Source organism: Tursiops truncatus, chromosome 1 (genome assembly GCF_011762595.2).
Source record: "Tursiops truncatus isolate mTurTru1 chromosome 1, mTurTru1.mat.Y, whole genome shotgun sequence".
NCBI lineage: Eukaryota > Metazoa > Chordata > Mammalia > Artiodactyla > Delphinidae > Tursiops > Tursiops truncatus.
Genome location: NC_047034.1, coordinates 159,440,546 through 159,728,903, shown reverse-complemented (window position 1 = coordinate 159,728,903; position 288,358 = coordinate 159,440,546). Strand labels below are relative to the sequence as shown.

The following is a 288,358-nucleotide window of genomic DNA, read 5'->3' as shown; positions in this document are numbered from 1 at the left end:
CTCCGGATGCCCTGGAGACCCAAGACAGTGGGAGAGAGCTGGGATGTGGTGAGATCGGAGTTCCCACCTGGCACAGGAGCTGGGGACATGGCCTTTCCTGGGGGCGGACAGGGCAGCCAGAGCCCCACCCCATGGCCGGTGAGCAGAGAGCTCTCCCCTCAGAGGGGCAGGTGCAATGAACATCCTCCCCTGCACCCACGGAGGCACAGGCATGGCATCCACGTGGCCCCAGGGAGCTGGTGGCTTCAAAGGGACGTGGTGATGAGGAATGAGGGAGGACTCAGCAGTGCCCTCGAGGACTAGACAAGAACAGGGACAAGCCAGCAGATAACAACACTAGGGTCTAATGTGCTCCTCCCAACAGCGTCCCAGTGCTACTTAGACCCTCAGACCTTCAACAACCCTGGGGCAGGGGCCAGGGGGACCAGGAATGAGCGATGTTTCCATAACTTGATGCGGTGAAGGCATCACATAGAAATTAAGGTCAGTTCAGAATTTATCAATAGAAAGAAAGCTGCTCTCCTCACACCCGAGTTTGCAAATTGCGCTTGCTAATTACAGTGTGTTAAACGAGAATAGACCAGGGGCACGCTTGGGGCAGGCTCCCACCGGCTTGTGTGGCTAACTGCGCACACGTGTTCCTAACTCTGCGGTCAGCGACCTTATCAGCGACAGTGGAAGCATTTACACCATGGAAATTGGCAGGTACTACCAGGCGGCACGAACTGTAATTTGTTTTATTTTTCAGAGGGCCTGTTTGCCAGCGTGTCTCTGAATAGACTCTCCTGCACAGGGTTGCCGTGGGCATTAAGTGAGATTGTTCAGAGTGCTTGGCACCGTGACTGCCACGCAGTAGATGCTCAGTAAGTGGTCGCTGCTGAAGCTGCTGTTGCCCTCACGGAAAGACAAGGAGGTCAGGCTCTGCCTTGGAGCTCGTCCCCTCCCTGTCTCACTGCTGGTGGTGGAGTCAAGGGATTTTTTTAGCCCTGCTAGTCACCAAAGCTGTCTGATACGATGGCCCACCCCTGAGAAAGCCTTGTCTTGAGGATGCTGTGCTAGAAGGTTTGCAAAGACCCAGGCCTGCTCAGTGGAGGACAGCAAGGCCTTCCCTGGCCCTCCCAGGTGAGATGGGAACACCAGTCTCTGGGCAGGACCGCGTAGAAAGCTAGCAGCAGGGTACAAGCCCCTAGGTGGGGGGACAAGGTGGATGGGAAAGAGGAAGACAGACCCCTGGACACCTGCACAGTCAACCGTAGCCAACTCTGTAAGGGTTGAAAGCACCAGTGGAAAAATTACACAGTTGTTTTGCCCCATCCTGTGGGCTGCATATGTTTTCGTGATCAGCTGACAGGAAAATGGTTTTCTTCCTGGTGTCAGGCCGTACTGCATGTCCCGTCACACTCGGGAAGCCTCGCAGAGGCGTGACGCTGGGATTGTTTATGTTCGTTTTATTTTTCTTTTTCTTCATTTCTGGATGCCCTTGTTCGGCCCAGAGACCACATTGCCATTAAGAGGTCAGGATATTTTAGGACCCTGGGCCCACTCCACCCAGCCTGGGCCGAGAGAATCCAGGGTATACGCCGATTCCGGCCACTGACCAGCCACGAAGGCTGGCAGGGCCGTAAACAAGAGAGGGCGGGGCCTTCCAGGCCTCTCTGGTTGCGGCCAGTTTATTTGGACAAGAGCAGAGAGCACCAGCCGGGGTGTCCCAAAATAACTCACGTGGCCGGGGCTGGGATTTTCTCCCCATGGAAAACTTAAGGTAATTTTTCATGGCTGCAAGGTCCAGGCCCCCAGATAGACCACCCAGAATCACCTGATCACTGTGGCCCTGATGGTTCTGGAAGCCCAAGGAAGCCATCTCCTTGTCTCTGGGCTCCCTCACGTTGCCAGGGGTTGCGGTATAGCCAGAGAAGGATGACCCAACTGCCAAGCCCTCGGACGCTCAGGGTGTCACTCCTTCCAGCATTGGACAGATGGGGAAACTGAGGCCAGAGAAAGAAAACTAAAACTGTAAGAGCGGGAGTATGCTTTGTCCATTCCTTGTAGGTGTTGGGCACAGTGCTGAGAGCAAATTAACACCGAAGGGAGCAACTGAGCGAGCAGTGGAGGGGCAGGAGGATAGGTGAGGAGAATGGGGGCAGCAGCAGCAGATCAAGGGCGTGGAATCTCAGTCAGGGATCTTGATAAAGGAGATGGGCCTCGAGGGGGACTTGCAGATGCAGTCTGTGCCCAGGAGAGAGGAGGGGAGGGAGAAAGGCACTTCTGGTGGTAGAAGCAGCACAGGCAAAGGTAAAGAGGCGGGATGACCATGCCCCGCACACTCAGAGCTCATCCACGGCCAGAGGCCACGATGCGACCACCCAGAGGGAAAGAGGCAGACCTGGGCTCGAGGCCACACCCCTGATCCTGAATCCCGTGCCCTTCCCATGACCCAGGGCTGCCCACCAAGGGCCTGGAGGAGCCAAGAGCGAGCTCCAGGGACCCCCTGCCCTTGGGCATACAGCACGAGGTAGGAGCCTTGGATGGAAAGGGTCTGGGCCTTGGGAATGTCCTTGTCCTCAGAATCCTCATCGAGGAAGGAGCCTGAGGCCTCTGGAAGAGGCCAGGTTCCAGAGTCGGACACTGGAGCCGCCCCCAGCTCCACTGCAGGGTTTGCTGATGGTCGTGGACGAAGCAGCTGAGTGCCTACCCACCTGTGCAGCCTCTCATCTGATCCCTCCACACCCCTGAAGGAAGAACTGGTATCATCCCCATTTTGCAGATGAGGGAACTGAGGCGCAAAAGTTACGCAGCTTGCTCAAGGTCGTACAGTGTTAAGTGGCCAATCCAGGAGCTCAGCCCCCGGTTGCCTGACACCAGAGTTGTCACCAACTGCTCCCATTTCCAGGCAAGTCTCTAAACCCCTCTCGGCCTCTGTATCCTCAAGGCCACTGTGACTCCTATGGGGGCATCGGGAGAGGAGTCAATGAGATAATGCCTGTCAGGGACCTGGCCTTTCCCCAGGCACACAGCCTATGTGTCTGGAAGCCCCATCCCCCTGACCTTCCCCAGGGACCCTGCCTCCCCTCCCAGGACAAGACGGGGCCCCTCTGGCTCAGCAGGGCAGGGGTTAAGGAGAACCGGGGCCGTTCTGGGGGCCCAGGTAAGGGACCAGGCAGCCAGGGAAACACAGGTCCACTTCATCCCCTGCTCAGCCAGTTGGATCCTCCCTGTCACCCTGGACCCACTGGGGACTTGGGGTTTTCATGCATCTGATTAGTATAAATTAGCAGCCGCCAGCAGGAGGGAGGAACACATTCCAGGAGGCCCAGTCTTGTTTTTGGAAACCTTATCGAGTTCTGCTGAGTGCTCCCCTTGTTCATTGGTCACTGGATGGCCGACCGTTGTTTGTGTACCCAGCGGAGGCCCACCCCAGCCCCCGGTGAGCCCATGACCCACGGCTCCAAGGATAACACAGAGGGAAGGATCGTGACACCCAGGAGGAGACACGATGCCCCAGCAGCAAGACGCCCTCAGACTCCAGACCTGACCCCAACCCCAGACCCTCGCCCGGGCTCTGTCTGCACTGAGAGAAGGACCTCTGTGGGGGGCAGTGGGGGGGCTGCAGGAGGAGGGCCGGAATGGTTTCCTCCAGTGCTCCCATCAGGGGAGGGAGCGGTGGTCCTCCTGAGCTGCTCAGGCTGGATTACAACCATAGAGCCCTTTCAACTGTGCACACCAACCCAGTTCCCTGGGGAAGAAGCTGGTGCCCTGACTTCCCAAGGAAAGGGGAGGGAACTTCCATCCCCAAAAGCCCACTGTGTGCCAAGCCCAGGTTTGAGTGCCTTCCATGTCATCAAAAGATCCGATGGGTGGTAGAAGGGAAATGGGCAGCTTTTGTCTGCCAACCAGCCCTCCCCTCTGCTTCTGGTAACTCTGCAACCATTAGAGTTGATCTTTAGGGGAAGCACGAGCAGGAACTCTGGAACCAGATGAAGTTCAGATCCCAGCCGCACTACTCACCAACTGTGTGCCTCTCTGCCTCAGTTCCTTTCCTGAAAAATGGGATCATTGTTCCGAGAGTGAAATGAATGAGTGCATTTAAGGTGCTTCTTAGAACAGTGCTGGCACGTGGTAAGCGTGATGAGTTAGTTGTGGCTAATCACCTTAGTCCCAATCCAAGTGATTCTAGTGAGACTGCTAATCACAGCACCTCTCTCTCCAGCCAGAAGGGTGGACATGTGACCTAGATCTGGCCAATAGGAGCATCTCATCTCCAACTGGCCACAGCGATTGGCCCAGGAATAGACAAGCTCAGCCAATCAGACTCTTGCCCTGGTATTTTATATTTGGATGTTGGTAGAGACACTCTCTGTTTCCCTGGTGTGGCTGAGCTGGAAAGACATAGCCCCATGCTGCCCATGGTCCTGTCCTCCTGTCCTCACTCACCACATCAAGGAAGCCCGTGTGCAGTAGGAGAAAGTGAGGCCATCGGACAAGAGACAAGCAGAGCCAAGAGAGATGTAGAGGCAGACTGAGAAACCAAGAGACACATGGAGATTGACAGAGTGACTGGCTGACAGAGAAGGCCACGCCAATATTTCCATCCCTACACTTCCCATCCTGTGAGCCAGTTAAAATCTTGAATAATTCAAGGTTTATTATTTCTACTGTACAAACAAGCAAACTGAGGCTCAGGACGAAGAGTGTCTTAGTCTGTTCAGACTGCTCCAACAAAAGACCATAGACTACAAACAATGGTGGTTTACAAACAATGGTGGTTTACAAACAGTGGAAAATTATTTCTTACAGTTCTGGAGGCTGGGAAGTCCAAGATTAAGACAGCAGCAGATTCAGTGTCTGGTGAGGGACCATTTCTTGGTTCACAGACAGCAGTCTTCCACATGTCCTCACACGTGTAAGGGGTGAGGGGACTCTTGGGGGTCCCTTTAACAAGGTCACTAATCTCACTTAGGAGCGCTCCATCCTCATGGCCTAGTCACCTCCCAAAGTCCCCACCTTCTAACACCATCACCTTAGGGGTTAGGTTTCAACATATGAGTTTGCGGGAGACACAAACATTTAGCCCAGAGCAGGAGTGATCTGCCTATGGGGAGCGCAGCTATAGGTGATGGAGACAAAGGCAGGTGGCCTAGTCCCAGAGTCCAAGAAAGGGGGAGGGATGGAGACAACTTGGCCTCCTTGTCTCCCCATCCCTCCTTGGAGTAGACATTAGCCCTCTGTTTGGACGGCTGCCTGGAAGAAGAGAGAACCTGAGTTGGAACTCCAGCTCTGCCGTTTTCTGGCCATGGGAACCTTAGGCAACTCACGTCTCTTCTCTGAGCCCAGTTTCCTCATCTGTAAAATGGGTATAATATTCCTTATTTCATTATGTTGGCATAAACTCATGTCACATTGAGAGTGCCCAGCACATACTCAGCACCCAGTAAATGTTCTTTTTTCCATTCCCCCCAGAGAACATCAGTCATCTCAACCCTCCAGGAAGCCAAAACGCCTCAGACCTGAAGGGCCCTTCATGTTCTCAATGGATCACCAAGGCAGGATGGTAACCTCCACTTTAGAGATGGGGAAACTGAGGCTCAGGATGGTTCAGCCGCATACCCAAGGTCACAGAGCTTGTTAATGGGACCTCTCAAACTTCAACCAAGTTGCCCTGAGTCCCTGCCCCAGCGTTCTTTGCAGTCAGAGGCTGAGAGTCCAAGTGGGAGAGATGAGGGTAGGGTAAGTGGTGAGGACTGAAGCGGGTAGGGGTGAGCCCTGAGGGTCCTGCCCAGCTTCCAAGGGCTCAGCCCTCCCCACTCTCCCCAAGCCTAGACTCTGGGCCCTGGGTAAAGGACTCCCCCTGCTGGCCAGCTAGGGAGCCCCAGCCCAGGCTCCTGGTAAATCCCGTGGAACGCACCTCACAGACAGCTTTGGAGTTTGGAGCGTGTACTCTGGGTGACTTTAGGCAAGGGACTTCACCTCTCTGAGCTTTGGTTTTCTCATATGCCAAATGGGAATAATAACAGTGTAATAAATGAAGTAACACTGCAAAGTGCCTGGCACAGTGCCCAGACCAGTGGTTTTCACACTTGAGTGTGCATCAGAATTACCTAGTGTTGAATAAAACCCAGATTCCTGGGGCCCAGGTGCAGAGTTTCCAATTCAGTCTATCCTTCATGGGGTCTGAGAATTTGCATTTCTAGCTAGTTCTCAGATGATGGTCAAGCTCTCTGATCTGCGGAAAATAGTTTTAAAAAGTAAAAGAGTGATAAGTACATGAAAAGAGGCTTAACATCACTAATCATTAGGAAAATGCAAATCAAAACCACAATGAGATACCACTTCACACCCATTAGGATAACTAGTATTAAAAAAAAATTTTTAAAGAACAAGTGTTGGCAAGGATACGGAGAAATTAGAACTTTTGTGCATTGCTGGTAGAAACGTAAAATGGTGCAGCCACTGTAGAAAATGATATGGAAATTCCTCAAAAAATCAAACTTGGAATTACCATATGACCCAGCAATTCCACTTCTGAGTATATACCCAAAAGAATTGAAAGTAGGGACTCAAATAAATACTTGTATACCTATGTTCATAGCTGCATTATTCACAATAGCCAAAAGGTAGAAGCAGCCCGATTGTCCCAACGGATGAAAGGAGGAACAAAGCATAGTATATACACACAGTGGAATATTATTCAGCTCTAAAAAGGAAGGAAATTCTGACATATGCTACAACACGGATTAACCTTGAAGACATTATGCTAAGTGAAATAAGACAAATATTGTATGATTCTGCTTATATAAGTTACCTCAAATAGTCAAATTCACAGAGACAGAAAGTAAAATAGTGGTGGCCGAGGGCTGGGGAGAGGAGGGAATGGGGAGTTATTGTTTTATAGGTACAGAGTTTGAGTTTGGGAAGATGGAAAGTTCCAGAGCTGGATGGTGGTGACGGTTGCATAACAGTATGAATATATTTAATGCCACTGAACTATGGTTAAACACATGTTTAACCAAACACCAAACCAACAGTGTTTAAGTATATTTAAACACTTAAACACGGTTAAAACGGTGAATTGTATGATAGGCATGTTTTACCCCCCAAAATAATAAACATAAATAAAATAGCACTTGATATGACATCTGAAGGATGAGCATTCCTCCGAGGAAGGGGACAGTGTCCAAGCAGAGGGAACCACGTGAGTCCGGCCTGGGAGCACAGAGTCCCCAGGGTGTCCCGGAGCAGGGGGAAGGGTTTCAACATATGAATTTGGAGACACAAACATTCAGCAGGGTGAGGCTGAGACTATGAACCTAATCTCTGAGGTCCGTGAGACTCAGTGTCCTCGTCGGCAACATGGGGATGATCCACTCATTTCAGAAAGGACCCACAACAGCTCCCCAGAAACAAGAGGGAAAACTCCCAGCCAGGAGGCTGGTTTCTCTGAGATGGGGATGCTGGTGGCGGGATTACATTTTGGGGTCAAAAGCTTCCCGGGAACTATAGCAACCCCATCTCCACCCATCTCCCTTAAAAGGAGAGAAAACTGCTTCTCCTACACCTGGGCCCTGCCCAACCCTCACCCAGCACAGAGGTCTTGGGGACTGGGGCCCGGACGAGCAGTGTTCCTGAGCAGCCACCAGGGGGCGCACTGCACCCACAAACCCAGCTCGTGTCCCGCTCTGGACTGAGGGAGGGAAGACTGTCCTGGGGCCCCTTCTTAGGAAGGAGGCTCCAAGGTCTGCTGCAAGCTGCCCCTGGGCAGGGGACACCCTGAGTCATGGATTCACAGTCACGGAGATGTCCAAGTTGGAAGAGGCTTAGAAAGAGAATCTTTTTACAGAGGTGAGGAACCCAGAGAGTAGAAGGCACCCGCCATGGTCACAGGACAGGGCAGGGCAGAACAGGACTGGAACCCCACGACTGTCAGCCCCCAGCACATGCACCTACTCCTTCTCTCCAAGCCCCCTGAGAGTCTGGCCCAGACAGAGGCCAGGAACCAAGACAAAATGGAACTGTGGGGAAGGGGCTACCACATCCCCACCATCCCCTGTTTTCCCAGGATGCAGAGGCACAGAGAGGTAAAGCTTGTCTGCATCCCTCCTAAGCAGGTCAGGAACCTATGCGGGGAGGGGGGTCCCAGTGAGCCGCCTCTGCTCCTCCAAGGGGCTTATTTTGGGACAGGGCTGTGACTGGCCAGGCAGACCAGGCCACTGCAGTAGATCGCTCAAAGCCCAGCAGAGAGCCATTGATTGGGGCTGTGGTGGGGAGGACACTGGGGTCAGCCCATTACAGGCCCGCAGAGGACAGACCATCTGATGGGTCCCCTGGGCCCTCTTTGGAGGCGGCAGGACTGGGGAGGTGTCGGGGAGTCCCCCCAGTCTCTGCAGGGCCTCCAACCCCTCCACCAGCTCTTGACCTCATTTACCTCCTCAAATTCCTGCTGGAAACAGCACCTCCTCCCTGTGGAACGAGAACTTCCAAAAAGGTCTCACCCCTCTAGGAACCTGTCCCAAAGACACGGTCAGAAACAGTCACTGAAGCACTTTGGTGCTTAAGTTCATGTAACCCTCAGAACAACCCTACAGCATAGATAAAATGAGTTCATTCCCGTTCTCCAGCTGGGGGAGCTGCAGCCTGAACGAGGATGGTGAGTGGCTCAGCCGGCCTCTACGAATGCCATCCCCTGCCTTCCGTGGCGCTGCCACTACGGCCAGACTCCTGGTGCCCGCCGTCTCCTGTAGTCCTGCGGCCACCCCGCCAGGCAGGTCGCATTTGACAGATGAGGAAATGAGGCCCAGAAAACAAACTGTCCTGATAGTCAGGCTCTCCAGGCTTCCCATCACTGCCCAGACCTTGGACAGCAGAAGCACCTAAAAGGTCCCTCAACTCCCCAGGCTGGAATCCAGCATCTATGGGGGGACATTGAACAGGTGAAGAGACCTACTTGGAGAGACCACAATAGAAGGCCAGGCAAGAACACGAGCTGGCCCCACATCACCTTTCCCAGCCACCTCCTTCATTGCTTTCTGCAACTCTAGAGGCTGGAAGGCTAATGTCTCATGTTTTCAAACTACCTTCCAGCCAAGCGTAGCCAGGGACACATTCTGGCCAAGGAGATCTAGGTGGGAGTCTGCTAGGAAGAGCTTCACTTCCGAAATAAAAAGACAAAGCCTTCCAAATTAGAGACCTTTGGCCTTTCCGCTGCCTTTCTGCCTGGAATGCAAATGTGAGTGCTGGAAGTGTGGCAGCCACTTTGGAACTATGAGGGCAAAAAAACCCACAAGTTAGGGACAACAGAGTAGAGCCTGTTCTCTGACACTGTCACTGAGCTGCTGCTGTACCAGCCCTAGATTTCTCATCATGTGAGAATGCTAAACCCCTAGTTCTTTCAGCACTGGTAACTAAGTTTTCTGTTGGCTGCAGCCTACCTGGGTTTTCATTTCCATCAGATACAGAGCAGCAATGAGTAAGGGTTAAGACCAAAGTCTTAAAATATTAGCCTATAGACACATTCACAGAAAGATAGACAAGACGAAAAGGCAGAGGGCTATGTACCAGATGAAGGAACAAGATAAAACCCCAGAAAAACAACTCAATGAAGTGGAGATAGGCAACCTTTCAGAAAAAGAATTCAGAATAATGATAGTGAAGATGATCCAGGACCTCGGAAAAAGAATGGAGGCAAAGATCGAGAAGATGCAAGAAATGTTTAACAAAGACCTAGAAGAATTAAAGAACAAACAAACATGGATGAACAATACAATAACTGAAATGAAAACAACACTAGAAGGAATCAATAGCAGAATAACTGAGGCAGAAGAACGGATAAGTGACCTGGAAGACAGAATGGTGGAATTCACGGCTGCGGAACAGAATAAAGAAAAAAGAATGAAAAGAAATGAAGACAGCCTAAGAGACCTCTGGGACAACATTAAACGCAACAAAATTCACATTATACGGGTCCCAGAAGGAGAAGAGAGAGAGAAAGGACCAGAGAAAATATTTGAAGAGATTATAGTCGTAAACTTCCCTAACATGGGAAAGGAAATAGCCACCCAAGTCCAGGAAACGCAGAAAGTCCCATACAGGATGAACCCAAGCAGAAACATGCCAAGACACATAGTAATCAAATTGGCAAAACTTAAAGACAAAGAAAAATTATTAAAAGCAGCAAGTGAGGGGCTTCCTTGGTGGCGCAGTGGTTTGGAATCCGCTTGCCAATGAGGGGGACACGGGTTCGATCGCTGGTCTGGTGGGATCCTGCATGCCGCGGAGCAACTGGGCCCGCGAGCCACAGCTACTGAGGCCCGCGCGCCTAGAGCCCGTGCTCCGCAGCAAGAGAGGCCACCGCAGTGAGAGGCCCACACTCCGCAACGAAGAGTGGCCTCTGCTCACAGCAGCTGGAGGAAGCCTGCGCGCAGCAACGAAGACCCAGTGCAGCCAAACATAAATAAATAAAATAAATTAATTTAAAAAAAAGAAAAGCAGCAAGTGAAAAACGATAAATAATATACAAGGGAACTCCCATAAGGTTAACAGCTGATTTCTTAGCAGAAACTCTTCAAGCCAGAAGGAGTGGCATGATATACTTAAAGTGATGAAAGGGAAGAACCTACAACCAAGATTACTCTATCCGGCAAGGATCTCATTCAGATTCAATGGAGAAATCAAAAGTTTTACAGACAAGCAAAAGCTAAGAGAATTCAGCACCACCAAGCCAGCTCTACAACAAATGCTAAAGGAACTTCTCTAAGTGGGGAACACAAGAGAAGAAAAAGACCTACAAAAACAAACCCAAAACAATTAAGAAAATGGTCATAGGAACATACATATCGATAATTACCCTAAACATGAATGGATTAAATGCTCCAACCGAAAGACACAGGCTTGCTGAGTGGATACAAAAACAAGACCCATCTATATGCTGTTTACAAGAGACCCACTTCAGACCTAGGGACACATTCAGACTGAAAGTGAGGGGATGGAAAAAGATATTCCATGCAAATGGAAATCAAAAGAGAGCTGGAGTAGCAATACTCATATCAGATAAAATAGACTTTAAAATAAAGAATGTTACAAGAGACAAGGAAGGACACTACATGATGATCAAGGGATCAATCCAAGAAGAAGATAAAACAATTATAAATATATATGCACCCAACATAGAGCACCTCAATACAAAAGGCAACTGCTAACAGCTATAAAAGAGGAAATCGACAATAACACAGTAATAGTGGGGGACTTTAACACCTCACTTACCTCACTTATACCAATGGACAGATCATCCAAAATGAAAATAAATAAGGAAACAGAAGATTTAAATGACAAAATAGGCCAGATAGATTTAATTGATATTTATAGGACATTCCATCCAAAAACAGCAGATTACACTTTCTTCTCAAGTGCTCACGGAACATTCTCCAGGATAGATCACACCTTGGGTCACAAATCAAGCCTCAGTAAATTTAAGAAAATTGAAATCATATCAAGCATCTTTTCTGACCACAGCGCTATGAGATTAGAAATGAATTACGGGGAAAAAACGTAGAAAACACAAACACATGGAGGCTAAACAATACGTGACTAAATAACCAAGAGATCACTGAAGAAATCAAAGAGGAAATCAAAAAATACCTGGAGACAAATGACAATGAAAACACGACGATCCAAAACCTATGGGATGCGGCAAAAGCAGTTCTAAGAGGGAAGTTTATAGCTACACAAGCCTACCTCAAGAAGCAAGAAAAATCTCAAATAAACAATCTAACCTTACACCTAAAGGAACAAGAGAAAAAAGAATAAACAAAACCCAAAGTTAGCAGAAAGAAAGAAATCATAAAGATCAGAGCAGAAATAAATGAAATAGAAAACAATAGTAAAGATCAATAAAACTAAAAACTGGTTCTTTGAGAAGATTTTTTTAAAAATTAGCCTATAGATTAGCAGCTGTATATCCTTGAGCAAGTGGTTTTGTGGTCTAAGAGCCTCCATTTGCTCATCTATTAAATGGGCATAAGTGTACCTACTGCATAGGGTTGTTGGAAGGGTTAAATAGGACACTGAGTGCCCTCAGCCCAGGACAGAGCACACACACACAAAGGCCAGCTGTTATTAGGACAGGAGCAAAGGGCAGTGAGGAGAAACAGATACTCTCCCCTCAAGAAAGGACATTTGGAAATGAGGTTTGATCAGGGGAAATTGAACATCAGCTCCTGACAGATCAGTAGCTCCATGAACCCCCAGACTATTGACTTCCCTCCGCTTTAATTAAAGGCAAAGCTTAGCAGACTCAATTAGCTGGCCCACTAGGCAAGGAGGTTGCTTCTCAGTCAGGGCTGGTTGAATACACTGGGGATATGGGAAGGAAACGCCCCCCCACACACACACACCCTCCCAACTCCAGCCTTCCAAGTCTCTCCTATATCACTCTTCAGAGTCAGACATTCCACTATTAGGGGTTCACTCCTTTGGATCTAAAGGCTTGAAGGAGCTTGGGTCAGAATCTATTGAGGTGTGAATGCCATGGAACATGTCACCCCGTAAGCTGTGGTCAGCGCTGGCACCTGGGAGTGGGGAAGGGGAAGGAAAGGAACTCACCACCGAGAGGCCACGCCCCACACCAGACACTGCTGAGCACACGCGGTCCTCACCTCATTTAGTCAGCACAGCAATCCTGTGAAAGGGGGTTATTGTCTCCAAGGGTCGAGGGGAAAAGCCTCAGAAAAAGTAAGGGACTTGTCCAAGGTCACACAAGTAATATTGAGGAGATGGGATGCAAATCCAGGCCTCGGCCCTCCGTGGGCTCTGGTCCCAGCCTTCCCATAACTGGCTCTGTGCCCTGGACACACCCTCCCCCTCTCAGGCCTTCTATAAAATTCAGGCGTTGAGAGTCGTGATCTTGCACGACCCCAGCAAGTCAGACGCTGCCTGGGACCAAACCCCAGCCCCGCCCCTTACAGGTGACCTTGGGCCAGTTTCTTAACCCCGTTGTGCCTCCGTTTGTTCATCTGTAAAATGGGGGCAATACCGGTCTCCCCTTCATAGAGTCATGGTGAGAATCAACTGAGCTGATACCTGGAAAGTGCTTGGAGGGGGTGTGTCCCACACAGAGTGAGAGCCGTCCTGCTTTGACTCGCACCTCAGCCACTCTCTTGGGTGGTGAGACCCCAGACAGGTCCCTTGGAGGGGGTGAGGTAGGCAGCAGGGTTGGGGGTGGCTCAGAGGGGAGGGAGAAGTCACCTTCAAAACAATAATAACAGTAAAAGGTCTGCCTGAGCCTCAGGCTCCCAGCTCTTTGGCCCCCAGCTGGTCCCTCGAATCCCTGGGCGGATAAATCCCAGCTCCTCACTTCCTGGCCTCTCAAAGAGGCCCTTTGTCTGGTGGGTATCAGAGGCCAGTTCTGGCCCCACTAAGGTCCGATCAAACTGTACTGCAGACCCGGGACAAAGGGCCCTCACATGGCCAGAGAGACCCGGCTCTGCTCAGGACACGCCTGCTGTCCCCCAACTTCCGCGACCCGGGTGGCCCAGGGGGGCCCACGCAAGCAGCCTGCCTCAGATCAGAGGCAGCGGGGACAGAGGCCAAGCCCCGCGGGCGGGCAGGGGAGGGCCCTAGATAAGGGGACAGGAGCAAGCGACCCCTCAGCGGGGCTTCTCCTAATCAAAGCCTCCTAAAGTTCCCCATTTGGGAGCCAGAGGGCAGTTTTTTTAAATAAACAAATAAAACGTTCAAAGTCCTCTTGCAGCTTCTCCTCACCCCCCAGACTAAATGCCCGCTGCTCCCCAGCCCCATGAAGTCGCGCTGCTGCTGCTTCCCCCTCTGCGTTCTCCTCTTCTCCAAACCCACTGGGGCCCTCCTCCCCGGGGACTTGGCCCCGGCAGTTCCCTCTGCCTGTGGACCTTTCCTCCACCATGTCCCCAACCGCTTTTCAGTCAGGCTTTGCTCAAAGATACATTCCCTGACCCCTGACCCCTGGCCCCCAGCCCTTCTCTGGCACTGTGTCCAGTCCTCCGTCCTTTCCCTCTGGAGCTGCTGGTCCCCACCTCTCTTGTCAAGGTCACCAACGACTGCCGGTTACTGGGCCCAACGGCCAAGCCCCAGCCCCGTTGTAAGTGACCGGCCAGCAGCCTGGACACAGTCTGGACAACACGCTGCCTGCTCTTACTTCTGGGCACCTCGGTCAGTCTTCCTCCTGCTTCGGGGGGCTCGTCCAAAGATGGGAGGTGGTCTCCTTCACCCTCACTCCCTCACGCAGCCCCTGCTTTTAAGCATCTTTCTGCGGATGACACCCAAACTCATACCTCCGGCCCCAACCCGTCCCCAGACCTCCAGGTTCCCACATCCACCCTCGCTGCCAGGAGCCCTCGAGGCTGAGCAATGGGCATTTCACAGTCAGCAGGCCGGACGCCCGCCCCAGGCCGCGCTGCCCCCAGCCTGCCAGCTCCTGCACGAGCACCCCCTTGCTCACCCTCACCCCCTCACATGGGATGATCCTGCCCCCCCCACCCTCAAAACAGATGCAGAATCAGACCACTTCTGCCGCTCCCAAGGCCATCACCCTGGATTTTTGCCAGAGCCTCCAAACCGGTCTGTCTGCTCTGCCCCGTCCCCTTGAAAACCCTTTGAAAACCCTGCCGTGGCTCCCTTCTCGCTCAGGATAAAAGGCCAGTGAGGGCCTACGTGGCCCTGCACAGCTGCCGTCCCTGTCTTCCGCTGTTACCCTCTCACCCCCGCCCCTGCCCGCCTCCACTCTGCACTCCAGCACAGGGGTCTCCTCCCCACTCGGGGTCTTTGCATCTGCTGTTCCCTCCTCCTGGACCACCCTTCTCGCAGGTCAGTTCCTCCCTCCTATGGGTCTCAGCTTGAATGTCACTGGATCCAAGAAATCTTCCCTGGCCAGCCCCTACTAACAACAAAACAACCGTGCCCCCCATCAGCACCGCACCTCCACCCTTGCTCCATAGCATTTATCACCCGCTGGCCTCCTCTGTGTTTGCTGCGCCCCTCACCATAATTAGGCTCCATGTTAACAGGGACTTCACTGTTTGGGTCAATGCCAGCACCCAGAAGAGTGCCCAGAACATCTTAGGGGCTCCAGAAACTCTCGCTGGGTCAGTGAATGAGCTGTGTATGGAAGGAAAAGTGCAATTTGCCTGTAGAGGGGGGATGGCGGGGCGGGGCGGGGCGGGGGGGGCGGGGCAGGAAGAGATGCTGGCAGAGGAACTGCACAGATGAGACTGAGGCATGAGAGAACACAGCGTGTTCAAGCCGGTGGGGAGTGGAGTGTGCAGGGTAGAAGGTGGAGGGTCTGAGTCTAGGGCTGGGGAGTTGGGCAAGAGCCTGATCATGAAGGGCATTTGTTCATTTATCCATTCATTTAATATTTATTAAGCCCTATGTGGAGGCTGGCCTTCCGCCCATCTAAGGGGAGTGGACTTAACCCTGAAGGTACTTGGGAGCCATTGAGAGACAGAAGGCTCAGCGCATGTCACTGCTGGTCACAATGCTCCACGCTAGGGAGCGCAGTGAGCCACTGGGTCTTCCCCCAGGGGGCCTGCTCTGCCAGTGTCTTTGCTCCGGGGCAGCCCTTTGGAGGTCTGGGGAGAGGACGCCCACTGAGCTTTCCCCTGGCGAAGCTGCACAGCGACAGTCTCCACATGAGCCGGCCCATCCATCTGTGACCCTTCCAGTGTGTGGGTTCCCACAACCCAGATGGGGGACTTGGACCTCCCAGTCTGAGGGAACCTCTTCCAGCGAAGCCAGCTCTTTCATTCCCTGGTGGGGCAACTGAGGCTACCAAAAAGAAAGGATTTATTCAAGGTCATACTGCGTGTCAGTCACAACTCTTTTGTTTACAAGTAACAAGCACCCAATTCAGATGGACTTCTTAAAAAAAGAAGAGGAGGGCTTCCCTGGTGGCGCAGTGGTTGAGAGTCCGCCTGCCGATGCAGGGGACACGGGTTCGTGCCCCGGTCCAGGAAGATCCCACATGCTGCGGAGCGGCTGGGACCGTGAGCCGTGGCCGCTGAGCCTGCGCGTCCAGAGCCTGTGCTCCGCAACGGGAGAGGCCACAACAGTGAAAGGCCCGCATACAGCAAAAAAAAAAAAAAAAAAAGGAGAAGAGGAAAAAGAGGAAGCAGAGAAGGAGGAGGAGGAGGAAGAGGAAGAAGGAGGAGGAGACTTGACTCACATAACCAGGATGTTGAAAGGTGAACTTCAGGTACAGTTGGATCCAGGCCTCAAACAATGGCTGGCTCAGCTTGGGACACATGCCACCTCCCCTATGAACCAATCATTGGGCCAGAGGTCTGCAGAACCCTCAATGGCCAAGCCTAGGTATAATATGCCTCCCATTAGAGTGGAGGTGAGGTGGGGGGGAGCAGTGTCAGCCCCATGTGACACCCCAAAGAAAAATCAGAGTGCTGATCCAAGAAAGGGGGGAACAGAAGCAGGTGTCCACCACACCCAGGAACTCAGGGACCGAACCCAGGCCTGAACCCTGGCCACCTGACTCCAAGCCTCCCACCATCCCACTCCCCTGAATCCTATCAGCAAGATTATCCAGACATCAGCAAGGGGGGCAGAGGGGGCCAGGGTGGGAGGTGCAGGAGCTGGAGGAAGGGGGCCAGTCGGGAGATCATCTGGCCGAGAGGTAATGAGCCCCTTGACAGAAACGTATCAATCTCCTAACTCCCTAACCCACTTTCTCACTTTGGCATTTTGCTGAGGGAAACATCTGTCACTTGTTTAAGATGAATGATACACCAACACCATTATTAATGTATTTTTAAGTGGTGTTTAGAATTCATTTCATTTTAAATAAAAGAAAACGACATATATCTTTCCCTACTTGTTTAGACCCTCAAGATGCCAGCACGACGTGGCTGCTGCCTAAACGGTGTGACATCTGGGCATGGCCCCCAGCACAGTGCACAGAGCCCAGCCCGCCTCGGCCCGATACGTGGCAGGAGAATGCAACCTTCAGTGAGAGAAACCTAAGGCTGGTGAGGGCGGGTGAGATGAGTGATTTCCTCTACAGCTGGCGGGAGTATCAGTGTCATTTTTCTGGAAAGTCATTTAATAGGACGTTTCAGCTCACTCATCTCACTTCTGGGAAGCCCTCTTGAAGATATCACTGGAGATGCGAAACAAAGCTTTGACTGCTGAGGATGTTCATTGTGGCATTGTTTACAACACAGAGAAATTGGAAATAACCTAAATGTCCAACCAGAGGAGAACGGTTGTGCAAACTTAAACAGGTCCACTCAATGGAATGGTTTATGTCTATTCAAAAAAAAAAAAATGTTGCCTGCAAAGATGATTGACTTCAGATGATTTGATTGGAAAAAGCAGAAACTTAAGGAAACTCAGGTAAAAGGAGGATTATTTTAAGCATCAGAGGAGTTTCCCAGAATACAACTGCCAGCAGCAAAACTGGACACACCAAACCTGCCAGGTCCACAAGCAGCATATATCTCCCCAACTAGGTCTCTCATCCCTGTTTCTCTCTCACTTCAATGTTCTCTCTCTGCAGACCAGCTTGGTGGTTCCACCCCCAGACTTTACCAGCTCAGTCACATAGCTATTTGATTCAATCTTCCCCTCTTCCTATTGAAAGAAAAATAGACAAGAAGGGAGGGAGGAGAAAGGGTAAAAAGAGAAAAGAGAAAGAAAAAAGAATTCCTAGAAAGTCTCAGCCTGGTCCAATCAGCTGTGCTGGACCAGGAGGACTACCCACATGACCCAGTCTTCTATCTTTGTTGTTTGGATAGGGTAAGGCAGGGGAAATGATTGCTATCTCAAATAGGAGTACATAATCCAGGGTGTATTCGTTATCCATTGCTGCATAACAAATTATCCTCTTTAAACATTTAGTGATTTAAAGCAGCATTTATCTCACACACTTTCTGAGCATCAGGAGTTGAGGGGCATCTTAGGTGGGTGCCTCTGACTCAGGGTCTCCCATGAGGTTGACGTCAAGTCTTCCGAAGGCTTGATGGGACTGGAGGACCCACTTTCAAGCCCACCCTTGTGGCCATTGACAGGAGCCTTCAGTTTCTTGTTGGCTATTGGCTAGAGGCCACAGTTCCACCCCCACACCACCGTCTCCATCAGGCTGTTTACAACGGGACAGCTGGCCTTCCCCAGAGCAAATGATCTGCGAGAGAGAGAGAATTACCAGGACTGAAGCTGCAGGGTCTTTTCTAACCTAATCTCAGAAATGACCCCATCAATTCTTCCATAACTTATTGGTCACACTGAGCAACCCTGGCACAGTGTTGTGGGGGGGGGGAGGAACTACACAAGAGTGTGAGCCCCAGGAGGACAGATCAGTGGGGACCACCTAGGAGTCTGGCTAATACACACAGAAAAACTCATTCTATAGCAATGGTTTCAGAAGTGGATGTATGATTTTTAATATACGAATCAAGTTGGGTGAACGTAGTCCAAAAGAAAACCTTCTTTGTAAAATAACTTGCCTTTGGTTATTCCTACTGGGTAAAGAGGACCTGACCAGGCCAGAGCTGAGACTGGACCAGCTCATAGGGCTGAGCCATCCAGTTACCCACCTGAGAACTGGGTCACAGGATGGCGGCAGGACCAAGGGTGGTGCTTGGGTCCTGCCCTAGCTGGGGTTCAGGCACATATAAGATGGGTCTGGCGGCCTAGAGGCAGGCAACTAAGGGAGGCCAGGAAGCACCGTCAGGTGCCAAAGGAGAAACTCTTCCTAAACTCTTCATAAGAGGAAGCAGAGGGTGGGTAGCAAGCCAGACCCAGCAGCAGGGGTCTCAGGATGGAGGGAGGCGGTTCTGAATTCCTCCTGCCAACTGGTTTCTGGAGCTGCTGCAGCCCAGTCACCAAGCCCAGGAGGAGAAGGCTGAGGGTGAGCAGACAGAGCTGTTGTAGAAGATGGGGGACCCCCCCGCCTTAAGAAGCACCCTTCCCCTCATTTACCAGCAAAGAGTGAGCTCCTGCAGTGATGGTGGAACTGAGAACCTGTGGGCCAGGGAGGCAGGACCTGGCAGGCCGGGGCCCTGATGGAGCCCTGATGGAGGAGTTGATGGTAGCCGTGGCCATGGTGACTGATGGGGACAGAGGACAACGCGGGTGGCTGCCTACTCCCATTCATAAGCACAGAGGATTCACCCACACACTTCAGAGGGGACAGGAACTCCCCTAAGATGTGGAGTTCCTGCAGGAGAAGGTGGGGGCTGGAGCCAGCAAGATGCAGATGTTCACGCTAACGCTGCTAGTGAAGTTTTCACCATTTATCATCCTTAGAACCCCAGGGCTGGGGAAAGTGCGGTGGAAATCTAGGCCAAACCCCACCCGAGGCTGGAATCCCTGTCCACACATCTCCACCAGGCTTGACCACTCCCAGCAGCGGTGGGTTCACGACTCCATCAGGACATTCATTCCGTAATCAGACAGCTGTGACACATCGAAAGTTCATTCTGAAATTTGAGACAACATCTCTCTCCCTGTGGGTCCCTCTGATTGTCCCTAGTTCTGCCTTCTGGTGCCTCAGAAAACCAATCAGCACCCACTCCCCCTGATGGTCCCATGGTCGGTCATCCTCTTCATTGTTCAGGTCTGCCCTCCCAAGCACATCGTAGGCCATCAAGACTGCAGCAGGAGGGGGCTTCCCTGGTGGTCCAGTGGTTAAGACTTCGCCTTCCAATGCAGGGGGTGCGGGTTCGAGCCCTGGTCAGGGAGCTAAGATCCCACGTGCCTCGTGGCCAAAAAACCAAAACATAAAACAGAAGCAATATTGTAACAAATTCAGTAAAGACTTTAAAAAATGGTCCACATCAAAAAAAATCAAGAAGACTGCAGCAGAAGCCAAACTGAATCCCACCACACACCCATTAGAATGGCTACTATTAAAAAGACCGACCATGCCAAGTGTCGGTGAGGATGTGAAGCAACGGGAACTCTCGTACACTGCTGGTGCAAATGTAAAACAGTACAACCACTTTGGAAAACAGTCCACCCTTCCAAGTCCCCCAGACCTTCCACTGCTAGGTATTTACCCAGGAGAAATGAAATATATGTCCACACAAAGACTGGTGCATAAGTATCCCTAGCAGCTTTATTTGTAATAGTCTAAAACTAGAAACAACCCCTATGTCCGTCCAAAGGTGAATGGGAACACAAACTGTGGTGTAGCCAATACGATAGAATACGACTCAGCAGTAAAAGGAACGCAGGATCCTCTGGGTGAATCTCGAAAAGGTTACACTGACAGAAGGAAGCTAGACACAGAAGTCCGCATACTGTATGATTTCATTGATGCAAACTTCTAGAAAAGGCAAAGTGATCTATAATCAGAAAACAGATCAGGGCTTGCCTGAGAATGGGAGTGGAGGGAGGGGAGGGTGGCTAAGGGGAAGGAGGAAACTTTCCGAGGTGATGGGGATGTCAGGGGTGATTGTGGTGGTGCCCTCGCCAGTGTATGCACCTGTCAGAACTCTCCGAAGTGTAGGCTTTCAATACAGCAAGCTGTACACATGAAATAGGCACCGTGTGTTTTAAGTTGTTTCTTAAAAACTCGAGCACACGATCCCTTAATTGGATGATTTACCAAACTGAGGCCAAGCTGAAGGCCTCCTGGGTCTGCTTTGACGAGCCCTTTGTAAGTAGCTCATGGCTGCGCCTGAGCAATGCTAACTGGGCACCATCTCCTTGGCAGGTTTAGACCTTGTTAATCCATGACTCTGGAAACTGGCTTCCCATACCCACCAACGGTCATTCGGCAAGTTCACGGCAGAGCCAGGAGTTAAGCGCAGCTCTCCTGATTCCCAGGCCCTTCTCTTCCCCACGGCGTAAAGAGAAATAGAAGCACATGGACTGCTTCATGGTTCTCCAAGCTGCTTGACATCTGTAATCTCATTTCCTGGATTAATCCCATTTAACACAGTCGAGTGTGTAATGGATAAGATGGTGCTGGGAGGACAGACAGCTGGTTTATTTATGGCAGGCGTCTATTCTGATGGCTCAGGGCCCAGGCCAGGCCAATTGTTAGATATCTTGAATAACCCTCCTGGGTTAAGCATCCTGGCCTTTGGAGTCAGACAGAACTGGGCTGGAATCCAGGCACTACCACTTACTAGTGGAAGACCTCGAGCAAACCATTTAAGCCCTCTGAGCCTCAGTTTCCTCCTCTGTAAAATGGGAATAATAGCAATAAGGGCCTCATAATGCTGCAGGGAGGATTAAATGGGGCAGCAGCAACCAGCTCATAGTAAACACTCAAAGTCTGGCAGCTGTCATTACAGCTATTACTACTATTAACCCTCACCATACTCTTATGAAGTAGGTCCCATTATTATCCCCATCTTACAGATAAAGAAACTGAGGCTCAGAGATGTAAAGCTATTCACCCAAATGTCCCAGCAAATAAGTGGCAGAGCCAGGATTTGACCTCAAGTCCCCCGTAGGGCTCCAAAGCCGACTCTGGACCCTCAGCATCCACACGGCCACCTCTCAGGTGCAGCGGGGATTCTAAGACAGGAAGGTATAATCAGAGTCCCCTCAAAGCCCACTGGTTACAGTTAGAGCTGAAGGAAGCCGAGGACTGGCCAAACTGGTGTGACCGAGGTCAGACCAAGAGTCCCCTCTCTGGACTCTGGGCTCTGCACTTAGAAAAGCAGGATGGGGGACTTCCCTGGTGGTCCAATGGCTAAGACTCCGTGCGCCCAATACAGGGGGCCCGGGTTCGATCCCTGGTCAGGGAACTAGATCCCGCATGCATGCCACAACTAAGTGTTTGCATATCGCAACTGAAGATCCCGCACGTGGCAGCGAAGATCCTGCGTGCCACAACTAAGACCCGGTGCAGCCAAAATAAATAAATAAATACATAGAAAAGGAGGACGGCACAGAGAACGCACACCATGAGGAAGGGCACGCCCCCAACTCCAACACATCCCTGAGAGCGACCAGGCCTGCTCTGTTCATCAACGTCCAGAGTCATCAGAGTCTGAACCCCAAACTGTAATAGGGTCAGTGTGTGACCCTGTGCAGGTCCCCAAGCAACTGAGAGCCCTATACCCAGCCATAAGCCAAGAACACTGGACAAGATGACAGCTCAGACCATCTTAGTTTCCAAAGTGCCGGGAATGCCTGGGATGCAGAGGATACCCACCCAATTCCAGGTGGGCTGGGGACTTTGAAGGTACAAAAGAGGTGTCCCAAGGAGAGCCCACTGGAGCAGGGTTTTGGCCCCAGCATGGGGTCACCGTTGATGCAAACAGGCAGCCTGGGGAAGGGGGCGGAACAATGGCTTTGGAGACAGCAGACCTGGATCCAAATTCCATTCTGCTATTTGCCCACAGCCTAGCCATTTCACTGCCTGTCTCTAAGCCTCAGTATCTTCATCCACAAAATGGAGACAATCACACCAGCTTTATAGGGTTGTGTGGCATTTAAAGAAAATCATTTATCTGAAGCACCGGTAAATAATAAATGGTGGCTGCCTTAATCACTGTTTCCCACCTTCACCAGCAGAAGTGACATTCACGCAGCTCCCAAAGGTTGCAGGGAGCAACCCTGCATGCTCAGCCAGTGCCCGCCCAGATGACAGTGACCCCGGACAGGCACCCCCGCAACGGACACCGCTGCCCACCACGCTCAGTCACAGAACTGAGTACAAACTCACCCTCGTACACAGCGACCCAACCTGAGCACGTGCGCACAGTCTCTACCAGGATTTCCCAACGGGAGGAGACATTTCCTCACGTCTGTGACTGCGCTGATGGAGGAGGCCGTGACCTTGGTGCTGCTTCTGTAGGTTTCTCAGCAAGCCAGCGGGTCCCTAGCACAGCCTGCAGCACCAGAGGATCTGCAGGGAGGAGAACCCAGGGTCCCGGGGAAGAGGAAAAAGCTTCCTGCCCGGCTCACCCTCCTTCTGGGCTGAGATTGTGTCTGACCAGCCCTGGAGTTGACCAGTGAGTGTGTGAGTCCCCAGGAGGCCAGGATGGGGGTGCCCTAGCAGGAAGAAGCCTAGATAGATAGTCTCGGGGTGGGGGGTGGGAGTTGGTCATTGTGGCAGGATGGTACAGTGGTTACACCAGGGAGTTTTGGAGCAGGAGGGCCCTGCTTTGTCCCCCAGCTGTGCCATGTATTAGCTGTGTGACCCTGGACAAGTTACTTAACCTCTCTGGACCTTAGCTGTCCACCTATCAAATGAACATGATAATATTAGTGGGATAATATTACATGGTAGAAATACTGGGAGTGGGGATGTGGGGAAGAGTTAAATGACATCACACACGCCCCTAGACATAGTAAGCACTCAGAGGTGTGAGTCATTTTTATCAAGGGTCCAGGAGCAGGAAACTGCCTCTAGATATTGGGTATCCCATGGATTGCAAAGTGACAGCTCACAAGCCCAGATGAAGCTCACACATGGCCTTTGTTTGGCCCACATGGTGTCTTTCTTTTTTTCTTTCTTTTTAAATTTTTGCCAACACTTAATAATCAGATTTCACATCAAAATCTGAATTTCCTGCTTCTCTTGAACAGTTCAAACATTGGCAATCCTAGGCCCGCTTTCCCGCCTGGCAAGTACCAGCCAGAGCCGATCAGACACTGCCCAGCTCGCTCCAGCGCTTCCCAGGTCCAGCGCCTCCCCTGCTCCGTGTCCTGCCCTGTGGGCCCTGGAGGTTGTACCCCTTGACCTGGCCCTGCGCCTTCACAGTGCCACACAGGGAAACAGGACTCTAGAGAGGGCAGAAACCCAGCCGGGGTCACACAGCAAGTCAGTGGCAGAGGTGGAATTAGGACTCAGGGGGTCCAATTCCCAAACCCCCCGAGCACTGGTGAGATGCTAACAAGAGAAACTGGCCGTGCCCCCAGAGCTCCTGCCTCTACAGCCCTTACTGGAGAGATAGGATCATCACTGGGCATGGTTACTTTGCTAAGCCTTAATTTCTTCATCTGTAAAATGGGATAATCGTCCCTTCCTCAGGGGGATTGTGAGGACAAAATGAATTTTTAAAAGTAGGGATCTTAGAGCAGCACCCAGGACACAGTGACTGGCGGATAAGTAGCAGCGATCAGCACTGTTATCAGTAAATCCTGGCCTGCGTGATGCAGGCACACCATCTCATTGCTTCCTCTAACCAGCTGTGACATCACTCTGCTTAGCCCCATCTGACAGATGAGAAAACTGAGGCCCAGAGGAGGGGCGTGAGACTCACACAGCCCGTGAATGATGGAGCCAGCATCTGGAATTCCAACCCAAGTTCAAGCCAGGACAGTCTGGCTCCAAACTACCAGCTCTCCCCATGCGTCAGAAGCCTCTACAGAGTCCACATATAATGATTGAGGGCCTACTATGTGCCAGGCCCTATTGCAGACACCAGGGATAAAGCGGGCAATACAACAGATGAGCAGGGGTGGGGCCATAAACAATAAACATATCACTCAGGCTCTGGCAGTGGTAGATGCCAGGAAGAAAAAATAGGAGAATATTAGAGAGTGCCTGGATGGGCACAGTGGGTGCCTTAGCCAGAGCAGTCAGGGCAGGCTGCCCAGGGAGGTGACATTAAATAGGGACCTGAAGGCTGAGCAGGAGCCAACCAGGCAACAACTGGGCAGAAGGCTCCAGACTGGGCCAAGGCTTGCGTTCTCCAGACACGGGAGGAAGGCCAGTATGGCTGGAGCAGGAGGAAGAAGGCTTAGAGTCAGACAAGCAGGTGGTGGCCAGAGTACTGAGCAATAGAGCATCTGGTTTAAACATAACAACCCCCTCCACCGTTCATCCAGGGCACGCCATGTGCCAGGCACTGTGCTGAGACCTCTGCCTGCGATACGTCATTCCATCCTCCCCAGTCACCTGTGAGCTACAACTCATTGTCCTATTTGCCAGGTGATGACACTGAGGTTCAGAGAGAGGCAGTGACTTGCCTGGGGCCACCCCATTGAGGAGATGGGTGCAGGCCTGGAATTCCCATCTGAACTCTAAGCCAGGCTGTCTCCACGTACCACCTGCTGGGAGCAGGCTCAGACGCCTGGCCTTGATGTGATCAGAACAGGGATCAAAGGGTCACCTCCCAGGGACTTCCCTGGTGGTGCAGTGGTTGAGAATCCGCCTGCTAATGCAGGGGACACGGGTTCGAGCCCTAGTCTGGAAGATCCCACATGCCGCAGAGCAGCTAGGCCCGTGAGTCACAACTATTGAGCCTGCGCGTCTGGAGCTTGTGCTCCGCAACAAGAGAGGCCACAACGGTGAGAAGCCCGCGCACCGTGATGAAGTGTGGCCCCTGCTCGCCACAACTAGAGAAAGCCCTCGCACAGAAATGAAGACCCAACACAGCCAAAAATTAATTAATTAATTAATTAATTAATTTAAAAAAAAAAAAAAAAGGTCACCTCCCAGCCTAGCAGGGCTCTTCCTGGAGCAAGAAGGCTTTTATGGTTCCCATCCCTGGTAACACCAAGCTTCCAGCCCACGGGCAGGGACACACATAGCACACACACTCACGTGCCTATGCGTGTGCACACAGACACAGCAGCCCAGCCAGGAAGAAGGTCTGGGGAGGGGGCAAGAGATGGTCAGGAGGAAACAGTGCGCTCCACACGTAATGAGCTTCCAAGCACCCGGTGGCTGTGGGCAGGTCCCCCCAAGCTCCTCATCTCATTGAGGGGTGCAAGTCATCACTCAGGCCGGAAGCCTGGGCAGCATCCCAAATTCTCATCTTTCCTACACTCCCCGCTTCTAGCCTGCTACAAAGCCCATCCTAGTTCCCGCATCCATCCTTGTCTCCTACCTGGGCTCGAAAGGCAAGCATCTCTCCTGTTTTCACATCCTCTCATTCCACTGCCACCCCCCCTTAAGCTGGAGAACCAAGGGCAAGACAGCAGTGGCCGCTCCTGAGGACTTGGGGCTGGGCAAACCTGTTTAAAGGAAGACCAGAGCATTAGTGCAGTGATGTCACCAGCCCTGGCCTGCTGAGGGACACCAGCGTCAGCCTTTGAGACACACATACACACACACACACACACACACAGACCTTGAGTTCTCATCTCATGGCTATCAGGTTGCAGTGACACTGTTCCAAGACAAAACAGGAAATCCCACGACGGAGCCAGCCAAATGGAGCGAGGGCCGAGAATCTGAAACCCCCTCTGCTCTCCACGATCACCCCCTCCCCACCCACCCCCACTCCTTGGGGAGGAGCTCACCCCCACCCCCGACACCCCAGGCAGGGACAGAGCCCAGTCTTGAACTTAGGGCCCCAAATTCCTGCGCTCTGCAAGCTCCCTGCCCCGCATGGGGCCTCCTGTCTCCATCGGTAAGGCCCGGGTGGATGACCCCAAGAGCCCTCCCGGTTGAGGAAGTCCACCTTTTATGGGCATTTGGTTCCCAGACCCAGTGGCTGGGAGTCTCCCGAAGCCCAGTGTGCAGTCAGCAGGCGAGCCAGCAGGGAGTGCACACACCTCGTTAACGGGAGATGGGGGAGCCCGGCCTGGAAGGACCCTGGAAACAGTGAGTCCCGAATTGTACCCCCTCCCATTCTGGTTTTCAAAGGGCTCCCCACAGTCTTGGGACCAGGCCTCTGGGCTTCTGCACATGTAGTCCCCGCTGCCGGCCTGTTCTGACCTCCTTGCCTACGAAACTGAGGGAAGCACCTCACCTCTCAGAGGGGGAAGCCTATCCCTGCTCCTCTGAGCGACCACCTCTCCCTGAGTTGATTTAACCGGATCCTCAGGGCCCGTTGCAGGTCTGGCCCTAAACAGGGGTTGATGCATTAGTGGATGGAGGGATGGATGGAAGAAAACCAGCTACAAGCAGCCCACGTAGTTCTCCAAAATCAAATAGCATGACATGGGACAGCCCTGGGGAGGAAATCATTTTAGGAAATAAAACACTTACTGAGGTCTAAGGAACTGACACTTGGATGGACACGTGTGCCTGGTGTAATGATCTTATTAAATCCTTACAAAACTCCTTTGGAGCAGGTAATAATACCCCCATTTTACAGAGCGGGAACTGAAGCTTAAAGGGAACAAGTACATTGTCCAAGATAACCCAGAACGTACGCGGAAGAAGCAGGATTTGAACTCAAATCTGTTTCACTCTTCATCCTGCTATTACCCTAATGTCAGCTTTGGGCTCACGCCCTCCTGACTCCCCAGCAGGGTCCTCTGGGTGATTCCAAGAAGCAGACAAACATAGACAGGCCTCGAATGGACTGGCAGCCCTTGTCCTAGTTGTCACTAATTCTATCCTGACTCTCAACCTACCCCAAGTTCTAGAGAGCCTAATTCTGACCCCACCAGTAAAAGCTAACATCTACAAACAGATTGCTATGTGCCAAGCACTTTGGATGCAACATTTGTGATCCTCACCAAAACCTGACATGAGGCATATTATCCCCATTTTATAGATGAGGAAACTGAGATTCCAAGAGGTGAAATGATTATCCAAGGTCACACAGCTAATAGGTGGCAGAGGCAGGATTCAAACCCAGGGTGTCTATTTCCATGGCCCAAGCTCTTAACCATTACTTAAACTTACTCGTTCTCCCATCCTCCAGTAGATACTCCAAAGGTCCTCTCTTGGCCAGGCCTCCACTGGACTCATCCTGAAAAGGTATGACCTTCCTCAGCCCCCCCCGCCCCCCAACAATCAGAATCCAGTCCACAGCCCCAAACCCTGGCTTCAGTTTGGCTTTCTGGGATTATCATCCAAAGAGGAGGAGTTTTGATGAAACTAAAATGAACACCTCTTCCCCCTCCAGATGCATTGGGGCCCCCAGACACTTGTCCTAAACTGGGCCCTGAATCACACGTGTCCTGGCTCTGCCACTGAATCTCTCTGGGCTTGGGAGGGTCCTCTAATAGCTCTAAGCCTCCGTTTTCTCATCGGTAAAATGAGATAGTAGGATCAGGATCTCAGCGCTACAGCGGGGGCTCCTGGCACATTCAGGGGCTCACCCTAGGCTAGTTCCCTTCCCTTGAAGCTCCTAAGGCTGATCTAAAGGCCCAGCCATGCGAGACCTCCCATCTATTCACGCATTCATTCAGCCAACCTCTGGGCACGGCTGATTTGAGCTGGGCTCTATGCTCTGTGACCTTGGGCGAGTCACTTCACCTGTCTGTGCTTCCACTGATCATCTGTAAAGTGGGGATGAATGTGGCACCTGCCTCCAGGGCTGTCGGGAGAACTAGAAATCATGCAGGTAGAGTCTTAGCACAGTACCTGGCACATAGGAAGAGCTCAGTGGTGGCAGCTATTTGGATATTATTGAGGAGTTTTCAAAGTCTGATTGAGGGGAGGAACAGCTAATCAAATAACTGTCATACAACTGGATCACTGCTAATACCAGGCCAAGCTGGGTGCTGTGGGGACACAGGGGATGAGGCAACCAGCCCTGACTGGGGAAATCAGGGAAGGCTGCGCAGAGGAGGTGCTATTTGGAGGATAAGGAGAATTTCACCACGAGAATGGGGGAGGCATTTCTGGCAGGGGAACAGCAGTTACAGAAGCTCAGAGGCTCTTGGAGGGATAAGCAGATGTCCAATGAAGAGGCGGTTGTGTCTGGGGAAGTTTGAGGACACGGAGCTGGGAGGTGATGGTGAACCACATCATTGACCTGTCTAGGGGATTGGGACCCTCTTCTGGGGCAAGGAGCCAGAGAGAGACAAGATCCAGTCATCCTTGAGAAAGATGTTCCAGGTGGTGGCACGGTCCAGGAGGATGGTCCAGGGCAGGGCAGAAGGCAGAGACTGGTAAGGATGCTCCTGAGGAGGGAGGGGGAGGATGAAGGAGAGGAGGAGGGGCTAGAGGCTGGAGAAACTATTCAGACTCCAAGCTCCCAAGACCGCTGCCAGGAAGGAGGGGCTGAAGCAAGGTGAGGGCCGGGGGCAACCACCTCCCCAGTCAGCCAGGACCAGAGCTGAGGCCGGGGTCGGGAGGGGGGCTGCGGGCACACTGAGTCACTCACTCCACTTATTGGATTTCTGAGAAATTGTTCCCTCCCCCAGGCCCCAGCAGCCAAGGCCGCTCCATTAAAGTGGCTTTGTCAGTCAGCCCAGGAGCAAGAACCAGGTACTGACCAGGAATGGGCCGGGCACCAAGGGGAGAGATACATGACCCTGGGAATTCTCAGAATGGCCACGGAAGGTCTGGTGCTCAGGGCTGATCATACAGGAGGCAGGAGGGGACATGGCAGCCTTCTTCAAATCCCTGCTCAGCCTTTAAAGGCTGTGTGACCTGGGACCACTTCCTTAGCCTCTCTGTGCCTCAAATGGGATCCCCAAGCGTCTACTCAAGACAGAGGGTTGTTCTGAGGATTACTAAATAAAATCTGACAGCGACCGGCCATGCTGCGGTCTCTGGGTGAGGGTTGGGTGCTACTGTTACTGTGGAGAGTGGGCTTATCTCATGCCCCCCAACTGTCTCAACCCTCAGCTTTCAAAGATTCCCCAAGGTAAAATCCAAGCTCCTTGGATGTACCCTGTTCCCTCACCAGCCCATCCCCGCTCCTTCCGTGCTAAACTTCCACACCCTTGTCTATAGCGGTGCTCGTGCCAGGATGCCCTCACTTCGTCCCCTTGTCTCTCTGATAGGCTCCTCTTGTTTCCACAGCAGGTCTCCACTGAGAGATGCTGTCCTCTGGTTTGGGACGCCTCTCCCGGCCCTCTCCATCCCCCGCCATCAGAGTGGCTCTCTCCTCTGGACTCGCACTCAGGGCACTGGCTAATATCTGCTGTTTATGGATTACAGGTCTGCTCCCTTCAAGGAGAGGGGGGATTGCGTCTGCATGCCAGGGCCCAGCACACCTGGGCCTCAGCTAATAGTGGGTGACTGAATGAGCGTATGAGCACCAGCCAGCGCCGACGTCAGCTACCGTGTATGAAGCAGCTCCTCTGAGACTCCATCCTCACAAGTGTCTTGTGAAGTGGGAGCGTTACGATGCCCACCTCACAGGTGAGGAAACCGAGGCTCAAGGCTGAGTGAATGTCCAAGGCCGCCCAGGAAAGAAGGGACAAAGCAAAGATGAGAATTTGGGCCTGTCCCGCCCTGCCTCAATCCACAGGTTGACCTCAGGCTCTCTCTCCTCCGTCTCCCTTAAACCCTCCTCTCTGTAGTTGACAAAACACACTGACAGGCATTACCTCCTTTTTGGGAGAAGCCGCATAGAACCAAAGACTGCACTTCCAACTCTGACTGCCGGGTTTCCTGGCTGTGGACCCTGAGCACGTTCTAAGTGAGGAAGTGAGAGGAAAGGTCTGCTTGCCCAGGGTCATGGTGAGAATCAAGTCCGGCACACAGAGCAGGTGGCACCACGCTAGGCTCCCCGGGTGGGAGCTCGTGTTTTATTACTGATCTGCATAATAGTCAGCTCAGATGGACATTCCTCCCATTTTACAGATAAAGAAACGGAGTTTCCAAATGCTGAAATGACCAGCCCAACTCACAGATATAGTAAATGACTCAACAGAGTCAGAGGCTCAAAGCACTGCTTTCAGCACCAGACCTAGCACCTTCCCCTAGACCACTCGCAAAGCAGTTCTCACCCCTCGGTAACCTAAAGGTGTCAAGGGCCCAGTCCAACTGGCAAGAGCCAACATTTACTGGGCACTTAGCCTGTCCCCGTTCTAAGCCCTTTACTTGTATTAAGTCACGTAATCTCACAACAACCCTAACGTGGACGTTATAATTATCCACAGTTTACAGACGTGAAACTGAGGCACGGGTGGCTTGAGCGACCTCCCCAAGGTCACAATGCCACTAAGAGGCTGGAACAGGAATTAGAAGGCAGGCAGCCTGACCCCAGGTCCAGCTGCAGGTTGGGTGTGAGGTCAGGTAAATGCGAGGTTATAGGTAAGTCATCCAGAGACCAGACCCAAAGTCAGTGCTGGAGGGTGCAGACCTGGAATCCAAACCTGAGGGCCTCCCCTGCACCACCGCCCTCCGCTTACCTGTGGATCCGGGGACTCTGTAGTGGGCGGGGCAGGGCGGCGTACCTCCCATCCCCGTTTGCAACCTGGGGGCTGCCCCCATCCCCACCCCGGCTAAGGTTAAGCTGCACCCGACGGGTCCCAAGTGCTCCCCCCGGCAGCGCCCCGGAAGCGACGGCAGCCGTTTCATTAGCTACTTGGTCGCCGGCCCGCAGCGCCCGGGGAGCGAGGAGGGGGCCAGAGCCTGGGGCCCTTCCCGGCCTGGCTGCTCCTCCCGGCTCCAGTATCCCCTCCCCGGAGACACGTCCCAATCCATCCCCTCAGCGCAGCCGGGCTCCGCGCCAGGCCCTGCGTTGGTCCTGAAGACTCAGCCCTGACCCAGCGGCTCAGCGCACACAGTTACCACCGCGCGGAGGATGCCCTTCAACCAGGAGATTAATGAAAAGAATAGCTCACGTTGGGGCCACGCTTCCAGTACTCAGTGTTGAGAATGCTTCACACACGTTAACTCCTGCGATCTTCTCCCACAACTCTCAGAGGAAATGCTACAATTTCTCCATTTGACCGTCGAGGAAATTGAGGCCCAAGGACATGCACTATTAAAAGGTGGACACCCATTTTCTGGAAGTTGCCACGCTGAAGAAGGAGAGCAGCCTTCTCATTTACTGAGCACCGACTTCGTTTTAAACCTCACCACTCTCACTGTATATCAAAGAAAGTTCATGAGCTATCCTGTTTTTTTGCCTGTTAAATTAGGGAGGTGGATACAACCAGGGTGTTACCACACCATCTTCTCAGGACAGGGTGGGCGTGGGGTAAATCTGGGTTTTGAATTTGGAGCCAGAGTTGATACCAAAGCGGCATTTTTGCATCCAGACCACATGCCCCGCTGTGCTGAGGCCTGTGCAGGAGGCCATGTGAGCACTGGCAGAGAGATATTAGGAGAGGGTTCCTAGAAGAGATGATAATTGGACTGGGTCTTGACGAATGAGTAGGAGTTCCCAAGAGGGTAGCATGCTGCAAAGGTCAGAATCCCTAAGGACAAGCCGACTTTCCCTCTTAATTGCCGGGTGACTTTCACAAAATCTGTTCACCTCTCTGAGCCTCAGTTTCTTCACCGGCAAAATGGGAATAATAGTCCTGAGGTTGTGAGGATTGAGTGAGATCATGGAAGTATAAGTGCTTGGTCAGCTGTCACTAGGGGAGTAGGAGGGTATGCTGGACAGCTGACCACCCGCTGGGTCTTGTATGCTGCCCAGAGGGCTTATCAGTTCCTCGTGGAAATGATTCTCTGCTCATGAAAAAAAAAGGAGCTAAATGATATCCCTGTTCCACCAATGAGTAAACTGAGGCTCAGTGAGGTTAAAGAACTGACCCAAGAAAACACAGCTGTGACTGGAAGAGTCGGGATTTGAACCCAGATTCACCTGACCACAGAGACCATCACCATTTCACTGGATCAGCACGAGTGGCTGCCCTGCATCCCATGGGTCCATCTGTCACAATTAAGCTTTTTCTCACGGTTTCACACTAAGGCAGTTTTCAGTTTTGCATTCTTATAAATAACGTTCAGCTGAACGTGTTTGTGCACAAACATTTGCCGTAGTTTACATTATTTCCCAAGACTGATCCTCAAATAAGATTATTGGAGGTAGGAACATTACAATAGCTTTTGATAAATATTTTCAAGTTACTTTCAAAAGAGTCACCATTTTGCAATCCCACCTGCAACCGAAGAGACAGGCTGTCACTGGATTCTCCCCAGTTTGTTTTTTAATCTCCCAAATGTCCAAGATGAAATAGGGTATCACATAGATGTGTTGCCTTTATTATTATTATTATTATTACCAATAAAGTGGAGTGTTTTTAAGGGCTGTGAATTTAACAGGATGTGTATCAGAAGTCAGGGGCCCTGGGGAGGGACTGGAGTCAGGCGTGAAGGCACCCAAAGCAGAGAGTGCTAGTTTCTGGTTGAAGGATTGCGAAAGGGACGCATGGCCAGGGCGACCAGGGGTTTCTGGAGCCTGGGAACAGGCTTGAGCGCTTGCTGTTTCCTCTTTCTGGAGCACTCCTTCCTGGCTCCTCACGAGCTGGGCTCTCAGCTCCACGGGCAGCTCCTCAGAGAGCTCCCCTCGACCCCCTCCATCACAAGGTGCTGTCCTCCCAGCGTCTCTCTGGTTTGTTCTCTTCACAGCCCTCAGCATACCTGAAATGCTTATTCATTTATTTCCCAGGCTGCTTTCTGCCTCTGCCTCTAGAATGTGAGCCCCTTGAGAAGAAGGTTTGTGCTTCACCCAGTGCTTGTATCCCGTGCCTGAAGCGATGTTTTTAATGAATTACTTAAATGTTTCTATTTCTGGGTCATCTTACCATCCAGCAGTGCTATTCCTGTCGGCATCACTTTGCCCAGAAGTGAACCGACCCATTTTCTTGCATCCTGCACCCCCCATCTGCCTCGAACACCACTCGCACCCAACCCCACCCCATCTGCCCCCAACACCACTACACCCCAACCCCACCTGCCCCAACACCACCACACCCCCACCTCATCCCATCTGCCCCCAACACTACTACACCCCCACCCCACCCCACCTGCCCCCAACACCACTACACCCCCACCCCATCCCATCTTCCCCCCAAACCACTACATCCCCACCCCACCCCATCTGCCCCCAATACCACTACACCCCCACTCCATCTGCCCCAACACCACCACACCCCCACCTCATCCCATCTGCCCCCAACACCACTACACACCCACCCCATCTGCCCCCAACACCACTACACCCCCACCCCATCCCATCTGCCCCCAACACCACTACACACCCACCCCATCTGCCCCCAACACCACTACACACCCACCCCACCCCACCTGCCCCCAACACCACTACACCCCCACCCCACCCCCCCTGCCCCCAACACCACTACACCCCCACCCCACCCCACCTGCCCCCAACACCACTGCACACCCACCCCACCCCATCTGCCCCCAACACCACTACACCCCCACCCCACCCCACCTGCCCCCAACACCACTACACCCCCACCCCACCCCACCTGCCCCCAACACCACTACACCCCCACCCCACCCCATCTGCCCCCAACACCACTACACCCCCACCCCACCCCACCTGCCCCCAACACCACTACACCCCCACCCCGCCGCCATCTGTCGCCTCACCACTTACATGAGGCATTGTGTCCATAGCAGCCTTTCCTGAAGTCCTTACACCACCGTGTTCTCACACTCTTCCCTCTCTAGGACTCTTCTTCCTGGGTGTCAGGGGTCCTGTTCCTTAGGACTGCACCTCAGAATTCCATTCCCCTCACTGTGTCAGACAGGACAAGTTCACTCTCTCCTGTGGCCAGCCTCTGATGACCCACTAACATCCCTGCTCCCAGAAGGGCCACCCACTCCAGGTCCCCTGTGGAGCAGCAGGCTAGGAAGGCTGACAGAGGTGTTCCAGGGTCCACTGTCCCCTTCTCCCTCCCCCCACTGGGCTCTGTACAGTGACGGAAGTTATCTAGAATGTTAACTCCCCATGAGATGAAGTATGCCATGACCACCCCACACCCATCCTCAGAACCAGAGCCAGAACTGGTATAGACTGCATGGGTTTTAATATTATTTTTTTCTCTGTGTTCTCAAACCATATCAGTCTACCATAACCTTCACATAATAGTATTTCTCCTTTGGAGTCTCTAAGGAACCCCCTGTGTGTGCAGGATTCTAAGTGGCCGGTGCCATTTCCCTCTCGCCAGTTCCCCTGTGGGCAAGGCCCCAGTGACCCGCTTGTATGCCAGAAGCCACCGTGGCCACTCTGCTGCCAACTCCACAGAGATCGCCAGCCAGTGCTTTTTGGCTGAGCCCGAGTTAAGATGACGGCCTCAGGGGCCCAGGGTGAGGGGATCTGTGGGGTTCAAATGAGTTTCCATATTCAGAGGGAGGAAAAGACTGTCACCTTTAAGAAACAAGTTGACCTGAATGAGTGGTTTTAACTGTAAGGCAAAGCATAGGAATGATTTGGTGCTAATGAGTATTGATTACAGAGACGAAGCAGGTTAATTGAGTGAGTTGGGAAGTTGGTTGCTAAGGTAACATCTCACTTGGAATAAAATCATCACAGTGAGTGCAAACTGTATCTGGATAAGGACCAGAGGTGCAGCTGAATCCTTCCTGGTTTTGGACCAAGAATATGAGCATCGAAACATTGGAAAGTACTGGAGGAGGGAATTTTAACCAAGGCTAATTCCTTTCTACCAAGAAGATATATGCAAATGAGCTGGAGAACAGAAGCCCTTGTCTTCTCTGGATCTCTTTGTCCACAAGATGCAGGAGAGAAACCGGGGGCACCTCTCTATGTCGAGTGGGCAGGACGTCAACTTTCCACTGGAAACAGTGGAAGTGAGAAAAAGGACCTATTTTCCTGAGATTTAAAAGTCAAAGTTTATTTGCATAGAAGTTGATCACAGTTGAGCTTAAGAGAAAGGTGACAGTTTATGCCTAAGGTTTATATTTCTTTACATTTTGCTCTATATTCGATCCTTTTAAATGCTGAAAACCAGCCACTGGAAAGATCAGAGCAAACCTGACGTCCCAATCTAGCAAATATTCAATAACTGGAGGCATGTGTTTTGTTTATTAACTTTACTCTTTATGTCTTATTTTCATATCATTAGCTTTCCTTCACCCTGATCTCCTCAATTGTTTTTACCCTATTATCTGCATATATAATTTGGTAAGCCACTTCAAATTCTTTTTGAAATGAGTCTAAAGAAATAAAATCTGTCATTTCTGTAAGATGTTGTAACAATAACATGTACATTTTGAATAGAAAAACCAAAGAAACCTAATCTCAAGCTTTATATCCCACTTCTTAGTTACCCCACCTGGAGAAGTCCTTCCTGACACGCCTGTTATGGTGCTCACGTGATGGCAATGAACAGAACCCCCGAGTTAATATCTAAAAAGAGATGATAGACCTCCATTTGCAACTAGCAAGGGAATGAAACTGTCACAGCCTGTAAAAATGAAGAAAATGATTATTTTTTTGAATGGGCCATGTCTCGCTCTAGCCTCTGCAGAAAAGTTAACAAAAAAATAACTGGTATAAATCTGTGTGAATTGATATGGATGAGGCGCAATTCAATTATGACCATCAAAGTCCTGCTGGATTATCACACTCTAGACTGTGAGCACCTGTTCTCCTTTCCTCTGAGGATAGAGCAAAAGGTAGGAGGGTGACCTCCTTGTGTAAGAATTCTTAATGCATAGACAAGATTTGAAATAACTTTAATTGTTTTTATTGTCACACACCACACTTATTACCTTGGTGATAAAAATTCCAGCTATTTCTCCATGCACACATGCAAACATATCTTTTTCTAACAAATTGGAGGTATATATTGTACCTTTTTGAAACTTGCTTTTTATTTACATAATAATATCTCGTGAATATCCACACCAATGAGTTACAAGCTACAACATCATTTTAAAGGCTACATAGAAATCCATTCTGTGAATGGAACATCTTTTATTTATGTATTCACCTGTTTTGTGCATTTAAGGTTAGAAGTGTTTTTTGTTTGTTTGGGGGGTTTTGTTTTGGGTTTTCTTGTTTGCTGTTAAAAACAGCACTTGAAAATCATCCTTGTAATTAAATCACCAGTGCTTCCATGAGTTTCTCCTTCGAAAACGTTTTAAGAAGTGAAAATTCTGGGTCAGTTTGTCTTCAAATTATAAAGCTTCTCATAGGTAGTTCCAAATTGTAGAAAGTTTGAAAAATCCAGTTTACATCTGGAAACCATGTCTTTATTTTTTTTATTTATTTTATTTATTGTTTGTGGCTACATTGGGTCTTCATTGCTGCACGCGAGCTTTCTCTAGTTGTGGCGAGTGGGGGCTACTCTTTGTTGTGGTACACGGGCTTCTCATTGCAGTGGCTTCTCTTGTTGAGGAGCACGGGCTCTAGGCGTATGGGCTTCAGTAGTTGTGGCACACGGGCTTAGTTGCTCCGCGGCATGTGGGATCTTCCCGGACCAGGGTTGAACCCATGTCCCCCCTGCATTTGCAGGCGGATTCTTAACCACTGTGCCACAAGAGAAGCCCCTGGAAACCATGTCTTTAAAAAGATAATTATTTAAGTAATCATAGAGAAAAATCCGAAAATAATATGACCAAAATATGGAAGTCAAAATCATTCATAGTTTTGCTGTCCCTACATAATGTGTGTTATTGCCTTGGAATCCTCCACCTCTCTGTCTCTGTCTCTTTTTGTCTCTGACTCTTTCTCTGTCTCCCCGGTATCTCTGCCTCTGTCTCTTTCCCTCTCTTGCCCCCAAATCTATCTGTCTACCTACCTACCTATCTCTTGCCCTCTCTCTCCTCCCCCTGTCTCTCTCTCTTTCTTGCCCTCTGTCTCACTGTCTCTGTCTCCTGTGTCTCTCTATCTCTCTGTCTTACTCTTTTCTGTGTCTCTCTGTCTCATTCTGCCTCTGTTTCTCTCTCCCCCATTCTCAACAAAGCCAGGGTCACATCTCACACAGGGCTTTGTGGTCTGGGCGGCATTAATAGTTCCCCACACGCAGGCAGAACCTGCGAGCTGGCACAGCACTTTCTCATGTTGTTGTCACCTTTTTCCAGGCAAGACCCCGAGGCTCAGGGCACTCGCTCCTTGCCCGAGGCCCACAGCTCCTAAATGTCTCCAAGTCAGGATTTTCAAGACTCCATGACGTCCCAGCCATTTGCTGAGCCCACACATGTGTCAGGCAGCTAAACCCGAACCTCACCCAGCCCCAGGCTGTCCCCAGGGAGCCAGGGGTCCCACCAGGACAGGGACTGGGGGCAGCGGAGGAAGCTGCGGACACTAGCCGTCTGCTTCTCCCCTCCACCCTCCACCCTCCTCTCCTCCCTGGACACCAGGCTAACTCATGCATCAGGTCCCAGCCTCTGTGCTGCCTCTCCAGGAGCCCTCCCCTCCCCACACCCGAGTCCAGTTTGGCCGCCCTCCTCGGGCCTCTCACAGGAGCCGCTTCTCACCCCTGGCCTCACATGCTCACACACATGCTCTCATAGTCGGTTTCCCTGCTGTCCAAGGCTGAGTGTCCCTGGACTCAGGGCGGGAGCTGGACCCACCATCTCCCCTCCAGTGCCTGACACACAACACACACCAGGGAAGGTTTGGCAAAGGAATGCACAGGGTCATTCTGGGCCCCAGCAGCCCTCCCCTCCCTTCCCCCTTCCCATCTCTTCTCTTCTCCTTTCTCTCATCTCCGCTTGTCTCCTCTGCCCATCTCTGTCTACACTTTCTTCTTCTTTGATCGCATCAAATCCCATGACTTTAAATACCACGTCTACACTCTCAGCTCCCAAATGTCTCTTCCCTGAATTCCAAACCCAGTATCTGTACTCACATGGCCCCCACGCATCTCAAACACAACACGTCGAAAAACAAGCTCTGGGTGTTCTCCTCGAAAAGCCAGTTGTCCAGCATCCCACCCCCAGCACCATCCCGGGTCTGTGCCCTCTCAGTAAACAACATCAGCCATCCACCCAGTCGCTCAAGACAGAAATCAGGAGTCATCCTTTATTCTTTCCTGTTTCTCATCCCCTACGCACAGTCCGCCAGCTAGTTCTGTCTACTCCACGCGCAAACTATGTCACACTCAGTACCTCCCTCCCTCTCCATTGCCAGCACTGCAGCCCAGGCACCACCATCTCCATCCTGGATGACTACGATGACCTTCCTCCTGGCCTCCTTTCCTGCCCCTCTCCTACCACTCCCCACGCAGCAGCCAGAGGGAGCTGCTTCTTACCGAAATCAGGTCAACGCACTCTCCTGCTTAGAACCTTCCAGTGGATTCCACTGCCCTTAGAATAAACCACATTTCACATCCCAGCCTAAGAGGCTCTGCAGGGTCTGGCCCCTGTCTGCGTCGCCAGCTCATCCTGGGCCTCCCTCCCCCTGGCTCACCACCTCCAAGCTCCTCTGACCCCTTCCAGCCTCGAGGACACAGCAAACCCATTCCCACCTCCAGGCCTTTGCCCATGCTGTGCCCCCTGCCGGGGTCTCTGGTCCCTCTCCTGGCTAACTTTTCCCACCATTCAGGTCTCTCATCCTTATATGTCACCTGTGCAGAGAAATCTTCCCTGACCACGCACCCTCTCTAAAGAATGTTCCCTCGTTATCCTCTATCTCAATGTACGACTTACCACAATGTGTTTTATACTGATTTCCCTTTTTCTCCATCTCTCCAGCAGATGCTCCATAGGGCAGAAACTAGGTCATCACATAGCAGGTGCTCAATAAAAATTAACTGACCAAATAATGAAATGGTTAAGTGCGCAAATCTGCCACGTGACAGCTGCGTGACCTTGGACAGGGTCCTGCACCCTCTTCGCCTCAGTGTCTTCAGTTATAAATTGGAAAGAAGAATCTGCCTCGTAGGGTTATCATAAGGAGTAAATGAGATGAGGTTAAGTGCAGCTTTTCGCACAATAAATGCATTAAAAGCACAATAAGTAAATAAGTGCTCAATAGATACAAGTATTTTTCAACACATTTGTTGGTTGAATAGCAGTCCTATAAAGCACGTATTCAGAGATGGGATCCAAGGCTCACAAAGAGGGAGTGACTTTTTCAGGGTCACGTGACTAATGAGTGTGGCGTTAGGGTCCCCTCCCAGGTCTGTCCAATGGCAAATGTATCGATGATGTATCGATTCTCCGAAACAGGGTGTACGTGGGGCCATGGTGTATAGACGGTGGTTGAATAGACCTGGAGTTCAGAGACCAGCAGGGCCAGGGGAGAAACAGAATGAAGAGAATGCAGCCCTGGTAGAGGAATAGCCCAGGGTGCGGGGACAGAACGGGAGGGACATCAAGTGATGGCCACATAAAGACTTACTTACACCCAATTTGCCTAAGTAGAAGGGAATTTGGATCTCCATGTCCTGAGTTTAATGTGGGGTCCTGGAGCAACCGGCGGACTCTACATGCTGGAATTACCTCCTCTCTGACCCTGGGGACTCTCCTATCCCTGCCAAGGTGGAAGGGCGGTGGGGTGGGGGGACTCAGGCAGCAGAGTGTCTCCCTTGGGCATCTCCTCAGGATGCTGAGGCCAAGGGAGACAACGCATCAGCAGGTGGGCTAGGGTCCAGGCCCATCCTGGAAAAGGCTCACTGTGAGTTTCCATGGAGCCCGTTGTCATGGTAACCAAACCTCAGCGGCAGGACTCCAGCAGAGCCAGGAAAGACAAGCTCCTTTCTTGTCCATATCCCAGGAGCCTAACAGGAGCGGGGTGCGGAGGGAGGTGGGCACAATCAGGCTTTCTGAGCCAGGATGGAGGTGGGGGCAGGGAGAAGTGGAGGTTGTCTTCCTGCTCAACGGGTCAGCCATAAAGCACAGGAATGTGGCACCCTATTTCACGCCTCGGTGCCTTTGCTCACCATTCCTTCCCACGGGCTGCCCTCCCCCAACCTCTGGCTCCCCGAGTACTCCCCTCAGTCACCCGTGCCTCACTTTCTACCTGCTGACCCTGCAGGCAGAATCAGCCCCTCCCACATCTGGCCACCCAGAGTCCTTCTTTCTCATACATTCCCAGTATGTCTGGCTCCCCCAAGAGCTTGGGGAGGGGGGGTGGTGGTTAAGAGCACAGGCTCTGGAGTCAGAGAGACCTGAGTTCAAATCCCAGCCCTGCCAATAACATGTGGGGTGAGTCACAGTGAGCCAGGTAACCCTCTGAGCCTCAGCTTCCTCCCCTGCCACTGTCCAGCTGTGTGAGCTTGGGCAAGTTTCTTTTCCTTTTTTAATAAATTTATTTATTTGTGGCTGTGTTGGGTCTTCATTGCCGTGCGCGGGCTTCTCACTGTGGTGGCCTCTCTCGTTGCAGAGCACGGGCTCTAGGCGCGCAGACTCTAGAGCGCAGGCTCAGCAGTTGTGGTGCACGAGCTTGGTTGCTCCACGGCATGTGGGATCTTCCCGGAAGACCAGGGCTCAAGCCTGTGTCCCCTGCATCGGCAGGCGGATTCCTAACCACTGTGCCACCAGGGAAGTCCCATCTTGGACAAGTTTCTGAACCTCTCTGAGGCTCAGTGTCTTCTGAGAAATGAAGTGATGCCCGTGTCTGAGGCACAGTCAGTATGTAATAAATGTCAGTGATTATTCTCGGCTCTGCCTCTCTGTCCCATTGGGAGTGGAGTTCCAGCCCCCACCAGGCCCAGTTTTTCCCCGGGCTCACACCCAGATCCCCAGCCCTGTACTGAGCCCCTCTTCTGCCAGGACTCAGGCCTGGCATTGCCCATGATTTTCAGGGCAGTGTCTTTGAGGCACGAAGTCTCCCTGGCACTCAGAACAGAGCTGACATTTCCAGTCCAACGCCTGTGAGGAAGCCTTGTTATGGAGGATAGATCCCCTTGGGCATGCTGACAGCAGGGCCAGCCTTTCGGCTGTGTGTGTGTGAGTGTGTGTGAACGGCTGGTGGCAGATGTTCTGATACACACTCAGACACACACACAGTCTCGTCGTGTACCCACATTCTCACAAATTCTCTCACACATGCACCCCACACAAACCTGACAAAGGAAGGTGCAAGGGCATCCCTGGTCACTTTGGTCAGTATCCCAGAGGCCACCCTGTGACCCTATTTCTCCCCAAACTTCCCCCTCTGGAGCCCAATCCCAAGGCTTTCTGTTTTTATGGAGCAGGTGAGGGGCAAAACAGCGACCCTTCTCAGTCTCCTGAACCTATGACTCAGGCTATGGAAGTGAAAAGGCCAGGTCAGCAGCCAGACAACGGGTCTATCTGGACACTGTTCTCTACCTTTGGAAGCACCCAGATACCTGGGATCAGGCAGATAGCACTCCTGCTCCCAGCCCTGCTGAAGTGGGCCCAGCTAGGGACTGTCACACTGTCCCCCATCCTGCTGCCACCTCCCTTTGAGTTCCCTAGATGAGGCGTGGGTCTCCAATCCCCAGCCCTTCTGTTCCATCCTGGGCATCCGAGTCCACAAGGAGGAGGCAAAGCCACACCCCCTGCCTTCCTGGTGTCCCTCCATAGCCATCCTGAGCAGGAGGCAGGGAGGTGGTCACCTCCCCCAAGCCACAAGCTGATAAACACTGAATGACACTGATGGAGCCCTTACTCTGTGCCTAGGTACTTTACTGGTACTGTCCCTTGATCCTCATGATAACTCCATAAGGGAGGACAGCTTATAGTCCCCATTTTATAGATGGGGGCACTGAGGCTCGGAGAGGTAAAGAAATACGGCTAAGAGGGTATTCTCCAATGCAGGGTTCGATCCCTGGTCCGGGAAGCTCCCACATGCCGCGGAGCAGCTGAGCCCGTGCACTCCAACTACTGAGCCTGCGCTCTAGGACCCATGTGCTGCAACTACTGGGCCTGTGTCCTGCATCTACTGAAGCCAGTCTGCCTAGAGCCTGTGCTCCGCAACAAGAGAAGCCACTGCAATGAGAAGCCAGTGCACCTCAACGAAGAGTAGCCCCCGCTCACCACAATTAGAGAAAGCCAGCACGTAGCAACGAAGACCCAACACAGCCAAAAATAAATTAAAAAAAAAAAAAGAGGGTATCTCCATTGGAATTTAAATTCAGTCTGGGTGCAGAGCTCAGGCTCTTGAGTATTCGATACATTACGTCTCCTCAGCCACACTGCACTGAGCGCTGGGGGCCCAGTTCCCCTCCCAAAGGACTGTGAGATCCATGCAAGTAAGGGACAGAGGCGAGCAGAATGCCAGATCCATTCATTCATTCAACGAATGTTTACTGAGCCCCTGCCACGTGCGAGGCCTGCACAAGGCTCTGAGAAGCTGCAGTGAAAAGAGCAAACAAAAATCCTTGGTCACATGGGGCAGTCATTTTAGTAGGGGAGACACAATAAACAAGGTAAATAAATAAAATAATAGTTTGTTAGGAGTAAGTGCTAAAAAGAAAAGTAAAGCAGGGAAAGGGGATTATGAAGTGCTGAGGGGTGTGGGAGACATTCTGATTCTAAAAAGCCAAGAAGGTGATACTTGTGTTAAGACCTGACGTGAGCAAGGCCATGCACTATGTACACGCATCTGGGGGAAGAGGACTGCAGCTTGCGGGAATAGCAGGTGCAAGGGCCCTGAGGCAGGAGTGCGGCTGGGTAGCCCAGAGTCAGCCTGGCCAGTGTAACTGGAGTGAAGTGAGAGGAAGGGGGAAAGTCGGAGTAAGGTTGGACGAGGCTGGGGGGCACCCAGACCTGGACGGTGAGACTCGTGTGGTTGATCATGGGGAATCTGGCCTGTACTCAGGTGAGATGGGAGGCCATGCAGCGAGGTGACATGACAGAGCTGCCTGGAGGAGGGGGCTTCAGACCTACAGCCAAGTGGGCTTTCAAACACCCAACCTCTGCATTAGACAGATGTCACCTCGGGTAGCACCTTGGCAGCACTGGGCAACCAAAGGCCTCCCAGAGAGGCAAGGCCAGCCCGCCGAGACCACCTGGTATCAGAGAACCAACCAGAACACAGCTCTTGCGCAGGCCCAGAGGGAGCAGGGCTGAGTTCACTCAGTGCCTTCCCCCAGACTAGCTCTTGAGTAACAACAGGGGTCAGGGACAGGCAGAGAGAGGCCTGGTAGATGCCCCTCTGCACCCCCCCTCCCTATCACAAGCAGTTTGGTTATAAAAAGGCAGGGAATGAATCCGGCTCAGGTGTCCAGTGGTGGGGAGCCTGGCCCAGGCTGGAAAGGCTCTGATTATTCAGGGCCACCAGCTCCCTTTGACAGGGCCTTATTCAGGGCCACAGGTGGCCTTATTCAGGGCCACCAGCTCCCTTTGACAGGAAGAATAACCCCTCAGGTCTGTAGAGAAGTGTACATTCTGTAATGTGCTTCCCATTCAAAGGAGGGGAAAACTGAGGTCCAGAGAGAGGAAGGGTTTGCCCGCAGCCCCACAGATAAGTGACAGAGCTGAGACTTGAGCCCACGTCAGCCTCACTCCACACCTACTGGCTCTTCCGCATGCCCTAGCTGGTGACTGGGTTACCATTTAGGGTTAGCATTTCAGCCGAGGCAGCAGCACCGTCTATACTTGGAAGTTGTATGGGAAAAGTTCCAAGAGGGAGCACGTTTAGTATTAAAAAGAATAAGGCATGTGTAGTTTACCACAATAAAAATATAAATAGAACAGTAGGTATAAAATGGCGCACTATTATCTGTACTTACCAGCAAGCGTGAGACTCGTAGTGATGGTGCCTGGCGGTTGTGAGCACTGCCTGTGTGCTAGGGCCACGCCAAGCGCCTTACAGGCTCCACCTCTCAGGAGACCACCACCCTCGCACTCCAGCCTTTGCACGTGCCACTCTCAGCTATTTCTTCGGATAATTTTGAGGGCCAGTGACCTCAAAGAGCTTTGCCTTCTCTGTGCCTTATGACAGGCTCTTGAACAGTCCCTTTCCTTGTGAAGCCAACACTCGGAAAAATCCTGCCCTGGGGGTCCTCACGCCGTCCCTTAACTAGCTGTGAGGCCCTGGACACGATTTCCTCAAGGTGAGATGAGCCTCAGGTTCCTCATCTAGACGATGGAGGAGAGGTTATTGGTGTTGCGTTGCTCTGAGGTCTAGATATGAGAACCCATATAAAGCAGCTGGGAGTCCATGACACAGGGCGTGGTGGTTGCCAGTGGGTGGGAATTGGTCCCTATTCCTGCCAGACTGGCAATAACAGAACGCTGCTTACAGCAGTGGCTTTGAAAATCATATATTGCACTTTTCAGCCTCTAGATCTGTGGTTGCCATTCTTTAGCTGCCTCTGAATCTTCTGGAGGGTTTGTTAAAACAGACTGCTGGGCTTCTCTACCAAGAGGTTTTAATTCTCCAGGAGAGCTGGGGTGGGGTCTGAGAATCTGCATTCTAATGAGTTCCCAAGTGTTGCTGGCCCTGCCGGTCCAGTGTCGACTGTGAGGACCACTGTTCCGGCTCTCAACCTTGGCTGCACACTTGCCATTGACCTGGGAGGGCACTAAAAAGCTAATGTTTCTGGGCACTCACACATGCCAGTCACTGTCCTAAATACTTTACATCTAATAATTCATTTAATCCCCATAACAAGCCCATGAGTGGGGTAATAGCAATATTCCCAGTTTACACTTGTGTCTAACTGATACACAAGGAAGTTGGGTCATTTGTCGAGGGTCAAACAGCCAGAAAGTGATGGGGTGGGATTTGAAACACTGGTGGGTCCTCACTTTGACCACTGGGCCACAGAGAATTAACTTTTGTGAAATAAAGATGTCTTCAGTTGGGGCAGGAAATCCCACTTTGCATCTACTTTTTGCTCTGGAAGCCTTTCAGGGATTTTGGGCCAAACGCGATGCGATGCAGACTCGTAAGTATGTCTTTGGCTTACGTTTTCCAAAGCACATTTGCAGGCTTCCTCGTATTTTGATGGCAACGCTCACTACCACCCTTCCCCCAATCCATACTCCAGCCAAATAAATTACTTTGTAATTTAATCCAATTAAACCAACATTTATTAAATGCATACCTTGTGCCAGTCACCAGGCTACAGCCCGAGGACACAGAGATGCTGAGACTCTGAGACGCTGGAAGGAAGCAACGTGCCCAAGGGTGATTTCAAGGCAGCGCCCAGCAACTCCATCCAGTGCCCTGGCCCCGAGGAGCAAGGAGCAGGGAGAGGAAGGTAGCGGTGCGGGCCCTGCAATGCTGGGCTTTCCTCCCACGGAAACCCACAGGCCTGGGATCAACACAGCCTCTGAGGGCTCTGGGAGAAGGGACTCCATGTTCATCTTCATTTTTTTTTTTTTTTTTTTGCGGTACGCGGGCCTCTCACTGTTGTGGCCTCTCCCATTGCGGAGCACAGGCTCCGGACGCGCAGGCCCAGCGGCCATGGCTCATGGGCCCAGCCGCTCCGCCGCACGCGGGAGGGATCCTCCTGGACCGGGGCGCGAACCTGCGTTCCCCGCATCGGCAGGCGGACCCTCAACCACTGCGCCACCAGGGAAGCCCCCCTTCATACTTGTTTTAAACCATATCCAGAAGCCTTAAAAAGAGAAGTAGTCCAAGCCTCTCTCCATCTCTGAGAGGCTCTGCTGACAGACAGGGGGACAGCAGACCGGAGAGGACCTTGCCTAAGGTCACACAGCGAGCCAGCGTAAGAGTCCAGACCAGAACCCAGGACTCCCGAACGCTAGCCAGGTCTCCCTGAGGTTCTAAAGGACACCCTTACCTGACAAACCTGCTCTTATGTGTCCCAGTCCTTAAGTGGCTTCCGTAGCCACCATTATGCTGGTCACCCTAGCCCAGACCTCCCCACAGACAGCCCCACCTGGACATCTCACAAGCACCTCAGGCTCTGTGGGTCCAACTCTAAATTAACCACCTTTCCCTTGAAATCGTTCCCCCCTCCCCATGTTCCCTCTCCTCCCATCCTCAGAGGCTCAAGCCAGAACCATGGGTGTTACCCTGGGCACCTGTCTCTCCATCACCCCCACAGCCTCTAACGAACCAGCAAGCCCCGTCCCTTCTACCCGTCTTTTCCATCTCTTGAACGCATCCACTCTTCCCATCCCCTCCAGCACCACACAAATGCCGGCCTCTTCATTTCACCCCTCATCTATCAGAACAACCTCTCCCCTCCAGTTCATGCTTTCCTTCAACAAAAGCTGGAGCCCTTACTGTGGACTGGCACTGTGCTCTGTGCTGGGACTCAGGGTAGAGCAAGACACATGAGATCCCAGCTGCCAGCAAGATTGCAGGATACCCACATCTGACCGTGCCTCTCCCCTGCTCAGATCCCTTGGGTGGCTTCCCATCAGCCCTGGGATCACATGCAAACTCCCAGGTATTCACATTCCTGGACCCTCTACCCACACGGATCCATGCACACTGCTATCCTGCCATCCTGCCCCACCCAAGCTGATCCAAACAAGCTATCATCCATTCGCCCAAACACATCAGCTCAAAGGATACCTTCTCCAGGAAGCTGCCCTGGCTGAGCCCTCACACCTGACAGGTGAGCTTTGCCCTCCTCTGGAACCCCAAAAAAATGAGCTTTGCCCTCCTCTGGAATCCCAAAAAAATGAGCTTTGCCCTCCTCTGGAATCCCAAAAAAGCCCAAGGTTTGTATGTCTCCCTCCCTGACTGAGCTGTAACTCCTGGAGCCCAGGAGACTGAGCCAATGCCAGCACAGAGCAGCCTCGCCCCGAGACGCACCCATATGTTGTGTTGATGGATGGACGGGTGGAAGGGTAGAGAAGTGCAACTACCTTTTTCGGTCACTCGTTCCAGTGCCTACGCACTTGTCGTTTTCTGGAAGTTCCCCCAGTTGTGTTACCTAATGCTCTCTGCTCTAATTACTGAAGTTTATGCCTGTTCCTTCTCTAAGTCTGTCCTCTCCTCCCTTCCTTGCTCCAAAGCACAGAACATCCGGCCTTCCCCTTGACTGGGTGACAAGTCAACAAGAACAAATACCTGTGAGGCACATCAGAGCAAGGCCTAGCCCGGGCCCTCACCAGGGTCTCAAGAGCTGGGCCCGGGGCCCAGATCTTTCCAACAGACTCGGGAAGAAGGTGCCTCGGAGGCTGACGAGGCAGGCCTTGCGGTTTGAAGCAGTGAGTCACCTTCTGGCTGCAAGTCAAGGAGCTCTCACTGCGCCCTTGTTTGGAGAAGGCACCCGCCAGCAAGACAGGAGGGAGAGACGGCCGGAGAGGCAGAGCTGCCAGGAGAGACAGGGAGATGCACTCAGAGTCAGAGGGACCCTAGGGCAGAGACAGAGGGTGGGGAAGAAGGGGCCACCCAGCCCTAAGGGAGACAGATACAGACAGAAGGACCCAGACAACCCGAGACAGGAACGACGCGCAGAGAAAGAGAGAGGAGAAATTCAGGCGCAGGGCACAGGGAGAGGGAGAGGAAGAGGGAGCGAAGGCAGAGCGAAGCATGCAGCAGAGGGCCTAATCACACGACTGAATCGGAGATGGTCCCAGGGCTCCCAGCTCTCTTTCCTCCCCACCGCATCTCCCACCCACAGCCCCGCCCCGACATGGACAAAAGAGGAGCCAATGAGCTGCAAGATCTGGGCATTACGTCACCAGAGCCAGCTGCCATTGGTTGACCCAACCGCCCGGGCGGGCTGTTGCTATGACAGCGCAGGCTGGCGCTGGGCAGGAATGAGAGGAGGCGGCTCCGGGTGGGAGAGCCCAGTTTCCAGGTCTTTCGAACCTATGGCGGGGCCCGGGGACTCCCCCGCCCCCCACTCAGCCCAGGGACCTAAACTCCTCCAGAGGCGGTCATTCACACACACACACACACACCCCATTACTGCCTAGCCCCCAGTGCCGGAACCGAGCACCCATCCATTCACCCTGCAAACAGCAGTGAGCAACATCCACCGTCCAGGTGCCGCCTGGGTTCTGCAGATACAGACACGAGCACACCTCATCCCCCCCCTCGCGGAGCCCCCAGTCTGAGCAAGCCAACAGTCCAGCAGAAAATCGCAAGGCAGTGTGTTGAGGACTCAAAGGATGGCGGGCACCCGGCCTGTGGGAACACAGAGGAGGGGGTCCCTACTCAACCTGGCAGGCCAGGATGTCTTCCAGGAGAAAGGGATGCCGAGCTGGGACCTGAAGGAGTTAGCCAGATGAAGAAGGGTGGCGAAGGGAATTCCGGGCAGAGAGAATGGCCTGTGCAAAGACTGGGAGGCAAGAGAAAACAAGGAGCACTTGGGGCCCTTTGGCAGGAAAGTAGATGGTGGGGGAGGGGAGGATTGAAAAGGGAGAGGAGTTAGGGTAAAGCTGAAAGGGGAAGCAGGAACAACATCCCAAAGGGCTTGAGAGGCATGCCGGGGGATCTTGGACCATATTCCCAGAGGGGTTTGAGGGCAAAGGTTAGGTTAAGTTAGCTTTGCATCGTAGAAAGGTCTTCACTCTTGCTGCTATGCGGAGGATGGGCTTGAGGGAGCTATTGCAAGGACTGGTGGGATGACTAGGACCCCTACAGTGGAGATGGGAAGAACCAAATTCAGGAGGTGGCGCCACAGGTTCAGTGACTGAGTGGATGTCACCACCACACCTGGGAAGCTGGGAGGGCTTTCCAGGCATCCAGACAAGACCATCACTCCCCCTTCCAAACAACATTGATGTCCTGTGTACGCAACTTTTTGAGTCATGCTGCATTGAAAAGATGTCTATCTGTCTCCACGTCTGTCCCACCACACACACACACACACACACAGACTGTCATTCACCTCTGTGTTCCCAGCACTGGGCACAGAGCCTCGTCCCAAGTACAAGTTCACAAAACTGATCTGAACCGCCATCATCCTTCACCCCGTGACCTTCCCCTGGCCCCAGCCCCCATCCGTCCTTCCCATCCTCTGTGTACTTCTTTCCCCTCTCAGAGTCAAGCTGTAGCCACCACCTATGCGTGGGGCTAGTGCCCTCCTCTATCATGTCTCTCACCCCCCAGCACAAAGGAAGAGTTTCTTCTCTGTTAGGTCAGATTTCAAAGACAGATGGGGCCTGTTTTCTGGTTAGCCGGGTCATTATAGTACCATCATAAGGTTGTTACTGGGAATTAAATAAGGTTTGTTGCCGGGCACTTAGTAGCTATCCAATCCATCAGCTAGCGATGACACTATTATTACTGAGTGTTAGAGGAGGAGGGAAAGGCTGGGAGTCTCATACAGTACAGCTCTGCACTGGAACATGGGGCGTTTGCTTAGCTCATCACAAAGTGGTGTTTTGACTCCTCATTGGTCACATGTACTTGTTATACACTCTCTTGGGGAAAACACAAGACAAAGTGTGATGGTGAGACAAGAATCATGGATTTTTGTCATAATGCCACGTTAATACCATCACACCTCTCCTACAACCTTAATACGATGGTTGCAGATATCCTCTCCAAAGGAACAAAGGTAAGACAACCCGGAAGCTTCTTAAATGTCAAGAGAATCAATCCAGATCTTATAATCAAGGACTCTTCATGATGTCAGAGCTCGTAGTGCCCTTAGTTGGAATTCTCTTGTTCAACTTTTGGGGTTTTTTGTTTGTTTTTTTGTTTTGTTTTGTTTTGTTTTGGGCCGCGCCGCACGGCTTGCAGGATCTTAGTTCCCTGACCAGGGATTGAACCCAGACCCACGGCAGTGAAAGCGTGGAGTCCTAACTACTAGACCAGTAGGGAATTCCCAACCTTTGGTTTTAGAGATGAGGAATTGAGGGCCAGAGAAGGGAAGTGACTGCCCAGAGTGACACAGTTGAGCTGTGTGGCAGAACCAGGAGGTGCTGTAGGTTCTCCAACTTCTAATTCACTGCACTTTTCCAATTCTGGTCTATCTTGCAATTGAACAGTAGCTAGAACTTTCTCCAGCCCAGGGCACATTTGGGGTCTTCACATACATTACTACTTTAGACATTAATGAAAACCCTGAAAGGTGGGTATTATTTGAAAGTTTCAGAGAGATAAAGTGACTCACCCAAGACTACACAGCCTGCTGGATCGAACCCAGGTCTGTCAGATTCCAAAGCCCACATTCTTGGCATGACAGTATGTTGACTCTAGGACCACTCGATATGGTTTGTTTGGGGCCTGTGGGCATCAGAGAGTGTGGCCGGTACAATCACTGGAAGGAGAAGAGGTGAACCCCTCTATGTGACAAAAACAAAAGAGGTCCTAGAACCTCCTGCATGTTTGTGTTTTATACACCCACCCTGTTTTGCAGAAGCACTTCTTAAAGTAATCATAGGACTCATAGAGTTACATCCCAGCCTGAGGATTTAGCAGAGGACCACCTGGGAAGCTGATTTAAAGACTTGGGCACGTTTACATCTGTGAATGAGAGAAGGTTGCCATGCAGGGCCACACAGAGGTTTGCACCTGGGGAAATGGCACCAGCAAGCTGGAAGGTAGGCGGCAAGCAGGGCGGGGTTAGTAGGTTCTGGGCTTCCATGGATTGAGTATTTTGAATTTTTCTTACAGCCCAAGGAAAAGGGGGTCCTCCCTCAATGCCTGGCTTCAGGGTCTCTGTTAGTTGGGAGTGTTGTTGTAACCCAAGAGCATCAGAATCTGGTAACAGAAGAGGCTGGGATGTTGGCTTAGCAAAGTGCCCACAAAGAGGATTGAGAGTTTTTAGTCAGGATCTCAAAACCGAGTCAAGACAGCAATTATGAAATATTCTATTGCAGGATGATAGCTAGGAGTTGCGGGTGGGGCTGGGGTCTGTTTTAGGAGCAGAGCTGATGGGACTTATTGGTGGACAGTCTGCATGTTGGACCTGAGGAAAAGAGAGGAATCTTGAATGATCATGAACTTCCAGAAACAGAGGGGCTGGTTTTCAAGACTAGCTCTCCCATCGAAAACAAATAAAGATGCTTGATAAACACGTAAAAGCTGCTTCAGAGCAATGAAGAATAGACAAGATCACAAGAAATGAGCAGGGCAAGTTGGATGGAAATATAAAAACCCAGAGACGAAGGTGATCACGGAAGCCACTTTTGCCCTGAGGACATTGACCAAAAATAATACAGAGCGGGCTTCCCTGGTGGCACAGTGGTTGAGAGTCCGCCTGCCGATGCAGGGGACGCGGGTTCGTGCCCCGGTCTGGGAAGATCCCACATACCGCGGAGCGGCTGGGCCCGTGAGCCATGGCCGCTGAGCCTGCACATCCGGAGCCTGTGCTCCGCAACGGGAGAGGCCACAACAGTGAGAGGCCCGCGTACCACAAAAAAAAAAAAGAAAAAGAAAAAGAATAATACAGAGCAGACACAAATAAACAATGTCAAAAATAAAAGGGGGAGGGGCATCAGTGCGGATGCTACAGACATCAAAAAGAAGAGGACATGGTTAGAATGTTCATGCCCAATAAATTTGAAGTGCTAGGTGAAGTGGACAAATCCCTAGAGAAGTAGAGCTTCCTCATACTGACTCAAGAAAAAAAAATGTTACAACCACTTTGGAAAAGAGTTTGGCTTTTTCTGGGAAAGTTGAAAATAGATACACCCTGTGACCAGCAATTATAGTTCTAGGTACATACCTTAACCAAATTTATGCATTTATGTATCATAAAAATGTATAAGAATATTTTTAGAGTCGCAGAAGCACATTCATACTAGCTAAAAATTGAAAACAACCCAAATATCCATCAAGAGTAAACTGTGGGGGCTTCCCTGGTGGCGCAGTGGTTGAGAGTCCGCCTGCCGATGCAGGGGACGCGGATTCGTGCCCCGGTCCGGGAAGATCTCACATGCCGCGGAGCGGCTGGGCCCGTGAGCCATGGCCGCTGAGCCTGCGCGTCCGGAGCCTGTTGCTCCGCAGCGGGAGAGGCCACAACAGTGAGAGGCCCTCGTACCGCAAAAAAGAAAAAAAAAAAAAAGAGTAAACTGTGGCATATACATTATAGTGGAATAATATGCAACAATAAAAATGCATGAACTAGAGTTACACACAACGACAGGATGGGTATTAGCAATGTAAGTTTGAAAGGAAGAAAGAAGACATGAAAAAGATGTATTCAGGGTGACTCCATCAAAATAAAGTTCAAATACAGGAAAAACTAAAATATAATATAAATACTTTTTTTTTCGAGATTTACAAGAAACTTTTGGCCTAGATGGTAGTTACATGGGTGTTTATTTGTTAAGTTAGCATTTATTTTTTTACATACTTTCTGTTGAAAAGAATGCAACTAGGCAACTGGATGAATAATGGTGCCAACTTCTGATCTGGAAATAGTTTCAGGAGAGGGGATGAAGTGGGAAGATGGAAAATCCAGAAACAAAAGTTCCATTTTTACCATATAAAGGTTGACTTGTCCATTGGACATTCATGAGGTGATCTTGAGTATGCAATTGATTATAGAATTTCAGAAAGAGACCCAGACTCTCCATTTCAACTGAGTGGAAGAAGATATTTACAACAGATGTATCTAGCAGAGAACTCACATCCAGAACACATATAGAACTCCATCAGGGACTTCCCTGGTGGTCCAGTGGTTAAGAACCCATCTTGCAATGCAGGGGGCACCGGTTCGATCCCTGGTCGGCAAACTAAGATCCCACATGCCAGGGCAACTAAGCCAGTGTGCCGCAACTACAGAGCCCACGTGCTCTGGAGCCCGCACGCCACGACATGACTAGAGAGAAACCCACGCATTGCAATGAAAGACCCTGCCTGCCGCAACTAAGACCCGACGCAGCCAATAAATAAATAAATATTTTTTTAAAAAAAAGAACTCCAACAAATGAAGAAAAAGATAGACAACCTTCTAGAAAAATAGGCAAGAGACTTGAGCACACTAGGTATTAATGTAAGAAATTATACAGTGGGTAGTTTTATGGGAAGGTAGTGAAATGCAGTGGCATGGAATCCCCCTTGTTTATTTAAGAGACTGGCCATTTCCAAGAGAGGACCTGAGATGTAAGAAATTGAAACCTATATTATTGGTTACGTTCCAGCCAAAAGGCAAGGGTTCAGAAAGTGCTGAACACATGGCCAACAGAATCTTACCTTGAGATGGAGGCCAACCCATCTGATGCCTGGAAAGTCTACCTATGCTTGGACCTCTGCTGGTCTTGAGCATTTTTGACTGGTGTCCCATGGCCCAATCTTCAAGATTCAACCAAATAAAGTCACCCCACCTATGTCATGGACCTGAGTCTTCTACTGAGTAACCTTAGCTTTAATGCAAGATAGTAATGTAGTTCATCTTAATTGGGGTGAGAAATTTATAAATTAACTCATATGTTTCTTTTAACAAAGTAAGACAATAAAGAAATGAATCATAACATTGCTACTTTTATACAAGCTATGTTTACAGTTGTAGTAAATTTTATAATCATTGTTTTGTTTTATGGATGTTCTACTTGGGTTTTTTTAATGATGTATGAAACGAAATCTAAGCAACTAATTTTATGTCTGATTAGATGTATAGAAGTTGTTTAAGTGCTTAGGAATAATTCGTTCGTCATATTTGTAAGTGTCCCTTGTCAGGTGTTTGGAGTGTTTGAATCAAATTGAATTTGTAACTGTAGTTTGAAATATCTAAAGGAATTTGCTTAATTAAATGTGTAAATGGCGTTAAAAGTCTATGGGAATTTAATCTATGAGATGTATGAGTTAATTGAATATGAATCAATGAACAAGTAAATGTGATCTTGCTTTTATATAAAAATTACTAAGTTCATAAGTAAAATATCAAGATATATAAGTTGAAAGTGAAAGCTAAAGAAAGAGCTAGGGTCTGTCTATAACTTTAATAAATTGAATAGTGATGGAAATGTAATTGTAATTATTTGACACTAGCTGAATCCTAATATCTGAATGGCTTACAAAAAGAATAGAAAATATGTGGTAATTAACAGACATGTGTTCCTCACTGCCAGAGCATTTACACTGGACACAGGTCCAAGTGGGAGAATGCACTGTGCACTCCAGGGGAGTCTCCACTGTACTCCCATAGGGATCAGGCTTTTGCTTGATTCTTTTCCATACACTTTCCTTGCTTCTGCCAGACACCTGGGGGCACTCCCAGCCCAGGTCCAATTCAGATGGACTCTAGCATCTTAACCTATTCCTGTACTTGTTATTTACCCTGTAGCACGTGTTCATTGTGGTACAGAAGGAAAACCTCCTTCACACCCTACACTGTATACGTCAACATACACAAACCTACTCCCCGATTATTCATGCAGTGTTAAATAATTGGGTAATATTTTAATGATAAAATGTAAGAAATAATAATTTCTTATTGATTTCAATTTTTCAATGCTTTATTGGAGGCAGAAATCCTTGAAAGGTTGTCATTTAGGTGTTTAACAGTGTTTTTGAGATATTTGGGTTAATTGGTTGGGAGTTTGGGAAACCAGCTGGGAAACCAGCTCCAAAGTGTCACTTTCCTACACATCTTCAGGAACCGATTCTGTTCGTGTGAGGAGAAATGCCATACTTCCCTTCTGGGCAGATAGCCCTTCTAGAAGAGAGGATTCAGCCTTCACTTCTCTGTTGTCACTGGAACACTTTAATTTCCATTTTTGTTTTCCATCTTTACACGTAGAGACACCTGGGGAATCTCGAGGGAGGAGGATTGATGAGCCAGGAGGTGTCTTCCATTCCTGGGTCCTTGGCCGAGTCACCATGTTTATACGATGAGAACCTCCCCTACTGCTCCGACGAGATGTCAATGGATGTCATTACAGACACTGAGAAATGATTCAGCTCTCCCTGCACAGAGGATAGGCTTTGGGGCAGCTTTCTAAAGGCCAAGGTTCAGTTCCTAGAATGTAAATATGTGTCAGAGCCCGGTGTGGGCATGTGTTGTCATCATCTCTTTTAACCCTTGAGTTTTACAGTTTACAGTTTTACCCCTTGAGGGTCGGAGGAGGAAGTGAGGTCTCCCAGGGCACCCCATCAAAGAGTGTCGGCCCCCAGACAGGCCAGTGCTTGTTTTTCCTCACTGCCTGCATTGTTTCTTACATTGATTAGAAGGCTTCTGCTCCCGTAGGCACCATTCTGGGGAGCTTCACACACAGGATGGGCGGTACGGTTGCCATTTGTCAAATGAGAAAACTGAACACGGACTTGGTAAGTAACTCGCCCAAGGATCCTCACCTGGTTCTGATGATGCCAAAGCCCCTATTTTTCCCAAGGTCCAGGTCTACTCACCACTATTTATTTAGGGCACGTGGTTAAACTACCAAGAAGTGACCAACATAATAATGAATGGAGAAGGGCTCAACACTCCAGTTGACAAAAGAGGCTCTGAGGTCCTTCATATCCAGAGAGTTAATGCAGGGAACGTGCTTTTAGACTTTTCTCCACTGTAGTAAAATGACTCAGTGAGTTTTCACTCAGACCTTGGGTGAACTGTGCCGAGAACTCGTTCTTCTGGGGAGTATGAACCATTTTCAAGTTTATTTACGAGGCTGAGATGCTGACAAGATTTGCCACCCTCTATCTGGGAGCCGTAACCAAGGACAGTGGGTTTGATAGGGTCTCCGTGTGAATGTGGAGACCCTGAACATTGAGCAGCCCAGACGCCAGCCTCCTTTGCCTCTGAGGAGATGCCGTTCTCTACCCTGAACTGAGACACAGTGGTCCATTTTGAACATTTTCCTTGCCTACCTCTGGAAAAGTCTACAACTATGAACTGGGGGAAATTGTTTCTGGCTCAAGAAAACTCTCAAACCCCAGCTCTGGAAAATTCAATTCCTAGGTCTGAGAAAAGTTCCATCCATGGCTCTGGAAAACCCTCCATCCTAAGCTGTAGGGAACACTCCTTTCATGACTGAAAACTATTCTGCCCAGAGCTCTGGAAAACATAATATCCAAAAATCTAGAAAATCTTTTCATCACAAGATCTGGAGAACCAGCTGCCCTTGGCAGTGGAGAATCCTCCACCCCTAAATCTGGAGGGCTTTCAGCTCTAAGTCTGGAGGTCTCTGAGTGGGGTGCTGGTGAATTTAACAGTGGGCTCTTGCTGGGGGAGGGGAACTACTGATCGGTAGCGTTTGCCGATTTCCGTGGCACTTGGAATACTCCCATCATAGCTGACTTTGAGCTATCAATCTGACATCGCTGAAAGGGGATTTGGGAAGGGATGCTACAGTCACCTCTTACAATCACCGGTAAGAACCGGCTGCCTCATCCTATACCATTCTAGCCCCCGTGGGTGGGGGACCGTAACCGTGGGGTGTGGACTCTAAGTCCCAAAGTGATGACTCAGTCTGGAGTAATCAGAGCTCAGGGGTCTGAAGGACTCCCAGGCGCTGGGTATGGAGGATTGCAAGGCATGGATGTAGCTAGCCCCTTGTCACTTATTTATGGCGTCCCTCTGTTAGGGAACCATTGATCTAAACAGCCCGCCTTGGCCAGGAAGGAGGATAACCACTTGCCGGAGTTGTCTCACAACAGGGGGTCCTGATAAAGAACGCAGTGCCACTGTTGACAACGAACTGGGAGAATTCGGGAGGGGCCGAAAGGAGGAGGGAGGAGACATACGTCCTGCCCTAACCTCCCAGAAGCCCTCTCGCTGGAATCCCCATCTTGGCTGAGAGATGCATGCACCCAGGAAGGACCCTGAGTCAGACCAAATATGGGCCAAGCAAGATGACTGGCCAGGGCCAACCCGGAAACTAACCCCATTACCATAAAACCTGAGACAGTGGGCCACGTGGCAGAGCAGTTCTCCTGGGTTCCCTCGCCCTACTGCTCTCTGCCCAGGCGCCCCTTTCCAATAAAGCCTTTTATTTTGTCAGTACATGCGTCTCCTTGGACAGTTCATTTCCGAGTGTTAGACAAGAGCCCACTCTCAGACCCTGGAAGTGGTTCCCCTTCCAGCAACACCTCTCTAAACCAATAATTTCAACCCAAAGATTTAAGGGGACATGACAAGCAAGAATGTTCTGAAAAGCTGACATTCCTAATGTCCTGATATGTCCTGCCGGCCATTAATGTACCTATTGGAGGCATTTCCTCCCATCTGCGAGGCCTGGAAGGTGAGACCCATTTCAGGCTGCCGCATGGATGGAAATGGTGTTTAGTACAGGTACACGGCCCCATCTGTGTGAGCAAAGAGGCCCAGGTGGAAGAACATGGGATGGTGAGCTTGGGTGGGCTACCAGGGTGAATTTGGAGGTCCTGAGACGTTGCACAGACCGGTAGCAGGCTCAGTGTATATCGGGCTTGAAAGGTGGGGGAGTGGTGGACCTGACTAAAATGGAGGCGTCTGTGTCAAAGACAAATTCACATCTACCAATCGCACAGCGCCTGGAGGGCTGGCCGGAGACATTGCCCAGTTCAGCGGAGCAAAGACCTGCCCTTGGGTCTAGTGGAGATGCCCACTTCGTGCTGAGCACAGTGCAATCCCATCATACCTGGCCCAGAAGACACCCTGCCTGGGGACTGTGAAACCCCACCCTAGCTCTGAACGGCACCCATCATGAGCTCTAGAAAATGCTCAGTCTGTGGTTCTAGAAAGGCCCTGCCCTGTCTCCAGAAAACACTACCTTACTTCAGAAGGAGCTCTTCACCAGCCCTGACCCCAGAGGACGCCCCACCCCTGGCTCTGAGGAAGGCCCGAGGGGTGCTTCATCCCTGCCTCCAGAGAACATTTGGTTTCTGACTCCGGAGGGCTCATTCTGACAAATGCAGGAAAAAGCGCTTTGTAAAACTGAAAAGCTCTGCCTGGCATGCGGCAGATGCTGAATAAACGTGTGTGGAATGAAGGAGTGGTCCTTGGAGATCTCTGCAAACTGCAGCGCACAGCACGATCTTCAGATATTATTCTTAATGTGACTAAATAAAGCAGTTATCGGAGGTATTATGGGAAACTCCATATTTCTCCCTAGAGAGCTCTTTTTCTTGTGAGTTCCCACCAGACGGGGAGCGTAGGGCCCGGCTCACAGTGGGCATCAATAAACATTTGAGAGATGAATGGATACATGGATGGGTAAATGAGGGATGTATGGGTGGGTGAATCGCTGTGTGGATAATGAGTGAATGGAAAGATGGATGGAGTGGCTGACACATTTGCTTACTCAACAGCCACCTTCCTCTCCCCCTTCCTTCTTCCTTGCTTAATGAATCCCAACTTTATTCCAGTCTCTAGCAGCTTAGGAGGACACTGGGGCCCCAGGCAGCACATCTTGTTTAGTTCAAGGCCATCATGATGATACTTGTTCCCTTGCCAGAGAGTTGTTTAGAAACAGCCATGTGATGCAATTCTGACCCAGGAGATGCAAGGGGAAGTCTACTGGGGATCCCACAGGAGAGCTTTCCTCATTAAAGGGACACGATGAGGAGATGTTCTCTCTCTGGCCTTTGAACACTGATGTGTGAGAACAAGATGCTGAGAGATGATGCAGCCATGAGATCTGGCAGCCTGAGGTGATAAGATGGAGGACAAAAGCCTGACCTTCTGAATACCACAGAGCAAAATATAGACAGAGCCTGGGTCCTTGAAGCTTCTCGCTGGAGCACTGAATTAACCCATGAGTGTGTGGTGGTAGACGGATGGATGGGTGGGTGGATGGATGAACTGAGAGTGGATGGACATGTAGATGGATGGATGGATAGGTGTATTGGTTGATGAATCAGCAAGTGGATGCAAAATGTTCATGGGAATGGGGATACACGAGCGGATGGATAGATGCATGGATGGATGGATAGACGGATGGATTGATGGATAGATGGATGGATGGATGGATGGATGGATGGATGGACATTTATGTATATTAAAATATAAAGGACCATCAGTAGTATCCTTGTCTCCCTCTAAAGAGCACTCATTCCAAGGCGTCAAGGTCAGAACTGGCTGAAAAGAACCAAGCTTTTCCAACCTCTCCTCCAGGCCCTCGTGACTTCTCCTTACTTCATGCGCCCTGGGCCCACCTGTCAGGGCCAACACTCACCTTCAGTATCAGTCACTTGGCTGGATGGGCTTTTCCCCACCTGGCCCTTTTGTGCAAGGCCTTACCCTGCTGGAGAAATGTTTGGTCTGTTAAGAACTTCAGGTGAGTTTGGAAGGCAGCCTGGCACAGTGGACTCAGACACTCCTGGGTCCAAATGCTGGCCCCATGGTTTATGAGCTATATGTCCACAGACCAGCCTCCTAATCCCCCACCCCTCAAGCGTCAGCCTTCTCATCCATGAAATGGGAATAACGGTGCCACCTCAAGGCTGCAATGCGGAGCTGAGATAATGTATGAAAGCGCCCAGCACCAGGCATAGCCCCCAACAAATCCTCAACAAATGCTGAGCCTTCCTGGTTCTTCTAGCCAGCTCAGCTTCAGCTGGACGCACACGGATCGTGCATGCAAAGGAGCCCCAGACAGGAAGAGCAGCCTCTGCCCCTCCATCCGTCCTGCTGTGCAAAGCTATTTTGAGGCATTGCTCCTTAGAGCCAGCACAGGGATTACGGAAGGACCAGAGGAAACTGAACAAACCAAGATTGCTTCCTCCTTTCTCGTGCCACAGGATCTGGCCGGGTGTGTCAGTGGCCGGGAGCCACTGGAGCGTGCAGGTTCAGAGATGCAGAGTGATCGGCTGGCTCAGCAGACTGGGACGAGGCCAGTGCTGGGCCGCAACCTCCCATCCTGCCGCTTCTGGTGCCCTCCTGGACAGACAGGTCAACCCAGCAGAGCCCATGTTCCCTCACCCCTGTACCTTTGCACAGGCTGTTCTCTCTGGTTAATGTCAAGTACTCCAGGAAACCTTTCCTGGTTCCGCCCCGGGTCAAAACACATGCAGGACCCTGAAGTTCTGCATTTACTGAAGGTGTCGCACTGTCTTTCCCCATCTGTCTCCCCCACTAGACTAGGGGTTCCTTGAATTTAGAGATGATAGCTCATGGATAGCTGCATCACACCAGTGTGTGAAACAGTGCCTGACATGTCATCAGCTCGTCCGTTCTTCCATTTCTTTCTCTTTTTTTTTTAATAATTAATTAATTTATTTTTGGCTGCATTGGGTCTTTGTTGCTGCGCACGGGTTTTCTCTAGTTGCGGCGAGCGGGAGCTACTCTTCGTTGCGGTGCACGAGCTTCTCATTGCGGTGGCTTCTCTTGTTGCGGAGCACAGGCTCTAGGCACACGGGCTTCAGTAGTTGCAGCACGCAGGCTCAGTAGTTGTGGCACACGGGCTTAGTTGCTTCGCGGCATGTGGGATCTTCCCAGACCAGGGCTCAAACCCGTGTCCCCTGCATTGGCAGGCGGATTCTTAACCACTGCGCCACCAGGGAAGCCCTCTTCTTCCATTTCTGAATGTTTATTCTCAGGCATCCAAGTGGTCCTCTTGCAGGCATGTGACCATGCAGTGATAATGCCAGTACCTCAGCTTATCCTTGGTCCTGTACACTTTTCAAAGCACTTGAACTCTCTCCTCTCACTAGTACAAAGTACTCAGTCAAACAGGTTGATTCCTGGTTCTGAGAATTATTAACTCTGTATCCTCGGGCAAGTTACTGAACCCCCATGAGCCTTAGTTTCCTTATCTGTCATTCATTGATTCAACAAACATTTATAGGGAATCTACTAGAGGCCTGTCCTAGGTGCTGGGAATGCCAACATGAGTCCAAAATTATCTTGGCCTTTGCAGAGCTCACAGTCCAGGCAAAGAGATGACAGTTCAACCCCCAGGACCGTAAAGACCCCACCAATGTCCGGGAATGGAGATATAGAGTCATCTGGCCCAAACTGAGGGCTCCGGGAAGGCTTCCTGGAGGACGTGGCATCTTGGTCAAGTCCTGTTTGGAGGATTAAATGATATCTCATCAGTGATATATGAAAGGGGTTTCACTGCATGTGTGAAAGGCTGAGCACAGCGCCAATCACTTGCTGAGTCTCAGCTTCCCTTCCTTCCCTGTGAAATGAGCAGGACCGAGAGCTTGCCTCATCTTCCACAGAAAGAGGCTGGAAGGGGAAGAGAAAGACTCAAAGCCCCCTGCAAACCAGCAGCTGGGCAGGAGCCAGACCTTACCCTGCTCATCCACGAGGCCTGGGAGGCCCTCCCCAGATGCCCACGCAGGTTGGCCTTCCCTCCTGTGGTGACTGGGATGCCAGTTAGATCCTGGACCATCCCCAACTCCATGCAGCTCTCCTGAGACACTTCACAATCACACTTCATTCTGAGTTTGATAAATAAAGGTAACTGTGGGACAATTACACTCTCTTCTCTTCCAACATCTTAATTGGGAGAAGATGCATGATTCTTTCTTGCCCATGATTTTTCCAGCATGTTTGAGGCTTTCATCTGGGCCTCCTCCTGCACTATAGGAAGAGTGATGGCCCAGAAGCTAGGAGGCAGTTCCCCGTGGCCCCTGACTAATCATCATGGATGTCTCCTGTCACATGCTGGTAGGATCCCCAAGCAGATCATGGTCTTGTAACCACCACCATCTGTCACATGGTCGTGGTGCTCCCTACAGGGCCCGTGCAAGTCAGAAGCACAAGTCTTTAAGAAACTAAAGATACAAGTTCAAATCCCAGTTCCATTACCACTTTGCTGTATGACCTTGGACAAATTGCTTATCCTCTCTGAGCTTCAGTTTGCCCCAAAGAGGGGTGATTATCCTTAACACTATCAAATGAAGCAACACATGTGACAACGCTTCCTAAGGGACTGGGCAGGTATCACCTGTATGCTGCACTCCCTCCCCTGCCCATGCCAGCCTCCATCCACATAACCGGCAAAGCAAAACCTGACCAAAGAAAGGGAAGGACAAACATAAAGATGGACAAGCCCTACCCTTGGGATCAGCAGCTCAAAACTGCACACTGGAAATCAGATGCACGAAGGAAAAGTAAATGTAACTTTCTTAGACTTCTCACAAACGACCTCATCTCATGCTCAAACACCCATCCCAGTGATGATGGGGGTCGGGGGAGGAGAGAGGGACTCTTAATTGGCAAGTTCATCACCAATTAAATATGACCCCCTCCAGTGTAACAGGGTCTCTCTGGGGTTATTGGTTGCCTTGGGGTGAAGGCTCAGTGTTTCCCCCTTCCCATCTTTCCTTCCAAATATGACAGCCAGGGTAAAGACAAGTGGGGGAAGTTGACAGAGCTTCTTGGAGGCAGTGGGGTGAGGTCTCCCGCCTGTGTGTTGCCCACCTGGTCCACACTGGCACCCATTTGAGGCCCCGTCTTCCTGCTCCTCTCAGTACTGGCTGCAGTCCACACTGTCGCTGCTGGTGATAGCGCTGGTCCAGCAGACCTGGACCTGAGCCAGCCTCCACTGCAGTGGCCCAGAGAGGCTCCCCACCCGTTGCCCCTGGTCACAAGGGGCCTCTCTTTGCTGGTCTCATGATCCTGGGGGCATGCTGGAATTCTTGATCTCCTGGTCACCCTACTCAGGTCATGGGGACCCAGTACTGCTCAGTCGACCGCATCAAACCAGACATCCTCTCCCACCAACGTCATGTTCTCAGCTCCACGATCCCACCCCCTTCCCCACACTGGATAAGTGGCATAAAGAACTGTCAGCACTGATGTTGTAGGACCCTGTGTAGGGTTCCCGGTGTCTGTGGTCACATCCTCTCCATAGGCTGATGCCCGGAAGAGTGGGTCCCTGGGTGTTTCCTTGGGACCCAGGCTCTGTCCCCAAACTAGTCCTCCCTCACCAGAATTTGTCTTTCCCACTCCTATAATAGCAGCCCCTCACTTCCTCTCCTTGCCTGGTGGGAATCTCCCTCTTCATCTCCTCCATCCTCTCCACACTCTTCTTGTGATCTCAGAGGCAGCCAGACTGGGCTCTTGATATGCAAAGAGGACTTTGGGGACTTAGAAAGACTTTCCTCTCTCTCAACAAAGCCTGGCTTTCAAGACCATTATCTGGCTAAGGGCTGCAGGATCCTATTCAGTCAAAAGCTGAGCATCAATCCTTCCCCATTGTGCTTCTGTTCCCCAATCCTATTCCTCTCTAAGACCCTGGACGCCTCTGGCTGAAAAGGAAGAGAGTCACATAAAAGCAGTGAAGAAACACAGAGGTACATTCAAAAGCGATATCATTCTAGTTACACCAGACTCTCCGGATGTCAGAGTGAAATGAGTCCATTGGGAGAGCTTCTCCCACCCACTCTAGAGACCCAGAGAGGGCAAAGAGTCACTTCAGGCCACACAGCAAAGCCATGGCAGGACAGGAACTAAAAACCGTGTCCCAACACTCAAAGGCTCTTCCCAACATGCCTCCTTTAGGGATGGGGTGCTGGGGTCCTTCCTCTATCGGACCTCTGTGTCTGAGCACCGTTCAGCAGCTCTCTGGAGCAGGGATGCTGTCTGTCTTGCTCACAATACATCGCCATCCCCCAGCCCAGGCTCTAGAAGATAGCGACTGGCCCTTCATCTCCCGTGTCGTGCTGCTGCCCAGACTTAATCACTGCCCCAGTTTCCATCTCTGTCACCGTGGATTCCTCCATCCAAGTGCATCTGAGGCTCAGCTGTGCTCTCACTGTCTGCACCTGCATTCATGGGCTGCTTGCTGTCTGACACGGAATCATCCCTCCCTGCCCGCCCCTTGCTCCCTGCAAGGTGCAGTGAGGCCTCTTCATCCCTCCTCCTGCTACTCTCAGCTTGAGTCAAGCATTGTCTCACTGAGTCTCAGATTCCTCACATTTCAGTGTCAGAGTTTGGAGGCTTCCCTGGTGGCCCAGTGGTTAAGACTTCACCTTCCAATGCAGGGGGTGTGGGCTCGATCCCTGGTCAGGGAACTAAGATCTCACATGCCTCGTGGCCAAAAAACCAAAGCATAAAACAGAAGCAATAATGGAACAAATTCAATAAAGACTTTTTTTAAAAAAATTTTTAAATAAATAAATATAAGAGTTTGATGAGATGGCAGCCTTCAGACATATTTTTAGCAGTGGAAAAACAGACCTTCCCTCTTTTAAGCAAAGAGATGGGGTCCTCCCACAGTGTCTGGAAATTGAGTTGGATGGATAGATAGTAGATAGAGGACATAGATGGATAATAGAGAGATAAATAGATAGATAGACAGATAGATGATAGATTTCAAATCAGTGGTTTTGCAGGTCCTGTAAAGCACATATGCAGCACAAAATTTGAAAATCACTGAACCGGGGACTTCCCTGGTGGCGCAGTGGTTAAGAATCCGCCTGCCAATGTAGGGGTTCGATCCCTGGTCTGGGAAGATCCCACATGGTGCGGAGCAACTAAGCCCGTACGCCACAACAACTGAGCCTGCGCACCGCAACTACTGAAGACCACACGCCTAGAGCCCGTGCTCCGCAACGAGAGAAGCCACTGCAGTGAGAAGCCCACGCACTGCAACGAAGAGTAGCCCCTGCTCGCTGCAACTAGAGAAGGCGCGTGCAGCAATGAAGACCCAACACAGCCAAAAGAAAAAGAAAAGAAAATCACTGAACTGGGTAGTCTGTGACCTTCTGACACCAACTTGATTAGAATTCAAGATTCAGAATCTAAACCCAATAAGTCAGAATTACACTTAGCAGTAAGTAATAAAATTAAAAAGAAAAAACTGAACTGGGGTTTAAATCACAGAAGGTGTTCCTGTTCTCATGTAATAGGAAGTCCAGAAGAAGGCAGCCCCGGGCTGAGAGACACACCCCTTGGCTCCTATCCTCTCTCTGCTCAGCTTTCCTCAGCCTGTGGCATCATCCTCTGACACGTAGCCTCAGGATCACACAATGGCTGCTCCTGCTCCAGCATCTTGTCTGTGTTCTGGACAGGAAGAAAGGGATTGGCAAAGAGGTAAAAGCCCATACCCGTTGGGTGGCCTCCCTTTAAAGACTCTTCTGGAAGCCCTGCTCAGTGAATCTGCTCAGATTTCATGGGCTAGAATGTGTCACGTGACAACCCAATATGCTAGGGAGAATAGGAAAAACTGTTTGGGTTTTTTTAATCTGGGCACACTGCCACCATGAAGAAAGCCTGGGTCCTGTGAGTAAAGATGGAGAGGTCGATGGTAGGCAACTAACTGTGTCAGCCTCAGGAGGCCTGGGGCCAGTCCCCGCCTGCCATTTACATGTGTGATTTGGGGCATGTCGCTTCACCACTTCAGGCCTCAATTTCCCCATTTCAAAAACGGGAATTGGGCCAGATGCTATAGGACTTTATCCAGCTCCAATTGCCTGGGTATAAATCCTGACTCTGCTACCTATTAGCAGTGTGTCCTGGGGTGAGGTATTTGACAATGTCGTACCACAGTTTCCTCATCTGTAAGATAGGGGTCCTCATGGTATCTACCCTGTGAGGTTGTGAGGACTGGATGGGCTGTTAGGTGTAATGTATGCAGCTGAGTCTGACAGAGAGTCAGAGACCAAGATCCATTATTGCCACTGTAGCTGCTGAGAGTCACAGGTCCTGAGTTCTACTCCTGCCTGCCCCTGGGTGCTGTGTGACCTGGGCCAAGTCCCTTCCCCTCTCTGGGCCTCGGCAGCCCGTCCTATAAAATGAGGGAACTGGATGCTATCTTGGACCCTAGCAGCTCTGAGTGTGGCTCTCAGAAGCTATGCTGGGCTGTTGACAGGACAGCAAGTCCCTTCCTGGGCAGGGACAGGAGAGGAGGGTGTCAGCTGGTTTCCTGTGGCTGGGGTGGTGACCTGGGCAGCCTGGACCTCCTGTTTCCCAGAGGGAATCCAAGGCTGCCCCCTCCAGTCGCTGGGGCAACAGTCCCTACATCACCTCCTGGTGGGGAGCCGTGTGGGTAAGGGAAGCGCCAGCCACAGTGGTTCTTTGTCTCCTGCCGCCCCAGCCCCGAAAGCCTCGTGCCCATCTTCCAGATGAGGAAACTGTGGCACGGGGAGGTGAGATCATTTGCCCAAGGTCATGAGGCTGGAGAGGAGCAAGGCTGGGATTAGAACCTGAGTCTCCTGAAAACATGGGCTGGCCTCACCCAGGACCCTCAGTACCAGCTGGACTCTCCTCCAGCCCCGCCCACCCCCCCACACACACCCTGACACAGAAAGCCTGGAGCTGAAGCCCTCAGCGGCCTGGTGACCTACAGTGTGACTTGCAGGCCGGCTCCCTGAGGTACAAGGCCCCTGCTGGACCCCCTTTTCTGCCTTTATCCTGCTCACACTGAGCAGCCCCTTGACCCCTCCCTGGGCATGCAGGGACCCATGCCACGGGCCCTATGCACAAATAACCACAGAACAACACAGTGGCCAAGCTGCCACTGAGCAGGAGCAAGGGCTCTGGAGCAAGGCAGCCCCGGGTTCAAACCCTGACCTTGGCGCTCGGCAGCTGTGTGCCTTGGGCTGGTGACTCAACCTCTCTGAGCTCCGGTTTCCTCATCTGCGACATGCGGCTCTGTTTGTTTCCTAGGGCTGCTGTAAACAAGTCGCCACAAACTCGGTGGCTTAAAACAACAGACGTTCATCATCTCACAGTTCCAGAGGTTGAAAGTCTAATGGTAGGATGTCGGCGGGGTTGGCTCCTCCTTGAGGACTCTGAGAGAGAATCGCGTCCACACCTCTCTCCCCGTTTCTCATGGCTGCAGCCCTGCTTGGCCTTCCTTGGCCTGTGGCAACATAACTCCAGTGACTGCCTCCATCGTCACATGGCCCATTTTCCCTCTGTGTGTGTATCCAAATTTCCTTCTGTTATGAGGATGCCAGTCATTGGATGAAGGCCCACCTTAATCTAGTATGACCTCATGTTAACTTGATTACATCTGCAAAGACCCTCTATTCAGATAAGGTCACAACCACAGGTAGCAGGGGTTAGGACTTGACCATGGTTTTTGTGGGGACATGATTCAATCCACAACAGGCACCATGAGAAGATGCTTGTGTTAGTGGATGTGATGCACATTTTATGAGTAATTCCTATAAAATGTCCAGCCCTGAGTCAGACCCATAGAAAGCCCTCAAACAGTACATGCTGTTATTCTTACTTTGGTTCTCTCATCCCAGCAACAAGCTGCAGATTTGACTGTTTGCCTGGAGCCCAGAGCCTGTGGGTCTGAAATCCTGACTTGTGCGGTCAAACACCCAGAGGCTGCACTAATAAAAGCCAGCATCTATTGAGCACTTACTGTATGCCAGGCACTGCCTATACACAAAACAAATATATCACTCTGTCTTCACAATAATCCTATGAAATAGCAACTACTGTAATCCCCGTTGAAAGATGCAGAAACAGGTTCAGAGAGGTTAAGTAACCTGCCTGAGGTCACCAGCTAGAAAGAAGCTAGCCTCAAACCAAGTGAGTCCAGTCAGCCTGCCAGGGTGAGGACTCCCAGCCATCCTTCCAGAGGGTAGCCCCATGCAGAGCCAGCCCTGGGCAGGGCCACAGGGGCCTCCAGAAGGGCATGTGTGTGTGTGTGTGTGTGTGTGTGTGTGTGTGTGTGTGACTACTGTCTGTTTCTGTATATCTGTGTCTCTGTGCATCTGTTTGTGTGTGTCTATATCTCTGTGTTGGTCTTTATGTGTATTTGTGTGTGTGTACCACAAGGTTACCAAGCCCCAGAGGAGAGCGGTGCCCCAGACCATCCTATATACACGGTCACACTGAAGCAGACACACAAAATCCCCATATAAAATCCCACAGAGACACACTACACATGTAGTGTGTAGACACACACACTACACAGTCTTATATGCGCGTAGGTGTACATATGTACATAGACACGCACTCATGACCACAGACACACACAAACAAACATCTTCACAGGGGGGACACATGCAGACACCCAGGAGCTAGCGGGACCTGCGGTGTGTGTGTTGGGGGGGTGGCGGGGAGCAATCTGCTAACTAAGAAAAGTCAGAGATGGGCTTCAAAAGGCCTTCGTACAGCACAGATACGGGAGTCCCGCACTGGAGCACAGGGGGAGCTGTGCCCAGATCGAGGGCAATAGTAGGAGCATAGGACTCAGAGGAGGGGGCCACCAGCTCTGCCAGACTGGGGAGAGGTCAGGGAGGGCTTCCCAGAGGAAGCGGCAGAGTGTGCTTTAGAAAGAAGAGCCTGACGTTTCTCAGTCCATCACGCTCATAGGAAGACGCTAAGAGTCCAGAGACAGGAAGAGCGGGTGGGAGTGCATTTTGGAGTGTGCTCACTGCTGGGAAAGAGGCGCAGGAAAAAAACGTAGCTCCAACAGCCATTAGCCTCTCCCCGACAGGCCTTCCTACCCCCAACCTCTCCCCGTCCCGTCATAGTTTGACATCCTCCCATAAGTCCCCTCTCCATGTCTGCAGTCACTATTGATTGCTGTTGTCCACCCAGAAACCCTGTCCCTCGTCTCCAGGTAAAAGAAAAATGCTTCCTTCCTTAGGGGAATTTCCTCTCCCTCACTCCATGTGGCTGCCACAATGCCAGGACCCCAGGCCCTCGGCCCCAGGCTAAACAAGAGATCCGGGCCTGGCCATCATTCCATCCCATCTCCCTGACCACAGCGATCGGCCATGGATGGACAGGTGACCCCAGCCTGGCCGTCGGTCTCCTTTCCTAGGATTTACTGTGGCTTCTGGAAGGAAGAATCTCAGCCTCCTGCCTCAGGAGCTAAGACGGTGTGACCCCTGTGCTGCCTGTGGCCACGTCCACCTCTTGCCCCAGCGTGGAGAAAGGCTGTCTGCAATGGAAAGAGGATAGGTCCAAAAGAGGAAGGCTGAGCGGAGAGAATGAGAGCCCTGACAACTCAGTCCGAGTCTCTGATCCAGGTGCCTCTTTCCCAGGCTTGAGAGCCAGTTAAGTCCCCTTTTTGCCAGTTCTGGCTGGGTTTCTGCCACCTGCCACTAAAGGAGACGTGACTAGCACAGTCCCCCTTCTCATTATTCCTCTCGTCTGTCTTTCCCCCACCACCATCTCCCACTCAAACCCCCTCTCCACCAGAGGCACTGCCCACCTACCTCTCACTCCTCCCAAATCCATCCTCCCAATCTCCCTGACTCCCACCCTCAGCCCCGCATTACCTACCCTCCCCAGAAGGAGCTGTCCTAGGGCTCCCATGGCAGCTGAGGCCAGGACAGATTCCCAGGCCTGGGTGAGGAACCTGGTCCTCCCTCTGTTAGCAGGGACATATAGAGCAGGCCTGCTCTGGGACAGGCCTGGGTATCTCTGCCCTATTCTTAGGCATCAACCCTTTCTCTGGTCTCCCTGCCTCCTGTCTCTCTCCCCTCCAACCCATCCTGCACTCTGCAGTCAGACAGATCTTCCAAAAGTGCAAATCTGACAGCGTCAAACCCACTCCCCCAGCCCCCAACCCCGCAGAACTCTGACCAGTCTCTGTGCCCTAGGGGATAATAGCCTTTAGCCTGGCTATTAGCTAGGGTATAGGTTTAGCATCTCTTCTAAGGCAGAGATGCCAAATGACACTGGCTTAAACAAGAGAGAAGTTTATTTGTCCCTTAGATAATAATTCACACATAAACCATCCAGTGGCTGGTTCCCTCTGTCTCGTTGCTCCGTTGTTCCCGGGCTGTTTGTTGCCTTCGTTCACATGGTCCAACGTGGGACAAGTTCACCTTCCAGCCAAGTTGTGACAAGGATAAAAGGTAGAGGAGAGGGCAGACCACTACCCTTTAAGGGAACAACCCTGAAACTGCCTACTGTACTTTTGCTCTACTGTATTGGCTACATTGGTCACATGGGAGGCTGGGAAATGTAGTCTTCCTTTCAAGCAACCATGTCTCATCACTGTGGAAGGAAAGGAGAATGGATATTAGGGGACAGCCAGTCTCTGCCACAGCCTGGCATTCAGTGTCTTTCTCAGCAGCTTTACTCTGGGACTCTGTATCTTTAAGCATGTTGTGAACCTTTGCCTACCTTCCCTTTCCTGCCTCCAAATTCAGGAAGCCTTCCCTGACCACCATCACCCCAGCCTGGATTAAGGGTCTCAGTGTCCATTGATCACATGGTGTTGTGTGTAAGGGCCCATCTCCTACCCTAGTTGGGAGCAACTCCAGGGTAGGGACCATAACTGATTTAATTCTGTGTCCCCCTGCCCAACGCCAAGCCTGAAAGGGAATGGGCATCAGGGAATACAGAAAAAAGGAATGAATGAGAAAGTGAACCATCTAAATTAGAAATTGATAAATGATTATTGAGGGCTTCCCTGGTGGTGCAGTGGTTGAGAGTCCGCCTGCTGATGCGGGGGACACAGATTCGTGCCCTGGTCTGGGAAGATCCCACATGCTGCGGAGCGGCTGGGCCCGTGAGCCATGGCCGCTGAGCCTGCGCGTCCGGAGCCTGTGCTCTGCAACGGGAGAGGCCGCAGCAGTGAGAAGCCCGTGTACCGCAAAAAAAAAAAAAAAAAAAAAATCGTATAATTAAAAACAAGATTATTGATTGAATGAATGAATGAGCCCGGGAAGGCGCCTGTGCGTTGACGCGGGGCTGATCAGGCAGGCGAGGCTTCCCTGGGATCTCACCTCCACAAACACGGTTCCCTCTGCCCAGAGTGCTCTCTGCCTCCTCTGTGACTGCCCAGCTCATGCTCAGCCTGTATGTCTCATCTTAAATGTCACCTCTCGAGAGGGGTCTTCCCTGACTCACCTCCACTCCAGTGCAGAGCAGCCCCTCCAGAGGCAGGCCCATTCACCAGCCCCCACTCCACAGGCCCCTGTCCTGCCCTTCGGAGGCTCAGCCCAACTGTAATTAAATAACGTGCCCACACTGATTTGTCCACAAAACTGAAAATTCCATAGGGTGAGTCTGTCTCTCTCATTGTGTCCCCAGGGCCTAGCTCAGTGTTGGACACACAGCAGCTGGCCAGTGAAAGTTAAATGAGCGAAACTCAGCTCTACAAGTATCTTTAAAGGGGTTGACATCTTGATCCAAAGGAGGGTCAGAATAATGCTTGTCGCGTAAGTCGGTAGGTGGCAGCTTCAGCGCTGCATGGTAGGCGGCACCAAGAATCTGTGTGCCGGGCTAGGCCTGCCTGAGGGGCCAGCGAGGGACAAGGAGAAAACTGCCCGCCAGCCCCTAGTCACAGAGCCCTGCACTCAGCCTGCCACATAGAGAAAACAAAGTATTCGGGAGCCCCACCTTCACCTCGACCGCTGGGAGGAGAGGGGCCCACTGCGGGCAGAAGACACTGCGACACGGATGGCAAGTTATTCAGCTGCTCTGTGCCTCGATTCCCCACTGTGGAGGGCGATCGATCACAATAGTACCTTCTTCATGTGGTCTTTGTGAAGATTAAAGGGTTAATCCATGGACAGTGCCAATCCAGGGCCTGCTTCATTGTAAATGTTTGTGAATAATATAAAGGGACAATGAAAATACGTGTGCTCTGGGCTCTGGCCTGAGAGGCTCCCAATCCACTGTCACTGAGCCTCAGTTTTCTCATCTGTAAAGTGGGGGTGCCAATACCCGCCCTCAGGGGCTCAGAGAGATGCAGTGAGACGAGGACGCCACGGGCTCAGCGCCAGGCATGGCACCAGGGAATCCTCTCCTCTTCTCCCAAGACAGAGAGGGACGGGGCAGAGGATGTCTGTCAGCCTCACCTGCCTGAGGCAGGAGGCCTGGGGAAGGAGCAGGCCGCCTGATGAATAATCTCATTAATGGTAATCATCACCCTGATGCTTGTTAATATAATAACACTGGGCTCCCAGCCACCGCTCGGCTCTGAGCTGGCTCCTCTGCGCCTCTCATCTCTGCCTGGCGGGGGCTCCGTAAACACTCATTACACTCCCGTCCCCTGGGAGGCCGCCAGGAGAAGCTGCTATTCCCGGCACACAGCTCAACTCTGGGTCGTAGGCTCTGCTTTTAATAAGCATCATTGGGCTTCCCTGGTGGCGCAGTGGTTGGGAGTCCGCCTGCCGATGCAGGGGACAAGGGTTCGTGCCCCAGTCCGGGAAGATCCCACAGGCCGCGGAGTGGCTGGGCCCGTGAGCCATGGCCGCTGAGCCTGCGCGTCCGGAGCCTGTGCTCCGCAACGGGAGAGGCCACAACAGTGAGAGGCCCGCATACCGCAAAATAAATAAATAAATAAATAAGCATCATCACACACACTCAGGCACACACACACGCAAACACACACAGTTTTGCAACACTTTCCAAGCTCCTCGCTGACCACCAGTAATTGCTCACCATGGCTGAGCCTCACATCGTATCCATAACAAGGATAGTGGCTACTCATCAAACACTCCCTGCTTGCCAGGCCCTGGTTCTAAGTGCTCCACTTGTTTTAACCCACTTAATTTAAACGAGCATTCCTGTCATGTCCGTTTTGCAGCCGAGGAAACTGAGGCACCTGAAGTAACTTTCAGCCTTGGCTGAATCACTGACCCATGAGCGGCAGAGCTGGGACCTGATGCTGCCTTCCAGAGCATGAGCTCTTTCAACCCTCATGGCAATTGGAATCCTCGTCCCCACTGCGCTCATGAGGAAATGGGCTTAGAGGAGTGATGTCATTTGCCCAAGAACACACAGCTAGGACCTGCGGGCCATGGGCTGTCCAACTTGAGAGTCTGTCATACTGCTCCCCCGGGATGGAAGCGGGGAAGGAAATCATATTCCTCTTTTAAAGACGGAGAAACTGGGGCTTCCCTGGTGGCGCAGTGGTTGAGAGTCCGCCTACCGATGCAGGGGACGCGGGTTCGTGCCCCGGTCCGGGAGGATCCCACATGCCGCGGAGCGGCTGGGCCCATGAGCCATGGCCGCTGGGCCTGCGCATCCGGAGCCTGTGCTCCACAACGGGAGAGGCCACAACAGTGAGAGGCCCGCGTGCAGCAAGAAAGAAAGGAAGGAAGGAAGGAAGGAAGGAAGGAAGGAAGGAAGGAAGAAAGAAAGAAAGAAAGAAAGAAAGACGGAGAGACTGGGACCCAAAGAGATTAAGAGACTTGCCCCACATCACACAGGCATCGATGCGGAGAGCGAGGGCTAGCTCAAAGCCTGGATTTCTGGCCATCTCTTCCCCACCTCCCACCCTCCCCCCCAGCAAGGAGCCTCTTGCTCGGAGACCCTAATTCAGACCCAGAATCAGCTGGCTCAGACATGGGGGCGTTCAGCATCAGAGGGCCCCAGACCACCTGGGGTTCCCTCCAGGCCATGGCCATTCTGTGTCACCACTGACTTCCTAGCTGCGTGCCCCTGGGGAAGTCACATCACCTCTCTGGGCCTGAGTTTCCTCAAAATGGAAACAAGAGCTGACACTTAGGGAGCATTTACAACATTCCAGGACTGGTCTATGTGTTGGCCATGTAATATCTCATTTTATGCCCACCGCAACCCTAAAAGGAAGGTATTAAAAGAGTCTATGATTTTAAAGATTCTGTTATCCTACAGGAGTCTATGATTCCCACAGGGTCTGTTATGAAAGGCCCTGATCTTAAAAAGAGTCTAAAAAGATTCTATTACTCTAGAATTCTCAGGTGCTGGAAGGTTCCATCCATCTGTCTGTGAATCGTAATGATAAAGGATTTCATGAATTGGTGATTCATTGAACCTCAAGGGTAAGAGACAATTTGTCAGCCTTCAGTCAGCCATGAAGGCCACCAGTGTCCACCCCCTGCCCCCGCCCCCTCCCTCCGCTATGACATCAGGGCCAGCCGAGGTGGAACATCTGCCTCTATGACAGGCCTTGGGTCCAAAACCAGCAAGGACCGTGGAGGCCGCCGGAGTGCTTGGGGGTGGCTCCCAGACAAAGGGCTCCATGGACCCGCCTCCGCTGCCCTGGCCCCGTCTTTCACACAATGGAAGGACCTTTCGAGGCTGCATCCAGCTCGCCCCCTCCCTCAGCCAGAGACACCCAGAAATACAGCTGAGTGCAGTCTCAGAGCAGCCCCCTCCCTGCTCAGAAGGGCCCCAGCAAGGAGGTGGGGAGCAGAGAGAAAGGCAGGTGTCTCTTCATTCTCTTAGCCAGTCTGACCTCTCTGCTTTTGCTCATGCCCTGCTTGGCATACCCCTCTTCCTCTTTCTCTAAGAATCCTTCAAGGGCCAGCTCAAGCCCCACCTCCTCCAGGAAGACCTGCCTGGTTACTCTAAACTTCACTGATTCCCCCTGTCTCTGAAGTTCTTTCGCATGACATTGAGTACTAATGTGGGACTCAGATTCCAGAGCCTCTTTTCCTCTCCAGTCTATCCCCCCTGCTACCACCAGAGTGATCTTTCGGGAACACACATGTGACCTTGTCACTCTCTTTCTACAGATCTTGACCCCCAAGCATGGCATTCAAGACCATCCCTACCTCTGGTCCCACCTTTTCTGTCTGGCTTCATTTCCTGCCTCAGATCTATGCGCTAAGGCTTGACCAGGTGAAGCGGGGATCTGCCTCCCAGATTATGTGGGCACCGAGGCGGCCCTTCTGAGGCTGGAGCAGCTGGGACCCTGCCTTGATCCCAAGAGACAGATGTTGAAGGTCTCCTCTACCACCTCATTACACAAGCACACACACACGCACACGCACACACACACCAAGCTGCCACCAGGGAGCCCACTGGGGTTTGCAGCCTTAGAGCGCATGTTAGTACCATGGACAGCGCCACAGGCAGGCTCTGGGTGCTACTAAAATCCATCTGCATGCGTGCGCGTCCCGGGACGTGCATGGATTTCACACAGCAGGCATTTGCTGAGCACCAGCTGCACGCCCCACACCTGCTAGGTGATATGGAAAATGCCAGAAGGAGAGATATTGACCTTTGCTGCACCAAAGAAACTTACAGTCTTGTTGGGGAATTGATTGCCCTGGTACCAACTTCTCACCTCTCTCCCTGCAGGCTGCCAGAGCCATGCTTACAAACCGTAAATCTGATCATATCACTCTCTAGAAAGCTCCATGCACGCGCGCACACACACACCAATGTTTATAGAGTAAAATCCAAGCCATTGAACGTGGCATTCAAGGCCCTCTCTGACCCAGGCCCAGCTAGTCTCTTGCCCTTGCCAACCCCTTTAAATGCAACACTCAGTCTCACTTGATTTCCATACATTCCCAAATATCCTGGGGTGTTTTTCTCACTTGAGGAGTAGTTCCCCTCTTCTTTTCACAGAGAACTCCTATATAGCCTTCAAAACTCAAACCAAGGGACTTCCCTGGTGGCACAGTGGTTAAGAATCTGCCTGACAATGCAGGGCACACGGGTTTGATACCTGGTCCGGGAAGATCTCACATGCCGCAGAGCAACTAAGCCGGTGCGCCACAACTACTGAGCCTGCGCTCTAGAACCCACGAGCCACAACTACTGAGCCCACGTGCTGCAGCTACTGAAGCCCGCGTGCCTGGAGCCTGTGCTCCACAGCAGGAGAAGCCACTGCAATGAGAAGCCCACGCACCGCAACGAAGAGTAGCCCCCGCTCGCCGCAACTAGAGAAAGCCCACGCACAGAAACGAAGACCCAATGCAACCATAAATTAATGAAAAAAATGAATTAATTAATGAGAAAACCCTCAAGCCAAATATTTCCTCTTCCTGGAAGCCCCAAAGTTCATTGTTTCCTCCTCTGTACTCCCAGAAGTTAATTGTTCCCTCCTCTGTACCTGCATCACCTGGCATCATTGAATTCTGACTTACTGTGCATCCCTCAGGTCAGACAGAAGTTATCTAAATTTGCCCGGGCCCATTAGAAAACACTGGTGGTTACCAGAGTGCAGGGGCTTTCTAAGAACTGTAGTTGATTAACCACAATGCCAGCAATACTCATATCCAACAATGTCAGATTTACTTGGAAGTCTAAAAATAATGTCAAAGCTATGCTTTTTATATCATTTTTTTCACTCTAGAAATCTGTCTGCCTTGTCTTTGGGAAGAGCATTATTTATTATATAGCTCAAATGCCCAATAATTGTTAGCAAATAAAACATAGCCTCTAGTGAATCTAATGCAGATGTGAGGCTCAGCCCTGTTCCTGCCATGTCATGAGTATTCTCAAGTATCTGATTCCAGGTCTGTCTTCTCCACCCCAGCCTGTGAGTTCCCTGAGGGCCAGGACTGTGTGTCTTTTAATTCCATATCCCTAGTACCTAGCACTGTGGCAGGCACAAAGTAGGCTTCTCTCAATATTGGATGAATGATTAACAAACTAGAATGAATCACATGGACTTGTTAAGATTGCCTACGTTCAAATCCTCATTCTGCCACGTGTTAGCTATGTAACTTCAGGCACATTTTAAAAAGATCTGTTTTCCAATCTGTAAAATGGGCATATTAATAGTATCGACCTCATGAGGTTATTACAACATCTAAATGGAACACCGTATATAAAGGCCCAGGCATAGAACCTGGCCAAAGTGAGTGCCCTATAATGGTTCACTGTTATTATCAATGCTGTTGGGTTGACTTGCATGGTTTATACTTAAGCTCATTTGAATTCACAGGAAAGAGAGCACCACGAAGTAGAGCCATCCAAGATGATGTCATGAGCTAATATTTACCAAGCATCTTCTATGTGCCATGTATTAACTTAATTAAACCTCAGGACCATTCTATGAGATGGGTACAATGATTCTCCTCCATTTCATCCCCATAGGATACTAAGGTATGGGAGGGTAAATGAATTGCTGGAGATTACATAACCGATAACTAGAAGAGCCAGGATTCAAACCAGAACAGTGTGGCCCCAGTCCATTTCTTAACTTGTATGCCACAAAGCTAACCTCGAGAAAGCTAGAGGCTGAGCGGGCCTTGAAGAACAAGCCACAAGACAGAGGCACCCATGATAGGAAGGAGGACTAAGAACTTCCCCCTTCATACCTTCCCAACAGCCAACCCAGGGACTGACTCTCTCGCAAGCCTGCCTCCCTCCCTGCAGTTCTCTTGTTCCCACTTCACTCATCCGACCGCCTCCATCAGGCCCTGCCTTCTCTCGATCCTCCACTTTTCCAGGTCTAAGTATTGCCTCCTGGCCTCTCTTCCTCCCCTTTCCAGCCCCAAGGACTAATGCTGCCTGGGAGTTCCCAGAGGGGGTGATGTTGGAGTCAGGCTTTGAAGGACCCATAGGAGTTTGCCAGGAGAAGGGTGGAGAGGGGTCAAGGTTTTCTTGACCAAAGATTTTCTTGGTCAAAGGTTTTACCATTTTCTTATCTACACCCTTAGCCTTCTCAGAATCTCCATGCATCAGTCTCCCCATCTGTAAACATGAGAGTAATAAGAGTACCTACCGCCTCTCAGAGTTTTTGTAAAGATTAAATGCGTTAGTCTGCTTGGGTTGCCATCACCAAATACCAAAGACTGGGTTTACTGACTTAAACAAGAGACACTTATTTTCTCACAGTTCTGGAGCCTGGAAGTCCAAGATCAAGCTGCCAACATGGCTGGTTTCTAGTGAAGGCTCTCTTCCTGCCTTGCAGATGGCCACCTTCTCACTGTGCCCTCATGTGGGCCTTTCCTATGTGCTCACAGAGAGGGGGGCACACAGTCTCTCTAGGGTCTCTTCTTATCAGGTAAGGACACCAATCTTATTGGACCAGGGCCCCACTCTTATGACTCCATTTAATCTTAATTACTTCCTTAGAGGCCCCATCTCCAAATACTGTCGCCTTGGGGGTCAGGGCTTCAACATATGAATTATGCCAGGGGAAAACAATTCAGTCCATAGCATTAAATATGGTAATAATGCAAATTTATTTTATTTAATAAATACCTATATAGCACTTGCCAAGCACTTTTCTAAATGCCACACATTATTTTATTTTATTTTATTTTAATTTTGTGGTACGCGGGCCTCTCACCGCTGTGGCCTCTCCCGTTGCGGAGCACAGGCTCCGGACGCGCAGGCTCAGCGGCCATGGCTCATGGGCTCAGCCGCTCCCCGGCATGTGGGATCTTCCTGGACCGGGGCACGAACCCTTGTCCCCTGCATCGGCGGGTGGACTCTCAACCACTGTGCCACCAGGGAGGCCCTGCCACACGTTATTTTAAATGCTTAGATCATGCCCAGCATGTGGTAAGTACAATCCACGTGTTCTCTGGTTGTCATTATTGGACGCTTAGATCTGCCTGCTCTTTGGATCCCCACAAATTCTTCAGTGGTCTTCACTGTGTCCATTAGACAGAGGAGGAAGCCAGACTCAGGAGCAAAGTGGCTTCTCCAGGACGATCCAGGAAGAATTTGCTGAGGCTGGTGGAGAGCCCACATCTCTCCACTCTCTTTCAGTATTTCCAGCGAGACATAATAAATGTCTAGACTTGGCCAGAGCCATGAAAATGGGGAGAAATGACCAAGTTCAATGTCCTTCAAAGTGGGAGGAGTCATCCTCCCCAACCAGTCCACCTTCCGGGACTGATGTGGACTTTAAGCAAGGCCAAGGATTCCCTGGAAAGTGCTCTGTGAGCTGTGACACCCACTCTGGAAGGGCCATTTCTCTTACTCTCTTTGGCAGAAGGCAAATACCTCTGGAGGAGGCAATAGCTGAAACCACGTCACTCATCACAGTTTCATGTGAATTTCTTCATCAGAGCTATTCACGAGAGCCACTTTCCGTAAAAGGGAAGGGAGCGGTGCCCTTGAAGGTGCTGGCCATCTGGAAGTGGACGACATCAAGCCAGGGAAAATATATGACATTCCAGGAGTCCACAGCAGGGATAGGGTGAGGGCCAGGGGGCCTGGGCTTGGGGTCAGAAGACCCAGCTCTGCATTTCCCGGGGCGGGGCGGTGGCAGGGGAATTCCTCATGCTCCCTGGGAATCAATTTCTTTTTGTTAACATTTTATTATGAAGAATTTAACAGTTAAACTTAGAGCTGACAGAATAATATAATGAGCCCCCTATGTGCCTACTACTCAACTTGTATAATTATCAACTCAAGTCCCATCTTATGTCCTCCGTTCGCCCACCCACTCCTCCCCATGTTTTTTAAGCCAATCCCAGACATCCCACCACTTCATCTGCCAAAATTTCAGTCTGTATGAAGATAAAGACCCTTTAAAACAAAAACATAACTACAGGGCCATTATCACATCTAAGAACACTGACAATGATTCCTTTATGACAAATATTCACTCAATGTTCAAATTTCCACTTGCCCCATAATTAGCTCTTTTTTTTAGAATTTGTTTGAATCAGCGTTCAAACCAAGTTCCCACGTGGATCGGTTAACACGCCTTTTAAGCTTATCTATAAAATCCCTCTCCATCTCTTTTCCTTTCCCCTTCCTTACAATTTATTAGTTGAAGAAGCTGGGTGGTTTGTCCCAAACAAGTGTCCCACAATGTGGATTTTGGTCACAGGGTCAGTGTCTTTATCTGTAAAGCAGGGGAATCATTCTCTCCAAGAATTAAGTGAGATAATGTCTTGTGAATGGGCTCTGACAATTGGAAGGCACCCACAATTGTCATGTGTTAATGTAACTTTCAAGCCTTTCAATACCCTGTGCATCTGTTTTTCTGATGATATAATTGAGGTTCAGAGAAGCTTAGTAACCTGCCCACGCTCACACAACTAACTAAGAGTAGAGGGAGGAAAGGGTGGTGGAACTGAAAGAACATTGACTCCATGTGGAAACTCACACTCGAATCCCACTACACCTTTTAATAGCATTATGGCCTCAGGTTTCTGCTTTTTTTTTTTTTTTTTTGGCTGCATCGGGTCTTCGTTGCTGCACGCGGGCTTTTTCTAGTTGCGGAGAGCGGGGGCTACTCTTCGTTGCGGTACACGGGGCTTCTCATTGTAGTGGCTTCTCTTGTTGAGGAGCACGGGCTCTAGGCACACAGCCTTCAGTAGTTGTGGTTCCTGGGTTCTAGAGCGCAGGCTCAGTAGTTGTGGCGCACGGGCTTTGTTGCTCCGCGGCATGTGGGATCTTCCCGGCCCAGGGCTCAAATCCATGTCCCCTGCATTAGCAGGCAGATTCTTAACCACTGCGCCACCAGGGAAGCCCTCTGCTTTCTTCATTTGCAAAAACCAGTCAGGAGGGCAGACCTGCACGAGGCTAAAATGAGCTAATGTGAGACGAGCCTGTCTCACGGTGCCTGGCAGTCAGTGCCTCACCCATCCCTTCTGCTGTCTGCTCTCTGGCCCAGCCTCCTTCTTCCCTGAGTGTGGATAAGGCTTGCAGCTCTGGCAGTAATAAACCTGGACCTTCGGTCTGTCCCGAGCCCACCCTCAGGCCAGCAGAGACGGGGTGGGCGGCCCTCGGAAGCTGAGCACACTCTGTTCTTGGGACAGCTTGGCAGGAGTCTGCAACCTCATGGGCCTCGGGAAACAATCAGCTATTCTTCCTCCTTCCCCCTCTGTTTGTTGCTCATCCCTGGGCCAAGGGGCCCAGAGAGAAATGCTCCAGCTCCCAGCAGCTTCCAGCCCATCTGTACAACCTACATGGATGATTTCCAGGCATCAGCCTCAGCTCTGAGAAGCTTCAGCCTAAGTCACAGTTCACTCCAGAGCTGACACCGATATTTTGATTTCTACCCAGATTCCTTGTCATTTACTCATTCAACAGGCAGCAGCCTGGACCCTGCAGATGATGACAGCAACAACAAGAAGAACAACACGAATAATATATAGCACCTACTGTATGCCAGGCATGGTTCTGAACACCATGCACATGACGCAGGCACTATTAGCCCATTTTACAGGTGAGGAGACTGAGCACTAGGAGTCTGAATAACCCGCCCAAGGTCCCATAGCTAGTCAGTGGTAGAGTTGGGATTTGAGTAAAGTTTGCCTGTTAAAGACTGATTGTACAAAGAGGGATTGAAGTCCAGCAGCTGGGTGCCACATATGCCAAGGTCCATGCTAGTTGCTTTCAATATGTTATCTCATTTAATCTTCACAAGAGTCTCCAAATATTGACCTTATTGTCCACATTCGCACATGAGGAAACAGGCTCAGAGAGGTACAGCATTGTGCCCAAGTGCACACAGCTGAGTCCACTCGACTCCAGGATCAGACTTTTTTTACTCTTCCAGGCTGAGAACACAATATGATGCAGGTCACTTGAATTCAGATGAGAAGGTGGTGGGGGCCCTGCAGGTGGGAAGATAACTCCAGGCTATAGGAACTCAGAGAGGATGGAATCAACTTCCAAAACTCCCTGGAGGAGGGACCATGTCAGGAGCTGGGACTTGAATGGCGGCAAAACCACCCCTCATGGCATAGCAGGCTTCTAACTGGGGCCCAGGCCTCTGTGAGAACCTCAACACGGCGAGGCTGGCCCCTTCACCCCATTCTATAGCCGTGCAGCCTGAGACCGTCAGGGCACACACAGTCTGAGGTCCCACAGTGAGGACCCAGGCCTTGGGGCTCTGTCCCTGAATTGTCTGGCAGTGAGGGGAATGCTTGGTGGGGGGTGGTTGGAGGTGGTGGCTGAGGAAACACACCCCCACAGACCAGTGTCATTACATAGTCATGAGACCCTGGCTTTTAGCTCTCTCCCGAGTAGATCTAAGTGCTCACCAGGAGGGCGCCTGGGGGCGCTCAAGAAACTTTAGTGAAGGGAGAGCAGGATGGGTAGGATCTTGTACCAAATCCAGGGGCCTCAGCCTCCAACCCACCCCAGAACCATCAAGACCCTGTGTGAGTATCACATTTTAAGATGAATAGATCTCTAGAGGACATGGAGAGGTTTCCTTTGGAGGAGGAAGGGTTTTGACCATGACACTCATGCCTGGAGCTATCCCACAGCAAGGGGGCAGAGCCCTGTGTGCCTCCTGAGAAGAATGAGGACCAGAGAAAGGAAACACAAGAGAGGCAGATTTGGGCTAAAAATAAAGGACTTCTCAACAGGCAGAGTGACGTGGTCCCCAGGGTGCACCAAGTCCCCGTCATAAGAGGTGTGCTGGGGGGCAGGGAAGTCCCCCAGGAGGCACTGAAGAAGGGATTTCTACCCCAAGGGGCCCAGGGCTGGCTCTGAGGCCCTCCCAGCTCCATGACCCTGTGATCCCAGGAGGCCATCTGGGCTTCCAGGCCACGGAACTCCTCCTGTCCCGGGTTCACTTCTGTCCCAATACCATCATCCAAGACCCCGTGAGCTGAGGCTGACCGTGCCGAGTGCTCCTCCTCACACAGTACTTGGGGATGTTGTTAACGCTCACCTCATTTCTCAGGTAAGAGCACTGAGCCTCACGCCAAGTAGCTTCTCGAGTCAGAGCTCGGAAACGTCCCCTAGGCTTGAAACCAGGCCCTCTAGACGCCAAAGACATCTCGCCTTGGCCAGTCCAGTTCCAATATCCTGCGGTCCCAGATTCTCTCCTGTGGCTGGAAACCACAGTTCTTCTTCCCCTGGGGCTGGACCACAGGGCCCCCGGTGTCACCACAGCCTAACCCCGCCCAACCGCAGCGCCCACTCAGCCTCGCCGCAGTCAGCTCCACGGCTTCCCAAACGCTCTCAACCAAGAGCAGCTTTCACCATAACGGTTCCCGCGAGGGGCTGTCGCTCAATTTTCTTTGCTTGCTTCTCAATTTCTTTTAAAGGGGGATGTGGCTGAGGCCCAAATGGGACTGTGGGCTGCCCCTCCCCAAACGACCCCCATGCTTATCTCACACTGACCACAGGACATCATTTCGGTTTAATTTTATTTCCTCTTATAAATGGGCACAGCACAGGAAGTGTTAAAAAAAAAAACAAAACAGAAAAACCACAGTTCCTTCACAAGGCTGGGACAGGTGAGCACCCACAGCGGGGCAGGTGCCTTGGTTTCTTTTTCCACCGCTTTTTCGTATTTAAAGTTTTGGCCATGAACTCAGGACAGGTATGGTTAATAAACAGGTTATGAGGGAGAGAAGGGGCAGGGAAGGCCTGGGGGAGGGAAGGACAAACTCCCCCCACCCCAGGCCGGGTTCTTGGAGGGATCGTATAGGAGAAGGGACGCACAGGAGGGACACTGTCTTCAGGGGGCTCTCCGGAGCCACACTGCTGCCTACGAAAAATATTTACATATGCATTCGCCACGCTGGGGCTGGTGCGCTGAGTTGCCTGGTGGGCACCCGGGGGATGCTGGGGCCATCAGCCCTTAGATGGCAACTCTGGGGCCCAGCCTCGGCGTCTCTGTAAATCTGTACACAGTCTGTGGGCTTCTATTTACAGGCAGGAGGCCTGGGGAAGCAAGTCCAGGGTGGTGGCTGTCAGGAGAAGAAATTCAGGAGCGCCAAGTAGGCAGTGCCCACTCCTGTCCCATGAGGCAGAGGTGTGTCTGCTCCCCGTGCCCAGGGCCCCAGCTTGGAAGCCTGGACAGATGGCTTCGCCAACCCCAGGAGGGGCTGACCTGCCCGGCCCGGCCCCGGTGACCACCCATCTGCTTCCGAACAAGGGGACCAACCCTTCAGGGGAGACATCCCTCTGGCCCCCTGGGGAGACAGAGCTTGGGCTCTAGGAGTCACAGCTGAGGGTGGCCCCAGCCCGCCTTGCACTCTCTGGCAGCTGAGGCCCCAGGGAGGCTGTCAAGCACACACGCTCCCTCTTCCTTTGGAACTGGCCACGTTTCCCGGCAATGCCAGGGCCCTGCAGGACGCCCTCCCCAGGAGCACCGGGGTGGCTGGGGACATGTTTGGGCAGGGCCTGCACGCATCACACCATGTATCCAGGCAGGGTGAGGCCTGCACTCACACTGCACGTAGGAGAGCTCCAGCTCGTCCTTTGTACCGCCCACTCTGCGATCGCCCACTCTGGGATCGCCCACTCTGGGATCGCTGCGCTGGACTTGGGCTGGCTGGGATGGATTTGGGCTGATCGGATGGTGTGAAACTTCATGAAGGTAAAGCCTGGACATTTTTCTTGGTTCCAGGGCTCCATGAACGAGGCCCTCGGCCTCTTCTCACAAATGCTAAGGACACAGAGAAAAGGCCGGTGCCAGGAGGCCCCAAGTTAGAAGCCAGCCCACAGAGCATGAGGAGTTAGGCCTGCTGGGGCCAGGCTGGACCCATGCAGCCCCTCTGAGCCCACTCCAGCCAGCCTACGCCCTGCTCAGCCGTCCTGTGCTCCACCCTGCACCCACCACGGGCCCCAGCCCCATGCCGAGGCTGTGCCCACTGCTGGGTCTCTTACCCCAGACGCAGCATCCCAGAGCTCCCCTGGGTGGTCCAGATCCCCTCTCCTCGCTCCCTGGCTTCTCAGCCTTGGCCTGCCCAGGCCTTCTCACCAGAGCTGCTGCCCCAAGACAGCAGCCCGCCAGGAAGCAGGGTAGAGGGAGGCTGGGATTTTGGTCTCTCCTGTCCCCCAGCCCTTACACTCCAGGGATGACTGAGGCCAGGTCACCTCCAACAGATCGTGGGTCCAGGAGGCCTCCCCCTACTCCTGCCCCTCAAAGAGTGGGACCAGCTAGGTTCCTCACCAGCCTCCAGGCCCTGCCCAGGGGGCCTGCGAGTCTGAAAGATGGAGCCCCAGCCTGGGAGTAGGACAGTGGAAAAGACAGGCTGCAAAGCTCCCCGGGACCTCACCCTCACCGCCTCAGGCACCCCCAGCCCGCACCCTGCACAAGTCTATTGCCAGCGAGTCTTGAAAAGGGAACAGAAATAAAACCCGGTCTCCTGACTTGAATCTGGGTTGTGGGCAAGGGGTGGGGGTGTGAGGCCCAGACCGTCGCAACTCAGACCACATCCCTCGGCTCCAAGAGGCCCCACCAAGCACAGCCCCCATAGGAGATTCGTGGCCCCACATTTAAAGTATCTACATAAGAGGCCCCATCTGCCAGGGTAACAGAGACGGGGGAGGCGGGCTGCGGCCCGTGACACCCCCGCTCCAGCCTGGCCGCAGCCCTCGGCCTGGGGCAGTGCGTCTGGATGGGCTGCTTCCAGCTGCAGCCAGGACAACCGCCAGGTTGTCTGGCCAAATGAATGGGCAGGTGTCCACGGGAGGCCCCCAGGGGCCCAGGGGTGGGGCTGAGGTGGACCCGGCAAGGCCAAAGGGAGAGGGCGCAGAGGGCCCAGGCGCAGGGCCCACCCTCACAGGCACTTTGGAGACTTGTGTCCTGGGAGGCAGAGTCGGACCCCAGCTCAGAGCAGGAGGGGGATGTAGGGAGCCCAGGAGCCCCACCACATGCTCCCTCCCGACCCGGGGCCTTCGGTCCTGGGGGACCCAAGCCCCCTCCCCAGCCCAAGGCTGAATTCCGGGAACCAGTCTGCCTTCCTCAGCAAGTGGGGGACTTGCCCCCGAGCAAGCCCTTTGCAGGCTACAGAGGGGAGGGAAGCAGGCAGGGTGAAGCCAGGCTCAGCAGGTGTGCAACATCCTGAGGGGGCTTGTGGCAATGGCCCCCACACCGCACTTCATTCCAGGAAAGGCAAGTGTCCAAGTGTGAGAGCGGGGCTGTGTGGGTGAGACTGCCTCCACGTGGGATTGCATCAGACCTGCCAGGGTCGGTGGCAATGTGGTTGGTGAGGGTGTCGTGAGGGCTGAGTGTGACAGGGCACCTCAGGGGACCCAATATGGGCTGATTGTTCTGGCCTAATGGCACCCTCCCCAGTGAGCCTGAAAGCTGGAGGCAACGTGTGTGGTGTCAGGTGTATGGGTGGGTGGGGGGTGGGAGGAGTGTGGCAGAGAGGGAGGCAGGCCACACCGTCACCACTGGGTAACGATGATTAGTGACTTGCATTGTCATAAGCATTTGGGGGCACATAAGAAATGAATAAACCTCTTTGGAAGAACGTGTGTGTCTCTGACATGTCTGGATTGGCTGGGTGCTCAAGACTGCATATGATTTAGTCACTGCGTGCTTTGTGTGTGACAATACGTGTGACCATGTGGGAGACAGTGTCTGTGCAGAGTCCACTCGGAAGGAGGTCCAAGCAGCCCAGCCCCTCCTCACCAGTGGCTGCCAGAGCCCTCTCGGGAAGCCGATTCCTCAGGGGCAGACCGGGAAGGAGGTGAAGCCTGTGGGTGCATGTGCAACGGGCAAGGGTGAGGGAAAACGACCCCACAAGCCCAGAGAGGCCAGGACAATACAGGTTGGTGGTGAGGGGTACTGTCTCACCCAGGCAGGGAGGGGGCCTGGGAGAGAAGCAAGAGGTTGCAGTGTCTCAATGATTTCAAGGGCTGAGCTTGCCAAATGCTTGTCCTGGAAACCAGCCTGAGTGCCTCTCTGCCCCCAGAAGGAAACCTCAGTCAGCCCCACGGGGCGAGGCTGGGGCTTAAGCCCCACCCCTTCTTCCACCAGCCAATCAGGAGTTTCCTTCCTCCTGTCCACCTGACATGAGGTCCTAAAGCCCCAGGCTGGTGGGGGCGAACAAGTGATGAGCTCATAAGGGCACAGTCTGGAGCAGATGGCAATGCCCCCTGTCCCTTGGGGAAGAGCTGTGTGAAGCTGGCAGTCTGGGCAGACCTTGGGAGGGTGGCAGAGATGAACTGGGGCCAGGCTGTCTCCCAGGCCCAGTCCCAGGGTGGGACTGGTGGCTCTGGGCCAGGGAGTGGGCGCAGGGGTGGCGCTGAGGCTACAGGGAGGCACTCTGGCTCCGCTAGGCGTAGAACTCCTCTTGCTTGTCGGGCTTCTGGTATGTGACGCTCGCCTGTTTGGGCTCCTCCAGCGTGTAGCTGCCCTCGTCCTTCTTCTTCATGCGGTAGATGAGCAGTGTGACCAGGAAGGCGGCAAAGAGGGCGCCCACCACCCCGCCCACAATCACAGCTGTGGAGGAAGAGGGCAGAGGTCAAGAGCCAGAGGCAGGGTGGGACGAGCTTAGAGCCTGAGGAGAGGGCAGAGGGCCCTGGGGGATGGGGGCAAGAGTTGGGAGAGGGCTGGGAATCTCGAACCTGAGACCAGAGTTGGAGTGAAGTTTGGAGTCAATGCTAAAACACCAGCACTGGCTGCCCTTTACAGCCCTCACTGCAGCCTGGCACTGTTCTAATCACCTGTTCTCATCGCACGAATGCATGGAGTCTTCACACAGTGCTATGAGGGAGGTGCTGTGCTACGGTCCTCATCAAATGTAAGATGCCATCGATCAGAAGACGCTCCAGTGTTTTATATACCCTTAGGATGGAAAAATCTCTGCCATCTAAACTAGGACACATCCCAACTGCAGAAGGGTTAACATATGAATAGATGTGCACTTAGAATTGATTAAGTGCAAAATGATTATCCCCATTCCACAGATGCGGAAAAGGGAGCCTGGAAAGGTGAAGCACCTGGCTGAGGCCACACCGCTCCTAAGTGGGGAGCAGGGTTTGGACCATGAATCCAGAGACTCTTCAGGAGACAAGGCCAAGGGCAGGTCCTCAGGGCTGGCATCAAGGGTGGGAGCAGATCAAACCAAGGATGGGACCAGGGATTAGGATCCAGAGGTTGCAGTCCAGGAGGGGTGAATCAGCATGGTCCAGGGAAGCAGGGGTCAAGGGCAGAGTCTGAGGAGGGGTCGGAGGGTGCTGAGGAAAGTGCTGGAGGTAGGATGGAGGTCTGACCCTGGGATAAAGAAGGTCAGAAGAGGAACCAGAGGGTACATCCTGGGGTCCCCGAGTCCCCAGCTTTCCCTTCCTAGGAAACTAGGCTCCTAGGAAACCCACACCCTACCCTCCCTCCTGGGTTCCTAGAGGGCAAACTGAAGCCCCACCAGCTGCCCCCTCTGGGCTCCTCCCAGGCCCCAAGTCTCACCTACGAGCACTTCCTTCCGCTCCAGGATGCTCTTCTGGGGCAGCTGAGCCGCCGAGCTGCCCGAGTCGATAGCATTGTCCAGGAGGCCGGGGCCTGGGCGGGCACCCTTGGGCAGCGTCCCAGGTGGAGGTGACGGCTTGGCCGCGGCCCCACCCACAGCCACCACCTCATTGGCTGTGTCTGGCTGTGTGGTCTCTTCCTCCGGCAGCTCAAAGTCCCCACTGGGTCCCCCACTCACTGGCACCTCTGGCTCATCCCGGATCGTGGTCAGGAAGAACTCTGGAGTTGGGGTCTGTAGGGAGGGTAGCATGAGCCCAGGAGCCAGGCCCCAGCACCCCCTGCCACAGCACAGCCATACACACATGCACACAAGCCCACTGCCACCACGCCACTTCCCGGGTGGGGCTGACACTCAGTAAGCATGCGCCATGTGCCAGGCCCTGTGCTAAGCACATCATGGGCGTTTTATCCTCACAATATCCTCATAAAGGAGGTATCATTACCCCTAATTTATAGAGCAGGAAATAGGCCCAGAGAGGTTAAATGACTTGCCCAAGGACACTCAGCTAGTAAGTGGTAGAAGCAGAACTAAAATCCAGATCTATCCAACTCCAGAATCTGTGTTCCTAACCACTATACTACACTGCCTCTATTCTCACCCTGGACACATCCCGGTCCCCACCCCATCTCCATTACTTCCTTCTCCAGCTGCCTTTCTAACAATCCTTAGGGGGTTCCTATCAGGGACTGCTGCTTGGGGACAGCTGGGTGCAGCTCTTAAATACGTGGGCCTGATCCTGGATCCATGTGCCTAGGGCAGGTGTGAGTCCCTTAGCCTGAAGGTCAGTCTAAGAGCACCACAGATCTCAATGGCTCCCACCACATGGAGGCAGGACCAGAGTTAGGATCATGCAGGGATGTAGCTGCTTCCCAAGTGGGCATGGAGAGCGTGGGTCTGGTGTCCAGGCCGAGGAAAGGCCGTGAGCAGAGGCTGCACCAGCAACCTGGTCTCAGTGCCCTAGCACTGTCTCCCCTGCCTGCCTGGCCAAGCATCTGTGAAACACCAGGTTGTCCCGACTGCTCAGGGGAGCAAAAAGCAGGGCCTGCGTCCTGCTGCGGCTGGCTGGGGAGTCGGAGGGCCTGACGATGACCCGAAGGCAGCTCCATAGCCTGAGGGCCCTCCTCTTCGAGAGACGGAGGCAAAGGGCTTTAATACCCCAACCAACGTCCCTACATGCCCTCCTTGCCCAGCACACCCAGCAGGGACCAGGCTACTTCTGCCACTTCCTTGATCCCACCCATCCCGGCATTCCTTCACACACACACACACACACACACACAGACACACACACACACACACACAGACACACACACACACACACACACACACACACACACACACACACACACACACACACACACACACACACACACACACTCACGGAGCTCTGGAGCTGACTGCCAGGTTCAAATCCTCAGTCTGCCATTGCTGCCTGTGAAGCCTTGGAAAGGGGCCTCACCATTAAGGGAGGATGACGGCAGTGCCACCCCGTGGGGTGAGTGTGAGGGGGAGAGGAGATGGCACAGGTAACGTGTTCAGCACTCAGCCTGCCACCCAGGCAGCACTCCACGAATGTCAGATGCACTTTTCCTCTCACGCAGCCCCACTCTTAATCCCCTTCAGATGGATAATAACAACGATGACGATAACAAAAGTGAAACTTTTAGCTTACTTAGTATCGCCAGGCACTGTTCTAAGCACTTTGGATATGTTGGGAAACTTAATTCTCACAACCCTATGATTTGCATTCGATGATTTTCTCCTCTTCACAGATAAGGAGACAAAGGTATAAAAAGGATCAGTGACTTCCTGAAGGCACATGGCAGTGGAAGAATTCCAACCCAGGCTGCAAGGCTCCTGAGTCTGTGCTTTTAATCAGAACACACAGGCCCCTGGCCCCTCCCCACATCAACACTCCCATTCACCCAGCTCCTTCCCCATTGATGTCTTGTCCTAACATCTAAAGACCCAGGCCTGGTCCCTCTTCCATCCCCATCCATCTCAATCTCTTTCCTCATCCTGTATCTCACCCCCAGCCTTGGCCCTCCGGCCTCAGGCCTATCTTACCCTCCCCATCCCTGTCTGGCTCATCTTCAGAACCTCCTAGATCTCACCCCTGCCCAGCTCCATCCTCCCTCCCCCAGGCCCTGACCCACCCTTCTCTGCTCTGATTCCCTGTCCTCTCCCCACCCACTCACCTGAGCCACCTCTGTGGGTCCAGGGGCAGTGGTCCCCAGGGGCAGGGTGCTCTTCTCAGGGATGTCAGGCTCCTGGGTGGTAGCTGGCCTGGGAAGGGTCCTTGGTCTGGAGGTAGCTGTGTTGACCAGCCTGGGTGTTGGGGCCTCTGTGTCCAAGACAGCCACTGTGGTGGGAGGTGAGGGTACCGCCGGGGTGGTGGCCCGGGCTGTGGCTGCCGTGGTCAGTGGATGAGGCAGAAGCCTCCGTATGCCGGTGGTCCTTACGATGGAGGTGGTGGCCGTGGAAGGAGGTGCTGCAGGGATGCTGGGGGCGGCGGTGGCCACTGTGGCGGGCACTGTGGCCACAGCTGGGGTCCCTGTGGTTGTGGCAGCCGTGGTTGCCGTAGGAGTGGAGATGGTGGTGGCTCTCTGGCTGGGCTCTTCTGGGACCTCGGTCACCAATGGGGGGCTGGTGGCTGGCCCTGGGGTGGGGCGCTCAGAGGGGAGCTCTTCAAACGGGGTGCCCACAGGCTGGATGTCCACGGTGGGCAGCACCACGGGTGTGGTGGACACTGCCAGGGCCACATCTGGGCTGAACCGCATGGCTGTCTCGATGCCCGACTCCTGCTCGAAGTCTGGGGGGTGAGGGGGAGAGGAGAGAGCTCGGGAGCTGGGTGATTTGAGGGGCATGAGGATCCCAGGTAGCAATGGCCATCGAGATGGGGGCCTCCCAACCCTCACACTTTGCATAATTTTCCCAGGACAGGATGAGGGAAAGGAGGAAGGCACAATGTAGCCAACAGTTATCAGTTGGCTGACAGCCAGTGAATGTTCCCCAACTCTTCTCTGCCTAGCCAAAAGTTCTAAGGGACCAGGTCTTCCAGGAAGCCTTCCCTGACTATTCCAGCCCACCCAGCCTGGAGCTTCCAGCAGGTTGAATCCAGGCAGTGGCAACTCAGGACCTACTGGCTGCAAATCTTGCTGGAGGTTGCAGTGAGGAGGGGAAGAGGGGAGTGGCATTCTGGGAAGAGTCAGACATGGGTACAACCTACATGAACACACATGGTGGGTAAACCAAGGCTCCCTCGGAGGCACAGGCAGAGAGCAAGAGGGAGAACAAGCCTCTCCCACAGGGGATGCTTGAGCACTCCGGACTCCAAGCCAGGACAAGTGAAGGGAGGGCCTCGGGAGAAAATGAGGGGAGAGAGAGAGAGAGAGAGAGAGAGGCCACAGCAGCTCCCAGGGGCCTGAACTAGGCAGAGGAGGGGTGGGGAGGAGGTTTGGCAGTAGAGATGTGACCCATCGGGATGGATTTCATGAAGATTAACTCACAAGAGGCTTACAGGAGTGGGCTAAAGTGGGAAGACTAGAGACAAGGAGCTGTACGTGGCCGGTTCCAAAGCGCACAGACCCCCTACCATCCGTTAGGCTCGTCCTGCCCCCTCAGGGGGCCCGATCTCAACACACACCCCTTTTTACTACCATTTTTAGAGCTCCTTCTCTGTGCCAGACCCTGATGTCTTAAACTGAAGCCTTCCAGAGGCTCTGAGAAGGCATATTTATCACCATTCACAGATAAGAATAGATTGAAAGAGGGAAAACGGCTAAAGGTGGCACAGCTATTTAGTAGCGAAAGTGGGATTCGAACTCAGTGTGCCTCCCTGATCTCACGCTACTCTATCGGCCTTTCTGGACCGGGCCCCGGAACTGGGTTGTCCCAGGCACCACAGGAGGTACCTGCCATTTTCCTTCACTGCCCTAACCCTGCCCTTGGCCACCGCTGATTGGACAGAAGGGGGCCGCCTGTCCTAAGCTGAGCCAATCAAATGGTCTCTGCTGGGGATCGGCCACTGCAACTGAAAAGGGGCTACTGAGTTCCTCCAAGTGGTCACAACAGTACTGAAAACTGCGTTACTGAGGGGCGTCTGTGTTCCCTGTCAGAGGCCGGAGGTCTGCAGGGGACCCAAGCAGTGCACAGAGAGATGCAGAGACAGAAGCAGTGGGGAGCTGGGAATGCTAGGCTCTGAGGCCTCCAGGCCCTGGTTCCACCCCAGGAAGAGTGGCCTGCCCTTCCTCTGCTTGAGGTCCATGAGCTCCCCCTGCCTGACCCCCCCTCCCCTCCCCCACCATTTAACTGAGCCTGCGAGGGTTCCTCTTCCTTGCCGTCGCAGCCTCGGATGGGGCACTGGAGGCAGACTGGCACCGCTGACACAACATGCAGGGAAAGGGAAGGGGGTACTTACAGCCCGAGCCCGACCCGGAGTAGAGGTCATCCAGCTCATCGTCGGGGAAGGAGTCATCGTCCCCAGAGCCCTCGAGGTCCACGGGCCTCTCGAAGTTCTCACTGCGCCAGCGCTGAGCCTGGGGAGGGCAGAGTCGGGCACAGAGCTCAGCACCTGAGGCCAGCAGCCTGGACACGCCCAGAGGAACCACAGACACTCTCACGGGCCAAGTGACAGTGGAGGGACAGCATCAGATGTGGCCTCCACGGGGGTAAACAGAGAGCCGGAGCAAGCCGGTTACCACTTCCTGCCTTGTTGGGTTGTGAGCGTGCAGCATGCTAATATGTGCTGAGGGCACCTCAGAGAAGCAGGTTCTCAGCCCAGTTAGCAGCACCCTCGGTGTGGCCAGCACCATCTGACCCCTTCCAGCGTGGAGAGGAGGGAGGCCCCATTGCCCCAGGTCACCAGAGAGCACGTGAATGATAAGGTTCGGACTCCGCTAGGGACCCAAAGCCTCACACCTCAAAATCCCAAAGATAGGGCAATTAGTCCCATTAGATAGACATGGGTGTTGCGGAGGTTTGGGGTTCTGGGAGGGAAGTACCTTGGATAAGTGGGGGAGGGAGAGAAGGGAGTGGGCTCCAGCCCTGGGTCCTCCCCAAACCAAAGTCAGCCCCCCTGTCTACACTCCCCCCAAAGTATCTCAATGCCGAGAGTCAGCTCAGGGCACGGATGCCGCTTTCACTTCTGCCAAGGGTCTCCTGAGAGTCTGCAGGCGTGAGAGGGGCTTCTCCCAGGGTCCTGCTCTCCAGACCCAAGACTCCCCCCAAAATCAGAACGTGGGAAGGCCAGGTGCTGTGGCTCCTGGGCCTGGACCATCCCTCCCCACTGCAACCCCGGGCTGAGAGCCAGCCCTAAGGGCATCCAAGACAGGAGCGAAAACCCCCAACCACACTTTTGACCCTGGATCCAGACTGAGCCCAGCCACAGTCCCTGCCCCCTGAGAGCTTACAGACAAAGATGACCTGGTGCTCAGATCTAAAGGATTAGCACTTGGATCTTAAGCAACTGAAATAGAGAGAGAAAGGCATCTCAAGCAGAGATAACAGGATAAGCAAAAGTTCCGAGGTGGGGAAGCACAGCCTATGCCACCACAGCTGGGACTGACAGCCTCATCCAGGGTCCCTCAGAACCCCTGCAATCACTGGATTCCTACCACCGGGCCCCTGTCTGTTCCTGGAACATGGTCTCTCCCGCCTCTTTCACTCATGCTGTTCCCTCCAAGAGAACACCCTACCTTCCCACCCCCTCATCCTCCAGCTTCCCACCAGCTAACTCCGCTCCCCATCGCTTCTTCTGAGAAGCCCTCCTGCTTTGATCCTTCAGAGCATCCTGTGCTTCTGAATTCACAACTACCACTACTTGTGAGCGGTGCTGGCTTTGGGTATATACTTTTTCTGTGACTGTTCCCACCCCCACTAAACTACACCTCGATGGAGGCAAGACCGCGTCAGACACACAGTAGGTATCAGGAAGTATCCGTTAGGGAACAGGCTTGGAGTTGGGGGATGTAATTCCCAGGACAGGGGTGGGGCAGAGACAGGCTGGAGTTGAGTTTGGGGAAGCCCCGTCCATCACAGGCTCTCAGTGCTCGGCTGGTGACTTTTATCTTGGAAACTGGTCATGTTTTATCCTGACTGCACATCAGAATATTGTGAAAACAGAACTTGGCGGCTCAGCGGGTGTGAGGTGGAGTCTGAATGTCACTACTGTTGGACTGACATGGGGAGCCATAGAAGGTGTGTGAGCAGGAGAGGGGCTGGACTGGCGCTGTGATCTCTGCTCAGACTCTCACACTCCCACCCCTGACAGGCCCCCTTCTGGAGTTCCTATGGAGCTAGAGAGAGGATCCCAATTCTGGCTTCCAGCCCCGAGCCTCGACCACCTGCTCCAAAGCCCTACACAGGCCACGCAGGGCAGGAGGCCAGGGCAGGGAGCCAGGAGATTCCCCCCACCATACCCGTTACCACACACACACGCACACACAGTCTCAAAATAATGAATTAATCAGTATTTACTTGCTACCAGTGAGTCATGGAGTGGAACAATTAGAGTAATTGCTCTGTGACTAATTGCTGGGTCTTCCTCCCTTTTAGACATTTCAGGAGCTCAGAACAGCTACCATCCAACCTTCCCCAGCTCCCATCTCTGCTCCCACTTCCCAGAAGAACAAAGCCCCAGGACCTGAGGTGAGGGGGCTAGAAGCTCCCACACTACCAGCCTCTACCACCTGGGCCAGCTAAGCTGGGGTCCCTTGGAGACTTTCTGCTCCATTCTTAGGCAAGTAGCCTGAAGCCAGAGACATGCAGCAGGATGGGGACTGAGCAGGGACGGGGCTCAGACTGCCTCTCCTGAGCAGGTCCATCTTCACTGTCTCTCCATCCTTCCAGGCAGCCAGGGAAGGCTGGAAGCCCTTTAGCTGGGAGGAGGGGTTCTAAGAAGTCTGTGGTCCCAGGGGAACCCCAAAGTGGGGTAAATGCGGGGGCCAAAACAGGGTGTCCTCATGATTCCACAGTGACCAGCACCACACACCAGCCCCTAATACCCTGCAAAGCCACACAGGCCCTTGAAATGACACACCCAGAGACATAGAAAGAACACATACAGACACACCCTGACACACACTCACCTAAAGGCAGAGAGAGGCCCCGCGTGTTGGCGTGCCTTTGGGTGCAAACAGGCACATGCATGGGGGCGGGCACTAGATGGGGGCACACACTGTGCAGCTCTGAGGCTCAGAGACGAGTATGGAACCTCCTGTGAATCCATCAGCCTCCACTCAGGTAGCTCTCACCTAGATACTATTCATCCCTAGCGCAGTAGCCATCGGCATGACAACCGTTACCATGACAACCATCTCCTCCATGCTAAGGACCAGGAGCTCCAGATCCCCACAGAGATTGGGGGGGAACAGGAAAGGGAGAGATCATGGAAGAACAGAGAGAATGATGGGGGTGGGGGGAGACACTGGATGGAGACAGAGATGCAAGGACAGAGGGAAGCCAGGGGGTCAGAGGGGCGGTGTGGGGGGACAGGGAGGAGGGAGTGGAGGGAGGACTGGGTGTGCGAGAGAAAGGGAAGGCAAGAGTGGGAGGCTGAGGGAGAGAATTCTCTCACATCTTAATTTAGCCTCACGCTCATCAGACAAAGCTGGGGAAGGGGCCACCTCAGTGATTTTCCAAGCCTACATCCAAGAGAACATTCTTTCCAAATAATAAGCAGCCCCCAGATGGGGTAGAAGGGGTGATGGCCAACAACAACCCAGTCACCCCTGAGCTCACCCTGGGAAACTTAACACCGGGACACCTGAGACCTGGCGGGTGGGGGTGGGGTGCATGATGCCATCTTGCCCAGCCCCCTCCCCGAGTCTACTCAGTGCCAGCTGTACCCCTCCCTGGGGGACCAGGGCTCACGGGGACCTCCCAGGAACACTACAGGGGTGCTGGAAGCTGCAGCTACTAGGGCTACAGAGAGGAGAGAGGAGACAGGAGAGAGGAGAGAGAGGGGGGGTGGGGAACTGAGCCTGGGAGGCAGCAGGGAAAGCCTCAGAAGTCACAAATGCCAGAGGAGGATGGTGAAAACAGCCTCTGACCCCCAAACGACCTCTCTATTTGCATAATTCCATGCATAATTAGCATAATTATCCACGCCATTCCCTTAAAGGAGAACTGAACTCAAATGCCGGCCTCCCCCTGACCCTCAACTGTGCCCCCTCCAGGTAAACCACACACCCTCCCATGCCTGATAAGCACATCTGCACACCCAACCCAAGTGTGCGCGCGCACACGCGCACACACACCAGCACAGACGCATACACAGTCGTGATCCACATTTACTGACCCTAACCTGTGTACCCACCACAACTCACAGACAACAGCCTGGCACATACCACCGTGGGCTCACCCGTTTGCCGCCTCTCTAGATGAACACACACACAGCTGCACCCCTCTCCTCACCTAACACACCCCACACAACGTCCGTGGGTTGTGGCACACACCAAGCCTCCCCACGTCCAAGCATGCCCCGAGTCACATATCACAGCCCACATTCCCCATGGCAGCGACACCCTCGGACTCTGACAAAAACCTCACGACCTGTAAACAATCTTTTCTCACCCTCACATCCCCACACGCCCCACGCAGCCCACTGCAGAGGCCCCTGCACCTTCTGCTTTCTGCCACCACCAGTCCCGGCCACGACACCCAGCCGGAGGCTCCCCCAGCAGTGGGTAAAGGTCTGAGCTCCCCTGGGGAGCTACTGAGGGTCCTCAGGGGGTTCCAGAGGCCTCTGCCCACCACTACGGAGGCCCTGTCCCAGGTCAGGCGCTGGAAGAACTCTACCTGCACCACCGCCTTCAACCATCACAGCCTCCCAGGATTTTATTATCCCCACTTCACAGATGCAGGCACTGAGGCTGGGGTTTAGAGCTGAGACATGAGCACGGGTCCTTAGCCCCTGGAACCCTTGCCCTGAACACTCCAGGGTAGCCCCCAATCTGCTGCTCATCTGGGGTTCCTACACCTGTGACCCACAGCCCCTGGACAATCTCAGCTCAAAACTACCACCCCTCCACCCCCGCACACCATACACACCGCCGCACACCATACGCACGCCCGCACATGGCAAACACCCCAAATGCTCCCAAATACCCACTCCTGCTCCCCACATGCTCCACCCATGCATCCCTGAAAAAGCACCCACTGCACCATACATGTACCCCATCTCAATCACCCACCAACAGGCCCCTAACACCTGCATCCCACTCCCCTCCACACATGCACACCGTGCACACACGCCATGCACACTTTCCCTCTGGGGTATGTACAAGCACACCTACAATGCCGGCGTGAGACATGGCACCTTGCCCAATGGACTGGCACACCCCCTGCCATTTTTCCTCACTGCCCCCTTGCCACCATCCTACCTTGAGCTGACCCACAGCCTTGACCCAAAGAAGTACCTCAGGCTCTCTGACCTGATGGGACCAGCAGTGACCAGAGCTGCCTGTCACTCACCCGCCCCCACGCCTACCTGATCCTCTCCATAGTTTTAGAACTGCTGGGATGGGTGGGTAACTTCCACTGCCATCCCTCTCCAGTGGGGCTGGGTGGGGGGGACATGTTCAGGTAGAAAGGCAGGGCATCTCCCTCCTCCGGCCCCCAGCCTCCTTCCAAGCCCTCCTTGGAGACCAGAAGTCTGGGTCTTTCATGCCCAGCTCCCTCCACCTGCCCCTGCCCCCATCATGAGCCTTCCCAGAGAAACAGGATAACACAGAGGTTAAAGCCAGAATAAATCAGCTCCTTCCCTCACTACCCATTGGACATCAGGCAAGCCACCGAGTCTCCTGGCACCTCAGTTTTCTCATCTGTAAAATGGGGATGCTAATAACAGTATGTTACTCATAGGGGTGCCGTGAGGATCAAATAAGATCATGCAGGTAACGGGCTGAGCACAGAACCCAACACTGCGAGCTGAATAAATAAATGTAGCTGTGATTATTGTTAGGTACATGTTAATACTTCCATTATGAATTCTGAAGCTTTTATCTCATTTAAGCCTCACCAGCCTCCTGCGGGGAGTAGAATCGGGATGATTACACCCATGCTGCAGATGAGGCTATTCCATGCTGCAGATGAGGCTATTCCTGAGAGCCTAAGCGGCATCGCCAAAGCCACAAAGCAGGGGAGAATGCAGAGAAAGAAAAAAGGAGAGGCTGGATGCGGGGAGAGGAAGGGCGAGCTACAGAAACAGGCGCGGACACACAAATTAGGTCAGCTGTAGGTGGGCCAGGAGCCCGGCACCCTGTGCAGTGCTAATCATGCCGCAAAAACTAAGAATAAAATCAAGTATAACGAATTCTGCCCGAGCTTCCTTCCCCACATTAGCCAGTCTCAGGCTCCACTCTCCCGGTGACTGGAGGCGATGTGAGCAGGGGTTGGGAGCCCAGCTTCAGGTTCAAGTCTTGGGTTCAAGTCCAGCTCTGCTTACTTGCTGGGTGACTCTGGGCAACTTACTCAACCTCTCTGAGCCTCTCTTTGGTTAAATAATGAGATACTCTTCATGGAGCTGTCGTGAGAATCAAGTAAGATGATGCGCCAGAAGCCCTCCTGCTGCCCAGCACACAGCCGGCACTCAGTAACCATTCGGGGGTCTTACCGTGGTACCTTCTTCTCACCTTCAGGCCTGAGTGATGACTGAGTTCAGTTCTCCCTTCTTACAGATGTAGAAATTGAGGCTCAGAGAGGGGGATAAGAGGGGCAGGTGGTGGGGAATTAGCCTGCCAAGCAGCACTCAGAGAGGTAAAGTGATTTGTCCAACGACACACAGTGACTTAACACTAGATCCCAGAAGCACGGTGGTCTCAGCAGAGCCCTCTGGATCCCCACAGGCTCCATCCCCACCAGCCCCCGTCCCCAAAAGGCCCTCAGTCCTGTGAGAACTCAGTGCCCCTCACGCTCACCAGCTCCAACCCGGAGACCCAGAGCGTCACCACAGGAATGTGGGCCGGGGCCAGGCTCTGGGCAGCAGGACAGCCAGGGGGCTACACAATGGAGAGCCTGGACCAGGAAGGGGGACGCTTCAGTCTCCACCCCCTACCCATCCACAGCTGCCCTGGCTGGGAACCGAGCCCCCACCACATTCACTGGCTGCCGGAGGGGTGAGGGGCGCGAAGGCTGCATCGGCCAGGAAGGGGCCACGGAGCCCAAGTCCCAGAGAGCAGAGGGGTCTGGAGGAGAAGCAGGGGGAGGAAGGGCTGAGGAGGCCCACTTGACAGACCCCCCCACCCAAAACAATCAGCAAAGCCCAGACACACACACTGTCACCCACTCACCCTCCCACCACCCTTCTTCCAAATACCCACCCCCAGACCGCCCACAAGGGCAACTGAGAGGGCAGGAAACACCCCTCTGGGTCCATCCCACCTGAGCCAACTGCTCTGCAAGAGACCTCCCGACAGCAGAGCCCTCCCTACCCCACACCCGTACTCCATCAGCTCCAGCCCACCACCCCCATCACCTTCGCCACTACCCACCCCTGTGCTCCCACCATCCTCTCCAGAACCCCCTTCCCCATGGTGGCACTGCTCTCATCAACACTGGACGAGAGAGCTAGCAGCATCCTGGCTCAGGAGGCCGCAGCCTCCCAGACCCAGACAAGCCCCCTCCCCCTTTCTCTGCACTTCCGTTGCCCCATTGGGAAATGAACCCGTTGTCAGCTTGGTGCTCTAAGTGCCTTTCTGATTTGGACACTCTGGGTGTCCAAGAATTCAGCCCTCAGGTCAAAGAGCCAGGGCAGTGTTATTTATAAGAGAGAGAAAGGGGAAATAACCTACATTCCCAATATCAGACGACTAGTTAAATAACTTAGGGCACAACCACGACATGGAATATTATGCAGCTATCAAGAACTGTGTTTTCACAAATCCACACTGTCTAAGTCATTAAAAGGCATAAATGCATAACGAAAGGCTTTTTTTTTTTTTTTTTTTACTTGTTTCAAAGAATATGCAAGGACAGGAGAATGTACACTCTGGTTGTCAAGAGGCAATGCAGCACAGCTGTTGATAGGATCATATGAACAGTTCTGTCTCTCAATACCTGGGTGACCTTGGACAGGTACTTAACTCTCGGCCTGGTTTTCCTGGTAAACAAAGATAACAATAGCCACCTCCTGGGGTTCACTGTAGGAGACTCCGGGTGCCCACACGTTAAGGAACTGCTCCATAAATGCTGGCTATTAATACTATTATCATTAAATTTAAAAATAGGTTATAAAAAAAACACGTAGAACTTGATCCTGTTTTAATGAACTCAGTACCAAAGTGTATTTCTAAACACTGAATTCTAAGACTAAAGGTTCCCAGAGGCTCTCTCTGGGTGGTGGGATTACAGGTAGTTTTTCATTTTTTACTCGGGACCTGTTTGTATCTTCCAAACTTTCTACAATAAACTCAAGAGTACTTTTGTTATGAGAACTAGCACGCTCTTTCTGAGTCCCCATGCCCGCAGTGCCCTGGTCTCTGAAACTCCTTGGCCCCTTCCTTCTGCTGAGACCCCACTGAGGCTGGTCGTGAGTTAGGAGCAAACAGAGGAACCAGCAGGAAGGAAGTGAACACAAAAGCCTCCAAGGGAGCTGGCAGGCCCAGTGGCCCGGAGCTCCGTAGCTGCACCTCACTGCAGACTGGCTGGCTTAGCAGAGCCCGGTTCCCTCCCCCGGCATTCACCGGCTGGCCGCCACGGTTGGCTTACAGCGCTCAGACACCTCGCCCACGGGCCACCCGCCAGCTTCTTCCATCAGCCTAGCTCCCGGCCCACCAGCCCCGCCGGCCCCAGCCAGGGTGCAGGCTGGCCACCCTACAGCTGCTCACCCTTGCCACCTATACCTGGACAGAGGACGGCAGCGCAACCCCGGGAACACCAGCCCTCTCCTCAACTCAGGGCTGGGGCATTCCCCGCCCCCCCCCGCCCCCCACTGTCACTGCTCCATCCATCCCAGCCACCTGCCCTCTAGCATCACCTTCTCGGCCACCCTGACTCACACCGCTCATTTATTCCTGTCCCCAAGGCTGTGTCTGAGAGCAGGACCACCCACTGAGGCCCCCAGCTGCCCAGCTCCCATGCTCCTCCCACACTGAATCCTTTATGGATTCCTTCCAGGCCTTGCACATGCTGTTCCTGCTTCCTGAACACCCTTCCACATCTCTGCCTGACCAGCACCTACTCCACCAGAAAGTCAGTACAAGCGATATCTATTAAGCACCTACTGTGTACCAGGCACTATTCTAGACACCCGGTGACCCACAGTCAACAAGACAGGGATGTGGTCAGGAAGCTCAAACATTGCTTCCCCTGTGAGGCTGCCGCATGCCAACCACCTGCCTGTTCTGAAGTCCCTTCCTGGGGACTCTGCCTCCACTGTGTTGTCATTTACTGGGGAAGGAGGGGCCACCAACCATCTCCCATCACTCCAGTGGGCCCCTTCTACCAGATTCTCATGGAATGCACTTGGCCACCCTGGGAAGCGGGTACTACTGTCCCCATCTACAGATGAGGAGACTGAGGAGGCTGTTAAACCACCAGTGGGGACACAGCAGGATGTTTTTTTGTAGAAGGCCTGGGGCCGTTATTCCCTGACCATGAACAACCGTTACAGCTCCCACAGAGGAGCACTCACTGTATGCACATGGCCCCATTTCTCTTCACAAACATCTTACTGGTGAGAGATTACTGTCCCCATTTCACAGATGGGCAAACCAAAGTTCAGAGAGGTGAAGCAACTGGCCCAAAGTCACACAGCAATGGACCCAGATTTGAACCCCTGGATTAGCTGAACCCTAAGGACCCTGCTCTGCACACTGTAGCACACGCCCAGTCCTCACCAGTCTCCCCCACCAGGAATTTCTTCGGGGTGGGTGGCTGGCAGCTTCAGAGTCTACACACCACCACCCCACCCTCCCCAACACCCTGCACAGAGACAGACAGAGAGATGGACTGTCTGGGAATGAGAAGAAATGGAAGACAAGCCCTGTTCCCATGACAGGTGGCCCGGTTCCACTGAGCAGCCCCACCCACCACCCCATGACTCACCAGCAGGTGCCCCTGGGATTGAGTCTCCAGGCTCTGCAACCATCCCTGCCAACAGACTCGGCAAGGGCCCACGTTTCCCAGAACAACCCAGTGTGGGGTTAGATGTTCTGGTCCTGGCTTCCAGAGAGCTCTGGTCAAGTTCCTTCACCTCACTGGGCCTCAGTTTACCCACCTATGAAATGGGAATGATGATTCCCAACACACCAAGACACCATCTGTGACATGATGAGCAGTTATTAGGCAATTAGTAAGTGCTGGGGCGTGACTTGGTGTCCCTACTCAAAGCTCACCTCCTCAGAGAGGCCCTCCCTGACCACCAAATGCATCCACGTGACCTCCCCACACACCCCATCACTGTCAACACCAGGCTTACTCCTCATAGCTCACCACTGCCTGAAATTAGCTTGTTTACTTACCTCCTTGTCTAATGCCTATCTCCCCCTCCAACAGCTCCTGGTGGCAGTGAGTGGGACACAGTTGGCCTCCATCAATATTTGTTCAGTGAATACCGTGAATGGGATCACCCTTACAGACCCACATTACCTACTTTTCTAATCACTATGTGATCCTGGGCAGGACCCTGTCCTCTGGCCTCAGTCTCCCCATCCAAAGTTCTCTCTGGTCCCTCCAAAATCCAACCAGGGCTCCACCTGCCCCGGGAGGAGGGAAGAGAGGCTGAGACTGATCCCAGCAGTTTTTTCATAAAACAACTATGCAAATTATGTACAAAAACATGCAAGACAGCAGGTTCCCAGCAGAGCCTACAGTTCTGGCCACTTTACAACCAGGCCTGGGCTGGAAGGACAGTAGCATTTACTGAGCACCTACTTAACGCCAGGCCCCTTACTGATAGGACCAGGTGAAATGGGCCTCCTTACTCCATAGTCTCAGGCCAGGCAACTTGCTGGAGGTTACAGAGAACTCAGCTGGTGAGTCAAGATGGAGTTAAGGGGAGCAAGGCATTACCGGGGGGGACTGGTAACGGGGAAGGGCCTGGGAGAGCAGAGAGAGACCCAATGCTGTGTGTCTGGTTCTCATCCCACAGGATAGGACCTAAGGAAAGGCAAGCTCAAAGGGCACAGGACACCTCTCCCAGATCTTAGGGGCCACCTGAAGCCAGGGGCAGAGGCCCCAGAGATCTCACCAGCCCTGGGGTTCTGCTGGGCCTCCAGGAAACCAGACAGACCCTGCGGAGTCAGCCCGAGGCAGGCCCAGTCCTTCTAGCTGTGCTGGGACACCACACAGCTCTTCCGTCCTCCCCAAAGCCTCCCCAGGCACATGCTAGGCACACACCCTGAGAACACACAACACACACACACACACACACACACACACACACGAAATGTGCCCGTCTGTGTGTGATGTATCCAGGCTCAGCCTCCTGAGGAGTCCGGCTGTGGTCTCCCTCACCCGCCCGTTTGCTAGGTTATTTATAACCAGCACAAACTCACAACAGTGGAGATACAGCTCCTCACCCCAGGCCTATTCTGCTGGCTTCTGAGCTGCTCCATTTCAAGGGACAGAACAAGCCAGACTCAGCATGAGTCATGGGGGCCTCCAGGGCCACCACCACCATCACCTAGATGGGAAACTGAGGCACAGAGCAAGGAGTCAGAAAAAAAACTGGAGGAGGCCCCAGAGGCTTGTCTAGGGTCACATTCACCTCCAAGGCCACCTCCAGCCCCAGATAACACTCTCTGAGATATAGGGGCAGACGGATGCCCCAGCCCTCACCCTCATGTCCTGCATCCTGGGAGACAGGTGGGACCTCGCAGTAAGCAGGAGCTCTGAAGCCAGATTGCCTGGGTCCAAATCCCAGCACTGGCCCTCAGCGGCTGTGTGACCCTGGGCAAGAAAGTCCACCTCTCTGAGCCTCATTTTCTTCTCCTATGAAATGAACATAATAATAGTACCAACCTCAAAGGGTTGGGAGGATTAAATGAGATTATCCAAACAGGATCTCAGCCCAAAGCCTAGCTACCTCTTGGCCGAGCGACCTTGGGGCAAGCAAACGAGACAACAGTACAGCCCAGAAGGTCATGAGAACTGAAGCAAAGGTTCTGACACAGAGAAGGTGGTCAAAACACACAGACTCCTTTCTCTCTTCCTCTGCTCTCACGGGGTCCCGTGATTCCCTGACCACCCTCAGCTTCTCCCCTTGATAATCTTTATCTCCTGTCACTAAGTGCATGGAGGTTTTTACAGCTATGGTGCCACTGAATCTTCTAAACAACTCCTTAATGGATAAATTCTCTCCCCAATTTTGCAGTGAGCACCCTGCCTTGTCAAATACAGGTGTTCTATAAATACCTGAGGGATGAATGGATGCAAGAATGAATGTGATCAGAAAGTCAGAAAATAACAAGCAGCGGAGAGAATGTGGAGAAGTTGGAAACCTCATGCACCACTGGTAGGAATGCAAAATGGTTCAGCCACCCTGGATAACAGTCTGGCAGTTCCTCAGAAGGTTAAACATAGAGTCATATGGTCCAATAATTCTACTCCTAGGGTATATACATCCAAGGGAAGTGAAAACATATGTCCACATATTTAAAAAAAAAAAAAAGCAACATTATTCATAACAGCCAAAAAGTAGAAATAACCCAAATATCTATCAACTGATAGATGGATAAATAAAAGGTGATGTGTCCATACAATGGAATATTATTAAACAAAAATAGAAATGAGGTCTTGATACACGCTACCACATGGATGAACCTTGAAAATATTATGCTGAGTGAAAGAAGCCAGTCACAAAAGACCACATCCTATTTGATTCCACTAATATGAAATGTCCAAGATAAGCAAACCCATAGAGACAGAAAGTAGATCAGTGACTCCTAGGGCTGAGTGATTGGGAAGAAAAGAGGAGTGACCCTTTTCTAACCCTAATAGGTATAGGGTTTCTTCTGGGGGTGATAAAAATGAGTAATATTGGTGATGGTTGCACAGCTGTAAAAATACTAAAAACCATTTAATTACATGCTTTAAATGGGTGGATTGTGGGGTATTTGAGTTAAATCTCAATAAAGCTGTTGTTTAGAAAAAAAGAAAAGAATGAATGTGTGATTGAGGATCAGAGGGTGAGGTACTTGCCCAAGGTCACACAGCAGAACCTGGACTCAAATGCTCGGACGAGAGGGAGGTGACCTCTCTCTGAGTAACGCCTAACCAAGCCCCAGGTGAACCCTCTCCAGCCCCCACCTCCGAAGGGCAAACACTGACTCTGCAGACCCCAAGTGGGAGGGGCCAGTGCGGCAACTGCTTCCCCTGTGCTCGCCAAAGGCTACTTTGTCAGGTGGGACCAATGGAAGCAGCAGGCTTTGCCCAGCGGGACCCAAGAGAAGGGAGGCAACTCCAAACTCAGGCTGGCTGCCATCTGCACCGCTAGACCCCAGTGTCCCCAGCTCCAGCCACCAGTGGTTCCAGGATGTTCCCACTCAGACCCTCTGTCCATGTGGCTGGCCCCTGGCCGCCCTCAGCAAGAGACATGAGGATACGTCCCTGCCAGGGAAGGGGTCAGGAGGATGGCGAGGCCCTAGCGGTGAGGCGCATCTGAGTGTGAAGTCAAGTCCGCCTGCCCCTCCCCCCGTGGCTGTCTAGGGCAGCCTTGAGAACAGACACCTCACCGGGCCCAGCCCCTCACCCTGCCCTGCCTCCACTTGGCTCTAGCATCAGCCTCCACCCAGCCCAGCTGGCAGCCGCTGAGCCCCAGGCTGGTTTCCACTCCCTACTCTCTGCGCGGAGGCCCGTCTGTCCTGAGGGCTTGGCTGAGGCACGAGCTCAGGCTTCTGACAAGTGTTTGGTGTCCCCCAAACCTCTACCAGGCTGAACCCAGGTTTGAAGCCTGCACCACCTTAGTTCCCTGCTCCACCCCACAACCTCAGCAAGCTTCGCCACCCCTGCCCCCCAAGCTGGTCACTACGGGGGGGAAGCGGTCTCCCCGCAGCTCAGACTGCAGGGCAGGAGCCCCAACGAGCCCCGAAGAGGGGGGAGCCAAGAACACCACGAGGACCCCCCAGCCCTCAGTCCCAGCTATGGGTGGAGGGAACCAGAGAAAACCCCGGCACCCCATGTCCTCTCCCCGACACCCTCACCAGCCTCCTGCAGGTCCAGCGCATCCTTGTGTCCAGCCAATCCATCCTCAGCCCCCTGCCATAGGTTCTACCCTCCACACCAAGCTCAGACGGAGTCCAAACGCCCCCAGGGCTTTAGGGACACTGAGTGCCCGGCCCCCATGTGCCCTGAAGTCCAGGGATGAGACACACCCTCCCCTCCTCATACGTCACTTGAACATGACTCCCTGACCAAAAACTCCTCAACTGACCCATCACCTGACCCTCTGAAGGCAGGGTCAGAGGCCCTGGTCCTGGGATCCTGCCACCAGAGCCCCAATCACACCAGCTTGGCCTCCCTCCCCACAGGGGGACTGCACCACAGCCAGCCCCATACCAGAGCAGGATGCCAGGGACATCCAGATGAATGAGCCCAAGTGGTCCAGCCCCAGAACTAGAGCGCAGACAGTGTTTGTGGGAAAAGGGCCTGGCCTGGAAAAGCCGGGCTCGAAGATGGACATGTGGCAAAGGGCTATTCCTGGGACCCAGCTTGCTCCCCAAACCCCAGGACAAGGACAGTGTGGTGGCTGCCACCTTTGCAGGGATAGAGGCCTCTCATGACCACTGCCCCCACTACAAACACTACTGGTCACCAGCCCTGGGCAACATGCTGGACTCTGAGCCAAGTAAACCCGAATTCTTGAAGCTACCCCGCGGTGCAGTGGTTACCATCCGGCTTACAGAGGACACGGGCGAGCTGCCCAAGGTCACCCAACTGACGAGCAGAGGTCAAAGACAGACCCCAGCGGGGCTGCTGCCCAAACACCATTATCCCAGCCACCCCTCAGAGACTCACACACATGCATCCAGGGAGGGGAGGCCGGGTTGGGAGGACTCAGCCCGCGCAACCTCGGCGCACCTCTACGGCACCCTGGGTAGCGGGCGTGGCCTTGCCTCCCACAGCGTGCTGGGGACAGTCTCACCTCTGAGCCGAGGCCCACGCTGACCCGCCACGCCGCAGGACCTGACAGCTTTTCTCAACAGAAGCACTGCAGACCCCTGGGCGGGACAGTTCTCCAGGCCCTGCAGCATTTAGCAGCCGTGACCTCCACCCCGGGAAATGCCAGCAGCGCCCCCATTACGATGACAACAAAAAGTATCCCGTGCATTTCCAAACGCCCCCGGCGCTGATACCTTCAATGCCCAGCTCAGGCCCCACTTCCTCCCGGAAGCTTCCCCACCCCCCTCCCTGCTCAGGACCCCAGATTCAGCATCTCCTGGTTGGGCCTCATTTTCCCACTTAGTCCAGCAACCCTCTGACCATTAACAGTGTTCCCAGAGACCAGAATCCCTGGACCGCCTCATACTGCGGATTCTGACTCAGGGCCCACAGCAGGCAGGTAGTTAAACGAAGGGACTGCCTCCCCTGGCCTCTCTGACCCAGCTGTCACTTTCCTTGGGGACACACAGCCACACCCCTCTCCCTCCTCCCCAGCTTGTCTGTACCAGGGTTTGGTAAATCACACATAAATCTCCGAAAGAACCCAAGTTCTGAGCTTGCAGCATCACTGGAGGTCATGCAGAAGACAAGCTCTGAGGCCCTCTGCACCCCACCCCCGAGCCCCACCTTAATCACCTCTAAGGAGGCCAGATGAGCAGCTGCCCCTTTGACCTGCGCTCCCTGGACTCTGGGATTAAGCGCTGGGATTAAGGACGGACACACTCCTGGTCGCTTAGAGCTCCCGCAACATGCATGTGTGCATGTGTGCATGTGTGTGTACATGCAGGTGCACACACGTGAGCACAATGAGGGGCATTTCTGGGCATGTGTACAGGTACACGCGTGTGTGTATACCTTCAGGTTGTCTTAGGTGGGCTCAGATGCCTGTGCAGGCCTGGGTGTGTTGGTGTGAGTACAAGGGCTGCATCTCTGCGAGTGGTCCGTGTGCACCTGGCAGAGTGTGTGTCCCTGTCTCTGGGTGCCTGTGTGTGTTCAGGTATGTTTGTGGGTCTGTGTCGCCACGCGTGTGCACAGGACAGGGTGTGGGCTCAGGTCTACCTGTTCTTTCACGTACACAGATGGGTCTGCACGTGCACGTATTTCTGTCTGTGCACCAACCCCCCCACCCCGAGGTAGGAGAGCGTCTCCCAGCTTCATGCACTGTTCTCCCAGGAGCTGTTAGTACTGCGGCCACCCCAGGTTGTTGGCAGCAAGCCCCCTAGAGCTGAGAAAGTGGAGAGACAGCAACTTGGGGGCTCCTGACTCCCCTGGCCTCACACTTGGGTCACTAAAATAGCTGGTGGCAGAGGAACAGGCCACAAATGTCCCTCCCTTCCCAGACCCCAGGGCCCCCATGCATCAGCACAGACACACAGTAACACACCACAACACACGCAGGCACCCATAAACCCAGCCCCTCGCCCGAACCTAAACAGAAACATGGCCTTAGCTCCGCACGGATAAAGGATCACCCTGGGTGCCACCACAGACTTGCAGACGGTCCCCGGAACTCAGAGCCAGAACCGCCTCTTCTGGAGCTGAGATTGTCCCAAACCAGCCTCCTGGCTCCCCCGCCTCACGGGAGAACAGGATTCACCCATCCAGGGCTCAGCTCCCAGGGGCCACCCAGGGAACTGCCCTGGGGGAGCTGTTCTGCCTCTCAGTGCTGGGGACCCTGAACATCCAAGCTCCGTCTTTGGGCTTGGCATCCTCATCTGAACAGCAAGGTGAGGGGCTGACTTCCTGTGGCCCTTTGCCCTTGAAACTACACTTCTGGAGGGGCGGATGAAGGGAATGGGGGGTTCCAGGCCCAGAGGGCAAGGAGTAGAGTCGTCCCTCTAGCCCTGACCATAAACACCCCCTCAGCCCTCAAGACCCCTGTCCCCCAGGGGACTCTTCGGTTCCGGGCCCCTGAGTCGCAGCCGGGACCCGAGAGGTTCCCATCAGCCCTGAGGAGTGAGTGCGGCAGAGGCCTGGGGGAACCAGAGAAGGAGAGGGAGAGAGAAAAGGATGGGAGAGAAGGGGAGGAACAGCGGGCCGCAGAGGAGGAGGTATGCAGGAGGATGGCCGGTGGAGGGAGATGGAGGGCAGAGGGGGAAGATTTCTCATAACCAAGCCTGAACCTCCCGTAAGGAGGCAGGAAGTACCCTCTTGCCGCGGTGCTCCCCGCTGCCAGCCTCCACTCTCCTCTTCTCCAAGCTCGGGGATCACAGGAGGAGGGGGCTGGGAAGAAAGGAGGAGATGGGACAACAGGGCAGAACCAGAAGTGAAATAGACTGAGGAGGTTCGAAAACATGAAGAAGGAACAATGTAGCAATGTCTGAATTGGGGAAATGAAACAAAGTAATATGTGTGAAGCTGACCAGGGAGATGATATAATGGGGGGAGTAGCTGCTGCAACAATGTATCCAGGTGAGGGCTCCAAGGAGGTAAGGATGTAACCCTGTGGGGAGCCACACACTATGAAGGAAGTAACAGAATTGGGGCTTAGCAAAGAATCCTACAGCTTGTAGAAGAAGAGCAGTGCCTGGGAATCTAGAACAGGGAGACAGGAGAGAAGGGTCTGAAAAAGGGCTCACTGTACCTGGGAGCTGGGAGAAGAGGCTGGTAAATGATTCCCAGAGGAGGGGACATGTGTGCTGGGTTTTGGAGGATGAGCAGGAGTTTGCTGGAGAAGAACAGTCCACAGAGAGTGAACACCATGTGGCAGACATGAAAGCAAGAGAAACAATGTTGTGCTCTATACCCAGCAAATAGCCAGGAGTCTTGGGTGGTAGAAGGGGGTCAAAGGGATGAGGCTGGAGAAGCACACTGAGTGCACTGAGGGGAATCAATTCGGTATAGAGTCTTGGGCATGAGGGCAGCCGGTTGGGTCAGGAAAGGCTTCCTGGGAGAGGTCAGTGGGAGCTGGGCCTGCAGTCTAGGCAGAAAGAGACAAGTAAAGAGAAGAAACGTGGTACAGGGGATGGTGCCCTGCCTAGGAGTCAGGAGACATAGTTCTTAGTCCCAGCTCAGCCACCAACTTGCTGTGTTACTTTGGGGAAGCCATTGTACCTCGCTGAGCCTCGATTTCCCCATGGGCAAAACAAAAAGGCTGAACTAACAGCTCTCAGAAGACCTCACTATGACTCGAGAGCATTCCTTCGGCCTCGGTTTCCCCTTCAGGACAATGACAAGTTGGACAACAGTGTTTCCAAAGACCTTCCAGCTGAAATCATCTTCAGTCCTCTGATCTTTCCCCAGCCTGGGCTGGCCTCAGCCCATGGCCCAACCTGAACAGGAAACATGCAGCAAAGAAGCCCCGTGTGGAAGCCAAGAGTCCCAGTCCCAGCTCGGGGCTCCCCCAGAGCGGGCACACAGGCTCACCCAGCAAGACCTGACTGGCCTTAAATTCATCGTCTCGGGGCACCACACTTTACAGTTTGCAGCACACGTGGTAGCATGGAGCAGAGTTTGTGCATCAGATAGTACTCTGAGGCTAGACCGTTTGGGTTCAAATCCTAGTAAGTGTGCCACTTACTAGCTCTGTGACCTTGGACATGTTTCTTAACCTCTCTGTGCCTCAATTCCCTTTTCTGTAAAACCAAGGTAATAATGGTAGCTCCTTCATAAGGTTGTAAAGATTAAGTGAGCGTTAACTTTTTTTTTTTTTTTTTGTGGTACGTGGGCCTCTCGCTGTTGTGGCCTCTCCCGTTGTGGAGCACAGGCTCCAGACGCGCAGGCTCAGCGGCCACGGCTCACGGGCCCAGCCGCTCCGTGGCATGTGGGATCTTCCCGGACCGGGGCACGAACCCGTGTCCCCTGCATCAGCAGGCGGACTCTCAACCACTGCGCCACCAGGGAAGCCCTTAAGTGAGCTTTTCTACATAAGACATTTGGCAGAGTAACTTGCACATGGCAGGCACTCAACAGGCATAATTCAATATTAACATCACCACATCCATGCTCTTGCTGTCGTCCCATGCCAGCCCCTCAGCCTGGGGCTGCACCCATTTTACAGACCAACATCCTCTACCTTGAGGATGGAACCCAATGCCTTGGTTTGGACTCAAAGCCCACCTTGTGAGCCACTGGAGAATTCTCCCATGCTCCCATGCTCCCATTCTCCCCCTCTGGCCTTCTATTGTTCAGCCCCAAAACACCCCGTGGCACAGGGCCAGGCACCCAGGAGGTGACCAGTGAATGTCTGTTAAATGTAAGAAGCAATACACTCTCATTAGAAACAGCACCGCCTACAGCAATGGCTCTTCCACCCCAAAGGGAGGTATGTTCCCATCTCCACACCTGTCTCTCCCCGAGCTGGGACTTACTACCTTTAACCACACTTCGGTTCCCTAATATACCATGATTTTTCCCACCTCTGAGCCTTTGTCCACCTTGATCCCTCTGCCCATCAATGTGCTGCCATCCTTCAAGGCCTGGAACAAAGGACACCTCCTCCATGGAGCCCTCCCTGATTCGCCAGAGCCAAAACCAACTTCTCTTTCCCCTGACTCACTTCCTCAGCCCCTCATCTAACTAGGAGCTTCCTGAGGTCAGGGAGCAGGTTGAGCCCCCTCAGTGTTCCTAGAGCTCAGCACAGGCCAGACACAGAGCGGACAGCAGTAAACAGTGCCTACAGTGACTGGCAGGTCAGCAGCAGAACTGGGACAAGAACCTAGGCACTGGACTCCCTGCCCAGTTGCTCCTCTCTGCCCAGGAAACCAGACTCACAGCCCAGCCTCCAATTGGCCTGGATCATGTCCCAGAGGCTGGGAAGGAACGTGGTGCTCAGCGCGATGGGCAAGGAAAGGGCCCCTCCTACCCTGGCCCAGGAAGAACCATAGACAGGCCACTTGAAGGAAGCAGGCCTCCTATCCTCCCTACAACCGAGCAGGTCTGTCCTCCCTTCCCAACTGGGCTACCCCAGGTCAGGCCCTGCCCTCTCTGGCCTCTGGTCTTTCTGTTAGTTCCTCAAATGTGAAGACTGGAAAGGCCCCTGGGTCACCCAATCCAATTTCCCCACTTTGCAGATGTGGAAGTAGAGGCTGGGGGGCAGGGGGGGTAGCTGCCCATGGTCACATGACCAGCCGCCTCTCAGATTCACCTCTGAGACCTAACAATCTTAGGGAAAATATAATCATTAAAATAAGTAAAATAAAAGTAACTATTCAGGGCTTCCCTGGTGGCGCAGTGGTTGAGAGTCCGCCTGCTGATGCAGGGGACGCGGGTTCGTGCCCCGGTCCGGGAAGATCCCACATGCCGCGGAGCGGCTGGGCCCGTGAGCCATGGCCGCTGAGCCTGCGCGTCCGGAGCCTGTGCTCCGCAACGGGAGAGGCCACAACAGTGAGAGGCCCGCGTACCGCAAAAAAAAAAAAAAAAAAAAGTAACTATTCAGGAGCAGCTTCCTTTTAACTAGCTGCCAGCTCGTTAACTAGCTGCACCTCCCCCCAGCACTGCTCCTAACCCCAGCCTAGTGAATGAGGCATTATTGGCCCATTTGACAGAGGAGGAGAGTAAGGCTGAGTCAAGGAGTCGCTTGCCCAGGTTCACGATGCTTCTGTGGCAGAGCTGGGATTCGAACCTGTCTGGGGGGAGGGAGGCAGGGCCTCCTGCCTGCTTCTCTTCAATGCCTGCCCTCACAGCACAACACGCCTGCCGCAAACCCACCAAGCAAGGCTCACCGACAAGAGGCAGGACACACGCAAGATACACCTGCACACCCACAGCCCCCAGCACAGGGCCAGGTAGAGAGCAGGTGCTTGATCAATGTCTGCAGAATGAACAAACTAGTCCATCAAAAGACAGGCCCGGTGCCCAAGCCCACGCAGCCCTGAGCCTCCTTGGCCTGCCCGATGCCCCCAAACAACACGGCATCTCAGGCAGCGGCCTCCAGCTGCTTGCTAACTGCCTCACCTGGGGCACACTGCTTAACCTCTTGGGCCTCTGTGTCGCCATCTGTAAAGTGGGGTAACAATACCTACCTCATAGGGTTGTGGTAAGAACTGAGATAAAGCATGTTAAGCACTTGGAACTGTGCCTGGTACGCAGCACGCACTAAGTACCGGCCACTATCACTGTCACCATCACCATCGTGCCTGGCTCCCTGACAAGGGAGCAACTTCAGGGCAGGAGCCAGGTAGAATTCAGCTGCAGACACCCTCACCCCACCCTCAATGGCAGCCTAGCCGTGAGGAGGCGGCAGGAAACATGTGGTAGGTGAGCGAAGGGCTGAGACAGACATGGGCACCCACCCCGGCTGTGGGCCCTGGAGAGGGTGTCAGTACATGGGTGCTGCCAGGCACCCCGAGAAGCAAGAATATCCTTCCCCTGCTCCCACTGTAACAGTCCCCCCGCCTCTCCAGGAGCTCTGCCTGCTCAGTCCCCACACAGCCCCCCAAATCCCACCCCAGGAAGGGAAGACAGGCCTAATGAGCCGCCCACAGTGCCCTGGTGCCCGCAATCGAATTGGCAATCAGTTTGCTGCAATTAGATTCCCCAGATCCTGCTCGCGATTGATTCTAAATTACCCTTATTAAAGTCTGGGCCGGTGAGCAGGGCTTCGGGGGTGGGGGCAGGACAGGTGGGGCCTGGCTGGCAGCTCAGGACGTGCAGAGTTCTAGGAGGGCTTGGGCTAAGGCTGATCCCAGGGTAAAGCAAGCCCATGGCCCAGAAGCGGGGTCTAGGCCCTAACTAGCATCATCCCCCACCCCACACCCACGCCTCAGATTCCCCCCCAGCCCCCCAAGCCCCCACCACTCATCGCTCATCTCAGAAGACCCCAGTCCTGAAGGGGTGCGATAACACGGTCAGCAACAGCGCAGCCAGAACCCAGAGTAGTTGAAAAGCAACTGAACACCCAGCTCCACCCATGCCCAGCCGCGTGAGCTCTGACAGGTGGCCTGACATCTCCAAGCCTCACCAGCGTCAGAAGGCTCAATGAGACCACCTCCCCAGTCCTTGGTCAAGGCCCCAGGCCATCTCTGGGCTTCGGGACTCCCATCTGTGAGACAGCAGGCTACAGGCTGCAGGGCTGCGGGGCCGATGGTCTCTTTAGGGCTCTCTCACCCCTGAGGTCCTATGCAAACAACAACAGTCACCTACTCTGGGCCAGGACCTGTGTGATGAACGGAACACAGCGGAGGTACTCCCCAGCTGCGAGGAAAATGGGGAGAGCCCAGTGTCACCATGTCCATGGCTATATCTCAAACAGCAAGGTCCCTCTGGGGTTCCAGGACTGGAAGGGCGGGCCTGAAGAGTCATCAAGTCCAATCTTCTGCCTCCAGACTTACCCACAGGCTGCCAACAGCTCCAAAGAACCGAATTCCTCATGAACTCAGTACCACGAGGCACTGGAAAGTGCTTCCTCTCATCTGGCCCAAATCCTGCCTGCTGCAACTGGGAGTCCAGGCCCACGTTCTCCCTCTTAGGGTAGCCCGGCGGCGATTCTGCTTTGGGTCATCCACGATCGTTCAAACTTGGTTCCCAAATTCTCCACCCCCAAAAAGCAATTCCTCGGTGAGATCAAGAAAGGGACAGGAAAAGAGCAAAACCAAAGCAGGTATACGGAAGAGATGGCTATTTGCAGGAGCAGAGCCCACTTCTCACCAGGCACTTTATTATTTTGTGTTGTTCATTCTCAAGGAACTCGGAGGCAGAGGTATTCTTAGCTCATTTTAAAGAGGCAACTGAGGCTCAGAGAGGTTAAGTGAACTTGCCAAGATCACATAGCCAGAAATTGGCAGAACCAGGACTTCAACCCTGGTCCAGTTGGCTCTGGGGCCCCTCAAGCTGCACCCTCAGGTTTGGCGACCCCAAAACAGACATAGCACCAAGGCCCAGGTGGGGACCCAGGGGTGGGAAGAAGGCAGACCTCAGCCAGCTGGGGCACGTAGAACCCTCTCCACCTGGTATGAAAGGCCAGCACAGGCATTCCCTGCCCTCCACCCTCAGCAGCCAGGTAGGGAAGGGGCCAGATCACTTGTCAGGGGCCACCCTCACCCCATCCCCCCGCTGGGCCCTCAGCCATTGCCGCTCAGACTCCCCCTGTAATCACGGCTTCCTGTTTGGCGCTGAGACTGGGCCTGGTCAGTGGGGGAGGGGAGCAGACACCCCTCTGGCCAGGGCCTGCTCTGGAGGGAGGGGGGCCGGAAGTGAGGCCTACCCGGCCTCCTGGAATCTTGGGAGGCTGGGAGCCAAGGCAAGGGGAGTGGGTGTCAGCCAACAAATATTTACCAGGCGTCGGCCTGATGTTCCCAGGATGTGGTGGAACATTAGGGGGGACAGCAAGACAAGCCAGGTGGTCTGGGACCAGCACAGACCCTGCTCGCTGCTTCAGGGGGCAGTTGGGGGGTGAGCAAGGGGCTGGACCCTGGGGCAGCCTCGGGCTCCAGTCACCCTGCCCCCCACCGCGGACACAAAATCACAGGGCTCCAGCAGCTGGGCTGGAGCCCAGAGCCACAGGGCCTGCGTCCCACACAGAAGCGATGACCGCACCTTGGCGCTCAGACCGCAGGCCCACCCCATACGGCCCCCTGGCGCCTCCGAAGCCACGGGCACACACCTTGGACCCAGCAGGACTCTGCCAGCCTCACTGTCACCCCAACTCACCTCCAAAGTAGACAACACAAAGCCCCAGCCCGGGCTCCAAAGTTCACAGTCCTGGCTTCCCTCCTTCCTTCCTTCATTCATTCACTCATTCATTCATTCAAACCATTCAATTCTGGGCCAGGCAAAGAGTTGGACTTGGGGGTTCAGCAAAGAACAAGGCAAACACAGAGCCTCCCTAAGGCGCTCATGGTCTATCAAGAAAGTATTCTGATACTTCTCCTGACTGCTGTGTGACCTCCAAGTCACTCCCCCGCTCTGAGGCTCAGACACTCAGGCCAGAGAAAACCTTAGGTGCAAGGGGGCCAGGACTCAGGGATGGGGTGGTAAGGATGTACATTTGGGTTCCACACAACTTTCTCAGGGCCAGAGGGGATTAAAGGCAGGCCTGGTCGCCTATGCAGAGAGTGAGCCACACACTGGGGGCATCCAGTGTGTGCACAGGGGGAACGGTGGCTTTTTTAGACCCCTCTCATTCTGAGGTTCTAAACATTTCCCCTGTCCTGTGCCATGATCACATGATCCAGACACAAGCCCCCGCACCCCCCAATCTTGTTGACTCCCGGCACAGTTTATAAAGCTCTCCCTTGACCCGTCGCCCATGACCTTCAGAATAGCTCGTTTACAGATCACAGAGCCTTATGAGGCAGTGGAGGAGCAAGGGCTCCAGGGCCAGACCCGTCCCCCGCCCCATGCAACATGCCTCCAAGGCTACAGTGAGAATTAAATGAAAAAAGATAGAGACACGCCCGGCCCAGAGCCTGGCAATGAGCAGGCATTCATGATACAGCTAATGTGGGCATAATTTGCGGGTAAGGAGGGCCCAGAGAGGTAAGTACCTTGCCCAAGATCACACAGCAAGAGAGGGTAAAATTAGGCCTGCGGCCCAGTTCTATTAGCCTGCCAGGCCCTGGCTCAATCCAGCTCTGCCACTTGCCAACTGTGTGACGCTGAGCAAATCACTTAACCTCTCTGTGCCTCAGTTTTCTTCATCTGTAAAATGGGAGTTCTAACAATTCCTACCTCCAAAGATTATCATGAGGATTAAATGAGCCAATGCATATAAAGTGCTCAGTGGGCAGGGCTCTCAGTCTGCTTTAGCTGCTCTTTGTATTATTAAGCCCTCAGAGGTGTGGAAGCTGCCTCCCAAATCATGGCCTCAGCCACTGCCAGGCTCACCACCTCCCAGCCCCAGCTGTCTCAGTTTGCTCCAGCCTTCAGGAATCCTATTACAGCCCCTTCTAGAACAACCCATCCCTCTCCCCGCAAGCAGCTCTGGGGCATGGTCCCAGCTCCAATGGGAGGGGCAGGAGGGAGGCCTGCAGCAAGACCTGGCTTCTAGGGGAAGCTCTGTCTTGACTCTCTCCTCTCCACGATGCCCCTCTCATCCACCCCACTTCTGCCCCAGCATTTTCCAGATGTCAAGCCCAAAGCTGTCCCTGCCCCAGCGCTGCCCTGGGGCCTCCCAGGACCCCATGCCCCAATCCATGGGGTAGGAGCAGCCATTTGCTTTCAAAAGGCCACACTGCTTTTTCTCCAGCAGAGGTCAACCCCACACCAATCCCCAATATGAGGGAACGAGAAACACACTGAATTTGTAGCTGGGGGCACTGTGCTGCTCCCCAGGGAGCAGAAAGCACCAGGTTCCAATCCCAACTCAGGCATGAGAATGGTGTGACCCCCCCCCCCCCGACCAATAACATCCCTAATAATAATTGTATACATCAAGTATTTGTCCCCAGTTGACAGGTAAGAAAGCTGAGGGTCAGGGCAGGCTACAGCTTACTCAGTGTCACATGGCAACCATTTTTATAGCTTAGCTTAAAACCTCCTCCTCCAGGAAGCCCTCCCTTGCCCTCCGGGCTCCCTTCTGGAAAGGCCCCATCTCCTGAGAGCTCACTGGCAAGCTGTGCTCAGTCTCCCCAAGGAGATTATTTTCTCATCACAACACCCCTGTGAGGCTGGCACTGTTATTGTCCCCATTTTACAATGAGGACGTTGAAACAGAAATCCCTTACCCAAAGTTTCTGTCCCTGGAGCCCCTGCCACCTTGGGTGCTAACAGCAACAGATCCCTATGGTATCCCTGTGTCAGGGCCTGGCCTGGAACAGTCTAGGGGTCCCCAACGTTTAATTTTTAAAGTGAGAACAATCTTGCCCTGGCAACCCAATGTTCACAGTCAACCAGAGGAGCTGGAGGGAAGAGGAGTAGGGAGCTCCTGGATACCTGAAATTGTGGGGGTGGGGAGGGAGCAGGAACCACCAGGCATGGGGCTGGGGATTCAAAAGAATTCCTGATTGATTTCCCCTTCCCATGGTCCCTCACCCTACCACCCCCCATCCCTACCACATTCCCAAACACAGAATGGCAACCTTGTAAAAGAACAAGTGAACACTTGCTGACTGTTACTATGCGCCAGGCACTGTGCTAAGAGCTTTATATGTTAACCCCGCTCATTCTCCTCTTCTCCCCATTTTACAGAGGTGGAAATGAAAGCACAGAGAGGTTAAGTAACTTTCTCAAGGTCACATAGCCACAAAACAGTGAACTCCCAACATTGGGAATTCAAACAAGGCTAAGTGACACCTAAATCCCTTTCAGCCCTGAGCATCTAAAGAACAGTTTTCAAGCTGAAATTTCCAGGATCCCCAAACTCTGGGTCTTTCTGGGCAGTGACTTAAGTACAGCAACTGAAGTGGCCCTGAAGGCAGATGTCTCTCAGAGTCATAATTAGCTGGTCTCTCAGGAGAGGACTCCCAGAGCAGATGCCAGAACACACATGCACACACCCCAACTCACCATCTGCAGCGCGAGTGAGCCCCACTACTCCTACTGAGGCCATCCTGGAAGCTGCTCCCCCCCACACACACATACACTCCTTTTCAAGCTGGTGGGCACCTAGGTGTCATCCTGCCCTTCCCCTACCCTGAGCCAGCCACTGCCCATCCCAGTGATGTCCTGGGAGGCCCCCGCCACGGAGGCCACTCCTGGAGTCATCCTGGTTGGGGCTCTTCTGGTCTAATCTCAGTCGCTCCTGCTGCAGGCATCATGGTGTGCCTCCCTGGCCACTGGTCACCACCCATTAACCCTCTGCCTCCCAGGCCAGATGAGGTGACGTCCCTGCTCGGCAGCCGGGCCCCTGGAAAGGTGTGAAGCCTGGAGAGGGATGCCCCCCTGCCTCATCCGGAGCCCCACCCCTCCTCTCCTCCAAGTCAAGCCCACCATCTGAGCCTCCAGGCCCAGACCCCGGGGGTGTGATTTACCTGCCACCCAGTACTGGGTCTGAGCCACACCCACTCTACCTCGGCCTCAGACCCAGGGGCACCCTGCCTCATCGGGGCCTTTCACCTCCGTACGCTCATTTAATTCTTTCCACCACCTCACGGGGCACGGATTACGAGCCTTGTTCTATGGATGAGGAAAAGTTGTTCGGCGAGGGACGTGACTTGCCCAGGGGTCACCCAGCTCGGGATCCTGCTGGGCGGCCAGGTCTAAAGCATGCTGTCCGGTGTCCCTTTCATTCATCACACACCAAACACTGACTGAGCTCTTCCTGTGGGTGAGCACACACATCCTCTCACTTAATCTCTCAGGAGGGTGTTATTAGCCCCGTTCCACAGAGGGGGAAATGGAGGCTCAGAGAGGTGAGATAACTTGTCCAAGGTCACACCACGAATCAGGGGAGGGATCAGGATTTGAACCCAAGGCTGTGTGATTTCCACATCTTTGATTTCAAAGATGGTCTTCCAGAAGTGTAGCTGAGAAAGTAACCCAGCTGCTAGGATGGGCTGGGTCCCTGTCCCTCCCAGGGACCTCTTTTCCTCACCCCACCCGGGGAATAACTGGGGATGAGGCACCCAGCCCACCGGGCCCCTTACTTAGCCTGGCATTCAACACTCCCCCCCACCCCAGCTCACAGTCCCCAGATGGGAAAGGCTGAGGAGTAGCCTGCCTGTCCAAGATGCAACCTCTGAGTCCCTGCCTGACCTCCTCCCATTTCACAGACTGGCCAACTGAGGCCCAAAGAGACTTGCAGTGGAGGAGTAGACACCCGGGGCGGGGGGTTTGCCTGCGAGGCCTGGGTCCCTCTCAGCCTGGGGAACGGGGGACAGGCATAGCTCCTAGAACCAACCAAGGGGATCAGGCCTAGAAACCCCCCAGTTCATGCCCAGGCCAGGCTCCAGACACGTGCCCATAGGGAACTCACTTGGGACCTGGGTCCCTCAAAGGGGAGGAGGTGGCCTTTCCTCCTGCTCCCCCTGATGGAGCTGGGACTGAGCTCAACCCCACGGCTGCTGCGGTCACTCAAAGGAACACCCAGGGGTCACCTCATACATACTCACCGCTACCTGCACACTCGGCCCCACTCAGGGGCGCATGCTCCACGCACGGGGTAACCCATGCACCTGCCAACACACGCCTGCACACACACGCACACACACTCCCATGGGCTGGAGCACACACCCACCACAGAGATCTCCCCCTCAACACACTCCCCTCTTGTAGGCACACACAGCATGGCCAACAGTCCCCAGCCCGTCTCCGGCACACACCGTGCACAATGGGTCACCCTGACACGACCACACGCAGGTGGGGCACGACGGCCCCCATCCATGGGGAGGGACTGGTCCTCACGCCTCATCCTTCACCCGTGCACACCCCACAGGTCCCAGCACCCTCCACGGAGGTGGCCACACAAGCGGTCACACTCACCCACTCCCTCAGGTCACCTTCACACAGGTCCCCTTCACCCCTCCCCCTCCCCGGGCCCCCCTGCCCTCCCGCCGCGACCCTCGGAGGGAGGAACCTAACGCACACCCTCCCCCAGCAGGGGGAGGCGACCCGATTCCCTAAAAGTGGCCGCGGTCCGGGCACACCCACGAAGCAAAGCCACGTCTGCTCAGACCTGAGACACGCCCAGCGCGGCCCCGCGCCCGGACCCCAGCCCAGACCCCAGGCCGCCCACGGGGAAGGGTCCCGCCCCCGGGGAAACGAGCCCCCGGGGAAACGAGCCCCCGGGAGGCGCGGGCGGCCAGGCACTGGACCCCCGCCCCCCCCCAGGCCGGCGCGGCGCGCAAGCCGGGGCGCGGGAGCGGGAAGCACTCACCCCCGCGGCGCGCCCCGCCAGCAGCAGCAGCAGCAGTGGCGGCAGGAGCAGCCCGCGGGCCCCTGGCCCGGCCGCGGCTCCGGCCCCAGCGCCAGCCCCGTGGGCGGCCCCGGCGCGGTGCGGCGGACCGGGCTTCATGGCGGCGGCGGCGGCGGCGGCGGCGGGCGGGCGCCTTTGTTCCCGAGGCGGCGGCAACGGCGGCGCGGCCCGGCGGCTGGCCCGGCGCGCTCTCGGTCGGCGCTCCGGCTCGGCGGCCCGGCTCCGCCCGGCAGCTCCGCGCCCACGGCCGCCGCGCCTGCAGGAAGCGTGCGCCGCCGCCAGGCCGCCCCCAGCGCGGGAGGCGGGGCGGGGAGGGGCGGGGCTGGACGCTGAGCTCCCCCCGCAGCCCGGGCCGCCCGGGTGCCCCCGCGCCCCACACGCGCCCGCCCGCCCGCCGCGGGATGAGGCGGGGGGGGGGGGGGGGGTACGTGCGACCCGAGACGGGTGGCCGGCCTCGCGGAGGCTTGCTCTGGGGACGGGGCCGTCGCAGGGCTTGGAGGGGAAGGACCCCGCGTGGGGATGCGGGGTACGACCGGGCTTGTCGGAGGGTCTGGGTAGATGGGTCGCATCTGCGTGACCATTAATACCCTCCCCGCTAACGACTCGGTTCACTGGCTCTCCCAGGACCCATCACCCCCGCCCTCAAGCCGGTCCACAGAGGGGGACAGAGGTCATCCGAGTCCATTGGGCTTTGATGTCTCCACGGGTGGGCAACGGGAACTCAGATCAGGCGTGGCCCCCTTTGGGCCCTGTCACTGGGGTGGGCAGACCTGGCCTAGTGCTGCTTCCCCACCAGCTGTGTGACCTCAGGCAGGTGTCCCCAGCTCTCTGAGACTCAGATTCCTCACTGTAGGATGCAGACCCCCCTACCCCTGCCCCACATTCCTTTTCCCAAACGTGGTCATTGTGCGTTTCTCTGGTGCCTTTATCCCCACCTGACATACGATGCACTGCACTTACCCACTGGGGTCTCCCACCACTAGTACATGAGCCCCAGGAGGGCAACGGTTTGTGTCGTCTTGTTCACTGCTGTGTCCCCAGCACTAGCCCAGGGCCTGGTGCGTAGCAGTGGCTCAATACAAATTTGTTGAATCAATGAATGTGTTTCCCACTCACCTCCCAGTCACCCCCACCCACCTGTTTTGGGAGAAGAAGGGGGTAAATATTTATTTAGCCCTTACCCATGCCAAGTGCTTTACAGGGGTTATCTCATCTCACCCTCTCAGTGACCCCATGAAGTAGGTGCTGTCAATAGTTCCACTTCCTAGATGGGAAACCGAGGCCCAGAGAGGGGAGGTTATTTGCTAGCACTGGCAGGCGGAAAGTCTTTGCCCTCAGCCCCCATGTCCCCACACCCAGTGCAGGGCCTGCCCTCAGGAGATGGGAAATCATTGAGCTGAAACTGGAACAATTCCCCCAAGGAAAAGGGAACTGAAACCAGGACTCACGGAGCCAGTAAGGGTGAGTGCCGGGTGGGCCGGTGGAACAGACTCGGGCACCAGCCATGATTTGGGGGTGTCAGAGGAACCTGGACTGGTCCTTCAGGGGCCTTGAGAGGAGGTCCAGAGGTCAAAGTTCAGCTCATTAGGCGGAGCTGCATTAGGTGTTCCCTGAAAGGGAGTGAGAGCCCCATCCCTAAAGGGTATGTAAGGCCAGGCCAGCTGCCCTTTGGCGGAGATTTGGAGAGGGAGGGAAACTTTCCAACTCTCTGAGATTCAAAAATTCCTAGGAATTCTGAGGTCCCAGCCTCTGGGAATCCCAGTGCCAAACCTTGAGGAATTCTGACCCTTGGGCACCTTGGGAAGATGGATGGAGAGGGGCTGATGGGACCCCGTAGGTGGGGAGCTGGTTCCAGTTGGGGCAGCACAGCTTGGAGTTGAAGAGTTCTGGCTCTGGGTTGGGCAGAGCCTGGGTTCAGATCTCAATTCTGCCAGTTGTGAGCTGGGTGACTCTAGATGAGTGAGTTTACCTCTCTGAGCCTCAGTTTCCCAACTGTAATATGGGAATAGTGACCACATGGGGTTCATTTATTCGTTCATTCGTTTATCATCCAAAGGTAAAGTGAGTGCCTGTGTGTGCCACACACAACACCGGCCCAGGGCCAGGTGCCAGGTTGTGAAGATTAAATGAGCTCTTCCTGACTTGGTACTGGGGGTTCAATAAAGGTGGCTGGGATGATGTTTATAAAGTAAGGGACCAGATGTAGGGACAGTCACCTCCCAGAGGGGCTGCTACAGGCCCAGGGAACAGGCTGGTTCTGAGGAGCCCCCAAAGGGCAGAGTTGGGGCCAACAGGGTGAGGGTAGGGGGTATGAGACGCCAGTTGTCAGCTCTGTGCAAGGAAGGACTTTGGAACAGTTGGAACTGGCCGCAGATGGCAGTGGCTACTCTGAGAGGTAGTGAGTACTCTGTCTTGGCAGGTATACAAGGCTCCAAAAACTAGCGATCAGGAAGGCCATTAGAACAGTCTCCATGCACAGGATGGGCCGTGAGCATGGCCCACCTTCAGAAGTTCCTGCCGGTTCTAAGACTTCTGGGGACATTCCCGGTGGCACAGTGGTTAAGAATCTGCCTGCCAATGCAGGGGACACGGGTTTGAGCCCTAGTCCAGGAGGGTCCCATATGCTGCGGAGCAATTAAGCCCGAGCGCCACAATTACTGAGCCTGCGCTCTAGAGACCGCGTGCCACAACTGCTGATCCCACGAGCCACAACTACTGAAGCCTGTGCGCCTAGACACCGTGCTCTGCAACAAGAAAAGCCACCGCAATGAGAAGCCCACGCACCACAACGAAGAGTAGTCCCCGTTCACCGCAACTAGAGAAAGCCCACGTGCAGCAACGATGACCCGATGCAGCCAAAAATAAATAAATAAAATAAATTTATTTTTTAAAAAAAAGACTTCTGGCAGCAGCAGCCCTCTTCCCTGACGTCCTGAGGAGGGGGAGGGGGAAGATCTTTGGGCTGGGCAGGCCAGGAACGCCATCTGCTGCTCCTCAGAGATACCGGTCACAGCCCGAACTGAGCCAGGTCTGGGCCCCGCCGCTCTCATGCCACTCCTCACCAACCCCACCCCCCACCCCTCCATCCCCCCCATCCCCCGCTCTGTTCCTCTGGGGTTCACAGCTGCCCACATTCACCGCATTCCAGCACCCGATGCTCCGTGTAGTTCCCCTCCCCCACGCCTACCTGTGCATTGGAGCCAAGTCCCCGCATCTCAAGGTCTCCCTCACCTGCCCTCCCCATCCACACAGGCACCTGCTGCTGCCCCCCTCCCAGCTCAACTCCCACGGCCCACTTGGCCCCTCGGGAGAGCCTGCCTGACTTCCTTGGGCAGGGCTGGTCCTGCCCTGGCCAGTGCCCATCCTTGCCCTCCCCCCCTTTCAGTCTCTACTGTCTGTCACCACCCCCCACTGAAGTGGGAGCACCTCAGTATCCCCAACAGACAATAATCACGGAACCCAAACAGAGCTGACTATATGCCAGGCATGGCTTTACAAAGTGCACACTGACATTATCCCCACTTTAGATGATGAGTCGAGACACAGAGAAGTTAGGAGATGTGTCCAAGGTCACACAGCTGGCGAGTGAGAGCTAAGCTCTTGACCCAGGGTCTTAATGGTCACACTGTAATGCCAGGGGCAGAGGTCTGTTGGGGAGTATTTGATGAGTGAGTTAAAGAGTCAGTGAGGGGATTCACACTGTCACATGGACACAACCAATTGGTGGACGCACTCAGATGAGCCTGGAAACCAGATAACCCCCCACAGGCATGCCTGACAGCCAGGCCTCACCACCCTTCCCAATGAGACCTTTCTCTGCCCTTGGCCAGGGCTCCTGGCTCCAACAAGGCAGCAAAAGGGAAGTGGAGGCCTCAGCCGGCATCTCTGAGCTCCAGGCCCGAGCTGCCTTATTTGGAGTTGCATTTCTGGGCCTGGCACACAGTAGGTGCTCAGTAGTGGTTGCCTGACGCCACCTGCCCCCGGAGGTTTGGCTAAACAGACTGGCTCTTTGGAACTCACACTGCCATGGAATAATGAGAGCCAGGACCTCCTGAGGGCTTGCGCTTCGCCAGGCACTGTTCAGGGCACCAGCCAGGAGCGCTGTCCCTCACTCCTCCCCACAGCCGTGTGATCTGTGTACAACGAACACACTTGCCTCCCAGCTTTGTGGCCGAGAGGAACCCTTCCAGCGGAGCCTGGCACACAGGGAGCACGATGCATTCGTTCGCTCCTTACTGGTTCCCCATTTTACAGTTGGGGAAACTGGGGCCCTGAGGGGCTGGGTGACTGGCCCCGGGTTACACAGCCAGGAAGTGAGAGTGCTGACAGACCACTGCTGTGCCCTCCCCTGTGACCACAGGGGACTTGGCGATCCTAACTGACCCTCCAGCTCAAGACAGTCACAAGCCTGGGAAAACCAGTCTTTGCCTCTCCTGGGCTGCCCCTACCTCCCCCCTGCCCCCTCTGCACCCTCCTTCTCCTATCGTAACTTCCAGCCTTGCCCAGGACTCAAGATGGAGGCCAGAACCCGGGTTTGCTTCTGAGAAAAGTCTGAATGAAATCAGTCCTGACGTTATTGACCCCGAAATCAGGAACCAAAGCAGGATTCTGGCAAGAAGGCTCTGATCTAGGGCCCACAGAGGGCACGCGGGGAGACTCTGGCTGTCTGTCTGCTGCCCCAGCAAGTATCACGGGATAAGCTGAGCGGCTGCTGAGGGAGTCCACAGGGCCCGGGCGAGAGTGGGAAGGCTTGGCCTCCATCTGTGGGGGGCCCCCTACCTGCCCAGGGACCTACCTGTGTGAGGGTCTCAAAGGGCCATGCCTCGAGCCTTTCCTGAGCACCTCACCCCGTGTTCTGGGCAAGTCCTTTCAAGATGAAGGGTGGGTGATGCCCCCCTGGTACACAGCTGCCAGGCATGGGGCCAGGATTTGAACCCAGGCCTCTGCTAGGTCTGTGAGCTGGGGGTTTGCAAACTAAGGACCCAGAGGGTTCCCGGGAGGCCCCTTGAGTCAGGTGTGGGGATGGGGGAGGAAGTCTGATTTTGTTTGAGATGAGTGCGCCGGGGGCCTCACAGCAGGGCTGGCCATGCAGGAGGGGCAGGTGGATGCAGAAACCCTGTCTCCAGGTCAGTCTGGCCCAGGTGCCAGGCCAGCCAGGGCAGGGTGGTAGCGGCATGTGGGGGAGGAATCGCCGAAACAGCAACTGTTCCAAGAGAGAGGTGGACTCTGCCCTCAGGCTGGGCAGGGATGAAAACAGGTATAGGTCCGACTCTGTGGGGCCTGAAGCTTATACAATTTGAGGGGGTCACGAATACAAAATTAGGAACAAGGCTTTGGAAGGGGGTTGTGCCAGTGAGGGGCCCTGAAGCTTAAGCTTAATTAATTTTACATTAATTGTGAACAGAAGCCCACGGCCCCGCCAGATGCCATCCACAGTCTAGCAGAGCCAGCAGGGAGACTGGGCAGGGAGGGGCTAACCTCACTCTGAGGTTTTGGGTGTCGTGGAGGGAATACAGGAAGGCTTCATGGTGGTGGTGACGCCTCCGCTGAGCCATGGCGGGCCAGCCTTGGAGAGCGGGTGCTCTGAAGTGGTCACACTGAGGCTGCACCCACCCGGGAGGGAGGAGAGCTTCTGAAGTCTTGAGCTCGAGCTGGAGGCTTCAGAGGTCCTGTGTGTGGATGAGGCTGAGAAGATTCTGCAGGTTTGCTCCCTGTAACCTAGAATGACAGTACGTAGGGCCTGGAGCTGCTCTCCTCACTCCACCCCTTCATCTGCCCATCTCACAAGTAAGAAAACTGAGGCCTGAAAGGTAGAAGTGACTGACCGCAGGTCACGCAGTCAGTCTGCGGCAGAACCTAGGCTGCTTTGCTACCTGCCCTGGGGTTCGCTCTACCCACCCCCTTCTCCTTGACTGATTGCCCTGTTGTTTGCAAAGACTCTTGAGGTAGGACCCATCCCACAACCAAGACCTCATTCAAATCCAAGACCCTGACTCCTTGTGGCCCCCTTTAGCCAGTGTAAGGCCACAGGGCTCAGAAGTGACTGTCGGGTTGGGGGAGGGGGGAGAGCCCAGGCCCAGGAGCTGTGTTCACACACCTGCCCTCTTCCCTTGGATGGGGGAGAGGAAGGAGAGAGGGGAAGGGTCAGCAGAGATGCTGAGGAAGAGGAGACAGCAGGAGGTGATGAGGGCACTGCCATTCCAGAAGCCATTTCACTCACACACCCCCGTTCCTGGGAATAAATTGCACATTTGAAGTCATTTCCCTGGAAGAAAAAAAAGCCTCTCTAAAAATATATTTTCTTTCTCACCTCATCCTGGGGCTAGAGCAGCCCAGCTGGGTGACAACCAAAAAAGCCAGTGGAGGAGAGTGACCTGGAATTGGGGAAGGTGGGGCGAGGGGAGAGTGAGAAGGCTTGGGGGGGGTGGGAGACCCTCCTGCCCCAACACCATGGAATCTGAGTGAGTACGACTGTCACCGAGATATTTCATGTGTCTTGTGGGGCTTTTATCTTTGAGACTCACAGAGGCTAGCAAAGCTCACCCTCATGTTCCTGAGCCCCTGCTGTGGGCCAGTCACAGATCCAGGTGCTAAGGGAGTTGCCGTCCCAGGGCAGGGGGTGGGCAAGGAGCAAGGCCAGTTGGCCCTCCGCATCCTCGGGTTCTACATCCATGGACTCAACCAACCTTGGATGGAAAATACTTGGAAAAAAATTCCAAAAAGTTTCAGAAAGCAAAACATGAGTTTGCCACACGCCGGCAACTATTTACATAGTGTTGACATTGCATTAGGTAGTATAAGGAATTTAGAGATGATTTAAAGTGTACGGGAGGATGCGCGTAGGTTATATGCAGATATTATGTCATTTTATATGAGGGACTTGAGCACCGGTGGATTTTGGTATCCACAGGGGTCCTGGAACCCATCTCCCATGGATACTGAGGGGGCGACTGTAACTGCATTCACGTGGCACAGACAGGTCCCTGCTTCGTCCCTCACCCTCTGTGTGGCCCTGAGCAGGTCACTCTCCTTGCTCTGGGCCTCAGTCTTCTCATCTGCAAATGGATCAGACCTGGGGACACCAAACTTAATTCCCAGCTTCCTGCAAGGGGCCCTGGGAAGGGGCATGGCAGAGGGCAAGAGTGGGGGGGACTCTGGCCCCTGGGCTCTGAGGAGAGGCCTGGGGGATTCTGGGGTCAAATTCTGGCTCTGCCACTTCCTGGCCAGTGACCTGGGGCCACTTTTCTTCCCATGGAGGTTAAAGCAACTGCTCCCCTCTCCCAGAGTTTGAGGCAGGTGAACAACGTAACACAGGGCAGCACCCAGCTCAGGGCAAGACCCACAGTCACAACTCAATTATCCACTATTTTCAGTCATTCTCAGCTTGGTCCACTCCTGGCCTAAGGAGCATGGGCCGGGGAACTCTCCACTGGGTCTGAGAGACAGAGGCTGAGGCAGCTCTGGCACGGGACAGCTGTGGCTTCCTGGGAGTCCCTGGTGCAGCCCCACCCAAAGACATGTCTCTACCCTGGGCTCTGAGGAGCACCAGGAAGTTTCCCGGAATCCTGGTGAGGGGCAGCTGGTGGGGGTGGGGTAGCCAGGGGCAGAAACAGGCTCTCCAAGGCCAGGACAGAGCAGGGCGGCATGTGCCTCACTGGAGAAATGAGAAATGGGCCTTCCTGGGCTACACCAGTTCTCGTGCTGTGTATTAGTTATCTATTGCTATGTAACAAATGACCCCCCAACCCAGCAGCTTAAAACAGCAAGAAACATTGACTATCTCACCCAGTTTCTGTGGGTCAGGAGTTCAGGGGCAGCTGAGAGGGGTGGTTCTGGTTTGGGGTCTCTTATGAGCCTGCAGTCAGGATGTCAGCCAGGCTTACAGTCATCGAAGGCCTGAAGGGGCTCCAGGCTCTGCTTGCAAGATGGCAAGTGTGACTGGCGAGTTAACCCCAGTCAACAGCAGGGGCCCTCAAGTCCTCATCATGGGCCTTGCCACAGTGTCCTACAAAGTGTCCCAGAGGAGCAAGCTGGAGCTACAGTGTCCTGTGTGGCCCAGCCTCAGAAGTCATACCCCACCCTTTTCATAATGTCCTGTTGCTTCCAGGCAGCCCTATTCCACGCAGAACACACAAGGGTAAGAACATCAGGAAGCCGGGCCACCTGGGAGGCTGTCTCCACATGAGGTAATAATTCAGTGCAATGACTTTCATGCTTAAAATTGTCCGAGTTTGGAGGATAAACAAATAGTCACCCTTAGTGAAAATTCCAAGGGCCCCAAACATAGCAGGGAAAAATTGGAGGCAATAATAATCATAACAGTAACAGCTTTTATGTATGACTTGCCATGTGCCCTGCTATGTGCCAAATGCTTCCAGTGGGCCCTATGACGTAGGACTATTATTATCCCACAATAAGAGGTTAAATGACTCGCAAAGGTCACAGAGGGCTGGTCAAGCTGGGATTTGAAGCTAGGCAGCTCTGGGTCATGAAAAGACTTGGACATTTTCATTGTTTGAAAGCTTGACGCATAAGCCAGAGACGTAGCCCCCAAAGAGACACGAGGGCCTCGGATCACGTTAACAGAGGCATGGGGCCACCCTCCTCAGCCCCAACAATCTGACCTCATACCATCCCTGTGAGGGTGGCAGGGCTGGGCTACCATGCCAGGTGACAGTTGGGGAAACTGATTTGCCAGGGTTTACACAGTGAGGCAAAGGCAAAGCTGGGGTCTGTGAGCCAGATCCGTGACCATACCCTGCCATCCCAAGCCAGAGGGAGGGAAGGAAGTGGGGAAGCTTAGTCTTAGAGCAGATGCCAGACCTGAGGTCTCTGGATGAGATGGGATCTTCACTCCGGAGCCCCTCAAGCCAGGGGAAAAACATCCCAAGCCCTGACCTTGGAGCCTTGAGCCCTTACGCCTCTATAATGCTTTCCTTAGGCAGCAGCACCCTCGTGTGGCTACAGCTGGCAACTACATGAAGTCACAGTTTTCCTCCCCACAAAATGCCTAACTATCCAGTGCACCACACTTCTCTGGAAACGCAACTAGAGAGACGAGACCAGCTATCCCTGGAGCTGATGGAAGGTGGCAAGAGCAAGAAGGCATGGACAGAGCACTGAACTTGGAGTCAGGAAACTTCAGATAAAATCCTTACTTGGTTATTAACTCATTGTGCGTCTTGGGTCCCAAACACCTCATCTGAATAATGGGCTGATAACATCTACCTTACCTTACTCCCTCAGGCTTTCAAGAGGATCAAAGCCATCACAAATATGAACGTGCTCTGTACCCTGTAAAGTCCTGTGACTGGGCAAAGGATTATTATACAGAGTTTGAGGAATCCATGTTGGAGGGTCTCTGGAAGAGATCGAGAATGCGGGTATCTACGCGGCGGCAGCCCAGGACCTCACATCCTTGGGCAGACTCGTTAGCAGCTGGTAAAATGAGGAGGTTCAGCCTGCTCCCTGAAACCCAACCCTGCAGAGGGAGGGGTCCACCCCAGCCCCAATCCCTCCCATGAGGCACCAAGGGAAGAAGCCTCAGGCCGAGCACTGGCCTGACCCAAAGACTTGCATCCGAACCCAGAACCCGTCTCCGTGTCTACACGATCAGGACCACCACACTTCCTGCAGGACTGTTGTGAGGAATTAGAGAACGTGTAAAAACCATCTCTTGGGTGCCTGGCACAGAGATGGTTCGTGACAAACGACTTTACGTAAACTTCTGTACATAATGGACAAGCATTGTTTTGTTCCCCAAAACCTGTGCACAGCCATTGGATGATTTTTTTTTTTTTTTTTTTTTTTGCGGTATGCGGGCCTCTCACTGTTGTGGCCTCTCCCGTTGTGGAGCACAGGCTCCGGACGCGCAGGCTCAGCGGCCATGGCTCACAGGCCCAGCCGCTCCGCGGCATGTGGGATCTTCCCGGACCGGGGCACGAACCCATGTCCCCCGCATCGGCAGGCGGACTCTCAACCACTGCGCCACCAGGGAAGCCCTGGATGAGTGATTTTAAAGGTAAAAAAACAATAAATACCATTCATTTATTATGCCAATGTGCCAGGCATTCTGCTAAGCCTTGTTATTTCATCCTCACAACCAACCTTGGACATAAAGTACTATTTTTCCCACATTTCACAGAGAAGAAAACTGGGCCTCAGAGAGATGACCCAGGTAATAAAAGGCAATTGGGATTAAACCCTGTATTTGTCTGACTGCAAAGCCTCCCCAGGCCTCAAAGAGACAGAATGGAAGTAAGGCGCGGGAGGTATCACATATCTAAACTAGCACCTTGCTTTGTTACCACTAAAAACACAAACACAAAACATTACACTAAATGCTAAAGGGAGAGAAAAAACACCCAAATTACAAAGTCCAAGTATAAATAGTCCAGGTGGAAAAGAAGCAAACCTGAACAAGCGCCTCACACAAGTGCCAGGCACTTGACACGTTTATTAACAATTCCATCTTACTTCAGCTCCGTGAGGTATTACTCCAATCTTATGGAAGAGGAAACTGAGGCTCAGACAGGCAAAATTACCATCTCAAGGACACAAAGACAGTAGGCCCATGGAAGGGAAAGAAATCCAAGCCTCCTGCTTTGCCTAATTTGTACATGGCCTCTGCAAGGGTCCAGTAAAACCATAACCAGCTAATGGCTGTAACTTTCCATGACGTGATGTGAGAACCACTTCACATACACGATATTGCCTTCCATCAATTTCCAGCAAGGGATTCGGTTAAACATTGGGTGAAGTAACACCAGCCCACACAATGAGTAGTGGGAGCCGTATGTGAACCCTGGTCTGATTCCAGAGCCACCTCCATCCAGCACGCTGTCTCTGGCAGGCCCACCAACTACGGCCTGGGAAGGTTGGGGAATGACCCGATTACAGTCACTAAGGCAAAATCAGGTCCTGGACTGGAAACCTCCATTAGCTCAGCTACCTTTCTGTCCCTTTCTTCCCGGGACCCACGGGGCCTGCTAGTGACCGTCCCTCACCCTTAGGAGGGGACCATGCAAAGTCCCTTCTGCAAGCTCCACTTTCAGCACCAACATTGGTCTAAGTTTCAGTGGTGGCTTTTTGCCAAAGCTGCTTCTGAAGCAAAGGTGGAAGAAGGGAAGGTGGGCATCTTAAGGCACAGGTGACAGGTACCTCAGTGAGCTAGAGCCTCCTGAACTCAAAGCTGGAAGAGGTCCCTTATGTGAGGCTAAGATGAGCAACCTAGGATAATGGGCCAGGCTGGGCCGGCCCTGGTGTGTGGGCCCGGAAGGGCAGGGTGTGGAGAAAAGCAGCCTAGACAGAGGAGAGGAAAGGGGACCTCAGGGCAGGGAGGCCTCGACAGATGCCTTACCTACTGCCCTGCCTCAGAAAATGAGGAGCCAACACTTGGCCAGGAGACATTTGTAATCTGTTGAATTCTAATCTAGACCCTGGGCAGGGTCTGCACAAACGGTGCAGAGGCCAGAGGGAGTGACTGAAGAGCACCGCAGAAAACCAGGCAGATCGTGGGGCTCAAGCTTTTTGAGAATGCGCCCCATGATGTGTGCACAGACTCTGGGCCCAGGAAGGCGAATATTCTGATTTTTCAACAGCAGTTGGACATCCTGATTAATGTGGTTATGTCTTTTTTTTTTTTTTTTCGGTACGCGGGCCTCTCACTGCCATGGCCTCTCCCATTGTGGAGCACAGGCTCCAGACGCGCAGGCCCAGCGGCCACGGCCCACGGGCCCAGCCGCTCCGCGGCATGTGGGATCCTCCCGGACCGGGGCACGAACCCGTGTCCCCTGCATCGGCAGGCGGACTCTCAACTACTGCGCCACCAGGGAAGCCCTATGTCTTTGATTGTGAAACGAAACAAGCAGAAACAAAAAGGGACAAACAAGGAAAGGGCTGTCTGTCCTGGGGCACTATATTGGAAAAAAATAATAAAGCACAAACTCAGATTCCAAAGTTCTGTATTTTTCAAAATAAAGATCACACATTGTTTAGAGACAATCTACACAAGAGTTACAAAAAATAGTTGCCCAGGCATAAGCATACACAGGTTTGTTAATTATACACATATGGTTACAAGTGTGCTTGCAAAAAAGTTCATTGGAAATATACACAAGGCTCTGGAAATGTACACCGTGTAGTGTTACAATTCTATATTCAAACAAGGAAAATTGACAGTATGTTACATTCACTTACAAGTAGACAAAATGCAAAATACAGTTCATCTTCTGTACAAAAAGGAAGGGCAATTCACACTTTACAAGGTGAGAGGGGCTCTGATTGTAAGGAAAGTTAGGGCGGGGCTGAACTTTGCACGTCCTTTTGACTGTCACAAAATAAGCAAAACATTACTTTTTTAGGATTAAAAAAAACCCAAAACCACTAGTATGAACTGAATCATCTTGAATAACATTTAGAAAGGATCTTGCTACTATCTGACTAGGTGACAAATAAAACCAAGCTATTTTTTTCTTTTTAAAAGTTAACTAGGCTGTATAAAGAACATTTATTCCTTCAAAAGAAAAAAAAATTTACTTCTGGTTGAAATTACAATTTACAATATACAACACTATATGCTACGACCATAAAAGGTGTGAATATACACTGAATGCACAGGGCTGGCTAATTTTCTTTTCTTACCAAAAAACGTGTTTATGTTGATTCAAACTTCTCCACATTTACATTACAGGTATACAAATGTACAATTGTACAATCAAAAGTATGTTCGACTACTAGGGTACATTATAGATACAGATTAGACATCAAAACAAGAAAATACTACAAATTTGTATATATGCAAAGTCTACACCAAGTATACACTATATATTTATAGAAGCAAGACCAAAAGCAGAGTTGGATTTTCGTTTTTTCTCATGCTAAGTAATCAGATTTTGCCTTTCAATGTTAACAGAAAAAAATCCAGTAGGCAGTAAACAATTATACCCGCCTGGCCTTGAAAGACATTCTGGGTGCTCACATCTCCTCCTCACAAAACAGACTACACTATTTTCTTCAGCATAGTAGTCTCCAAAAAAGGCAATTTTTAGAAGTTCCATAAACTTAATGTCATAAACTGAAGCTTTAGCAACTCTGAAAATGATTTTCATTTTATATATATATATTTATATATATATATTTTTTATAAACATTGTTAAATGCCAGTTTGGGGTCATTTAACTAAAATTCAAACTTCTCAGGTTTTTTTGTTTGTTTTTCTTTTTTACTAAAATGAGGAGTTGGGGAAGAGCTATTTGCAAAACTTGCCAGCGAGGCAAATGAGTTAAAAACCTTTTTTTTTTTTTTTAAACTTTTTTGTTAAACCAACCACCCTGAAAGTTTCCACATGTGGAATATAGATACAACGTTGAACAAAATATGTGGCCTCCCATGTACATTGGTTACCTATGTACAAGTATCCTATACACCAGTAAAACAACAGGGCAATTAGCCAATTAAAAAAAATAATTAGTACATGTTATGCATAATAAAATTAAACAAATTTACAAAGGCTTTTCCACTTGTGGATTTGATTCCTTTTTTGGGAGGAGAGGGTAATCCTGGAGCAACCATTTACCCATTTCAGATTCTACACTAGAATATTTCTGGTTGCTGGTTGGATTCACCAGTGGGCCAGTGAGGTCAGTGGGAACAAGGGGACAGGGGAGACACTGCCTCAGATAATACCATTAGGGGGGCCACAGATGGGCCCTAAGTCAACGCCATTCTTCATGTAGTATTTCTCCAGCTTGGCCAGAATGTGCTTGCCGTAAGTGTACTTGCGAAGAGTCGCGATGTGAGGCCGGATCTGGGGAGAAAGCAGAGTCCGTGTCACTCTGGCCTGAGGCAGGTTCAGGCAGGCTCCTGGGTAACCTGCTCCCAGGCACCACAGGGCGCCCGCCAGCACGCACGCCTCACAAGCAACACCTTTCACTGGCTCAACCCGAGCCCCTGAATTCTCAGGCTGCACTGACCGAACAGACGAGGGGAGCAGCTCCTAGCCTAAGCGCTGAGGCAGGACCTGAGAGCTCTGGAGGTCAGACGGCCACAGACCACTTCCGGAACAGTATGTGGAGAAAGTGCATCCCAAGACTGACAATCACACTGTCCACCACCGCCTGCACTGCATCGCCCTCAAGGAGGCTTTTGGCCCCTCTGGTCCCTCGCAAGGCACCTCAGCTCTCCTGAGCAGCGGGGGTTTCTTTCTGGGCACCATGAATCCTGTGCTCTCCAGTCCATAGAGAATCACAAAAAGCTACTAATGACGACAATAAAAATGACTAACATAAGCCAAGCACAGTTCATTTTGAAGCTTCCTAAGAGAGGTGTGATTATCCCCATTTCACTGACGAAAAAATGGAGGCACAGTGGGTAAGTCACTCATCTAAAGTCAAATGGCTAATAAGGGACAGCAGAGGTATTGGGAACCCCACTGTCTAGCTACACCAGAAATTTTTTTTTCCTCCAGAAATTATTCTTCTCCCCACTGTCTCTCATGGCTCTGTTCCAGTCTCACCCTTCACCCTCTCCAAGCACGCTGAGATCAGCCTTACGAGCATCTCTTCTGTTCTCTGGGCAGACCCACGTCCGCAAGTCCTGTGCATCCCAGACAACTTGGAAGGCGCTTCCTCTCTGGAACCCCCTTTCCTCTTCTGTGAGTTCATGGAGCCTTCTACATACCTCAGCTACAGCACGTAGCACACTGTGTTCACAATCATTTGCATAACCACCAACCGTCCACACAGACGGTGAAGACCCACAACATTAACCTGCTTCCCCATCGCAGCTCGCGCTTATACTCGAAACACAGGACAGTGTACCAGGGAAGATGGATGCTCTCAAGCCCGAGCACTCTAGGCAGACTATTTTGTCTGTTTCGTTGTGCCCTCAAAGCAAAGACGGATCAAGCGGCGCTAGAAACCATTTCTGTACCCCTCACAGGACACAGACCTGTATCAGCTATTATATTCTCACCTAGGAGCTGTCTGGAAAACTATTCAGTCCTTGGCTCAAATTCTGAGCTGTGTGACCCAGACCATTTGCCTAACCTTCCTAAACGCATCTATAGAAAGGATGCCACACTTTCATTTGGGTTGCAATCTGGACTCTATACACAACTGATGTTTTGGTCACTAGAACTGGAGGCTCCAACCCCCCCCCTTGCTTTTGGTAGCTCTTCTTTTAGAAACTAAGTGAGATTCAATTCATTCACCTGTCTCTCCCCAGGAATGGCTCACTGGTAAGACCACTTAACCTTTACACCTGTCCTCTTCCAGTCAAAAAACTAACAACCCATGTGCGTGTACGACATTGCTGAGCTCCATTTTTCACTTGATTTAAAGGAAATGCTGAACTATTCTAACAGTCCCCCGTCCAAGTCCTCACTGCTCATCTCCCGCTGCCTCCCCTCCTCCAAGTTACTCATCAGCCAGGACCATTATTGGAAACGCAAATGTGATTCTGGCACCACAGCCCTGTCCCACTGGACTTGCTGTACTTCTTCAAATACACCGTCTTGTCTCCTGCTTCCAAACCTTCAAGCTCTAGGTTCCCTCTGCCTGGAAAAGGTTCAGGGCTTTATTCCAATGTCACTCTCTTGGGGAGCCTTCTCTGCACCCCACAATAGAAGAGGCACCGTCCATATTCTCCCACAGCTCTCCCCAGCATCAGTGTAACCATCTATGACACTGCTGTGTCTACCAACACGGTGCCCTGATAAAGGAGCGCTTGCTGTAGAGCATATGTGCTTGTTAACTATTTGTTGAATGAATGAATGAATGAACTCCCAACCTGCCATGTGTCTCCAACATTCCCTCTGCCTTCACCAGCGTCCCGACATGCCTATCTGAGTCTCACGGCTTAAGGACTTTGGACTCCCCAGCCTTCAATTGCCATTGCTGACACCAGCGCAGCATTCTGTTGTGTTTTGTTTTGAACTGGAAGTGGTGGGTGCCTCGTCTGGCTCAGAACTTGAGTCCATAACAAAGACTCTCATTACTGAACTTTGTTCTCAGAGAGGGCAAGTGGCTCATCATTGCCAGACCACGGCCATCCCCTCCATCGAGAAGGGCTGAGTGAGTTCGGAGCCCAAAGGCTGAGGGTTCAGATCAGCAGCACCTGAAGGCTCACGGCACTGCCTAGCGCAGACACAGTGCGGCACACCTGCCTGTGGGCTGGTCAGGCTTCCCGGGCCTCGTGGTCTGTGTGGGGCCCATTGGACCTGCTCTGAGGCCATCGGCCTCTTCACGTGCTTTCTGTGCCAGCTCCCACTCACAGCACCCAAAGAGTTCAGATTTCTGTCCCTTTTTTCCTAACTCCTCTGCAGCCCAGACTTCTCCTCCTGCAAAGCCTCCCCTCAAAGCCTCGGGCACGTGCTCTCACGTCTCACCGCTGCTTCCCGCCACCCTTCTCCACGCGTGCTCCGTGGGCAGGGCTCAGTCTCGGCCATCTCTGTGCTGATGTCTGGCACACAGTGGGCACCAGGTCAACGCGCCAGGCCAGGTGCTGCCCTGGGCAGGCGCTCATTCAGTAAATAGTGGTGGAATGAATGATGAAAGGGAAGAGGGAGGAAAGGAAATAAGGCAAGCAGGTTGATTTGCTGAACTGAGAAGCTGGTCTCCTAGGAGCCAAGGGGTAGAAACATGGGCTTAAGATCGGGGAGGGGACTCCCTCACAAAGACTGAGTTTAACACTCACACCAGTGAGTTACTGACAGAGGGCCGGCAAACACAGGGATAATGGCCATTCCAGATAAAAGGAAAAAGAAGCACAGCATGAGACGCAATCCAGTGACAAACTGCAGAAAGAAGCAAGATGCCCACCCTCCTTTACATGTCAGAAATGAGAAGAACCAAGGGCCCTGCACTTTCTCTCTGGTTGAGATCTGCACAAACTGGCCTACCTTATGCATGACGATCTTCCTCTGGGCTGGCTCTGCCACATCAATCATCTTCTGGACCACATAGTTGGCGTACTGGTCCTTCATCATGGTGTATAAGGCACTGTGGGGACCATCGTTCATGGTGCACACCTCGTCGATGAGCACAGCGCGCTCCGTACGGGAGGCATGAGTGACACACTTCTCCACAACATTGCTGTAATGAGATAAATCCAGGGACAACTCTTAGAGGGACCCTGTTAGGCTGTGCTTGTCTGGCCTCTGCCCTGACCTCAGGATCAGCAGCAAAAGAGCTCTTAATATTTTTGGCAGATTAATTCCTCTTCTGTTTGGCTCTATGAGACTCCACCTTTGCCATCTGTGACTTCCAATGTGAACCATGGCCGAGACCAGGTCTTGGAGGATACCAGAACCCAACCCTCTAACAGGTGAGGGTAACAAGCCCAGGTAAGTGAAGGTTCACAAGACTCGTTAACAGCTGAATTGGTTAATGAGCATAATTTCAACAGGTATCAGAATCTATCAATTCTTTGCTCACCTCTGTGAGCTTAATGAGGCCAGGAACAAGTCTCACTTAAATCTAGATCTCTAGTGCCAAGCACAGAGCCTGGCACTACAGACTTGGTCTACAGACTTATTGGGTGAAGGAAGATACAAGTAGGAACCACAGCCCTCATTCAACTACTTCATGCTGCCTCTGAAGAACAAGAAGAACCCCCAGGTATGTCTGCATTTCTAAACACTTCACACATGTATCATCTTGGGAAAGGAAAAAAAGAAATGTGGTTACATTAAATCAGAGTTCTTCTACAATCCAGAGGGGCTGCAGCAGCTGATGAAATTACACCCGGCCATGCTCAAGGGCGCTCACCATCCAGGAGTGACTGACTACTCGTGAATGTTTGGTTTTGTTAAGTCAGCACTACTCTGCACCTGTGGCTCTGTGGGTATGACGAAGTTGTGTGATGTCAAAGAACAAGAACAATACTTATTCTTTGTATTTGTATTACTGGAGCCAATACTTCGCACAGAGAGCATTTGGTAGGTGGGCCTCGCAAAGAGTTCATGACTGGGGGAAGAGCTGCTCTGGGTCACAGGACACTCGGGTAGAAAAGGAACGTTCAAACCTAGCTAATGCACAAAGCTCTTTTCTGACAATCCTGAAAGACGGCCATTTAGTCTCTGCTTGGGAATTTCCAGTGATGTGGAAGTGATTCTAGGGCATCCTACCATATGAGTGAATGGCTTTGTTAAACATTCTTTACATACTGAAATAAAATATGCTTCCCTGAAATTTCACCCATTTGTCTTCATTTTGCCTTCAAGGGCTGAAAAAAGGATGTGTATACCCACTCCAGAAGCACCAAAAAAGCAGAGATAGTGTCTTACTCCTTCTTTCAAAGGCCAGCCCCGTCAATAACTGAACAGTCATCACAAATAACCATCACCAGAACAAGTCCCTATTCCAGAGGTTTTTAAACCATAAGAAGGTGTTGCTTCCATGGAGCTCTGACAGGACCCCCTCCATGTTACCTGGTTTAGCGTACTGAGTATTTATTATTCACATGCTTTTATTTAGAAAACAAAATTCTCAAGCTGAATGTCCAAGAACTACCATCCTACCAGATATTTTTTCGATCTTCCTTCTTAAGATACACAGAGTAAATCAACTGATAATCAATCAGGTTTAATTAAGACAACAGCCTCTCCCTTCTGATACAGGAGCAATATGGGAAAACCTTTACCCCCACCTTCCTTCCACAGTACTATGCAATTCTAGCACAAGCTGAAGGTGTGGCATGTGGAAGTGAATCTCCTAATAGCCACTGCCTTCTCCCTTAGCAGAAAAGGGAGTTAAGACATTACTGAGCTGGTTCAGTAGCACAAAGCCAGTCACGATCTCCAAATGTTCAGGCAAAGAACTCATCACTTTTTAGAACTGCCTGGCTGGGTTGTACCTTCATCCACCCGAGGACTGCTTCCCCTACAAAGTGGTCAGGATTAGAATAGGATTTTCTACTAAACTAGGTTGCAGACAGGACACACATTCTTCTGGGTGGAGGACTGAATCCTCAGCAGTGACCTGTCTTCCAAGAAAGTAAGCAGGTAGATCAGCTACCACCACTTGGTAGGATCACTGATCAGGATCCCACTTGGCCAAAGGCTTCCTTCCACCTTAACACACAATCCATATTGTTCCAGTCTTTAAAGTCTATTCTAGCGTTTCTGAAACTGTGGTTCCCAACCCATTTATGGCTGAGGAAATCAACTTAGTGATTTGAGACTCGTTTTTTTTTTTTTTAATGAAACAGAATAGTAAGTGTCAGAATTAATTATGAGCAATATATCTTCAGTTACCTGTGCACGCACATGCCTATGCACTCAAAGTCAATGAAATATTTACTTTGTATTCCGTATTAACATCCAAAATGTCATAAGGTCACTAATCTGTTTAATTGATTTGTTTCTATTATTTGATTTTCAAATTTACTGGCTCCTTCTTCTGTTATCTCTAATTTACTGTTGAAGCCATACAGTGAATTTTATTTCAGATGTTATATTATTTTTCTACTCTATAATTTCCATGTTATTCTTTCTATAATAAAGCTTCTAATTCTCTACTAACATTTATCTTTTCATTTCATTACAAGCATATTTTCCTTTACATCCTTGAGTATAATTAAAATACTTTATAATACTTTAAAATATAGTATTTTAAATACTAATTACTTCAAAACATAATAACTTTATAAAATGCCTTATAATCCTGCTCTGCTAACTCCAGCATCTGGGTGGTATAAAACTATTCATAGGGTTTTTTCTATTTTGTTCCTTTTTCTTGAGTATAAGCCACATATTCCTGTTATCTAGACACGGCAAATGATGCTCTGTCATATTCCTCCTACGAGTGTTACTCCTTCACCCCCCCCCCTTTTTGGTACGCAGTTAACTTGGCTGAACAAAAACTGCAAAATTCTCCCATGCAGTAGGCAGCAGATGAAACCTCAGTTCAATTCTTTTAGGCTTAGTTGGGTTGCCTTGAGTTTGTCCTATACAAATGAGGTTCAGGAGTCAACCAGATATTTAGAAAGTTTAAATTTAGGCTTCCTCCTCCTCCCTGGTTCTCTTCCTTTCCAGGATTTCTCCCGTCATTTTGTCACTCCCATGGTCATCATTTTGTAACTTTCCTAATTATAGTCAATACCGTATTATAAATTTCAAAGTTGCTAACAGGCTAGATCCTTAATGGTTCTCAACATAAAAATGATAATTATGTAACATAACAGCTAATGCTACTGTAGGAATCATATTACAACATATAAATGTATCAAACCAACACGTTGTACACCTTGAACTTGCAGGATGTTACATGTCAATTATATATCTCCCCCTCCCCAAAAAAAGGAGGGGGAGGAGGACGGGGACATTTTCCCAGTGCAATTAACCTTCTTCCAAGTATCAACAACCTCCCCTACTCCTCTCTGGTTATCTCCCTGCTCTCTAATGTCTTCAGGTAGTTTTGGGCACTTTGTCAACAATTTACTAGTTGTTATCTGTGAGAGGACTGGGCCCAAAGTAGCTACTAGGTCATTATCAGACCACAACTCTATTATAATATTAATACTTAACACTATATCCAAGAGTGAGATATTAAATACACTGAACAAGAAAGTAAATAGGACAGCGACCCCCAAAAAAGAACTAAGAGATTCTGTCCCCTATTTCCCTGATCCCGACAAATGTCCAAAAATAGCAGTACAAGGTCTAAGAGATGACCCTGATGTGCTTAGGCTGTTGAGACACTGGCTCTGTGGGTGCTTTTATTTCTTTTCTCTATTTTCCATGCTGTAATGTTATAAGATTTCACAAATTAAAAGTGAACAATTTAAAAACATCAAGGTTGTATGAGTCACACCTGCCTTGCAATTTATTTTAAAAACTAGAGAAGAAAAATATTCCAAAAATACAGAATACTATGTTATGTGTATGATAGGATATACAGACTCTACTCAGAGTATCACACCACTAAGCCGCTGGAGGGCCATTCATTCATTCATTCATTCAGCTGCACCTGGTCTTAGTTGCGGCATGCGGGATCTTTACTTGTGGCATGCGAACTCTTAGTTGCAGCATGTGGGATCTAGTTCCCTGAGCAGGGATTGAACCCGGGCCCCCTGCATTGGGAGCGCAAAGTCTTAGCCACTGGACCACCAGGGAAGCAACAATTTCTTCTCCAACCTCTGCCACTTATAAGTTACCTAAGACATCTTTCACAACCTGGGAATAACTAGTACATTTTATTCTTGGGCTGGTATGATATGAAGACTGAAAAGAGATTTTTAAAAATATTAAGGCCTATATATAGATATGGTCACCTGCCCCTTAACTCAGGTATCAAAACGGAAATTGAGTAAAGAACATTTCACAATTCCAAACAAGTAAGTTACTAAAATACCCAGTTTACCAAAGTACAAAATGTATATGCTTTAGAAACATATCCCCCAAATTTCAAAGTGGCGAACTCTGGGGGAATGAGGAGCCCACTAAGAGATGTCTTATGTTTCATACTTTGTAGCAGAACTCTTTGACTTTTTTAGCTATGTATACTTTGAGGAAAATAAACATTAAAACAAAAAAAGTATGAAAATTTCTCTAGAGCTGAAATACTATTTAATCATCTCTTCTGGAAAATAGTCTGAGTAATTCAAAGCACATACCTTGCAAATTTGTGCTGACTCAATACAAGTACATTCCCTCGAATTTCTGCTACAATTTTACTTTTATCCTCAGGACGACCATGCTCCAATACATGCTGGATTACATAATTTCCATATTGATCCTATTTGAGAAACAACAAGAGAAATTTTTAAATTTATATATAAACAGGCTCTGTGTTACTTAAATCCTTATATCTAATCAACACCCATCTTCCTGTAAGACCATGATGGCTTACCTGAACACTAATGAACACATAAGAATTTTTTAAATGGATAGGTAGTGACAATTTTTCCCTGTCATTACAAAACAGGAACACATTATTACTAGACAATGGTTTCTATATATATATATATTTATGCCCAAAGGTCCTAGTCAGGGTCTTCATAAAGTACTATACACAAAAATGTAGGCCTCTTCTCATTTAAAAAAAAAAATAAAAAAGAAGAGAAAGTAGGTGGGAATAAAGAGCTGTTTTTCTCTCTAACAGAAATATACAAATGGGTCTGTGCGCCTGTCTTTAACAAAGAAAAACTGGAAATACTCACAACGCCTAATTAAATAACATTACAAGCACACAATGGAGATACTCAGCTAAAGTGAAAGATGCTTTGAAAGAATAAGTGTGTGTGAGCAAGGAATTCCAAAGGCAGAAACATTTATTTGTAAGATGTAAAAAATTAAAAGTGCACATATGATGCTTTTTAAGAGCGCCTATGCCAAATGTGCCTGCTTCTGGACAGCAGGGTTATGGGTGGTTTCTTCTGTTCTGCTGCTACTTTCTGTACTTTCAAGCTTTTCTACAATGAATATTTAACACACTTATAATCTCACATCTCTCACCAAAACAAGCAACAAACACTGCCCAAAAATTGCTTCAGGACAACATACTCTATGTAGAAATTGTTCAAACAGTATGATATGGGAGACAATTTTAGTAGAAGCAAGACAAAGTACCAAAACTAGAAAGAAAAAATCAACTAATCCACTTAGTTCATTTGCAAAGATGAAACTGATAGACTAAATGGCCTGCCTAAGCGGCCACAGCTAGCTTAATCCATGACAAGAGTTCTGGCTTTTGACAGTTCTTGGCAGATCTCTTGATGAATCAGAGGCAGATCTCAACTCCCAAAGCCAGGGTTCTACTCATTACCCCTATTCATAAAACACGAACCAGGCTGGTGCAAATGAAAACTTGCCCAGAGCTTCAATGGGCATTTTAAGCACATTAACCTCTTCTGGAACAGATACCTGTGCTAAGAAAACACAAAAGCCCACAGGTGTTTGCAGTTACTCTACTGGCAACTCCACTACCTGTACAAGTTGCTCTGTGTGCTGGTGAAGCTCCTCTAAAATAGGGAGTGTCTGGTCAGGGAGACAGTGCTCCAGGATCCTCTGAATCACTCGGCAGCCATAAGGATGTGTGGACAAAGCAAACACCTAGGGCAGACCAACACAAACAAGAAAGCCAAAAATAACAGTTGCCACTTTCAGTGCTTCAGTATTGTTTACATACATTATCCCATTAATCTTCCCAATGACCCTGAGAGAGAATCATGATTAAAACTGAAGCTCCTAGAAGTTTACATAATGTGCCTACCGTCATATAGGTAGTAAATGACAGAGCCAGGATTTTATTTCCTAGTCTGACTCCAAAGCCCAAATTATAAGTATGGCATTTAAGTTCTCTCTACATACAATAAGGTGAGCATGTATGTGTGAGGATAAACTTATTTCTTAAACCCATTCTAGGAATTCATAGATGTACACAAATTCAGAGCTAAGAAGGACTTTATTGAGAAAAAGCTTATTTAGAAAAGAACAGAGAATTGGTCAAGGTCATAGAAAACACACTTAGTTAAGAGTCCACAGTGTCAAAGGATGGGTTTAAAAACAGAAAAAAGAAGGGCTGGGATCAAAGCCTGAATGCTTTCACATAACTACACTGTAATGTTCTGAATTTCAGCTTTATAAAAACGCTAAACACTCACAGTCTGGAACAACTTGACTTATTTCACTCAACATTATGTTTCAAATATTTACTTATAATACTGTGGGCTTCTATCGTTTATTCTGTATATCTGTATAGTATAATGTTGGGAAAATATGTGGTTTGTTTTTTTGGGGGGGTCCAATCCTCTCCTGATGGACATCTGGTTTATTTAGTCTTTTCCTATTAGGAGAATAATGCTGCTTTAAACATGTCTAAATACGTCTCATGGTATACATGACCAAACATTTCATCAGGCATATACCTAGGCCAGGAGTGCTAGATCACAAGAAATATAAATGTTGAACTTTAAAAGATACTAAATTATTTTCCAAAATGGGTCTATTCCCACCAGCAGTGTATCCAGATCTCACATCCCTGCCAGTACATAGTAACCAATGGTAGAAAATGGTCTACGGGACTTCCCTGGGGGTCCAATGGTTAACACTCCACGCTTCCACTGCAGGGGGGCACAGGTTTCAATCCCTGGTTGGGAAACCGAGATCCCACAAGCCGCGTGGTGCGGCCCAAAAGAAAGAGAGAGAGAGAAAAGAAAGAAAATGGTCTACTATCTGTGGTCTTAGTTTGCATTTTCCTGATTACTTCTTCTGTCTATTCAGGCTTTAAGCCCATTTTTGCATTAATTTGTATTGTTCTCCTTGATTTCAGGAGTTCCTTATATATTCTGGTTATCAATTCGTTGGCATTTTCCATCTTGAAAATATCATCTCCCATTCGGTGGCTTAATCCTTTTCCTTTCTTGTATATTTCACACACACACAAAAATGTAAAGATAAACAGATCTACTCTTTTCTTAATTAACTCAGAAAATCCCAATAACCCTCAAGTTAGTGTCTGTAATCTACTTAACCACTGTAGTTTTAAGTGAGCAAAACCTAAACAATTCTAAAATCCCATTTCGATCTAGGCTTTAGCAGTACCCATGACTACACCTGAAAATCTATTTGGTATTTCCAATTTTTCCCTTTTCAAAAACAAAAACAATTTCACACACCCAAAAAGATGTATTTTACCCTCTTGTCCCACCTAGCTTAGGAGACTGGGAGAAGGTTGTTTTTTGGCAAAAGAAATTAATGATAACAGCCAATTGAGGGGCAATTCTGGAAAAACTAGGGTATGACAAAATATCAACTGCTTGGAAGCTAGCGCTAAAAGCACACTAGTCCTTACGATATATAAGTAAATAGGAGAAACTGGAAGCTATCTCTGGTTGTGTGCCACTTAACAGAGTTCAAACCAACCTGATCACTGCCCCACCCAACCCCCCCAAATTAAGAAGCACCTTGTTATTTTAAAGACATAGTGACACATAACCTGTAAGATTAGTTCTGTAAATGACCTAAATTTTAAAACATGATAAAAACTTTTAAATATCAAGATAAATAGTACTTAACCAAAGGAAAAAATTTATTCTTCAAGTATCTGATGACAGTACCTCATCCTGACATGAGCGGATATCTGCATTAATGATGGAGAGAACACCCATGGACAATTAAGGGAAGAACCTTGGGTGCACAGAGCTAGGTACCTGACCCCACTGAATAGGACTACTACTTACTGCAGTCTAAAGTACACTAAGCTCTTTAGAACACTCCACAAACCCCATCCTGTTCTCTGTTCACAATGGAAACATCCATCAACTTGCTTCCCTTATTTCTTTCCTAAGGCACTTACCTGTCCCTTAAACGCATCGATGATAAACTGCAAAGATTGGGGTTGCACACATTCAATGCATTTCTGAACCACGTGATTGCCATTCTGGTCTTTCACACACTTCAGGACATGGCCATCTAGCTCCCGAACCATCTCATTCTATTGGAGACAAGGAAAGAAAGCACCACCAGAATCACAGAGAGCAAACACCTGGACGGTCAACGTTCTCCTCACCAAACACAAAAGCACTGATCAGGGAATCTGTGACAATTAAAGTGGGACAACTCAGCTGTGGCACTCTGACAACCTGGTAACAAACGAAGACTGGAGTTTTTTCACGTGTTAACAAACTTCCTATGATAATAACCAGTCTTTTTTTTTTTTGATTCTTTTCTTTTTTTTAAAAAAAATTATTTATTTTTGGCTGCACTGGGTCTTTGTTGTTGCATGGGGGCTTTCTCTAGTTGCAGAGAGGGGGGCTACTCTTCGTTGCGGTGTGTGGGCTTCTCATTGCAGTGGCTTCTTTTGGTGCGAGCACAGGCTCTAGGCGCACGGGCTTGAGTAGTTGTGGCTCGCGGGCTCTAAAGCTCAGGCTCAGTAGTTGTGGCGCGTGGGCTTAGTTGCTCCACGGCATGTGGGATCTTCCCAGACCAGGGCTCGAACCCGTGTCTCCTGCATTGGCAGGTGGATTCTTAACCACTGTGCCACTGGGGAAGCCCAATAATAACCAGTCTTAAGAAAGTTCTCTAACTTGCAAAAGACCTGTCTGGGAGTTACCAAAAAAGTGCAGTCATCTTCAAATTATAAACGAGCCGATATCAAATCAACTACACTGTATTAGAGAATTTCACATACAATTCATCATGTTTTCACCATGAGAACCCTGTAAAGTACATATTACTAAAAATGAGAGTAGTTAATCTAGAGCTTACTCTAGGCTAAGTAGACCTCTAAATGCTTAACATGCTTTGACTCACAATCTGCCTCACAATCCTATGCAGTAGACACTATTACAGAGGAGGAAATCAAGGCACAGACAAATTAGCTGACTTGTTAAAAATCACAGACCTAGACTTGCTCCTATTCAAACCCAAGCAATCTGATTCCTGTGTGTGGCAAAACAGACCATGTCAGCAAACCACCTGTCAAATATTACCCTGCACACCTTCCTCCACCCATATATGTGAATATATGAAGATATTGAGTCTGAGAGGGGTTAAGCAATGTATTAAAACTACAGACAGTGACTGAATCAGAATTCTAGCCCAGTCTGTGGCTCCAAAATGATCTTCCCATCAGGCCAGACTGACTGCAACGTCAGCTGGAGCAATACTCTCAGTTCATGAAATGTGTCCAAACTCAGGGAAATACAGAAGGCCAGGGACTTCCCTGGTGGTGCAGTGGTTAAGAATCCGCCTGCCAATGCAGAGGACATGGGTTTGAGCCCTGGTCTGGGAAGATCCCACATGCCGTGGAGCAAATAATCCCGTGCGCCATAACTACTGAGCCTGAGCTCTAGAGCCCGCGAGCCACAACTACCGAAGCCCATGCGCCTAGAGCCCGTGCTCTGAAACGAGAAGCCACTGCAATGAGAAGCCCACACACCGCAAAGAAGAGTAGCCCCCGCTCGCCACAATTAGAGAAAGCCCGTGTGCAGCAGTGAATACCCAATGCAGCCAAAAATAAATAATTTTTTTTAAAAAAAAAGGCCAGACAATGAGTAAGTGACTCTGTGTGTGTGTGTGTGTGTGTGTGTGTGTGTGCGCGCGCGCGTGTGTGTGTGTAGGTGCGTTGGGATTTTGACTGGACCCCATCCCCAAACTTGCTGCCTCAGGTCTCAGGCATACTTAAGCTGAATACCTGTACCACGGCTGGGCCCTGGTACTTGCAGCCCAATTTCCTTGCTATATACAACCTCTGTATATTAGTTCCACTGTGCTGACTCCATATTTATGGTAGAAGACTACAAGCCAGTTTATAATGGTGACATTTGTGAATGCAATGTCTTAAATCCCTGAGATGTTAAGCATGTCAAAGCAACTAAACGATTTTCTAATTAAAGAAATTCAAGACTACAACGCCAGGGACTAAACAAGCAAAACACAAGAGACTCAGGAAAGTTTCCTGAAGCAATTAATCAAATGTCAGAAAAGAATAATTTACTACGGAAATATAATTATAGGAATGATAAATAGAGAAGGACGCCTATATAAAGATAAACACAAGGGACACTTCTAATAATCAAAATGAAGGAGAGGGGGCTTCCCTGAACATTTTCTTGAGCCCAAAGAGGTAAAAACTCCACTGGAGATGAGTTTATTTCAGCTAAAATACACTTACATCTGGAAAAGAGTAAATTATTCATACCAGGAGCAGTAGTTTAGACCCAGAACAAGAATCACAGAGAAACCAGACCAGGAAAAGATATGCAGGAATAGCAGGTAGAAAGAACAATTGCCAGGGGGAAGGGAAAGGGGGGTAAAAACTACTACAATGTAGCCATTGGATCAGAAAAACAAAAAACAAAAAAACAGGAAAATCTGGAGAAAAAATCAACAATTTATCATAATCCTGGGAGAGGGCAAAGATGGGGAAAATACCTGGGAAACCGTAATTTCCTGCTTGCTTTCAGTAAGCGGGCATTATGGTCAAAAGAGGAAAAAAATTTGCATGTTCAAATCAAACAAGAAAATTAAAGAGGAAAGATTCAGCCATCAAATTTTCATCCCTCAACATCCCAGGGAAAATTAAAACTGACAATGATCTGAACATTAAAAGAAAACAAACTAGTAGCTTCACCCCTGCTTCTAATTACTCACACACAGCACCCCTATTACTGCTGTATCTCCAGTACTGGCACTAAATGAATGAACTCCCAACCTGCCATGTGTCTCCAACATTCCCTCTGCCTTCACCAGCGTCCCGACATGCCTATCTGAGTCTCACGGCTTAAGGACTTTGGACTCCCCAGCCTTCAATTGCCATTGCTGACACCAGCGCAGCATTCTGTTGTGTTTTGTTTTGAACTGGAAGTGGTGGGTGCCTCGTCTGGCTCAGAACTTGAGTCCATAACAAAGATTCTCATTACTGAACTTTGTTCTCAGAGAGGGCAAGTGGCTCATCATTGCCAGACCACGGCCATCCCCTCCATCGAGAAGGGCTGAGTGAGTTCGGAGCCCAAAGGCTGAGGGTTCAGATCAGCAGCACCTGAAGGCTCACGGCACTGCCTAGCGCAGACACAGCGCGGCACACCTGCCTGTGGGCTGGTCAGGCTTCCCGGGCCTCGTGGTCTGTGTGGGGCCCATTGGACCTGCTCTGAGGCCATCGGCCTCTTCACGTGCTTTCTGTGCCAGCTCCCACTCACAGCACCCAAAGAGTTCAGATTTCTGTCCCTTTTTTCCTAACTCCTCTGCAGCCCAGACTTCTCCTCCTGCAAAGCCTCCCCTCAAAGCCTCGGGCACGTGCTCTCACGTCTCACCACTGCTTCCCGTCACCCTTCCCCACGCGTGCTCCGTGGGCAGGGCTCAGTCTCGGCCATCTCTGTGCTGATGTCTGGCACACAGTGGGCACCAGGTCAACGCGCCAGGCCAGGTGCTGCCCTGGGCAGGCGCTCATTCAGTAAACAGTGGTGGAATGAATGAATAAGAGGGTGCAAGTGAAGAAAACTGGAAGGTGGGTTGGAAAAAAGTTTTGTCTGTTGGGTGGTCAGTTCAGGTAGAAGAAAAGGACCACCTTACCTGCTTCAACTCTTGCCAAACAAAAAACCCACCTCTAAAATCACACCTACTAAAGACTACGGTCTGGTCAAAGGGAAAAGTGTTTGAAACCACTGGTTTTAACACAAGACACTTGATCCACTATAAACTTACAAAATTAATTGCACAGTCCATGCCTGCCATGCACAGAAGGTAGCCACAAGCACCAAAGAAAAACTGTGAAAGAAAACTAAAGACTGACAAACTTACGAGGTTCACTACATGTACCATGAAGAAACATCAAACACCAAGAGAAAAGTTAAAGGGGAAACTTACAATTACCTGCTGGTCTGAGGGAATAAACTCAAGAGCTTTCTGGATAACACGGCAGCCATACATCTGCAGTGCCAGTGACAGGACATGGCCTCGAATCCGTTCAGCCAAAGCCAGCTTCTGTTCAAGGCTGCCAAACTAGACATAATGTGTGGGTGAACACCATTACTTAGGTAGAAAGAAAGAAACCAGAGAAAGCAAAGCATTCATTATTCTGTATCAACCATTGGCATACCTCTTTTAGCCCTGTATTCTATGATAAACTAAACCTTTTATTTAAAAAGCCTTTGTTTCTTCAAACCAGTGGTTATCAGCCTCTGATTATGAGGAACTCTTTAATGTTAAAAAACTTCTCAGATATCCAACTGGAGTGGTTTCACTACTAGTATCTGCTAAACAAATAGGCAATTCCTCAAAGCTGTCCTTAACTCATCAATACTATTAAATATACCTATATGTCCAAGAGCATTTACGTTTATTCTTAAAACAATAGTACATGTGGAAGACATTGTTTATTACGGCTTTAGACAATGTCTGGGGAAGATTCAAGAACTTCTTGCAACAAATCTACATCACTTCAGTTGTCTGAGCCTTATAAGCTGAAAACAAGTTCTTCTTTCATCTCTATGAAGTTTAAGCCAAAGCACACATGGACACTGCTCTGAATATACTGTTCTATATTACTATAAGAATTGATAATGTCTATTTATACAAGTCAACAGAATAGGGGGAAAGTTAGTAAAATCAAGGGGTATGACAGCACAATGTTAAAACTCTTCCTAGAATGTTTCTCCATCCCTGGCTTTTTATTTTCATTTGAATAGCATGTGAGACTGGAAGAGACTTTATGAATAAGGCTGCCCAACCCACTCATTTCCCATACAAGAGAACTGAAGTCCAGGGACATTCTCTAAGTCAGAGAAGTTCTCTAGCTTGTCCCAAAATCATACTGCTATAACCCACTGTTCATTCAGCCACCCCTAGCTGCATTAACCTCTGGAGCTAGAGATCTCTCTATTTTTATATCTGTGACAAAACGGCATTCGAAAGTCAAAATTACAAGAGCCGTGTTTAGGCTGATATCTTAATCCGTAGCTGGAGAATTCAGAGTCAAAGAACTTAGGTCTTAATGAGAAAAGCTGGGAAGATAGAGGCTGTGAGTGAGCCATTTTTTTAATCTTCACACAAACCAAACAAAGTAAGATGTAAGAAGTTTACAAATTTCTTTTGTTGGGGGGCAGGTAATGTGCAGAGTTGCAGCATTTTCCCCCTGTACCAGATGTTTCATCTCAATGCTTCACTCCTTTCTGGATTTATAATGGGGTTGTTGATACCAGTACACCACAGCTACAATGATTAGCAAAAAATCCCTGCGTTTCTGACATTTTAGTTTAGAAGAGGAAATAGACATTAATCCAACCATCTCGTTAATCCTTTCCAAGGAAAATGATAACAAGAGTGGACATTGTCCACATTAATGAAGGAACAATAAGGAACCAAGGCTGAAGGATCACCCAAGAAGCAGCATTTAACAATCCTCATGACTGTGGTTTATGATGAAAAACACCAGAGTTGGTGTTCAAAGATAATTCTCTAGGAATCCATTTTTAAAAATTCATTTTCAGAACTTTACTGTGGTCCTGCTAAAATTATCTTACAAGGATTTTTCCTCCAAAAATGACACTTTTAGTGAAACTATTTTAGCAATCAGAAATATTGTGCGGGATCCTAAATGGGGAGAATGGTCCTACAAACACATTTCTAAAATACACTAGCATCATCTGCTTGGGTATTTAAATGATGCACTACTGCTAATGAATTGGAGAAACATTTAAATGTGCCTCAAAAAGACCACTCACGCTTCATTTTGAGTACTGGAATGAAATTGCAATTCTAAAAACAGCTAATGAAAATCAAAATGCTATGGAGACTGTCTAAAGTCAAAGGACAGAAAGAACAAAGGCTTACTTCAAAGAACTTCTGAATGACGTAATTTCCAAATACATCCACCATAAGCTGGTAAGCGGCCTGAAGGATTTCATTGAAGACAAGCTGGCGCTCAGCTGGTGTGGCACGCTCAAGTTTCAGCTGAATGAATCTGAAGTACATAGTAAAAAGGGCAATCACAGCATTTTAGGAAGACTTGGAAAGTATATAAAGATTAGCTCACTTTATATAATGTGTCAGTTCTGAAACTAAATATATGTGTGTACATGTGCATATACACAGAGGCACAACAGTGTTATTTAAATAAATCACTTGAGCTCACTTCAAATTGAAGAATTACTGAAAAGGAAAAAAAAGTTATATTGTGAAGTATCCCCTAATTTAACTGAGCTTTTAGAAGTATATTTAAATTTTAGTATACTTCATTACAACAGGACATGTATTTATGTGTGGGACTGAGAGGGAGCTGAAAAGGGGGCGCAGGAAAAGAGAGAAGAGGGTAAAAACAGGCACAACACAGGGAGAACGCTACCGGACTTTTTCTTTTAGGAACCAGTCCAACATCAATAAACTCAAAGCCTATGGTCCTTATTATAGTCTTTAACTCACATTCATATGAAGCAGTACATATTTATTAATGATGTGGAACAGTTGTCATCTATGTGCAGTCTCTTTCTAAAGTAGTAGCTATTCAGTTTGCCTTTTTTAGCTCAGGTGACTATATCAGAAAAACCATGTTCTTCTCCCAACCTGGCCTTTAGGATCTAAATATGAGAAATCCTTGCCCAGTAGTAGCAAGCTGGCAGAACTTAAAGAGGAGGTAGGTTCTTTGGGAGTTGTTTTGGTGGAACTGTCAGAGAGAAAGAAAGAGAAAGGGAGAGAGAAGGATGGATGATGTCACCATAAATCTGCTTTTTTCTGAGGACCAGGGTCCCTTTCTGTGAAGTCCATTGGAACAGGGAGTGGTAACCAAAGCTAAATTCTGTGTTTTATAATAGCATCTTCTAACCTCTGTGCAGACTCTCACTTCTACAGAATATGGAACAACAAAGAAAAGTGGTGGCACCATCTTACTCCTGAGCCGAGATCCAAATTTGCATTTGAATAGTGTCTCTTTGAGAGCAAGATTCTTAATAGCGATTCAAGTAGCAAAAGTGTACACATGTCTTTGTGTTAGTGTTTCTGTATTTCTTAAACTGCAGACATTCTGGGAGGTTCTCATGAACAAAGGAACACCAGACTAATCTTTCAGAAAGGTAAAAAGGTTTGTTTCAGCATGTGATCCAGATTACTAAATGGCTACTCTCCATCACTTGTATATCTGCTGACTCTCATAGCCACATCCCTCTGAAATAAGTAACAGGAAGCGTACTAAAAAGCAAACTTTGTTTCAATTATTATATGGCAATTTCCTTAATGTATACCTTATCTGAAGCATGGAATTTAAGGCATTAAGAGTTCAGTTACCTTAAGTGGCAAAGCCAAGTCCTCACCTGGACCCATGCTGGTCTTGGGAAAACTCCATTATATGCCCAGCAATCTCCCGCAGTTGTAAATTGGGATACCGGTTATTTCGAAAATCTTCCAAAAGCCTGCTCCTGCCAGAGGGCATGACATCAGACATTCCATATCGCAAACGGGAAGAGGAAAAAAGGGTGCTGCTGGGGCTGAAGAGGCTGGAGGCACTGCTCGCACTGCGGTACTTGGCTTCAGCGCCTGGAGCAGCAGAGATGTATCTTCCACTGCCATTTGTGAGTCCTCCTGTTGGTTACAGAACAGGAGAACTCAAGACTCATTCTTAACGAACTTTATTCAAGAGAGGAAAAAGCATCCTATAAATGAAATCCTGCATCACCTCTGATTTCTTTTCAATTCTGCTGCTTTCGTGTTAAGATTCAATTCTATTAGTGCCACGACTTTCATAAGCCAAACTCACCAAGCTGGAAGAAAACTTTTGCACAAAAATTGAGAGGGGAATGCTGTTAACCATTGATAGGAGACTGCTAGCAATAATGGAGCAATGGTTAGTATAGCCCTTAGTAAATAAAATGAGGAAAGGTCCTGCTGTGTGAACCAGCACCTGAACACCAGGATCAGAAAAGACAAAATGCACAGAAACTTCAGTGGTTTTCCACTCTGATCTCTGTGGAGGGTCCTGCCATCAGTGGATAATCCCCACTCCCATCTGAAACCCTCCCTTAAAAAAAAAAAAATCTGTTTTTTTTTTTAGGGTACCCAGATTAGTCTGTTTTATATAGTGGACCTCCCAAAAAAGCTTTGCAGGCATGGTTTTGCCACTAAATAGAAGTCTGAAAATCACTAAGGCAACCAAGGCCAAGGATTAGACATAAGGGATAGAAAAAAAGGACGTGTGCTTTGAAATGCAAGGTTTTCCAGTTCTCCACCAGGAATGGACAGCATCTAACTCCTTCTACTGGAACAGAGCCTGAAGTGACTGCAGTAGCAACAACTTTCAGGCTACCGATATTGCCGTTTTGACTGCTGACAAGGGAATAATCATTGTGAATCCGAGACACATAAAACAGAGATAAGACTGAAATGCCTATCAAAAGATAAAACAGAATTAAAAAATTATGAGTATATATTTTCAATATATTTTTTTTACAACAGAGGGTTTCTTTTTAAACTTTAGATTGTACTATAAAAAGGATGTGAAGCCCTTTTTCTGTTTTTTCCCCCATTCCTACTTTGCAAAGTAGATAAGAAATACCAGTTAAACCACGAAGAGCGTAGGTAAATAACAATTCAGGAGCCATGAGAAAAGTCACCCAACATGAACTGCCTGTTAACTTCTACAGAGCTTTAGTGAATGTCTGGTCTGGAGTTTAATGGTAGCTACAAAAAGATACTCAGCTTGGATTTCTCCACAAAATTCCAGGGCCCAGTTTCAAAGGTCTGGGTCTCAATGAAAACAGTGGAACCAAAAGGAAATGGCTCAACATTAAATTTTGTTTAAATAGATAAATAAAAATAAAAGCTACTTGCTGAGCATTTGTCCTATGCCAGGCTCTATGCTAGAAGTATTTCATATCCACTTTCTATCAAATTCTCACTGGCATTATGGAAAGGGAGTTTTTAATTCCCATTTATGTAACAGAAAATTAAGGCCCAAAGAGGTGAAATGCTTGTCCAAAGATACAAAACCCAAAATTATCATGGCCAGAATCTGTCACTGCCCTTACAACTACACGAGACTCATTTTCAGACTCAGTTATATAATTTTCTTGTTCTAAACCAGCGGTCCCCAACCTTTTTGGCACCAGGGACAGGTTTCGTGGAAGACAATTTTTCCATGGACGGGGCGGCGGGGGGTGGGGGGGGCAGGATGGTTCAGGCGGTGATGCAAGTGACGGAGAGGGACGTGGAGCGGCAGATGCAGCTTCACTCGCTTTGCCCGCCACTCAACTCCTGCTGTGCAGCCCAGTTCCTAACAGGCTGCCAACCCTGTTCTAAAGGACATTGTTTTTCTTGTCAAAATTCCATAATATTTCTTAACCCAAAGGAAAACATTTCTTTAAGGAAAGGAGAGAGGAGGTTTACAAGAAAAGAGAATAGTAGCCATATGGCTGCTCTTTATTCCATTTCAAAAACAATTCTTTCTACCCTGGCTTGAGACAGGGGACAAACAGGCAAAGAGGTGGTAATCAGGTAAGTCAGCAGGTACTGGGAGAGTGTGGTTAAGAAGAAGGAACAGCATGAACATACAAAGTTTTGAAAACAATTTAAAAGGTTAAGAACCTGGTCACTAACAAAGGCACTTAGGGAAAAGTAACATATCAACAGAGAAACAATCAAACTCTTAAAAGGCCTGACAAACATCCAAATTAACATGCAAGGTAGGAGACAACAGCATTCTGCCATGGAATGTGCATCTCTGTAAATAAACTCTCTTTCACTTAAAAAAAATAAACATGGAAGGTGGCCAGGTCCCTGATGACAAGGCTGAATGACAGGAACCAACCCTGAGCACTGCCGTACCCCTAAACTTCCAGTTATACGAGCCAACAAATGAACTTATTGTTTAAGCCACTATTCGATGGATTTTCTGTTACTGTGGCCAAAAGCATACTGACTAATCCATAACATAAATGGCTGGAGTGACTACTGGGTAGATTTATACACCTGCCCTGAAGTTTTGATTTTTGGCTTTGGTGTCTTTGGATGCCAGACAGGATACACAGACACACATATACACACACAGCTTTTATTATTGAGAAAGGAAGTATACAAATCTGAAAAAGAAAATAAATTTCTCCAGGTACTATATTATAAATGGCAAACTAACAGTCAACAGGAGTATTTTGCTCAGGCCAAATAATTTTCTTTAAACATTAAACCAACGGTTAAAGTAAATTTTTGCTTAAAAATGTGGTTTTCTGGTTGTTTTTCAAAAGGTACCTGGCAAATAGTAGACCATCATTATTTGTGGACTGCAGCTCCTTTACATGGGGAATATGCAGAAAGGCGTTTTCCAGTTCACTATAGTTTACACACCTGCATGTGCTAATACCCAAATTCCTATCCCCTGGAGATGGCCCCTGAAAGTGTTTGAATTTGAACCTCATTTTTAAAGGAACATTTCACGTAGGCTCTTTAAGCCTCCTAGTGATTTCACAAAGTTTTTCTATAATATTTTGACAGTAGTGGATTTCACAGAGCTCTGTCCTATGACAACATTTCCACAGAAGTCAAAGGCTTAAATGTTTTGTGTATGCGCAGGTTTCCCACTCCACATGTAAAGAGCCTCACCATTCCACCCTAACAACAAGCAAAAGCTGAAAAATCAACAATTCTTCTTAGATCCACAAGAGAGAGGAAGACAGAGCAAACGACTGTCCCCAAGACTGGAGAGACAGACATACAGGTCACCACAGCTAACCAGACCAGGGACTCAAGTGGACACCACTGCCTGAACCAGTACCAGACTAGGAAAACCTGAACTGTAACTGACAAATTAAGAGGCTCAGTGTGGATGACCCTGAAATACACAACTCCAGCCTACTCAAACTATCCTGTTCCACTAAAGGGAGGAGGAAAAAAACTAAGAAACACTTGTGAAGTTGACAGTCCAGAGGCACAGGCTCACTAAAAGACTGAGACCTAATCATAGGTCTATAGAACATTTTCCCTCCCTCCACACCTCACCACCACATCACTAAAAACCTATTTACAGCAGTTCCTTTCACTCGATGTACCAGGCATGGCTATCAAAGATAAACTGCAGGGCATATCAAAAGGCAAAAAATAAAATTTGAAGAGGAACATCAGGAACATACATGGCAGGGATGTTGAAATTATCAGACTGGGAATTTAAAACAATTATGATTAATATGCTAAGGGCTCTAAAGGATAAAGTAGACAGCATGCAAGAATAGACAGGCAATGTAAGCAGAGATGGAAATCCTAAGAAAGAACCAAAAAGAAATATTAGAGACAAAAAACACTATAACCAAAATGAAGAATGCCTCTGACGGGCTTATTAACAAACTGGACACAGATGAAGAAAGAATCTCTGAGCTAGAGGATCTATCAACAGATTCCTCAAAAACCAAAAAGGAAAGAGAACAAAGACTGGCGAAAAACAAAATCCAAGGACTGTGGGGCAACTACTACAAAGTTGTAACATACACATAACTGGACTACCAGAAGGAGAAGGAGGAGAGAAAGGAACAGAGGGAATATCTGCAACAATAATGACTAAGGATTTCTCTAATGCCAGACACCAACCAGCAGATCCAGGAAGTGCAGGGAACACCAAGCAAGATAAAGACCAAAAAAACTACTCCTCCAACTATCATTTTCAAATTATAGAAAATCAAAGATACAGAAAAAATACTAAAAGAAGCCACAGGGGGGAAAACACCCCACCTACGAGGAGCAAAGGTAAGAATTACACCCAACTTCTCCTCACAAAGTATGCAATCAAGAAGAGAAGACTGTAAGTTTTGAGAGGAAAAAACCCACCAACCTAGAATTCTGTATCCTGCAAAATTATCCTTCACAAATGAAGGAAAAATAAAGACTTTCTCAGGCAAACAAAAATTGATGAAATTTGTTGCCAGTAGATGTGACTTGCAAGAAATGTCAAAAGAAGTTCTTCAGAGAGAAATATAAATAATACAGGCCAGAAACTGATCTATATAATGAAAGGAAGAGCATCAAAAAAGGAATAAGTAAAATAAAAACTTTTATTTACCTTATTCTTCATTGATCTGACAACAGTTTGTTCAAATAATAGCAACAATGTATTCAATTATGTATGCTTATGTTTATATCATATACATATATATACACACATATGCTTTATATAGCTGAAATGAATGACAGCAATGACACAAAGGATGGGAGGAAAAGGTTAAGATTATTTTGTTATTTTAAGGTCCTCACACTACATGTGAAGTCGTATAGTCTTATTTGAAAGTGGACCTGGATTAATTGTAAATGTATAATGATCCTAGGGCAACACTAGAAAAAAAAAAAAGTAGTAGTATAACTGATAGGTTAAGAAAGGAAATAAAATGGAATCATATAAAATGCTCAATTAAAGCCACAAAAGGCAGAAAAAGAGCAGAAGACAGAAACAAAGAAAAAAAATAGAAGACAACAGATATGGTAAATATTAACCCAACTATATCAATAATCACTTTGAATGTCAATGGTCTAAATGAACCAATTAAAGAGATTGTCAGAGTGGATCAAAAAATGTAGTCCAGGGGCTTCCCTGGTGGCACAGTGGTTAAGAATCCACCTGCCAATGCAGGGGACGTGGGTTCGAGCCCTGGTCTGGGAAGATCCCACATGCCGCATAGCAACTAAGCCTGTGAGCCATAACTACTGAGCCTGCGCTCTAGAGCCCGCGAGCCACAACTACTGAGCCCTTGTGTCACAACTACTGAAGCCCGTGTGCCTAGAGCCTGTGCTCCGCAACAAGAGAAGCCACCGCAATGAGAAGCCCACACACCACAAGGAAGAGTAGCCCCCACTCGCCACAACTACAGAAAGCCCGTGAACAGCAACTAACACCCAACACAGCCAAAAATAAATAAATTTATTTTTAAAAATGTAATCCGACTATATGCTGTCTACAAGAAACTCACTTTAAAAATAAAGACACATACAGATTAACAGTAAATGGACGGACAAAAGTATACCACGCTTAAATTAAGATGTGCTTCAGTTACTTTATACAAAGGGTTTTCTAGTATTTCTAGCCATCTAGTATTCCATCCTTTTCCTATGTGGAATGTTTTCATTCATCTTGTTTTGCTTTCTGTACTCAGAGATTTAGTAGATGCCTAATGGGCAAAGTCCTGCCTTCTTTGCCTTTTAAAGAAAAATTCCAAAGGTGCCCAACATCTGGCTCTGTATTTATTACAGGCGGAGGCAATGTTGCTCACCAAAGTGTTTTTATTAAAAAGTTCTCCCCAATCCACTCCCTAATATCACAGCCAGGTAGCCCTAAATGAAAATAAGCCTAAGAGTAACTGTCTTTAGTGCGTAATACTGAATCCTAACTAAGTTGATTTTCACATGGTTTGTTTTACAGATGACAAGTCACCTTCAGAGAACCAGGTGTCACAAAACACTACATTTCCATTTAGAACAGAGAAGTGCCTAAAGGGGCACACATGACTAGTAAACAACCGGAAATTAATACAGGTTACTGAACAATAAATTAGAAACAGCTACTGCAGTTCAGGCAGGGACAGAGAAAACCATTTTGTTTGATCTTTGCTTTTCTTAAAGGACTAAGGGCACATACAACCTTGAATTTAAAGGACAGGAAGAATTTATTTGAAGAAGATAGGAATTCTACCATGATGATAAAACTAAATGCTTGCAAGCAACAAACAATCCAAAACAAAACTAGAATTCCATTCAAGAAAAATAAAATATACACTAACTAGTTTAACAAAAGACATTTAAGACCTACACACTAAAAATTTCAAAACTTTGCTGGGGAAAACGGTGCATGCAAAAAGATGAACCATCACCTCATGCAATACACAAAATTAATTCAAAATAGATCAAAGACTTTAAGAGCTAAAACAATAAAATTTTTAGAACGAAACACAGGAGAAAATCTTTAAGACCTTGAGTTGGGCAAAGATTTCTATACCAGAAAGCATGATAAACTGGACCTCATCAAAATTAAAACTACTGCACTTCAAAAACATCCATTTAAAAATAAAGGGCCTCCCTGGTGGCGCAGTGGTTGAGAGTCCGCCTGCCGATGCATGGGACACGGGTTCGTGCCCCGGTCCGGGAGGATCCCACATGCCGCGGAGCGGCTGGGCCCGTGAGCCATGGCCTCTGAGCCTGCGCGTCCGGAGCCTGTGCTCCACAACGGGAGAGGCCACAACAGCGAGAGGCCCGCGTACTGCAAAAAAAAAAAAAAAAAAAAAAAAAAAATACATATATTAAAAAAAAAAAAACAGAAGTTTGGGGACTTCCCTGGTGGTGCAGTGGTTAAGGATCTGCCTGCCAATGCAGGGGACACGGGTTCGAGCCCTGGTCTGGGAAGATCCCTCATACCGCGGAGCAAATAAGCCCATGTGCCACAACTACTGAGCCTGCTCTCTAGAGCCCACGAGCCACAACGAGAAGCCTGCGCAACACAACAAAGAGTAGCCCCCGCTCGCTGCAACTAGAGAAAGGCCGTGTACAGCAACAAAGACCCAACACAGCCAAAAATAAATTAATTAATTTTAAAAAATAGAAGTTTGATCTTTAAACAAGTAATGAAAAAAGCATTGAAGAGTCTATAGTAGGCACTCAACAAGTGATTGTTGAATAAATAATGAGAAAAATAACTCTGCAGGCACTGATGTTTTTTACAGTGCCCTAACACGTGTCTGTCTACTGGGAGGAAGTGTGAAAACGATATCATGGAGAAAAGATCCACACTGGGATAACAGAGATATAGGCTGGAGTGTGCACTCAAACACTTACTAGCTATGGGGTATCACGAAAGTCATTAAACCATGCTGAGTTTAGGTTTCCCTGTGTAGAGCAGAGTTACTTGAGTATTTAACACAATGAATGAACACAATGAATGAATGCTTACTTAGTATGGCTGTTAGTGATCCAAGAACTGATAGCCGGTGGCAGCAGTGTAGTATCAATAGTAGAAGCTATATTAGGAATGGCCCAATATATATTTGGTAAAGAAATGTTACATTTCCTTGGTGACAAATGGTAAATAGACTTATTGAGGTGATCACTTTGTAATAGTTAAGAATAAAGCATACACGAACCCTTTTCTCAAGGAAACAGACTGAGCTGAGGCAAAGCACTACCAATCAAGACACAAAGTTTCTCAGGAATGGCATGTATGATTAACGTGGTACATGCAGCAATGGAAATCCAATGGAAATACATACATCTAAAGTGCTTAAACAAAGTAAAAAAATTTTTAAGGGAAGGTATGTTAAAAATAAAACCAGGCAGACAGCAAGAGTCATTAAAATAAGAAATAACTCGCACCAATAGTTAGTTCCTTCTCCACAGGGGAAACGTAAATTAAGGAGAAGGAGGTATTTTATTAAATTGTTGATATATTGGAAAGAGGAAAGGCACCATGCATGCAAGTAATGTTTCCAGCTCCATTTTCAAACACCAAGAGCCATTTGGTTCAGAGGTTGATACAGTCCACAGGACAAATCTGGCCTGCCACCTATTTTTGTAAATAAAGTTTTATTGAAAGATAGCTGCACATTCTTTTACATTTTGCCTGTGGCTGCTTTCACACTTCTACAGCAGAGCTGAACACTGACTACATAGACCATCTGACCTGTAAGCCTAAAATATCTACTATCTGGCTCTTTACAAAAAACTTCTTGCAGATTTAATTTGTTTACTACTCAGTATATGTTAACACAGTTCAAATGTTTAAACCAAGGAATTAAAGGGTACGATTTCTGGATCTGATAATGCACTGGTTTAAAAGCTATCCTGGGTACATTATGTGACAGGATATACACTGACACTACATGCTTTGGAGTCAAAAAGGTTTTGACTCTAAATCCGTTCAGATATGAGAAGACCTAGCAAGATATTTAACTCAGTTTCCTCACTTCTGTATCATAGACATAATACCATATCTTCCAGAGTGATATGTACAGCACCCAAAACCGTTAACAGTAGCCACTAATAGCTATTCCATAAATGTTAGTACCTTCCATCTACATACTAGACTGGGACTTTCATCTCCCCCTTATAAGTCTGCATTAACCCTCATTCTTTAAAGCCAGGCATCCTGTCACAAGGAAACACTGTTGTGCAATATACCCTATTCCTTATCTATCCGATATGGACTTACCAATCTGGAACGTCCCTACAACTTTTCTTAAGTAATGTCCATATACAACATGAGACAGTGAGCTTTACAACTACAGTTCTCATCATGTGAAATCTCAGGATACACACATACACTCTCTCTCTCTCACATTTCTATGTACATACATACATACATAGTTCTGCCTTAAAACTCATCTCTCAAACTCAGAGACAGCACTCTTAGTTCTAGAATAATAACTATATTATCCTGTCCCCTTCAAGACTTTTTCTGATTTTTATAATCATTTCCCAGTCTTTGTCTTTCCAAATAGAAGTACACTATTCGTTTTTAGTCAGTCCTCATTTCTGAGTCCAGAAAGCCACTTTTAATCTTGCCAGTTAAAAACAAAAAAAGGTCCATGTAAACTATGGACTTTGGATGATAATGATGTATCAATGTAGGTTCATCAATTGTAACCAAGGTACCACTCTAGTGGGGGATGTTGATAATGGGAGAAGCTATGCATGTGTGGGTCAGAGGGTGCAAGGGAAATCTCTGTACTCTCCCCTCAATTTTGCTATGAGCCTAAAACTGCTCTAAAAAATAAAATTTTAATTAAAAAAAAATAATAATAAATAGAAGATTTTAAAAATCAGAATCTTCCAGCAAAGTGGCCATACATGGTATTTCCCAGGACAGTACTGATTCAGGCCTGTCATCACAGAGTAATTATTAACAGCAACCCCATTAACTCTCAAAAGCATCCTGGGTTGCATGATAAATTATATGGTCACTGTACTTCTATGCCTCAGCTTTCCCCATCTAAGAAATAAATCAGTACTTCAAAATCCAAACTCGATAAATAACTAGAGGAAGGGAGTGCGTACCATCTTCCATCTCTTGAAAGATTTAAACATTTGCCACCCAAATTGTTAATACAAGTTTCTTTTCATTTTTATAACTGTCTGCTTACTATCCTCTTTTCCCTCCTCATTTTCCAGGATCTAAATGGTAACATTCTTTTAAACCCCACACATATAACAAGCTAAACATATAATTGGGAAATATACATCTATACTCATTAGCATACTATGTAGTTTAAGAATGTATATACAAATTTTTTTAAAGAATCTGACAAAATTTTTAAAACAAAATGCTTTATGTGAGAAAGTAAGATATTAAACATATACATGGGGGAGGGGAGGGGAGGGGAGTCTGAAAAACAAGGCTAAGTATTAACTGTGGTGATATTTCAGTGGTGATACGAGGTTAATACACTCTTTGTCTCTATTTTCCAGCTTTACTTAAAATGAATCTGTACTGTGTTTATACTGAAAGATTCTCACATGTAGCCAAAGATGTTCATACTAAAGCTGAAGTGAATATACAGGGGAGGCGCCCAAACTTGAATAAATCCCAAACTGCTGTGCTATCTAGGTACAGCCTAAATAACATGAGGTACCTTCAGGAAGGCACAGAACACCCAGGACACGTCTTAGGATAAAGGGATTGTCCTTTGCTTATGCAAAGTACTTCTAATGTCATCAGTGGCAAGAGATTTCTAGAGTTCAAGGTGGTGTTAGAGTAATGGTTCTTACCCAGGTTTAAGCTTGAAGAGGATCCATGTGAAGAGAGGGAAGGAGGTGGTGTCTGTGAATGTCCTGGTCCCTGACTAGGGAGAGGCATGCCCACGGGTCCAGGAGAGGAGGAAAAGCTAAGGCCGTTATAAAAACTGTGTCCAATGGGGGTCAAGCTGCTCGATGTCCTCTTATAAAGGTCACTGCTGCCAGTCAGGGAGTCACGGCGGGAGCCACTGCCAGTGTTGGAGTTTGCAACTAAAATGGAATTAAAACAATGCAGATAAGAACAGGCCTGTTCTTCGAAGAACAAGCCCAGTGACCTGTTCCTAACACTTTGATCCAGACTCCTTACCACCGCAAATTTGTCAGCAGAGACAGCCTAACTGTTTATGTGGCAGTTCTAGGGGCAGGTAAAGTAATAAAGAGGACATGGCTCAGGTTAACATGAAACTCTTTTTCAAACCATCACACGTATGCTAAATTTTCCTTCCTTTTGTGTCTCATATTATGGGGGTGAGGGTGGGTTAAAATCCTCTGATGGCCACATAAGTTATGGGAAAGGTGAAAGAAAATGGGCTAGAAAGAATGCCTTTCATCAACCCAAAGGTTCTAGTAGAAAAATGGAGTAGAAAAAAGATTTGTGAATGGGGTACTGCCCCACTACCCAAGACTTACATATGAAAGCCTGGTTTCTCAAAGGGCTCAATCAAGAGTTACTGCTAGCCCCCAGCTCCAACTTAAGACACTTTCTCTCAAATAAACCCTTCTGTTTTGAGATCACATTGTTTTACAAACACTGCAATTATCCCATCGTTTACCTTACTACTTTCCTGCTTTTTTCTCCCATCAAAACATTTAAAGTATCTCAGTTTAATTCCTTCCTCCCACTTTCCCATAATATCCACCTTAATTCTTCTCAAGAGACTGGAGAAAACTCATGACTCTTTAAGGCCTGCAGATTGTGGAGTACACTACCCTATGATCTTTGGTAAGTCCTCCTCCCTTGGTTCTTAACATCGACATTTGTATAATTCCCTCCACATTCTTCCAATGCCTGCAAAAATCCTCAAGGATTTTCTAATCCTTGAAACAAACGGACTTTGAGAGTATAAATAAGTAGCAACGTGAGTGTAAACCTGAAATAGGCCCCAAATGTGTAACTTGAATAGTCCATTATCTCAAACACATGTGGAACAGCTGGGTTCCCACGGGGCTCGGTCCAGATCTGCCTGTGGTATCTGTCCAGGGTTCCATGCATTGTCAGTGTTCCATAAAGATTGTAAAAATAATTAAAATTCAGTTTCAACAGCACATCAGTCTAATTTCTACCTGCTGTTCCAAACCCTCCAAGGGCTGATCCCAGAGTGGCGCCGAGAGAACTGCTACTTCCAAATCCCAAGGATGTGTTGGCAGGCTGGGCAGAGCCCTGGGAGAAGAGGGAGCTGCTCTGTGAATTGCTGCTCAGAGAGTTGTTGCCATAGAAAGAGCTGGATGCCAGGTTGTTACTGGGCTGCTGCTGGGGCTGGGGCTGAGGCTGCTGAGTTCCTAAAGGGCGAAATGGTCCATTTGTTGTTCCAGCAAGACCACCGGCTGCTCCATTTGCTGAAGCTGCAGCCGCTGCAACAGCTATGTAGAAGAAAGCAAACCATTTGGCTATGAAAGAGATTGGCCACATTTCCAAACTACATTGTTATCCTTTTGAAAACCTTTTAATGTTGCCATATTTTTTCAAAGCAGACACAAACCTTGTAAAGAACTATACAAATCTGTCTTTGATCCCTTCATCTGAAGCTTCTATTTTCTATTTCTACTTTCAATTCAAAGTCAAAATACCATTGAAGCCAAGTTCACTGTATTGACAGCTCTAAAGAGGCTATAGTTTAAAATAGAAATGGATATCAAAAAGTTGTATTTCAAATACAACTACTTCCTAAAATCTCAAGTTCTACAAATATCTACATTAAGGACATTTTTTTCCAGAACCAAATACTGAAGTCCCTCAAATTCCTAGGACACTTGAGCATGTTGCTCTCCCCTAGATGTCCCCACTGTTGCTCCCAAATTTATAATATATATGACTTAAAATAAAAACCTATTGCCCCACCCCCTCAAGCAACAAACAAAAACAAAACAAATACCACATCATCTTAAAATAATGATATGAATTTCACGATATGAAGTGAAATTAGCCTTGGACTTCTGCCAACAGTGCCATTTTGTATGAGTAATCCAACTTCCTATGCTCACAGTAGAGCAGGTCCTTGCTGCTAACCAGCTGGTACATGCTGTCAACAGAATCAGAACCTGATCACTTGCTGCTTCTGATTCTCTCTTTGAAAAATTACAGGGTAGAATTCCTACACTGAGAATGTCAAAGTATATTTCAACACAGTTTAAGAATATCATCCATTGCCCCTTTTAGATCTGAGTGAGTCTACTAAGACGTAAGCTCACCTGCTTGTGCGGCTGAGGAGCTAATGATGACTGGGGCAGGAGCTACAAGTCGAACAGGAGCTCCAAGGCCGTTTCTCGCTCCTGCATTCACCACAAGGGCACCGGTTTGGTCATAGTAAGCAGCAGGAGCCAAGACTGGATAACCTGAGAATATTAAGTTAAGTACACATGAAACAGATAAGTACATATGAATCTAACAAATGTCTCCTGGGCACCAGAATATCTTATTGATAGACAGTTACAAACTCAGCATTGGGATCCTGGCTTCGCCACTTAAGGTAGCTGTACAACCCTGAATCTCTGGGTATCCTCATGAGGATAGTAATAATAACAGCCTCACAAAGTTCTTGTTAAGATTAAAAGATGAGTGTGAAAGATGTAACATGCTACCTGGCACAATAAGGGGTAGTGTTATTTATTATCCACCAAGTGTTAGGGAATTCGGTGGGATAGGGAATACCTGTGCTCTTCAAAGTGCTAACCACAGTTATCACCAGCAACCATACACTGACAATTTTTTTTATGTTTTCTTGCCTACACAAGTTAACAGTAGGTACAAATGATTCCAACAATCAAAGAACTTTCATACCACATAATCTAAGCACAAATATCCTACAAGTTAGCAGGGAAAACCTAGACAGGCTTCAATTAACAGGGTCTTTCAATATTCTATGAGATGGAATCTTCAAATCCTATTGAGCCATAAGAGAAATTATAGGTGACTTCATAATAAAACATAAATGCTTAGTAATTAACAACATGCATGATGCAAGTTCAAGTTACTCAGTGAATTCATAAATAGATCAGTTGATTTAGGGATGTGCCATGGTAAGAACCCATAAACGTATACTGAGGTCTCAGAAGGACCTGTTTCAAAGGAATAACCTCAGACTACATGCAATCCATGCAAAGAATAAGACCAGGAGACAGTGAGCTAAGAATAACCTATATTCAGGATATATATCAATCACAGATAGACAGCTACAAAGCACCTCTACTGTTGGTTCGAGAGAAATCCTAAAAATGTAAGGAGGACACTATCAAGGAATACTAGGAATGTCTTCCTAATAATACTATTCAAAGACATCAGCCTTGGAGTGACGCTGATGCAGTCTGGCCACTCTTTCCACTCTTAACACTGAGGGAGAAAACAGATCATCACCAAAGGAAAATAGCATACTCCAAGCTATGTGTGGAGGTTCACATATCTCCAACATTTAAGACTGAGACTGGCTCAGAACACTAGGTGCTCTCATCAACGAACTATGGTCTAAGTGAGGGCAAGTGTATGTCATCCTCGCCAGTGCCAAATGATGACAAGCCTAAGCAAGCCAAAAGTACTGCCCATTCTCTTCTGAATCTTCCCCAATAAGCAGACTTTTTCACCCTCAAATGATGAGGAACAACAATGCAGCCTCACCTGGCATGCCTGCAGCCAGTCCTTGTCCAAAAGCAAGGGCAGAATTCACTGCTGCAGCTGCCACTAGTGGATCTGCTTGCTGTCCCTGCTGGTTCTGATTTGGGGTCAAAGGACGCTGGCTGGCTCCTCCACGGAGAACCTGGGAGACAAAAATAAATCAACTACTTTCTTTTCATTGGAAACATCTAAGACCCGCCACATGCTTCAGTTGGATCAACTTTAAAACGGATGGTTGTTAACGATTTTTCTGATAATGGTTTTATGTGGCATGGCTGTTAGGATAAAAAAAATCCATTAACAGCATTTCATATAGTGAAATTTCATTCTACCATTCTTAGTTTAAACATATTACCTTTATAAGGAGCCAAGAGCATACAAAAGTGATCATTCATTCATTAATCAAATACTTAATGCCTAACATCTGGCAGGTAATGGGGCTACAGCAATGAACAAGACACACAAAGCTCCTGCCCAACTGGAGCTTTTATTCCAGCGAATGAGAGCTAGACAGTAACTCTACAATAATTAAAAAGTGGGTGAGGGCCTCCCTGGTGGCGCAGTGGTTGAGAGTCCGCCTGCCGATGCAGGGGACACGGGTTCGTGCCCCGGTCCGGGAGGATCCCACATGCCATGGAGTGGCTGGGCCCGTGAGCCATGGCCACTGAGCCTGCGCGTCCGGAGCCTGTGCTCCGCAGTGGGAGAGGCCACAACAGTGAGAGGCCCGCGTAACCACAAAAAAAAAAAAAAAAGTGGGTGAAAAAAAGAGTATGGTGGAGTGGAGGAGGGGTTTAGATATGATAAACAAGTGTAATTTACCCACATCATTAAGTTATAGTATCTGTATCAAAACACAGACACACAGACACAGACACACACACACACACACACACACACACACTAAACTTTCTTTATGGAATGTGAGAACATTTTCTCTACCCTATAACACTATTCCCATTTATCAGGGCCCAAATGGCCCCAAATGAAATCAACAGGTTTGATTTAGGAGGCTTCTGACTTGATCGTTTCTATTCTTCCTCTCATAAATACCACAAACGCACAGTAATCTACATGGATATGAGTATTAGTCAAGAACACTGACATTTCAGCACAGAATACTAGTTCTGTCACCGTGATAAAGGATCTACTTTTCTTTTTATTAATGAAACATAGGTAGTAAGATGCTGATAATCATTCTTATTCTGAATGCTCTGAAGAATCTATTCCAAAAGATCTATCTATGCCAGTAAGTAAAAATGCAAAACCCAATACCAAGGCTAAAATTACCAACGTTTATGCATTTTGCAATGTTTTCAAAGGCAAAGTTCTTATCAGATCATTTTCAGTATCACTCTGCTACTTATAAAAGTTACACATGTAATCAAGAACCCGTGCACAGATTTTTCTTGGTACCATTTGGTAAAAAATGTAAAAGAGAAACACCACAATCAAATATTTATTAAATGAGTACTTTAAATGACCAACACTGTCCATATTGGCAAGAAGAGATGTGTAGACACTTAATTTACCCAAACTTTCTTATTTCTTTATCTGTAAGAATAGTAACAGCTGATCATGCAGATTTGTAGGAAATATTAGAATTAATGTCTGCAAGGCACAGTGCCTAGTACCCAGGAGCTAATCAATAACCAATAGCTAATTCCTATCAAAATATTAGGCAATTCATTTCTGTTTGTGAACCAAAGAATCTAACGGACTTGACAACAGAAGGAGTGCTTCAATCTATATAGGTAGAAGACTCAAGGGAGGCTGCACAGGTGAGAGTCTGTAGAAAATGCCTAACCAATAATCCAGAACAGCTCTCATCCTAGAAGTAAACAGCAGGTACAGAGATATGGCAAATACTAATAGTTCAAGAACTTAAAAAAAAAAAAAAAATCAATGAAAACATCCTTTTCATAGGGCAGAATGAATTAGGCTTATGTTTGGTTAGGAGTTGTGTGAAACATCAGAGGACAGGGAAATGGACAAGGTACCTGAAGAAAGGGGTAGTCCAGACTACTGAGTCCTATTTTACAATCAGGAGAGCAATGTGTTTCCTTTTTGTCAACTCTCTAGAAATCTAAGTGGTTCCCTTGACAATAAATCAAAGTTCTTAAGTCAGCTGCCAATATTCATATTTTAATTTCATAAATGTCAAGCCTGAATTTTATGGAAACAAATATGTAAAATTCCACAAGTAAAATTTTATATACTATAAAATCAACAAAAATGACTGAATATCTACTTGTAAAACACTATCCTAGGAGTTAGTTTACTACCTATCTTCATGATGCAAAAGGTGTTAAATTCAAATTTCTTTTCAAAGGTACTGATTTAAACACAGCATTTAAAATGTAATAAGCAAGTAGATGCTCAATGGAGATATTTTCATTAATAATCATTCATCCTTCTACAGTTCACCATGCTTAGTAGAATCATAATCTATACAGTCTCCCCTAATCTAGAAAGTTCAGAAGCCATTCTAAACTTTTCTCTCTCAAAATGCAACATCCAACACCAAGCCACCACCTGTGCCTGGGTTCAACCTAATATCCAGGATTTTTTCTTTAACAAACATTTTGAAATAGAGAATAACAGTTTTTTTTTTAATCAGGTGTCAAAGGAACCTTCAAAAAGAATGAAAAAGAAATCAGAAGGAAGGTGAAGTGGCCAGGATGTCACTGACTCTACTGAAAGTTTCAGCAATTACATTTGGAAGAGTCAGCATGCCTAGAAGAACATAACAAATGCTTTCTGATAAAACGTAAAGGCCAAAAGGCCGAAAGCAAAGTTTAAAAAGAACCTCTCATTTCAATGACTATGACCAAAAAAGTTCACCAAGAATATCGTATTTTCCTGAAACATCTGACGCCAGAAACTGGCAAAAATATCACTGGAACTAAAATATGGCTACTTGTTAAAAGGTAATGTTAATAATAATAACTTTTTCATAGTAAGGTTTGTTATTGTGGATGACAGAAAACTCTGAAATAATGTACATGATTATCATGCCCATTTTATAGCTAAGGATATGTTCAGAGAAATCATGCAACTTGCCCTAGTTGCAACCAGTTAGTGGTAGAACAAAGACCAGATCTCAGGCTTTCTATCACCATGGTCAGAAGACGTAACAAGTTGTGAACTTACAGATTTGGGTTCAAATCTTCTTCTTTTTTTAAATTTATTTTTGGCTGCACTGGGTCTTTGTTGCCTTTAGTTGCAGAAAGCGGGAGCTACTCTGTTGCGGTGCGCAGGCTTCTCATTGCGGTGGCTTCTCTTGTTGTGGAGCACGGGCTGTAGGCACACGGGCCTCAGTAGTTGTGCCTCGCGGGCTCTAGAGCATGGGCTCAGTAGTTGTGGTGCACAGGCTTAGTTGCTCTGTGGCATGTGGGATCTTCCCGGACCAGGGCTCGAACCCATGTCCCCTGCATTGGCAGGCGGATTCTTAACCACTGCACCACCAGGGAAGTCCCAGGTTCAAATCTTACCACCTTAATAGGTGTGTGATCCTGGGCACACAAATTCCATTTCCTTAATCTTATGCTGGGAAGTCATATAATCTACTTATCAGAATAAAAGAAATTATATGTAGAGCACTTAGCTTTAAACAAAAAGCTTTCAATAAGTACTTATTACTATTTTTCTTATTCACTCTATTAGAGCAAATTTTAAACAAAGCAACTACTTCAGTCTTCTAAATCCATGATTTGGCAGCCATTTAAACACAAAGATCATGACTTGATAAATACCAACTATCCACAAAGAGTAGCTAAGAAATTTATTAATAGGGATCACCCATTCTGTCAACAAACTATCTGCTGAATTCCCTATGCATGTGGTACTAGAATTCTATCTATTGCAACAAAAATCATGCATTAACTTACAAAAAAAATCTGACTACAAAAATACTGACTCAGAGGGGCTTCCCTGGTGGCGCAGTGGTTGAGAGTCTGCCTGCCGATGCAGGGGACGTGGGTTCGTGCCCCGGTCCGGGAAGATCCCACATGCCGTGGCGCGTCTGGGCCCGTGAGCCATGGCCACTGAGCCTGCGTGTCCGGAGCCTGTGCTCCGCGATGGGAGAGGCCGCAGTGGTGAGGCCCGCGTACCACAAAAATAAATAAATAAATAAAATGCTGACCCAGAATAAACTAGCTAGAATTTCAAGACCTGTGTTTTTCCTATAAACTTGTAAAATCTAAAAAATTAAACATACACTCTCCTACTAAAACTGATAAAAAGCAAAGGATTCTTGTTTGGATCATTATCATATGTACATATATGAGCTGGTGTTTTTCCTCAAAAGACAGCTTTAATTTGACGATGCTTATCAAAAGCCTAAATGTTCACTTTATTTACTTGGGGAAAAAACTCCATTTCTAGGACTTTATTCCATGGAAATAATCATGTACTTATGCAAAGAATATTAATCTTATTTATAACACCAAAATATGGCTAAGTTATAACTTAGTTATATAAATATAACATTAATAATAATGGACTGGTCAAAATAAATGAGATACTCTTTAATAGATTTAAAAACGTTAAATAACATGGAAGAGTATAACAACAAGATGCAAAGCCATGTGGACAGCATAATCCCAATTTTATAAGAAATTAATTAAATAGTAAGGCTAGAATGACAGATACCCAACATTTATATTGCTTTTTATCTGACAGGAGGATTTAGGGGATTTTTTTTCCTTCAAGTAATCCAATTCACCACAATTTTCAGCAATAAATAGGTGTTATTCTAGTAAGCAAGAGAAAATGGCCTATCTAATATAAAAAGACGCATCGTATTGCAATTAACTATCCTTTCTCATCTTGGTTAAAAAGCTTACTCTAAGTTAAAAGAGATAAAATAGGTATAAGATTTATGTCCAATTCAACAGATGTTACTATATATAAAATAAACAACAAGGATCTACTGAATAATACAAGGAACTATATTCAACATCTTATAATAACCTATAATGGAAAAGAATATGAGAAAGAATATATATACATACACACACACATATACATATGTATGTATATATGTAGGTATAAATGAATCACTTTGCTGTACACCTGAAACTAATACAACATTGTAAATCAACTTACTTCAATTTTTTTTTTAATTGATGCTATAAATAAGCAATCTGAAGAACTAGTATCTCCCCTTTGGTAGCAAACTACTTAAAGAGAGAGCCAGAAGTGATCAGAGAATGGTGCTTAGAAACTAACTACAGTATCAAAGAAAGAAAACTTCACTATCAGTATGAATACTCAATTTGCCACACTTAACTGGAAAATCCTCTAAGCAGTATCACATGATATGTAATACCATGATCTCAACTAGTCACAATGAACAAGGACCTGATACGTAAAAGACATTCAGTAAAGCACAGTCAAGTCTGAGCATGAACTCAGATACCACACAAGGGAACTCACCCATTCACAATTCAATTTCTCTATCAGGGACGACACTACCTTTTACCTACACACAATAACTAATATTCGCATTCAGGTGGCATAAATTTTGTCTGCACTCACCTGCTGCTGCCCTTGCTGAGCCTGAGGGGTGGTCTGCTGATTAGCAGAGTTTGTTGCTGCGGCAGCGGCAGCAGCTTGCTGCTGGAAGAGGCTGGCAGGGTAGACTCCCCAGGGAGTAACTCCATAATACTGGTGAGGGACCACAGCCGGGCCTAAAAAATAGCAAGAGAAAGGTAAGAAAAGTTTAGACTATTAACAATCATCTCAGTTTCCAAAGACAACCTGACTCAGCAGACACTACTGTAAAATATTAACTTAATATATTGATTCATTCTAGCTACTCATGAATTCTATTTTTAAAAAACAGAAAATATTATACATGATCCCCAAACCAAAGTCTTCTAAAGTCAGTAATATACTCCAGGCCTAGAGGAAGAAGCTAGTGAAGGACCAAGCATTGGAGATACTGAAAGAAAGCATAAGTGATAGAAGCTGGAAGGGGTACGTGTAAGAACAGATGGAGGAATTGGCCTTGCTCAATCAAGAAGGGAAATAAATGTAGAGTTTGTGTGCTTAAAGTGATGGAACACAGCAAAAGATTAAGTTGTACCCTGCTTTCAGTGGTAAGGATGGCACCTGAGGTGACTGACAGGGACAGGGATCTTGGTGCTTCATTAACTCCAGAAGCATGAAAATCCATCAGCTGCCTAACAAAGCCCAAACATGCCACTGAACCTCCACGGCTCAAATCTAAGAGGCTTGGTTTTCCTATTTCTAATGTCACAAAAAGCATTCAGCACAACTACAATCAGACATTGGTATATGAGATTCAAATTTGTCAAAGCTGAAAACAAGCAGAAATAAAAAATGTAACACCTTGACTTCTTACAGACCTGAGTATTCTATACAAAACTAAGCGTTCTGGGCTTCCCTGGTGGCACAGTGGTTAAGAATCTGCCTGCCAATGCAGGGGACACAGGTTCGAGCCCTGGTCCAGGAAGATCCCACGTGCCGCGGAGCAACTAAGCCTGTGTGCCACAACTACTGAGCCTGCGCTCTAGAGCCCATAAGCCACAACTACTGAGCCCAAGTGCCACAACTACTGAAGCCTGCGCGCCTAAAGCCCATGCTCCACAACAAGAGAAGTCACGACAATGAGAAGCCCGCACACAGCAACAAAGACCCGACACAGCCATAAAATAAATAAAATAAATAAATTTATTTTAAAAAAACAACAACAACTAAGCATTCTGCTTTAGCCTAAATAATCTGTTCACCCTCTTTGGAAACAAGCTACAGCTGTAGTCTCTGCCAAACAGAACATGCAACAGAGAAGTAACAGAGCTATGCAGAAAGCAACCTGGGAGGGGCAGAACTCTAAACCACAGAATTCTCTGAAGCTGGTGGCAAGAAACACCAAGGCTTATTTGCCAACTAAGACAAGGACTCAAAGCCAGCTTCTCACATCTGCTGGAACACATCTCTAATAAGAACCTGCTTAGTTAAAGCACAGAGTTTCAAATATTTGCAACCTGATTAAATAATTACTGCACTTTTCAGTGAAGCTCCATAAAGCTGTTTCAAATATATCCATTCTGACATAGTAGCCAAGCCTGTAGAAATATGTACTTCATTAAGTCAAAATCAATTTATACATGTTTTTTGTTTCTCCATTAAGTTCTAAAACACAAATAAGTCAAATTATATCACTGTCCAATATTACTCTGACATTTCTAATTCGGTATTTTCTGTGTCTGTGGTCTTAGCCAAGATCAAGAAGCTCTGTTCATAAAGGTGCCCACTGTCAAACACAGGGCAAAATGGTTCAAAATGAAGGTGCTGCTTAGAAAAACTATGCTACAAAATGAGATATTTTTTAATAATAAACAAATGGGCTAAAAAATGTTAAACATGTAGGCATCTGAATAGTCTAAAAACGATACCTCCAAGTAGGAGAGACTGGTGAGCCCCCCAAACTCAGCTGACTATTGTTTATAAAGTGGGGTGGTCTTGGGACAGTTAAAGAAAGAATGAAAAAGAACACAATGAAGACTACCTATGTCTTAGTTTCCTCACCTGCAAAATGGGTGTAATAGATGTTAGGGTGTTGTCACATCTGTTGTTAAAGGTTGGGGTGCAACCTGCAGTGACAGTCCCAAGGCTCCCCCAAAAGTCAACAAAAGCAAACCTCTACTGTGCAGAGAATGATGTTACAATAAACAACTGCACTGTCCTTTAAGTTTTCTCAACTGGCATTTCTACTACTTTCCTTGGTCATGTCTTGGTCATGTCTTTCCTTGGTCTACTACTTTCCTTGGCTCATGACACAGAGTTTAGGAAAATAGCTCAGGGTGCATCATTAATTGGGCTTGGCTCCTCAGGATGCCTGCTTCAATTCCTGTGTGATTAACACTCCACAAGAATATGCAGTTTCACAGTTTGGGCAGTTAACAGTTCTGGCTCTCTGTGAAAGCCCTTAAGTCATTTTCAGTCTGGCTCAGCTGATAAGTACAAAAGCAAGATTCTCATCACCAAACTATGATCTCAGTGAGGACAAGTGTGTCATCCCTAAGACTAGTTCTTTGTTTCAAATAGCATATAGTAAGTTAGTAGAGGAAAGTTTGCAGAGGAAAGAAAGTACAGAGAAGACAATTCAGGATAACACAGACATTGTATACTACAGTGGAGTGCATGCATAGGCTTTGAGCTAGATCTGGCTCAAACCCGAACTCTACAACATTTAAATTGTGTGACCCCTACTGCCCAAAGCAATCTACAGAATTAATGTGATCCCTATCAAATTACCCATGACATTCTTCACAGAACTGGAACAAATAATCCTAAAAATTATATGGAACCACAGAAGACCCAGAATTGCCAAAGCAATCCTCAGAAAAAAGAACCAAGCAGGAGGCATAACCCAGCCAAACTTCAGACAATATTACTAAGACACAACAGTAATTGAAACAGTGTGGTACTGGCACAAAAACAGACATATGGATCAATGGAACACAAGAGAGAACCTAGAAATAAACACACACACCTACAGTCAATTAATCTTCAACAAAGGAGGCAAAAATATACAGTGGAAAGAAGACAGTCTCTTCAGCAAGTGGTGCTGAGAAAGCTGGACAGCCACATGTAAATCAATCAAGTTAGAACACAGTCACACCATACTCAAAAATAAACTCAAGGGCTTCCCTGGTGGCGCAGTGGTTAGGAGTCCGCCTGCCGATGCAGGGGACGCGGGTTCGTGCTCCGGTCCGGGAGGGTCCCACATGCTGCGGAGCAGCTGGGCCCGTGAGCCATGGCCGCTGAGCCTGCGCGTCTGGGGCCTGTGCTCTGCTACGGAGAGGCCACGGCAGTGAGAAGCCCGCGTGCCGCAAAAAAAAAAAAAAAAAAAAAAAAACCTCAAAATGGCTTAAAGACTTAAATATAAGACATGACACCATAAAACTCCTGGAAGAGAACATAGGCAAAACATTCTCTGATATAAATCATAGCAATCTTTTCTTAGGTCAGTCTTCCAAGGCAACAGAAACAAAAATAAACAAATGGGACCTAATCAAACTTACAAGCTTTTGTGGACTTCCCTGGGAGTCCAGTGGCTAAGACTCCATGCTCCCAACGCAGGGGACCCCGGTTCCATCCCTGGTTAGGGAACTAGATTCCACATGCCACAACTAAAGACTCCGCATGCCACAACTAAGACCCAATGCAGCCAAATTATTAAGTAAATATTAACAACAACAACAAAAACTTACAAGCTTTTGTACAGCAAAGAAAACCATAAACTAAACAAAAAGACAACCTACAGCCTAGGAGAAAATATTTGCAAATGACGAGACCGACAAGGGCTTAATTTTCAAAATATACAAACAGCTCATGCAACTCAACAACAGCAACAAAAAACAAACAAACCAATAGAAAAATGGGCAGAAGACCTAAAGAGACATTTCTCCAAAGAAGATATACAGATGGCCAACAGGCACATGCAAAGATGCTCAACATTACTAATTATTAGAGAAGTGCAAATCAAACAACAATGAGGCACCATTTCATACCGATCAGAATGGCCATCATTAAAAAGTCCACAAATAACAAATGCTGGAGAGGCTGTGGAGAAAAGTGAACACTCCTACATTGTTGGTGGGAATGTAAGTTGGTGCAGGCACTCTGGAAAACAGTATGGAGGTTTCTCAAAAAACTAAAAATAGAGTTGCCATATGATCCAGCGATTCTACTCCTGGGCATATATCCAGACAAAACTATAATTCAAAAAGATACATGCACCCCTATGTTCATAACAGCACTATTCACAATAGCCAAGACATGGAAACAACCTAAATGTCCAGCGACAGATGGATGGATAAAGAAGAAGTGGTACATATATACAATGGAATACTACTCAGCCATAAAAAAGAATGAAACAGGGCTTCCCTGGTGGCACAGTGGTTGAGAGTCCGCCTGCCGATGCAGGGGACATGGGTTCATGCCCCGGTCAGGGAGGATCCCACATGCCGCAGAGCGGCTGGGCCCGTGAGCCGTGGCTGCTGAGCCTGCGCTCCGCAACGGGAGGGGCCACAGCAGTGAGCGGCCCGCGTACAGCAAAAAAAAAAAAAAAAAAAAAAAAATGAAATAATGCCATATGCAGCACCATGGATGGACCTAGAGATGATCATACTAAGTGAAATAAGTCAAAAAGAGAAAGACAAATACCATATGATATCACTTATATGTGGAATCTAAAATATGACACAAATGAGCCTATCTATGAAACAGAAACATAGAAAACAGACTTGTGTGTGTGCGTGTGTGTGTGTGTGTGTGCGCGCGCGCGCGTTCGGGGGGATGCCAGTGGGGAGGGATGGATTGGCAGTTTGGAATTAGCAGATGCAAACCATTATATATAGAATGAATAAACAACGAGGTCGTACTGTATAGCACAGGGAACTATAGTCAATATCCTGTGATAAACCATACTAGGAAAGAATTTTAGGGACTTCCCTGGCAGTCCAGTGGTTAAGACTTCATCTTCTAATGCAAGGGGTGTGGGTTTGATCCCTGGTCAGGGAGCTAAGATCCCACATGCCTCAAGGCCAAAAAACCAAAACATAAAACAGAAGCAATATTGCAACAAATTCAGTAAAGACTTTAAAAATGGTCCACATCAAAAACACAAAACAAAACAAAAAACAAAAACTTTAATAAAATTTTTAAAAGACTGTATATATGTATAACTGAATCACCTTGCTGTATAGCAGAAATTAACACATTGTAAATCAACTGTACTTCAATTTAAAAATATAGAAAAATTTTAAAACAAAAATTAAACAATTTTGCACAAATAAAACAAGGTAAATATGGGATATTATAGATATATTAGTTAACTCGATGGAGGGAATCCTTTCACAATGTATACATACATTAATGTTGTATACTCTCAATACATTACAATTTTGTCTGGCAATTATATCTCAATAAAGCTGGAGGGAAAAGTAGAGACTAAATAAATAAATTGTGTGACCTCAAGCAAGACAGCTCTCTGAGCCGCAAATTCCTAATCTGAAAAGCCATCATCCAACAATTCATATGAATGAAAAGCACTCACTGGCAAACAATTAATAAGGGTTCAATAAATATTAATGGTAATTAGCAAAGATTCTACTTCCCCTAAAGGCAACAGGGGCAGAGAAATTATACTACATATGTTCCCATCACAACCCATGCCAAAATGTGAACAATTCTAAAGAAAACAATATGAAATTCTATGCTGCATTTGAGTTCATAATTACAAATCACATGCTATAAAATATGTGAAATCTTACAAATAATATTTAGTCACAATTAACATGACTTGGAGGGATGTCTCCAAAGAATATTTACTTTGGAAGACATTAAGTCTGTCCTAACGTTGAATTCAATCTACCATATATTTATGACCGCACCATGTTGACAGCTACTGTGCCACACAGAGTCAAGTAACAAAAGTGTCTGCCTTTGAAAGAGTTCAGTCTCAAGGGGGAAGAAAATCCAGTCATGTACACGTCCACAAGCAAATAAATACAAAGTGATGATTAGAGAAAGAATAGGGAAAGGTCAGCAAAGGAAGGCTTTCTAGAGGTGACAATAGCAGCTAAGAAGCTTCCCAGGCAAAGAATGGAGAAAGAGTTTACTCTAGAGGACTAAGAAGACCATAATGTCCAAAGACACAGAGGCCTAAACCAGTGTGGTATGTGTAGCAAACTAAAATCAATTTAGTACGGCTAGAATGTACGGTATGAGCCAGTGGGAGCCAATTTGAAGGGGGAGAAAGTGGCGCACATGTAGAGACATCCATATAGTCGTGGAGAGATCCCTATACCTAGTGGGTCCAAATCCTCACTAATCCTCACAATGTCATGGCAGTTCCTTAGAAACACTGATTCCAAGGAACAACCCACCACCCACCATCACCACCACCACCACCCAAGTAGTTTGGAATGACCAGCCATACTGACATTAACTGCAGTATGCTATATTAAAGTGGGTAAGACAGAAATCAATGAAGGGTTTAAGTAGAAGGATAAAAGGGTAAGATTTGTGGTTGAGACAGTTTTCTTGAACAATCTAGGTGGATGAAGAAGGGGAAGGAAGGAAGAAAATTGAAAATATGTAAGAAAGGGGCTTCCCTGGTGGCGCAGTGGTTAAGAATCCGCCTGCCAATGCAGGGGACACGGGTTTGAGCCCTGGTCCAGGAAGATCCCACATGCCGCGGAGCAACTAAGCCCCTGCACCACAACTGCTGAGCGTGCGCTCTAGAGCCCGTGCTCCGCAACAAGAGAAGCCCCCTCAATGAGAAGCCAGTGCACCACGACAAAGAGTAGCCTCTGCTCGCCACAACTAGAGAAAGCCCGTGCACAGCAACAAAGACCCAATGCGGCCAAAAATTAATTAATTAATTAATTAATTAAAAAGAAAGCACATAAGAGAGAACAGTAAAAGTCTACGTAAAGATTAAACAGACCTGGACTAGGGTAGACTAGAGGTAGTAGGAAGACCTGAGCAAGAGGAGAAATTCCCGAAATATATATGAGCGACTGGTGCCTTAGTGGATCAAAAATATCTATACAGTAACACAACACTGTAAATGAACTATACGTCAAATAAAAATTAATTAATTAATTTACAAAGGAAGTGGCCTAAAGGCATTTGCACCACTTTAAAAAAAAAAAAAAAAAACGAAAAACAAAAACTATACAGGAGGTGGCTGATTAACCTGCCTTTAAATGTGTTCACGTCTGAGGTTACAGCTAAGCAGAGATGTCTAACTGGCCGACAGATGGTCCTGGAAATCAGGAGAGAAATCTCCACTGGAGACGTGGATTTGTGAGAGTATAAAGAATGTGTGCCCATCAAAATGACTTTTTAGCAGGTGAGAAAATCCCTCATGTGGCAGAATGTCTCACCTAGTGTCGCTGCTGCAGCCAATCCAGCTGTGTAGGGGTCCGTCCCTGGGGGCGCAGCACTGATGATGTATGGGTTGGGGACAAACGCAGCGGGAGCTAAACCTGCTGAAAACATACCTGTCAGTAAAAACAAACTTGACTAAAACTGCAGCCCTACCAAACACCTACACAGTTTGGCTAATCATTCCAGGCTGTAGGTGAGGAAAAAAAGAAAAAAGAGGAGATAGGATAGGTTGAGACTAAAAAGGATTTTAAGAAGATAAAATAATCCTTGTACTAAAGATTATGGTGACATCTATCTATCGTCTATTTTTTTTAGCCTTTGCTAAAGACGTACAATTAAAACTGCTATGCAGTTTTTAATTCAGCACAATTTCTAAAGGACTATCAAAATTACATTATAACAGGCTAAAATAAAGCAATTTAAAAGACTTTGTAATGGGATAGAAGGATTTATTTCCATTTAAACAATTTTCCAGTTTTCCACAAAGAAGATGCATGCATATTTATAAAGACTACTACCTACAAGTATAAATTAAGTAAGACCCAAGCAAAGGCCTTTATGCCTAGACTTAATACTGTTGACCCTTTAACAAAGCAGGGGTTAGGGGGTGCTGACCCCTACGTGGCCAAAAATTCATGTACAACTTTAAAGTCAGCCCTCCATAGCCACATTTCTGCATCAACGATTCAACCAACCGAGGATCAAGTAGTACTGTAGAACATTTACTGAAAAAAAATCTGAATATAAGTGGACCTGCGCAGTCCAAACCCATGTTGTTCAAGGGTCACCTGTATATCTAGGTTGGAAGCAAGTCTTTTCTTCCACAGCATTCCACAATCCATGATTGGTGATCTTCTATCTATTCAATCGTGTCATTTTAACATATTAAAAAAAAAAATTTCTACTTGCATAGCACTTTGTTTCAAAGAGACCTGAAAAAAGTGGGGGAGGGGTATAGGGGGTCTAGGCAATAAGACAAAAATATGCACATCAAAACATTAATAAGTGCAACAGGAAAAGGGCAAAGCTACTGTACTGTAAAAACCAGTGATTATATGATAATACTTTTTAAAATTTTCAATACATGCTACTTGGAAAATAGGCTTAAAAGTACTACTTGCTACTTAATAAGATGTGACATTGATATATCCATAGTCTACACAAGCCCAACAAGCACAAAATTACTGTCATTTGAGTTCATCCAAACCTACCAACAGAGTTGATGCTAGTCACTACTACAGTAAATACTTTAAATACTGAAACAGCTGAGGCAGAGCAATAACTGGATACCAAGAAATCTCATCAGTTGAGGTCTAGAAAAATAAGAATGTTGCTAAAGACAACTGGACAAGAGTAAGAGGCCATTTATTGTACCTTGAGGGATTTGTCTGGACTTTGACAATCAGTCTGCTGGGTTCCACAGCAGCCGCTATCCTAAAATGGGGCCACCCCTATAAGGGAGCTTTCGGCTCAAGGACTTACCAATGTGGGGTTGATGCGCGGCTGCCAGCGCGTACTGCTGCTGCTGAGCGGCTGTCAACTGTTGGACAGCAAGTGCGTTAGGTCTTTGGAACAGCTGAGGGAAGAAAAGGACATGATGAGGTTAGAGAACCTGTCTTGTGAAATAATTTTAAAACCTCTCTGAATAAGAATTTCCATAAACCCTTGTTTAGACAGGATGCTTTAAACAAAAATGTTCTCATGTTCTACTCCATTCCCTTGGTATCTATGATGCTTCATAGTTCCGTTTTCCCTCTCTTGCTTTACCTCAGTTTGGTGTGCCTGGTTCCCACGTGCTAACTACTCACAGGTTGTATGTCCCCTGAACCACAAACATACATACAAATGCCCTAAGAACTATTCCAGGTCTGAGGTTGCTGCCTGATCCAGAGCAACTTAAAAACTAAATGAGTATATTACAAATGACTTACCACGTTGCACTGAGTGCTGTTACCTCCCTTCAGTTCTTTTACGAACCCCACAAACACTCTGAATTAATTCTCACCTATTCATACTTTGGAGTATTCATTTCATCCTCTGGCTGCCTCTTCTTGGGGAAATAATATTGGATACCTTCCTCAACTAGTGGCTTATCATAATGGGTAAATTGGACAACTGTGCAATTTGGGGGGGCTCCCGAGTTTCCTAGAATACCAATTCTTTTATACATAAGAAAAAAAAAACAACAGAAGTATAGCTGCTACTAACGAAACCTGGATTATGAGCTCAGACCTAGCACGTTGTTAAGTTCCCAAGGAAAGGAGTTCAAAGGTCTTGACAAGAATATCCCAAGATTCTCTCTTATTACAAAGTCAATCACTCATTCTTTCATTCATTCTACAAATATTTATGAAATAACACCTGCTAGGTACTGTGCAAGGAACGAGGAACACAGCACTGAATAAAATGTTCATACATTTTAATAGGAATAGTTTTGGTACAAAGAAAGGGGATTCCTGATTTTGGATTGCCCTGATGTGCCTCCTTCCAAGGGGTTACACTAAAGTCTTCTTTATTTTCTGAAATCAGACTAGGAGAATTTACTGATGGGACCTCCCTACAGAGGACCTTCAACCTACCTGCTCTTTCTACAGGACTTTTCAATGTTTCAGCTAACTTCACTGGATGATATATAACAGACACCATGGATCTTGCATTACAGATGTCTTCATAAAAAGACCTGATTGTTTCAGACATTAGGAGATAATGTCACTCTGACAACTCGGCTTAATTATCATCACAACTGAACTTTTGACTTCTTATTTATTTATTAGGCTGTGCCAGGTCTTAGTTGCAGCATGTGGGATCTAGTTCCCTGACCACGGATTGAATCCGGGCCCCCTGCGTTGGGAGCACAGAGTCTTACCTACTGGACCACCAGGGAAGTCCCCAACTGAACTTTTTTTTTTTTGGTACATGGGCCTCTCACTGTTGTGGCCTCTCCCATTGTGGAGCACAGGCTCCGGACGCACAGGCTCAGTGGCCATGGCTTACGGGCCCAGCCGCTCTGCGGCATGTGGGATCTTCCCGGACCGGGGCACGAACCCGTGTCCCCTGCATCGCAGGTTGACTCTCAACCACTGCGCCACCAGGGAAGCCCCCCAACTGAACTTTTAATGTTATCTTAGGTGGTGGACTTTATTCTATGATCTGGTTACTTCTGTGCCTCAAATATGTGAGTAGACTGATTTTAAAAAATTGTTTTTAAAAGGTGAATATTCTGAACATACTGGCCAATTGTATTTGTTACCTCTCTTTCTATATATTCATCTTTCTAAAAACCAGAGTAGGGGCTTCACTGGTGGTGCAGTGGTTGAGAGTCCGCCTGCAGATGCAGGGGACACGGGTTCGTGTCCCGGTCCGGGAAGATCCCACATGCCGCGGAGCGGCTGGGCCCGTGAGCCATGGCCGCTGAGCCTGCGCGTCCGGAGCCTGTGCTCCACAACGGGAGAGGCCACAACAGTGAGAGGCCTGCGTACCGCAAAAAAAAAAAAACAGTAAAATAAGCCTCTGCTTTCACAGTATGAATGACAAAAGTAAACACGTACTACAGATTTCAAAAATACTTTAGAGTTTTTTATTTTCAAAGGTTAAAGAAAAGAAAAACTTCATTATGATGCTGGTAAAAAGATAGTACTACTTTACAAGCATTGATTAAATATCAAGTATTCAAAAGAAATATAGAGGGCTTCCCTGGTGGTGCAGTGGTTGAGAGTCCGTCTGCCGATGCAGGGGACACGGATTCGAGCCATGGCCGCTGAGCCTGCGCGTCCGGAGCCTGTGCTCCCCAACGGGAGAGGCCACAACAGTGAGAAGCCCACGTACCGCAAAAAAAAAAAAGAGAAAGAAATACAGGAATCTATTGACAAACATATCAAAACAACTGTTCACTCCAGGAAAGGAGCCGACCAGTACTATTTGGTAACTACGCCCTGTGATCATTGCCAGGCTGGTTTCTGTTTCACCTCAAGGACAGTGCCTCTGGAGTGCTCTTACCAACAGCTCCTCCCCACCCCCCGCAAGACAGGCAGCCAGGAGGCAGGAAACAAGTAAAATAGTGGAAAGCTGTTTAAAAATGTTTTCCAAGGTTGTGAAAATACCTCACAGTTCCACTAAACAACTACTGTCCCTTCAATGGATCTCTGGAATTTTCCTAGCCTAAAACCTTTTGAAATATTTAACATCTCAGACACCGCTCATGCTAGCCTCTTCCCTCTACCCTTCTTGGGCCTGCTGCCAATAAAATAACTCATTTCATTCAACAAACATTTTTTTGAGCACTTATTATTAGCTAGGCACTGCAACATGAAGTTAGGGAAATAAGGATACTAGTGTGTTCAGAATACAACTCTTGAGGTTATCTTGACTTATTAACTGAAAACAGTACTCCAATACCATTCCATTATGACTTATCCTCACTTCACATGCTTTTAACATTTCATGTAACACTATACGTATGTACTGTATCTGTAAATATACATATAAATACACAGTGTGTGAATAAAGTAACCATTCCGCATTACATCAGTCTGTGGTCCTCACTACCATGTTACCACTGAGAGTAGGGACTGTTACTTTTAACTAAAAACATATAGGCCCTATAAAAACACCCATATATCCTGCGTTTGAGAGCTGGTTAATATCTCAGTGATTATGGCAAAAAGAGAAGGAATTATTTTGAGTGCATTTTGCAATAAACAATTAACATAAGTAAATTATGCATTGACAACAGGCAGATTTGATTATAGTATAGATTACAGCAATTCTAGCACATTTTCTTTATGTAAATGGTCCAATATTAACTGGAAATACAGGTTATTCAAAACAAAATTGGGTAACTGGCAAGTGATGGATTCTAAAGGATCCTGAAAAACTCATACAAATGCCATCTGCTGGGCAAAGTGCTGAACTCTGTCAACATTTTCATGATTTTCACAGAGTAAGCCAATAATAACTGAGAAACACAATACTGTGAAACTTGGGGAAAATGCTTATTTTAAGGTCAGTATAATGATAAATGTGCCACAATTTATTGCCATTTACTTAGGGAGAATTCATAAGCTATTCAAGAAACTGAATGCAGGGGAAAATATGTCAACTATTTCAAGCTTATCAAGGTTCCTAATAAGAAATCCTGAAGGCATAATTTGGGAACCACACAAGCAAGCTTGTTTAACTCCCTTCTGTGACACTATATGAGCTAACAAAAGATACCCTGCATGGTTTATATTCCAGAAGTGATTCCAGGCAGTCAAAAACACCCAACATAGTGACTGGCATACAGCTGGCACCTGATAAGAGACAGCTATTACTACTATTGTTATCAATAATAATTGCTGGCATAAAAACATTGTTGTTGAGTTTTCAGAATCTGGAAGAGTAATATCTAAATATGGAGTTAGCCAATGTCAAAGACTATCCTTTCTCCCCCCAAAATAAAATGTACTGCCAGGCCTGGCTTCTTACCAGTTTAAGGCAATATACATAGTGGAGAGAGGACAACAGCACAGAGTCTGGGGCCAGAAAGCCTGCATTCATGTCTCAGCTCTACCACTGACTGTGTGTGTGAGACACTGGGCAGGAAAACCTCTGTGCTTTACTCTCCTCCTCTCTCTAACAGGGATAATAAAGATTTGTCTAACTCATAAGGTTGTTCTAAGTATTAAAATCAATACACATAAAGCACTTGAAAGTCCTTTATATGTGATATTCTTTATGATGAATGAGGAGAGCACCCACACACACGGACAAAGCCCTTCTGTGGGCCACCTCTTACAGCTCATCACCCAGTACAGCAGCCCAGGATGGGGACAAGGAAAGCAGAAGGCAAGACTCTTCTGAGTCAGTGTTAAAGTCAAAACCCCACTGAGTTCATGAGCACCAGCTGCCGTCAGGTCACAAAAAGGGAAGAAAGAAAAACCTTTTTAGTTTTTGTTGTCGATGAGTATTTTTTAAAACATACTCCTTGCAGAAAAAACTAAGAATGCAGTTGAATACTCCATGCATCAAAAGGTGTTACATTTCTAGTACTAGGTCCAAAGGAAACAGCTAGGAGCTAGAAACCAAAACAAAGATGTTTGCATAGCTGGTAGTGTATGATCTGCAGTTAAGTCTGTAAGCTTCACGATGTCTTAATTTTCTTATCTATAAAAATAAATAAATAAATTCTGCCCAAGTAAATTGTAAAAAAAAAATAAATCTATAAAAATATAATAGCTGCCCTACCTCATGGGGCTATTGTCAGAATTCACAGAGAAAAGCCCTTCAAACACTACGAGTATTACATCAATAGTGGGGCTATAAATTTTTAAGAAAAAACTATATCCTGGAGCTAGTCCTCAGTATATGAAATTTGTGAATGTTTGCTACTGTCTGAAGCTTCTAGATCAAAGTTCATTTTTGACCAGGTTATTTGAACAGCTGCAATAATCAACTAATAATTATAATGATTTTTGGTTAAACAGGTACATACAAACTATGCTGTCAATTTTTTAAAAAACAAAAAATTCATATTTCTTTAGCAGAAGAAGAATTGGATTCCAAAATAAATGATTTATAAATAAGGTGAGGAAAAATATATCCTTCCATCAAATAAGTTAGTCTTTTGAGAAAAATCATATTCTAAAATTTCAGCAAAGTCAAGTAACAATAAAGGCAAGTTTCAACTGACCTAACTGCTAGCTAAAGTCAGCATTTTAACAGTGACTGTACGCATGACACTGACAGAATAATCTTCCTCTTATTTATAAACTGAAAAGAAAGCCAAGAATTTTAAACACCTATATTAAAACTATGCACACACCTGGTCTCATAAGAATGACATTTAAATCACTACCACACTTTAAAAAGCAATGCATGCCAATTTCCTCTCCCATCTGACTAGGGCTTTCAGAGTACTGTCTCTTTGTTTAAAATTCATGCTTAACAGGTTAGAGCTTTAGTACTTCAGTACACAATTTTGTAAAACATGCCACATCATTGGGTTATTTTTATATTAACTGAACCCTAAATAAAGAATATCAACAATTAACCAGATTAACCCACCTGATTACCAATCTTGGCTTTGGTTTCTGTTACATATGATTGTAATATAATGAAACCTAGTAATATTTTTCTAAAGTATACTTAGGTAAATATAGATAACTGCATAGCTATTTATTAAAATAAAGAATATTGCTCAAGCATCAAAACACAAAATGGTATGAACACAGTATATGTGAGCTGTTCACTTTGTTTTCCAGGATTAAAGAGAAGACAATGAGGGGAAAATGAGGAAAGAGATATCAATGAGCATTTCAAACTACCCTAAATTAAGGGTTCCTAACCCCAGATCTTTGTACCTGGGGCAGATAAAGTTATCTTTATTGTCATGAAATTTAGCATGTCCTTCAATTATTATTGTAGGCAACAAATCACATTAAATTTAGCCACAAATCTGTGATTTAATCACCAACAGAAATCATATATACTTTCATGTTACTTTATGATTGTTAGACATTTCAAAATCTTGCTTATGCTCGTTATGACGGCTAGTACAACTACCTCTATCTCATGCATCACATGATAAAGAAGCAAATCTGTTCAATTTGTTGCCAAATTTGCTGTCAAACAAATTTGTTGTCAAATATTGTTATAGCTATTTTTATATAATTGGCTTTCTCTGTAATCCTACTTACACTATACATTTTAAAACAGTATTCTAAGAATTCAGTCTGAGATCTTACCTAACTGCTAAGGGGTTCATGGCACCAAAAAAGGAATCCCTGCTCTAAATACATCTCAGGTTAAGTTTATGGTTAACAGTGGCTAGACAAGTAATTTAACTATCCAAAACCAAAGTATCCCTAAGTACAGTTAGATTGTAATAAATTAAATGAGAATTACCTTTTCTGTATTTTCAGGCTGCTTTATATTATGTGTCTAAATATAAGCTGATATTGTCTTATGAAACCAACTTATTACACCAAATGAAATGAAACAGGACACAAGAAGGAATTATTTATTTTGTCAATTTTCAAACATAAAAGCACAAAGCTACCCTACCAATTATAGCAAATAACTCAAAACTTAAAAAAAAAAAAATCCTCTGATGCCCGTTTAAGAAAGCCATGATAAAAATGTACAGAAAAATATGTGCCACATGAGACCTTTGGTTCAATCCTCACAATCATTAATATTGTCTGTACTCAGTCGTGGCTCTCAAGGCCTCTGTGACCTGGACTCAATAACCAAATGCATCTATCTCCTTTTTACCTTCTACGTGTATCTTCTACTCTTGTCAACCAATGACCACACCACTGTCATTTCCATCTCCATACCTCTGTTCTCTTAACTGCAGCAATATACGTACATTCCACGTGTCATTCAAGTTAGGTCTATGCAAACTTGGTCCTCATTGAGCCCTCCCCTGGTCTGACAGGATCCTCGACCAAGCAATTTAGCACTTAGTTCCTCAACCATTCCATAATTGTTTCATGTATGATAGTCACTCTATGAACACTAGCTCTGTTCTCTATGGACAAAACCTAAAGTTCCTGGAAGGACACAACAGTCAACAGTTAACTGACTAATATGGGCAAAAGAATGCTACTAAGCTAACACTCAGCACAGAAAAACTAAACCATGATAATTAAGTCATTACTTCTTAAAAATGTCTTGTTAATGACCATAAGACAGCACAGCAGTCGGTTAAGACTCACAACACTATCTATGCAACCCCACAAGTCACTTTTCTTCAACCTCAACTACCAGCTAGGGTGACTGTTTGTTTCTACATTATCTATTGAACACATATATGTTCATTTCTAATTTTAAGCCTTTAGTTTACTATTTCCTCCACTGGAATTTTCATTCTTCTCCTGGTATAAACGTCTTGCAAGGCACAGCTCAAGATCCACCTCTTCCATAAGTCCTTCCTTCCCCAGGTTAAGAGTATGCTCTCCCTAGGACATGGGCATAAATGGTCTCATCACTTGTCATGCAGTATTTCCTTGTACTATTTAAATGACCAAATGAGCCATAATAACTAAACTGAGAGCCATGGGGTTGGGGGAGCCCGTTCCATTCATGAAAGATATGCTTGGCTACAGGTGACAACAAGAAATGCGAACAGAAGGTTATAACCTGCAGTCCACAGATCTGTGATCTCCCTGAAGTTATCCACAAAATAGAGTGTCAAAAGAATTATGTTTTTCTGATGAGAGGACTATGGCTTTTGATCAGATGGCAAGAGGGCTCTGACAGTAAAAAGGTTAAATACTGATTCAGGAGGTAAATTTACTGGATATGATAACAGGTCCAGTTATTTGTCTATGAGGTACACCTACTGGGCTAGACCTAAACGACTCACATATTAGAATGGATGCAAGGCCTCAAAGAGTAGCCTCCAGACCTCTTAGAAGGCTAGTTTCCAGTTTTAGTTTTGGGAAGTATATTAAATACGGGGGATGTTCTGAGATAATATAATAGGGGTATGGAAAAGGTTCCCTGGAAATTTGTTCCACTAAAGCAAAGCAGAGGACACAGAGGAATCAAGACCCCAGCTTACCCTCTAAGGAGATTACAATCTAGCAGAGGACATGTAATCATAACACAAAGCAGAACACGATGACTCCTTTTCTTAAGGGAAGCACAAAACACTACAGGGTTCGAAGGAGACAGACATGACAACTTTTTGATTTGGAAATCAAGAAAGGTAACAGCACTGGACCTTGAAGAATGAGAACCATTTTAATTAGTAGAAAGGGGAATAAAACGTTAACGAAAAGCAAAAGGGTAAAAAAGATTAGAAGGATAAAGTGTAGGAACAAACACCAATTTACAGTAGAGCAAGGATCCTTCCTTCTTAATTACTACTGGCTTTTATGCTGGAGCCTTTGGGAAGTTAAGGGTCTTGAAGAGTCTTGGGCCAACGGTTCCCAGGCATGCTATTAGGCTGCCAAGTACAAGAATGTGTACAGCCATCTACTCAGAATAGCAAGAATTATGAGCCCATGGGACAAAGTAACAATGATCACATCCTATGATGATGGTGTACCTGTGTAACAATGTCCCTATACTGCAGCAACCAAGACATGCATGGGAAGTCAGAACCCAAAAATAGTTTAACTTGTAAAATAATGACGTTAATGTCCAAAAACTGCTGAAATGGGATACATGGTAAAGGCACCCAAGGTTTTATAAATCTGAGTGGGTGGTGTCTTTGATTTAATTGTGTTAACTATTTGTGGGTATGCAAAAGTACATTTCTGTTCAAGTCCTAATAATTATCCAGGCTCCTCAAAAATTGACAGAATTATTTTGAAACCCAAGATCAATAAATCAAAAGAGAATCCCAGCTCTGATTATGACGTAAAGAACAATTATATGAAAGAGAATCAGATTTTCATTCATAAGAGGTTGGAGACAAACACTTTTTTTTTTTTTTTTTTGCGGTACGCGGGCCTCTCACTGTTGTGGCCTCTCCCGTTGCAGAGTACAGGCTCCGGATGTGCAGGCTCAGTGGCCATGGCTCACAGGCCCAGCCGCTCTGCGGAACGTGGGATCTTCCCGGACCGGACCGGGGCACAAACCCGTGACCCCTGCATCGGCAGGCGGACTCTCAACCACTGCGCCACCAGGGAAGCCCAAACACTTCTTAAATAAACACTTCTTCAGCAACAAGCAAAGAGTTAGATTAGGTTAGATTGGGAATGGAAGCTAAGAACCAAAGCCGACTAGAGTTCTACGGGTTGCTAGGGGAAATTCAGACCAATGAGACAGAGTAAAAGAAAGAATTCAGATAAAACTTCTTGAGATAACTAGGTTAAAGGAACCTGATTAGAATCAGCCTGCACTTAACATACCTCAATTTAGATAGAGAAATTACCACATTAATGTTCTAAGCTGAACAAGTTGAATTCTACACAGTAACAGTGTGTCCCTATGTTTGCTGATGTGACACAAAATATCTTGAAGTCTATGATCTCCTCAGCGTCTGAAGTAATTTCTGGCTTCACTTAAAAGTGCTGTTTTGAGGATTCATTGTGAGAAAACATTAAAAAGAAGACAAAAAGCACAGGAAGTCAAATTCCTATGGAAAGGTGAGCATAACTACTGGGAACTACGGGGAGAGTAGTGTACACTTTTAGTTCACTTTCTCTCTGGAAAAAGAGTTGGTTAATTAAACCTAATATATCCATCTGATATGAGCACAGATTATGCACATCACATCACCCCTTAAAGGGGTTTGTTTTTGTAAACTTCACATGGCTAACTTTATTATCCAATCATCTATCAATCAAAATTCATTTAAAATCAGCCATTTATGACAACTAAAGGGACAGTATGGTACAACTGATCTACAAAGACCATAAGCCAATTTTCCCCATAGAAAAAAATTATAGATATGTAATTTCTAAACTTCAAAATCAGATTTTAACCTTTCAAACCTAGAAGTTTATATTTATATTCCAAAATTAAGGAGCATCAGAATTCATGGCCCATAAAACTGCTTGTAGCCACAAAGGAGAACCTGTGGTACTTAACATATCAGGAGGCTACCTACCCCCGTTTTATAATTCAGACAGCTAATTTTCCTTTAAAAAAAATTAAACGAAAGAATCAGTAAACCCTAGAGTTAGTCATACCATGCCTTCAAAACCAGAAGGCACACATACAATATATTCCAAAGACTTATGAATAATAAAAGAAAAGCCAGGTCATTTCACTGCAGATTTTATGTCGCATGATTTGCGTTTTTCCCCTAATTACACTCTAACTCTTTTGAAAGGTACCAGGTATGTCTGTTACCTGCAGTAACTCACTTAATTAAAAGACAGGACTAATAAGACATCTGGCACTGGACTCCTGACAGTGGCAGACAACAGAGTTTACTATTTTAAAAACAAAAACCAACAGCAGTACAATCACATTAATCTTCAGTGAATTAATTTAACATTCAAGAGGATTGTGTTACAAGAGGTAACACCACCACATCCCCTCCCCAGGCCCTGAAGAAAGAGAGGAGCCAAAGGAAGTACACAGAGCAGGGTGGTCTCTTGCCAATAAACCTCAACATGGGAATAAGCTTCTGGAGGGGAAGATGCAGAGGCTTTGTAATCCACATCACTGTTGGGTTAATAAGGACTGGCTATCGAAGGCCTAAAATAATGCCACCCTCCTCCCATTACCCGATTCTCAGTTACTTGAATAATGTGCTGGCTGCAGGGAGAGCAGAGAGAGTGACAGAGACACACACAGTACCTGTTGTTGAGAATTGTAGTCAAAAAGTCCCACAGTTGCTGCTGCTGAGTCCACAGGTACCTGCGTGCCTGAATAATCAAACTGAAGAGGCTCCATGCCCACATGTTCCATGGGGTCCAAGGGGACACTCTGGGACTCCATGTTGGAGAAATCCTCCACAGGCTTGGCACCATTGGTGCTGGTCAGCTGGGCTAAACCCTCAGAACCATTCTGGTTTGGACCCAGAAGATCCACTTCATTAGCAGAGTTCTGGCAATTACCAGGGGTACGGCTAAACAGAGAAAGTAAAGGGCATTAAACCTTATTTTGAGTGGGGAGGGACACTACAGCAACCTAAGTTTAAGGACAACGTGCTCGACACAGCTCATTACCAATAGTATTTAAAACTATTTCTACAAAATGACTGGAGACCCTTCTGGTGCTTATATGTTCTATCCTATAAAATGACTCTTCTATTGCTTGCCTCTCCACCACAACCCACCCCTTAAATTTACATTAACTGCTATTAATTTACAATCCCTTTAACCAAGGGGCCCAGATTTGAGGAACACTGGATGAACTGGGGAAAAAATCACTGCCTGTGGCATCCATGAAAACAGAGATCCCAAAATACAGGTAGTAAAGTATGCCCCCCAAAAGCAACATCTACTCTTTAAACAGAGTCAATGGACAAAGTAGTTTCCAAGGGGAAATTCCACATCTGAGAATAATTCTATTTCAAAAAAATATTTTTTAATAGGTGAAAATTTTGTGTGTGTATTTCCTGGGTACCACTGGCCACTGATAAAACTGTCTCCCCTTTTCCCCTTCTAAGAAACCAGAAGCAGACCATTACAAAATAATACAAAATAAATTCATATCTAGGATAAGCCCCTGCTAAGGAGACAACTCTAAGAATTAAAAGTAATATGAGGATGTAATTTATCATCCAAACCAGGACACTCCTAAGAGCAAAAAAAAGGGCAGTGTTAAGAAATATCCTGGGACACAGGTATAAACAAATACTGTCCTGGGTAATTCAGGACACATGATCACCCTATGTAAAAAGATTACAGGACTATATTATTCCAATTCAGACTAATATAGAATAATATTATATTCTAGTCAGGGAGTATAGCCTGTGACTACATTCTAAGCCTAAAAGAAATCTTATCGCTGGTACAAATGAAAGCTCTTGTCGTGTTCCTTGACAGACACACAAACCCCACCACTACCACCTGTCCCGGAGTCAAATACCATAAAACAATGCCACAGGCTGCTTGAGACTCAGGATGGAGAGGCTACCCAAACTCATCCGAAAGACCTTAGATAAATGTTTATTTCTCTGTGTCTCAAATTTCTTCCAAAGACTGTAATTCTTTACACTCACAATATACAAAAGTTAGGTTAGGAAGACTAAACAATTGAACGCTGTTCTACAATGACCCGAAATATATTTTAATTTGACTCTGTAGATTATTAGGATAAGGGGTGGGTGGGCGGGTGGGTGTGGGTGTAGGTACACACACATTAGTTTTAGACTACAATTACATTACTAAAAATTAAATTCTCTTAACTATACATGAGTGACTAAGGATTTTTAAATTTTAAAAAATCATATACCATCACTAAAGTTTAGCTACATAAATGAAGAATAAACACAGTATCGTTTTATTACTGTGCATATTAAAATTATAGGGTAAAACCTGCAAATCAATTACGACCAGAGATGGAATGAGAGGCCTCCATGGAAGGGATATGATTAAGAACAAGTCACTTGAGCTGCATCTCTGGTTCTTCAAAATGAAGAAAATGATACCTAACCTGCCTACCTCAAAGGGAGCTTATGAGTCTCAAGTAAAAGAATGCTTAAGTTCTCAACTGTTTTTCCTTCCACTCTAACATGCCAGAGCCATATGACACACTTCCATTAGTAACCAAGATTTCTCCCAAGACAGTGATTTGGGAGAAATCCCCAGGCACCCATCCAAGGTGATTTTGATATTTGAGAATCACTGAAATGATCTTTATGAAATCATCCTGCAAATTACAGAGCTCTATACAAATGGGAAGTCTATTGTTTTGGCAAAACATCAGGCATGGACAAATCTTAGAAAGTTCCATCTTACCAGTTAATTTACAATCTTTGTGGTATGGCCTACACTAGACCCAATAATTTAAAAGGACACACAGGGAGGGAAAAAGAAAACTAAAATCAAAATAAAACTGAATGAAAACAAAAACCCATAACCCCCATTCAAAAATCAGAAGTGTAAAACATACAAACCTAAAATCTTTGACGTCTGCGTCAATCCCATTCTGCACTGGTAAACCATTGGTCTTGTCCATCACATCACCCTCCTCCTTCAAATCTCCTAGCTTATCTCCATCAAACGTACCCTTGTTCTTCTTTTCACCTTTGTCGTTTTCATCACTGTCTGCATCCCTTGGGCCCTGTTTAAAAAATAGCTTCAGCTTCACTAATCATCATCAACTAACAATAGTGGGCTACCACTGTGGACACCAGACTACACTAGATGCTAATTAGAACAGGAGAGTGTCCATGACCTTTCAAGACATTACAATCTAATTAACAGACAACACAGAGGCAGGAACACTGCAGAAAGTCTTGCCAAATGGGGGAGACAGACATACATTTATGTTACAGAGATTGGGACAGTCTTATCATGCCCAGTGTCCCACCACCCCATTTTTTTCCTTTCTGCCCAAAGCCCAACCACAACTTTATATCTCTTGGTTCTACTTCTGTGCTCTCAAATCTAACTCTATAGAGTAGCTCAACTCCTAATAAGCCCCAGGAATGGCAGCTAATAGTATAGTTGGAATGTACTAAGCCTACAAAATGAATTTCCTACTTCCACTGCCGATGTAAACTCCTCCCTTACTTCTGAATATTGAGCTAAGTGTGGCCTAACATCATTCCAATTCGATTACTCTATACACTTCATCTTGGGATATATGCCCTGCTAATTTGCACCACCACCACCCCAGTTCCACCCAATATCTCATGGTTTACTAAAACTATAATTCACCAAACAGCCTACACTTGATTTTTTTAATCCTTCAAAACATGTTAAATATAACTATAAAATTCTTTCACAAAGAGTACTCTAAGAAGTGCTTACCAGTTGCCTTCCACTGCCTGTCCCATACCAGGGACTACATGAGAGCGTGTTAAGCTGAATCATTAATGCAACAGAATTTATCTCTGAAGTGCTTCAAACTACAAAGATTAAAAGACTGGACCTAAAAGAACTGATGTGGTGCCAAGCATACTGATGTCCTGTTTTTTAAGGAAATGAAGTCTGTCTCCTCTTACCAATATTCTAAGTTAAGACATGGACATTTAAAGCAAATATGTCTTGATTTCCAGAAGGAAAAGAAGGTTTGGTATAGTGACTTGACATGGTACAGAAAGCTTTGCAAAACCTTATCCAAGGGTTAAGTAATTTTGCTTTTGTAAAACTAGAGAGAGGTAATCTTACTTGTCCCCATCACTGACTTCTGGTTTAAGGAAGAAACAAACAGACCTGGACCAAAAGAAAGTTCCTGGTAAAAGGGAAGATCCAGTCAGAAGATGATGAGAACTACTGCACAGCATTTCCAGTCACCACAACCAAATTTCATTTGGGGGTGGGGGGGTGGGGAATCACAAATGGAAGCTAAAGCAGCAGACACTCAGTTATGAATGGGTAGGTAGGCCTGCAAATGCAAAATAAAAAGATGCTCTCAAAGTAGTTCTTAGCCATCTCTGGCCCAGAAAGACCAGACTCAGGGACCTTGACGATCTTAGACCTTTCAACTACCAGTTCAAAGCCCATTTTGCTTTCAAAATCATTCTCTGTTCAAATGTGACACAGAAAAAGAAAGATTTCATGGCCAGTATGAATAAAGGAACATATACCAGAAGGGAATTAGAAAGGATATAGTTTTATAAAACTTAGTTTTATGTAGCAGCAAGATGGTAAACTATAGTTTTGGCAGCAAATGAGACATAACTTCTACATCTTCAAAGTATTATACTGTTATTGGTTCAAAAGGAGTAAATGACAGCCAATTAAGCATGACATTGAGATCCCAAACCAGATATGGGAATATGACAGGATTCTAAAGAAAGAAAGAGCTTTCAAAATGTCCAGAGATAAAAGCTCCCTCCTCCTACAAAGGTAAAACTGACAGAAGCTATGTACTCATTTTTATATCCCCAATACTGAATACTGTGCTGGGCAGAAGTTCAAAAAATATGACAAAGAAAACTGAAATGACCAAAAAAATCCTGCAAAACTGAACTGATATGGATCCTCCCATTATCTTTATCATCAGGTAAGAGTCCAGGAGGTGGTGATAAACAACTGTACCTGAATTAGACACCACTAATGTCAATAATAAAAAAAGTATTAGAAGGATCATCCCATCCTACCAACACACTTAAGTAATCTCCCACAAATCTACAAATCAAGTCACTGGCTCAGGAGGAGCAGTTCAGCTCCAATTTCTCATAAGGAGTTCAAAAGGTCTACAGGCAGGGCTTCCCTAGTGGCGCAGTGGTTGGGAGTCTGCCTGCCGATGCAGGGGACACGGGTTCGTGCCCCGGTCCGGGAGGATCCCACATGCTGCGGAGCGGCTGGGCCCGTGAGCCATGGCCGTTGAGCCTGCGTGTCCAGAGCCTGTGCTCCGCAACGGGAGAGGTCACAACAGTGAGAGGCCCACGTACCACAAAAAAAAAAAAAAAAAAAAAAAAAGGTCTACAGGCAAAAATGGGAAGGAAATTTGATAAAGCAGCAATAGCAAGTTTCACCAACAAGCAAGAAATCTGGGTCCAGAAGAGACTCACTCACCAAATCAATGTTCTTCATGATCTTTCCCCAGTGACCCTTCACAAGGGCTTGCTGAGAAGCTGCTTCCCTTCTGTAACAGCCAACGACTCTGGCCTGAACACTTAGTCACTCATACTTACATTCTCAATTTTACTACCAAGGGCAGATTTTCAAAGATATCCCTGGGATGGGTTGGTTTTTGCCAATGTTATACAGTCCACTTATATAAAATATAGCTACCTGGTTTTCTACTCTGACTAGGCTAGTAATGCCTCAGCAGAACAGTAGGTTCCTCCTATTTGACGGTGAGGGACCCAAGGAAGGCTTCCATACTTGATCTGGATGGGTTACAGTGGGTGTTTCCATTTGATAGAAATTCATGAAGATAAACGTTTATGACTTGTACACGTTTCTGTACATGGTTTTAACAAGTTTTAACAAGTTCAGTAAATCAACAAAAGCCCTAAATTAAAATAGTTGACATGAAGTCTGATTTCTGAATGACACCAAGAACACAAGTAGGAAGCTATTCTGTCAAAAGTCTGTTATTAAAAGAGAATACAGAATACAGGGTTCAGGATCATAAAAATGGTCTCTTAGAAATCTGGGGACCCTAGAGAGAGAAGAATAAGGGTATAAATGGGCTGGTATGTTTTATGGGATTTTAAAGTTTTTTTAATGTGTAAGATAAAGTATTCCTTTAGGAAAATACTAACCCAGATTGCATAGAACCTATACTCTATCTCAACTGCTAACATTTACTGGACTTTGGACAGGTCATTAAACCTGAGTCTTAGTTTCCTTTTCTATAAAACAGGGATCATTTTGTTTAAAACAGAGTAGTTGTAAACATCAATGAAATGATGCATATGCAAAAGTTTATTATAAAGTATAAACCATTTTATACAAATATGATACTAGTAAAAACTATGCACTGGGATAATATTTCTTATATAACATTATCTGTGATTTTAAGATTAAAAATCTTCAATGCTCCCAATTAAGTGGTTTAACTCAAAGAAAAGGGTAGAGCCCATCTGGCCCTCCCAGAGACACTGTCATTTTCACAATGCAGAGTGGCTCTATTGTTAGTGTTGAACATCACAATCTTTTTAAAACTTTGCAAGTGTCTGGGCTTTCTCCCAGAGATTCTGATTTAACTGGTCTGTAGAAGCTCCCACAAATGTTTTTAAAAGTTTCTCTTCCAATAAGCACTCACAATTGAGAACGACTACAATTAAGTCCAAATAAGTATCCTAAAGGCAAGGGGTGTGTTTTGCTTTTTTGTCACATATTACCTAGCACATATTAATACTAAAAAAGTCTATTGAATAAATGAAATAAAAAACAAAGAAGGATTAATAGCATCCTTTTGTTGTAGGCTCCCTTTAGATAAATTACAATCCAGAACTGTAACCCAAATTCAGGCCTCAGAGAGTGCTCAAAATGCAAAGAGGCCAAGCCCAATCAAACTCTCTAGAGTAGGGCCAAGGAGGGTTCTTGAGAGATCAGATCCCAGATCTACACAGAGATGGAACAATATGTTCTGTTGCTAGATATCAAAGAACCGAGAGAAGAGCAGACAGAAAGAAGAACCAGGTACAGCGCGGATCACAGTCCACCCAGCCATGGCTCAGCTTCCTCAAAAGCCTCACATAACAGGGGGAATATTTCAGGGAATACCTATTTTCTGAATGAAGTCAGAGAAATGAGAACTTAATTTTTCCTGTGCAGAGATCCCACCACAAAGCTCCACATGGCAAAAGTCACATTCAATGAGATTAGTAATTTTCTTCCCTTTTTTTCTAAAACAGTATTTTTGTGTATTTGCTTGACACTCAAGTCCTAAAGCCATAACATTAACTAAAATATTGGTTTCTCCTGCGTACACTTCTCAGTTTTTCACAAAATGCCCCCAAAACACCAAAATGTCAATTTTCTTTGAAGTTCAGCAGCTCAGTAGCTCCACTAGTAAAAAATTTCAAATATTAAAAAAAAATGAGTAAGAGTTTGAAATTACTAGTCATGTGAATTACTTTTAAATTAACATATTAAATATAATCATATTGTGAGAAACGAATAAACAAACCAAAGTAGCATATACCTTAGTAAAAAGCAATATAGCTAAGAACTGAAATTAGAACAAAGTTTGAATTCAGGTCCCACCACTTCCCTTCTAACCCTCATTTTCCTCATCTATAAATTCATAGGGACAACATCAGCCTCAAAGGGTTGTTGTTTCAGGTATTAAATAAGGCAATTCATGAATGTGCAATTCCTTTTAAAAGATTATTTTAAATATTTTGTCTAATTTTCACATTTTTCCCACTGCCTTTCTCAGACACACCCACCTTCACCTTCACTCCCCCTAAAGCTTCAAATTTGCTGGATAGCTTATGTTTTCCCCCCTGGAAAGACTATGGCTTTAATTATTAAACCCTCTGTCCCATTGACTTTTCTAAAATATCTGTACAGAATCAAGCCACCACCAATTATTACATTTCATCAAATCTGAGACACCATCAATTTATAAGACATACCATCATTTTATGTGTTGCTAAAAAGGAAACACTGGCAATTAAACTATATCATTTAACGCATCCCAATTTCAAAATGAACAAAAGTGGGGAGGTGTGCGCTTTAGAAACAGTGGAACGTGGAATATACCAGGCATTGTGTATATGATCACCCAATTCCTGGTATGCAAAAAGGTAAGAAGAGTGTTCCCCTCTGCTGTGGTACCCACCATATCCAGGAGGAAAAAGAGACGAAAACCAAAAAAGGTTTTCTGAAAGTTGTGCTTTTTTAACTTTTTATTTAGTCAGTGTCTAAAAGCTTGACATCGCAAAGCAGAGCACACAGATTTCTTGTTCAAAGGAAGCTCAAATCTGAAGGGGCTCCAACCTGAGATAAAAGTTTCTGAATTTGATCTGTAATCTTCCAAGAAAATTATAGAGCAGTATTTAATCTAACTTTAATTTTATACAAATCACCTGTGGGTCTTGTCAAAATGCAGACTTTGATTCAATAAAGTCTGGAGTAGAATCTGAGAGTCTGCATTTCTAATAAGCTCCCAGGTGCTGATAATTTTACTGGCCCAAGGACTTTGTGGAGCAAGATTTTATAAGGCCTACAAAGCATTTTCATATATATTACATAGCCATATGAATTAGACTTTGTGCAAATGAGGAAATTAAGGTCCAGTTGAGACTCAAACCCCTGCATTACACTCCACAAAGTTTTTAAACAAAAATCAATTAAAGTGGCACTGGCTGCCTGAAACAAATGCAGTGGAGGCTAGAAAAGCAAGTCATCAATTTTGTGACCTAAGTGAATTGCCATGAGTGTGCAAGCATCCTCTAGGTCAGAAAGCAGCCAGTCTCTACAAATAAGCAGAAAGGTCTTCCCAAGATATTTTTTTCTAAAAGTCTTTCTTCTGCAAATTTAGGGTGGCCTTGACCCTAACTGAAGTTTACAGTGGTCTTCTCATTTACCTAGGAACCATAAACCAGAAAGGTAGAAATGACGATCCACTTTTCTGACTGGCTAGGCTTCAATCTATGTGATGATCAGCTGGTATTTCAAAAGACCAATAGCAGGGTCCTTGGATGGGTAATTTCACCCAGTGGCCTCAAAATATAGTAGTTACATATGATTGTGTAACCACCCAGAACCATGCTTTGTTTTGTTTTGGGGTGTTTGGGGGGATGGGTAAGGGGACCTGTCTTTTTCCACGAATCAGTAAAATAAAGGATATAAAAAGGAAATAAATTAAAAGACTTGACTCTGACTTAACTGGTATTCTGAGTTTTCCCATTATTCTGAAAACTGCTACCCTGAAGTTTCTGATTCATACTCAGAATACTATCAAAACTTTACAGTGGGTGCTGAGAACAAAACATTGCTGTCAGATTCTTTTCAACAGCCTGCAAGTACTCTTATCTCAGAAGCCAAAACAACTAAGCTGAGTCCATTTGTACAGTCAAAATGAACTTACGAAAGGCTCAGGAAAGCTAGACAAAGAGTTAAATACCTTCATTCAAGCTTTAACCGTAAAACAACCTTATTGAAAATGGAAAACCACTGCAAATGAGAAATTACTTTAGTTCTAAACCCCTTTAACTGAGAAGTTAATCAGAGTCTGGCTTATCTGTTGTCAGTATCTGAGAATAGCCCCTTAGTACTTGATTTGAAGTCTACATTCATTATGCCATCAGCGATGATGTTTTTTTAGCTCTCAGGGGATTAAAATGCGGCTTCTCCAGGGCTTATTGGAGGTAATGTTGATACAGCCACCCCAAAAAGAAAAACATCTGAGTGCTCTGATCCATAAACCATCAATTACTACTCTTTAGAACAATTATCTACAAGCAGCAGATATTCTGTCTTCCTTGGCCTCTGAACTCAGCACTCTGAATGACAAACTATATTTAAAAAAAAAAAAAAAAAGGCCCACCTCTTCCCATAAGATCAGCAGGATACAACCAAAAAGCTCATAAAGCAGTTCATTGATCCTCAGTTCTCCATCCACCAAAAGTTTACACGTGCCAATATGATGGACTGACATCACTAATCAGTCTTCCTGTATCACCATTTAGGTGCAACTCAAGTCAAAATACAGCATAATAGGATACTATTTCATTACCCACGACCTTCCTTCTGAAAAGTTGGAACACAGATTTGGAGAATTTTCATTTATCGTTATGCAAACCTCAGCAGCTCAGTAATGCAGATGCTTTTTAGAGAGTTCAATTTTCTGATCTCTATCCTGAGTTCCTCTATCCTGAGTTCTTCCAACTTCCTCTGGTGACAATACTAAAAATCACCAATCTCTCAAGACAATTAAGGATAGAAGCCACCTTTACAAAATCAAATAAGATACTGAATACAAATGATACAGCCTCGTTACAGATTAATGAAATAATTGTTTAAAAAGACAGAAACAGGAAAAAAAATAATAAGTCAGCCCCAGTGTTTTACCTTTCTCCTAATTCTAATAATTTTTCTTCTTCCTACAAACTTCACAGTAACCCAGGCACATGCCTGGGTGGCTAATGCCCAAGACTTAGAAGCTGCTCACACATTATAGAGAATTCATGGCAAGAGTCATACAGGTTCCAGTTCACCACAGTAATGACTTACCTATGCATGACACTAACTTTTCTCCTACAGTAAATAAATAAAAGTTATAGGCAGAAGTTGGAAGGCAGCACTTCCTCTGAGGAATCTGCACTCTTGAGATGAGGGAAGTGTGAGGTAAGAAAAAGAGGTGAGCTGGGGATAAGCTGAAAGAAGAGAAGAAGTAACACCATCCTTCCCATGAGACAACAGGCAAATGATCATTTTGCCTGATCCCATTCCTCACATCCAAAGGGTAGATCTTGTTCTTCCCAAGTAGCCTCCTGGGAAGGTTCAAATACAAGAAGTCTTTTCCAATCTGATCTACAAGCCACTAAACCTGACCTATGCCGCTGCAGGGTCAAAAGACCCAGAAGTAATCAGGTCAGCTTTGGAACAGCTACAATGCAAGACTCAGACAAAAGCCCCAGTTTAGTCCCTTGATCTTCCTGAAGGTAATTATACAAATGAACGATCCTGTTCTGGCTAAATTCCTCAAACCAAATTTCTAGCTGTGGAGCTGGGAGAAATCCAAACCAGCCTCTTAAATAAGTTCATTTCGCACCCCCCACCTCCCATTTTTTTGGTGGAATCAAAAGCTCCGGCCACGTGTCAAATGTCAACGTCAGCTGAAGCATCCATCATCTTTGACGTGCCTAGAATAAAGCTAACTCCATGGGAATTCTGGTTACCTTGGATGCCACCTGTTATCTTCCCGCCAAGCAAGTCAACAATCATTCATTTCATGTCCACTAACGTATTAAAGAATTAAATTTGACACTTGAGAAAGCTGCACCAAAAATGTACTACTGTGACTCTAGAGAAGTTTCAAGTGGAACTGGGAAAATAGGACCAAGCCTCTGATACCTAGCAACAAATGTCTAACAGTAAAAACACTGACAACAAATGCTATCAAGATAAAAGAATGTAAGATAGTTGTAAAGGCAAAGTTATTATTATGATTTGGGGGAAAGAAGGTCTCTTAAAATGATTGCCAACCAGTAGTATTAGCCCAGAAAGACTTCAGGGAGAAAGTGCTTTGAAAAGGTACAAAACAAGTTGAGTCGGGAGAAAAGGAAGGAAGAAAGATTCAGGGTGCCTTTCATGGCCTTCCTAGCTGTGACTTGGAATATAAAACCAGTCACAGAAAACAAAATGAGGAAGACTCAAACAGAAATACATCTTAAGACTTCTAGATCTAGAAAGTCAATGGTATAAGAAAGAACTAGTTTTGAGAAAGGCTATCAAAGATGCTTGAGGAAGACTGCTTTAAGACTTCAAAAGGGAAGAGGCTGTAGACAGAGAAGCTGCTCTAGCTACAATTTAGCATCAGAGACGTCAATGGTGATGAATCTGAAAAAAACTGAAATACAGAATTAACAGAACTTCGAATTTCCTGATAGCCTGGGTAGGAGAAGCAAAGCTACTCAAAGAGGGCCAAAGATCATTCCATAGTTAAAGCCTAGCTAGCAAAAACAAGAATGACCCAACATATCTGATCCATTTTAAGGATCCTAGGGTATTGGCAAATCACTCTCTCAGATCTATTCCCTACTGACACCTGCCTTCAGCTTTGTGTTAATTCCTTCTCTTTTTATTTTTGTTTGTTTGTTTTAAACTAAAAATGGTGTTTTCTGGTAGGCCAATGAACTGCGATCTAGATTTAAGTCCTTACCTCACATTACTATCAATGAGTCCCAAAAAAACATCATTTCTCTATTTTTAAAAAGTTTAGTTTACATCTCCTGCTGTGTTCACTGAAATCTAATTGCAATAAAAGCGTTTTTTAAAACCCTGCACTTAGTGCTGTGAGTATCTAAGGAAACTAAACAGGCATGTTTTGCTTTAGGGGAAAGAGAAAGAGAGAGAGAGAGAGAGAGAGAGAGAGAGAGAGAGAGAGAGATAGGAACAAGTTCCTCAAGCCAACTTACAAATCCTCCTTTTCTTAGACAGGAATCGCCCGGGGATGAGCTCAACACATACTCCACCATGCTAACGCCTAGTCCCCCACTCTCCGACCGTGGGGACAGTACAGAATTGACCTCACTGTTCACATGGAAACTCTGACCAGGTCTTCTCTGCACCATGATTGGCTGGGAAACTGAATGATCTACAAAAAAGATACACAAGCATGATACAGTGCAGCCAGAGGCTCAAACAAATTATGAGTGATGTCTCATGGATAAACCAATGACTGGGAATCAGGAAACCTGCCATGGTCAGTTGAGCCAAAACCTCCTATTGTGTTTTCCCTAAGTATAATATACTACATAAGCTAAGGAAACGGAACACACCCCTCATATATCCAGGATAGCAGAGCAATACAGCAGTTCACATAACTGGTTTATCTAGCTAAGTGGATAAATTAATGTTTACCCCTTTCAAGTAGCAGAATTTCTTTTTAATATATTTTATTGGTAATGTTACTGAAACAAAATGTGATCTTACTACCCTTTTTAAAACAACATAATTTGATCTTTTCTGATGACCACTGTCATCTGAGGTTCCATTCTTATATTGCTATAACACAGCACATCAGCTTTTGAATTTTCTGTCTCCTTCCTCCCTATCAACTGTCATTTCTTTCTGCTGTCGGTATGTCTGCCTCTACAAGTTCTCCCCATCCCTTTCTTCAGGGGTAGTCAGTCAGAAGAGTGTCCATACCCAGTGACGTATTTGGCCCAAACCACATTTATAGATAGATCACCCCATACACAGTACACAGGGGCAAAGGGAGGAGAAAGAAACATGAACTTCAAATGGCAGGCATGGATTTTCTAATTCCAAGTATGCTGACAGCAGTACAGAACAAGAAGTTGTAGCTGAAATTACGGTCATTTCAAATAAGACCATTCCCCTGTGGCTAGCACTTCAGTAAAATATTGAAGACCTGATTTTGTGTTAATTATGTTTTAATAAATTACATCATATAAGCTCCCTCATGGCAATTATACCACAGGACAGGACATTGCTTGACATGCTTGTCACTGATGTAAAATTCACAACTTGCCAATTGCTGAGGAAAGGAGCTCTAAGACAGGCATAAATCACAGTACAGATGCTAGATCTAGATTACCTGATGTTCCCCAGGCACTGTCTCGCCATTGATCACCCAGGAATATTCCTTTTGGTCCATCTTTGCTGGATTCATCTGTTTCCCAAAACTTTTTACCTGGCAAGAGCTGCTGCAAATTAAAAATAATAGATGCTTTTAAAGAATTCATAAAGGATGAAAGTACAGCAGTCAACACTTTCTTTTAGACAAGGGTACTGAAGATGCTCACGTGCCCTGAAGGTCTTTAATCACAGTGTTCTGACTCCACAGATTGTGGTCAGAGCACTACTATATGTTTGGTAAAAGTCACAAAGAGGCCTAATGCAAGGGGGGCTACAGATCAACCCATCACAATAGAGGCTCAGCTTAAATACCTAGAATTATTCACTTAATCTATGCCAAGATTTTTAAGGGGGGGGAGAATTCATACTAGACCTAACAGCTAACTGCTAAGAAGATTCTTACTGAAAAAGAAAGTACCTACAACTACTAAAAGGCTACTTCTGCCTACATGTATACTAAGGGGCCCTACAAAGTTACTCAAGCTGTGGCATGAACTCAGACCCCAGCTATGGAACACTAGAGGCAAAATTCACCTCCTTCATACACAGAGATTCTGTTTAACTAAAATACTTTCAACATCACAAAGAAAAAACTAAAACAAACCAAAAACAAAAAAACTTCCCAACCACAACATTAACCTGTTCCAAGATTTTGGAAAGACAGAGCAGCTATTCCCCCATTACTGGAAGGGAAATAAAAATCTCCTCACCTCAGTTAATCTTAAGAATACTTAGTAATGCCATTAAAGTGACTTCACAAAACATTCCACACCTCATAAAAATGCAGGCATCACTAGCCTTAAATTAGCTTCAACCAAAGAAATGCAAACTACCCTTTCAAGCAAAACACAGTACAGTTTTGCACAAGATCAAAGCATTAGTGACCTGTTACAAAGTAAATTTCCACTAGAATCCCATCATTCTTCCTTCTGGTTATCAGCTTCACTCACTAAAATGTCCCTCTTATTTCTTCTAATTATGTTTTCACTTCAGCTGCTACTAGTCAAACAAGAAACTCAGAAGTCTGAGATAGTACACTGCTTTTGAGCATAAAAGAATGCTTTTGAGAATAAAAGAGCTGAATTTCTCAGAGGAACAGAATAAAAAACCAGAAAGTACAAAACATTTGCTCTCTCCTTGACAATAAAGGTTTACCTTTTCTATTTATAACCCATAACCCAATGATAATGAAGAAACATCTCAACTTTGCCCTCACTAAAACGAATCTCAGCTTTCCAACCTAAATTCTGGGTTTTCGACATCAATTTATTCTAGCTCTATAAAACTATCTGGTAGACACGGGTTACTACCTGGAGCAAAGCAGTTTCCCTTGTACTTTTTTCCCCTACCTTGTTATCTTCTAGTCCAAGAAGGTCATGACAAAAGACACATTTTGGTCTGACACTTAATTGCACAGATGCATTGGTTTACTTGAAGATGAGCAGTTACAGCAGTCAATTCCTAATGTGCCTCTAGGGTTCATTCTCTGAGAGAAGCAAGGACACAGCTGGTCTGTTAACTTGAGGGGGAGGGGGAAGGGGTGGGAGGGAGAGCCCAGACCATAGCTAGGCAGTGGAGTCAGGAAGCCCTGGACTAGACAACTCTGATGTGTCATAGGACAAACTGCAGGACTGCCCTGGGCCTCATCCTCTTTGCATTGATGAAGGAAGTATTTTTCAGGTTGCTGTGATGATTAGAGATGTTGCTGATGCGGGCCTAACACAATGCCCACCACGCAGGAGGTTCTCAATAAATGTATTCAGTGGCATTACACCAAGGCAAAACAGCTGTAAACCACAGATGGGACCCTGAAAATTAATGTGTACTAACGCACAACTCTAGAATTCTTGCCTTTGAACTTATTTTTCTCCTCTTAATCTCAAAAATGCCCTCCTATAAGATTACAAATAGAATTTCTTTCCCTATTGGCTGTACCCTTTCCAACTAACATTCCAATTTTTCTCTTGTATTTTGTAAGGAGTGTAAGCAAACAGAAGTCTGCATCAACTTCTCCTCTGTGTACCAGAAGAAAGAATGTCAGCACAAGGGACTCCTCACTTGCTGGTTAACTTTAGTCTCCATATATTGGAAAGAGAGCAAAGATGATCAAATATATTCATTATGGTGCTCATCCCTCTCAACACAAATTTGGAAATCTTTATTCAAAACTCAAGCTTCTCTAAGCCACCAGCCTCCATGCGCAAATATAGTCTGTCCACAATTTGTCAAATTGCTTAGTGAAAGCAGCAGCCCTTGAACTCAAAGCTTCAAAAATGACTTCTAAGATCTTGTCATCTTTCCTCATAGCTTGCCAGGTTGTCGCAACATGCAAAGCCAGCAAAAGCAGGTCCATATATAAGCAAGGCTGTTTCCAGGCCAAATTCTCTCATAAGGAAACAATAATACAACAAACATGTAGAAAGGTACTAAAAAGTGGAGACTGTACTTCAAAGTAGTAATAGATGCAACAAATCTCAAAGGAATACAGTCATCCCTCAGTATCCATGCGGGGCTGGTTCCAGGAGCCTCCTTGGATACCAAAATCCTCAGACACTCAAGTCCCTTATATAAAATGACGTAGTACAATGCATACAGTACACACTGAAAAATTCAAGACCCTAGTCACATACCAAGAGGAAATGGTGTCTTCCACTATTAACAGTATGTATAAACATAAATCCTAAATAGATGCTAGGAGCAGCCCCCAAAGTAGTAAAACCCCATATGCTTTGGCAAAGTAACCAAGATCAATTAACTATTATTAATGAAAACAGCAGGGACTGAAAAGGCAAGTCTGTACGAGATAAAGAAAAAGGAAGTGGTAGAAGAAGGTGCTAGCAAGCCAATTCTGGGAGGAATAAAAACAGAACCTATGGTTTGCAAGAGTGCTCTGCAGATGAAGAAAAGTAAACTACTGTATCAAGGTACCTGGGCAAGGACAGAAGCAAACTTAGCAAAGCTCCTCAGCGTCTCTGGACCTTCCACAGCATTTCTCTTTCCTCCAAAACATACCCTTCTCCACTCTTCAGCTGTGTGGCAAGCAGCACCTGAAACAACTCCTAATGTCTGTACCTCTTGGTACTCAGTCCCTTGTGTAATTCCCCCTCTTATCCTATCTGTGGGCTGAACCTACTGACTTGCTCCTAAGGAGTAAGAGAGGGCAAAAGTGAGGGGGTGGCGCTTTCGAGACTGTCTTTAAAATACTGACTTCCATCTTGCCTCTACTCCTCTCTCACCCTCTCACCTTCTCACTTTAACGAAGCTAGCTGCTATACTGTGAGCTGCCCAGTAGAGAGGCCCATATGGCAAGGAACCAAGAGAGGTCACTGGACATCAATTCCTTAGGAACTGAGGCCCTCAGTCTAGCAACCCACAAGAAACTTAATCCTGATATCAACCACGTGAGTAAGCTTGGAAGCAGCCCCTTCCCCAGTTGGACTTTGAGATGACTGCAAACCCAGCTGAAATCCTGACTGCAGCTTGTGAGGGACCCTGAAATAAAGAATCTTGCAAAGTCATGACTGGGTCCCTGACCTACAGAAACTGTGAGGCTTAAACAACATGTTGTCTTAAGCCACTAAATTTTAGGGTAATTTGGAACATAGCAATAGATAACTAATACAGCTGCGAATATACGGAAGCGTTTTCTTTTATTGAAAACATCTTTAAGAGTCTGTTTTCAAGAAGCACTTCTTGTTCCATTTCTAATATCTAAGATCAAAGTGCTTTTTTTGAATTTGGAAAAAATTACATCCATTCCATTTCATGTTTTCCCCTATTTTGTCTTATAGCCCTTCTGTATTAAAAAAAAAAAAGATTGGCTTTTTAGATTCGGCAAAATTAAACGGACTTAGACTTGTTAAGCTTACTGAGAATTAGTAGCAATCACATAGTCAAGAGTCATCTAAAATAAAGACATTCGAATCTGATCATATTAAAAGGAGCTATAATCTACTGAATATAAAACAAAGTGATGATGAGTATCCAATTGTTATTTCAAATTCAGATTCAACCCCTCTAAAGGTAATATCATCCACAGCACTGGCTAAAACATCCTGGTTCACCAACCCACATCAGGAGTTGCCAAACCTTCACTTAAGCCACACCTAAATTCAATCATCAAACATTCAAATGCAACTAGTGTATGAAAAGACAGTTACTGCTTACCCCATCAAGAACTTGGAAATATTGTTCTTTGACAGGACAACAAAGAACAGATCACAGAAGAGGTTTACAAAATTCAATTTAAAGAAATATTAGGCAATTAGAGGATTAAAAGATTTCACAATTCTAAAGGAAGATAAGGGAATTAGAAATTGGTCCAACAAAAGAAAAGGAGACCCAGGGAGTCAGATGTAGGCAGTATCAACCAATATGCATGTTTAGGGAGAGGACATATGATGCACAAACAAGTCTGTCCTTATAAAAGCAATTAATGCATCAGGCTAGATAGTAGCTTGGGTACAGCAGCCACTGTACCCAAGCTGTACATCCAAGTAACTTCCCTGGCTCAGACTGCTTACCAAGCAAACTTAAGAGAACTTTGCTTCCTCCTATAGCCAAACATGCTGATCACTGAACACAATTATCCTGTCCACTTGAGAGTTGTTGTTTCTCCTTATAAATTAGTAAATTGCATTTTAGTTTTTATACATTAATCTCTTGTGGTTCTAGTCAGTATAGGTCAGTTCTATAATCCAATCACCTCTAAATTAGTAAATCCCTTTCAAGACCTACAAACTGAGAACCAGGGCTTGGGAGGTCCTACCATCCGACACAGCAATACAACAGACCTTGTACTCTTCCATGTACTGTCCCATTAAATGGGATTCCTAAGTGCCTCTCCAGTAGTATCTGCTCTCCGGTCTTTAGGAGAAAAACACATACACTACTTATCCCAGCTTGAACCACAGGAAAAGACTTAAGGAGAGTAAAGAAATCAGTAAGCTTATTCATGAGGCTTCTGGAGAACAAAGTAGAAATCAAGCACTGGTTTATGAGCAATGTTAGCCGCTTGGGAAACCTCTAAATTGTGTTTGGAAACACCTTTTTTTTTAAATCATCTAACAGAAAAGACAATACACAAAGCCACACTTGCACAATCGACCACCACATTAACCCCTACCAAGAGTCCTTTAAACAGAGGTGGAGACAATAAACTGAAAGGCTGAGAACATCAAAAACCTCTAGGCTTCTTATTTTAAGTAATATAGTGGTAAAACATACACAACTACTCTGAAATCACTTTAAAAAACAAACAACAACAAAAAACTGGTTTCAGGGGGCTTCCCTGGTGGCGCAGTGGTTGAGAGTCCGCCTGCCGATGCAGGAGACACGGGTTTGTGCCCCGGTCCAGGAAGATCCCACATGCCGCGAAGCGGCTGGGCCCGTGAGCCATGGCCGCTGAGCCTGCGCGTCCAGAGCCTGTGCTCCACAACAGGAGAGGCCACAACAGTGAGAGGCCCGCGTACCGCAAAAAAAAAAGAAAAAAAAAAAAAAACTGGTTTCAAATCCCAACTCATCTAGGCCTCAGTTTTCTCACCTATAAAATGAACTGTTATGAATATTAAATAATATAGTGGGTAAAGGAGTAGTACAATGCTGGACTCACAGTAATCACTCAAAGAATTAGCTGCTAATATTATTTAATAACAAAATAGTAACCAACAGACTTCACACTACTAATGGCATAGCCAATGAAATGCTGTGTACTCAGCTAGCAGATGTGAGCACATCACCCAGCCCACTTCAGTGAAAATCTATAAAATTAGGAGCCCTAACAAAACACTGCAGGAAGAACTATGATTAGAGCTTTGCAAAAACTAAGAGGCAAGCTGATTATTAAAGACTGGATGTGTTTGACCATACCACCGTTAATACTTGCATAGATGGAAACTCCAATAAGCACTCTGTACTCAAGAGGACTGCTTACACACAACACAGGCTGCATAGAGCTATCTCTCAGAGCAGAGATTTGGCTTCTCAAGGAGTACTGTTCACAGGGATGCTACAACCCCGAAGGCATGAACAGGTTTAATCATCTCATGTGGCAATGCAAACTTCCAACACAAGCTTGGTTTCACTGGAATGTAGCCAATGCAGGAGTCAAATACCTGATATTTTAACTAGCTGGTAAGATATAGCCCCACCCCCAATTTTTTAATCTCTTGATAAATATTCTCATTACATTAAAAGAACTTGATATCAACTCAGAGAAAGGACCGCTCAGTACTGATAGAAATAAATAAGTATTATTGGGGGCTTCCCTGGTGGCGCAGCGGTTGAGAATCTGCCTGCTAATGCAGGGAACACGGGTTCGAGTCCTGATCTGGGAGGATCCCATATGCCGCGGAGCAACTAGGCCCATGAGCCACAGCTACTGAGCCTGCGCGTCTGAGAGGTGCGATAGTGAGAGGCCCGCGCACCGCGATGAAGAGTGGCCCCACTTGCCGCAACTAGAGAAAGCCCTCGCACAGAAACGAAGACCCAACACAGCAAAAATAAATTAATTAATTAATAAAAACTCCTACCCCCAACATCTTAAAAAAAAAATAAGTATTATTGGTAAACACTGTCACATGTTCTAGTCAAAGCTCTAACTGTGAAAATTGTGTAATTTTCAGAATTCCCTTCTCAAAATCTTAATGCCCTAGGGAATTTACCTGGCCCTCCATACCACAGAGGGTTGTTGTGAAATCTAGTAAGACAGTTCATAATAAATATTATAAACTACACACAGAAGTTACTACTAAAGTTTTAACAAGAAACGGTTTAAATATAAAATAAATTGATATCCTTTACAAGGCTTTAAAAAAAAGGTACAAATATCCATTCACTGTTATGACAATTCTTTCGGAAAGGGTTCTGAAAAAATATACATTAAGAGTCATGTTCACCTCCTACACTGTTGGTGGGAATGTAAATTGGTGCAGCCACTATGGAAAACAGTATGGAAGTTAAAAACTAAAAACAAAGTTGGCATATGACCCAGCAATCCCACTCCTGGGCATATATCCAAACAAAACTACAATTAAAATACAATACAAATGAACATATCTATGAAACAGAAACAGACTCACAGATATAGAGAATGGACTTGTGGCTACCAAGGGGGGAAGCGAGTGTGGGGGAGTGAAGGGTTGGGAGTTTGGGGTTAGCAGATGCAAACTATTACATATAGGATGCATAAACAACAAGGTCCTACTGTATAGCACTGGGAACTATATTCAATATCCTATGATAAACCATAATGGAAAAGAATATGAAGAATACATATATGTACAACTGAATCACTTTGCGGTACAGCAGAAATTAACACAACATTGTAAATCAACCATACTTCAATAAAAATTTTAAAAATAATAATAATAAATTAAAAAGCTGGGAAAAAAGCCATGTTCATTCCTGAGAATTTATCTCAACATTAAAGAATTCAAAAGGAAAAAAAAGCTTCACATTCAAAATATAAGAGCAAAAAAGTTGGGAGCAAACTAAATGTTCAATAAGGTACAACTATATGCAACAATACAAGCTCACCCAAAACAGCTATCAGGACTATATGTAATATTTATAAAATAACATTAAATTTTAAAAGCAAAATACAAAATTGTACACGAAAAGACTGCTTATCCTCATGCACCCTTCCCTTTTGGTTCAAGATTGGAAAGAAAAATAAAAACTGAAATAGGTGCTCGTTGATGTGGGATTATGGATGACCTGTTACAAAATACACTTTTAGTATGATTTAGAACTGATTTTTAATAAATAAAAATTGAGATTATGGTGGTACAGAATTCACTACAAATAAGGCATTTTCTCTTAAGCAGATACATTTCACTTCAACATAATTTCAAAGTGACAAAAGTTAGTGGGAATTTTGAGAGAGCTCACACCACATGGTTCAGATATGAGTTGGCCAAAAAAATTTGTTCAGGTTTTTCCGTAAGATGTTACAGAAAAACCCGAGTGAACTTTTTGGCCAACACAGTATTTTTAAGCAAGCAGATAATAATTTCCAACCACTTTGAAAACTGTAGCTTAAGTAAGGGATGGTGAAAATCTTCAATGGCTTAATCACAAGCCAATCATTTTTTAATTAAAAATACCTAAGTATATTTAAAAAAGAAAGAAAGAAAGAAGATGGTGTTTTCATTTTTCCCTTCTCTTCCAGAAAGTTTAAGGAACATGACCCTCTAAATTCTCATTTCCCATTTATATAACTACTAATTACGTATCCTGCATTTTTTTTTTTTTTTTTTTGCGGTACGCGGGGCCTCTCACTGTCGTGGCCTCTCCCGTTGCGGAGCACAGGCTCCGGACGCGCAGGCTCAGCGGCCATGGCTCACAGGCCTAGCCGCTCCACGGCATGTGGGATCTTCCCGGACTGGGGCACAAACCCGTGTCCCCTGCATCGGCAGGCAGACTCTCAACCAGTGCACCACCAGGGAAGTCCTCCTGCATTTTTTTTAATCAGTTACTCAATACTTACACGTAAAGATTATTTTTAAATGTTTAAACATTTTTGTTCTGTTTCATTTTATTCAAATCGTCAAAAAACTGTCTAAGAATCAAAATTTGCTATAATTTATTTCACATTTCACTACTAGGCAGCATCACAATCTGGCATCTAGTAATTACTGCTTAAAATTTTCAGTCTATGTGGCAAGATGATTACTAGTGAAAACAAATTTCCATATTAATTGTCTCTCAACTAAATCTCTTTTTGTTGAAATCTAATATACTCCTTTTAAGAAAGAAAAGTTTAATTTTTTGCATAATTATAACTGCAGTATATAAAATTAAGAGATTTTTAAAAAATATTTTCCAGGGTTATTAAGCACTTTTCATAATAAACACTGTTAATAGTTGTATCTAATGTCCTTTAATAACATTTCCACCACTAAGGATGAAGTTACACAAATCACTTAGGCCTGGCCAATATGAGGTAATTTGATCTTCTCTCTCATATCTGAAAAACCAATATTGTTTTTCTGACCATTGAAAAAATAAAATTTTAGCATCTGAAGTATTTGAACTTACCCTGAAATGCACAACCTGCATGAGCCACTACTGGAAGTAACAAAAGCAGTAAAAAACAAACAAAGTTCTCTGCCCTGAAAGAAAAGATTAAAAAGAAAAACCAGGACTTCCCTGATAGCGCAGTGGTTAAGAATCCACCTGCCAATGCAGAGGACACAGGTTCAAGCGCTGGTCCAGGAAGATGCCACATGCTGCGGAGCAACTAAGCCCGTGCTCCACAACTACTGAGCCTGCGCTCTAGAGCTCACGAGCCACAACTACTGAAGCCCGCGAGCCTAGAGCCATGCTCCACAACAAGAGAAGCCAACGCAATGAGAAGCCTGTGCACCACAAGGAAGAGTAGCCCCCGCTCTCCACAACTAGAGAAAGCCCGTGTGTAGCAACGAAGACCCAACATAGCCAAAAATAAATAAACAAACAGGCCAAGGATTAAAATTTTTTTTTAAAAAAGAAAAACCTACCAGGAATCAAACTGGAAGAGTATCTGGCACAGGATGGTCAAGGAACACCTTAAAGGATGGGGGACTTCAGAGCGAGAAGACAGCGGAAAGGACTTTCCACAAAGAGCAAAGGTAGAAATAAAAGCAAGTGGGGCAGGTGCCCACCAATAAAAAAGGAATCCCGCCACCAACTAGAGATGCAGTAAGGAGAGGGTGAAAAAACAAAACTAGTCCAGCTGCCAGTGAGGCTTTATGGAGCACTGAGGAGCTGGGCTCTAATAATGCTCCAGGCAGTAACAGGGAGTAAAATCATAAAAATTCATTTTAAAAGATTAATTTGAGGGACTTCCCTGGCAGTCCAGTGGTTAAGACTCCGCACTTCCAATGCAGGGGGCACGGATTCAATCCCTGGTTGGGGAACTAAGATCCCACTTGCCACGAGACGTGGCCAAAAAAGAAAGATGAATTTCACATTCCTTTATAAAAAGGAGTGAGGGAAAGCAAATGGATGCTGGGAGGCTAAGCAAAGAGGTCACTGCAGTAACCTAGGCATAAAATGGTAAAAGAAGGGACCTGTGGAAATGGGAGCTGGAAAGGTATAAACTGCTGCTTAGATGTCTCTCTCAACTTTCAAGGCATTTTTTTTAAAGTTATTTAATTTCAAAAGGGAAGATTCATAGCCCATTATGGTGATCAAGAATGAAGTCACTAAGTATACATAAGCCAGTCTACCACTGAAGTTATTTTAATCAGGAATCTATTCCACAGAGTCAGCTGAGTCCAAAGCCTAGATGAAAACAGGATCCAAGTATGTAAGAATATGGTGCTGCAAGTTTAAGTCTACAACTCCAGTGGGTAAAGTTTTAAGGTTGTCCTGAGGATCCACTGTGAGTTGCTGGGGAACAGTAAGAGCAAAAAGAGCAATCAAGGGCTTCCCTGGTGGCGCAGTGGTTGAGAGTCTGCCTGCCGAGGCAGGGAACACGGGTTCGTGCCCCCGTCCGGGAAGATCCCACATGCCGCGGAGTGGGCTCGCTGAGCCTATGCTCTGCAATGGGAGAGGCCACAACAGTGAGAGGCCCGCGTACCAAAAAAAAAAAAAAAAAAAAGAGCAATCAAGTAGAGATAAAAAGAATCTGGTAGCTCTTAAATTTTAGGACCACCACAAATTAGACTGAATTGCAAACAGTTCTTTAATTGATGACTACTGTTAAACTTAAAAATGCACTCTGGGGAATTCCCTGGCGGTCCAATGGTTAAGACTCCATGCTTCCACTGCAGGGGGGCACGGGTTCGATCCCTGGTTGGGGAACTAAGATCCCGAGTGCTGCGAGGTGTGGCCAAAGAAAAGAAAACAAAACAAACAAACAAAAAAACCAAAAACGCACTGTCTTCAAAGGAGCACAGGGGTTTCCCAGTGTTCTTTACCACACAAAAAACACAATCACTGTTAACAACTTCATCCTTGAAACTAAACACACAGAAGACGTTGGTTGTTCTTTCAGAAAGCATGCCCTTCAAAAATAAAAAATTCAGAGATACTGTTAGCACCTCAAGCTCCATGAATATTTTGTGGTAAATTAACCTGGGGCAAGCGCCACACTAATCCCTTCTCCACTGCACATCCCTTCCTGAAGCCACTGAAAGTAAAGTTTTCCTTATACCTTCCCGCTTCAAGTTATTAGAACAGAGCCAAAAGAAGTTTCTTTTCTCTGATATCTTCATAAAACTTCATGAACAGTAAACTATGTTCAGAAAATGAAGATATTCCCCAGGTGAACTAGGCTTTTCTGCACGATATAGAAAAGGCATGTAAGGAAACAGAAGACAATGTCATCCCGGCCACCTTTAAGTTCCCTATAAATAATGTCATTTGTTTTTATCAAAGTATAAATTACATGGTTTGATCTATAACATAACCATATTAAAGTTATACTAGGTCTAGACTTTAAATAATTATATAAATGATTCCTTGCAATAGTACCTGAGAGCTCAGTGTGTAAAAGATAAGCCTCCAGAACACTTAGGAAATCTGTAAAGTTCATGAATAAAACCATGAAAACATCTAGATTGCTTCATGATCTACCCCCTTCATATTCCCAAAGCAGGAAGCAAACAGCTCAATTAAGAGAGGATAAAGAGTCCTTTGCCTCAAGATGGGACCAAACACTGAAACCCACCCACACATCCAGTCAGCCTCAGGGTATTTTTAATTATTAAATTGACGAGAAGTGTCTTAGTATGCCAGATATGGACAGGTTCCCTCTTTCATGTGTTCCAGGAGTGGAAAATTTCACAGATGTGCATGTATATCACAGACGTGCATGTATACAAGGAAGACCAACACAGAAAATAAACTATTTCTTCTACACATTTTGCTATAATGAGGACCACAGAATGCATAATTAATTAAGAGACAATGAATTAATTTTGGTGTTCTGGTTCCTCATCAGCAAAACAAAAGTAAACAAGAGAGAATTACACACAACATAGTTTAATACAAGCTTGAACAAGAAATATAATAACAGCAATTCCAATTTTCTAAACACCATTATGTCTGGTTGTATATACATGAGAATATTTCCATGCCCCAGCAGATGGCCCAGAGGAAGTGTCCTATGATTACAACTACATTAAATAAAAGATCCTTTATAATAAATGCCTTTATATAAGATTCAACTTGGATAACAGCATTGCTGACATGCTATTCATCCTATGTACTCTTCATAAAATAATTACTGAATAATTCAAAAATGTAAAGATTTGCAGAGAAGACTGAATAAATGCTTTTCAGTTTTGTCCGCTCCCCATCCTCCCCTTCACACCCCCACATCCCTGAGGGTGGAAAAGTAATAGGGATAGAGAATACAGGCAATATTAACTGAATTGAACTGAGGTCCCTTGGGGGGAACTTCTGATGTAAAAGAGAAAATAAAGAGGGATCCATACTTAGAAAAAAATATTTACTGGTACACGATTTATTCAACACAATATATTAGGCAGCCACTGTTTACAAAGTACATATTAGCTGAAGCCCCTGCCCTCAGAAAACTTATGTGCAAGGAAATAGAAAACATTTACACAAATCACTATATATAAAATAAATTAGGGCCATAAGAATTATATAAATAAATAATGTGCTACTGAATTCCCCTCTGTAGCTTCTGGTTGGTGAGAGCAAGAAAGCTTTCATAGATGAGCTGATAACTGAAGCTGGACTTTTGCGTACTGGGTAGGCTCTGGACATGCAGAAATGAACAGTAGAAAAGCTCAGGATCTGAGTGATAGAGATCTGGGTTTAAACAGCTGGCTCATGATCATGTTAACCTCTATAATCCTGTTTGCCCAGTATATAAAGGACATCCTAATATTGCTGGACCACTGTGAAGACAATAATGTATATGTGATTAGTACAGTACCTGGAAAATCATATATGTTCAATAGACTGCAGCTATTATTATTTCTGAGCCTAATGAAATAGAACTTGATGTCAATCCACATCTTGACAGTTACAATCTTAGGTGGAGTCACTTGACCTTAGAACTCACTTCCCTCATGTAAAAATAGTCGTGTCTCTCAAAAATCTGTTGGGAGATTCACATAGGTAATGAAATCAATGCCAAAGTGTTTTGAAAAGTGTTAATGTATTACTGTAGTTAATTAGCTTACTTTCAAATAAAGCATACTGATGTGGATAAAAAGAATAAAAACATTTTAGACAAAGGAGGATAAAAGGGAAGAAATTTAATGAAGACAGATTAAGCAGCATGTGGATCAGCTATTTCCTGATGCAGAGAAGCATGTTTTACTGCATTCAAACATTCCAAGATAGCTTAACGTATACAGGGTTAAGTCCACCCATTCTTCCCAGTGTAGGACAGAAGGCAGATATTGGAATGCATGGGGTTCGACACAGGTCTCAAAGTGACAGGACAGAACTGGGCACCAGGTTCTAAATGTCAGATGCACCCATGTTCTCAGGGTTAGAAGATACCTTCTTATCATCTTCTTCAAAACGCCCAATCCTAATCCCAAAACTATTATGAGATCCCAGGAACTTCCTAAACAAGACTCATAAAAAGGTCACTTCACCTCTAACATGGTCATTAACCTAATAAAGGAAAGTTATTAACTTTCTCCATAACACTTGGCCTGGCTAGCTATGTCTTCTCTAAAGGAACCATTTCATTTTAATAACAAGATGTCAAAAATGCCCAACAACCAAATGGTATTAATACAAAGTTAATGGAACTAGGCAGCTTTTACCATTCCTATGCATACTCAAAAGCTGCATTTTGGGGGGAAAAGGATGTGTTACACTGCTTGGCCAGATATTTTTATAATGCACCACAGGCTCTATTTATTTTTCATCCTTTCTGCAAGAAAGGCTGCATGATCTTGCTAGCAGACAACACATCTCCTTTCCAAAATTCAACCCAGTTTAGAGTCAACTGAGTTACTCTTATGGGACCCTAACTGCAAGGAATTTACAGTGTGAGGTTAGCCCCTCTAGGGCTGTGGATCATAAAAGTACTTTTAGGGCTTCCCTGGTGGCACAGTGGTTGAGAGTCCACCTGCCGATGCAGGGAACACAGGTTCGTGCCCCGGTCCGGGAGGATCCCACATGCCGCGGAGCAGCTGGGCCCGTGAGCCATGGCCACTGAGCCTGCGCTCCGCAACGGGAGAGGCCACAACAGTGAGAGGCCCACGTACCGCAAAAAAAAAAAAAAGTACTTTTAGCTACCCAAAAGCCTCCAATTCTGTGAGCCATCATGCCATGATGGAAAGATGTGGACTTGGTATCCACATTAGGCTCCTACTTGTCCCGATTTCACAATTACCACCCTATGAGCCCTGATGGACAGACACTTCAATGTCTTATGTAGCTGCACAGTGAATGAGTCACTTAGAGAATCCAATGAAAACTTACAGAACCTCTACATCACACTCTAAAAAAACACATCTTTTAGATACCCTCTGGCATATCCTAGGAAAAGGAGAACTAGTCCTATTTTCTATCTTTTTAAAGCTAGAAATAAGGGCAAACTCCAAGAATCTTAGACTTAAAAGGGTCCTGGAAAACTATCTAGTCCAACATGTGTGTCTTATGGATGAAAAAAAGCAAAGTCCAAAGAAGATGAATGCCTGAGGAAAGGCCAAAAGCGGTGGCATCAGGGTTCTCATCAAGTGAGCTCTTCACCCCATCAAGTTATACCTTTCTTTGGGTTAAGAGCTCTCCAAATCATTGTCGAATTCCTTCCTCTACAAGCCATTCTGCTCTCACACTTACAGGCAGAAATCCTATGTAATGTCTAATGAGAACCTGCAGCTATGTTTTAAATACATCTCACCTTACTCTACTTCCAGGAACGTGGTAGGATTCATTATCACTCTACATACAGATGCACCTTCCAGATTTCATTCCTCAGGTTTACAAACGTGTTTGTAAAAAAGCATAGAAAGCTTTTCTATGCTTCAGTTTTCTAAAACAAAGATGAAGGGCCACATACCTAAATACATTCCATTTATTCCAGAAATAATCACTGTTATTTTAATGTCCCTGAACGCTGTCAGGTTTACTACATGTAAAACATTAAGGACTCTTAAAAAAAGTTCTTTGGTTTTTAAAAGTGAGAAAACCAATTATTCAGAATAAGGTGGCTTTTCTGTCAAAGACTCTCAAAGTACTTTCAAACGAGAACCACTATCCTCTTTGCAAATGCTTTTTCAGGACGTAAAATAAATAAGTCATGCAAGACCATAAACCAACCAAGGCAGAAACAGAACCCAGAAACATCAGGTCAATGAGCCTTCCTCAGTACTACAAAGACACACTCTTGAATACTCAACTAACAGAAATAATCTGTGCCTTTAAACTTTTCAGGACTGGACTTAAAGTTGAATGAAAGGGGCTGCTAGCAAGGAGAGTGAATGAAATATTTGAAAATAATTTGTAGCCCTAAGCCTAAGACATTTTCCTATCTTCCTTTTTATGTTGACTTTTTAGAACAGGAGGTAAGTAAAGCACTTGTAGAGTGTCCTTCAGCTAAGAACAGCTAGCTGTACTTCAGACAACCAGCAAGGTTTGAAGGCAAAGTTTTAAGTAGTCACCTCTGAGCAAGATTTCTAAGAAACACTATCTAGCAAAGTGACTCCAGGAGTCTAGCACTGGCTTTGATAAGGAAAAAAAAAAGTTGCAAGAGCCAGGCAGCACTAACTTTACTAGAAATCAATTACTTTGAATCGAGGCAATTCTCTTTGAACTCTAAAGATTCACAAACTCTTGAACATAGGTATCATCTGCCCTAATGGGGACTCTCACACAAGCACACAGACACACACAAATACAAATAAAATAACTGCAGCAAAAAAATACTGTGCCTGGCTTTATAAATCCATGCAATTTACTTGCAATTTTAGTTTTTATATGGGTAAACACTACATTTACACACATCCCCTCCCAGAGATGCTTTATTGTTTAAAGGGAAGTAAATTTAATGACGTTAAACTAATTAGAAACTATGCTTTTTTATTTTATTATAAAAGCTAGCTTTCTTCATCTCTCTTTTGTGCCCATCTCCCTTGTATCTCTGCAAAAAACATTCCCCCAACCTATACCTATGTGAATCCTAACTAAACTAGAGGACGTTTCCCAAGTCCTATACCTCCATCCAAGTAATCACAAACTACTCCTGCCAATACTGATCACTCTCTTCTCAAAACAGGAACCATACAAAGAAACGCAGTGAACTCTTTCTGTTGTCATGTGTATTCACTCCTTCCTCAACTAGCTAAAGAAAGAGTTCCTTGAATACAAAAACCTCACTCCATACTTAACTTAGTTGTCCCCTTTGTGCCTGGACACTGGGTTATGCTTTCAAAAAATAACTTCAGTTAAGTGTATTTTGGAAGGGAAGTGTATTTAGCGTTTTTTAAAATCCTTCCCCAAATATCAACTGTTATAAAGCTTACTAAAATGAGATTTTTACCATCAATTATTTTATAAGTATTGGTTTCATTTACTCTGAGGGCACGTGCTTTGGAGAGGTAGCCAGGTCAGAGTCCCAGCTCCATCACTTTCTAGATGTGTGACCCTGAGCAAAATTTTTCCTTATCTGGGTAACAGAACCATCCTGAGAGAGTTACTGATGAGATAATGCATACAAACCTCTTAGCATCTGCCTAATAGATGGTCAACAAATGGTAGCTATTATTATTACTTTGTTAATAATAAGGAAAGAAGAGTGACACTGCATTACTGTTGGAATGTACTTTGTTTAGTTATTTACATATGCCAACACCTAGCTCTGACGAATTACATACAAACATCAAAAAATGACATCTCTAACAAAAATAAGGAGGTGCGGTCTGGAGACCTTGTGGGGAAGGGATATTTTTGGAAGAAGAAAATGATTTTTTAAATATTTTTGTTGTTAATTTAAATAAAATTCACTTTCTGTTCACTCTTCTTCAATTAAGTTAAGTCTTTAAAGATTATGAAGTGTTACAAAACAGTAACAGGGCATTATTTTTATACTGTGTAACTAATTTTAAAAAACTGGGCTTAGAGTGGACCAGGTTAGAACCACAGGAGTGCGGAAGCAGATGAATGCAGTTTCCCCATCTATAATTAATATGACACATCTGTTAACTTTCTGTTCAAACTGTGCTCCAGAAATTTAGTAAGAAAATCACTTACTCAATAACCAGATAGGGTTTATTGATGTGCACTGTTTCATTAATATTAGGCAGGCACAGGAAACATAAGAACACCTACCAATCTGTTCTTCAAGGTCTAGAGGAAACACAAAAACAGGCCAAAACCCCATGAACCCAAGATAATAGGACACTCGACTCTGACCACAAGATGATTCAGAAAAGTTGGAAACAAAATCTTATAACCAAGGAAGCAAGAATCTTAGGATCAAAACACAAAGACTTTAACTAATGCCCAGCCACAATGGTAGTAAATGAATATTTGTTATAAATCAGGAAATTATCTTAATTTTGAGTCCTTGGAACCTAGAACAGTGCCTGGATCAAAGAATATTGGCTAAATCAAAGAACAAATGTATTTAATGAATAGTATAAAAGAGAATCCAGAATACAGCTATTCTCCCTCCTTTAAAACATTAAAATAGATATGGGGGCTTTTAAATATTAGATATACAAAATATAAAACAGAAGAAAAAACCTAAGGCTACTTCTCCAGAACAAAAAAAATCACAAGCAAATGCCCCCAGTTTGTGAACCTGTGACATCTTCAGCCATTAATTCAACCTGTATGTTCTACCTATCACCAATACACTCTTATTGTCAACATCTAGAAGCACCAGAAACCTGCTACACTTGATTTATATTCCTCTTTCTTTTAGAATTATGGCAATCTTCACTATCAATATAATGGATGGTAAATTTTGTTTCTGCAAATTTTAAACATTACAAACAAACCAAAATTCTTATTTCTAAATTCTATCTACATAAGGGATGACTGGCTCAGGCCTCAACCTTCTGGAATTATTTCACCAGAAATCTAACAATTCCCTCTTCACAATGGAAGTCTAAACAACTTCCTCAAAAATAACACTGCTCTAAAAATAGGTTATCAACATATTCTGACTAGCATCCAATCTAAAACTCCCTTCCACTGCAAAAGAACCTAACAACTGGAAAATGAGCCAAAGGTTAAGGACATTTTATGCATATAAAACTATTTTGTAAAATTTTAACACCTCAATTTACAACTGACTGGTTAAGATAATATTAATTTGTGCTCACATTTTGGTTTTGTTTTATTTTTAAGACATTAGGCTAAAGTTAACATTCTTCTTATAATGAGATTGTTTTGGCAAAATTCTGCAATATCCCACTCCTATCATGAGGATGGCAACAAGGAAAAGCAAGCACATACTTCTGGAGACTAGATTCGGACACATTTGATGAAAGACAGCTCCAACCTTCTCTTAAAAACAGGCCCACTTTTCTGGCACACCAATTCACTTACCTCTCCCATCGCTCTTCCCTCCAGAGCAAGTGCTTGAAAATCGTGATTCAGCTCATCCATAGAACGTACCTATTGTTTAGAATAGAGGAGGGAATAATTCCAAGTTAGCATCTTGAATTTTACATACACATTAACACAACTGAAAAGCTTTTCTATGTTTACTTTCAGATATTGACAAGACAATAACAATAATCAAGTGACTGAGATTAAACATTCACTTACCTTTAACCATCAGCGTTCAGCAATGACCCCTGCTTTCTCCCCTCCCATTCCCTTTTGTTTTCAAACATGAAAAACACATAATGCAGAAAAAGAAAAAGCAAATTCCATCACACAAGAATTACAGTAGGGACTTCCCTGGTGATCCAGAGGTTAAGAATCCACCTTCCAATGCAGGGGATGCGGGTTCGATCCCTGGTTGGGGAACTAAGATCCCACATGCCATGGGGGCAACTAAGCCTGCGTGCTCTAGAGCCCACACGCCACAACTAGAGAGCCCACATGCTGCCACTACTGAGCCCGCGTGCTGCAACTAAGACCCAACGCAGCCAAATAAATAAATAGATAGATAAATAAATAAGGAAGCAGAGTCTTTAAAAAAGAGAGGGAGAGAATTACTGTAGCTGTATTTCATACATTTTGACTTAATAAGTAAAGATCAACATGTTGAAAAGCAATAATGTATGTAGATGATTATGTGACCTAAACCTTGCTGCTGACTCAAAGACCACAGTCCTTATGAAAACTGACTCAGACCACAGTCCTTGTGAAAACAGTTAAGTACAAATTAGGGGATTCATTTGATCCAAGCCAGTATTTCTTTGATAAACCTCAGGTTGAAAGGCGCTACAAACTATATAATGGAGTGCCCCCAACATTTCTCCATATTGGAATATCTCTGGGGGCTCCTAGTATCTGAAAACCAGAAGAAATAAAAAATAGCACATATCACAATGATCTCTTCAAACTTCACTTATCATTAAATGTACTACCCACATCATAACAATCTTTCTAGACTTCAATTAACTCATCTCCAAGGTCATTACTACAAGGTAATATTTAAGAGCAAGAATGAAGTGTGGAATAGATTACGCAAAACAGTCATAATTCAAAAACCCTTTACTGTCCAACAGTCTACTGGTCCTCTCAGTTATGAGCAACAAGTCACCTTTGCTGCCTGAGGCTAGAGTAATGTCCCTTGTTTATTAAAGAGGAAGGTTATTCTTTTTCTTTTTTTAACACCTTTATTAGAGTATAATGGCCTTACAATGGTGTGTTAGTTTCTGCTGTATAACAAAGTGAATCAGCTATACATATACATATATCCCCATATCTACTCCCTCTTGCATCTCCCTCCCACACTCCCTATCCCACCCCTCTAGGTGGTCACAAAGCACAGAGCTGATCTCCCTGTGCTACACGACTGCTTCCCACTAGCTATCTATTTTACATTTGGTAGTGTATATATGTCCACGCTACTCTCTCACTTCGTCCCAGCTTACCCTTCCCCCTCCCCATGTCCTCAAGTCCATTCTCTACATCTGTGTCTTTATTCCTGTCCTGCCCTAGGTTCTTCAGAACCATTTTTTTTCTTTAGATTCCATATATATGCGTTAGCATGCGGTATTTGTTTTTCTTTCTGACTTACTTCACTCTGTATGACAGACTCTAGGTCCATCCACATCACTACAAATAACTCAATTTCATTTCTTTTTATGGCTGAGTAATATAAAGAGGAAAGCTATTCTGCCTACCTGAGAAAGACTGCTGATTGTCTGAAGCAGGACTTTCTCAAACCCCCTAATCCAATCATCACTACCTCCAAATGTATGTGAACAATTTCTAGCAGTGGATAAATGCAAAGAGAGTCAAACTAGGGACAGGCAGGGAGAGGGTAGAGTATGGAGCACGAACCTGAATACAGCTGGGGGAACCAATTTAAGGATTTTATTAACATGCTGACTGAATACCACCCCAATAATCTTAATTTGACTGAACTGTCACCACATAAAAATACAGTCGCATTGTTTTATTTTTTTTTAATTTATTTATTTTATTTTGTTCGCTGTGTTGGGTCTTCTTTGCTGTGCATGGGCTTTCTCTAGTTGTGGCGAGTGGAGGCTACTCTTCGTTGCAGCGCGGGCTTCTCATTGCAGTGTCTTCTCTTTTTGCAGAGCACGGGCTCTAGGAGCACAGGCTCAGTAGTTGTGGCACGCGGGCTCTAGAGCACAGGCTCAGTAGCTGTGGTGCTCAGGCTTAGTTGCTCCATGGCATGTGGGATCTTCCTGGACCAGGGTTCGAATCTGAAGGCGATTCATAATCACTGCACCACCAGGGAAGCCCGGGTCACGTTGTTTTAAATTACACATTTTCAAAACCCAGAGCTGACACTATGCTACAAATGATACACCGTGTCACTAAGATGTAACAGCTTTGGGATGCTTGACAAAAATGTAAATTTATAAAATTCAAAATGACACTAAATTTAAGCCATATGAGAACAAAGACATAGAGATAAGGCCTGTTACTGTGGTAAAACAGTTTCAAAGGGCCTTGAAACAGAAGCTAGGCTCACAGTACAAGGCGTTTACATTATTTCACTAAGCACACTGAATAAGCTCCTAAACTACAGGTGGTAAAGGAGGGGAGGGGAGATGAGGACAGCATCTTAGCTAAACTCTACAAACGTCAGATAAAATCATTTTGAACCTTCAGGCCAGAGTTAACATTTACAAAGCATGTAAATTAAACACATGAAGTTCTACATCTAGCTTTTTCTGTGGAATCTAAACATGCATTTAACTAGATGCTAGGCGTTTCTTGAAAATCCAAAAACCTACAAATAGTTTTAACCAAGAATGTTGGAATTCTATTTATATTTCCCAAGAAAAAAGTAGGAGTGGCTACAAAAATGAAAAAAATAAAATAGGAATGGTAAGGGAAGGCAGAGAACATGCAATATGCATATTTATGTAATCATTACAACAATCTCACAGTAATTATTCCCATTTGAGAGATTAGAACTGAGCCTCACAGAAATGCCTTCCCCAACCACTGTTGAGTAGGGAAGAGTGTTTAGATGGCATTTCCAGGATCTAAATCCAGATGTTCCAATTCAAAGTGCAATGTCCTTTCTATGTTATCAAGCTGCCTCCAGGGCAGCCACAGGAAGTTTCCACCCCCAGATAGAACTGCCTTCACAGCTTTTGCTGTGGGCTTTGATGAGTCAGCTCTCTTGGTCTTCTTGCCTTTGCTTTCCACTGTCTCCTCCACCTACCTTCAAAATTTGCCCATCCTTCCCTCACAGCAATTTCCATCCCTTTCTATACTGCCTTCCCACCCACCCGTCATTCTCTCTCCTACCACGTTTTATTTGCTGGCTCGCTCACCCTCTCAGGTCTCCTCACCCTCTCTTTATCTTCAGCTCTCTGTTCACCTCCTCCAGCTCTCCCTCTTCCAGGGTGTGTCTCTCTCTGCCCCACATGCAAGGTGAACCACTACTCCTCCTACCTCCTATAGACAACGAGAATGGAGCCTTTGCTAGTACAGAAACTCCATTTTAAACCATTTACCCACAGTTGAGTAGACAAGATAAACCAAGTCACTCTCACAAAAGTGTTTTTAACTAGTCAGGAACTTATTGTTTATAATGGGAGCTATACCTGATATGGTCATCAACACCAGGCAGACTCTCAACAAAATTCTTCCTAGGAAACAAAACTAATGATCAGAAGAAGACGCTCAGGAATCAAGAAAAATCAAATGATGAAAACAGACGACTGTAAGAAACTTCTTGGGCAGGTAACAGAAACCTTTTCTATCATAAAGGAGAAAAGCTGGCTGTAAATTATAATCAAAGAAAATGCTCCCATCAGGACAGAACTATCTTTTCAAGTTCTTGTACTCCGACACCTCCCCCTCTTTCTCTAGTATTCAATTTGAGTGAAGGGTTAATGTTAATTTCTACTACGACTTACTAATTCCATCTTCACTTTTGCTAAATGTCTGTAAGGCTTCCTGCCTTCCACTAAATAACCTATCACCTCTGGTTTCACAAAACTATTTCCTATTTTTCTCTGTGGGCTACTTGACAGCTGCCCATCTCACACCCATCCAGGACTTTCTCTACTGAGGTCCCACCCCATAAAAGCATCTCTTACTCCCTTTACTGAAGAGGCAAAGTGAGAAAACCACGTTAGTGTCTGACCTACCTCATATTTCCTCACTTCATCCCACCCAAGAATATCATCTGTACAAATGACCTAGCTTCTGAGTTTCCTTTCCATTTCCCAGATACCAGAACTTCCTTTTGTAAGCTTCAACACCTGTCATCTTCTTCTAACATAGATCTTGTCCTAACTAGAATCATAATTTTGCAAATTAAGTTGGTGTTTTACCGCATAGGAAGTTATAAAATCAAAACAGATAAACCCGGAACTATACATCACATTTGAAAAATTACGCAAAAGCATCACTTTACAAATCATTAAGAATGATATTCTAAAGTGCATTCCTTGAGAAGCCCTACTTACCATACCCAACATCCCATACACTTATCAGAATCAATGAATGATATACACTTCACTATTTCCATCTGTAAAACTGAGATAACACTGGCTACTTTATACGTTTACTATGAAGACTAAATGAGGGACTTCCCTGGTGGCACAGTAGTTGAGAATCCTCCTGCCAATGCAGGGGACACGGGCTCGAGCCCTGGTCCAGGAAGATCCCACATGCCACGGAGCAACTAAGCCGGTGCACTGCAACTACTGAGCCTGCGCTCTAGAGCCCACAAGCCACAACTACTGAAGCCCACGTGCCTAGGCCCATGCTCCACAACAAGAGAAGCCACCACAATGAGAAGTCACCGCAATGAGAAGCCCGCGCATCGCAACAAAGAGTAGCCCCCACTCACCGCAACTAGAGAAAGCCCGCGCGCAGCAACAAGGACCCAATGCAGCCATAAATAAATAAATTCATTAAAAAATATATTAAATGAGACATGTCCAATACCTAGTAGGCATTTATTCAACTATATCCATCTCACAGCTTATTCTCTTTAAGGTACTGAAATGTCCCCATACATCCATCTCTTCTTTCCCTATCCTCGGTTAGCAAAGGGTAGGTTTTGGTCATTCCAGGGAGGTGAGCCTCTCTCTATATAGGTCAGCATTTTCATAATCAATATTAGAAGTACCTAGATCACACAAACGTCTAACTTACTTTCTAAAACTTAGCATTTCAAAGTACAACCATTTTTCTCTCTTCTCAATTCCCAGCTAATCCTCAATTCAGAGAAACTTCCATTCTAATCCATTCAGAAACTTCCAACATATAAAAATAAAAATCATCACTAGTTCAAGCTCATGTTTTTTCCGTTCTCATAAGAAAAAAAAAAACATCTCAATAAAGTCACCTTCTCAAATTCCTTCATTCCCTGACTTCCATACCACTATGATCTCCTGGTTCTCCTCCTACTTCTCTATTCAGATTTTTGTCTTTTGGCCAGCCAACATCGCAGTCAAGGAAAAAAAAAAAACCCACTGAAACTCAGACTTGGGTATAAAGGAATCCAAATTGAAGGAGTTAATGATCCAAATATGTAACAAATTACATTTATCAGATTTTCAAGCAGATACATATTACTGAACATTAAATCTCAAAGAACAAAGCGGTTACCATGGTGGTCCATGCAGTCCAATATAAAAGACCTAAAAAAGAAGCAACTTTTGACAGCATTCTGGCTCAGTTCTTGGCTTTACTTTACTAGCATTCCTGCCCTTGGATTGCTGTCACTTAACTGCTCAGGGTGTCTTTACAATGAATGTCCCCTCACTTGAGCTAATTTGGCCACTTCTCTGTTGATTGTATACAAGAACCAAACTCAAACACAATAGGTACCACTAAGTTGGTATTTATGAAATCACACTGGAAGTCTATATTTTAAAACAGTAATCAGAGCTATGTAGTGCACTTGGAAAAATAAAGTTCAACAAAGCAACACTTTTTTGAATATTTTCTGTAACAGACCTATTTCAAGACACCTGCCTAGAAAGGGCAATTTTGTGATTCCCACCACCTCTGGCCACAAACAACTATAACAAAAGTATTCTCCTAAATGGCCAAACCCCTAGTACCTGAAGAGAAGTGATAAACTGACCTAATCAGATACTTCTCCTTAGCATTCAGGCCAGATAGCAATGGAGAGATAAAGTGAAATTCCCTAAACACTTGGCAGTTGTAGCTGTCATTTTGGGTCAAGTATAACCCGGTGAATAAGCAGTAGATGGTCAACACAAAGAAGAGAAAGAATGTGCTGAAAAAAATCAGAGACAAGACACTATGGAACCCCTATGGAAACAGAAAAGCCTCCTAGTGCCCAGGAGGCCCACATATATATTTCCTGCTCTGGGGTTCAGAGAGAATCCCTGGTGTTCCTTCATTTAATGCCCTGAATTTTTGCCAAGCAGAAAAGACTTCTATACCTTGAGACTAAAACTGCCTTTACTAGAATATTTATTTCCTCAACCACTGAATCTCAGTTCTCAGGCATTTTTCTCCTCCACACCTTTGTTCCCCTGGAGGATTTTTTGCAAAGGCAAGCCTAGATCACGATGGCTCCATTTCACTAACATAGATCCAGAACAATACAAGCAGAAGAGCTGGTGCCAAGAACCATTACAAGAAGGGGATACCAGAGAGAAAAAGCCAGCAAATGCAGGAGAAACTTGAGCAATGAGAAGAAATGGAATACGAGGATTAACCTAATCTGAATTTAATCATTAATGGAAAAACATTTAATAAGTCTGTTCTACACCATCTTCTGCTTTCTTGTATCTGTATTATAAATAATAACAACGAATATTTACTGAGACTTACTTTGTGCCAGGTCCTGTCCTATAAAAATCTTTATATGCTGTATGATCTCTTTAATATTCGTAACAATTTGAAAATGCAGGTACTCTTATCCCCATTTTGTGAGAAAAGCAAAAAGTTATCACATTCCTCTAATAAAATATAAATAAATCAACATTCTTCTTGATTACTGGGAAAAAACAAAAACAAAAGACTACTCTTTAAGCTTAGGAGGAGGCAAACCCTACTACGTGATCTTATTTATTCACTGTTAATAGCAACACTAAATACCAGCATTTGCTGAGTTTTCAAGGCACTGTACTGCAAAATAGACATTATTCCATTTTATAGATGAGGATCAAGGTTCAGAGGCATGATCTGTCTAAAGTCATATAGCAGATAAAGATCAGAAGTGGAATTCAAATTCAGCTCTCTATCCCCTTTACTAGCACTTCTTTCTGTTCTCATCAAAGATAAGCACAAGGGCTCCAGGACACCTGGCTTAAACAGCTGTTGTTCTGGAAACTGATTACTACACTGGTTTTTTTTCTAATTCTATTTATTTATTTGTTTATTTTATTTTTGGTTGCATGTTGGGTCTTCGACACTGCTCGTGGGTTCTCTCCAGTTGCAGCGAGCGGAGGCCACTCCTCGCCGTGGTGAGTGGGCTTCCCAACGCGGTGGCCTCTCCCGTTGCGGAGCACGGGCTCCAGGGGCACCGGCTTCAGCAGTTGTGGCACGCGGGGTCAGCAGCTGCGCCATAGGGGCTCAGCTGCTCCGCAGCACGTGGAGTCCTCCCGGACCAGGGCCCAAACCCGCGTCCCCGGCATTGGCAGGCGGACTCTTAACCACTGTGCCACCAGGGAAGCCCTACATTATTTTTATACAGGAGGAAAATGAAGTCACCACAGCAGCCAGGATTAGGCTGAACTTCCATTTTTTTTTATTATTATGTATCATTAAAAAACTGCTACTACCTTGGACTTCCTTAGTGACGCAATGGTTAAGAATCCACCTGCCGGGCTTCCCTGGTGGCGCAGTGGTTGATAGTCCGCCTGTCGATGCAGGGGACACGGGTTCGTGCCCCGGTCCGGGAAGATTCCACATGCCGCAAAGCAGCTAGGCCCGTGAGCCATGGCCGCTGAGCCTGTGCGTCCGGAGCCTGTGCTCCACAACGGGAGAGGCCACAACAGTGAGAGGGCCCGCGTACCGCAAAAAAAAAAAAGGAATCCGCCTGCCAATGCAGGGTACATGGGTTCAAGCCCTGGTCCGGGAAGATCCCACATGCCATGGAGCAACTAAGCCTGCGCGCCACAACTACTGAGCCTGCGCTCTAGAGCCCGCTAGCCACAACTGCTGAGCCCGCATGCCACAACTACTGAAGCCTGCATGCCTTGAGACCATGCTCCGCAACAAGAGAAGCCACTGCAATGAGAAGCCCAGGCACCACAACGAGGAGGAGCCCCTGCTCGGCACAACTACAGAAAGCCTGTGAGCAGCAATTAAGACCTAACGCAGCCAAAAGTAAATAAGTAAACAAATTTATTTAAAAAAAACTGCTACTACCTTTAGCAATTAAATACCATTGAAGTTCCAAATTATATAATGTGTTGATGGCATTCAGCTAGTATAGTTAACAGACCCAAGTGATAAACTGTAAGTTACCAAAATTGATTTGCTACCATACTACCATAATACATACACCTCACGGAAATGTCAGCACTTCATAAACATAAAAGAAAACAATTTATAAAGTAAAAAGAATAAATAATATTTTCAGAAGCAGTTAATAAAGCCTATGATACTAGTGACCTTTAACTACAAAAACCTCACAATTGCTGGTTCTGACGGTCTTCATCTTAATTTCACCAATCATGATCAAGCTGAAATCAGTAAGGAGAGCAAGGCCATTTTAACTGGAGAGAGAAACTGTCTAATTGATATGGAAGAACCTAATAAGTGTAAAACTTAAGATAATGATAAATCTTATCTCCACTTGTCTGGAAACTACTACCTGTAGCAATCTGTCTGAATGGTATACTCCTGACTTCCAAAAGAACAAATTCCAAAAGCATGAAAGAGACTCCTACACAACTACTATTATAGATCACACTTACAACAAAAAATGGTTATTTGCAATAGAGGATACATCAAGGGTCTTCATTAGCAGTAAAAGTTTCATTCTGAAATACCAATCTCAAAAGATGACATATGGAAAAAGCAAAAAAACTAAATCAAGAATGTTCACCAGAAGTTCTTAAATCGAGTTGTGGCAAATGTGTATCAGGCTCTTTTCAAACAATGAAACCAAATTTAATATATTTGCCATCATTGGAATCTTACCAGCACAGTGTAAGAATCTATGTAAATAATGTGAAAATAACAAATATTTGTCCACAAAAAAAGACACAGAATTTGCTTTTCCAAACTTTTACTAATATTAAATTTTTTCAGATTCACTTTGTCATCCCTGTGCTCTCTAATGGACATGTAATAGTAGGCATAAAAGGCTTGTAAGAATTTTTACCATAAGAACAGTCTGTGAAAGAAAACAAATTATGGGCCTCCACAGCCACTGATATAAATTTTCTACAAATTGTAAGACAGTGAATATTTTTTAATAGATGTACAACTTAGACTACCAGTGAAAACAACAATTGTGAAAAGTAAGTGGAAGAACTATCAACTACAAGGCATGCCTACAGTGGTAGTCTCTGCGGATTGATTCGGGGGTGAGAGGGCGACTACTTATATAAAGCCTGCTTCTCTAGTTAATCTGTTCTCCCTTTTCGACAGACTAGGAGTGGAGAAATTTACAATGAAGTTCAAAGACCATGATACAGGTGTCTTACTGCCTTCTCAACTACTGAAATAACATCTACTAAGTAGCAAAACTGCACTTTAGCAATAGTGCCATGGCAGTTTGTCTTATCTCCCTAAAAGTAAACCCCACAGTATTAAAAACATGACAGGCATTACATACAAATATTTGTAACGTGAGAAACTACCCTCAATCTTCGGAGTGACAAAATAGCAGAAACATGACTTCCACAGCCAGCTTCTTTAAAATGATCCTTATCTTGTTTAAAAGAACACATTGTCATGCTTTTTCGAGCTTTTCAAGAAAGAAATTTGACAATATGCATCAAGTTTTATAAACGTTCATGCCTTTTGATCCAGTAATTCTACTTCTAGGAATTTAGCCTAAGCAAATAACCAGAAATATGGGCAAAGATTTGTTATCGAATATCTTCATCGTGGCACTGTGATGTGAAAAGTGGTTTGAGGGACTTCCCTGGTGGTCCAGTAGTTAAGATGCTGCGCTTCCAATGCAGGGGGCGCAGGTTTGAACCCTGGTTGGGGAACTAAGATCCCACATGCCACATGGCCAAAAAAATAAGAAAAAAATAGCAAAATATTTTTTAAAAGTGTACAATAAGCACCTTTGCTTATAAAGCTTACTCATTTTTTTTTTTTTTGCGGTATGCGGGCCTTTCACTGTTGTGGCCTCTCCCGCTGCGGAGCACAGGCTCCGGACGCGCAGGCTCAGTGGCCATGGCTCACGGGCCTAGTCGCTCCGCAGCATGTGGGATCTTCCCGGACCGGGGCACAAACCCGTGTCCCCTGCATCGGCAGAAGACTCTCAACCACTGCGCCACCAGGGAAGCCCAAGCTTATTCTTTATTTTAGTTGATTAAGATGTTTCTAGAAGAGGATTATTGGTTTGAAAGGTAATAATATATTAAAGACTTCATAAATGTTAAATTTAGTTTCAGAAGCTTCTTTCTGATTTTTTTTCATTGACATTATAGAAAACGTAGAAACTACTGATGAAGTTTTAGGTTAACATTTGAGTATATTACCTTCCAGTCTTATTTTGTGTATGTCTCTATATGGAAATATACACATATCATTTTATGTATGTAGATTTGTGGCCTATTATAGAATCCTTACACATAAACGTATTCTCTAAGATTTTAAAAAATGTTTTAAGTAGCTACATAAAATTCTGTAAATGAATATATGCTGTATTTAATAATTCCTGCTGTATTTAAACTTTTTCAAACCACTTTTTTTAAAATAAATTTTTATTTTACTTTATTTATTTATTTATTTACTTATTTATTTGGCTGCATCGGGTCTTAGTTGTGGCGTGCAGGATCTTCGTTGAGGCATGTGGGATTTTTTGGTTGCAGCGCATGGGCTCTTCATTGTGGTGCGCAGGCTTCTCTCTAATTGTGGAGTGCGTGTTTTCTCTTCTCTAGTTGTGGTGCGCATGTTTTCTCTTCTCTAGTTGTGGTGCGCAGGCCCCAGGGTGTTTGGGCTCAGCAGTTGTGGCTCGCGGGCTTAGTTGCCCTGTGGCATGTGGGATCTTAGTTCCCCTGTGGCATGTGGGATCTTAGTTCCCCCACCAGGGATCGAACTCGCGTCCCCTGTATTGGAAGGAAGATTCTTAACCAGTTTAATCCTTGGTGGGGAACTAAGATCCTGCAAGCTGCCATACGAAGTACTGATACATGCTACAATGTGCATGAACCTTAAAAACATGCTAAGTGAAAGAAGCCAGACACAAAAGGCCACATATTATGTGATTCCATTTATATGAAATATCCAAAACAAACAAATGTAGAGAAACAAGAATAGGTTTTTGTTTGCCAGGGACTTAGGAAAGGGGGAAATTGACAATGACTACTAATGAGTCCAGGGTTTCTTCTGGGAGTGCTAAAAATGTTCTAGTGTTAGAAAGCGTGATGGTTGCATAGCACTATAAAAACACTAAAAACCACCAAATTGTAAACTTAAGGGTAAACTTTATGGTATGTGAATAATATCTTAGTAAAGCTGTTATTTAAAAATAGGAGAGGCTTCCCTGGTGGTGCAGTGGCTAAGAATGCCTGCCAATGCAGCGGACACAGGTTCGAGCCCTGCTCTGGGAAGATCCCACATGCCGCAGAGCAACTAAGCCCATGCACCTCAACTACTGAGCCTGCGCTCTAGAGCCCACCAACCACAACTACTGAGCCCATGCGCTGCATCTACTGAAGCCCATCCTCTAGAGCCCGTGCTCAGCAACAAGACAAGCCCGCGCACCGCAACTAAGAGTAGCCCCCATTCCCCACAACTAGAGAAAGCCTGCGTGCAGCAACAAAGACCAAACACAGCCAAAAATAATAAATAAAAATAAATAAATTTTTAAAAATAAAATAAATCTTTTTTTAATAAATAAAAATAGGAGATGGCGAACACTTTCTGTAACATGTCAAATAACAAATAATACAGGCTGGGACTTCCCTGGTGGTCCATTGTGGTGCGCAGGCTTCTCTCTAATTGTGGAGTGCATGTTTTCTCTTCTCTAGTTGTGGTGCGCATGTTTTCTCTTCTCTAGTTGTGGTGCGCATGTTTTCTCTTCTCTAGTTGTGGTGCGCAGGCCCCAGGGTGTTTGGGCTCAGTAGTTGTGGGTAGCCCGCAAAGCGTCTTTGTCAGGTATTCTTTGTTTTTATTTTCAACTACACATTTAAAAATGTAAAAACCATTCTTAGCTCAAGAGCCATACATAAACAGGCAGCAAGCTAGATTTGGCAGGGAGGCCATAGTTTGCCAAACCTGGTTTAAAAATAAGCCATTCCTAAAATGTTTACAAGGGAATGTGTGCTAAGTTAACGCTGATCCAAAAACTAAGCAAAGCTCTCTTATCAAACTTATAAATGGAGCTTCCACAAATGTTATTGGATAAAGGGAACACAGGGAAACATATCAAACAGAATTTAGTACTTTTATTAATAATTAAGATCACATATTGGGTTGGCCAAAAGGTTCATTCGGTTTTTCTGTAAGATGGCTCTAGTAGCACTTAGCTGTCTTTAACTTCATTCGAAACAATTTTGTTAGATTGTATGTGACAGCTGTCATATCAGCGTGCATTTAAAAAAAGACTTATCGGGCTTCCCTGGTGGTGCAGTGGTTGAGAGTCCGCCTGCCGATGCAGGGGACAAGGGTCCGTGCCCCAGCTCGGGAAGATCCCACATGCTGCGGAGCGGCTGGGCCCCTGAGCCATGGCCGCTGAGCCTGCGCGTCCGGAGACTGTGCTCCACAACAGGAGAGGCCACAACAGTGAGAGGCCCGCGTACCGCAAAAAAGAAAAAAAAAAAAAAGACATCAAAATTGGTGAATTTTTGTGTAGCCATTTTCATACTGAAGCTGGAAGAAAAAAGCAACATTTTCAGCATACTATGCTTTGTTATTTCAAGAAAGGTAAAAATGCAACTGAAACGCAAAAGAAGATCACACAGTGTATGGAGCAAGGGCTGTGACTGATCAAAAGTGTCAAAAGTGGTTTGCGGGATTTCCCTGGTGGTCCAGTGGTTAAGAATCCGCCTTCCAATGCAGGGGACTCGGGTTCAATCCCTGGTCAGGGAACTAAGATCCCATGTGCCACGGGGCAACTAAGCCCGAGAACCACAACTACTGAGGCCGCAAGCCACAACTACCGAGCCCGTGCGCTCTGGAGCCCGCACGCACCTCAATGAAAGATCCCACATGCTTCAACAAAGATCCTGCATGCTGCAACTAAGACCCAACACAGTCAAATAATTTTTTTTTTAAAGTGGTTTGAGGGGCTTCCCTGGTGGTGCAGTGGTTAAGAATCCACCTGCCAATGCAGGGAACACGGGTTCAAGCCCTGGTCCGGGAAGATGCCACATGCCGCGGAGCAACTAAGCCCAGGCGCCACAACTACTGAGCCTGCGCTCTAGAGCCCGCGAGCCACAACTACTGTGCCCGCGGGCCACAACTACTGAAACCCATGCGCCTAGAGCCCGTGCTCTGCAACAAGAGAAGCCACCGCAATGAGAAGCCCGCACACCTTAACTAAGAGTAACCCCCACTCACCAGAACTAGAGAAAGCCTGCACGCAGCAACGAAGACCCAACACAGCCAAAACTTAATTAATTAATTAATTTTTAAAAAGTGGTTTGCAAAGTTTTGTGCTGGAGATTTCTTGCTGGACGATGCTCCACAGTCGGGTAGACCAGTTGAAGTTGATAGTGATCAAATCGAAACATTAACTGAGAACAATCAACGTTATACCACTCAGGAAATAGCCGACATACTCAAGATACCCAAATCAAGCGTTGAAAATCATTTGCACTACCTTGGTTATGTGAATCGCTTTCATCTTTGGGTTCCACATAAGTTAAGCCAAAGAAACCTTCTTGACCATATTTCCGCATACAATTCTCTACTGAAACATAACGAAAACGTTCTGTTTTTAAAACAAATTGTGACGGGCAATGAAGAGTGGATACTGTACAATAATGTGGAACGGAAGAGATCACAGGGCAAGCAAAATAAACCACCAACAACCACACCAAAGGCCGGTCTTCATCCAAAGACAGTGATGTTGCGCATATGGTGGGATTGGAAGCGAGTCCTCTATTATGAGCTCCTTCCAGAAAACCAAACGATTAATTCCAACAAGTACTGCTCCCAATTAGACCAACTGAAAGCAGCACTCGATGAAAAGCATCCAGAATTAGTCAACAGAAAACGCATAATCTTCCATCAGGATAACAAAAGACCGCATGTTTCTTTGATGACCAGGCAAAAACTGTTACAGCTTGGCTGGGAAGTTCTGATTCATCCGCTGTATTCACCAGACATTTCACCTCTGGATTTCCATTTATTTAGGTCTTTACAAAATCCTCTTAATGGAGCACCTGGAACAGTTCTTTGCTCAAAAAGATAAAAAGTTGTGGGAAGATGGAATTATGAAGTTGTCTGAAAAATGGCAGAAGGTAGTGGAACAAAAGGGTGAATACGTTGTTCAACAAAGTTCTTGGTGAAAATGAAAAACGTGTCTTTCATTTCTACTTAAAAGCCAAAGGCACTTTTTGGCCAACCCAATAAAACTAAGACAAGAATTAAAAACCATATTAAAAAATAAAGATAGCTGCTCACATATTAGAAGAAGTTGAACACCATTAGCCATCAGGGAAATACAGATTAAAACCACAATGAGATATCATTACGTATGTATCAGAATGGCTAAAATAAAAAACAGTAATACCACCAAATGCCGTTGAGCGCACAGAAAAATTGTATTATTCAAACATTACTGGTCCAGAAAACAACTCGGCCGTTTCTTTATAAACTAGACATGCAACTACCATTATTACCTAGCAACTGGACTCCTCGGCTTTTATCTGATGTTCACACAAAAACCTGCACATGAATGTTCACAGCAGCTTCATTTACAATAACTAAAAACTGGAATCAGCCCAGATGTCCTTCAACGGGTTAAACAAACTATGGTGCATCTGCACCATGCACACTATGCAGCAATAAAAAGGAATGGCCTACCACAGGCAACAAGTTGGATGAGACTCCAGAAAAGTATGCATAGCAAAAAAGGCCAGTCCCCACCAAAGGCTATATGTATGGTATGACTCCATTTATATGACTTTTTTGAAATGACAAAATTGTAGAAATGGAGAATAGGATAGATTAGTGGTTGGGGGGAGGCCCCCCCAACCCCTGCAAAGGGAAAGGGGGTGTGTAAAAAGGGCTACTCAAGGGTCCCTTGTTGTTTTGGAACTATTCAGTACTTTGTGGTGGTTAAGTATATGAACCTATACAGATGGTAAAATTATATTGAACTTCGTACACACACACACACACACACACACACACACACACACACACACACCCCCAAATGAGTACAAGTAAAACTGGAGATGTGAATAGGACTGGATGGATTTTAACGTCAATAACCTAACTGTGATGCTATACTACACAATGTTACCTACAAAGGTTATACTGTAAAATGGGGAAATAGAGGAACGTATACAAAGGATCTCTCTGTATTATTTCTTACAACTGCAGGAATCAACAAATAACTAAGTCAAAATTTTAATTTAAAGAAAGATGACTGCTATGAAGAAACAATGAAGACGCGACTTAAAATGATGGTTCCCAAGCACGAAAACTAAAATAATCAAATATACAACCAAAGGAACCTTTCTCAAGCTACAAAACTATGCAGCTCTCACCCACATAGCACACAAAAATCACATCCTGACCAAACTACCCTAAATTTGGAGAATTCAAAAAAAAATAGAACTTACCCTTGGTTCTCTAAAACACTACCCGCCAAAGACAATAAAATGAGATCTACCGTCAATGGCCCGAAGATTTTTATGTCCTGACACAATTGTCTTTCATGTATAAAGGCTATAAGAACACAATATACAAAAGAAGTAATAAAATACGACACCCACACGTCACCTTTCAAGCAATGACTGTATCAAGCACTCCAGCCAACCAAGACAACTAAAATTAAGCACACAAAAATGGATAAACTGTCATACAACTATTTAATGGGATACTACTAATTAAAAGGATCCATTTATTGTTATATATAACATGGATTCTCAAATGTAGTATGCTAAGTGAAAGAAACCAGATTCAAAAGCTACATACACTTACAGTGTATATATATATATATATATATATATATGACATTTTGGAAAAGACAAAACTATAGGGACAAAAAACGGATTAGTGGTTACCAGTTGCTGGGAATGGAGGTAAGAGCTGACTATGAAGGGGCTCCAGAGAATCTGGGGAAGCGTGAAAACTTTTGTATCTTGGCATCCGGTGGCAGGGTCTGGGGAAGGGGCGGCAGGTGCCATGTTGGGCTGCAAAGGTGGCAAGAAGAAGCCCCTGAAGCAGCCCAAGAAGCAAGCCAAGGAGATGGACAAGAAAGGTAAGGCATTCAAGCAGAAACAAAGAGGAGCAAGGCCACGGGAAAGGCCTCCTGGCCACAGGTGGAATTAAGAAGTCTGGCAAAAAGTAATGTTCCTTGTGCCTGAGGCAATGATGATCCTTAATTCCATTCCTGTTTAAACATCTGAATTAAACATCTGGATTCCCTGCCATCACATCTCTGCCACCTACAGCTAGAATCAAGTGTTGTCTTGGAACCCATGGTACATTTAAGAATAAACGTTTGTTAAAAAAAAAAAGTTTATAACTCGACTGTGGTGATTACAAGGATATACGCATTTGTCAAAATCTACAGAAGTGTATATGCTAAAATATTAGTGAATTTCACTGTATGCAAAATTATATCTTAAAAATGAGGGAAAAAATAATTACACAAGAGGTAGAATATAGCATTATAAAGACTAACAGTATTATTCCCATTCTAAGAACAGAGGTGAAGAAAATAATCTAAACTACAAGTATTGATAAACAAAAATGTTCATTACAACACTACCAACATTAGTAAAAATTAGAAACCTAAATGATCAATATTAAGACATTATTACAGAAAAGAATGAGGTCACTACACAGAGTAGAATGTGGTATAACCTTAAAATTATCTATGGAAATAATCTATCATAAAAAAAATTTTGATATGTTAGACCCCCCCAAAAAAAGATAGAAAACTATAATCACAGAAATGTTTTTATTTTATCTCAATTGTTTCACAAAAGATTTCGAGTGACTTAGAAAATCATATAACTTCCACTAGTGAGAAAATTAAGGCAAAGGGAAAATGAAGAGCCTACTTTATAAACTGTATGCAATTAAGTCCTATATACTTATTATAAATGAGCCATAAATTTAGTTCTAACCTCTCGTTAATGGTTAACCAAAACAGAGAAATGATTAATAAAAACTCATACTTCCCATCAAACTTTTAAAAAAGCACAGCTCAAGAAATTATTATCCTTGTTATTAGAGATGCGATGATTTACATTTTTTTAAGTTTTGAATAAAAACACTAGATGGACATGTTACAAAAGGTAAACTAACAGATTCTTAAGATTGAATTATAGTTGGGGGTTGGTTGGGTTTTCGTTTGTTTCTAGGGTGTTTTTATTTTTATAATTTTATAATTATCTATACTTTCCGAAATGTTTACAATGAGCATTTACTGATTTTTAGAATTCAAAAATACTTACAAGTCATTATTTTTAATGGAGGGAAAAAAACATTGTATTTGATTTTTAAATCACTGTTTATTAGGATACAGAGTATGGAATTAGGCCATGGAAAGAGTCCTTAGTTCACTTACAATATTAAGAAACAAAATTACATTCGTCACCAATAGAAATGACTCTTGTTTTAACATATGTGCAAAAGTAGTTGATATATTTCTAGATGTAACCGAAATAAACTCTAGTGTGGTAACAAAGGTGATCTATATTATTAATCTAACATTTCTCAAGTTTGAACAGTTATTACAGTTACAATGTAAATAGTTGGCGTAGGAGATAGGAGCTCCCTTATCTAAAAGGTCTTCTGCCCAGGGAACCTAGTAAATGTCTTCCTCCATTCAGCAGCCTGGAAGCTAACCCTCACTCCTCCTTTGTTTCAACATTCTATTGTTTGTAGTATGTCAGGGAACAGGAATTCTCAATGAGTAAGTCTATCCAGATAAATCACTGCAACATAATTAAAGAGGGCAGCTACCAAACACATCAAATAGCTCATTCTGGACTTCATGAGCCTGAGAGAGAACATAATACATAAATCCAAAACTGTATCTGTGGGAGAAAATATTTTAATAGAATTCTATCTCTTCTGAATTAAAAAAAAGCTAAAGATGTACTAATCAAGATATCAGTGATTCTTAACCAAGAGACAGAATACAAGGGAGGAGGCAGAGCTTAACAAACTTCTTATATTATATACACTGGTATGTATTTTGTGTGGTTTGTTTAATTCTTTACAGAATTCCACCTAATGTTATGCAAATAGTAAACCTTCATTTGCTCTTTTTTGAGAACAGCTACTATCTTTAGTTTCTTACCCTGTTTGTATTACTGTGAGATCATGAACCATGGAAGTTTTCCCTCTTGGGGTTGAGAGGTACTTCAGGTATAACAAATTTATTAGGTTTTAACTTGGAGACTGTGGGTGCTGTAGAATAATATTTGAAATTGGATTTAAAAAAAATCAAAACATGTTTTTATTTCCTACATTAAAAATAATGGCTTTTAGGAAATTTTGAACTCTAAAAACAATAAATCCTCACCGTAAACAGTTTGGAAAGTAGGGACAGCAAATTACAAAATGGCAAATGAAGGCTATTAAGAAAATTAAATCAGGGAAGGGAGACAGAGTTGCAATTAAAATAATGTTCACAGAAAGCCTCACTGAGAAGGTAACATTTAAGCAAAGGACTGGAAGGAGGTAAAGGAGCAACTTTCATAGACATCTGAGACAGGAGCACTCAAGCAAATGGAACTGCAAGTCAAAACCTTGGGAGATGGGGCATGCCTGTGATTCTAGAAATAACAAAAATTGCTTTAATATCATTCCAAATACCATTAAAATACAACAAATAAAAGCCCAGACCTAGGCAAAAAGCAGATCAGTGGTTGCTGCTGGGAGGAATTACAAAGGGCCAACAAAACCTGCAGAAGATGGGAACTGTCACTATCATGATTGTAGTGATGGTTTCACAGGTGAATACTTTGATATTTCAAAACTTAACAAATTATTCATTTAAAATGGGTGCATTTTGGGCTTCCCTGGTGGCGCAGTTGTTGCGAGTCCGCCTGCCGATGCAGGGGACACGGGTTCGTGCCCCGGTCAGGGAGGATCCCACATGCCGCGGAGCGGCTGGGCCCGTGAGCCGTGGCCACTGAGCCTGTGTGTCCGGGGCCTGTGCTCCGCAAGGGGAGAGGCCACAACAGTGAGAGGCCCATGTACCACAAAAAATTAAAAAAAGAATACTCATAAGGTGTTGGTGGAACTTTAAATTGCTACAATCTATCTGGAAAACAATGTGGAACTATGTATCAAAATTTTAAACATACTCTTTTGTTTGATCTGTCACTTTCACTTCTCCAAATATATTCTAATACAAAAATATAACTGCAGTATTGTTTACTACAGCATTGTTTAGAATGTCAAAAGCTGAAAACAACCTAAAAGTCCATCAAACTGGGATAAATCAGTCAAATTATTGTACTTCCATATACTATGGCCCTTAAAAAATATATATATAGACGTATTTACTGACCTAAAAGGATGACCACCAAAAAAAAAAAAAAAAAAAAAAAAAAGGATGACCACAATGTATGAAGGAGGAAAAGACTACCATGCAGCGTGTGTGTGCCTGGGCTATGTTTGCATGTAATATGTTTACAGAGAGAGAGCGAATGATCCCATTTAGTTTAAAACTACAATGCATTCATATATCTGTTTATATATGCACAGAAAAAGTCTGGAAGAAAATGAACCAAACTGTTAAAAGTAGTTAACTCTAAAAAACAAATTATTGACATTTTTTAGAACAATCATGTACTATCAAACAGTTTACATTTTAGACAGAAAGTAGATTATTGGGGACTTCCCTGGTGGTCCAGTGGTTAACAATCCACCTTCCAATGCAGGGGACTCAGGTTCAATCCCTGGTCAGGGAACTAAGATCCCACATGCCGCGGGGCAACTAAGCCCACGCACCACACAAAGAAGAACCGCACAGCACAACGAAGACCCAGAGCACAGCCAAAAAATAAATAAATATTTTTTTTTAAAAAGTAGATTATTGATTGCCCAGGGATGGGGGGGTAATGACGGAAGTGGAAAGTGACTAGTAATGGGTACAGGTTTTCTTTTGGGGTGATGAAAAACGTTCCCTTTGATTGTGGTGATGACTGCACAACACTGAATATACTGAAACCCACTGATCAGTACATTTTAAATGGGTGGACTGTATGGTGTGTGAATGATATCTCAATAAAGCTGCTTTACTTTAGAACAAAATCCATAACCAAAATATAGAACAAAAATTTTGCAATTTAATATTCACACTGTACTTTATACTATGTCCCAACGGAAACCTTAAACCCAGACAGCAACTGTTAAAAAGCTTCAAACAGGAAAAATGAGTCACTATTCTTAAGAGCAGTTAACCATTGACAATACAGGGGTAAATTACAACCTTCATTCTATCTTCATTAGGATACTATCTTTCTTGAACTATCCTAGTAGATAATATTCCCTTCTGAGAAAAGGAACGAACTTTGAAAATGTATTAGGTTGCAACAATATGGCAGTTTCCCAATACATGATGTGACTATGAACAAAGTTTCAGTGTTTTACAAATTAAGGAAAGTAAACCTTGTTCCTACATCCGCTTCTGTTTGCCTAACTCTGATATGGTTTCAAGAACTCTCCTCTCCCTATACCCACCCCCCACCAAAAAAAGCATAAAAGCAGAGTTGATAGGAATTACTTTAAAAGTTCCTTAATACAACTCTCCAATAAATGCTTACTGGCTCCTTATCTTCAGGCCCAAGACCCTACATTCTGTTACATCTTATACCATAACAATTCAAAATGACTCTTCAAAATAAAATACTCTACTCAGTAAGTCTCTTCAGCAAGCCCTGATGACATAATGTATTCATTCATCATTTATACGTACATACTATTTGCCAGGGGCTAGAGATGTAAGGCTGAAAGATTCTATAAGAAGAACCATCACAGCAGTTCTTAACCGAGGTGGACATGAAGATAACCCGGGAGTTGTTTTTAAAACATACATAAACTCCACCTCATCACTGGATATTTTGATTCAGTAGGTCTGGACTTAAGCCCAAGAATCTGTTTTGAAACAGATTACTAGCACCCAATGGTGAAGGAAAAAGTAAATATTTAACTCCAATACTGAGAGCCGAATGCTTCAATAAAGATGTGTACCAAATGATGGTAGCACCAAAAGAGGACACCCAACCTATAAGAAAAGAGGTAAGTAAAGGGGAAGGTTTATCAGAGATAAAGATACTTTAGTTGAAGATGAGGAAAGTAGCTAAGTGGATGAGGAAGGAAGGAGATTCCAAGAAGAGAAAACTACATAAATGAAAATAGCACAACTACATTGAGGAATTGCACAAACTATAAAAAATAGCATGTGTTCAGAAAAGTAGGATACTTCAATAAAGCTGAAGTGGAGTGCCAGTAAAGACTGGAGAGGTAAGCTATCTCAGAACACGAAGTGTGTACACTACGCTATGCTGAGGAGCTTGAAAGTTAATTATCCTAAAAGCAACCGAAAAGCCAAAAACAAAATTTAGGCAAGGATGAGACATAAGCAGATTCGTGTCTTCAGAAATAACAATTTGGCAGCAACACAGAAAATAGCCAGAAGGAAGAAAAGAGGGAGGGTGCAAAAAAAGTCAGAAGACTACTGTAAATGTCCAAGCAAGAAATATGAGCCTATCAAATAAGGCAATACGGATATAACCTTGGAACTGTTTGAGGCAGGAGGCAGGAATCTAAGATTCCTGGGTTGCCTGCAATGGAGATGCCACACACAGAAATAGGATATAGGGAATGAAACTAATGAGTTCAGTTTTGAAGGTCATCTGTTTGAACATGCCATTTACTGAGCATCTATTATGCATCAAGTACTGGGCTCCTATAATTAGATGTGCAAACTAAACTTTTACTGGTGTCCCTAAATTATAAATATATGAGCAACAAGTGCAGTTTAAAACGTGTGAAAATGTGTAAAAGAGGCCAATGTGTGTGTGTTATGGATAAGCTGACTACTCCATGATGAAGAACAGTAAGGTCTCCAAACAGATTGGTCTTGTGGAAAGAGCATGCGCTAATCACCTTAAAACACGGCATCTCATTTTTCTGACCCCGCATTTCCCCATCCATAAAATGGAAATAATAAAAAACAACATAGAGTTACTGGTGGTTCAAATCATATATAAGGGCTTCCCTGGTGGCGCAGTGGTTGAGAGTCCGTCTGCCGATGCAAGGGACGCAGGATCGTGTCCCGGTCTGGGAAGATCCCACATGCCACGGAGCGGCTAGGCCCGTGAGCCATGGCCGCTGAGCCTGCGCGTCCGGAGCCTGTGCTCCGCAACGGGAGAGGCCACAACAGTGAGAGGCCTGCGTACCGCAAAAAAAAAAAAAAAAAAAAAAAATCATATATAAAAAGACTAGATCAGTTCTGCCACACAGCTTACGGAGTACATGTCCATAAAACTTATAGATGCAGAAACGTACTCAATACTAAAATAAAAGTACCTCTAGATCTCATTAGATACACTCAACCCTTCCTAACAACCTCAGTTCAACACACTCACTAACGTGCTTTTAATTAAAACAGAGATAATTAATGTAAAGGAAACCACTGCACTGGAAAAAGAGTTAAATGATTTCTAAGATCTTTTTCTTTCATTCATTCATTTATGGCTGTGTTGGGTCTTCATTTCTGCGCGCGGGCTTTCTCTAGTTGTGGAAAGCGGGGGCTGCTCTGTTGCAGTGTGCGGGCTTCTCATTGCGGTGGCTTCTCTTGCTGCGGAGCACAGGCTCTAGACATGCGGGCTTCAGTAGTTGTGGCACGCAGCCTAAGTAGTTGTGGTTCGCGGGCTCTAGAGCACAGGCTCAGTAGCTGTGGCGCATGGGCTTAGTTGCTCCGCAGCATGTGGGATCATCCCGCACCAGGGCTCGAACCCATGTCCCCTTTATCAGCAGGCAGATTCTTAACCAGTGTGCACCAGGGAAGCCCCTAAGATCTTTTCCAACACCAAAATTCCACTGGAAATGTATCAATTCACCAATTCGCTTTCATTCAATATGGTAAACCAAACTCTTAATAGAAGGTATAAAATTTGTCTTTTTTCTTTTTTTAACATATAAAAATTTCTGGGTTTAAGTTCTCTGGCAGTTCAGTGGTTAGCACCAGGCACTTTCACTGCAGTGGGCCCGAGTTCAGTCCCTGGTTAACTAAGATGCCGCAAGCCACACAGCGCAGCCAAAAAAAAAAAAAAAAAATTTCAGGATTTGAAATTTGTAAAAATTCAAAATGTACAAGAAACCAAATTACCTATAATCTCCCCTCCCACATAAATAAAAGTAAGATTTTGCCATATTTCCTCACAGTCCTTTTTCCATGTACATCACTCTTAATGGATACACAGAGCTTACAGCCTATTTTCTAGATAATAAGTTAATAAAGGAACTGTATCTCTAAAATTATTCTCACCTGATTTGTTTCTGCCACCCAAACACACGACATCCCCATCTTAGCAGTCATTTCAATACAGACACTCACTGAAATCCTCATTTTGAAACAACTTTCTTTATAATTCCTTCCTCCCTTCATGAAACTGTAAGTTTCTCTGGAGAAAGAACAACATATTAATTTCATTGTTTTTTATTTCACTAGGCTTCTGACCTAAATAAGCAGTAGCTCCCTAATTTGGCCAATTGGGGGAAAAAAGGACAATCTGAATCAATAAATTCTTAGCAAATTGAAGATTATTTTTTACTTAACAGCAGATACGATGCTTTTAAACACATATGATAACTAGGATTAAGTTAATGAACCATTCCCTTGTTAAAGTCCTTGGGGAAACTTTCTTTAATAGAGAAAAATTATTTGTCATTAGCAGATCAACTAACTGTATATTCATGACATCTAAATAACAGAGCTCCCTGAAAACACCTGTTCTTTATAATGTAAGCATTCCTCTTCCCGGGGTTGTAAACAAGTTTATTTATGCTGTTAACCTGAAAACACATTCTTCATAGATAGAGAAGAAAGTTGCCGTTAGGCCCAGTAAAACTTGTCACTTGGAAAAATTCCAATCCATGGTGTAAAGCTGTAGATAAAGTAACCTCCAAACTCTATTTCTAAAAAGCACCGGCATCAGTGAAGAAATCTCCATTATTTTTGTGCCTGTATATTAGACTTATGTACCTTTAAAAACCTTTACGTACCCCAAAGAAATGAAAGTATATGTCAAGACAAAAACTTGTACACGAATGTTCACAATAGTACTGTTCACAATAGCGAAAACGTAGAAACCACCCAAAGGTCCATCAACTGATAAATGGATAAATAAAATGTGCTGTATATCTATAAAACAGACTATTATTCAGAAATAAAAAGGAATGAGGTACTGATCCATGCTACAAGACAGATGAACCTTTAAAGCACTGTTAAGCGAAAGAAGCCAGTCACAAAGGACCACATACTGTATGATTCCATTTATACGAAATGCCCAGAAGAGACAAATGCATAGACACAGAAAGGAGACTGGTGGCTACCTAAGGCTGGAGAGTGACTGCTACTGGTACAGATTGCGAGGAATAATGAAAATGTTCTAAAATTGATTGTGGTGATGGCTGCACGACTCTGCGAATATACTAAAAACCAATGAATTGTACACCTTAAGCGGATGAATTATATATCAATAAAGCAGGTATAAAAAATCTTTAGGGACTTCCCTGGCAGCGCAGTGGTTAAGAATCCGCCTGCCAATGCAGGGGACACGGGTTCTAGCCCTGGTCCTGGAATATCCCACGTGCCATGAAGCACCTAAGCCCGTGTGCCACAACTACTGAGCCTGCGCTCTTGAGCCCACGTGGCACAACTACTGAAGCCCGTGCGCCCAGGGCCCGTGCTCTGCAACAAGAAAAGCCACCACAATGAAAAGCCTGCGCACCGCGGCGAAGAGTAGCCCCTGTTCGCCGCAACTAGAGAAAGCCTGCACGCAGCAATGAAGACCAAAGGCAGCCAAAAATAAATTAATTAATAAGAATAAAATAAAATAAAAATAAAGAATTAAACAGGAAATGCTTTTAAAAAAAAATCTTTAGGGCCCCCAATTTCCACAAACCTAAAAGAGTCTTCCTAATGAGATTCATAAAAACACTAAGAAAGGTATTTTAAACATAAAAGAGCATTTACTAAAGGCAATAAATAGACAAATCCACGTATGCTAAATCTTCTGAAACTATTAACACGCAATTTAAAAACAATACTCAAAAAATATTACATGAAAAAAACGACGAACACTCCTCTTCAACTGCAGGTTTTACCACCAATGCCATGTACACCCTTCAGCCCAAGTTCTTCAATCAAGTTTCCAAATATTAAATTCACCCAACCTATTGCCAATCACTGACCACCACTTCTCACAATATTCGTAGCAGGGAGCAAAATGCCAGAGCATTCTACTGAGCTGAAGCCACACTCCCATTTACAGCTCTTTATTACATCTAGAAGATACAGAAAGTGAATGTAAAAATTAGGGAAGAAATTCCTCAACAACAACAAAAACTCTTACCCTATCCTCAGTACTTAGTACTCTCTTGGCATTGTGTTAACTGTCAGTCCTGTGTTTCTCTCTGAGTGTTAAGTCATTTCCCAAGAGTGAATAGATTCTAAGCAAGGGCTAGAACATTTTTTTTTTAAGTTTTTCCACGATACCAAGAAGCGTAATTCTGTACTCAGGTTCAGCCTGTAGAAAATACTAAGCAAATGCTGTTGTCCGAGAGAAAATGGACACATGCACAAAAGATGTGTCTCGTATGCAAGTACAGAGAGTTGTGATGAAAAACAATATCATATCACTTTATGATTTACAAAGCACTTTCAACCACATCCAAACTGAAATCTGAAACACACCTCTTCCTGAGAACTACTGTGTTTTTCTCTTACTAAGAGTCTCATGATTCATCCCATTTCCCTCTTTTCTTTGGCCACACCCAGAGCAGATTCTATAACCCACCACTCTGGTATGTATTTCTAAATTCTACATTCAACCCTTTCATCTTCCTCACATACCTATTTTCCCATTACTGCATCTCATTACCACCTATCCTATAAATTTTTTTCCTAATTCCACAGCAAAAACCTTTTGAAACAAAACAAAGTAAAGATATATCATAAACTGCTGCAAGGTGCCATCTCGGAGGCACATACAATCTAGTATCACACAGCATTAGAGAATGAATACTTTTTTTTTACACTGGAATCTAATCCTTAACACTGGAAAATCATTCTTAAAGTTATAGTCAAAGAAAACCTGCTGATGATCCTTTTGAGCAAGTATGTAACGTTTTAAGTCTCTGTGAACTCCAAATATAATGAAAAAGGCTCCAAGAGTACAAGTGAAACAGAAAACATTGAAAAACATGAAAGCATTGATTACTCAGCTTTAAACCATGTTAACTAAATGCCACTGGCCCAAATGCTGAGGAATCTAAGCAATCTACCCAGAAAGAAAAGAGACGAATGGTCTAACAGAGTCAAAGAGCAGGGGCAACAGAAAAAGATCTCCAGGGAATGAGGAGATTCTCAGTATGGGAATACTTGGGTTCCCTCCCAGTTTGACATAGTATTTATTAATTATAAAGTGTAAGGATTAACTCACAGCTACCGGAGATTAAGAAGGATAGACACGTCAGGATACGACTAGAAGACAACGTTACCAAGTGGAAAAAAAAGGGGGGGGGGTGCAAATAATAGAGTCAAAGAATTTATCCACTGAATTCTGCCTGGCTATCTAGAATATCTCCCACCAGCTGTCAATCTATGGTGGATACTGATAACACCTAGCACCACAAGACTACTAACAAAAGCAAGAAAACTCTGGAGTTGTCCTCTAACTTTCCTTTCTCCCAAAGCAGAGTTTTTAACCTATCTCTGCCCCTTAAAATCTAGTACAGAGGCCACAGTTCAACTGATCAACCTTAAAATTTTTTCCCTATTTCATCACACACACTATCTCACAACAGTTTACAGAGAAAACAGATTTCACAATGAGAGAATAAAATAATCACAAGTCAAAGACCTGACCCTGGCTTTCACATGATGAGACCTTTAGAAAAGATCTGAAGTTATAAAAATTACTGTTAAAATAAATATGTAAGTTTTGTAAGCAGCATTTTTAAATAGTATTATTTACTTAGGGAGACGTGTTTTCCTGTTTTTTCTTTTTTGGCCGAGCCACACAGCTTGTGGGATCTTAGTTCCCCGACCAGGGACTGAACCTGGGCCCTAGCAGTGAAAGCGCCAAGTCCTAACCACTGTACCGCCTGGGAATTCCCTCTAGTGTTTTATACATAATATCTTGATCCACATCCATTGTCTTGTTTACTATGAGTAAATTTTACAGGCCAAAAAAGAAAAGAAAAATTCATGGTACTACTTTCCCTCACTCCCCTCCAAAGACCTCAATCTGGCCCAGAAATGAGGACTTTAACTGTCCTCATTCTAACTGTACCAAATACAATAATTTTATGTATTAAAAGAAGTGATATTTAATATGTTTATATTCTTAAGGTAGAAAAGACAAATACAGAGGACTTCCCTGGTGGCCCAGTGGGTAAGACTCTGGGCTCCCAATGCAGGGGGCCCGGGTTCGATCCCTGGTCAGGGAACTAGATCCCACATGCATGCCACAACTAAAGATCCCACATGCTGCAACTAAACATGGCACAACGCAGATCCCGCGTGCTGCAACTGAGACCCCTCGGCACAGTGATTCTCCACAGAGAGATGTGCCCCCCACTCTTCAATTATATTACACTCTCCACTGCTGCTTGAACAAGTGGCCACTACTTATTGCCATGTGTTTCTCAGCAGGACAGCTGAGCTGAGATTCACTGCTTTACCTGAGTGCAAATCTGAAGAACTTCGTGGTCTTCCCTCATTCAATCAACACAAAAACTTCATATACCTCCTGGGAAAGGGGCATGAAAAACAAAACAGTCTCTGCCCTAGCATAGTTCAGTCCAGGAGGTTAATCTCAACACCAAAACCAGTAAGTTACAGTACACTCTGATGACTACAGGAGAGGTAATTTGTGGGTGGCCCACACTGCAACACAGCAACTACCCTAACGCAGTTCCCTAAGGATGTTCATTATACCACGTATCCAGACCAACAGAACTGTGTATGATGAGTGCCAATTCCAAGTTGGGTCACTGGTTTAGGCCCCCTTGGTATGAACAGGTTTTGCCATTTAACATCAACTGTGGTTTGCTAACTGACCTGGATAAAACTGGTCAAAAAGTCAGATGTGATTCCGTATGATGTGGCTCAGCACTAGAGCCCAGAGTAAGCCTTCACAGCACAGCACAGCACAACCAGATTTTAGATCTTAGAGCTCTGCTAAGGACTGACCCAGAGCCTGACTTGCCCACCTAGCGAAGAACAAGCCAAGCACCTCGATTCTCCTTTCAGCTTTTACCCATCAGCCCATCATTAGAAAAGCCAACACAAGATTTTACAGATCTATATCTCTAAATTTACAAATTCATCTATAAATTATAAAATATCTATCATTTTACAGATCTTTTATAAATCATAATACAGATTTTAAAAACCAACGTTCATGATTTTTAAACAATGTTTAGCCAAATAACGCAAAAGTTACAGGCCTTCCACCTTTGCCCCCTAGACAGATACCATCCAAACCAAACACCTCCCACCTTGGTCTCACTCTACACACACAGCTGCCTACATCTCAAATTCAACATGTATTCTACCAAATTTAATTACCTTGTCCACAAACCAGATTCCCCTCTATATTCCTTTTACTCTATTACTTCATTTTCCCAGGGACCAAAACTTTCTAATTCAATCACCAATTCTGTGCATTTCTGGGTCCCATCCCATCTTTTCCACTGCTCACACCAGGGCTGTTACAGTAGTTATCCAATTAGTCTCAGCCTTCACCAACTCCAATCTCTTATTGCCAACTCAACCTTCCCAAAACACCACTGGATAAAAGCCACTCCATACATACACAATAAAAACTCCTGCTGCCTACTGAATTAAACCTTAGCCTGGAATCCAAGGCCCTTTTCTTTACGACAATATCCTTTTTCCCCAGCTTTATTTTAAGGCCACAGGATTAGGGGCTTATGCATTCAATAACTTTCTTCTGAAGCTCTATCACATGCCAAATTCTAGGAACTGGGATACCGAAATGAATAAAATTTGATCCCCACCTCCAAGACTCCAAGCAAACAGGAAACAAATATAGTACCTTAAGTAATAGACACATAAGAAAGATAAAAAGTGCCCTAAGTACCAAAGAAGAAGCCCCCTATACCTCATATTTCTTAGTACTGCTCACCTACACATAGTAGATGCTTACGAAGTAGCACTGATGAATGATTGTTCCAATAAACCAAAGACCTATGATCAATATGCTCAATAAATTTCTGTTGACAAATTCCACCTCCCCATTTCTACTATGGTAAAGAACTGTGGTACACTGGCTGCCTCTCTTGGAAGGGTCAAGGGGAAGCACAACTGAGAGCACAGATTTGCAAGTGTGCGTGTGACTAACTTGTTTCTAAAGAACAGAAGCACTAGAGGCCTCATGAAAGACGTTAGTTCCTTTTGCTGGTCAGTACTCAGATACCGGCAACATAAAATAAACCTTTGCAAATTCAACCTATACCCAATTCCAAAGACTAGCCGGATGAAAACATTCTAACCCTTTCATCACCATCAGGAAGTCAGCAAACACAGCTAAACTCTCTTCTCAGTAAAATATGCTGTGATTCCAGCTTTGGTCTTGGATTAGTAAAAGCAAGCATGTTAAAATTAACCAAATAAAACAAGTGCTTAGAACAAGAGAACAAAGATGATTAAAACCTAAAAGCCACAACCACTCCTCTCTATACAAAACATGAGATATATCAGTTCACTTGAGCAGCTGATTTTTTATCAACTTCCTACTACTTTCAACCATAACATCTTAAAAACAGAAGTCACCAACACCCAACAGGAAAAGCTCTAAAATATGTATTCGGGCTATAAACAGCTCAAACAGACCTTAAAAGATTATATGTTAAGAGCAAAAAAGTATACTCAGAAATGCAACGTGCACATTAGAACAAGCTTAAGTCTTTCTTTAAATGAACTGGTCATTTGCTCTTTAGCGCCAGAACGATAAAATGACTCGGTGACAACATTACAACAATCATCCTTTAAAACAGTGGTCCCCAACCTTTTTGGCACCAGGGACCAGTTATATGGAAGACAATTTTTCCACGGATGGGGGCGGGGCAGGGGGTGTATGGTTCAGGTGATAATGCGGGCGATGGGGAGCGGCAGATGAAGCTTCACTAGCTCGCACGCCGTTCACCTCCTGCTGTGCAGCCCAGCTCCTAACAGGCCACAGCCCGGTACCGGTCCGCGGACCAGGGGTTGGGGACCCCTGCTTTAAAACAAGTGACTGTTTAGTTTAGACCAAATGAAATCATTAGCAATTAAGGCTTTTAAAGACATTCACTGAAAGTAGATATCCTAAGTGGACAGTGATTATAAAGAGTTTCAAAGCTGAAATAGTGAACGTTTTTTACCTGATGTTCTGCATGAATGTTATCCCCAGTAGGCCATCGATGTTTGCTATTATTATAGCCGCCTCCACCACTTCCTCCTCCCCCAAGCTGCTCACCATGCTGCCTCTGAAAGAAGTAGTCCACCATAGCGTCGTCCTGGGAACGGCCTGCAACTCCTATGGATCCTGGGACAGGGCTGGAGTGTGTCCCAGCTGCAAGAGCCTGATTTGCAGCTGGTTGTGGCTGCGCTTGCGACCCTGTTCCAGATGTCAAAACAACAGGCATGTTGGGATTAGCTGGTTCTTGAGGGTGATGTTTCAGGTGGGGGCTGAAAGAGTCCTGCCAAAGCACTGCTTTTCTCTTCAAGACACATGCAACGCTCATTCCACCAACACCTAAGGACAAACAGGTTACAAATGTTTAAAATTTGCCTTTTTTAAAACATAACTTGATATATGCACCAAGATAAAAACATGAGACCCCTGGCTTTTGCAATATATCATCTAAAACCAGTTTCTACCAAGCAGCTAAATGTTTTGCAACACATACATAATTTTCTAAACTGAAACTTCGGGCTTCCCTGGCGGCGCAGTGGTTAAGAATCCACCTGCCAATGCAGGGGACACAGGTTCAAGCCCTGGGCCAGGAAGATCCCACATGCCACGAAACAACTAAGCCTGTGCGCCACAACTACTGAGCCTGTGCTCTAGAGCCCAAGAGCCACAATTACTGAAGCCCACGTGCCTAGAGCCCGTGTGTGGCAAGAAGAGAAGCCACCGCAATGAGAAGCCCGCGCACTGCAACCAAGAGTAGCCCCAACTCGCAGCAACTAGAGAAAGCCCGCACGCAGCAACGAAGACCCAACGTAGCCATAAATAAATAAATACATACATACATAAACCAACCAAACCCCATATATAATTAGCAACGACTCAAGAGTGTCAAAAACGAAAGGATCCTTTAAAATGTCCAATGTATTCATGGGATGCTCTGAAAAAAAGCTTAAATAAGGCCCTCTGACTAAGAACAGCAACAGAATGTTCCTAGCCTGAAACTTCTTCTCAGCTGCTGTACATGCATTTTTGCCAAGAACTTACAATTATAATTGTAATCACATCATCATTCTATTAGTACTCTGACTCTTACAGAGTCAGAGATGAGACCAAACCAAATTCAAACCCTCACCTTACATAGAAAGTATCACTGTAAAAAAAGAAATGCTTCAATAGAATAATAATTGTATGGCAAATATATTGCAAACATTTTTTCTGATCATTCCTATTTTACAGATAAAAACACTAAGGTACGGAGGAAAAGTTATGTGATGTGCCCGAGGTCATTCAGCTAGTGAGCTTTTGAAGGAGGGATTCAAACCCAAATCTGTATGCACCCAAGTCTCGTTCTTTCTACCAACCCCCTTGCTACCACACCCCAGTAAACCAAAACAGATACTATTTCTCTCACTTGAGTCTGCTATTCTTCTCTGGAAGGATCAACAAAGAAACTCCAAAATGTTACTATGAAACATTACTAATATGTTTCTTAAAATCAAAAACTACATTTGTAGAAAACATAGAACAGCCTATGTATGGGTGCTTAAGAAAAAAAAAAAATCCTTCAAAATAATCAGTTACCAACTAGAACACACCTGTCCAGAGCCACTAGAGTCTAATTTCAAGGCTATCAACCTAACAGTCCACTGCTACAAATGCCTTATCTCTCTTTAGCCCTACAGTGATGTATCAAAAACAGACTCAAAAGATTTATAAGAAATCTATTAAACTATTTCTCAGTATAGAATAAACATCCTGGACTTCCCTTGTGGCGCAGTGGTTAAGAATCCGCCTGTGGGCTTCCCTGGTGGCGCAGTTGTTGAGAGTCCGCCTGCCGATGCAGGGGACTCAGGTTCGTGCCCCGTTTCTGGGAAGATCCCACATGCCGCGGAGCAGCTGGGCCCATGAGCCATGGCCGCCTGCGCGTCCAGAGCCTGTGCTCCACAGCGGAAGAGGCCACAACAGTGAGAGGCCCGCGTACCGCAAAAAAAAAAAAAAGAATCCGCCTGCCAATGCAGGAGACACAGGTTCGAGCCCTGGTCTGGGGAGATTGCACATGCCACGGAGCAACTAAACCCGTGCACCACAACTATTGAGCCTGCACTCTAGAGCCTGCAAGCCACAACTACTGAGCCCGCGTGCCACAACTACTGAAGCCCACGTGCCTAGAGCCCATGCTCCACAACAAGAGAAGCCACCACAATGAGAAGTCACCGCAATGAGAAGCCCATGCACCGCAACAAAGAGTAGCCCCCGCTCGCCGCAACTAGAGAAAGTCCATACGCAGCAACAAAGACCCAACGCAGCCAAAAATAAATAAAATTAAAAAAAAAAAAGAACAAACATCCTGATAAAGCAGCATTCGCTTCTCACAACTAATTCATGTTCTGAAGACAGGAGTAAGAAGATTTGTAATTTGTTCAAAGCCTAATTTGGAAATGCCTAGTTTCAGTTAACAATTCCAATCCATCAGAACCATACTGGAGTAGTCCAGCTTTCTGGACTTCAGTTTCTGCTTTCATGAACAATCATGCTCATGCTTAAATACCAAAACCGGAAAGTCATAGCTGTGTTTACCATTGGTACTAGCAAAGTCCTAACCAGCCTAATGCCTTCCTGTTTGATTTTCAAAAGAACTCACTGCCCTCTTATTACCAATAGTAGCCAGTCCCATTTTCTTCCACAAGGGAGTATCAAACCGTCTTTGTTGTAGAGCTAACCAGGAATCCTAAAACTAAAGTTTTACCACTAAACTACAACCTCCCTGAACCTGTTTCCTCATCTAGAAAATTAAAGAAATTCTTTCTCTGTGACTCACAAGTTTTTTTTTTTAATCAAAATAATAGATATAAAAGTTTTTGGTAAATTCAAAGTCTCCATGCTGAGGCCCAAGGAATTCAGTTCCCACCAGTTAAAGCAATGGAGCTCCAGTCCCTAAGCAGATTCCTAAAATAGCAAATGCAACCTTTTCTGAAATAAAAGATTTGCTGTAAAGATTTGCCCTAATACTTATTTAACAAAGAACTTCCGAATGAAAAAGGTATTCACCACTGAAACACACCCGACCACAACTTCATTCTATCAAGGCATGGGGGGGAGAGGGGGAGGCGGGGGGAGGGTTCTATAAAAATGTTCAAACGAAACAATTGGCTTTTGTAAAGCTATCTGTATCCCCTGAGACTTCCTGCTTTACCTAATGAGGCAAGGCAGTTTCTCAAACAAGAGAAAACCTGGCAGAAGGGACATTTTGAAAGTGAGCAAATACCTAAGCAATTAACAAGTGTCTTGGGTAGTTTTGTAATATCTTGGCAACTACAACATAAAAATTAAGAAATCAGTCACTTAAATAATAGAAAACATTTAAATTGCTGATGGCTTTTAAGGAACTCTCAAACCCACTAAAAAGTTATGTGTTAGCACCTGAACTGTGACTTTTCTTTTTTACAAATGGTACATTATAAAAATAAGTTTTTCAGCAACTAAAAATAAGTGCTGATTCTAGTTTTCCACAGTTTTCAAACTGTTTACACCAAAGTTGTTTTTGTTTTGTTTTGTTTTAATATCACTAATAGGCTTTATTTCAAACAAAGGAACATGATCTAATCTATCTCCACTGCTCACCTTTTATTTACTAAAATTCTTTGTGGTTTAAAAGGTGTTTATTTTTACCACACTGGAAAAAAAAAAATTCTGTGGTCATAAATTTATTTTAAAGCAGTTCATCTCAAACCCAAACTAAGCTTCAAACACAACTTCAAAAAGCCGTGGCCTTGAACAAAATGAATCCAATTGTGGCTAAGGCAAAATGCTCAGTTCAGAATCCAGTATTTCCCAAAAATCCAGATAAAGAATAAACAGCACCCAAGAGTGTTTTATAAAGTTAAAACTAGCAACGGGTCAAAATGTTTATTTTGCTTACTAAAACTGCATCGGGAGCCACCCACGTCTATCTTGGTGAGTTTTGATTTTTTTTCATAAAACAAACAAAAAGCTAAAACCACAAACCTATGATTTCAGCAATAACTGACTTTAAAAGAGAATCCCAAAAAAGCCTCATAAAATCCCATTCTTAATCTCAGGCAGAGAAGGAAGTGAACGAATTGATGTAACTAAGAACAGTGTTCTCTTAATTGGACAATGAAGAGTAACAACCCTTCAACTTACGGGGAGGATAAAACCTTTCCTGATAATGTGGGGGAGGGGGGAATATAGTGGCGGGGGGGGCGGTACGGGAGTGTATTCCTCACTTGACGTGGGAATGGTACCGACAAGTATTAAACGATCTAGGTTTACCAAGGACGTCCATGAGGACTAAAAACTATCTAGTATTGTGTATCTGTTTACCTACTACGAAGGCATGAACGCTTCTTAGAGTTAAGACAGACACGCACCAACACAAGGAGGCTCAAAGAGGAAGAACCGACCAAAAACAAGCTCTCACAGAAACAAAAGGCCACAAGTACCCAGGAGCCTAAAAAGCGATCTGAAACTTCCTGATCGCCTACTTCTCCACATTTAAGGATCGCAAAGTTCCCCCGTGGTGGGTCTCGTCTGCAGACGAGGGCCACGGCTGCTTCTAAAGCGATTTATTGTTCCTCTTGCTTCGGCGCTGCCACGGAAGCTCAAGAAGTCGAAGAAATCCTGAGTGGCACAGAATTACACTTCATGGCCACACAGAAGACTCGGGGCTTCGCAAACCCATCAAAAAAGCAACCCGAATGGCAACATCAATCTTCAGGGGCTCCAACGGGGCCGAGCAGAAATGTAGAGACACGTCTATGCCCTGGGCCCGGGCCTAAACCCCCGGCATTTTCCTCGCTTCGACCCAGCTCCCCACCCCCTCCCTCCTTTGATAACAATAGGGGCCTTGCTGCTGACTCCAAAACATGTACGAGGAACAGCGAGTGAGAAGCCTCAGCCAGGGCCCCGGCGGCTTTTCCAAAGCCCTTCTCACCCCCCCAGCCGCTCTCAAACACCAATACAAAGGGATAATCTGCTCGCTGGGGGTCCGGAGCAGCGTTTGGGGCTGGCGGGGTGCGGGTACTCACGGGCGGAGCGGTAGGATGAAGATGGATTTCAGCCCCCCGATCTTCTCTCTCCGGCGCTCTCGCTCCCCCTTACCTTTCACTCCGACAACATGGCGGCCCACTGGGGACTGGGCTGGCGCTGTGCATCATGGGATAGGCTCGGGCCCCGGCCCTGGCTTTGGCAGCGGCATGTGTGGAGAAGGCAGGCGGCTGTGGAACAGGTTGCCTGGTTGCCATGCCAACCCAGGGCCTGTGTGAACTTGGGAAACTCGCAGGCAACACTACCGCTGCGCGCGCGAGTGGCCGCCCGCGAGGGGAGCGCGCGCCGTCCCCTCGCGGGCCGCCGCGGGCAGCAGGAGGAGTCCCGCGGGCCCACACCGGAGCGCCCGCGGTGACCGGTTCCCGGCCCAGCACCGCACGGAGCTGGGCACGCGGTGTCAGGGTAGTGACCTTAGCCGAGGCGCCACCCGCCTCCGCGCCCTCCCTATTTCACCTCCAGATTGTAACGGCCTGCAGGATTAATGGACGCTTATTCCAAGGCTCTGGCGGGACAGGAGCTGGGTTCAAACCCCGTTGCTGCAACTTTCTGGCTCTGTGGACTTACTTAATCTTCCTGCTTCCATTGCCCCATTTGTAAAATGAAAAGGAAAATGAGAACTGCTACTTAACTCTGCCCTGAGGATTAAGTGGATAATATGGCTTATTATTCCATTTAATAATGTGAAATGCTTAGTACAGTGCCTGGTACTTGTAAATAGGCCCACTATAGAATTTGCGGGGTCTAGCGCAAAATGAAAGTGTGAGGGCCCCTTGTTCAAAATTGTTAATGAATTTCAAGATGGAGATAGCAGAACATTAAACCCAAATCAAAGATTCAAAGCTGTCCTTGTTTGTAAGCACTCATTCAGTGTTACCTGTTGTCATTCTGTCCAGTTCCGAAAATGAATAGAAATAGAAAATGGCCATTTGATGAAAGTGACTTTTCAAAATCAGTAGTATTTCATAAGATATAGTTATTATATATAAAACTAAACCCAAGATGGATTGAAAACATAAGCAAACCACAACACTATAAAAGACCACAAGAGGATATAGGGGGAGAAAGCTTTCTAATTAGAGAGGGGAAATGTTTATAATGAATCAAAATCAATACATCCCTTTAAAAATTGAAGGAAAATTAAACATTTATATAGTAAGAGTGCCACCATCAATGAATAAGCGAGAAAATAGCTTTAAAATATTGTAATACTTGTGGTAGACAAATGGCTAATCTTCATGATAAATACAGAAATTCTCTAATCAGTTAAAAAAGAGCAATCCGGACATAGAAACCAAACTTATGTTTACCAAAGCGGAAGGGGGGGAAGGGATAAATTAGGAGTTTGGGATTAACACATACACACTGCTGTATATAAAATAGATAACCGGGAGTTCCCTGATGGCACAGTGGCTAAGACTCCCCGCTCCCAAGGCAGGGGGCCCAGCTTCGATCTCTGGTCAGGGAACTAGATCCTACATGCCGTAACTACGAGTTCACATGCCCCATTGAAAATCCCCCACGCGGGAACAAGGACCCAGAGCAGCCAAATAAACAAATAAAATTAGATTATAATGATGGTTGCACAACTCTGACAATATGCTAAAAACCACTGAACTGTGTGCACCTTAAATGGTGAAGTTTATATTATTTGAAATATATCTGGACTTTCCTGGTGGTTAAGAATCCACCTGCCAATGCAGGGGACACAGATTCGACCCCTGGTCCCGGAAGAGCCCACATGCCACGGAGCAACTAAGCCCCTGCGCCACAACTACTGAGCCCACGAGCCATAACTACTGAAGCCTGCACACCCTAGAGCCCGTGCGTGGCAACAAGAGAAGGCACTGCAATGAGAAGCCCACGCAACGCAACGAAGAGTAGCCCCCTCTCGCTGCAACTAGAGAAAGCCTGCATGCAGCAACAAAGACCCAACTCAGCCAAAAATAAATAAATAAATATTTTAAGAAAGAAATATATCTCACTAAAGCTATAAAAATAAGAAAAAGTGAATAATAAAAAGAAATGCAACTTTGAAATATATTTTCATCTATTAAATACACTGGCAAAAATTTAAATGATCATTAACACCGTGTTTTGGCAAGTTTTGTGAGAAAATCAGCACTCACATTGTTTATATTGTTTGAGGAGACATTACTGTTTTATGTTATTTTTTATTTAAAAGATAAAAGGGTGAGATTTTTATTTCTGAAAAAGAAGATAAGACTTGGAAGTTAAAGATCTGCTACTTCCAGGCTATGTGACCTTGGACAAGTTCCTGAGTGTCAGCACCCTCAGTTGCAAAATAAGGTACATACAGGACTGTTACAACAGTTAAATAAACTAACATATATAAAGTGCCTGACAGAGAATTAGCACTCAATAAATGTAGCTGTTTTATTGTAGTTGTAGTCTTGTATTCCTTTCTGAATCCCCAGAGAGCAGCTTAGTGCAAGGCACAGAGTCATTGTTTATTAAGTGTTTGTTAAATGAATGAATTCAACAGCCATTTAGAGTGACAACTCTCAAATCCAATGGTCCTAAAAGTAATATGTTGTATTCAAAGATCCCAGCTCTTAAGCCAGACCAGAAATTACTTCCTTACCTCTCTGAGCCTCCAGTTTTCTCCCACGGAACATAAGGTTAATATAACAGCAGTAAATGAAATAAAGCAGATAAAGCATTTAGCCCCATGGGGCCAGGACAGTGGAATGCGCTGAGTAGCCACATTAGAAAAACATATAAGAGGAGGAAACTTAGCAGACATGAGAAAATTACAAAATTTCCAGGACTTTACCAGGCTCTGTGCTCCATGATGTCATTCTGAGATCCATGATTAGCTCAATTTTAAGCTTTAGCTTTCATTACTCAGTCCGAGATTCCATTATCAGTTTAGCCACAGTCATGTGGTACCACACCCCATCCAGGCCTCTCCTCCATCCAAAGCCCAACAGAATACCAGCCAGCCATCCCTGCTTTCCCTTAAGGAACTGCTCTCAAAAAACCTTAGGCCCCCGCCAGGCCCCCAAAATAACTCTATCACAACATCACCTGCAACAAACTCATGAGACATCCTATTATCAAATGCTTACCTGTGTGCCATGCACTGTAAGACTTTTACATACATTATTTCATTTAAAACTCCCCAAATACCTATGATATGAGCAACATTATTATTCCCATTTAAAAATGAGAAAACTGGGACATCCCTGGTGGTCCAGTGGCTAAGCCTTCACGCTCCCAATGCAGGGGGCTTGGGTTCGATCCCTGGTCAGGGAACTAGATCCCACATGCATGCCGCAACTCAAGAGTTCACATGTCCCAGCTGAAAAGATTCTGCATGTCACAGCTAATGATCCCGAATGCCACAATGAAGGAACCCAAATGCCACAACTAAGACTCGGTGCAGCCAAAATAAAAATAAACAAATAGATATTAATTTTTTTTAATAAAAATGAGAAAACTGAGACTTGGGAGGTTATGGAACCAGATTAGTATTTATCCAAGTGTGTTATCTAAGGCTATTTGCTGAGAGTTGTCTGTTCAGGAGGCTGTCGAAATCATCCCTAAATCTTGAAAATCTCCACAATTCAACTGATTAAACCCATGCATAACAGATAATGTAATCAATCTTTGGGAGTTTTCAAAAACCAAGAATCTAATCAAACTGACCTGGGATGAGGATTAGGGTGGATTTGGGAAGAGTGTTCTAATCTAATCAGTAATCCATTCCATTGTAACCTAATCAGACAAAGAGAGATCTCAGACAGAAACATTTGGTGAAGGCCATTCAAGAATGTCTTTGTTCAAGAATTTCAAATGTTACCTCTTCCTTCGGGTGGAAGTGGTTCTCCACGTATGGTCTGAGGCTCACCAGTGAGTCAGCAAACTGGCCATGCTGACAGCTGAGAACAAATCCTGGAGTGGACAAATGCTGTTCAATTCCACAGACTTTCACTCTCTTACAGCCAACTGCTATTGGGTGATAAATGTTACTATAATATTGTATTTGTAAACTAAATATAAGGCATTCTCAAGCAAAGTTGGGACACCCCCAATTTTCTGGAAAAATGCTTTGTTATCAGTGTCGAGTTGCTTTGCTTTTTCAACTGTGTTACACTTGTGTTTTTGTATATTTGTAGACTCTCCCTTGGGTTGCACTTCCACTCTTTGTTTTGGTACTTGGGTAATTGTTACACTGTTAACATTTCCATTGTCATTCTGTTTTTTAGCAAATCTGGGTTATTAGAGTGCTTTTCCCATAGGAACAGAGGAGGGAGGGAGGGTTTGGGCTTCCAACATTGGTGACTAAGTAATTCCGATCAACTCTCCCACTGAGGAAAACTAGAAAACTGGAAAAATCTGAAAATCCCGTCTTGAAATCATTGGAAAGTTAACAAGTTAGTGAAGAATTACTGAGCCAGGATCTGGGAAAGGAGAGAGATTGAGGAATGCAAGCCCCATAAATAGGACTACTTTTCCGGGTGGGGCATTTCTTGAGACGTAGTTTTCCTGAGAGGTAGCTAAGAGACAGAATGATGCTTACAACAGCCTCGGGTACTTAGCAGAACAGAGATTGGAGTCCAGAACCTGCTGAGAGAAAGCACCTAGTAAACAGCTCTCACTTTGGATTGGGATCCCAACAGACCGTACCCTAAAAGCAAAGGTGAATAGAGTAGACAAGCTCTTACAAAGATTGAAACTCAACTTCAAAACATCTCAAACACTGAAATTGTCTTGAAGTGATTCCAGAGTGCCAGTGCCCAAGAACCTGGCAGAAAACAAAGTGAGGGACTTCCCTGGCAGTCCAGTGGTTAAGACTTCGGCTTTCAATGCAGGGGGTGCAGGTTCGATCCCTGGTCAGGGAGTTAAGATCCCACATGCCTCATGGCCAAAATACCAAAACATAAAACAGAAGCTATATTGTAACAAATTCAATAAAGACTTAAAAAAAAAAAAAGTGGTCCAGGGCTTCCCTGGTGGCGCAGTGGTTGAGAGTCCGCCTGCTGAGGCAGGGGACATGGGTTCGTGCCCCGGTCCGGGAAGATCCCACATGCCGCAGAGCAGCTGGGCCCGTGAGCCATGGCCGCTGAGCCTGCGCTTCCGGAGCCTGTGCTCCGCAACGGGAGAGGCCACAACAGTAAGAGGCCCGCGTACCGCAAAAAAAAAAAAAAAAAAAGTGGTCCACATTAAAAAAGTCTTTAAAGGAAAAAAAGAAAAGGAAACAAAGTGAATCCTCTCTAAAGAGATCGTTATCTAGGCCTCAAATTATTTTTATGAACACTTATGCAAATATAATATTCAGTGAACAAACAAAAATAATCACGCATACTAGGAGACAAGATAACATGAACAAAAAATAACAGCAACGAAAGACAATTGAAAAGCATGCAAAAGAACCTCATATTGAAGTCATCAAATTGTTTGTTTGTTCACGAAGATAATGGAAGATGGATAATTCTGACAGAAAACTGGAAATTACAGACAAAAGCCAATTCTATGACAGAAAAATATAATAGAAATTAACAACCCAATGGATTGGGGTTAACAGCAGATTAAACACTGCTGAAGAGAGAATTAGTAAATTTAGAGGTGGGAAGAAAATATCCAGAATGAAACATAAAGAGGCAAAAACGGTAGGAAAGAGAGAAAGGATAGCGTTACAGAGGAGAGAATGAGACTGTTTAACATACAGGGCACTGGAAAACTGAAAGGACAGGAAGGAAGGAGTGGGGCAGAAGAAATACTTGACATGAAAGGGCTAATTTACCAAAACTAATGAAAAAAATAAAGCCACAGAGTCAAGAAGCACTATGAATTGTAAATAAGAAAAACCTGAGGAAAATTAAAACTGGTATGTCGGTGAGGGTTGAGAGGATGGTGACTGTCTTTTCACCCATCCTCCAGAGACATGGGGTCAAATCAGGGAAGTGGGAAAGCCTTAATGAAAACAAAACTGAAGCAAATTCAATACATGCGAGAAATGGAGGAAGCAAAGTATAGTTTTGAGCAAAAAAAAAAAAAGGAAAGGAAGGAAGAAAGAGAGAAAAAGAAAAGCTAATACCAAAGAAAAAGAATTAGAAAGTTTATTAATAAAATCCCAGAACTAAAGTTCTAGACAATACGTCCATAAATGACCTCACAGAGGAATCTGATGGCATATGAAAAAGATGTAACAGCACTGGCTTGTTAGGAGATGTCAGTATAGATAGATTTTAGAAACTGATAGGAATTAAATAAACATGAGTATGAGTTTTAAGGTTAAGGCAATTCCCAAAAAATAAAATAGCATTTATAACTTTCAAACTAGCAGAAGAAAACCTCATCATGCAAAGTACAAATATATATATATACATATATACAATCCTATTTACTACATAGGAAATAGGAAATACAAAATAACATAGCAGGAAAAAAGTCTTAAGAGTAATTCCAATAAATATGGAAAGACTTGGGAATTCCCTGGTGGTCCAGAGGTTAGGACTCTGCGCTTCCATTGCAGGGGGCTTGGGTTTCCATCCCTTGTCGGGGAACTAAGATCCCACAGCCAAGCACCAAGTGGCCTAAAAAAAATCTGAACAACACAAAAAGCTCATTTTACTGGCTATATGTAGAATTCTATTCTCAACCAACAGAAAATCATACTTTTTAAACATACATAGTAAATGTTTAAAAATAGAACGTGCATAATGCTATAAAGGAAGCCACAACAAATTCCAAAAAATCAATATCATATAGACCATGTTCTCCAACCATAAGATGTGAAAGTTAAAACCTTTTTATTGTTGAAAACTACAAATCCTATAAGTTGGACACTATAAGATTACATTTTTAAGCAACCACTGTGTTTTTTAAAAAATATAAAGGAAATAACTTAGAAACAAATAATAAGGAAAACACTGTGTGTCAAAATTTGTGGGACAGAACAAAAACAGTATTGGAAGGAAGTATATATTGACAATTTTATTTATTTATTTTTAAAATTTATTTATTCTATTTATTTATTTTTGGCTGTGTTGGGTCTTCGTTGCTGCACACGGGCTTTCTCTAGTTGCGGCGAGCGGGGGCTACTCTACGTTGTGGTGCGTGGGCTTCTCATTGCAGTGGGTTCTCTTGTTGTGGAGCATGGGCTCTAGGCACACGGGCTTCAGTAATTATGGCACTCAGGCTCAATAGTTGTGGCTCACAGGTTCTAGAGTGCAGGCTCAGTAGTTGTGGCGCACGGGCTTAGTTGCTCTGTGGCATGTGGGATCTTCCCCAACCAGGGCTCGAACCCATGTCCCCTGCATTGGCAGGCTGATTCTTTTTTTTTTATGTATTGCATTTTTTTTAATTCTTTTTTTAAATTTATTTTATTTATTTATTTTTGACTGTGTTGGGTCTTTGTTGTGGTGCATGGGCTTCTCACTGAGGTGGCTTCCCCTGCTGCAGAGCACAGGCTCTAGGCACGCGGGCTTCAGTAGTTGTGGCACGTGGGCTCAGTAGTTGTGGCTCATGGGCTCTAGAGCGCTGGCTCAGCTGTTGTGGCGCACAGGTCTAGTTGCTCTGTGGCATGTGGGATCTTCCCGGACCAGGGCCTGAACCCGTGTCCCCTGCATTGGCACGCTGATTCTTAACCACTGCGCCAACAGGAGAGTCCCTATAACTTTTTCTTATACTTTTAGATAATTTTGTATCTAAAGATCTTATACCTTATTAGATTTACTCCTGTGTCATAGTTCTGTTGCTATTTTAATGTTTTCTTTTTATAATTACATCATATGAAGTTACTGGTGTATAGAAGAGCAATTGGCAATTTTGTATACGGACCTTATAATCAACTACCTTGCAATATTCTTCTATTACTCTAGTAAATTGTCTAGAGATTATTGTGTTTTTTAATGAAAATAATCATGTCATATGAGTATAATGACAATTTTATCTCTTCCTTTACAATAGTTATGCCACGAATCTCTTACTATTTTCTTATTGCACTGGCTAGGGCATCCATCACATTGTTGAGTAGAAATAGCAATAGTTGGCATGTGTATCAGGTTTATAATTTTAAAGGGAATGCTTTTAAAGCTTCCATATTTATGATGACATTTATTGTATGTTTTTTATAGGTGCTTTCTTCGGGTTACCATTCTATTTCTAATTTATGTTCAATTTTGTCAAATACTTTTCCTGCATTTATTGAAATGTTTATATGGGTTTCTTTTTCCTCTTTAATCTGTTATTACAGTAAATGACATCTATAGATACTCTAACATGTATATATATTATTCCTGTGAAGACCCCAACCTGGTCATTGTATTTGTTTCTTTTATTCATTATCGGATATTATTCACTAATATTTTGTTTAGGATCTTTTCACCTATATTCACAAGTAAAATGTATTTGTAGTAACTTTTCCCTGTTTTAACTTTATCTGAATTTGGTATCAGGTTATATTGGCCTCATCGAGTTGGCAGGAGGTGGGTATTCCCTCTTTTTTTGTGCTCTGGAAGAGGTTGTATAAGATGATCTGTGTATAAGAATAATCTGTGGCTTGAAAGTTGACAGAATTTGCCTGTAAAGCCATCAGGGCCTGGTGTTTTCTTTGTTGGAAGTTGTTTACTGCTCCAATGCTTAAAAACCTTTCATTATGAAATAATGATAGATTCACAGGAAGTTGCAAAAAAATGTACTGGAAGATCCTCTTTACCCTTCACACCCAGTTTTCCCTAATGGTAACATCTTGCATAACTATAGTACAATATCAAAACCAGAAGATTGGCCTTGGAGCAACCCACATGGCTTATTCATATTTCACCAGTTTTACATGCACTCATTCCTGGGTGTATGGGTGTACACTTTTATACAATTTTATCACATGTGTGGACTGGTGTAACCACCACCACAATCAAGGTACAAAACTATTTCATCACCACAATGATCCTCCTACTTCCCCTTTACAGCTATAACCACTCCTCCCCCCACCCCTTTTCTAACTGCTGGCTACTACTAATCTGTTCTTCACCTCTGTAATTTTGTTATTTCAAGAATGCTATATTGAGACTTTCCTGGTGGTCCAGTGGTAAAGAATCCTCCTTACAATTCAGGGGACACAGTTTTGATCCCTGGTCAGGGAACTAAGATCCCTACACCACGGGACAACTAAGCCCACCCACCGCAAGTACTGAGCTCATGCACCTCAACTTGAGAGCCTGCACGCCACAACTACAGAGCCCACATACCCTGGAGCCTGCACACCACAACTAGAGAAGAGAAAACCCACATGCCAGAACTAGAGAGAAGCCTGCGTGCCACAACTAAGACCCCATGCAGCCAAAAATAAATAAATAGATTCAATGAAGAATTTTAAAAATATATATATTGTATTAGTGGAGTCATACAGTATGTAACCATTCGAGGTTGGCTTTTTTCACTCAGCATAATTCCCTTCGGTTCTATCCATGTTGCATGTATCAATGTTCTTTTTCATTGCTGAATTAACTAGTATTCAGTGGTATTGCTGAACCATTGAATTCAACCATTGAAGGACATTTTGCTTGTTTCCAGTTTTTGGCTATTACAAGAAAAACTGCTATAAACAATTGTGTACAGATGTTTTGTTTTGTGAACATAATTTTCATTTCTCTGGGATAAATTCTCAAGAGTATAATTTTAATCATTATAAGATTACTTGCCATTTGGGTTTTTCTTGAGTCAATTTTAATTGTTATATTTGCCAGGAAGTTGTTCATTTCATATAAATTTGGAAATTTATTGGCATAAGTTTACAACAGTTTTCTCTTAATATCTTTTATTTTATTTTATTTTTTTGCGGTACGCGGGCCTCTCACTGTTGTGGCCTCTCCCGTTGCGGAGCACAGGCTCCAGACGCGCAGGCCCAGCGGCCATGGCCCACAGGCCTAGCCGCTCCGCGGCATGTGGGATCCTCCCGGACCGGGGCACGAACCAGTGTCCCCTGCATCGGCAGGCGGACTCTCAACCACTATGCCACCAGGGAAGTCCCTCTTAATATCTTTTAAATCTAAGTTTTCTCTGTAGTTATAGCCCCTTTATTATTTACAATATTATTTATTTGTGCTTTTCTTTCTACTCTCATTAAATCTCACAAGAGATGTGTTTACTCTGTTAGCTTTTTAAAAAGAAAAACATTTTTTCTTCCTCTTTTCCATCTGGAACCATGGAGGGTGCAGAAAAGGAGAAAAAGCTTCCTGCTGTGTCAGAAGCCCTTAAGAGTGAAGGAATTTTACAGAGCTGCTGAACAAGCATCTAAAATAGAAGTTTGCCCCAAAAATGCTGTGAAATGCAAGGAGGAAGCTTACCTTACAAAAAAGCTAAGTACTATCACAAGGAATATAGGCAGACGTACAGACTGAGATTTGAATGGCTAGGATGACAGGAAAAGCTGGCAACTTCTATCTACCTGAGAAACCCAAATTGGCATTTGTCATCAGTATCAGTGGTATGAGCTCAAAGGTCCGCAAGGAGTTTCAGGTTCTTTGCCTTCGCCGGATCTTCAATAGCACCTACTTTGAGCTCAAGTTAACACTGTGAGGGTTGTGGAACCATGTATTGCCTGGGGGTACCAGAATTTGAAGTCAGTAAATGAATTGATCTACAAATGTGAGTTATGGCAAAATCAACAAGAAGTGAATTGCCCTGACATATTAACACATTGATTGCTTGATGTCTTGGTATATTTGGAATCATCTGGATGGAGGATCTGATTCATGAGATTTATACTGTTGGAAAACACTTCAAAGAAGCAAACAACTTCCTCCAGCCCTTCAAATTATCTTCTCTGACAGGCAGAATGAAGAAAAAGACCACCCATTTTGGAATGTGGAGTTGCTGGCAACAGAGAAGACCAGATGAACAGGCTTATTAGAAGGATGAACTAAGGTGTCTACCATGATTATTTTTATAATCTAGTCAGTTAATAAAAAGTGACTGATTTCAAATTGAAAAGCAAACAATTTTTTTACTTTGGGTCTTTTTCATTGATTTCTACCATTAATTATTTTGGTTATTACATCCTTATGTTTCTAGGTTTATTCTATCAATTTTTTCTTTTACATTTAGTTCATTAATTTTATCTTTTATTATTTTCTGATACAAACATTTAAAGCCATACATTTCCCTTGAGACTCTATTTTCTCTGCATCCTACAAATGTTAAATGTAATATCTTTTTTTTTTTTAACATCTTTATTGGGGTATAATTGCTTTACAATGGTGTGTTAGTTTCTGCTTTATAACAAAGTGAATCAGTCATACTTAAACATATGTTCCCATATGTCTTCCCTCTTACGTAATATCTTTATAGTAACTTAGTTCTATGTATTTTTCTATTTCCAATGTGATTTCTTCTTCTTCTTTTTTTTTTTTTTTTGCGGTACGCGGGCCTCTCACTGTTGTGGCTTCTCCCGTTGCGGAGCACAGGCTCCGGACGCGCAGGCTCAGCGGCCATGGCTCACGGGCCCAGCCGCTCCGCGGCATGTGGGATCTTCCCGGACCGGGGCATGAACCCGTGTGCCCTGCATCGGCAGGTGGACTCTCAACCACTGCGCCACCAGGGAAGCCCTGATTTCTTCTTTGACTCATGATTTATTTGTTTCTTTTTAAATTTCTAAATATATTTGTTTTAACTTTTATTTAACTTTAATTTTTTAATTTAACTTTTATTATCTTCTAATAACTTCTAACAATAGTGTTGTGTTTTTTTTTTAATGGTTTTTAATTGTGTATCTCCCTTGCTGTAATTTTTCAAAAAGAAGTTTCAACTAAACCAAATTAATAAGAACAGGTAGCATATTATCTTTCTTTTTTTTTATGAATTTATTTATTTATTTTTGGCTGCAGTGAGTCTTTGTTGCTGTGCATGGGCTTTTTCTAGTTGCAGCCAGTGGGGGCTACTCTTCCTTGCGGTGCGCGGGCTTCTCATTGCAGTGGCTTCTCGTCGCGGAGCACCGGCTCGAGGTGCGCGGGCTACAATGGTTGTGGCTCGTGGGCTCTAGAGCGCAGGCTCAGTAGTTGTGGTGCACGGGCTTAGTTGCTCCATGGCATGTGGGATCCTCCCGGACCAGGGCTCGAACCCATGTCCCCTGCATTGGCGGGCAGATTCTTAACCACTGCGCCACAAGGGAAGTCCCAGCATATTATTTCTTGATAACTTTTACCTCATTGCATCAAATTTGTGTCCTCTTGAAATGTTTATTCTCTTATTTTTGAAGTTATGTACTAAAGTTCTAAATATTATGACTGATTTATACTGTAAGATGTACAGTTTATAAAATGATACTTAATATCCACCCAATATCCAGGATCTAAGATATTGTGTAAATTAAAATAAATGACCACAAAATATATTTATTGGGGAAATAATATTAATAAAACATCCCAGTTGTGTTAACTCTGCTTTTTGTTTTGTTTTGGTTTGAATTTTATTTTATTTATTTTTTTATACAGCAGGTTCTTAGTTATCTATTTTATACATATTAGTGTACATATGCCAATCCCAATCTCCCAATTCATCACATCACCACCACCCACCCCCGTGTCATGTTTTTATGATACCTATTTAAATCTGTTGAGACTTGCTCTATGGCTAGCTAACAGCTCTATTGAGATAAAATTAACATACCATACTTGCCAGATAAATAAAAAATCAAAAGTTTGATAATACACTGTGTTGATTAAACTGCGAAAAATTCAGCACTCTCATAAACCACTGATGGAGCTATAACTTGTCACAACCTCTAATGGAATATAATTGGACAACATCTATAAGAATAACAGATTCATAACATATTCTTAGAATTAGCAATTCCAATCTAACATTTTATTCTACAGAAATATTTGCACATTTGTAAAATGGTATAGGTACAGTTACTCACTGAAGCATTTTTTTGTATAGCAAAAAATTAGAAACAATCAAATAAAATATTATGTAGCTACCAAGAAAAATTCACCTAACATACAATTCACCCATTTAAAGTGTACAATTCAATGCTTTTAAGTGTATTCACTGGTATCTGCAATCATCATCACAGTCAATTTTAGAGCATTTTCATTACCTCAAAAGGAACCTTGTACCATTAGCTATCATCCTCCTGACCCCCCATTTTCCTTATCCCCAGTCCTAAGCAACCACTAGTCTACTTTCTTCTCTATAGATTTCCATAGTCAGGAATTTTCTATGATTGGAATCATATCATACATGGTCTTTTGTGACTGGCTTCTTTCATTTAGCAAAATATTTTTAAGGTTCATCCAAAATGTAGTATGTATCAGTACTTTATTCCTTTTATGGCAAAATAAAGTCCTTCCATTGTATGGATATACCATATTTTGTTTACCCATTTGTCTATTAATGGGTATTTGGGTTGTTTCCACCTTTTGGCTGTTTCTGTGTGGACATACGTTTTCATTTCTCTTGTGTGTATACCTAGGGGTGAAATTGGTTCGTTACATGGGAACTCTGTTTATGTTCCTTGTTTGAGAAACTGGCAGACTGCTTTCCAAAGTGTCTGAACCATTTTACATTCCCACCAGCAGTGTCTGAGAGTTCATATTTCTCCACATTCTCACCAACACTTGTGACATAATTTTTGTAAAAGTTCAAAGAACTTGAGAAAAATATATAAATTCTCTAATAGTTGAATGCATTATTCTACATATATCCGTTAGGAAGAGTTGGTTAATCGTATGGTTCAAATCTTCTTGAACTCTGCTGATTTTTTTATTTTTGTCTTCTTGACCTATCATTAATTGGGAAAGATGTATTGAAATCCTTCCATATGATGGTGAATTTAGCCATTTCTCCATATAGCCTATTAATGCTGGCTGTGTGTATGTTTATGCCATCTTCTTAGGAGCATACATGTTTAAAATTTTTATATGTTATTTGTGAACTGAATTATATAGTGGTCCTCTTTATCCCCAATGATGCTTTTTGTCTTAAAGTTTATTTTTCTTCTGACATAAATATATCTTTACAAGATTACTTTGGTTAAAATTTACCTGAAATGTCTCTTTTTTCTCTTCCATGGCCTCATGAATTTTGCTTTTTTTTTTTTTTTTTTTTTTTTTTTTTTTGCGGTACGCGAGCCTCTCACTGCTGTGGCCTCTCCTGCTGCGGAGCACAGGCTCCGGACGCACAGGCTCAGCGGCCATGGCTCACGGGCCCAGCCGTTCCGCGGCATGTGGGATCTTCCCGGACCGGGACACGAACCCGTGTCCCTTGCATCGGCAGGCGGACTCTCAACCACTGCGCACCAGGGAAGCCCATGAATTTTGCTTTTTTAATCCAATCTGACAAACCCTGACTTTTACCTGGTGAGTTTTGTCCCTTTTTGCTTATTGCAATTATTAATATATTTAGACATTTCTACCTTCTCTTTTATTTAATTTGACCTCCAAATTAAACCTCTTTGAATTTAAACCTGATATTTATATTGTTCCTCTAACGTGAGAACTTTAGCATGCTTTCATGTTCCTTTGTGTCTCTTCACCCATCATGATGATATTCTCCAAAATTTTAATAGTTGGCCATTATAAAATATGTTTTCCTTTTTGAGGGAGAGGAAGGTATTCAGTTTTTGTTTTTGTTTTGTTGTTTTAAGACTACAGCAAGGGGCTTCCCTGGTGGCGCAGTGGTTGAGAGTCCGCCTGCCGATGCGGGGGACGCGGGTTCGTGCCCCGGTCCGGGAGGATCCCACATGCCGCAGAGCGGCTAGGGCCGTGAGCCATGGCCGCTGAGCCTGCGTGTCCGGACCCTGTGCTCCGCAACAGGAGAGGCCATAGCAGTAAGAGGCCCGCGTACCGCAAAAAAAAAAAAAGACTACAGCAAGGACTTCCCTGGTGGCGCAGTGGTTAAGAATCCTCCTGCCAATGCAGGGGACACGTGTTCGATCCCTGGTCCAGGAAGATTCCACATGTCGTGGAGCAACTGAGTCCATGTGCCACAACTACTGAGCCTGTGCTCTAGAGCCCGCAAGCCACAACTACTGAGCCTGCGTGCTGCAACTACTGAAGCCCGTGCGCCTAGAGCCCGTGCTCCGCAAGAGAAAAGCCACCGCGATGAGAAGCCCTCACACAGCAAGGAAGAGTAGCCCCCACTCGCCACAACTGGAGAAAGCCCACGCTCAGCAATGAAGACCCAACGCAGCCAAAAAAAAAAAAAAAAAAAGACTGCAGCAAACCTTTCTATAGACCTTGGTTAACCTTACTTCTTACAGTATCTCCTGGATTTGTTTCTCGAATTCTCTCCAAGAACATGTTTTTTTAATATTTATTTATTTTGTTGTAAGGGCTCCTTAGCTGCAGCTCGCCGTCTCCTTAGTTGTGGCATGCAAACTCTTAGTTGCAGCATATGGGATCTAGTTCTCAGACCAGGGATCAAACCCGCGTCCCCTGCATTGGCAGGCGGATTCTTTTTTTTTTTTTAATTAATTAATTTATTTTTGGCTGCGTTGGGTCTTCATTGCTGCGTGCAAGCTTTCTCTAGTTGCAGTGAGCGGGGGCTACTCTTCATTGCAGTACACGTGCTTCTCATTTTGGTGGCTTCTCTTGTTGCGGAGCACAGGCTCTAGGTGCAAGGGCTTCAGGAGTTGTGGATCATGGGCTCTAGAGTGCAGGCTCAGTAGTTGTGGCGCACCGGCTTAGTTGCTCCGCGGCATGTGGGATCTTCCCAGATCAGGACTCGAACCCATGTTCTCTGCATTGGCAGGCGGATTCTTAACCACTGCACCACCAGTGACGTCCTATTTCCCACTATCTTGATTTTATCACTGTGATCCTAACCCCACAGGTCTGGGCCATGACCCCAGATTTCTGCAACGAGTGGCCAGGGGAAAACTGAACCAAAGTGATGGTGGAGGGGAAACAAAAGCAGAATTTAAACTGCTTTTTTTTTTTTTTTTTTTTTCCCGTGGTACGCGGGCCTCTCACTGTTGTGGCCTCTCCCGTTGTGGAGCACAGGCTCCGGACACGCAGGCTCAGCGACCATGGCTCACGGGCCTACCCGCTCCATGGCATGTGGGACCTTCCTGGACCGGAGCACGAAGCCGTGTCCCCTGCATCGGCAGGCGGACTCTCAACCACTGCGCCACCAGGGAAGCCCTAAACTGCTTTTTACTAATTTATCCTTTCGTAGCCCTACCGGCTACCCTCTGTCTCAGGCTATACACACATGCTTGTATGTATGCACACCAATTAAAAATAGTATTTCCACAACCTACTGAATGGGAGAAAATATATGCAAATTATATGACCAATAAGGGGGTAATATCCAAAATATATAAACAGCTCATACAACTCAGCATCAAAAAAACAAACAACCCAATTTTAAAATGGGCAGAAGACCTGAATAGACATTCTTCCAAAGAGGACATGTACATGCCACGTGAAAACATGCTCAACATCGTTAATTATCAGAAAAATTCAGGGACTTCCCTAGCGGTCCAGTGACTAAGACTCTGTGCTCCCAATGCAGGGGGCCTGGATTCGATCCCTGGTCAGGGAACTAGATCCCGCATGTTGCAACTAAAGATTCCACATGCAGCAACTAAGATCATCGGCATAAATAAATGAATATTTTTTTAAAAAAAGAAAAATGCAAATCAAAACCACAATGAGACATCACCTCACACCTGTTAGAATGTCATCAAAAAAAGCACAAATACCAAATGCTGGCAAGAATGTGGAGAAAAGGGAACCCTCCTACGCTGTTGGAGAGAATGTAAATTGGTGCAGCCACTGTGGAGAATAGTATGGAGGCTTCTCAAAGAACTAAAAACAGAACTACCATATGACCCAGAAATTCCACTCTTGGGTATATATCTGAAAACAACGAAAACACTAATTTGAAAAGATACATGCACCCCAATGTTCGTAGCAGCATTATTTACAATTGCCAAGGTATAGAAGTAACCTAACTGTCCATCAACAGATCAATGGATTAAAAAAAATGTGGTTTATATATACAATGGAATACTACTCAGCCATTAAAAAAATGAAAGTTTGCCATTTGCAACAGCATGGATGGACTTAGACGGTATTATGGTAAGTGACATAAGTCAGACAGAGAAAGACCAATACTGTATTATATCACTTATATGTGGAATCTAAAAAATACAACAAACTAGTGTATATAACAATAAGGAAACATGCTCATAGATATAGAGAACACACTAGTGGTTACGAGTGGCAGAGGGAAGTGGGAAGGGCAAGATAAGGGTAGGATTAGGGCTTCCCTGGTGGCGCAGTGGTTGAGAGTCCGCCTGCCGATGCAGGGGACACGGGTTCGTGCCCCGGTCCGGGAGGATCCCACATGCCGTGGAGCGGCTGGGCCCGTGGGCCGTGGCCACTGGGCCTGCGCTTCTGGAGCCTGTGCTCCGCAGCAGGAGAGGCCACAGCAGTGAGAGGCCCGCGTACCGCGAAAAAAAAAAAAAAGATAGGGGTAAGATTAAGAGGTACAAAGGATTATGTATGAATAAATTACAAGGATATATTGTACAACACAGGTACTATAGCCAATATTTTATAATAACCATCAATGGAATATAAACTTTAAACATTGTGAGTCACTATATTGTACACCTGTAACTTACACAATACTGTACATCAACTATACTTCAATAAAAGAAAAAAAAGTCTTTCCAGGGGTTTCTCCCTTTTCTCTTGGTTCCTTGTCTTCTATATCTGTTTCAGCTAGAGTCTCTTCAGGTGTTGACCTGGGGGAAGAAGCAGCAGCTCATGCCATTTTGCCATTTTAGTAAGAAGTAGAAGCACATGTTTAACCTTGATTCCAAACTTGGATTAAGGTAAATTCCTCAAAATTAAACATAGCATGCCATATGACCTTCAATTCCACTGCAAGGTATATACTCAAAAGAATTGAAAACATATGTTCGCACAAAAAATCATTCTCAAATGTTCACAGCGATACTATTAATAGCCAAAAAGTGGTAACAGGTGTTCATTGGATGAATGAATAAACAAAATGTGGTTTATCCATACAATGGGATATGATTCAACCATAAAAATGAATGAAGTTCTGATACAACGTGGATGACCTTGAAAACATTACGCTAAATAAGAGAAGCCACAGAAAGCCATATAGTGTATGATTCCATTTATATGAAACATTAACTAGGCAAATCCATAGAAACAGAAACTAGACAAGTAGTTGCCAGGGGCTGGAGAAAGGGAGAATGGGAGTAGCTCTTCATGGGTTCAAGGTTTCTCTTTGGGGTGATGGAAATCTGGAATTAAATAGTATAGTGATGGTTGCAAAACCTTGTGACTACTAAAACCCACTGAAATGCATACTTTAAAAGGGTGAATTTCACGGTATGTGAATCATGTCTCAAAAGTACAAACTATTTTCACTTATAAATGGAAACACAAATATGTAAATAAAATATTAGTTAAGCAAATAAAAGTTAGACACTATAGTATAGCAGTTAAGAGTGTCAACTCTAGAGCCAGGCTGCCTGCTACATCCCTTGTTCCACCCCTTCCTGAGTGAACTTCAGCAAATCATTTAGCTTCCCCGTGCTTCAGTTTCCCCATCTGACAAATGGTTATAATATGCCTACCTCAAAGGGTTGTCATGAGGATTAAATGCAAAAAAATATTAAGTAGCTAGAACTGTGCTTGTCACATAGTGTTCAATAAAGTTTGCCCATAATTATAATAAAAAATAATACATCTTAGGGCTTCCCTGGTGGCGCAGTGGTTGAGAGTCTGCCTGCTGATGCAGGGGACGCAGGTTCGTGCCCTGGTCCGGGAAGATCCCACATGCCACAGAGCGGCTGGGCCCGTGAGCCATGGCTGCTGAGCCTGCGCGTCCGGAGCCTGTGCTCCACAACGGGAGAGGCCACAACAGTGAGAGGCCCACATACCGCAAAAAAAAAATAATAGTAACAATAATACATCTTGGGAATTCCCTTGTGGTCCAGTGGTTAGGACTCTGTGCTTTCACTGCCGAAGGCCCAGGTTCAATCCCTGGTCAGGGAACTAAGATTCCGTAAGCCATGCAACACAGCCAAAAAAAATAAAACAAAACATCTTGATCAAGTAGGATTAACCCCACAGAAAAAAGCATGGGTCAATATTTTTTAAATCTATTGATGTAATTATTTATTATTTATTTATTTATTTTTGGCTGCATTGGGTCTTCATTGCTGCGCGAGGGCTTCTCTCTAGTTGCGGTGAGCGGGGGGCTACTCTTCGTTGTGGTGCGAGGGTTTCTCATTGCGGTGGCTTCTCTTGTTGCAGAGCACAGGCTCTAGGCACGTGGGCTTCAGTAGTTGTGGCATGCGGGCTTAGTAGCTGTGGCTCATGGGCTCTAGAGCCCAGGCTCAGTAGTTGTGGTGCATGGGCTTAGTTGTTCCACGGCCTGTGGGATCTTCCCAGACCAGGGCTCGAACCCATGTCCCCTGCATTGGCAGGCAGATTCTTAACCACGGCACCACCAGGGAAGCCCTACTGATGTAATTTTATATTAATAGATTAATGATGAAAAACACAAGATTATTTCAACTGAATTTGGAAAAAAGGCACTTTATAAAATTCACCTTATTATTACAATACTTTTTAAACTCAGCAACCTCAACTTGGTAAAGATTTTATACCAACAATTTACAGCAAATATTACATTTAATTGAGGCTTCTTAGTGTGTTGCTTTTAGACTCGGAACAAGACCAGGATGTCCAATCACCACTATTGTTTAACATATTACCGGAGGTCTGGTCAATGCTGTAAGGAAAGAAAAAAGACTGAAGAGACATGTTTTAGGTGGAGTAACTCAAAATTATATAGATGTCAACTCTCCCCAATGATCTACAAATTAATTGCAATCTCAAAAAAATAATTCTAGATTAAAGATCTACAAGTAAAGTTCCACCTTGAAAAGGCTTTGTGAAGAAGGGAGACTAACCTTATCAGATACTAAAATACACTACAAAACCATAGGAATAAAATATATTGAACACATTTTTGTTCAAGAACAAACAGACCAATGAAATAAAATCCAGGTAGATATGAGAACTTAGTATACGAGGAAGGTGGTACCACAATCAATGTGGAAGGGGTGGTTTATTTTTTACGTGGAGGTGGGAAAACTGACTCACAGTAAACGTGATATACAAAGGTAGGCTCAAAATGGTATAAAGACCTGAATGTGAAAGGCAAAAGTCTTGAGTTAAAAGGAGAATCTATTTCACCTAGGAGTCGTTAAGTATTCCTTAAATAAAATTTAAATCGAAAGCACAAACTATTTTGATCACATTAAAATTAAGGATTTCTATTCAAAGCATGATATAATGGACAGAGTTTAAAGATGGAATACAGAGTGGAAGAAGATATTTGTAATAATTAAAACTGACAATGACTAAACAAACTAGAATTCCTGCAAATTAGCATTGGCAAAGGATATATGAGCAGACAATTTACAGAAAAGTTAAAGTGAAAGGCTAACAAGCAAAAGAAGAGACGCTCAAGCTTATTAGTCATCAGAAAAATGCAAACTAGAACTATGGTGAGATCCCACTTCATACTATTAGAGTAGCAAAAAGTAAAAAGGCAGATAATCTGAATGTTGTCAAGGACAGAGGCATACAGGACCTCAGGTCTGCAGCCATTTTAGGGATCAAAATATCTGAACTTGATCAGATTAAAGATAAGCACATCCTATGATACATCAATTCACTTCCTATCTTATATTCCAAAGAAATGTTTACAATGGTCCTAACAGAACTTGTGCAAGAATGTTCATCACGGCCTTGCTTGTGTTTTCAGAGATGATGAGGCACAAAGTGTCCATCACTGGGGGAAGGGAAGGATGAAATGGGGCAGATGCACTCAATGGAGTGTTAGACTTTGGTACACAGAGCACTAGGAATGGATCTTTGAAGCATACTGTCATGGAAAAAAAAATTTTTTAAGTAAGAAACACAGTCCCCAAACAACCCAATCAAAAAATGGGCCGATGGTCTAAATAGACATTTCTCCAAAGAAGAGATACAGCTGGACAAGAGGCACATGAAAAGATGCTCAACATCACTAATATTAGAGAAATGCAAATCAAAACTACTATGAGGTATCACCTCACATCTGTTAGAATGGCCATCATCAACTATAAATAGCAAATGCTGGAGGGGGTGTGGAGAAAAGGGAACCCTCCTACACTGTTGGTAGCAATGTAAATTGGTGCAGCCACTATAGAGAACAGTATGGAGCTCCCTTAAAAAACTAAAAATAGAGCTACCATATGACCCAGCAGTTCCACTCCTGGGCATATATCCAGAGAAAAACATAATTGGAAAGGATACATGGCACCCCGTGTTCATTGCAGCACTATTTACAATAACCAGGACATGGAAGCAACCTAAATGTCCATTGACAGATGAATGGATAAAGAAGATGTGGTACAGGGGCTTCCCTGGTGGCTCAGTGGTTAGGAGTCTGCCTGCCAATGCAGGGGACATGGGTTCGAGTCCTGGCCCGGGAAGATCCCACATGCTGTGGAGCAACTAAGCCCAGGCGCCACAACCAAAGCCTGCACTCTAGAGCCTGCGAGTCACAACTACTGAAGCCCGTGTGCCCTAGAGCCTGTGATCCTCAACAAGAGAAGCCACTGCAATGAGAAGCCCACGCACCGCAAGGAAGAGTAGCCCCCGCTTGCTGCAACTAGTGAAAGCCCATGCACAGCAACGAAGACCCAACGCAGCCAAAAAAAAAGAAAAGGAAAGAAGATGTGGTTCATATATACAGTGGAATATTAGCCATAAAAATGAATGAAATAATGCCATTTGTAGCGAGCGACATGATGGACTTAGAAATTGTTATACTGAGTGAAGAAAGTCAGAGAAAAACAAATATCATATGATATCGCTTAAATGAGGAATCTTAAAAAATGGTACAAATGAACTTATTTACAGAACAGAAATTGAGTCACAGATGCAGAAAACAAACTTATGGTTACCAAAGGGGAAAGGGGCAGGGGAGGGATAAATTGGGAAATTGGGAATGACATATACACACTACTATATATAAAATAGATAACTAACAAGAACCTACTGTATAGCACAGGGAACTCTATTCAATACTCTGTAATGACCTATATAGGAATAAAATCTAAAAAAGAGTGGAGATATATATATGTATAACTGACACACTTTGCTGTACAGCAGAAACTAACACAATGTGGTAAATCAACTACACTCCAATAAAAAAAATAATTAAAAATAAAGAAACACTGTCTCATTCTCATAAGTTAAACTCAAACACACAAAGGTACTGTTATTAAAATATTATTGAGGGCTTCCCTGGTGGCGCAGTGGTTGGGAGTCCGCCTGCCGATGCAGGGGACACGGGTTCGTGTCCCGGTCTGGGAGGATCCCACATGTCACGGAGCAGCAGGGCCCGTGAGCCATGGCCGCTGAGCATGCGCGTCTGGAGCCTGTGCTCCGCAACGGGAGAGGCCACAGTAGTGAGAGGCCCGCGTACCGCAAAAAAAAAAAATTATTGAAATTTATAATAATACTTAATTATAATTCCAAGGATTAACTAAATTATTGTCCTTGAGGGGAGAGGAAGGAGAATGGGATTGGAAATGAAGGAAAGAGAGATGTTATTCTGGTAGCAGTGGGACACTGTATAATAAAGGGGCAGGAGTGTAAACGAGGTGAGAAGTGTCATGGGGAAAGCTCTGCTATCAATTCTGTACTTGGATCTCTTCAACGGTTTCCAGATAGGCAAGTGAAAAATTTGACCCTGGGCCTTTGGGTAGAATGATCATATGCCAGTTTGCTGGCAAAAAATCTTGGTTTATACTCAAGATATCCCAGAAAATAATGCCTCCTTTCACTCCTGGTTGGGATGATAAATTATGGTCACCATACTTTTGGGATATATCAGTGAATAAACAAATGTCTTTGCCCTCAGGGACCTTACACTCTACTCTGGAGAGAAAGACAATAAACAATAAACTTAGTAAATTATGTATTTCATTAGAGAGTAAAAGTGACAAGGAAAAATAAAACACAGATTAAGGTAAGAGAAAAAAAGATTTAGAGGACTCAAATGTGCTGAGGGTGGGGGTAGGGCACACAGATTGCAGCGTTTAAAATGGGTCCCAGGGCTTCCCTGGCGGCGCAGTGGTTGAGAATCCGCCTGCCAAAGCAGAGGACACGGGTTCGAGCCCTGGTCCGGGAAGATCCCACATGCCGCAGAGCAACTAAGCCTGCGCACCAAAACTACTGAGCCTGCACCCCTAGAGCCCGAGCTCTGCAACAAGAGAAGCCACCGCAATGAGAAGCCCACGCACCACAACGCAAAGTAGCCTCCGCTCGCCACAACTAGAGAAAGCCCACGTGCAGCAGCAAAGACCCAACAATGAAGACCCAATGCAGCCAAAAATAAATAAGTAAATAAACTTTAAAAATAAATAAATAAAAAAATAAAAAGGGTCCTCAGGGTAGATAAGCCACATCGAGAAGGTGACATGTGAACAAACACTTGAGGGAGGTCAGGGAGTTGGCCAAGCTGACACCTGGAGGGAAGAGCAATCTAGGCAATGGGGACAGCCAGCTCTCGCAAAGGCCCTGGCGTAGGAACAGAAAGAGCAAGGGATAGAGAAGAAAGAGCAGGAGAGGAGGTCTGGCCTAAGAGGCCATGGTGAACGCTGAGATGAGGAGCCATTGCAGGATATTGAGCAGGGCCTCCACGTGATGTGACTTATGTTTCTATAAAAGATCACTCTGGCTGTTGCCTCAGGAATAGACTGAGCGGGGGCAAGGATAGAAGCACAGAGACCTACTTGGAGGCTGTTTACAGTGAACCTAAAAAAGAGATGATGGCAGCTCAGACAAAAGTGGCATCAGTGGAAGTGCTAAGAAGAGGCTGGCTTCTGGCTCCTTCTTGAAGGTAGAGTTAATAGGATTTCCTAAATAAAGGAATGAGGCAGGGGAGGGTGAAAGAAAAGAGAGGAATTAAAGAAGGTAGCATAGCAAGGGGGGTGGTCACGGTGATGAGACGGTTCTCCCTGGATTTAGGCAATAAGGAATAAAGGTGTGCATTTTCTGTAGAGAATATAAAAATAATAAAATGGGCTAGATGTTGGTCCGCTGTTTGTTATCATCATGCACCAGCAATTTTAAGCAATGTCTAAAAAGTTATAAAATACTCCCTCTCCACCACAGCAGACCACTGCATTGTCTGTCCCACTCTCCATCCCCACCTTTGGTATACGACTAAGATCACTTGAGGATTTGGAGGCCTGAGTACTGGAAAGGTGCCCTCAATTTTGGGGGGGAAGGCTATGGAATGAGGAATTTGGGGGAGCAGAGGGAGAGATTAGGAGTTCAGTTCTGAACATTTTTAAAAAATATTTATTTATTTATTTGGCTGCATTGGGTCTTAGTTGCGGCATGCAGGATCTTTGTTGCAACGCATGGGCTTCTCTCTAGTTGTGGCGCCTGGGCTTAGCTGACCCTGCCATATGGGATCTTAATTCCCTGACCAGGATGGGACCCGCGTCCTCTGCATTGGAAGGCAGATTCTTAACTACTGGACCACCAGGGAAGTCCCAGTTTTGAACATTTTAAATTTGAAATATCTATTCAACTTTCAGCAGATTCAAGCAGTATGTGACTAGACAGATGAATAAATTTGGAGTTCAGGAAAGAGGTCTGGGCTAGAAATATAAATTTGGAAGTTGCTGGCATACAAATGGAATTTAAACTATGAAACTGGACGAGATTGGCAAGGGGGTGCAAGTAGGGAGAGAAGAGAATAGGATCAGATTTTGAGATGCGGAGCACTCCTACATTAAGAGGTCTGGGAGAAGGGGAGGAATCCACAAGGAGACAGAGAAGAGATGGGAGGTAGATGATGTGGCGTCCTGGAAACCAAGACAAATAAGCGTATCGAGGAGGAGGAGGGAATTTAACAAAATGGAGGTCATTGGTGACCTTGGCCAAGCAGTTTCAGTGGAATCCTGGGGCCAAAACCAGATTGGAGCAGGATTAAAAGAGAATGAGAGGAGAGGAGTTAAAGATAGTGAAGAGACAAGACATAACTCTTTGGAGGATATTGGCAGGAAGGTAGAGTGAAGAGAAGTTTCTTTTAAGATGGTAGAAGTAGAATGTTTGTAAACTGATGGGAATGATCCAGTAGAGAGCAAAAGTGGGTGATGTAGAGAAAGAGGAAGATCAATGGAGCAATGTCCTCAAGACTAGTGACTCGGGTGATTGGCTTTAGGTAGGAACACGAAAGTTCATCTATTGTAGCTAATAGGAAGCATGTATGTAGGTTTAGAGTTTGAAATTGCCATTGTTTCTAGACCATTTCTTTAACTAAATCTGCACCATGAAGTCAAAACACATGGGCCAAAATTTTATATTCAAACACAGAAAAATGTCGTCAGGCACCTAGTAAGTGCTCAGGGAATGATAGATATAATAATATTATTATTCCTAGCTCTTTATTTTCAGCAGACTCAAGTCTCTCCCCACTGGCTCAACTCAATCTCTCTCTTCCCCTTCGTAGCCAAAGTACTTGAAACAGTTGTCGACATAAAGATTCTACTTCTTTGCCTTTCCTTCATCCTTCAACCATCGAAATCTTGCTTCACTCTCACCACTCCAACTAAAATTTCTTGATGCTAAATCCAGTAAATATGGCTCATTCCTCATTCTCCCTGATCTCTCATTTGACCCTGATGACTATGCCCTACTTGAAACTTCCTCTTTTCTTGCTTCCAGTAATACCACCCTCTTCTGGGGTGCACCTTCTACCCTTAGACCCACTACTTTTCACCTCCTTCCTGGGTTTATATCCCTTGCTATGTAATGGGCATTGGTGGCTTGTGCATACACAGGCTCCACTTCCCCTTCGACTGAGAAGAATAGATCCATTTTCCTGTGGGGAACCATCCTTCCACCTATCTTGGTTCAAGGGACACCAATCCCACCCCCAAGACAAGAGAAAGCTTATGACCTAGGCCTAGCCAATTCATTATGGCTCAAGAAATGTCTAATGACTCAATACGGACCATTGAGAATCATTCCCAGGACTTTTGCTAGAACTATTAAGAAAGCACTATGTTCTTCCTATGGACTTTAGTTGTTATCTTTTTGGTTTTGTTTTTGCGATACGCGGGCCTCTCACTGTTGTGGCCTCTCCCGTTGCGGAGCACAGGCTCTGGACGCGCAGACTCAGCGGTCATGGCTCATGGGCCCAGCCGCTCCACGGCATGTGGGATCTTCCCGGACCGGGGCACAAACCTGTGTCCCCTGCATCGGCAGGCGGACTCTCAACCACTGCGCCACCAGGGAAGCCCTGTTGTTATCTTTTTTATAGAAAGAGCTTGCCTGAGAAGAAAGCTAACCCAGAGGACAAATGCCATGGATCTAGCCATCCCCAAAGCTAGTTCTTTTTTCTGAGTCAAGAAACTCTTTTTTGTTTTGTTTTTGCTTAAGTCAGTTTTATTTGGGTTTCTATTATTTACAACAGAAGAATCTTGGAAGATATAGCCTGCATATTTTATGTTGCTGTTTCTCATGCTTTTAATCCTGGATTCTCTTTTGTTAATTGGTCTTTCCTTGGGTGATTCTATTCATGCAGCTGCAATTTATATACTAATTATGCTCAGATTTAAGTGTTCAGTACTGACTTTTCTCATAGCCATCAACTGTTTATTAGACTCTTCCACATGGATATCCCACAAATATTGAAAACCCAGTTTGTCTAGACCTTCACTCATCATCTTACTCCTCCTCCCCAAACCTACTGTTTATTCCTAATTCTGTAAGTGACACCACCATTCACCAGCTGCCAAGAAAAATTATATTAGACTTTTCTGTGTTTCATCCAATCAGCCCAGAAATCTCAGGTCATGGCACCTTCGTTATCCACACTCTTTCATCCAATCCACCACTGAGTGTGTGGCAAGGACTGAATGAGATAACCCACGTAAACTATTTAAAATAGGGTCTGAGGGACTTCCCTTGTGGCACAGTGGATAAGACTCTATGCTCCCAATGCAGGGGGCTGGGGTTCGATTCCCGGTCAGGGAACTAGATCCCAAGTGCATGCCACAACTAAGAGTTCTCATGCCACAGCTGAGAAGCCTGCCTGCCGCAACTGAGACCCGGTGCAACCAAATAAATAAATATATATATATATATATATTTTTTTCCTTAAAAAAAGGGTCTGAAACATAGTAAGTCTACCTGCCTGTCTTCCATTAGTCCCAGAGGCCAGGGACTGTGACTGGTCCATTTTCAAACGTCCTGAGTCTAGCAGGGGCCTGATATGCTTATTGAATGAATGAATGAAATGAATGATTGACAAGATGATATAGGGAGAAGCCTAGGGAAGCAATCTAAGGATATATCATCATGTACTTGAGGAATGTAGGAAGAACCAATTAAAAAGTTTTGAGAGGGACTAGGTAAACCAAGATGGTGCTACACTTCAGAAAGCTAAAGCAGAGTGAGCCTGAGTAAGGACTAGCTTGCTCATAGGTCCCAGGTTTTTGTTTTTGTTTTTTTGCGGTACGCGGGCCTCTCACTGTTGTGGCCTCTCCCGTTGCGGAGCCCAGGCTCCGGACGCGCAGGCTCAGCGGCCATGGCTCACGGGCCCAGCCGCTCCGCGGCATGTGGGATCTTCCCGGGCCCGGGCACGAACCCGTGTCCCCTGCATCGACAGGCAGACTCTCAACCACTGCGCCACCAGGGGAGCCCAAGATCTGCTTTTTTGACTGCAGTATTGACCAGTTATCATCTAAAAAAGAAAAGAAAAGAAAAATATCCTATTGGTATCTGTGGCCTGGCCAAATGTGATATATTTTATCTATATTTTATAGTTCACACCATCTGCTTCT

The 288,358-nt window shown here is 46.1% G+C and overlaps 2 protein-coding genes, 4 non-coding genes and 1 pseudogene across 25 annotated transcripts; 1 reads left to right on the top strand and 6 right to left on the bottom strand.

Moving 5' to 3' along the window:
• Positions 1-82,746: 82,746 nt before the first annotated feature.
• On the bottom strand, positions 82,747-127,330 carry SDC3 (syndecan 3). Its single transcript, XM_033839218.2, has 6 exons — positions 127,201-127,330; positions 120,619-120,986; positions 92,245-92,362; positions 90,023-90,636; positions 87,764-88,055; positions 82,747-86,800 (listed from the first exon to the last, which is right to left on the bottom strand). The coding sequence occupies exons 1-6, from the start codon at positions 127,328-127,330 to the stop codon at positions 86,634-86,636; spliced, it is 1,689 nt and encodes a 562-aa protein (XP_033695109.2). The 3' UTR covers positions 82,747-86,633.
• Positions 127,331-132,603: 5,273 nt separating this feature from the next.
• PUM1 (pumilio RNA binding family member 1) lies at positions 132,604-260,604 on the bottom strand. 20 transcript variants are annotated; one of them, XM_019938254.3, is made up of 22 exons: positions 260,454-260,604; positions 255,374-255,747; positions 224,366-224,434; positions 205,845-205,953; positions 204,700-204,878; positions 195,100-195,266; positions 192,834-193,104; positions 182,073-182,166; positions 180,587-180,703; positions 173,199-173,350; positions 167,664-167,802; positions 166,244-166,387; positions 165,119-165,415; positions 163,808-164,044; positions 153,403-153,670; positions 151,931-152,060; positions 149,966-150,100; positions 145,956-146,093; positions 143,585-143,710; positions 142,273-142,394; positions 137,558-137,750; positions 132,604-134,464 (listed from the first exon to the last, which is right to left on the bottom strand). In XM_019938254.3, the coding sequence occupies exons 2-22, from the start codon at positions 255,734-255,736 to the stop codon at positions 134,333-134,335; spliced, it is 3,582 nt and encodes a 1,193-aa protein (XP_019793813.1). In that variant the 5' UTR covers positions 255,737-255,747; positions 260,454-260,604; the 3' UTR covers positions 132,604-134,332. The 20 variants fall into 20 exon arrangements, with proteins under 20 accessions (XP_019793813.1, XP_019793815.1, XP_019793819.1 ...); XM_019938256.3 differs by having other exon boundaries at positions 149,972-150,100; XM_019938260.3 differs by having other exon boundaries at positions 165,119-165,334.
• On the bottom strand, positions 136,614-136,698 carry LOC117309800 (small nucleolar RNA SNORD103/SNORD85). Its single transcript, XR_004524097.1, has one exon. It is a non-coding gene; the product is annotated as a small nucleolar RNA SNORD103/SNORD85 (small nucleolar RNA).
• On the bottom strand, positions 148,982-149,066 carry LOC117309798 (small nucleolar RNA SNORD103/SNORD85). Its single transcript, XR_004524095.1, has one exon. It is a non-coding gene; the product is annotated as a small nucleolar RNA SNORD103/SNORD85 (small nucleolar RNA).
• LOC117309802 (small nucleolar RNA SNORD103/SNORD85) lies at positions 167,472-167,548 on the bottom strand. Its single transcript, XR_004524098.1, has one exon. It is a non-coding gene; the product is annotated as a small nucleolar RNA SNORD103/SNORD85 (small nucleolar RNA).
• Positions 175,630-175,712, bottom strand: LOC117309803 (small nucleolar RNA SNORD103/SNORD85). The gene has a single exon (XR_004524103.1). It is a non-coding gene; the product is annotated as a small nucleolar RNA SNORD103/SNORD85 (small nucleolar RNA).
• Positions 260,605-270,643: 10,039 nt separating the features above from the next.
• LOC101328142 (large ribosomal subunit protein uL30 pseudogene) lies at positions 270,644-271,364 on the top strand (annotated as a pseudogene).
• Positions 271,365-288,358: the final 16,994 nt, after the last annotated feature.

Coding starts and splice junctions, on each gene's coding strand:
- SDC3 (XM_033839218.2), bottom strand. CDS start 127,330: ATGGATGTAGAACCCGAGGATGCGGAGGGCCAACTGGCCTTGCTCCTT. Junction 92,363..120,618: donor TGGCGGGGCGCGCCGCGGGG/GTGAGTGCTTCC, acceptor TGCCCTCCCCAG/GCTCAGCGCTGGCGCAGTGA. Junction 88,056..90,022: donor GACCCACAGAGGTGGCTCAG/GTGAGTGGGTGG, acceptor CCCTCCCTACAG/ACCCCAACTCCAGAGTTCTT.
- PUM1 (XM_019938254.3), bottom strand. CDS start 255,736: ATGAGCGTTGCATGTGTCTTGAAGAGAAAAGCAGTGCTTTGGCAGGAC. Junction 204,879..205,844: donor CAGTGCCTGGGGAACATCAG/GTAATCTAGATC, acceptor TCTTTTTTGTAG/ATCATTCAGTTTCCCAGCCA. Junction 173,351..180,586: donor GGCTGCAGCAGCGACACTAG/GTGAGACATTCT, acceptor GCTATTTTTTAG/GCCCGGCTGTGGTCCCTCAC.